We start from the raw sequence: 229,658 nt of genomic DNA, 5'->3' as shown, positions 1-229,658 counted from the left end.
TCAGTGATGTTTATCCTTTTAGCAGGATTTTTATTTAGCAAGCATCACTTGAACATAACATCAGTTAGCTGTTCTCTCAACTTAGAAGAATGTGACGTAAAGCGTAACGTCATCATGTACAAAACCGCATACCTCCAAATAAAACTATACAGTCAATACCGTAATACAATGTATAAGGGTGCAATACGTTTAACACTCCCGCATCTCGAACGCGCGTTTGTCGACCCCAGAGGATTAACTTTAGCCTAACCATAAATTGTGATTCAAATATATATGATCACTCATCTCAAGACACCGCTGAGGTGGAGGAGTCCATGCAGGAGGAGCAGCGTTTGGCACTGCGTCACTTTTTAGCGCGAGCTGTATGGAGAAGCCCATTTCCACCTCCATTGTGTTGGAGAAGCAATCCCGCGTAAAATTCAGTTTGCACACTCCTCCAGCTCTAGGCGGGAACTCGCGGTCTTCCAGAACAAGGACGTGCAACCCCGGTGCCTAATTTCCAAGTCTATATGGAAAGCAATACAGTCCAGCAGTGCTGTTGCAACCAGAAACACTACACCTACGTACCATCCTGACCACTGTACTAAATACAGATAATCTACGCTAACTTGAAGCTATCCTAACTGACGCAATACTATGCTACTAACTAACTATTCTTCTAACAATACTACACTAACAAATATGCTAATTAACTACCTAGGCTACACGAAATAATCTAAATAACTATATAAATGCTATGCTAAATAGATGCTAAAATACTCCTGATCGTTTCTCCCGGGCGGCCCCTCCCGTCTCCCAAAAGCCGAAGAGCAGACCTGAAACGGACGCTCGACGCCGCTCGCGTTCCGCTGGCCGAAGAAAGCCGCCTGAGCAACGAGGTCCTCGGCCCAAGATCGTGCTGAACCCGGAGCCTCGTAAGTCTTCCTAGCAATAGGAAGAAAAAGAGAGAGTGCGTGTCTCGCAAAGGCCGGACCACTCTCTCTAAAACATGTAAAACATTACCCAGTCCCCTTACAGGTGGTTGGAAATGTCTGTACAGCAGTCAATGGGCCAGTCACAGAACTCGCTCACCTGCAATCAAACGCCGTTTTAACGGCGACACACAGAAATCACGAAAAGAGTCATTTTCTGCCTGTGTCACTAAGGGTTCACATGTCCACACTAAAGTGCGCATTCCCACATACCAATACTGTCCAAACAGTGCCAAATACTTCCCCAGCTCAGGCTGGATGTCCAATAAATGTAGATCGTGTGCCTATTGTCATGTATGCACCACTACACACAAGCACTGTTCCCACAGTTATAAACACTTCCCCAGTAAAAGCGGGAAATACTATAAAGGTAGCGTGTGTGCCTGCTGTCCTGCATGCACCCCTACACACAAACACTGTATGCATAGCCAAAAAACCCCCGCCGCGAGCGGAAGACTTTATGAAAGTGGTGCGCGTGCCTACTACAGTATATGCACCCCCACCCATAAGTGCTGCCCATACAGTTTCAAACAGTTCTCTGTCTCATGCTGCAAAAATCACAGATGCGATGCGCGAGCCAAGAGACGCCCCGCTAAAAGCGGGAAGCTTTATGAATGTGGCGCGTGTGCCTATTGCGATGTATGCACCCCCACCCGAAAACTCTGTTCATACAGTTTCAAGCATTTCTCCGACTCATGCTGCAAGCATTTCGGAGATAGCGCGCGTGCCTGTACTCTCACACGCACCTCTGCACTCGGCACTCAATACGGCTGCTCAGCGCGCACCTGCGCCTCTGAGAGCTGTAAACTCAGTGTTAGCACAAGGCAATTTGCCGGTGGGGCCCATACGTCACAGCGACATGCCCCCAGCCAGCATTCAGCCCATATCTGTGCGAGCAAAAGCCTGGGGAAAAATCCCTGACATGCCGAAATGGGTTTTGAACATAATAAAACACGGTTACTCACTTCAATTCGCTCGCAGACCACCCCGCTTTTCAGCGGTGGTCGAGACGAAAGTGAGGAAAGATGTGTCACATGTTCTACGCACCGAGGTGCTCAAACTGATAGAGAAGGGCGCTATAGAAACTATTCCTCCCTCTATGAGCGAGGCGGGTTTTTACAGCCGCTATTTTCTCGTCCCGAAAAAGGACGGTGGCCTCCGCCCCATCCTAGATCTCAGACATCTGAACAAAGCTTTAATGATTCGCTCGTTCAGAATGGTAACATCCAAACATATCCTCGCGCAAGTTCGCCCCGGGGATTGGTTTCTATCAGTGGATTTGAAAGACGCTTACTTTCACATTCCGATAGCGCCTCATCACAGGCCTTTTCTGAGATTCGCTTTTGAGGGACAGTCATACCAGTACACAGTACTACCATTCGGCCTATCTTTGGCCCCCCGTACATTCACGAAATGTATGGACGCGGCACTTTCCCCCCTGAGACAGCGGGGAGTGCGAATACTGAATTACCTCGACAATTGGCTAATCATAGCACAATCAGAGGGTCAGTTAACGACGCACAGATTTTGGATTATCAGCCATCTAGAATGCCTGGGTCTGAGAATCAATTTTGCAAAGAGCGTGCTATCCCCCAGCCAGAATATCTCTTTTCTGGGAATAGTGCTAGACACAGTGCAGATGACAGCGCGCCTCTCATCAGAGCATGCGCTCTCTATTCGACGCCTTGCAACATAATTCAGAACGGGCGCACACGCCCCCGTCAAACGATTTCAAAGAATGCTCGGTCTCATGGCCTCGGCATTAGCGGTACTCCAGCTAGGATTGTTGCACATGCGTCCTCTCCAGCGCTGGCTCAAGAGCCGTGTCCCCACTCACGCGTGGCGCTCGGGCCACTTTTTGATCAGAGCGAATCACGGCTGTATAAAAGCCCTGACGCCCTGGAAGGCCGTCAACTGGTATCAAACCGCGTGAGTCTGGGTGTAAATACGCGGAGAAAAATGATCACGACAGATGCCTCCAAAATATGATGAGGGGCCCTTTACGAGGGCAGGCCTGTATCCGGATTTTGGTCAAACCCGGAAAAGCACCTACATATAAACTGTCTGGAAATGAAAGCGGTCGCCTTGGCTCTCAGAGCCCTGCTTCCGTACCTGAAAAACGAACACGTCCTGGTCCGAACGGACAACATGACAGTAGTTTTGTATATAAATCGCCAGGGTGGACTCAGGTCGAGCTCCCTGCACTCTATGGCCAGGGAGCTCATCTTATGGTCACAACACCACCTGCGCTCGCTGAGAGCAGAGCATGTGCCAGGCGCCCTGAACCAGGGAGCAGACATGCTGTCCAAGCTTCTCCCAGGAGAATGGTCTCTCCACCCCCTGACGGTTCAGTGGTTATGGCAAAACTCTGGCGAGGCAGAGGTCGACCTCTTCGCCTCCAGGGAAAATGCGCAATGCCCCCTTTTCTTCTCAAAGAGCACGGACGCGCTCGCCCAAGTCTGGCCGAGCCGCCCCTTGTATGCTTTTCCCCCGATCACGATGCTACCTCAGGTCATCAGTCGGATCAGGGAAGTGAGATGTGCAGTGCTCCTGGTAGCCCCACTCTGGAACAACCAAACGTGGTTTCCAGAACTGATGCAGATGATGCAATCTGCCCCATGGCCGATTCCGTTGAGGCTAGACCTTCTCAGGCAGGCCAACGGGATGATTCTTCATCCCCGCCCCGATCTGTGGGCCCTCCATGCATGGCCCCTCAACGGGTTCCCGAGAACCTCCCCAGTGGAGTTTTGAGAACCATCACTGAGGCGTGAGCACCCTCTACGAGGCGCTTATATGCCCAAAAGTGGAAAGTGTTCAGTGACTGGTGTGATACCAAGAGCTTGAATCCCAAATCGTGCGAGATACCAAGTTTACTCACCTTTTTGCAAGAGCTGCTGGAGGCGGGCCGCACACCCTCCACGCTCAGTCTGTGTGGCTGCCATAGCGGCGTCACACAATCCTAATAAAGGACGTTCATTAGGGAAAAACGACCTAATCATTCGTTTCCTAAGAGGCGCTAGGAGGATGAACCCTCCTCGCCCCCCCTTGGTGTCGATCTGGGACCTGGCCACGGTCCTGGACGCACTCAAGAGTGCCCCGTTCGAACCTCTCCGAACCGTGCACCTTAAACAGCTCTCGCTCAAAACTGCGCTCTTGCTGGCGCTCGCCTCAGTCAAGAGAGTGGGCGACCTGCACGCGCTGTCATCAAGCGCTGCTTGCCTGGAATTTGGACCTAATGACTGCAGAGTTGTCCTTAGGCCAAAGCACAGGTATATTCCTAAAATGCTCTCCACACCCTTCAGAGCACAGGTGATATCTCTGGCAGCGCTATCGTCCCCAGCAGACGAAAGGGACGCTAATTTACTCTGCCCGGTCAGGGCGCTCAGAGTATATTTGGAACGTTCTGCCCTGTTCAGACAGATCGAACAATTATTCAGATGCTTTGGCGGCCGCACTAAAGGTCTCGCAGTCTCAAAGCAAAGAATATCGCGCTGGATAGTGGATGCTATAGCGCTAGCTTATGAAGCCAAGGGCCTTCAATGCCCCTTAGGCGTCAGAGCTCACTCTACGAGGAGCATGGCCTCCTCGTGGGCTTGGTCGAGTGGGATACCCACTGAAGATATTTGTGCGGCGGCGGGCTGGGCCTCGCCTTCGACATTTATCAGGTTTTATAACCTACAGGTCCCCTCATTGCATTCCAACATTCTATCAGCCTGACTGTAGAATGGACTGGAGTATGTATATGCTGAGCATTATCTCCTCCCTTATAAGGTCCGTCTCTGACCGACTTAGAGGATTTTTTATGCATATCAGTACTTAGAAAAATGCATTCCAACATTCTATCAGCCTGACTGTAGAATGGACTGGAGTATGTATATGCTGAGCATTATCTCCTCCCTTATGAGGTCAGTCTCTGACCGACTTAGAGGATTTTTTATGCATATCAGTACATAGAAAGATGCATTCCAACATTCTATCAGCCTGACTGTAGAATGGACTGGAGAATGTATATGCTGAGCATTATATCCTCCCTTATAAGGTCCGTCTCTGACTGACTTAGAGGATTTTTTATGCATATCAGTACATAGAAAAAATGCATTCCAACATTCTATCAGCCTGACTGTAGAATGGACAGGAGTATGTATACGCTGAGCATTATCTCCTCCCTTATAAGGTCCGTCTATGACCGACTCAGAGGATTTTTTATGCATGACATGTACATAGAAAACTGCATTCCAACATTCTATCAGCCTGACTGTAGAATGGACTGGAGTATGTATATGCTGAGCATTATCTCCTCCCTTACAAGGTCCGTCTCTGACTGACTTAAAGGATTTTTTATGCATATCAGTACATAGAAAACTCAGTACATAAGATATGTGCTTGTGTTTGTACTATGAGCGCCCCACCATGGACCACCTTGGAAGGGCGCTCTATACTATCCCATTATGTAGCTCGCCGTTGGCCGGCTCGTGGAATAATCACTTTGCTTTAAGGCTCAAGCATCTGCCTCCGGCTTTATAGAGCGAAGTCAGCACGCACGGCGTTTTACATGGTGTTCCCATAGCGTAAGCTACTTACGCAATAGGAGAGACCTCTCGATAGGGAACGACTCGGTTACTAACGTAACCTCGGTTCCCTGAGAGGAGGGAACAAGTATTGCGTCAGTAGCTTACGCTATGGGAAAACTCCGTTTCTCGAGAAATATTGAAGTCTTTATGTAAAACGCATTGCAGCTGCACAGCAGACAGCAATGAGTGAGGCAGCTCGGTCATTGGCTGTGCTGCAGCAACTTGCTCGAACCAATGACAGGGCAACTCTGAACGCGCGACCAATGGGCGCGCGCTTCGCGCTCACGCTCTCAGAGCCCGCCAAGATAGGCGTGGCTTAGGGCTATATATTAGGTGCCCCTTCATGAGAGTTCTTTAGGTTCAATCGACTGAAGCGAACTGACCAAGCACTAGCACGGCAGCTTACGCAATACTCGTTCCCTCCTCTCAGGGAACCGAGGTTACGTTAGTAACCGAGTCGTTTTTGATCATCCGCTGTGGGAAAACCGTAAGTCCGATCCCTTAGAAAAGATATAGCACACTATTCGGGATTAGTCTGAAGGTCTGTGCCGAGATTGGTGCCTGTAGCTTAAAAGCTCTAGGAGAAGTTAGATACGAAATTTCACTGCAAGAAGAAGAAGAAGAAGAATCGGAAGAATAACTAGATAGGTACATTTCCTGTAGAAAATGTGAGTGGTGCTTGCCGTGGCAAAACTCGTCAAACAGCATGTCATAACTTGAGAAGAACAAAAATTATGGTCATAAATAAATCAACCCAGAAGTCTGTACAATTTTCTGGTGCAGAAAAATTTGATTTGTTACTCGGTTGCTAGGGTAAGCCCGTGTGGTTGCTATGCAGTTACCAAGGTAATACAATACATGGCTCCTTTCCATCCTGAGTGAAATAAGTCAACCCGGAAGTCTGTAGTGTTTTCTGGTGCAGAGATATGTGATTTGTTCCTCGGTTGCTAGGGTAACCCCATCTGGTTGCTAGGCAGTTACCATAGTGATACTAATGAAGTCTCCTTGCCATCCTGGTTGAAATAAATTAACCCAGAAGTCTCTCTGATTTTGTGGTGCAGAGATATAGTTATTGCTAAACGGTTGCTAGGGTACTCTGTTTAGTTGATAGGGAGTGGCTTGGCAGCTGCCAATCATGAATCTCCAAAGGCTGCTTGTCAGTATGAATGATATAAACCAACTCCCATGCCTCTGTGACATTCAGAATGGAAGATATCCCTCTATGGATTTTGGTTGCTAAGGTGCTCAACAATGGTTGCTAGGGAGGGGCTAGGAAGTGTTGAGGTGATTGATGATTGGCTGTTTGCTAGCCCGAGTCAAACGAGACTACCCTTGTGTTTCTATGACACTTTTATCCGGAGATAACCCTTTGATGTCTTTCATTAGAAGTCTATGGGAGTTGTTGCTAAGGTGCTTTAAATTGTTGCTAGGGCGTGGCTTGATAGCTACACAATGATCCTGAGAGACTGATTGGTCGTCTGAGTAAAATGAGTCTGCCCCCTTGTCTCTATGACACTGTGATCCAGAGCAATGTTCAATAGAAAATCCCTATGCAATTTCATTTCATGGGCCGTCCTACACCATTGTAAGTCAATGGGGGCAACTTTGGGCAGCTCCTGCCCCCCAGGGGTGCAACATTTACCCCATATTGAGGTATGCTCTTACAGAGCCTGCCAGCCTCTTCAAATGTGGCAAATCACACGTTTCTGCGAAATCCTCACTCGGAGCTGTGACGCGTAAAAATTTGACGCAACGTTAAGTCTATGGGATTTTTCGGCCGCTTTTTTGCCCCTGGGGCAAACACCGTACCCCCGATCACTTATAAAAGTCATAGCACATGTGTACACAATAGGCCGGTCGATTTGACACCTCATTCGTGGGTCTACGCCAAACGGTGCGGGACGAGTTAGGTGCCGAAGTTTTGTATGGAGATATAATAATAAGAACTAGATAGGTACATTTCCTGAAGAAAATGTGAGTGGTGCTTGCCGTGGCAAAACTCGTCAAATAGCATGCTTGAAAAGAACAAAAATTATGGTCATAAATAAATCAACCCAGAAGTCTCTACGTTTTTCTGATGCAGAGATATGTGATTTGTTACTCGGTTGCTAGGGTAAACCCATCTGGTTGCTAGGCAGTTACCATAGTGATAGTAATGAAGTCTCCTTGCCATCCTGATTGAAATAAGTCAACCCGGAAGTCTGTACTATTTTCTGGTGCAGAGATATGTGATTTGTTACTCGGTTGCTAGGGTAACCCCATCTGGTTGCTAGGCAGTTTCCATAGTGATAGTAATCAAGTTTCCTTGCCATCCTGAGTGAAATAAATCAACCCAGAAGTCTCTACTGATTTTCTGGTGCAGAGATATGTGATTTGTTACTCGGTTGCTAGGGTACTATGTGTAGTTGCTAGGGAGTGGTTTGGCAGCTGCCAATCATGAAATTCCAAAGGCTGCTTGTCAGTATGAATGACATAAACCAACTCCCATGCCTCTGTGACATTCAGAATGGAAGATATCCCTCTATGGATTTTGGTTGCTAAGGTGCTCGACAATGGTTGCTAGGGAGGGGCTAGGAAGTGTTGAGGTGATTCATGATTGGCTGTTTGCTGCCCCGAGTCAAACGAGACCACCCTTGTGTTGGTATGACACTTCTAGCCGGAGATATCCCTTTGATCTCTTTCATTAGAAGTCTATGGGACTTGTTGCTAAGGTCCTCTAAATGGTTGCTAGGGCGTGGCTTGATAGCTTTGCAATGATCCTGAGAGACTGATTGGTCGTCTTAGTAAAATGAGGCAGGCCCCTTGTCTCTATGACACTGTGATCCAGAGCTATGTTTAATTAAAAATCCCTATTTCATGGGCCGTCCTACACCATTGTAAGTCAATGGGGGCAACTTTGGGCAGCTCCTGCCCCCAGGGGTGCAACTTTTACCCCATATTGAGGTATGCTCTTACAGAGCCTGCCAGCCTCTTCAAATGTGGCAAATCACACGTTTCTGCGAAATCCTCGCTCGGAGCTGTGACGCGTCAAAGTTTGTCTCAATGTTAAGTCAATGGGATTTTTCGGCCGCTTTTTTGCCCCTGGGGCAAATACCGTACCCCGATCGCTTATAAAAGTCATAGCACACGTGTCCTCAATAGGCCGTTCGATTTGACACCTCATTCGTGGGTCTACGCCAAACGGTGCGGGACGAGTTAGGTGCCGAAGTTTTGTTAAGAGATATAAAAATAAAAATAAAAATAAAAATAATAAGTATGTGAGATTACAATAGTGATGCTTTGCAAGCACCACTAAAAACTAGATAGGTACATTTCCTGAAGAAAATGTGAGTGGTGCTTGCCGTGGCAAAACTCGTCAAATAGCCTGCTTGAAAAGAACAGAAATTGTGGTCATAAATAAATCAACCCAGAAGTCTGTATAATGTTCTGGTGCAGAAATATGTGATTTGTTAGTAGGTTGCTAGGGTAACCCCATGTGGTTGCTAGGCAGTTACCATAGTGATACTAATCAAGTGTCCTTGCCATCCTGATTGAAATAAGTCAACCCGGAAGTCTGTATGTTTTTGTGATGCAGAGATATGTGATTTGTTACTCGGTTGCTAGGGTAAGCCCATCTGGTTGCTAGGCAGTTACCATAGTGATACTAATGAAGTCTCCTTGCCATCCTGATTGAAATAAGTCAACCCGGAAGTCTCTACGTTTTTCTGATGCAGAGATATGTGATTTGTTACTCGGTTGCTAGGGTAACCCCTCCTTGTTGCTAGGCAGTTACCATAGTGATCATAATCAAGTGTCTTTGCCATCCTGATTGAAATAAACCAACCCAGAAGTATCTACGTTTTTCTGATGCAGAGATATGTGATTTGTTACTTGGTTGCTAGGGTAACCCCATATGGTTGCTAGGCAGTTACCATAGTGATACTAATGAAGTGTCCTTGCCATCCTGAGTAAAATAAGTCAACCCGGAAGTCTCTACTGTTTTGTAGTGCAGAGATATGTGATTTGTTACTCGGTTGCTAGGGTAACCCCATCTGGTTGCTAGGCAGTTACCATAGTGATAGTAATCAGGTCTCCTTGCCATCCTGAGTGAAATAAACCAACCCAGAAGTCTGTACGTTTTTCTGATGCAGAGATATGTGATTTGTTACTTGGTTGCTAGGGTAACCCCATATGGTTGCTAGGCAGTTACCATAGTGATAGTAATGAAGTCTCCTTGCCATCCTGAGTGAAATAAGTCAACCCGGAAATCTCTACAAATTTCTGGTGGAAAGATATGTGATTTGTTACTCGGTTGCTAGGTTAACCCCATCTGGTTTCTAGGCAGTTACCATAGTGATACTAATCAAGTCTCCTGGCCATCCTGATTAAAATAAATCAACCCAGAATTCTCTTGAATTTTCTGGTGCAGAGATATGTGATTTGTTACTCGGTTGCTAGGGTAACCCCTCCTTGTTGCTAGGCAGTTACCATAGTGATCATAATCAAGTGTCTTTGCCATCCTGATTGAAATAAACCAACCCAGAAGTATCTACGTTTTTCTGATGCAGAGATATGTGATTTGTTACTTGGTTGCTAGGGTAACCCCATATGGTTGCTAGGCAGTTACCATAGTGATACTAATGAAGTCTCCTTGCCATCCTGAGTAAAATAAGTCAACCCGGAAGTCTCTACTGTTTTCTAGTGCAGAGATATGTGATTTGTTACTCGGTTGCTAGGGTAACCCCATCTGGTTGCTAGGCAGTTACCATAGTGATAGTAATCAAGTGTCCTTGCCATCCTGAGTGAAATAAATCAACCCAGAGGTCTGTGATATTTTCTGGTGCAGAGATATGTGATTTGTTACTTGGTTGCTAGGGTAACCCCATCTGGTTGCTAGGCAGTTACCATAGTGATAGTAATAAAGTGTCCTTGCCATCCTGAATGAAATAAATCAACCCAGAGGTCTGTACTATTTTGTGGTGCAGAGATATGTGATTTGTTACTCGGTTGCTAGGGTAACCCCATCTGGTTGCTAGGCAGTTACCATAGTGATACTAATCAAGTGTCCTTGCCAGCCTGATTGAAATAAGTCAACCCGGAAGTCTCTATGTTTTTGTGATGCAGAGATATGTGATTTGTTACTCGGTTGCTAGGGTAAGCCCATCTGGTTGCTAGGCAGTTACCATAGTGATACTAATGAAGTGTCCTTTCCATCCTGATTGAAATAAGTCAACCCGGAAGTCTCTACGTTTTTCTGATGCAGAGATATGTGATTTGTTACTCGGTTGCTAGGGTAACCCCATCTGGTTGCTAGGCAGTTACCATAGTGATACTAATCAAGTCTCCTTGCCATCCTGATTGAAATAAATCAACCCAGAAGTCTCTCTGATTTTCTGGTGCAGAGATATAGTTACTGCTAAACGGTTGCTAGGGTACTCTGTTTAGTTGCTAGGGAGTGGCTTGGCAGCTGCCAATCATGAATCTCCAAAGGCTGCTTGTCAGTATGAATGATATAAACCAACTCCCATGCCTCTGTGACATTCAGAATGGAAGATATCCCTCTATGGATTTTGGTTGTTAAGGTGCTCGACAATGGTTGCTAGGGAGGGGCTAGGAAGTGTTGATTTGATGCATGATTGGCTGTTTGCTGTCCCGAGTCAAACGAGACCACCCTTGTGTTTCTATGACACTTCTATCCGGAGATATCCCTTTGATATGTTTCAATAGAAGTCTATGGGACTTGTTGCTAAGGTGCTCTTAATGGTTGCTAGGGCGTGGCTTGATAGCTTCACAATGATCCTGAGAGACTGATTGGTCGTCTGAGTAAAATGAGCCCACCCCCTCGTCTCTATGACACTGTGATCCAGAGCTATGTTCAATACAAATCCCTATGCCTTTTCATTTCATGGGCCGTCCTACACCATTATAAGTCAATTGGGGCATTTTTGGGCAGCTCCTGCCCCCCAGGGGTGCAACTTTTACCCCATATTGAGGTATGCTCTTACAGAGCCTGCCAGCCTCTTCAAATGTGGCAAATCACACGTTTCTACGAAATCCTCGCTTGGAGCTGTGACGCGTCAAAGTTTGTCTCAATGTTAAGTCTATGTGATTTTTCGGCCGCTTTTTTGCCCCTGGGGCAAATACCGTACCCCGATCGCTTATAAAAGTCATAGCACACGTGTCCTCAATAGGCCGTTCGATTTGACACCTCATTCGTGGGTCTACGCCAAACGGTGCGGGACGAGTTAGGTGCCGAAGTTTTGTTAAGAGATATAAAAATAAAAATAAAAATAATAAGTATGTGAGATTACAATAGTGATGCTTTGCAAGCACCACTAATAAAAATAATAAGTATGTGAGATTACAATAGTGATGCTTTGCAAGCACCACTAACTAGATAGGTACATTTCCTGAAGAAAATGTGAGTGGTGCTTGCCGTGGCAAAACTCGTCAAACAGCATGTTATAACTTGAAAAGATCATAAATTATGGTCATAAATAAATCAACCCAGAAGTCTGTACGATTTTCTGGTGCAGAAATATGTGATTTGTTACTCGGTTGCTAGGGTAAGCCCATCTGGTTGCTAGGCAGTTACCATAGTGATACTATATCAAGTCTCCTTACCATCCTGATTGAAATAAATCAACCCGGAAGTCTCTACGTATTTTCTGGTGCAGAGATATGTGATTTGTTACTCGGTTGCTAGGGTAACCCCATCTGGTTGCTAGGCAGTTACCATAGTGATACTAATCAAGTGTCCTTGCCATCCTGATTGAAATAAACCAACCCAGAAGTCTGTATGTTTTTCTGATGCAGAGATATGTGATTTGTTACATCGGTTGCTAGGGTTACCCCATCTGGTTGCTAGGCAGTTACCATAGTGATACTAATCAAGTGTCCTTGCCATCCTGATTGAAATAAATCAACCCAGAAGTCTGTACGTTTTTCTAATGCAGAGATATGTGATTTGTTACTCGGTTGCTAGGGTAACCCCATCTGGTTGCTAGGCAGTTACCATAGTGATACTAATAAAGTGTCCTTGCCATCCTGATTGAAATAAACCAACCCAGAAGTCTGTACGTTTTTCTGATGCAGAGATATGTGATTTGTTACTCGGTTGCTAGGGTAACCCCATGTGGTTGCTAGGCAGTTACCATAGTGATACTAATCAAGTCTCCTTGCCATCCTGATTGAAATAAATCAACCCAGAAGTCTCTAAGTTTTTCTGATGCAGAGATATGTGATTTGTTACTCGGTTGCTAGGGTAACCCCATCTGGTTGCTATGAAGTTACCATAGGTAATACAATACATGGCTGCTTTCCATCCTGAGTGAAATAAGTCAACTCGGAAGTCTGTACTATTTTCTGGTGCAGAGTTATGTGATTTGTTACTCGGTTGCTAGGGTAACCCCATGTGGTTGCTAGGCAGTTACCATAGTGATACTTATGAAGTGTCCTTGCCATCCGGATTGAAATGAATCAACCCAGAAGTCTGTATGATTTTCTGGTGCAGAGATATGTGATTTGTTACTCGGTTGCTAGGGTAACCCCATGTGGTTGCTAGGCAGTTACCATAGTGATACTTATCAAGTGTCCTTGCCATCCTGATTGAAATAAATCAACCCAGAAGTCTCTACGTTTTTCTGATGCAGAGATATGTGATTTGTTACTCGGTTGCTAGGGTAACCCCATGTGGTTGCTAGGCAGTTACCATAGTGATACTAATCAAGTCTCCTTGCCATCCTGATTGAAATAAGTCAACCCGGAAGTCTCTACGTTTTTCTGATGCAGAGATATGTGATTTGTTACTCGGTTGCTAGGGTAACCACATGTGGTTGCTAGGCAGTTACCATAGTGATACTAATCAAGTCTCCTTGCCATCCTGATTGAAATAAGTCAACCCGGAAGTCTCTCTGATTTTGTGGTGCAGAGATATAGTTATTGCTAAACAGTTGCTAGGGTACTCTGTTTAGTTGCTAGGGAGTGGCTTGGCAGCTGCCAATCATGAAACTCCAAAGGCTGCTTGTCAGTATGAATGATATAAACCAACTCCCATGCCTCTGTGACATTCAGAATGGAAGATATCCCTCTATGGATTTTTGTTGCTAAGGTGCTCGACAATGGTTGCTAGGGAGGCGCTAGAAAGTGCTGAGGTGATTCATGATTGGCTGTTTGCTGTCCCGAGTCAAACGAGACCACCCTTGTGTTTCTATGACACTTCTATCCGGAGATATCCCTTTGAAGTCTTTCATTAGAAGTCTATGGGACTTGTTGCTAAGGTGCTCTAAATTGTTGCTAGGGCGTGGCTTGATAGCTTCACAATGATCCTGAGAGACTGATTGGTGGTCTGAGTAAAATGAGCCCACCCCTTGTCTCTATGAGACTGTGATCCAGAGCTATGTTCAATACAAAGTCCCTATGCAATTTCATTTCATGGGCCGTCCTACACCATTATAAGTCAATTGGGGCAACTTTGGGCAGCTCCTGCCCCCAGGGGTGCAACTTTTACCCCATATTGAGGTATGCTCTTACAGAGCCTGCCAGCCTCTTCAAATGTGGCAAATCACACGTTTCTGCGAAATCCTCGCTCGGAGCTGTGACGCGTCAAAGTTTGTCGCAATGTTAAGTCTATGGGATTTTTCGGCCGCTTTTTTGCCCCTGGGGCAAATACCGTACCCCCGATCGCTTATAAAAGTCATAGCACACGTGTCCTCAATAGGCCGTTCGATTTGACACCTCATTCGTGGGTCTACGCCAAACGGTGCGGGACGAGTTAGGTGCCGAAGTTTTGTTAAGAGATATAAAAATAAAAATAAAAATAATAAGTATGTGAGATTACAATAGTGATGCTTTGCAAGCACCACTAATAAAAATAATAAGTATGTGAGATTACAATAGTGATGCTTTGCAAGCACCACTAACTAGATAGGTACATTTCCTGAAGAAAATGTGAGTGGTGCTTGCCGTGGCAAAACTCGTCAAACAGCATGTTATAACTGGAATAGATCTTAAATTATGGTCATAAATAAATCAACCCAGAATTCTGTACGATTTTCTGGTGCAGAAATATGTGATTTGTTACTCGGTTGCTAGGGTAAGCCCATCTGGTTGCTAGGCAGTTACCATAGTGATACTTATCAAGTCACCTTACCATCCTGATTAAAATAAATCAACACGGAAGTCTCTTCGATTTTCTGGTGCAGAGATATGTGATTTGTTACTCGGTTGCTAGGGTAACCCCATGTGATTGCTAGGCAGTTACCATAGTGCTACTTATCAAGTGTCCTTGCCATCCTGATTGAAATAAATCAACCCAGAAGTCTGTATGTTTTTCTGATGCAGAGATATGTGATTTGTTACATCGGTTGCTAGGGTAACCCCATGTGGTTGCTAGGCAGTTACCATAGTGATACTTATCAAGTGTCCTTGCCATCCTGATTGAAATAAATCAACCCAGAAGTCTGTACGTTTTTCTGATGCAGAGATATGTGATTTGTTACTCGGTTGCTAGGGTAACCCCATGTGGTTGCTAGGCAGTTACCATAGTGATACTAATAAAGTGTCCTTGCCATCCTGATTGAAATAAACCAACCCAGAAGTCTGTACGTTTTTCTGATGCAGAGATATGTGATTTGTTACTCGGTTGCTAGGGTAACCCCATGTGGTTGCTAGGCAGTTACCATAGTGATACTTATCAAGTCTTCTTGCCATCCTGATTGAAATAAACTAACCCAGAAGTCTCTAAGTTTTTCTGATGCAGAGATATGTGATTTGTTACTCGGTTGCTAGGGTAACCCCATCTGGTTGCTATGAAGTTACCAAGGTAATACAATACATGGCTGCTTTCCATCCTGAGTGAAATAAGTCAACCCGGATGTCTGTACTATTTTCTGGTGCAGAGTTATGTGATTTGTTACTCGGTTGCTAGGGTAACCCCATGTGGTTGCTAGGCAGATACCATAGTGATACTTATGAAGTGTCCTTGCCATCCGGATTGAAATGAATCAACCCAGAAGTCTGTATGATTTTCTGGTGCAGAGATATGTTATTTGTTACTCGGTTGCTAGGGTAACCCCATGTGGTTGCTAGGCAGTTACCATAGTGATACTTATCAAGTGTCCGTGCCATCCTGATTGAAATAAACCAATCCAGAAGTCTCTACGTTTGTCTGATGCAGAGATATGTGATTTGTTACACGGTTGCTAGGGTTACCCCAGGTGGTTGCTAGACAGTTACCATAGTGATACTTATCAAGTGTCCTTGCCATCCTGATCGAAATAAATCAACCCAGAAGTCTCTACGTTTTTCTGATGCAGAGATATGTGATTTGTAACTCGGTTGCTAGGGTAACCACATGTGGTTGCTAGGCAGTTACCATAGTGATACTAATCAAGTCTCCTTGCCATCCTGATTGAAATAAATCAACCCAGAAGTCTCTCTGATTTTGTGGTGCAGAGATATAGTTATTGCTAAACGGTTGCTAGGGTACTCTGTTTAGTTGCTAGGGAGTGGCTTGGCAGCTGCCAATCATGAAACTCCAAAGGCTGCTTGTCAGTATGAATGATATAAACCAACTCCCATGCCTCTGTGACATTCAGAATGGAAGATATCCCTCTATGGATTTTGGTTGCTAAGGTGCTCGACAATGGTTGCTAGGGAGGGGCTAGGAAGTGCTGAGGTGATTCATGATTGGCTGTTTGCTGTCCCGAGTCAAACGAGACCACCCTTGTGTTTCTATGACACTTCTATCCGGAGATATCCCTTTGAAGTCTTTCATTAGAAGTCTATGGGACTTGTTGCTAAGGTGCTCTAAATTGTTGCTAGGGCGTGGCTTGATAGATTCAAAATGATCCTGAGAGACTGATTGGTGGTCTGAGTAAAATGAGCCCACCCCTTGTCTCTATGACACTGTGATCCAGAGCTATGTTCAATACAAAGTCCCTATGCCATTTCATTTCATGGGCCGTCCTACACCATTATAAGTCAATTGGGGCATTTTTGGGCAGCTCCTGCCCCCCAGGGGTGCAACTTTTACCCCATATTGAGGTATGCTCTTACAGAGCCTGCCAGCCTCTTCAAATGTGGCAAATCACACGTTTCTGCGAAATCCTCGCTCGGAGCTGTGACGCGTCAAAGTTTGTCGCAATGTTAAGTCTATGGGATTTTTCGGCCGCTTTTTTGCCCCTGGGGCAAACACCGTACCCCCGATCGCTTATAAAAGTCATAGCACACGTGTCATCAATAGGCCGTTCGATTTGACACCTCATTCGTGGGTCTACGCCAAACGGTGCGGGACGAGTTAGGTGCCGAAATTTTGTACGGAGATATAATAATAAGAAGAAAAATAAGTATGTGAGATTACATTAGTGATGCTTTGCAAGCACCACTAATAATAATAAGAAAAAGAAAAATAAGTATGTGAGATTATAATAGTGATGCTTTGCAAGCACCACTAATAATAAGTATGGCGAATAACAATAGTGATGCCTTGCCTTTGGCAAGCACCACTAATAATAAGTATGGCGAATAACAATAGTGATGCCTTGCCTTTGGCAAGCACCACTAATAATAAGTATGGCGAATAACAATAGTGATGCCTTGCCTTTGGCAAGCACCACTAACTAGAATGTACATTTCCTGAAGAAAATGTGAGTGGTGCTTGCCGTGGCAAAACTCGTCAAATAGCATTTTATAACTGCTGAGATATGTTTTTTTTTACTCGGTTGCTAGGGTACCCCCATCTGGTTGCTAGGCAGTTACCATAGTGATATTTATCAAGTCTCCTTGCTATCCTGAGTAAAATCAGTCAACCAGGAAGTCTCTACGATGTTCTGATCCAGAGATATGTGATTTGTTACTTGGTTGCTAGGGTAACCCCATCCTGGTTGCTAGGCAGTTACCATAGTGATTACTAATCAAGTGTCCTTGCCATCCTGATTGAAATAAATCAACCCAGAAGTCTGTACGTATTTTCTGGTGCAGAGATATGTGATTTGTTACTCGGTTGCTAGGGTAACCCCATCTGGTTGCTAGGCAGTTAACATAGTGATAGTAATCAAGTCTCCTTGCCATCCTGATTGAAATAAGTCAACCTTGAAGTCTCTACTGTTTTCTGGTGCAAAGATATGTGATTTGTTACTCGGTTGCTAGGGTAACCCCATGTGGTTGCTAGGCAGTTACCATAGTGATACTTATCAAGTGTCCTTGCCATCCTGATTGAAATAAACCAAGCCACATGTCTGTATGTTTTTCTGATGCAGAGATATGTGATTTGTTACATGGTTGCTAGGGTTACCCCATGTGGTTGCTAGGCAGTTATCATAGTGATACTTATCAAGTGTCCTTGCCATCCTGATTGAAATAAATCAACCCAGAAGTCTGTACGTTTTTCAATGCAGAGATATGTGATTTGTTATTCGGTTGCTAGGGTAACCCCATGTGGTTGCTAGGCAGTTACCATAGTGATACTAATAAAGTGTCCTTGCCATCCTGATTGAAATAAACCAACCCAGAAGTCTGTACGTTTTTCTGATGCAGAGATATGTGATTTGTTACTCGGTTGCTAGGGTAACCCCATGTGGTTGCTAGGCAGTTACCATAGTGATACTTATCAAGTCTCCTTGCCATCCTGATTGAAATAAACTAACCCAGAAGTCTTTACTTTTTTCTGATGCAGAGATATGTGATTTGTTACTCGGTTGCTAGGGTAACCCCATCTGGTTGCTATGAAGTTACCAAGGTAATACAATACATGGCTGCTTTCCATCCTGAGTGAAATAAGTCAACCCGGAAGTCTGTACTATTTTCTGGTGCAGAGTTATGTGATTTGTTACTCGGTTGCTAGGGTAACCCCATGTGGTTGCTAGGCAGATACCATAGTGATACTTATGAAGTGTCCTTGCCATCCTGATTGAAATGAATCAACCCAGAAGTCTGTATGATTTTCTGGTGCAGAGATATGTGATTTGTTACTCGGTTGCTAGGGTAACCCCATGTGGTTGCTAGGCAGTTACCATAGTGATACTTATCAAGTGTCCTTGCCATCCTGATTGAAATAAACCAACCCAGAAGTCTCTACGTTTTTCTGATGCAGAGATATGTGATTTGTTACTCGGTTGCTAGGGTAACCCCATGTGGTTGCTAGGCAGTTACCATAGTGATACTAATCAAGTGTCCTTGCCATCCTGATTGAAATAAATCAACCCAGAAGTCTCTACGTTTTTCTGATGCAGAGATATGTGATTTGTTACTCGGTTGCTAGGGTAACCCCATCTGGTTGCTAGGCAGTTACCATAGTGATACTAATCAAGTCTCCTTGCCATCCTGATTGAAATAAATCAACCCAGAAGTCTCTCTGATTTTCTGGTGCAGAGATATAGTTATTGCTAAACGGTTGCTAGGGTACTCTGTTTAGTTGCTAGGGAGTGGCTTGGCAGCTGCCAATCATGAAACTCCAAAGGCTGCTTGTCAGTATGAATGATATAAACCAACTCCCATGCCTCTGTGACATTCAGAATGGAAGATATCCCTCTATGGATTTTGGTTGCTAAGGTGCTCGACAATGGTTGCTAGGGAGGGGCTAGGAAGTGTTGAGGTGATTCATGATTGGCTGTTTGCTGTCCCGAGTCAAACGAGACCACCCTTGTGTTTCTATGACACTTCTATCCGGAGATATCCCTTTGATGTCTTTCATTAGAAGTCTATGGGACTTGTTGCTAAGGTGCTCTAAATGGTTGCTAGGGCGTGGCTTGATAGCTTCACAATGATCCTGAGAGACTGATTGGTCGTCTGAGTAAAATGAGCCCACCCCCTTGTCTCTATGACACTGTGATCCAGAGCTATGTTCAATACAAAATCCCTATGCCATTTCATTTCATGGGCCGTCCTACACCATTGTAAGTCAATGGGGGCAACTTTGGGCAGCTCCTGCCCCCCAGGGGTGCAACTTTTACCCCATATTGAGGTATGCTCTTACAGAGCCTGCCAGCCTCTTCAAATGTGGCAAATCACACGTTTCTGCGAAATCCTCGCTCGGAGCTGTGACGCGTCAAAGTTTGTCGCAATGTTAAGTCTATGGGATTTTTCGGCCGCTTTTTTGCCCCTGGGGCAAATACCGTACCCCCGATCGCTTATAAAAGTCATAGCACACGTGTCATCAATAGGCCGTTCGATTTGACACCTCATTCGTGGGTCTACGCCAAACGGTGCGGGACGAGTTAGGTGCCGAAATTTTGTACGGAGATATAATAATAAGAAGAAAAACTAGATAGGTACATTTCCTGAAGAAAATGTGAGTGGTGCTTGCCGTGGCAAAACTCGTCAAATAGCCTGCTTGAAAAGAACAGAAATTGTGGTCATAAATAAATCAACCCAGAAGTCTGTATAATGTTCTGGTGCAGAAATATGTGATTTGTTAGTAGGTTGCTAGGGTAACCCCATGTGGTTGCTAGGCAGTTACCATAGTGATACTAATCAAGTGTCCTTGCCATCCTGATTGAAATAAGTCAAACCGGAAGTCTGTATGTTTTTGTGATGCAGAGATATGTGATTTGTTACTCGGTTGCTAGGGTAAGCCCATCTGGTTGCTAGGCAGTTACCATAGTGATACTAATGAAGTCTCCTTTCCATCCTGATTGAAATAAGTCAACCCGGAAGTCTCTACGTTTTTCTGATGCAGAGATATGTGATTTGTTACTCGGTTGCTAGGGTAACCCCATCTGGTTGCTAGGCAGTTACCATAGTGATACTAATCAAGTGTCCTTGCCATCCTGATTGAAATAAATCAACCCAGAAGTCTCTCTGATTTTCTGGTGCAGAGATATAGTTACTGCTAAACGGTTGCTAGGGTACTCTGTTTAGTTGCTAGGGAGTGGCTTGGCAGCTGCCAATCATGAATCTCCAAAGGCTGCTTGTCAGTATGAATGATATAAACCAACTCCCATGCCTCTGTGACATTCAGAATGGAAGATATCCCTCTATGGATTTTGGTTGTTAAGGTGCTCGACAATGGTTGCTAGGGAGGGGCTAGGAAGTGTTGATTTGATGCATGATTGGCTGTTTGCTGTCCCGAGTCAAACGAGACCACCCTTGTGTTTCTATGACACTTCTATCCGGAGATATCCCTTTGATCTGTTTCAATAGAAGTCTATGGGACTTGTTGCTAAGGTGCTCTTAATGGTTGCTAGGGCGTGGCTTGATAGCTTCACAATGATCCTGAGAGACTGATTGGTCGTCTGAGTAAAATGAGCCCACCCCCTCGTCTCTATGACACTGTGATCCAGAGCTATGTTCAATACAAATCCCTATGCCTTTTCATTTCATGGGCCGTCCTACACCATTATAAGTCAATTGGGGCATTTTTGGGCAGCTCCTGCCCCCCAGGGGTGCAGCTTTTACCCCATATTGAGGTATGCTCTTACAGAGCCTGCCAGCCTCTTCAAATGTGGCAAATCACACGTTTCTACGAAATCCTCGCTTGGAGCTGTGACGCGTCAAAGTTTGTCTCAATGTTAAGTCTATGTGATTTTTCGGCCGCTTTTTTGCCCCTGGGGCAAATACCGTACCCCGATCGCTTATAAAAGTCATAGCACACGTGTCCTCAATAGGCCGTTCGATTTGACACCTCATTCGTGGGTCTACGCCAAACGGTGCGGGACGAGTTAGGTGCCGAAGTTTTGTTAAGAGATATAAAAATAAAAATAAAAATAAAAATAATAAGTATGTGAGATTACAATAGTGATGCTTTGCAAGCACCACTAATAAGTATGTGAGATTACATTAGTGATGCTTTGCAAGCACCACTAATAATAATAAGAAAAAGAAAAATAAGTATGTGAGATTACAATAGTGATGCTTTGCAAGCACCACTAATAATAAGTATGGCGAATAACAATAGTGATGCCTTGCCTTTGGCAAGCACCACTAATAATAAGTATGGCGAATAACAATAGTGATGCCTTGCCTTTGGCAAGCACCACTAATAATAAGTATGGCGAATAACAATAGTGATGCCTTGCCTTTGGCAAGCACCACTAACTAGAATGTACAGTTCCTGAAGAAAATGTGAGTGGTGCTTGCCGTGGCAAAACTCGTCAAATAGCATTTTATAACTGCAGAGATATGTGATTTGTTACTCGGTTGCTAGGGTAACCCCATCTGGTTGCTAGGCAGTTACCATAGTGATACTAATCAAGTCTCCTTGCCATCCTGATTGAAATAAGTCAACCCGGAAGTCTCTACATTTTTCTGATGCAGAGATATGTGATTTGTTACTCGGTTGCTAGGGTAACCCCATCTGGTTGCTAGACAGTTACCATAGTGATACTAATCAAGTCTCCTTGCCATCCTGATTGAAATAAGTCAACCCGGAAGTCTCTACGTTTTTGTGATGCAGAGATATGTGATTTGTTACTCGGTTGCTAGGGTAACCCCATCTGGTTGCTAGGCAGTTACCATAGTGATACTAATTAAGTCTCCTTGCCATCCTGATTGAAATAAGTCAACCCGGAAGTCTCTACGCTTTTCTGATGCAGAGATATGTGATTTGTTACTCGGTTGCTAGGGTAACCCCATCTGGTTGCTAGGCAGTTACCATAGTGATACTAATCAAGTGTCCTTGCCATCCTGATTGAAATAAGTCAACCCGGAAGTCTCTACGTTTTTCTGATGCAGAGATATGTGATTTGTTACTCGGTTGCTAGGGTAACCCCATCTGGTTGCTAGGCAGTTACCATAGTGATACTAATGAAGTGTCCTTGCCATCCTGATTGAAATAAGTCAACCCGGAAGTCTCTACGTTTTTCTGATGCAGAGATATGTGATTTGTTACTCGGTTGCTAGGGTAACCCCATGTGGTTGCTAGGCAGTTACCATAGTGATACTTATCAAGTCTCCTTGCCATCCTGATTGAAATAAATCAACCCAGAAGTCTCTGATTTTGTGGTGCAGAGATATAGTTATTGCTAAACAGTTGCTAGGGTACTCTGTTTAGTTGCTAGGGAGTGGCTTGGCAGCTGCCAATCAAGAAACTCCAAAGGCTGCTTGTCAGTATGAATGATATAAACCAACTCCCATGCCTCTGTGACATTCAGAATGGAAGATATCCCTCTATGGATTTTGGTTGCTAAGGTGCTCGACAGTGGTTGCTAGGGAGGGGCTAGGAAGTGTTGAGGTGATTCATGATTGGCTGTTTGTTGTCCCGAGTAAAACAAGACCACCCTTGTGTTTCTATGACACTTCTATCCGGAGATATCCCTTTGATGTCTTTCATTAGAAGTCTATAGGACTTGTTCCTAAGGTGCCTTAAATTGCTGCTAGGGCGTGGCTTGATAGCTTCACAATGATCCCGAGAGACTGATTGGTCGTCTGAGTGAAATGAGCCCGACCCCTTGTCTCTATGACACTGTGATCCAGAGCTATGTTCAATACAATATCCCTATGCAATGTCATTTCATGGGCCATCCTACACCATTGTAAGTCAATGGGGCAACTTTGGGCAGCTCCTGCCCCCCAGGGGTGCAACTTTTACCCCATATTGAGGTATGCTCTTACAGAGCCTGCCAGCCTCTTCAAATGTGGCAAATCACACATTTCTGCGAAATTCTCGCTCGGAGCTGTGACTCGTCAAAGTTTGTCGCAATGTTAAGTCTATGGGATTTTTTCGGCCGCTTTTTTGCCCCTGGGGCAAATACATACAGAGATATGTGATTTGTTACTCGGTTGCTAGGGTAACCCCATCTGGTTGCTAGGCAGTTACCATAGTGATACTAATCAAGTCTCCTTGCCATCCTGATTGAAATAAGTCAATCCGGAAGTCTCTACGTTTTTCTGATGCAGAGATATGTGATTTGTTACTCGGTTGCTAGGGTAACCCCATCTGGTTGCTAGACAGTTACCATAGTGATACTAATCAAGTCTCCTTGCCATCCTGATTGAAATAAGTCAACCCGGAAGTCTCTACGTTTTTGTGATGCAGAGATATGTGATTTGTTACTCGGTTGCTAGGGTAACCCCATCTGGTTGCTAGGCAGTTACCATAGTGATACTAATTAAGTCTCCTTGCCATCCTGATTGAAATAAGTCAACCCGGAAGTCTCTACTGTTTTCTGATGCAGAGATATGTGATTTGTTACTCGGTTGCTAGGGTAACCCCATCTGGTTGCTAGGCAGTTACCATAGTGATACTAATGAAGTGTCCTTGCCATCCTGATTGAAATAAGTCAACCCGGAAGTCTCTACGTTTTTCTGATGCAGAGATATGTGATTTGTTACTCTGTTGCTAGGGTAACCCCATCTGGTTGCTAGGCAGTTACTATAGTGATACTTATCAAGTCTCCTTGCCATCCTGATTGAAATAAATCAACCCAGATGTCTCTCTGATTTTCTGGTGCAGAGATATAGTTATTGCTAAACGGTTGCTAGGGTACTCTGTTTAGTTGCTAGGGAGTGGCTTGGCAGCTGCCAATTGTGAAACTTCAAAGGTTGCTTGTCAGTATGAATGATATAAACCAACTCCCATGCCTCTGTGACATTCAGAATGGAAGATATGCCTCTATGGATTTTGGTTGCTAAGGTGCTCGACAATGGTTGCTAGGTAGGGGCTAGGAAGTGTTGAGGTGATTCATGATTGGCTGTTTGTTGTCCCGAGTAAAACGAGACCACCCTTGTGTTTCTATGACACTTCTATCCGGAGATATCCCTTTGATGTCTTTCATTAGAAGTCTATAGGACTTGTTCCTAAGGTGCCTTAAATTGCTGCTAGGGCGTGGCTTGATAGCTTCACAATGATCCCGAGAGACTGATTTGTCGTCTGAGTAAAATGAGCCCACCCCATTGTCTCTATGACACTGTGATCCAGAGCTATGTTGAATACAAATCCCAATGCCATTTCATTTCATGGGCCGTCCTACACCATTGTAAGTCAATTGGGGCATTTTTGGGCTGCTCCTGCCCCCAGGGGTGCAACTTTTACCCCATTTTGAGGTATGCTCTTACAGAGCCTGCCAGCCTCTTCAAATGTGGCAAATTACTCGTTTCTGTGAAATCCTCGATCGGAGCTGTGACGCGTCAAAGTTTGTCGCAATGTTAAGTCAATCGGATTTTTCGGCCGCTTTTTTGCCCCTGGGGCAAATACCGTACCCCCGATCGCTTATAAAAGTCATAGCACACGTGTCATCAATAGGCCGTTCGATTTGACACCTCATTCATGGGTCTACGCCAAACGGTGCGGGACGAGTTAGGTGCCGAACTTTTGTACGGAGATATAAAAATAAAAATAAAAATAATAAGTATGTGAGATTACAATAGTGATGCTTTGCAAGCACCACTAATAAAAAAAATAATAAGTATGTGAGATTACAATAGTGATGCTTTGCAAGCACCACTAATAAAAAAAATAATAAGTATGTGAGATTACAATAGTGATGCTTTGCAAGCACCACTAATAAAAAAAATAATAAGTATGTGAGATTACAATAGTGATGCTTTGCAAGCACCAATAATAATAAGTTTAAGTAGGATTTCAGTAAGTTGGCTCTCACAAGCCAACTTAATAAATACACAATGTCAGTGTTTTATGAGGTTAGGGTATTTATTTATTTTTTTTACAAGAAATGCTAACCAATGTAGCCTTTAATATCGTATAGAAAGCAAATAATATATTTTCTGTGTCATTTTATGAGCAGAATCAACATACGATCAGAAAAGGATGTTGTTATGTACACAATGTGGGATTTTGAAGTTTGGAGCAGCAAAAATAGTTAACATTGTGTAACGTGAACATGCTTAATGCTAAGCTAAAAGGCTATTACCTGACTTTACATGCATCTGTCACCAGGTACGCTTATATTTTATAACTAATTCTATGTCAAAAATTGAAGCATAACTTTTTTCTCTAATAAGACTATTAATATTAGAGCATTCTCTGTGTTATGATCTGGGGTTGCTTTAATTGGTCAGGTCGAGGATTAGCAACGTTATGAGGCAATAAAATGAAGTCAGCTGAGGTTATCTGAATGTACTGAATGACCAGGTTATCCCATCAATGGATTTTTTTCTACCCTGACGGCACGGGAATATTCCAGGACAACAATGCCAAGATTCATCAGGCTCAAATTGTGAAAGAGTTGTTCAGGGAGCATGAGGAATCATTTTCAGAGTCCTGACCTTAACCCCATTGAAAGTCTTTGGGATGTGCTTTGGTTCGGCTCTCCCATCATCAATTCAAGATCTTGGCCAAAAATGTATTCAACTCTGGATGGAAATAAATGTGTTGTGATGTTGCATAAGGTTGTCGAAACAATACCATGTTGAATGCCGTAATCAAAGCTAAAGGCGGTCCAACAAAATATTAGCGTATGCAACTTTTAGTTGGCCAGGCAGTGTAGGTGGATAGGGAATTGTTATGAGCCCAAAAAATAAATACTCTGTGAAAACTTTAAAAACAGTGATGCAAACTAATTTCGAAGTTAATTTGCCCAAATTGTTTGGTCAAATTTTCTGCATTTTCCATATTAAAAACACTTAAAAAAATCGTTAATCCTTAAACGCGCACTGGGTCTTTAGTGACACAGTACCTCATTCCACCCCCTATACCTCATCCATTTTTTGGAGTTGTGCCCAGACCTCTTTAGTATTCTTCAATCTATCTCTTATATAGTGTGACACACACACAAAAACAAAAAAGTCAAATATTCAATTATTATTAAGTTACAGAAGTGTATAGGGTCTCTAGATAAACGAGGTGTTGGATTATACACCGGAAGAATTGAAACAATATGACTTGAATCTAGAGTTTTCAAACTTTGCAGTTCTGTAATTTTTCACCATCATAAATCAAACGGCCCAGGCATCCTAATTGTCACAAAGGCCCATCTGCAACCTGATCTTCCACACAGAGTTAAAGCAGACTTCTCTTTGTAAGGTTACAAGGACCATCAGATTTGCACAGATCTAAGATATTTCATCTTAATCTTGTTTTGCTAGATAATGCTGAAATGTCGCTTTGAACTGTGGTAACATGTGTACCTGACAAATGAATGATTATAGACTGATGGAACTCTTTAAAATGTGTGTAGTGCAATCACCTATAATTGATAAATATAATCTTTAATTTTGTATGATTCATCTCATTCTACTAAGAATTTTAACTATAAGGCTTAACTTGATAAAATGCAATGATGTGTAAAACCAATATGATTTTGTAACCAGAGATTTTCATGTTTTATTACCTACATGTATAACATCCATAAAAACATGTCATGTTTAGTATGTAAACATTTGTTTTCATGCAATTCATTGTGTATTACAAGAGAACTGAGTACTACATTTATACAAATAAATACTATATCACGCTGACTTTTTGTGCAACAATGAACTATCAACAGTGGTGAATTATCAGTATTTTATATGCTTATACACATAAATAATATCCATGTTATTTCTTACTCAAGGTGTGCACTGATGTTTCAGTGATTGATTTGATTAACATTTGACATTGCTAGTTGATGCAGAAACAACCATGAAGTAAACTACAGCAAGTGTAACACATGAACAGTATGATATGACTATTGTCATTTGGGTGTAATTCTGAAATTATGTAAATTGTTAATCTATTAAGACTCCTAAGTGCCTTAGAAAATACTTATGTGTAACATGCGTAATTTATATGTAGCTGATGTGTAACGTATGTGTAGATTATGTGTAATGTGTAGTTCAATATGTGTTTGACAGCCAGTTGCATCTCATGAAATTTCAGTGTGTATATAATTAATCCTGTTCTAGATTTGTCCTGATTTTTTGCATTATCTATTTGATTTATGAATAATAAAACATCAAAATATATTTTATTTTATTATTTTCTAATTGTCTTGAAAATATTTGAAAAAACTTACAAACTACACTATCTGGGCATTGAGTTTTTTTTGGAAAAATTCCAAATTTTGTTAAATATAACAAGCATATTAAATAAATATATACATCTGGAACATGTGCTATAACACTCTTAACCTTTTTCACTGTTCATAAGTTTGCATCCAGTTTCTCAAGAGTTCTTCTACCAAGGGGAGCCTATAATCTCAGCAACAAAATACATAACGTAACACAGGGGACATGTCCAAATGGGTGGCATAGGGCACCCCGTACCCCCCACCCCCAATAATAAACTATGATTGGCCATTTCCCAAACCAGGCAGAATCATGTTGGTTAAATTGGAGCAGGAAGCAGTGTCAAGAAATGACACGTACGACTGCAGATCGTCCCGCATGTCACATCCACAAGACCACAACACTGAAGTGCACTCATGAAGCGGGCTTGAAGAAATCAGATGAGGAACCATTTCAATGTAAACAACAGTTCCATTCACTGTAAACACCATACAACATGATCATCTGAACCGACACCAGTGCTTGAAGTGAACAGGCCGATGCTCTCTTCTGCCCCCACAAAAAAACAAACTGTATTTCTGTAATCTTCTACATATTTCATCATCTTTTTCTGGCCAAAAATCATGTTAAACCAATCACACTTCACTCTCTTATATGATGTTTTGAGGTGTGTATATATGCCCCAGGAGCCTCTGAAATTGTTTCATTGGGACCGCTGTTTTTCCCCTAAATTACTTCAGGTAATTTAGCAGCGACTGAGCACGCTTGCTTGTGAGGCACGCTGTCATATTGTCATATGATTCCAACTCCATCCCAAGAAAAGAGATGCTCTGTAGCGGAGAGAGCTTGCTCTTTTCCCAGGTGACCTGAAGCGCCAATCGGCTGAGGTGTGCACACAATGCATCTAGAGAATGAGCTAGAATCTGCTGGATGGCCTCCGAGAGCTACTGGGCAAAGTCTTCGACAGTGTCGCCAAACAGGCCACCTTGAGAGATGGGGGTGACCTTGTCGGCGTCACTCATCTCTGCAAAGTTGAGCCACAGCTGGTGCTCCTGGACCACCATAGTGGACATTGCCTGCCCGAGAGCCCGTGCCATGACCTTTATCACCCATAGGGCGAGGTCGGTTGCCTTGTGCAGCTGCTGTATCAATCCTGGGTCAGGACTACCCTGGTGCAGCTCTTTTTTGGACTTGCAGGAGGGCTATAGCATGCAGGGCAGATGCTGCCTGTCCAGCGGCACTGTAAGCCTTGGCCATCAGGGACAACGTGAACTTACAGGCCTTGGACAGGAGCCTAGGACAATTCCGGCAGGTGCCGATGTTTTGCGGGCACAGGTGCACCGCAATCGCCTGATCCACCTGAGGTGCCTCCATGTACCCCTTGGCCGCCTCACCATCGAGTGTAGTGAGAGTGTAGGAACTTGAGAGCTGGGTCCGAGCATTAAACAGTATATATCACACACATTATCAGAGGACTTTGCATGAAGATAGATAAAAAGACTTCACATGCTAAACATCAGAGAAAGGAAAACCCCAAAATATTGTCATTCATATTATATTCCTATTAATTTACATTAAACTAACCTTGTGTTGTATCAAAATTTTTAGCAGCTACAAAACATTGTTATTACAGTTTTATATGTTATGGACAAATGTTCTGAAGCTGACCCCCAACCTGTATGCAGCGTGCACACACACACACACACACACACACACACACACACACACACACACACACACACACACACACACACACACACACACACACACACACACACACACACCTTGCAGTGCTGCTGTGTGTCCCTCTCCAAGTATTATATTCATTTTTTCTTGTTCTGTGGTGGTTATAAATGTGTCTATGCTGTTTGTAAATGTATCTATATAAATGTCCCTTGTATCTTTACATTTTGGACAGTGAAGGAGAAAGTGCACCTCTGTCTCAACCTCACCTGTCGTAAAATGAGCACACACTCTTTCTTCTCTGGGTAACCATGTTTTTCTGTGTCTGTCTCTCTCGATGGCGAGACTGTGCTCACTCAGCCTGTACTTGCTCAGGATCTCTGCTTTGTATCTCTGGAGATTCTCTTCCAATTCATACTTTGATTTTAGAGTCCGATAGAATTGTAATTTGCTTTGTGTTTTAGTTTCTTGATCTCAATGTTCCAGATAGGTGATCTCTCTCTCTCTCTCCCTCTCTCTCACACACACACAGAGTGTTCATTTGAAACAACCAAATCAGTTTGTGAAAAGCAAGACCAGCTGGATAGCTTTGTTTCATTAAATAATCAAATGACCTTTGTCAGTCCCAATATATGGCAAACTGAGTGCACAAAACTAAACAAATCCATGCACATTCTTTAAGGGTAGACCTATGTGGCAGGGCAGTGGGCGGGACCGGGTTGTGATCATACACACATTACATGCCCCTAATTATGATAATCCTGCTTTTATGACTTCACTTTTCTCCCATCTGCCGAATTTAGACACTCACTGTTTAGTATTAGGAGGGGATCTTAATTGTTCATTTAACCCAATTTTGACCTCTCTCAGCCCAAGTCAGCGGTTCCTACCTCAGTGTCTAAGACTTTCTCATTTATGGACCAATTAGGATGTGTAGAACCCTGGCGCTTCTTCAATCCGACTGCTAAAGACTTCTCTTTCTTTTCAAGTGTCCAACATATTTATTTGTGCATCGATTATTTTTTTGTTGATAAAGTTCTATTATCTCTAGTTAAATCTACAGAATACTCAGCATATTTTAGACCTTTCTCCCCCAAAATTCATATAGGGGGCTGGAAGCTAAAAAACGGGCTGTTGGATAATAGGGAATTTTGTGACTTTGTCTCTAAGAACATACTTTCCCCTTCTGTCGCTTTCTCCACGTTGTGTAGAGAAGCGACACTAGGGGTCTCTCTTGAGCGCCGATATCCACCTCTGATCTATGAAAAAAGGCCAATGAGAAGTTGGCAGCCAGTATTTGCACATCCCGTCCCCGGACATACGGGTATTTAAGCGGCGCAAATACGGGAGTTCATTCAGAAAATTTCTTCGGAGCTGATGGTCGTGTCTGCAATTGCTGCGAGTTACAAACCAGTTCCTGTCATTCCTCTGCTGCATGCTGTTGGACCTTACGGCGCACAACAGCGGCTTTCTCCTGTTTGCACGGCTGTGCATTCCTGCCCCTGGGCGTTTCGACAGCGCAGATTAAAGAACTCTCACGAGTTTTTTCATAAAAGAGTGATTTTATTTAAAAGAGTAATTTCCTCTAAAAGAGCAAAACACAGCGGTGTTGAACGTCCTTTTAAGGACGCGTCTTTATAAAGATGCCTTTCCGCCCCTGTGTTGTTTCTGGATGTGGTAGAGTGCTCTCTGCTTCAGACGGCGTTGTCTCGTGTGTCTGGGTAGCGATCACACCGAGGCTGCGTTTGTGGATGGTTCATGTTCTCACTGCGAGAACATGACCATGACAACGTTGCGGTCGCGGCTCGCTTACAACCGTAAGCAAGCCACTGAGCCACCCCCCGCATTGCTCCTTCTTCCCACGGGATTGAGGACGATGCAGTTGGCGATGGAAGCGATTTGGGGATGGCAGCAGGTGCAGCTCCGCCGGGTACGCCCCCTTGGACCACCCACACCCCAGCACGCTCGTTGACTCCCGTCCTTGCTCGAGGCAACGGCGACTCGCCTTACAGCCAGTCTGCCTACCCTCCTGCGATCGAAGCAGATGAGCTCACCGCGGCATCGGAGGGCGCGGTATCTGATGCTAAGGACTCCCCTGGGCTGCTGCTTTCAGGCCTGCATGCCCAGGCTGAGGCCAACGCACAGATGGCCGACATGCTTTACCGGGCAGTCAAAAGCGTGGGCTTGGATTGGAACCCTCCATCCTCCCCACAGCCATCATGGCTGGATCCTGGAGGTGCATGATGAGCTGACGTCTTCGTGGAGAGCACCCCTCTCCACTCGTCACACCGACCCAGAGTCCAAGACGTTAGCTCCGGAGGTGGTAAGACCGCTCCGTCCCCCGGTGGAGGGCCGGGAGGAGAATCCAGTGTTTTTTCATTTGCCCAAATTCTCAATAAAAGAGCTATTTCCTTTGTCTCTGTGTCACATGGCCCGCAAATGCCATTCTCACGGCACTCTGCTTTCAGGCCTCAACAGTCCCGGCTTCCCGGACGCGGTGTCCCCGCCCTCAGCCCCACGGCTGTTCCCCGGCCGGCCAGTTCAGACGAGTCCAGAGGACGCCAGCATCAGACCTCCTCCTCAGTCACGAACCTGCCCCCTGCCAGGTGCGCAGAGCAAGGTAAGTGCTTTGAGTTTATTCTCAGCACCAGAGCCTCGGGACACTACGTTGCCTCCCGACGCCGCGTTACCTGTTCCACACCACTGCGAAGCCCTGCCGGGTACGTCCAAAATACTCGTCCCTTGGTGCCCCTTGCACGGAGCTTAGAGGCGTGGCTTTCACTGCCCAGCCCATCACGATGGCTGCACCGGACCATTCGACTCGGTTACCCCTTCGTGGGTGTTCATTTTTCCTCCCTTTTAGCCAAGGACGCGATAGAGCCTGTCCTTCGGCCTGTCTCTGTCCCCTCGCGTCTTCACGAAAGTCGCAGAGGCAGCTCTTGCCCCGCTTCGAGAAGCCGGCATATGCATACTCAATTACCTCGATGACTGGCTCATCCTGGCCCCCTCGCGAGAGTTACTATGCGCGCACAGAGACCAGGTGCTCAGGCACCTCAGCCGTTTGGGGCTTCAGGGCAACTGGGAAAAGAGCAAGCTCACCCCGGTCCAGAGCATCTCTTTTCTCGGTTTGGAGTTAGACTCAGTCTCAATGACAGCACGTCTCTCCAACGAGCGTGCTCAGTCAGTGCTGAAATGCCTCGCTTCCTTCAAGCTAGGTGCCGTGGTCCCTCTAAAACTATTCCAACAGCTCCTGGGGCATATGGCATCCTCCGCGGCGGCCGCGCCGCTGGGGTTGATGCATATGAGACCACTTCAGCACTGGCTCCAGACTCGAGTCCCGAGACGAGCATGGTGCCACGGCACGCACAACGTGAAAGTTACCACAGCCTGCCGCCAAACCTTCAAACCCTGGACAGACCTCTGCTTTCTACGGGCAGGAGTACCCTTGCAGCAGGTGTCCCGATGCGTTCTGGTTACAACCGACGCCTCCAAATTGGGTTGGGTGCCGATTGGGTGCCGTGTGCAACGGGCATGCAGCCGCAGGCTGGTGGAACAGAGGCCCCGCTGCGTTGGAACATCAATTGCCTAGAGCTGCTGGCTGTTTTCCTTGCCCTGAGGAAGTTTCTCCCGTTAATTCGGGGCAAGCACGTCCTAGTCAGGACAGACAGCACCACGGTGGTAGCCTACATAAATCGCCGCGGCAGCATACGCTCCCTCCACATGTCACAGCTCGCCCGTCGTCTCCTCCTTTGGAGTCAGCAGTGACTCAAGTCACTGCGCGCCACTCACATCCCCGGCAACCTCAATGTGATAGCGGACGCGCTGTCAAGACGAAGCTTGCCTGGCGGAGAGTGGAGGCTGCACCCCCAGTCGGTCCAGCTGATTTGGGACCGGTTCGGCAAGGCCCAGTTAAACCTGTTTGCCTCCCAAGAAACCTAACACTGGCTCTGGTATGCCCGGACAGAGGGCAGATGCTTTGGCACACAGCTGTCCTGCGGGGCTGTGCAAGTACGCATTTCCCCCAGTGAGCCTTCTTGCACAGGTGCTATGCAAGGTCAGGGAGGACGAAGAGCAGGTAATTCTGGTGGCCCCCTACTGGCCCTCCCAGACTTGGTTCTCGGACCTCACGCTCCTCACGACAACCGCTACCTGGCGAATTCCCCTGAAGAAGGACCTTCTTTCTCAGGGACGGGACACGCTCTGGCACCCGCACCCAGACCTCTGGAACCTCCACGTCTGGCCCCTGGATGGAATGCGGAAGATCTAGCCGGCCTACCATCGACCATCATAGATACTATCAACCAAGCCAGAGCCCCCTCTACCAGGCATCTTTACGCCCTAAAGTGGCGTCTGTTCGCAGACTGGTGTTCTACCCGAGCTGAAGACCCACAGAAGTGCGCGGTTAAGTCAGTGCTCGTGTTTCTACAGGAGAGGCTGGAGAGGAGGCTGTACCCCTCCACCCTCAAGGTGTATGTCGCCGCCATCGCAGCTCACCACGACACGGTAGACGGCAAGTCTCTTGGTAAGCACGACTTAATTGTCAGGTTCCTAAAAGGTGCCCGGAGGCTGACTCCCTCCCGGCCTAACCTGTTTCCCTCCTGGGATCTCTCGATCGTCCTCACGGGCCTCCAGAGACCCCCCTTCGAGCTGCTAGATTCAGCTGGACTCAGGGCCCTCTCTCTCAAGACCGCCCTGCTGATTGCGCTTGCCTCTATCAAGAGGGTCGGGGACCTGCAAGCGTTCTCCGTTAGCGACACTTGCCTGGAGTTCGGTCCGGCAGACACATACGTGATCCTAAGACCACGACCGGGCTATGTGCCCAAGGTTCTTACCACACCCTTCAGAGATCAGGTAGTGAACCTGCAAGCGCTGCCCCGGGAGGAGGCAAATGCAGCCCTTTCGTTGCTGTGTCCAGTACGTGCTTTGCGTATCTATCTGGACCGCACACAGAGCACTAGACGCTCTGAGCAGCTCTTTGTCTGCTTCGGGGGACAGCGGAAAGGGAACACTGTCTCCAAACAGAGGCTTGCCCACTGGGTTGTCGAAGCCATTTCATTGGCTTATCACACCCAGGCTGTGCCCCCCTTGCGGGTCCGAGCTCACTCCACCAAGGGTGTTGCGTCCTCGTGGGCAGCAGGCTGCAGGCTGGGCAACACCTAACACTTTTTCGAGATTCTACAATCTCCGAGTTGAGTCAGTATCGTCCCGTGTTTTCTCAGGTCCGAGCCCGTAGAACTCGGTAACACGCTGACGATCTGACCGGGTGAATCGCTTGCACCTAGTGCCCTTTCCCTCAACCGAGGTAAAATAGTATGCCTCATTTCCAGGAGATCCTATCTTCGGGTCACTGGTTGACTCCTCCCTAGCCCTTTTGGGTCCGCAGTTCAGCGGAGGACCTCACCGACCCAAGCCATTACGGGTACCCAATCTACCCTGTACTGGAATAGGTGCTCCACAGGTAAGGCCTCCTGTTCGCACTCCCCCTGTGTGTAATTCCGCAGTACTGTCCCCTCACGAGCGGACTCCCAAGTCTCCCTTAGGCAGTTACAGCTGCCTCGGTCGCCATGCTGTACGCTATCCCCCCTCTACAAGGTTGTATCTACCACCGCACCAACTTTTCCACATAGGTCCTGACAGGCCATGTGAGATGTCTGCCACCCTTTGCCTCCCCTGCGGGGTAGGTGTGGCCTCCGCAGGGTCTTCTCCCCCTTCCCTCAATGCGTGTAAGGGCCCCGGCCGTAGTTGCTCTATGCGAGAAACATAGAGAGAAAAGAGGCCCAGCCAGGCTGGCCCGTTCCCAGGTTGGCAGCCATCACCTTGTTCCCCCCTCCAGGGTAACGAGAAGGATTCTGATGGCTTGAATGGGGCATTGGGGAAGGGTACGTGCAGTCTGATACAGTTGGTCGTCCTGCACGTAAGAATACCTGCTCGCTCCTGTATCAGCAGTTCACGTACATGGCTCAGCGCATGGCACATTTATAAGTGGACCCCTAGTGTCGCTTCTCTGACACAACGTGGAGAGATCGACAGAAGGGGAATGTTTAGGTTACGTATGTAACCTCCGTTCCCCGATGGAGGGAATGAGACGTTGTGTCTTCCCCGTCACGTCGCTGAGCCGAGCCACTGTTGTGGCTGGACCATTTCCGGCTCCTCAGAAAAATCCTGAATGAACTCCCGTATTTGCGCCGCTTAAATACCCGTATGTCCGGGGGCGGGATATGCAAATACTGGCTGCCAACTTCTCATTGGTCTTTTTTCATAGATCAGAGGTGGATATCGGCGCTCAAGAGGGACCCCTAGTGTCGCTTCTCTGACACAACGTCTCGTTCCCTCCATCGGGGAACGGAGGTTACATACGTAACCTAGACGTTTTTATGGAAACAAACAAATCAGAACCGGTATCACCATCGATTTTATGGGAAACATTTAAAGCCTTTATACGTGGAAGGATTATTTATTTTAATGCATATTGGATCAAAGCCAGGAAATTAAAACAGCAGGAACTCATTGATGCAATTTTACAAATAGACAGACAAAATGCATTTCACCACACCCCGATTTGGAGGCGCAGCGGCTAAAATTACAAACTGAAATTGAATTATTGACAACCAACGAGGCTGAGTTCCTACTAAAACATACAAAAGAAACCTATTGTGAGCATGGCGATAGAGCTAGCTGCCTTTTAGCATCTCAGCTCAGACATAAATCTGCCTGTGTGAAAACAAATTCTGAAGTATCTCCTTATTTTTCTCTCTCTCGTGGCACCCTTCAGAGCTGCCCACTTTCACCTTTACTTTTCGCTCTAGCTATAGAATCTCTCTCTATTGCCTTAAAATCTACTTCAGTATTTTCAGGTATTCATAGAGGAGGAAGGGAACATCGTGTCTCATTATACGTAGACAATGTCTTGTTATATGTTCAAGACCTGCTTAACTGCATGGACAACATAATGAATCTGTTGAATGACTTCGGTTTTATTTCAGGTTACATGTTGAACTTTGCTAAAAATGAGTGTTTTCCCATAAATTCATTGGTAAAACCAATCCCTTCAGCTATGCTTCCCTTTCTCATGTCTCCAACAGGTTTTTGTTATCTAGGGTTCACATCTCAAACTCCCTCAAATCACTAAACAAAGACAATTTTACTAAATTAATGGATCGCATTAAAGTAGACCTTCAGCACTGGAGCAATATTCCACTTTTGTTAGTAGGCAGGATTGTATCAGTTAAAATGAACATCCTACAACAAATCCTATTTTTATTTCAGACCCTTCCCATTTTTCTCTCCAAATCTTTTTTTAAGTCATTTGATGCCATTATATCTTCATATATCTTGGCTGGTAAACCTCATGTGTACAGAAGATAACTGTAAGGAAGTTATTGGGAAAGGAGGAATGCTGGAGCCGGCTTAATAAACACATAGACATTTATTTTTGCGCTTTTCAGCAGTACACAAAATTCAGCTTCACTACACATAAACTCTATTGGCTTTATCTCTCGCCCGTTAACACTATAATCAGCCACAGCTGGGCGAGATAATCCGCTGCAGGTGTCCAACCCTGCCTCGCTCCGCACAGTCACCGCTCGGCCCACCCCGCTCTCCAAAATAACTCTGCAAAGAACCAAAAAAGATGGGGGTCTCGAGCTGCCAATTATGATTTTTTACTATTGGGCAGCTAACATCCAGAAAATATATGCATGGTGTAATTCCTCGGTGTCTCATAGAAGCAAACTCCTGTTAGTCATCCTTGTTACCTGCATTAGTTCTTGACTCCAGCTCACTACGCCCCTTGAAGTACACCAAAAACCTGATTGTGCCTTCCTTGCTAAGAATTTGGGAACAGTGAAGATCTAATGTCACTCCTGAAATCACGTAGCCACATATCCTCAATATATGACCTGCTACGCTCTTCACAATCACCTTGTCTTTCTGGTCTCAGGGAAACCTGGGAGAAGGAGCTTGGAATAGAACTTGATGGGAATATGTGGAATAATGTCCTTGCTAAAAACTCTACCTGTATTTGCACTTGTTTGAAACTTTGTTCAAGGTGGTTCAGCGAATTCATATAGATGTTAAAAAAAAAAAAATCAGCAGGTAATGTCGGTTGTCATATATGTGACTTATATATTGTCATTTGGAAATCTGCCCAATAAAACTGTTCCAAAAACAAAATATTCAGAAATATCTTCTTTATTGTATCAAAATAATTGACTCCTTGATAGTAATACATTGTGCCACGGTAGCTTCATCTCTCCAAAACTGCACAGAAATACCATGGGCCCTATCTTGCACCCGGCGCAAATGACTTTGTACACTGACGCATGTATCATTCCTATTTTGCACCCACGCAAAGCGGGCTTTTCCCTCCACAGACGCACGTCGGTAAACTAGGAAATGAACTTGCGCTCCCTGGGCGGGTCGACGCAAAAAGGAGGCGTGTTTCGGCGCAAACATTCCGTAGTGCTATTTTGCAGTTCCAGAAAACAATTCCGCCACTGACCAGAAAAAACCTAGTCTAAAGTCAGTGGCGCGTTGCGCGTTGTTCATAATGCTATTTTAAGCGCGCATGCTTGGCCATAATGTAGCGGGTGCACAACGCGCATACACTTTGATTCTCTCATCAACACCGATGCAGCAGTTTTATTTTTGCAAATCATACATTATAACAAGGAAATATATTAACATATGAGGGAAATCATTGTGGTGTCCATGAAGATGTAAAAAAATGTAGGCCTAAATCTAGCTTACACATTTACCCAAATTTTTCAGGCTAATTGTAGTAATGATGGATCAGACCTGTTTGCCAATAGTGGCAAGACACATATGTATATAAGGACATCTGACAAATTAGTTTGTCCGTCAAGAACCAGGAAAAAAAAAAAATCTGAAGACTGTGAAATCACCTTTACCATAATGTAAGTACATTAAAAACCTTACTCTTTAACTTACCAGTTAAGTTGAGCTTTCTCATATTTTTTTCTATTGCACAGTGAGATGGAGTATGTCTTGGGACAGAGAATTAGACGCTGGAGGGAGAGGGTCTACCGGCCCAGACAGACCTATCTCTCCCTCAGTGAGGAGGAATGTATGCATAAGTTACGCCTGACCCGCCAGGCTGTGACAGACATCTGCCATCTCCTGGCAGATGAGCTGGGGACTGATGCACCCTGTCCCTATGCCTGCCCCGTTGCAGTGAGAGTTACAGCGGCATTGCATTTCTATGCATCTGGGTCGTTCCAGCACCCCCTTAGCTCCATTGGAGGCATTTCACATAAGTTCGGCTATACATGCAGTTACATCAGGTCTAGTCCGACATGCTGGGGAATACATCCAATTCCCCGTCACACCTGACAGCCAGGAAAGAGCGAAACATGCGTTTTCTGCAAAGTATGGGTTCCCTGGTGTCCTTGGTGTTATAGACTGCACCCATGTGCAGCTACGTGCCCCATCAGAAAACGCACTTGTATACGTCAACCGCAAGGGAACCTATTGAATCAACATACAAGTCATTTGCGATGCTAATAGTAAAATCACCCATGTCTTTGCGAATTATCCAGGCTCGAGCCACGACTCATTTATACTAGCAAACTCTGCCATTCCTGCCATCTTCGAGGGGAATCCCCCGTTGGATGGGTGGCTATTAGGGGACAACGGGTATCCGATAAAGACATGGCTGATGACACCATTTTTGATGCCAGCAACAATGAGTGAAATACGGTTTATTCAAAAACACACACAAACATGCTGTGTAATTGAACGAACGTTCGGCATACTGAAAATGCGCTTCAGGTGTTTGGATAGGTCAGGAGGCACTTTACAGTACAGTCTTCAAAAAGTTGCAGCATTCTTTGTGGCATGTTGTGTTTTACACAACATTTCCATAAATCAAGGTTGTGTTGTTGACATAGATGAGGAAACATTAGAGGACTTAAGGAGACGTGATGGTGAACTGCATGTGCCGATGCCACTTAACCCAAATGCCCCAGCAGCAGCACGGGACAGGAGAGCTTATTTGGCAGAAGAGCTGCTGCGTCATCTATAGTGAGGTAAAGCAAATTAATCTCTGTCTAATGTTCGACTACATTTCAAAAATATAACCATGCATGTATTCGTGATTCAGAGAGAACGAGACCAAAACATCCGAAAGTATTTATTTGTGACATTTCTTTATTTACATTTGCCAAAATGAAAAATCAATATCAAACAGTAATTGACAAAAAAAAAAAAAAAAATACAAACGGAAAATTAGGTTGAAAAGATTTAAACAGAATAAATGTAATTATTTTTCCCTCCTGATAGTAATGCGACGTGCGCCACGGCGGGATTGGACACTTGAGGGTCCGGGAGTGGAATTGCGCGATGTGCTCCTGGTGGCAGGGCCGGCCCTGGCCAATTTGCTGCCCTAGGCAAGATTTCACCTGGTGCCCCTGGAATCACAGACAATTCCACCACTGATCATTGTGTTCATACACTCACACAGAAACAAACTGCGCAGCTTTGTCTTGTTTTTCTTTATTTTGAAAATATTTTGGAAACAAACACACACACACACACACACACACACACACACACACACACACACACACACAACTAAATTATAAATATAATATAAATAAATTTACATTATAAGATTATTGCGGGGAAAAAAATACAGAAACAAAAAGATACACAAAAAAATAAATAACTATACACAAACTGGAATGCAAAATGTAGCAAATGTTCTACAGCCTTACTCTCCTTGCCTTTCTAGCAGCAAAGTCATCTATGATATCATCATAAGACAGCTGTTGGGAGACCACATGATTTATGCTAATGACTGAAAGTCCACTGAGACGTTCTTGAGCCATTGTAGATCTCAGGTAGTTTTTAATCAGTTTGAGCGTAGAGAAGCTCCTTTCAGCAGCAGCGACAGTAACAGGTAGAGTGGCAGAGATTCTCAGAGCGACCCACATATTGGGGTAAATTTCCGTCAGCTTCTTCTTGTGCAGGAAAGTCAAGAGCTCAATGTTTGTCATGTTTTTGATGGCAGATGTGGAAAGTTTTGCATTTCCAATACAAGTTCCCTGCCATCAATATCTGGCTGTCCATCATGACTTAAAGCTGTGCTCAGGGTCTGACAGTGCTCTACCAACTCTTCTTTGGACATGTTGGGAAAGTTGAGGAGCACTCCAAATTTAACAACAATAATATCTTAATAAAACCCTAAAGTAATATTGACAAACTATCATTTGAAACCTCATGTTTGTTTTCATGCCAAGAGTTCAAAAGATAACACCAATTCAATTTTATGAGGAAAAAAAGGTCTGAAAATGTTTTAAATATAAAGAAAGATATTATGGATTCTCGATTTGTGATGTGGTTGCGAGCTATAACGCACATATGTGCTCTTTTTATGCATTTATTAGAGGTTGAATTCAAATCAAATACTAAATACTACAATTAAACACACAAACAGCAAGAATAATGACATCTGGTATTCATGCACAAAACTGTATTGAGCACTTCTCTAGCATACATACAGTAGTTACATTTTCAAAAAATGTATTTTGAAAGTGTTTGTTTTCCAGTAACAGTTAGATGGTAGCAATGTCCTACTAACTACACATTACTAATTTAGCCAATTCAAATAAAAATACCATAAAATAGTGCACAAGTTCAACTAACTGTCATGATAAGCTATTTCAAATTAGCAAACGTTACTAGCATCGATCGTCGAACTAACTGCTAACTTATGCATAATGCAACATAGATAAACAGATACATCACATTCAGTACCTCTATCTTTATCCCGTTTTTCTTCCTCTTCTCTTCTATTTTTTCTTCCCTGGGCACCAGAGGGCTTCGGTCTTTTTGACATAATGATAATTTATCTGTGAATTCGGCCATCCGTCACAATATAAAACAGGTAATGGATGTCTTTTAGTGCAGCAGGGTGGGGGAGATTGATACGTCACTCGGACCGGGGTGGATCGGGAAAGCAATGTAGTTATGTTTTTGTGGGATGATCGCTTTTGATATATATATATATTTATTTTTTTTTAATCTGTAGTATTAAAGTTGTATTGAGGCTATTCCGCCTATGCCACGGGCCGGCCCTGCCTGGTGGAACGGGTGGACGGAGATGGAGTGGGGCAAGGAGGAAGGGGTACAACAGGAGGAGGAAGAGGTACAACAGGAGCAGGTGGTGCGTTTGAACGCTCCATGGCTGCAGCAATCCTCTCCAAACTTGAGGAGATGCGCCCGAGAGGCCGCAGCAACATCGCCATCCGGTCAAGACGGGCATCCATACTTTGCTGCATCCCGGACAGCTCCCGCTCCAGCATGTCAAACCCGGTTTGCTGGAGTTGTAGGAATGGGTGGTCCTCCGGTCTGGCGATGCTGCCACGGCGTGTAGTGGATCTGGACCTTGGTGGTTGCGCTGTTCCCTCCTCAGTGCGCACGGCTCGCGAGGCCAGGGTCTTTCTGCGAAGCTGCATTATATTGTTTTTATTTATTGTGTGGCTGTGTTACATTTATTTCATGAAAATAACGATTACAATATTTTCATAAGAAACCTTAATTTATGTGAACTTTATTTGTAAGTGTACCTTGGGGTTGGACTGCTTGCATTTCTGGTTGGGTGCCGATTTGAAAGCCCCCAAACCCTTCAACGCTTTCAGCGGTGAGGGTGGACGCGGCAATGTCCTCTGCTGGCGTCAGGTCCTGAGTAGAGGCAGATCCACCTCCTGTTATAAGGCGTGTCCAATTGTTGCTAGCGAGCTTGGACTTCCCCCGTCTTCTGATGTCGTTGTAGCGCTTGCGGCACTGGTGCGATGTCCTGGGGATGCCAGCTGATGAAACAATTGTGGCTATTTCCTCCCACGCCTGTTTAAACAACGCTGATTTGGGTGGGTTTCTCCCATCCCCATACAACGTCACTTCTCTGTCTTTCACTGCCCTGACAAGAACGTCGGTCTCCTCGGCTGTGAACCGCTCCTGGCGCGCGCCTGGTAAAGCCGCCATAATAATAACAATCCGCCATGTAACATGCGCACCTGCTCTTAAAGGGTATGTTGGATGACACTCTGATTTGGTTTATTTCACGTTACGCCCAAACCACACCTATGAATAATGAAGCTATTTCAGACCAACCCCTTTTAAACTTGCGTCGGGCGCAAGAGTCATTTATCCCGCCAGTAAAACAGCAACAGCGCCCAAGACCCGCCCACAAAGTTACTTGCACTTCGCGCTTGATACTTGCATTTCAGATCATTAAAATAGGGCCCCAAGGTTGTGTGTGTTGTGGCTTCACAAATGCTGCATACCTCGGTTGTAACGAGTGGTTATTTCAGACAAAGTTGCTCTTCTATCAGCTTGAATCAGTCGGCCCATTATCCTCTGACCTCTAGCATCAACAAGGCATTTTCGCCCACAGGACTGCCGCATACTGGATGTTTTTCCCTTTTCACACCATTCTTTGTAAACCCTAGAAATGGTTGTGCGTGAAAATCCCAGTAACTGAGCAGATTGTGAAATACTCAGACCGGCCCGTCTGGCACCAACAACCATGCCACGCTCAAAATTGTTAAATCACCTTTCTTTCCCATTCTGACATTCAGTTTGGAGTTCAGGAGATTGTCTTCACCAGGACCACACCCCTAAATGCATTGAAGCAACTGCCATGTGATTGGTTGATTAGATAATTGCATTAATGAGAAATTGAACAGGTGTTCCTAATAATCCTTTAGGTGAGTGTATATATATATATATATATATATATATATATGTATACGTATACTGTACATACACAAATATATACATATACATATACATTTATACACACATACGTAGTGCAAATACAAATCTGTTATATACAGTGCAAGGGAATGTAATGGCAGAAGATGTGGGATATGTTGGATAAATATAAAAAGACTAAACCGTGAATTGCTCATAATTATTGCTCAATGGGGTAGTTTTATCTGTTCATGAGATGGACAGCCTAAGGGAAAAAACTGTTTCTGTGCCTGATGGTTCTGGTGCTCAGTGCTCAGAAGGCAGCAGTTCAAAAAGGTAGTGGGCAGGGTGAATGGGGTCCAGAGTGATTTTTCCAGCCTTTTTACTCACTCTGGAAATTTACAGTTCGAGAAGGGAGGGCAGAAGGCAACAAATAATCCTCTCAGCAGTCGGAACTGTCCTCTCTAGTCTTCTGATATACAATTTCATAGCTGCACCAAACCAGACAGTTACTGAAGTGAAGAGGACAGACTCAATGACTGCTGAGTAGAACTGTTTCAGCACCTGAACTAGAACATCCTCAACTAGTAATGGAAATACAACCTCTGCTGACCCTTTTCACAATGGAGTCAATGTGGGTCTACCACATCAGGTCTTGTGAGACGGTAGTGCCCACAAACCTGAATGACTCCACTGCTGCCACGGTGCTCTTTATAATGGCGAGGGGGGGGTCAATGTTGGGGTAAAGTCCACAATCATCTCCACTGTTTTGAGCATGTTCAGCTCCGAGTTATTTTGACTCCACCAGACAGCCAGCTCTTTAACCTCCCAACTGTATACAGACTCATTGGTGACAGTGACAGTCAAGTCAAGTCAATTTTATTTGTATAGCGCCTTTCACAACACACATCGTTTCAAAGCAGCTTTACAGAATATTAGCATTAACAGACGATAAATCTGTAATGTCTATAAAGTCGATTAATCATCATTGTGTAATTTAGATAAAATAAGATTTTTAATAGTGTTTAAAAATAATTGAATGATAATTGTATTAATAACCCCAGTGAGCAAGCTGTAGGCGACTGTGGCAAGGAACACAAAACTCCATAAGATGTTGATTAATGGAGAAAAATAACCTTGGGAGAAACCAGACTCACTGTGGGGGCCAGTTCCCCTCTGGCTAACATTATGAATGTAATGTAAATATTAATTATGTATAGGTAAAATCATGGTTTAAAATTATTAAACTAAGTGTTAAGGTGTCAGTGATTATTAATGACCAAAGTCTTTGAAGTCCAGCTTGATTAATTGCAGAAGTTCACATAGATGCAATTGTCCTTGTTAATTGGCAATAGTTAGTCTAAGCATTTCATTTCAAGATCGTAGTCCAGGAGTTGGCATCATTTCATCCTCTTAAGTCCGTCATAATAGATTGAAGTGATGTTTGGCTGGCACCGGCTGCATTTAGTCATCATCATTCTGCGACATGTAGCAGTGGAGTCCAAAATGAAGCAGGAATGGTGCTAGATCCAGCCGGTTCTGGTGACCTCAGGATAGGAGTCCCGAGGTTGAGACAGGGAAACAAATAAAAAGATGTAAGCGTAGATGCCATTTAATTTATTGCAGAGTTAGAGATCATGCTCAATGTTTCTGGTTTCTGGTTCCGGCAGACCCAACTGAAGCAGCCTAATTGTGGGTTGGAGGATAAATTAGGTGTATGCCTGGCTAAATAGATGAGTCTTTAGACTTAAACTGAGAGAGTGTGTCTGCATCTCGAACAGTGTTTGGGAGACTATTCCATAGATTAGGAGTCAAATATGAAAAGGATCTTCCTCCTTTAGTGGATTTTGATATTCTCGGAACTATTAATAGGCCAGAATTTTGCGATCTTAATGAACGTGTTGGAATATAGCGTGGTAGAAGATCACTTAAGTACTGCAGAGCTAGACCATTCAAAGCTTTGTACGTAGTTAACAGAATTTTAAAATCAATACGGAATTTAACAGGTAGCCAATGTAACGATGATAAAATGGGGCTAATATGATCATATTTCTTGGTTCTCGTCAGCACTCTGGCTGCTGCATTTTGAACCAATTGAATTTATTTATTGATCTTGCTGGACATCCTCCCAGTAATGCATTACAATAATCTAGTCTTGAGGTCATGAATGCATGAATTAGTTTTTCGGCATCAGCAACCGAGGGCATGCCTTAATTTAGCAATATTTCTTAGGTGGAAGAATGCTGTTCTACAAACATTTGTAATTAGATTTTCAAAGGACAGATTGGTATCAAATATAACACCCAAGTTCTTCGCTGTTGAAGATGATGTAACAGTACATCCATCTAGAGTCAAATTATATTTTAGTTTTTTGGTCCAATAATTAGAACCTCTGTTTTGTCAGAATTAAGTAGAAGGAAATTTCTGGCCATCCAATCTTTTATTTCATTAATACACTCTGCTAATTTTGAGAAATGTGAAATCTCATCAGGTTTTGAAGAAATATAAAGTTGTGTATCGTCAGCATAGCAGTGAAAACTTATTCCACGATTCCTGATAATATCTCCCAGGGGAAGCATATAAATGGAGAAAAGCAGAGGCCCTAAAACTGATCCCTGTGGCACTCCATATTTTACTTTTGTTTGGTTTGACAATTCCTCATTTACATAGACAAAGTGGTAGTGGTCTGCTAAATATGACCTAAACCATGCTAATGCCACTCCACAAATTCCAACATAATTCTCTAGCCTATTCAAGAGAATGTTGTGATCTATCGTGTCGAATGCAGAACTAAGATCTAAAAGCACTAGAAGAGAAATGCAGCCGCGATCAGATGATAAGAGCAAGTCATTTGTAACTCTGATAAGTGCAGTCTCTGTACTTTGATGAGGCCTAAATCCTGATTGAAATTCTTCATATATACTATTTCTCTGTAGAAATTAACATATTTGGGAGGATACTACCTTTTCTAGTATTTTTGACATAAACGGGAGATTTGAAATCGGTCTATAATTAGCAAGTTCTCCAGGATCAAGTTGTGGCTTCTTAATTAGCGGTTTGATAATTGCCATTTTAAAGTTTCTTGGGACATGTCCTAAGCATAGCGAGGAGTTAATGATATTAAGAAGAGGTTCTGATATTACAGGAGATACCTCTTTTAAGAGCTTAGTTGGTATAGGATCTAACAAACAAGTTGTGGCTTTTGATGTTTCGATAAGTTTTGTTAGCTCTTCATGACCTATGATAGCGAAGGATTGAAGTTGCACATGAGGGAAATTATTCGACACTGTTTTCTGAGGTGCTATGACAGATGATTGCATAATTCCAATTTTATTTCTGATTATTTCAATTTTGTCTGTAAAGAAATTCATGAAGTCATTACTGTTGAGCTGTGACGTAATATCTGGTTCGGTTGAGGCTTTATTCCTAACCAATCTAGCCACAGTACTGAATAAACATCTAGGATTGTTGTGGTTATTTTCTATGAGTTTACTAAAATATGCTGACCTGGCAGCTTTGAGTGCGTGTTTGTAGCTACAGACACTATCCTTCCATGCACCCTGAAATACTTCTAATTTTGTATTTTTCCACATGCACTCCATTTTCCGAGCTGCTCTCTTGAGAGCATGAGTGTGATCATTGTACCATGGTGCAGGGCTTATTTCTTTAATTCTACCTGAACAATAGCTTGGTGTAGATTGAGAAACATTAGCTCATTGCTGTTATGTATGACCTTGTAATTGTTTTACTGTTGCCCCTTTGTTTTCCATTTTTGTCCCTTTTGTTATTCCATAGTTTTCACTTTTGTCCCTTTTTGTAGCTCCACAGTCTTCTTGTTAGCGTTCGTGTTTTCTGTCATTGTTTTCACCTGTCCTCATTAGTTTGCCATTTGCTTCTGTTTGTCATCTCGTTATCTTGTTTTGAGTTCTGTTTGTTCATTGGCCCCTTTGTCCCTTGTTCATGTATTTTTACCCCGGTTTTTGGTTCAGTCCTTGTCTATCGTTGAATGTTTGTTAATGTAGTTAGCCTGGTCTGTGTTCCCTGCCCTAGTTCTCTGTTCATGTTTATTTCCCCATTGAGGGTTTTCTTTGTGTTTTGTTGTTAATAAAGAAAGCTGCATTTAGATCCTCAACCTTCGTCTGCCTTCGTTGTCTGCAATTCGTGACAATTGCAGCATGTAAGAGACGAGGTAATGATCCGAGATGTCATCGCTCGGCTGCAGAATTTCTATATTATCAACATCAACTCCATATGAAAGAATTAAATCTAGCGTATGATTATGGCGATGAGTTGGTCCTGTTACATTTTGTCTGACTCCAAGAGAGTTGAGAATATCGATAAATGCTAATCCCAATGTATCATTTTCATTATCTATGTGAATGTTGAAGTCACCAACAATTAAGGCTCTATCTACAGTAACTACAAATAAAAAAAATTTGCAAATTCACTAAGGAAATCTGAATAAGGCCCGGGTGATCTATACACTGTAGCAAGGGTAAAGGAGGACAGAGATTTTTTATTTAGATTTGACGGCGTCACATTAAGCATTATTAGTTCAAAAGACTTACATTTATATCCTGTCCTCTGAGTAACACCAAAAACTTCACTGTAAATTGTAGCAACACCTCCTCCTCGACCCTTCAGACGAGGCTCATGTTTATAACAATGGGTGTCATGTTCTCTGTCTTTGGTTTTTGTGCTGTTATTTTGAAGTTTAGTTTAGTTCCTGTTTCCTGTTTGGTTTTTGTAGTCCTTTGTAGTTTCATTTTATGATTGGTTTTCCCCTGATTAGTTCTCCTTCCCTGATTATTTCCCCAGGTGTTCCTTATTCCCTTGTTTGTTCCTTTTTGTATATAAGCCCTTTTAGTTTCTTTGTTTCCTTGTTAGTTCTTGCATGTGTTATGCTTTGTACTAGGTTTCCTTGTTTTTTTCCCTTTGTCCTGAGTTTTCCCCTGTTTTGTTAATAAAGCTGCACATAGATCCACAACCTCTGCCTGCCTAAGTCACAGAAGAACTAACCCTCAGATGGATCTAGCAGGAATCTTCCTCCAGTTGAGTCGGGCGAACCTCCCTTTGATCGAATACTCACGTATGTTTTGCACCACTGCCAGATGCACTGGTTATGCGGACCGACACCTAAAGTCCATTTACCAGATCGGCCTCCTTGCCCATGGATGGGAGGAGTTGCCAGAGAGTGGTGAGTACACTTGGATTGAGTACGTGGATATGATTTTGGAGAGGTTTGCTCCTGAGCCAACGCCCACGCCTGCCACGGTCAACGAGCCAACGCCCACACCTGCCACGGCCAACAAGCCTAAAGCCTCGTCCGTCCCAGAGTCAGCGTTGTCAGCTCCGTCCGCCCGGTGGAGGAAGAGAAGAGGAAAGGCTTCTGCTCCCCAGCCCACGCCTGCCACGGTCAGCGAGCCAGAGCCCACGCCTGCCACGGTCAGCGAGCCAGAGCCCACGCCTGCCACGGTCAGCGAGCCAGCGCCTGTAGCCTCGGCTGTCCCAGAGCCAGCGCATGTAGCCTCGACCGTCCCAGCGCCTCCCGAGCCACCCAGGGCTCTGCCTCCCGAGCCTTCCAGGGCTCCGCCTCCCAAGTATCTCGAGTCTTCCAGGGCTCCTCCTCCCGAGCCTTCCAGGTCTCCGCCTTCTAAGTCTCTCAAGCCTTCCAGGGCTCCTCCTCCCGAGCCTTCCAGGGCTCCGCCTCCCAAGTCTCTCGAGCCTTCCAGGGCTCCTCCTCCCGAGCCTTCCAGGGCTCCGCCTCCCAAGTTTCTCGAGCCTCCCAGGGCTACTCCTCCCGAGCCTCCCAGGGCTCCGCCTCCCGAGACTCCCAGGGCTCCGCCTCTCAAGTCTCTCGAGCCTCCCAGGGCTCCTCCTCTCGAGCATTCCAGGGCTCCGCCTCTCGACCCTCCCAGGGCTCCACCCTCCAGGGCTACACCTCTCGAGCCTTCCAGGGCTCCACCTCTCAAGCCTCTCGAGCCTTCCAGGGTGCCGCCTCTCAAGCCTTCCAGGGCTCTACCTCCCAGGGCTCCGCCCCTCAAGCCTCCCAGGGCTCCGCCCCTCAAGCCTCCCATGGCTTCAATTCCTGAGCCTTCCACGGCTCCGCCTCTCGAGCCTCCCAGGGCTCCGCCTCTTGAGCCTCCCGAACCTCCCAGGGCTCCGCCTTCCACAGCTCTACCTCCCAGGGCTCCACCCCTCGAGCCTCCCAGGGCTCCGCCCCTCGAGCCTCCCATGGCTTCAATTCCTGAGCCTTCCACGGCTCCACCTCCTATGGCTCCGCCTCTAGAGCCTCCTATGGCGCCACCTCCCTCAGCTCCGCCTCCTGAGCCTCCCACGCTCCGCCTCTCAAGCCTCCCAGGGCTCCGCCTCTCGAGCCTCCCGAACCTCCCAGGGCTCTGCCTTCCAGGGCTCCTCCTCTAGAGCCTTCCACGGCTCTACCTCCCAGGGCTCCACCCCTCGAGCCTCCCAGGGCTCCGCCCCTCGAGCCTCCCATGGCTTCAATTCCTGAGCCTTCCACGGCTCCACCTCCTATGGCTCCGCCTCCCAAGCCTCCCTCGGCTCCACCTCCTGAGCCCCCCACGGCTCCGCCTCCAGGGCCTTCCATGGTTCCACCTCCCAGGCCCCCTGACCCAGTCCCCGTCCTGTGTCCTCCTCCCAGGCCCCCTGACCCAGTCACTGTCTTGTGGCCTCCTCCCAGGCCTCCTGACCCTGTTCCTGTCCTGTGGCCTCCTCCCAGGCCCCCTGACCCCGTTCCTGACCTGTGGCCTCCTCCCAGGCCTCCTGACCCGGTTCCGGTCCTGTGGCCTCCTCCTAGGCCTCCTGACCCGGTCCCGGTCCTGTGGCCTCTTCCCAGGCCCCCTGACCCAGTCCCTGTCCAGTTGCCTCCTCCCAGGTCCCCTGACCCAGTCCCTGTCCAGTTGCCTCCTCCCAGGTCCCCTGACCCAGTTCCTGTCCAGTGGCCAGCTCCCAGACCACCTGAACCTGTCCTTGCCCTGTGGCCAGCTCCCAGACCACCTGAACCTGTCCTTGCCCTGTGGCCAGCTCCCAGACCACCTGAACCTGTCCTTGCCCTGTGGCCAGCTCCCAGGCCTCCTGAACCGGTCCCTGCCCTGTGGCCAGCTCCCAGGCCTCCTGAACCGGTCCCTGCCCTGTGGCCAGCTCCCAGGCCTCCTGAACCTACCCTTGCCCTGTGGTCAGCTCCCAGACCACCTGGACTTCCTGCCTGCCCTCTGTGCCCCCTTGGACCTCCTGCCTGCCCATTGTGCCGCCCCCCCTTGGACTGCCTGTCTGCCCCTTGGGTCCCCTTGGACTGCCTGTTTTCCCCTTGTGTCCCCTTGGACTGCCTGTTTGCCCCTTGTGCCCCCTTGGACAATTTGTTTTTGTTTTTTCTTTTTTGTGCCTTTTGGAGCGTCTGGAATCTGCTCCTTAAAGCGGGGGCTCTGTCATGTTCTCTGTCTTTGGTTTTTGTGCTGTTATTTTGAAGTTTAGTTTAGTTCCTGTTTCCTGTTTGGTTTTTGTAGTCCTTTGTAGATTCATTTTATGATTGGTTTTCCCCTGATTAGTTCTCCTTCCCTGATTATTTCCCCAGGTGTTCCTTATTCCCTTGTTTGTTCCTTTTTGTATATAAGCCCTTTTAGTTTCTTTGTTTCCTTGTTAGTTCTTGCATGTGTTATGCTCTGTACTAGGTTTCCTTGTTTTTTTCCCTTTGTCCTGAGTTTTCCCCTGTTTTGTTAATAAAGCTGCACATAGATCCACAACCTCTGCCTGCCTACGTCATAATGGGGGAGTAGATTCATTTAAACTAATATATTCATCCAGTTTAAGCCAGGTTTCAGTCAAACAGAGCGCATCCAATCTATGATTTGTAATAATTTCATTGACAATTAGTACTTTGGTAGAAAGAGATCTAATGTTTAGTAGCCCTATTTTTATATGATGTGTATTTTTAATTTGTTTGTTTTGTTCAAGTTTGACCTTAATCAAATTTTTTCTAAATGATTTAGTGAGGGTATTGTGTTTCGTAGTTCGTGGAACAGACACAGTCTCTATGAGATATCTAGGTGACACAGTCTCTATGTGTTGTAGTTTATGTGACCTGTGTGATGTCTCAAGGCAGCTAGCAGACGTTCGGATTAACCAGATTGTCTGCTTCCTGACCTGGACCCCATTTAGTCAATTAATATCATTATTAAGTCTATGAGCCAAATTACTAGAGAGGAGAGTGGCATGGAGTCCATCTCTCTTTAGCAGGTCAGGTCTACCCCAAAAACTTTTCCAATTGTCTATAAATCCTATTTTATTCTGCAGACACCACTCAGACAGTGGTGTCATCTGCAAACTTCAGGAGCTTGAAAGGAGGTCCTTGGCGGTGCAGACGTTTGTATACAGGGAGAAGAGTAGTGGGGAGAGCACACATCCCTGGGGGGCACATGTGCTGATTGTACATGTGCTGGAAGTGAATTTCCCCTGTCTCACTAGCTGCTGCCTATCCATCAGAAAGCTGGTAATCCACTGACAGATAGACATGGGAACAGAGTGTTGGTGTAACTTTGTCTGGAGAATGGCCGGGATGATGGTGTTGAAAGCTGAAGTCTACAAAAAGATCCTTGCATATGTCCCTGGTCTGTCCAGATGTTGCAGGAATTTTTATTTTTTATTTTTTTAGTATATTTTTTTGGACTCAAGATGGCGCCGAGTATGGCTGCTGCGTTGCGAGCTCCGATACAACACTGTGGTTTATTGTTTGTTCTGTTTACAGTTATTTGTTTTTTGTCTTGGATGTTGTCTGCCATATTGTTTACAACAGACAAACGCTTTTGGATATAGGTTCTACAATTACACATCGAAAACCGGACTTCAAATTCCTCAACGCCGACCCGCTGTTTACAAACACGCCGGTGGAGCCCTTTGTCTGGGCTGCCCGGCCGTGGAAACGCAGAAGGAAAAGGGGAAAAAGAGCCGGCGTTCTCATCAGAGTAAGACGTCGTGCAAACCGACCCCAGCTACCAGTATACTACTGGCAAATGTTCAGTCTCTGGACAACAAACTCTGCGAGCTGAGAGCGCGGATCTCTTTCCAACGAGAGACGAGGGACTGCTGCGTTATATGCCTTACAGAAACCTGGCTGGCTGCGGAGATTCCAGACTCGGCCATCGAAATCACGGGCTTTTCCATGCACCGAGTGGACAGAGCGAAAGACCTCTCAGGTAAAAGCAGAGGTGGTGGTGTATGTTTTATGATCAACAAATCATGGTGTGATCAGAGGAACGTACATTTCATCAAGTCTTTCTGCTCTCCTGATCTGGAATATCTCATGCTTCTGTGTCGACCATTCTGGCTACCGAGGGAATTCACAGCGCTCATTATCACAGCTGTGTACATCCCCCCACAAGCCGACACAGATCGGGCACTCAGGGAACTGTATGGGTGTATAAGTGAGCAGGAAACCGCGCACCCTGAGGCTGCGTTCATTGTTGCCGGGGACTTCAAAAAAGCTAATTTTAAAACAATAGCACCAAAGTACCACCAACACATAAACTTCAACACACGAGGGGACCGGGTTTTAGATCACTGTTACTCTCCTTTCCGGTATGGCTACAAATCCCTCCCCCCCCCCATTTGGCAAATCGGACCACTCTTCCATTCTACTTCTACCTGCTTATAGGCAGAAACTGAAACGGGAAGCACCCACCCTCAGAACGATCCAGTGCTGGTCGGACCAATCAGACTCTGCGCTACAAGACTGTTTTGATCACGCGGACTGGGAGATGTTCCGGTCCACCTCTGACTACGACATCGAGGTTTACGTTGACAGCGTAACGTGTTTCATCAGGAAGTGCATAGAGGATGTTGTTCCAACCAAAACAATACGGATATACCCCAACCAGAAACCATGGGTTAACGGCGAGGTTCGCGCAGCACTCAATGCGCGGTCCTCCGCTTTGAATTCTTCTAACACGGAGGAGCGTAAACAAGCCAGTTATGCCCTCCGTAACACTATCAGTGCAGCCAAACGCCAGTACAGGCACAAACTTGAAGGTCAGTTCAACACCAATGACTCTAGAAGTATGTGGCAGGGAATTAATACCATCATGGACTACAAACGGAATAAAGACACCGCTGCATCTCTCCCGGACGAACTTAATACATTTTATGCTCGTTTCGAGGACAACACCACCGCCCTCGCGGAGAGAGCACTCGCGGCTGACTCTACAGAGGTTGATTCTCTCTCCGTCTCTGTTGTGGATGTAACCCGATCCTTCCGACGGGTGAACATCCGTAAAGCCGCGGGTCCAGACGGCATTCCGGGCCACGTCATCAGAGCATGCGCGAATCAACTGGCTGGTGTTTTTACGGACATTTTCAACCTGTCCCTCTCCCTGTCTGTAGTCCCCACATGCTTTACCACATCAACCATTGTGCCTGTACTGAAGCAAGCCACAACCACTTGCTTAAATGACTCGCGTCCTGTTGCTCTGACCCCCATCATCAGCAAATGCTTTGAGAGGTTAATCAGAGATTACATCTGCTCTGTTCTGCCCCCCTCTTTGGACCCATTGCAGTTTGCCTACCACAACAACCGCTCCACTGATGATGCCATTGCATCTACACTACACACTGCTCTCTCCCACCTGGAAAAAAGGAACACATATGTGAGAATGCCGTTTGTAGACTACAGCTCAGCATTCAACACCATAGTGCCCTCCAAGCTTGATATGAAACTCCGAGCTCTGGGCTTAAACAGCTCACTGTGCAGCTGGATCCTGGATTTCCTGTCATGCAGACATCAGGTGGTTAGAATGGGCAGCAACATCTCATCACTGACCCTCAACACTGGAGCCCCGCAGGGCTGTGTTCTCAGCCCACTCCTGTATTCCCTGTACACACATGACTGTGTGGCAACACATAGCTCCAATGCCATCATTAAGTTTGCTGACGATACGACGGTGGTAGGTCTGATCACTGACAATGATGAAAGAGCCTACAGAGAGGAGGTGCACACTCTGACACACTGGTATCAGGAGCACAACCTCTCCCTCAACGTCAGTAAAACCAAGGAGCTTGTGGTGGACTTCAGGAGGAAAGACGGAGAACACAGCCCCATCACCATCAATGGAGCACCGGTAGAGAGAGTCAGCAGTTTCAAGTTCCTCGGTGTCCACATTACTGAGGAACTCACATGGTCCGTCCACACTGAGGCCATGGTGAAGAAGGCTCACCAGCGCCTCTTCTTCCTGAGACGGCTGAGGAAGTTTGGAATGAACCACCACCTCCTCACACGGTTCTACACCAGCACTGTAGAGAGCATCCTGACTGGCTGCATCACCGCCTGGTACGGCAATAGCACCGCCCACAACTGCAAAGCCCTGTAAAGTGTGGTGCGAACTGCCAGAAATATCATCGGAGGTGAGCTTCCCTCCCTCCAGGACATATACACCAGGCGGTGTGTGAAAAAAGCTCGGAGGATCATCAGAGACTCCAGCCACCCGAGTCATGGGCTGTTCTCACTGCTACCATCAGGCAGGCGGTATCGCAGCATCAGGACCCGCACCAGCCGACTACATGACAGCTTCTTCCCCCAAGCAATCAGCCTGTTGAACACTTGATCTATCAGGATCAAAAATTAGCACCGCACTTTATTAATCTATAATCTCACACTGGACTGTCAACATATTCTCCTCAATATACTACTTCATATATATATATATATATATATATATATATATATATATATATATATATATATTTATATATATATATATATTTCATATACTCTTACTTATTGTATTGTATATTGTGTATTCTATATTACGTGTATTGTTTACTGTACATTGTATATAATTATTGTGTCGTGTAAGTATGTTGTTTACTGTAATTGGTATATGTGTCGTCACTGTCATGACTGCTATGTTGCTCGGAACTGCACACAAGAATTTCACCTACTGTTGCACTTGTGTACATGGTAGTGTGACAATAAAGTGTTTTGAATTGATTTGATTTGATGATGCAATCCCATTGTGAACTGGGTTGATTGGAGCAATGGAGGAGTCAGGAGACAACGAGGCAGGTTTAAGTTCAGTCCTTTTATTGTTCCCTTTTTTTCCAAGCACACAAAATCGACGGTCACCGTCGATAACAACTGAGTGTTCCTTTGTGAAGCTATATGTATGTGTATGTGTGTATATATATATATATATATATATATATATATATATATATATATATATAGGAGCACTCTTGCGACACACTCTCTCGCTGTCGTGCTTTCTTGTCTCTCTCTCCCGGTCTCGACATTTGGCGTTCCTTAAATGTCTCTCTCCCTATCACTATAATAAGACACAGGTGTTAGAGGTAATTACAAACCAGGTGACAAGCCTTACCGCTCTCTCTCTCTCTCTCCCGCAGACCGACACATGACCACGCCCCCCATGCCACATGCCCCCACCGCTGACTCAGGCCGGGGCAACATCCGGCCTGCCCACTCCCCCCCCCATTTCTGGAGAGAAAGTCAGCCACAACCATCTGCGCCCCCGGCCTCTGGGTGATCCACGCGTTAGTATCCTTCATGCGGTGGAGCCACTACAGAGGGGGCGCAGATGGTTTTTTCTCGGGACATTGGAGTTAAAGGGATCTGACAATACCCCTTTGTTCAGTCCAGCTTCGAGTAAAATTGAGCCGCGCCTAACCGATCGAGTAACTCATCAATTCGCCGCATTGGATAAGTGTCAAATTTGGACACCGCGTTCACTTTCCGATAGTCAACACGGAAACGGACCAAGCCGTTGCTCTTCGGTACCAGAACTACCAGGCTGGAGCTGTTGACCATCAATTACTTTCACTTGATCGAAGGCGTGCCTGAGGGACTCGTCATGCGACTGCTCCAGAGGGAAATCCCCCTCAGGGTAACCCCTGAGGACGGGAACTCCCTCGTCTGCGTCAACTTGACGCGGAGCCGACGTTGACGGCCCCTGCACCGCCTCCCCAGCTATAGTATCACACGCCACACCCCGCGCCACCACTCTGCAGGACCCATCCACACACTTTACCCTCAGTAAATTTTTTAAACCGGGCAAATTGGTTCCCAGGATTAGTGGACGGGTGAGCCTCGGCTCTATGCCTTTTCCCCCTGAATCGTATCTCAACGGTAACCACTGGATACTTCTGAATGTCCCCATGCACACACCTTACCCTCACCAATTTATTTTTATCCAATGCCCCGCCTTGCACCAAGCGTTCGTGGATCGAGGTTTGCGAACAACCTGTATCCATCAAAGCTTGATGTGTATCCCCCTTCACCCTTACCGGTATGCAATACATTCCTGCCCGATCGGGGGCGGCCTGTGGAGCGTCGGGGATCCGAACCAGTGTCCCCACCGACATCACTGTACACCACTCCTGGCCATGTCCGGCTTCCCCGCAGCTCCAGCAGACCGGCCACACTCGTGGGCCGGGCTCGCCAACCTGGGAGAATAGCGGAGAGAGACAGGGGGGTTTGAAGGAGCAAAAAAGGGAAAGGGTCCTCTGAACCGGGGACAGGGTCTGGGCGGGCCTCCCCACATTCGAGGAGCCGGAATTTGGCAGGAGTGAGGGGAACGGGGGGAAGGGAGGGAACACAAGACACAGGGAGTGGAGAGAGAGAGAGAGAGAGAGAGAGAGAGAGAGAGAGAGAGAGAGAGAGAGAGAGAGAGAGAGAGAGAAGATACTGCCTCGCCACCTCCTGGGAACGCCGCCATGTAGTCCTCTGCCAGCTGGATGGCCCCATCCAACGACAGGTATCAAATTCAAGGTTCTGATGCTGGCACACAGAACTGTCACTGTGTCTGCTCCAGTGTACCTAAAATTATTTCTGCAGAGCTACGTACCCACCAGAAGCCTACTGTTGGTTAATGAGTGATGCCTTGATGTACCAACACAAAGAGGCACAAAAACCCTTTCCTGGACTTTCAGATTCACTGTAACTCGTTGGTGGAATGAGCTTCCTTACTTCATCCGTGAAGCAGACTCACTTTCTGTCTTAAAAAAATGGCTTTATATGGGTTGGTAGAGGGAGGGGGTGGGGTAACCTTCTCAGTTTTTTGGCTTTCATATATGCCAAAGATAATATAAGTTTTGGAGACAGAAAAAAAGGGCTTATGTTTACTTTGTGGAATGTCAAGGGTCTGAATCACCCCAATAAAAGGGGAAAAATGATTTTGCAGTTAAATTCAGTGTCTGCAGGTATAATTTTTTTCCAGGAATCCCACCTGAATAATGGAGGAGGGAGATGGAGGAGTCACTGCCGGCCGCCTAGATGCGAAGGAATGGCACTGTCCACCTGGGGAGGAGCAGGCTTTGTCCGCCAGAATTTGGATTGGTCGAGGACCAGGCTATGGCGTGTTGGGAATCGGCGAGCAATTTTTTTCTCAATGCCTTGACCTTTCCCTCTCCTCTTTTCCCTCCCCTTGTCTCCCTTCCAGGTCTTCAAAGGTGGGGAAAGCCTGCCAGCAGGCACGCCTGTAAGGGCATGTACGAAGGGATGTACATCATGCTGGGGTTTCCCCGGCCTGAAACAATGGAGGGAGGAATGTGACGGGGGCGGGCCGTTAGTCAGCACGGCAGCTGCCATGTGTGTTTATGTTTATGTCTTTTTACGTTTTCGTTAAACATTATTTTGACTGTTCAGCCTGTTCCTGCCTCATCCTTGCCCATCTCTATACTGTTACAGTAGATATTTGGAGACGTTTTCATCCTTCTGATCTAGACTATTTATTTAATTTGCACGTTTATTGTAATCTATACACAAATTGATTATTTCTTGATAGATACGAATGTAATATCCATGGTCCTCAATCACAAATATCATGATATTTTGATCTCTGACCACTCACCCCTTACGTTTGATCTTAATCTTACTGATTTACATTCATCTCGACAGTTTTGGAGAATGGATCCTATATTTATTAATGACCCTAAATTTTGTGAATATATGCAATCTCATATAGAAATGTTTTTTGAGATGAATGACACTCCAGATGTATCTCCAAGTCTGCTTTGGGAAACATTGAAAGCCTTTCTAATGGGATGTATTATTTCATACCAGGGCGCTAAAAATAAAGAAATAAAGAAAATGCATGGAACCCCTTTTCCAATGCATGGATTTTAATAAAAAAATAATTCAGGCTAGAATACAATAAGATTCCCTCCGCAAAAATCTGTTGATCATTTATTTACAAGAAACAAAAATACTTTGAGTTTGGGGAGAAACCACAAACTGCTAGCCAGATAGTTAAGCAAACTAGAAAGTGACCAGGCAATTTATAAGGTTAAGACTAAATCTGGCTCACTCGCTACCACATCTTTAGATATCAACGATGACTTTATAAACTATTAATCAATGATCTATTCCTCTAGTTCAGCTTTGGACTCAAATGCAATTGATAGGTATCTAAACTAATGTAATTTGCCCTTTCTCTCCTTAGAGGATTGCCCCTCCCTAACTGAAGATATAACTTTGGAGTTAAGAGGTACAATAAAGTCAAGACTTCAGGCCCAGATGGGTTACCCGCCGAATCATACAAAATGTTTGCATACATTCTATCTCCCTTCTTACTTAAAATGTTTTCACATTCATTAGAGACTGTTTTTGCCACAAACACTTAATAAATGTTATTGCTGTTATTCCTAAAAAAGACAAGGACCCAGAAGAGGTTAATGGATACAGGCCCATTTCCTTTCCTAACGTGGACCAAAAATTACTTACCCTGGCAATTGGCCTTGGTAGTTGATTATTTTATTAATTCTAATCAGAATGATTTATACCTCATAGGAATTTGCTTCATAACACCAGGCGCATACCAAAGTTGGCTCAGGAGGATCATGTCATAGTCTCTCTTGATGCTGAAAAGGCATTTGATCTGGGTAGAATGACCTTATCAGTTTTAGACAGATTTAACACTTTTAAATCAGTTTAAATCAGATCTTTTTAGACAGGTATGAGATAGGGCTGTCCCCTATTGACTCTCTTATAGAACCACTTGCTGAAAAGATTCACGTTAATCCTAATATTGTAGTGGTGGTGGTGTAGTGGTCTAAGCACATAACTGGTAATCTGGTAATCAGAAGGACACTGGTTTGAACCCCACAGCCACCACCATTGTGTCCTTGAGCAAGGCACTTAACTCCAGGTTGCTCCAGGGGGATTGTCCCTGTAATAAGGGCTCTGTAAGTCACTTTGGATAAAAGCGTCTGCCAAATGCATAAATGTAAATGTAAATGTAATATAGGTTTCAATACATCAAATACATTTAATAAGATATCTCTTTATGCAAATTACATTTTGTTTTATGTTACCTTGTGCAAGGCTACTGATTAGCCTGGCTTTAATTGAAACATTTGGAGCTTTCTCAGGGTTTAAAATGAATTGGAAAAAAGTGAATTTATACCTCTTGAGGTAAAAGATCTGTCACTGTTACTGTTATGATCCCTTGTTGTCTGCTCCGTGTTTTCTGTTTCACTCGTCACTGCTCAAGTTCCATGTCACGTTTTCCTTGTTGTCCGCCCCGTGTTTCACTGTCTTTGTATTAAAACTACATTTCCCATCTTTCCCGGCCCTCACTGCCAGCACAGTGTTATTGTCCGCACCTGTTCGTTATTTTGTTATCACCGTGTCTGTTTATTTAAGCCCCGCTGTTTTTCCTTTCAGCTGTCAATCGTTATCGTTTCATGTCGTGCCTATGCCCCTGTTTCCTGCCCTTCGTGAATGTTCTACCAGCTGTGTGTTCTTTTGTGTTAGAGTTAGTTTTTCCCATCGAGGACTTTTCTTTGCATTTACTTATTTGTTATTTATAAATAAAACCGCATTTGGATCCAAACCACCCGTCTGCTTTCTCCTGCTTCCCACACCCATAACAGTTACAATCTATCCCTTTTATAGTTTCTCCAAAGAAATTTACTTATCATGGTATTGTAATCTATTATTCTCTATTAAATGCTAATCTTATTCTTTTTTTAACAAATTGCGAGATAATATACATATCTGGAGATCTCTTCCTATTTCCTTAATAGGAAGAATCAAAGCAATTAAAATGCTATTTTTAGCCCAATTTTTACAAATGTTTCTACCCAAATAATTTTTTAAATGTCTGGACTCCATTATTCTTCTGTTATTTGGGGATTATAAAAATCATACAATTAAGAAGGCAAATCTTTGTAAATCCAAACAAGAGGGTGGATTGGCCCTTTTAGATTTCCACCTGTATTGCTGGGCAACTAATATGAAAGTTATTGGGGTTGAGTAATTATGTTGATTACCCCATTTGGCTATGGCTAGAACAGGAACAGTGACATTATACATAGCACTATCCAAATGTGGAAGCAGATTACAAATAACTTTGGGATGAAATCTCTGTCCTTTCTTACTCCCTTTGCTGGGAATCTGTCCTTCCCACCATCTCAGCTCGATAGAGGATTTGCACAGTGGAAGGTCTTGGCTATAAATTGTTTAATTGGGGACCTTTATATAAATTAGGCTTTTGCATCTTTCGCACAACTACAAGAAGCATTTAAACTCTCTAGGGGTAATTTTTTTTTTAGGTTTCTACAACGTAGAAACCATATACACTTGCCTTCCTTTGAAAATGCCAAACCCACTGCCCTTGACAAGTGTCTAGACATGTGCAGGGGAGGCAAATTTAATTTCACAAATGTATGATCTACTAGCGCCCCAGCAATGAAGATAAATAGAGGAATTGGAAATAGTCTTGATGAGATGAATTATATTTCTATTAATACTAGACACTGCCTTATGCAATTTAAAATCATTCACAGATTACATTTGTGGGAGGGCGGAGGACGGGGTCAGGTCGTGATTCTACACACCCGGTCCCTTATCAGGCTAATCAAGCCTCCGAGAGGGATAAAGGTTGAGGATTGTGCGGGAGAGAGAGATAGTTTACTGACATGTCCGTCATGTGTGTGTGTTTGTTTAAGTTTATCATTAAAAATATTATTTAGATTGTCAAGCCGGTTCTCGCCTCCTCCTTTCCATTGACTGCTTTACTGTTATTCAAAGAAGAAATTACATAACATTTTCCAAGAAATGTCTCCACTTTGTGACAAATGTAAAACAACTGAGGCTGATCTTTCTCACAGCTTGGTTCTGGGTGCCAAAATACAGAGTTATTTTGTGAACCTTTTAAAGTACTTTCAGAATTACTTGGAGTTTAAATTGATCCATATCCTCTTATTATTATCCTGGGAGTGACCAGTTTTAGGTTGACATTAAGTACTGCTCAACACAGTCTATTTGTTTATGGGTTAATTACAGCCAAAAAGCTGTTGCTGTTTTGGAAGTTCCTGCTGTTAAACTGTGGCTCAAATAATAAACTTCAACTCTGCACCTGGAACAAATTCAATTTTGTTTGATGGGCAAACTTACCCATTTGGTAAGTACATTGTATCTTGAAAAGGTATAGAGCTGGAGTTGGAGTGGGTTGGGGCATTGTTGGGGTTTTTCTTTCTACTTACTATTTTCTATTTCTGTAATGGAAAGGGGTTCACAATTTCTGTAACATTATGTGAAAGTCTTATTTATTGATTCCCAATAAAAAAGAAAATTACCTGAAAAAACAAAACAATATATATATTATAATTATCTGGGATGTTGAGTTATGCTTCATGCCACCCTTGAATGAGTCTGTGTCACCACAGGGCCACCCCAGTCAAACCTCTGAGGTGGTGGTCCCATAGACAATCTATGAGTGGTACACTGGCAAGAAGACGAGGCATTTTTTTTAACGGATGTCTAGGAGATGCTTCATTATGCTGAATAAACTGCTTTTGTGAGGAAACAGCTCATCATTTAATGAACTGACCGCCTGTCCACCAACCTTTAACTTGTTTTACTTGGAATTAACTGAGTGGAGTTTACTATGATCAAATTGATGTTTTAGTGAAGTCACAGACAATCTTGTGACAGGTCGGTGTAAATTTACGACTCTCCCCATTCATTTGTATGGTATTCGCAAACAGTGACTTAAGTTCATTACACACTAGTTGACCGTTACTCTCTCTCCCATAGTAAACGTGCGGTCACCTTATGTGCCACAGAAACCAGCATGCAGGCATCCTGAAAATCTTGTCTTGGAACATCCGTTTTGAATGTGTAATTAATTAGCAAAGTGGATTTACAGGTTATAGAGTTGTCAAAATCTATCATGAGTATATTAACGTGTTCAGGAGGAACGTGTAATAATAACTGGAAACAGAGCGAGAGATTTTAAACAAGAGTACTTCATTCATATATGCACAAGATCCTGTATTCACACTGTGGACGTACTGATGAGCCTCTGTGATCATGAAACTCCAAGAGACAAAGTCAATAAAAATATCTCTGTACAACACACCTCTGACCATCTTATCATTTCACTCACCCGACTGTGTTCCAGATAATGTGAGCAGATTTTATGAGAGTTAAACCAAGACTGGGGAAGGAGTGCCAGTATATTCACACACACACACACACACACACACACACAAGTACACGCGCGCACACACACACACACGTACACGCACACACACACAAGTACACGCGCTCACACACACACGTACATGCACACACACATATGCGTACAAGTGAAAGTGTACTTGCTGCATAAGTCCATTCATATTTGTAAGTAAAGGTCATAAAGCCCATTATATCTATATTTTAAACTTATTTCCTTTAAAAAAATATATTGAAATAAATAAATAGATATACCTATGGGAGGAGAAGACTCGGGTGGTGCTCCGGCGAAAACAAAATATATATATATATATATATATATATATACATGTTAATATAACAACGGCTGGACGGAAGAATTCAATTTCATATCTGGAATTCATATTGACAATACCCACCATTTGCAATGTGTGTCGCACTGATGTATGTATTTAGCCTGCCTGTGTCCCCCCCCACCCCCGTTGACAGGCATGATGCGTACACCTGGCCATGGAAGTGTCTATTCAATGTAAATGATCTTTTTCTTTTGTCTTCAAAATTCAAAAATGTAAAACCATCAAAATAACTAAACCATGCTTTAAACGACGGGTGTTCGTTAAAAAATGAGCTTGTTTTTCATGTCATGTTTATTCAGGTCTAAAATTTTTACCTTTTGTTCATTGTAATATTTGTATATTGTGTGTTTATAATGTACACCATATGATATTTTTATATTACTGATGGAATATCAGTGGGTATGTCTGAAAAATGACAAAAAAAGAGTAGTTATTAAGCACAAAATATTTATTTCTTTTTAATTAAACTTGTACACAGTCTCAAGCAGAGAACAGTGTACGTCATCAATCATTCATTCACAGGGTGCCAGAAAAATGAACAAACAATTGAATCCAGACATTATTGCCAGATATTTCAGCATTACACAGCAAGAACAGATTTAATATCACAAGTCTCTTCCTTTACTGGAAGTGTACCAGATCATTCTGCATAACATCCAATTCAAACTGAACTGAGGGAGTAATGTACATTAACAAGAGTAGATTATGCATCAAAACACAACATACAGTACATGAAATACAGCAGGACTGGCAGTTGTGTAGGTCACAGCCGTTAAAAGAATTCAGCATGGTTGTGGAGGAAACGGCCGGCTAAATCTACTCCACTTTAATAGCAATCCAAATGTACATTTCTGATAAAGATAACTGATTCTAAACCCAACAATGATTCAATTATACAAACACACAAATAGAAGTGTAAAGTATATGCTGGATTGTGTATTTTGGCTACCGACACTGTTTTATATATTGAATATTAACCCACTCAAATACAAACACACCACAATGCTTGCATTGTCTGGATCACTCAAGATCGATTATAAGCTTTTAATAGAGAGAAAAAACCTTTTATACAATAAATAATAGTTCAAACAAATGATCGCACTGCCCTGCTAAACGTCAAAACTGTGCAAGTGGTCATTTCAGAACCCAAAAATAAAACAGCAGCAGCTATGCCAAGCTAATTCAAATAATAGATTTCATAATATAGTAAATCAATTCATGTGCACATCAGGTTCTCCTCAACTTGTCACCGTAACAGCTGTGTTTTGTGAAGGAGGGTGAATCACATGCGGGGACACATCAGTCCTGCATTTGACATGCTGCTACATTCAGACGTTCCTCAATACTGACTTCAAAAGTAGATGCTGTGTTTCACTGTACTGAAGCAGGCTTTTCTGCAACACTCAGATACAAGCACAGAAAATACTCCAAAATACATCTGATCAGTCATTCTTAATGATGCGTTACATGTACACACAAGCTGTTTGCATCTATAAACACAACTCCAACATACGTTCAAGAACTGTGTGCTTAGTTCATTTGAGTACAGTGTGGTATTGCTTATGAAAGTGCTCGTGACCAATCAGAAACTCAAGTGCCAGTGGCTGGAGCAGAATTGAGTTTTATTGACTTGCTCCTAGATAACATTACCATTGTGATGAACCTTTTACTGAATGTGAACTTGCTTCTTAAAGGGATTACAAAATGTAAACCACCACATCACAGCGGGGAAAAAGGATAAAAAAAAATGCAAAATGAAAATTGCTATTGTATTACACAATGAGATTTCAACTAAACTTTTTGAGTTGATTCACATTTTTAAAGGAAAAAGTCATTATTTATCAAGGCACTACATTTCTCCTGAATTAATATGTTGCTATGTTGGGCATTTGTCCTGTGGTTAGAAATGGTCATTTTTCAAATGCTGGACATCATGTAAAATAGCAACTGAAAACTTAAAATGCAAGATGTAAATTTAATAAATATGTTTTAAAGGAATATTCCAGGTTCAATTCAAGTTAAGCTCAATTGACAAATTTGACGCATAATGTTTATTACCAAAATAATAATAATAATTTCAACTCATCCCTCGTTTATTAAGAAAAAACTGTTCCAGTGAGACACTTCCAATGGAAGTCAATGGGGTTTAATCTGTAAACATTACAATACTGTTTCAAAAGTATAGACACAAGACATAAACAATATGTGTGTAAACATGATTTTACTGTCATACATTAGCTTACAGGGCTTACCATAGTTGTGCCATCATGGCAACTAAGTTGTAAAATATGATATCTTTCCACAGATGTGGTTAGTACGTGATTTTAACACACTTAAATAATGTTAACACACATACTGTTTATGTCTTGTGTGTATACTTTTGAAACAATGAGTATTTTAATGATTATAGATTATTGACTTCCAAAATGTTGAATTATGGGGGGAAATCCTAAAGGACAAAGTCTTGTAGTATTCTCAGTCTTAACACACCTCAATACAGAATAAGATCTCTGTTTAGAAAAAAATAGAACAAAATAAATGTGCAAGCAGTGCCACAGGACTCATCTGAGACCAAAAAACACACTTGTCATGCCCAAATTCACAAACTCACACCTTCTATTTACAGGCTCAAAAGCTTCGTCCAGATGTGTCGACCATTAAACTACAATCCAAGCACAGAAGAATCCAAGAACCTGTAAGCTGAACCTAAAGCCAAGCTAAAAATGTAGTAAACACAGCAGTATGGGGTATTGCAGGGACTCCACAAACTAGTTGGTGATTCGTTCATTCAGGGGAAACCAAGTGTCGTGTCCATGTCGGTAACCAGTTGTGGTAGAACTACCGTGATTATCCAGCTGCATTGATTAACATTACCCATAAACATTGTTTGTTGCCGTTTCTGAACTGTAGTGGTGTCGCTCTCATGCAGTCCTGGCTTTGCTGGTGCACATCGGGTTTTTTGGACTTTTGACCACCAAAGGAAATGGCTGCAGTGCTGGGCTGGACGTACCAGGGTATGGCACCAAACCATCTGTGGAAACCATGCCCACTGGACTAATCGCACCAAGTGGACTGGTCAAACCAGACCACTGGTTTGGATACACGGCGGCTGGCATCATTCCAGGGATGGGGGCATTGGGCATCAGGTAACTGCCCCACTGGAGGATGGGAGAGGGGGTGCTTGCGATGCCATGAGGCATAATAGGACCCAGAGCTGCTGATAGCGGACACGAGAGAGGCAGATGAAACTTCATAACCGCTTGAGGAATCGAGCCCCTTATCTAGAAGAAAAGAGATCATGAAGTGAAAATGCCAGCCTGATCTCAGGAAAATCAGGTGACTGTCATGACATTTTTGCAAAATGACATTACGTGGTTCATTACATGTATCACAGCAGTTTCGAGGTGAAATATCCACTGTGTGGCGCTAAAAGAGAGTTGAATGTTCTCTTAAAGAGATGAGGTTTACTAGTCCACTAGAGGTCACAACGAATACATTAAAAACAAACAGCACCATGTTGTATTTTGAGGTAAACCGATACATAGTTTTTTAACCAATTAATCAGTGCCGATAGTTGCTTTTTGGAACTATCGGTTATCGGACACAAATCCATGCTGATAGTCGTAGGCATTTAATTTTTTCCCCCACATTTTTTTATTCCTGATCAACAAACCTCCTCTGGTCAAATATATACTTACAAAACCCTTCATCTGGTGACAATACAGCCTTTTTTGTAAATACTTGCATATAGAGCATTGTAACAAAGCTAAAGTCAAAGTATTTTAAACTTGTTTATATTTAAAAGTCCCACATTCTGTACCAAAACTTCTTACTACTCTGGTTATTATTTGGATATGTGTTGCACAATAAACTGCTTTTACATTTTTTAAAATTTTTAAACTCTTTTAGCCTCATTGTCTGTGCCCTTCATAGAAAGGAAAGACTAAGACAATTTTTATTATTATTCTATAAATAAAAGAAAAAACTACTGGCCGATTAATTAGTTATCGGCTTTATCCACAACCTTAGTTATCCGTATGGGCAAAATCCACTATCGGTCGACCTCTAGTTGTATGGTTTATTATTGCAAAGAACGTACCTGTCTATTAAAAAAAGCACATTCCATTTTAAACTAAAGTGGATAAGATTTACAAAAAACAAAAGATTCTCAAATCTTAATGTAGCACTGTTCTAATGAAGGAGGACAGGAAACAGGTCTTCCTCTCAAGGTAAGTCCTTTTAATTATATTTTGCACACACAATACAAATAACAAACACTGGTTCTGCTTGTGGTCTCTCTCCCCGTCTGGAGGCTCTGTGTCTGTTTTTATGCCGCTCTCCTCGTGCTCACTGGAATTAGAGACAGGTGTTTAGGCATAATTTAGCTCAGGTGTAAGCGCCCTTACCGATTTCCTCTCCGGACGGGCGCTTGACCACGCCCCGCTGCCACATACCCCCACCGCCCGACTCAGGCCGGGCACCATCTGGCCTGTCTACCACTCCCCCATTCCTGGAGAGAAAGTCGGTGACAGCCATCTGCACCCCGGTCTGTGGACCACCTTGAATTTAAAGGGCTGGAGAGCCAGATACCAACGGGTGATCCGGGCGTTAGTATCCTTCATGCGGTGGAGCCACTGGAGTGGGGCGTGATCCGAGCAGAGGGTGAAGGCCCGCCCCAGCAGGTAATACCGGAGGGTGAGGACCGCCCACTTGATGGCCAAACACTCCTTCTCCACAGTGCTGTACTTAGTCTCCCTTAAGGAGAGCTTACGGCTAATGTACAGCACCGGGCTCCTCCCCTCCACCACCTGCGAGAGTACGGCCCCCAGCCCTCTGTCTGAAGCGTCCGTCTGCAAAATAAAAGGGAGAGAGAAGTCAGGTGCATGAAGAAGCGGCCCCCCACAAAGTGCGGCTTTAACCTGCATAAACGCCTGTTGACACCGCTCCGACCATTGAACCGGATCTGGAGCCCCCTTTTTAGTGAGGTCAGTCAGCGGGCTGGTGACATCCGAATAATTAGGCACAAACCTTCTATAATAGCCAGCCAGCCCCAGGAACTGCCTCACCCCCTTTTTGGTCTTCGGTCTAGGGCAAGTCGCAATCGCCGCGGTCTTATCAATTTGGGGCCGCACCTGGCCATGACCCAAGTGGAACCCCAGATACCGTACCTCCACACGCCCAATCGCGCACTTCTTAGGGTTTGCCGTGAGCCCCGCCCGCTGCAGCGATCTCAGGACGGCCCTCAGATGTTGCATGTGCTGCTGCCAATCATTGCTATAAATGATATCATCTAAATAGGCAGCGGCGTACGCGGTGTGCGGTCTGAGGATCCGATCCATGAGTCGCTGAAACGTGGCTGGTGCCCCAAACAAACCGAAAGGCAGCGTCACAAATTGGTGTAACCCAAACGGCGTAGTGAAGGCTGTTTTCTCACGGGACATTGGTGTCAAGGGGATCTGCCAATAACCCTTTGTTAAATCCAAGGTCGAATAAAATCAAGCAGTGCCTAACCGATCGAGCAGTTCATCAACACGGGGCATTGGGTACGCGTCAAATTTAGACACCGCGTTGACTTTTCTGTAATCCACACAGAATCGAACAGACCCATCACTCTTGGGAACAAGAACAACCGGGCTGGACCAATCACTGTGGGATTCCTCTATTACGCCCATATCAAGCATCGCATCTAATTCTTCCCGTACTATTTTCTTTTTATGTTCGGGTAAGCGATAGGGGCGGCAACGCACCACCGCGCCCGGCTCGGTCTCGATGTGGTGCTGTATGATGTTTGTACGGCCCGGTAGAGGGGAAAACACATCCGCAAATTCCTTTTGTAATTCAGAAACCTCTGTGAGCTGCCGCGGTGAGAGTTGGTCTCCACAAGTAACCGGAGTGTTGAGATTGTAGTTTTTGTTTACCTCCGGCCCGAGCTCCGCCCTCTCCAGAACTACCGTGGCCAACGTCACAGAGGCTGCCTCCTCCCTCCATAATTTCAGGAGGTTGAGGTGATAAATTTGACGTCGCGCCCTCTATCGGTACGTTTAACCTCATAATCGAGATCCCCGACTCGTCGTGTGACCTCAAAGGGTCCTTGCCACTTGGCGAGTAATTTAGAGCTTCGATGTTGGGAGTAATACAAGTACCTTATCTCCCGGTGCAAATTCCGTAGCCGAGCACCCCTGTCATACAGCCGGCGTTGGCGTTCTTGAGCTTGGAGCAAATTCTCCTGTGTTAATCGCCCCAGTGTGTGGAGTTTTGCTCTAAGATCGAGAACGAACTGAATTTCATTTTTACTATTAGAAGGTCCCTCCTCCCACGCCGCGGATGACGTCAAGGACACAGCGGGGTGTCGCCCGTACAGCAGCTCAAATGGGGAGAACCCGGTGGAGGCTTGTGGGACCTCTCGTACTGCAAACAACAGGGGTCTAGCCACTTATCCCAATTTCTAGCGTCCTCGTGTACGAATTTACGAATCATGTTCTTGAGCGTTTTATTAAATCGTTCCACTAGGCCATCTGTCTGCGGGTGGTAAACGCTAGTACGAATCGATTTGATGCCCAAGAGCTCGTAAAGTTCACGAAGTGTTCGTGACATAAAAGTCGTGCCTTGATCGGTGAGGATTTCCTTCGGTATCCCCACCCGGGAGATTATCTTGAAGAGTGCCCCTGCAACACTACATGCGGAGATGTTGCTCAGAGGCACTGCTTCCGGATATCGCGTTGCGTAATCCACTAGGACTAACACGAAGCGATGTCCGCGTGCTGACCGTTCTAATGGCCCGACGAGGTCCATCCCAATTCTCTCGAAGGGGACCTCGATTAATGGTAGAGGGCACAATGGCGCTTTTGGGGTGGCCGGTGGGTTTACCAGCTGACATTCACGGCACGCCGCACACCACCTGCGGACGTCACCGCCAATGCCCGGCCAATAGAAACGGGCTATTAGACGGAGAAGTGTTTTCCGTTCCCCTAGGTGACCGGCCATAGGATTGTAGTGAGCCGCCTGGAAAACCATTTCCCGGCGGCTTCGTGGAATCAATAATTGTGTCACTTCCTCCTTTGTTTGAGCATCCTGCGTCACTCTATATAACCGATCTTTAATCAAAGCAAAGTATGGGTATGCAATGGCGACGCCCGGCCGGAGCTATTGACCATCAATCACTCTCACTTGGTCAAGAGCATGTTTAAGAGTTTCGTCCCGCGACTGCTCTAGAGGAAAGTCCCCTTCAGGGAATTCCCTGAGAGGAGGGGCGGCCACCTCGGCCCTTTCCTCGTCATCCCGAGCAGCCGAGGACGGTCCCGGCTCCGCCTCCCCTGCCAAAGCATCGCACACCGCACATCTCTTTATGCAGGACCCATCCGCACAAATACCCTCTAATATATCTTTAAAATTCGACCAATCAGTACCCAAGATTAGCGGATGGGTGAGGCGGGAACTAACCGCTGCCTCCACACTATGTTTTTTTTCCCTAAATATAATCGCCAACGTCACCATGGGATATTTGTGAACATCCCCATGCACACACCTCACCCTCACCAGTTTAGATAAACCCAAAGCCCGGGTTGAACCAAGCGTTGGTGGATGGTGGTCTGATTGCAGCCGGTATCCAGCAAAGCTTGGTAAATACCCCCTGATCCTTACCGAATCCGGTATGCTCCAGCCCGATAGGGGCAGCCTGCGGGACGCCGGAGACCCGCACCACCGTCCCCACCTCCATCAGCGGACACTGATCCCGGAAGTGGCCCGGTCTCCGCACCTCCAACAGGCCGGCCCAGGCGTTGCGGCTGCACTTGTGCTGGCGGGCGCCCCACCTGAGGAGGAGAGCGGCTGAAAGACGGGGAATGGGAGGGCGCTTCTCCCACGGCCGGGAGCAGGTCTCTGGAACCCTCCACGCCTGCGCGGGGCAGTAACGGGCCCTGGGGAGAGAACAGAAGGAGAAAACACAGGGGAGGGGCGAGGGCATGAGCAGATACAAGGGAAGGGGAGAGAGAGAGAGAGAAGAAGAGGGCTCGTCCGCCCTCGGGATCGCCGCCAAGTGGTCCTCCGCTAGCCGAACAGCTTCCTCCAGCGACGCCGGGCGATGGCACTGGACCCACCCCGCCATCTTCCGAGGCAGCCGTTGAACGAACTGTTCCAGTACCACCTGGTCGATTACTCCCTCGACGTCGTGGTCCCCCGCGAGCAGCCAGCGCCGACAGGCGTCCCGGAGCCGTTGGGCAAACGCGAACGGCCGATCGGACTTCTCCAACTTCATGCCCCGGAAGAGCTGGTGATTCTCTTCCGGGCTCCGACCGACCCGTTGCAGAATGGCCCTCTTCAGGTCAGTGTAAGCCAGGAGATTTGTCGCCGGCAGTTGTTGTGCCGCGAGTTGAGCTTCCCCGGACAGGAGAGGAATTAGACGGGCTGCCCACTGTTCGGGCGGCCAGCCCCAGATTTCAGCCGTCCGCTCAAACAAGTCGAGGAAGGCCTCAGGATCATCTGCTGCCCCCATCTTCTGTAACGTGGGCGGGGGTAGCATAGAGCGGCTGTCCGGGGTCGCGGCTGTGGCCGGCTCCGTCTCCTGGCTGAGGAGGCTCCGGATGGCGAGCCGGTCCTCTGCCTGAGCCCGCATGATCTCAAAAAACCGGCGATCTTGGTCCTGCCGGAGCTCAAGCAGGGATTGCTGGTGGCCTTGATGCAGCGTCGCGAGGGATTGGAGGACTTCTGCCAGCTGGGAGGACTCTATGGGCGACTTTGCTCCATAATTCCCGGGTTTCGGCACCAGTGTAGCACTGTTCTAATGAAGGAGGACAGGAAACAGGTCTTCCTCTCAAGGTAAGTCCTTTTAATTATATTTTGCAAACACAATACAAATAACAAACACTGGGTCTGCTTGTGGTCTCTCTCCCCGTCTGGAGGCTCTGTGTCTGTTTTTATGCCGCTCTCCTCGTGCTCACTGGAATTAGAGACAGGTGTTTAGGCATAATTTAGCTCAGGTGTAAGCGCCCTTACCGCTTTCCTCTCCCAGACGGGCGCTTGACCACGCCCCCGCTGCCACACTTAAGTAAAAAGAAATACAAGAAAATAAATGCTTCGATGAATAGTTCTAGGTTAATTTGTGCTGCACTGTATACTGGTGCAATGGCACTACCTCAGACTCAAGCTGTATGAACAGTAGTAATATTCCCAGATAGTAGTGGTATTCAGTTGAACTCGCTTGTGGAGCTGCATTTGCGGCTCATACTGTACCTCACCCCAGTAAAAGCATGTATTTGGACCCAGTTGAGCTTTTCATACAGGATACTAGACAGAGCATAATAGAATTAAACACAATGCAGGGATCTTGATATGCACTTTTCCAAATGAAACTCCTTTTTAAGATTCATTGTGTATGCTGCACGGTGCTAATAAAAGAGCATGACCAATGACCAAGAGCTTCACTTAAGGGGCCAATTACATGAAACTGGTTTTTGCATACACCCGCACTGTATTACATTTTTTAATTAATTTTAAACATGAACTAGTTGGACATCTCTGATCAGTAAGCCATGTCTTGAGCAGAAGCACTGTGGTTTTTAGATGCCGTGTCAAACAATTCTCGAGACACCTGCATCGTGTTATATTCGTTCTGATCGTGCTTGTGCGAGCTAGGGCCAGTTGCATTCCCACCGTCACTTCCAGGGCTTCATCGTGCCTCCTCTAGGCTTTCTCTGAGCCAATAGCCACACCCTTACCCTTGGGAAAATCAAGGCCAACCGGGGATTTAGCCGGGTACAATGTCAGAATTTTGCAGAACCTGTCAGGATATGTATCCAGCGCACAACAGTACAGGTTCAGGAAAATAAGAAATAAAAAAAAATGCGGGCACAGTACAAATCTGTTAAAACGCACAATGGATAAAGCAGTTCCCAAAGAAATTATTTCCCATGGTTCGGTGAACTTTCATAGATGGTGTGCTTGGTCATCGTCCAGCTGTTAGTAGAGAGACCATTTGGGACACCATGGCAGCTACATTCGGTGAGTTGTCAATGCTTACTTATCTTGCTGTTTACATCCGATATAAACTCAATATTCTAGATAACTAGATAACATGATTCCTCAGCTTGAATTTCTCTCTTTCTTGTGAAATGAGCGAGGTGTGTGACGATGGAACCGGAACTGCATATTAAGGATAGGTTTTAGGGCAACGATGCAGGGTTATTGGCCCGATGGTGGGAATGCAGAAAGATTTTGGTCTTGTGGCTCGAGGTCCGAGGCTATTGGCCCTAGCTTCCTAGTTGATAGCCCAGGCTCGCATTGGCCCTATAGTGGAAAAGCGGCTATTGTTAGTGCTTGGCACTAATGCAAAGTTTTCTGTGAGGGCTAGATTTAGGGATAAGGTTAGGGGATAGAATATGTAGTTTGTACAGTATGAAATACATTATGTCTATGGAGAGTCCTCACGAACCACATATGCCTGTTTGTGAGTGTGTGTGTGTGTGTGTGTGTGTGTGTGTGTGCAAGCATCCTGTAACATACACTTTATATTTGTTTCAGATATCTTTATTTTTTTGAGTACTGGTATCTCTGTGAATCCAACTTATTTTTTATTCTGTTTATATGTGCATGTGAAAGGGCGTAGGGTGGGGCCGGGTCGTGATTCTGCACACCCAGCCCTTGATCAGGCTAATCAAGGGATAAAGGCCGACTGAGGATGGTGGTGCGACAGAGAGAGAGAGCGTTTACGGGCAGCTGTCCGACATATGTGTGTGTTTGTGTCTTTTGGTTTAAGTTCTCATTAAAACTATTATTTATGTTGTCAAGCTGGTTCTTGCCTCCTCCTTTCCATTAATACTGTTACACTGGTGCCAAAACTGGGGAAGGAGGGATACGCCGTAGTGGAGTTCTCGCCGCTACCATTCACCCCAACGGAGCAGCTGTAGCCATCTGCCGGGGGACGGAGAAGCCTGGGCGCCTGGAAGCGGAGGAATGGCCGCCGACCTCGAGGGGAGAAGGGGATCCTAGCCGACCGGCTTGAGCTTAATCACCATTGATAAAGAACCAATAATTGTCTTTAGGGAAATTACAATAGCTGCACATTCATTGCAATGATATGGCACATCCATAGACTTACATGATTACAATATTACTTTTCTTTTTACATGACAGCACACACAGATTTACGGCTACCCAAGATGATGCGAAGTTCATTTTCTTTGAGAACTGCCTCCTCCAACTTTTTGATACTTGTTCAGTGTGTTCACGTGTCTGTGATGTTCAGTCTTGAAGAAAGGGGACTTTAGTTGCCATTGGCCGAGACTGCTCACATTGTCAGTACGTAGACAATGGACGAGCCAACCTATTGTTGGCAGCACCGCTTTAGGCAACCTGCAGTTATCTGCTGCCATATACTTCACTGGTGCACCCTTCTTCAAATAAAAAAGGTATTTTTAAGAAGAAGGATATATATTTAATAACAGAGTGAGAGGATTCTTGAACCTAAATGTTTGTTTCTGGATTGTAGGTGCTCAGTGCAAAGCATATCAAGATGATTCAACAAAGAACATTTAGAAAGCATGCCAGCATGTACCTGGAACCTGCCATAGTGTTTAATGGAAAAAGGAACAGGAAGAAGTCATGCAGCACCTAAGCTTATAGTTGAGGTTGGTGGTGATATGAAAGCAGACTCACCAGGTAAAAATACTTTTGCTAAAGTTATATGCAATGGTGCCATGCTTTACTGTTTCTGAATTGTATGGATTATTTTTTTTTTTTACAACATTTACAGGACATTCAGCAAAGTATGGGTGCTACACTGTAATAGATCTTGGTAGCAATGTCATTTTAGACATTCAGCTGGTGCAGGTGAGTGACAATACATAAATCACACCAATTCTACAGTACCTGCTAGAAAAAAAACATCAACATACAGTGGCTCTCGGTTCTATTATGTCGAGTCAGATTGTACTGATACATTTCTTTTTAAATTCTGGAAATCATTTCCCATGTGGAGAGATTAGACCACAACATACATTTGTCCTGACAGTAATTCCTCTGTAATTTCTCTACAGATTGTTTGTGTCTTTTTTTATTGATCAAAGATGAATTTGATTGCCTTTAGGCTTTATTTTGGGGAAAAGGAACGGGAAAGGATCTCACAAGCCAGGAATATAACTCAGGTCAACCTGTACATGTCATGAGCACAGACCACTGGGCTACGGCACTGACAGACTGGAATGGAATTATTTATTGCTTTCTTTGTAGAGCAGTGAGGTTGGTGGTAGTTACAATATGGAGAAGGTAGGATTAATAAGAAGCCTTGAACTTTTGGATGCCCATGGGGTGAGGTTTGACTGCATTATCACAGACCATAACCCACAGATCCAGACATTTTCACACAGTTCTGCGATGTTTTGGCATCTGGAGAAAGGTAACATTTCCCTTTTCACTTCATATAACTTTTCCTTGTAAATTGCACTCCCATTTTTCACTTGTATTTAAGTGTTTTTTTACAGCCATCACATTTCATACCTTTCTATTTGTATTTGGCAGAGTTGTCCAAAAAGTTGGACCAGATTGCCAAAGACAAGGACTGCCAGTTGGTGAAAAAGTGGCAGCAGAGCATAAAGAATCATGTCTACTGGACTAGCAAAGTGGAATTCATTCATCAACCACATCAAGGATGTTAACATACAGCCCTGCATACCCAAAATGTGAACATCCACTCCGGACATATAAGGATTGCAGCAAGTGGTTCCAACCAGTTGCGCACATTACATTTTGTCCCCTAAACATAAGCTGATACAATGTTTTACCTATTTAAAGAACTACTGATAATTACTTACACTTTCTCAAATCTGTGATCTTATGAATCAAGGAACCAAAGCACTGTACAATGTAGAAAAGCTGCTTACACACTCTCTTTTTCTTCCTCTTCTTCTTCTTTTTTATTGGCGGCTCACATTCTAAAATAGAGCATTACCGCCATCTACTGTGAGTTACGGATCAGAGACTCTTTCCCTTCTCTCCCCAGACATTTCAGGACCTGTGCTTCCAATGGCGCTGCGTGTTCAGCTCCTCCATTTCAGCCCCAAGTCCCTCACTGCCCAGAGAGAGGAGGGGAAGAAAAAATAAACATTTATGGCCTAGCTATATTCTTTCAATTAACCGAGTTATATTCAGAAATTGTATTAATAGACTATCCCCTCTTACTGGATTTATAAGCTTCTTTAAGGATAATTGTTGTTCTCCTTTCTTCTATAATTCATCTGCTAGTTTATTTCTTTCCTCTTTATATCTGTTACACTGTATTAACCCTCTGGGGTCGACGGACGCGCCGGTGCATTCTGCTGGATTTTTTCATCATTACAGCGGAAACAACATAAAATTCTCTGTCATTTTGGGTTATACAGATAAGTGTAAGACATCATTAGAGACTATAATGGGGCTACTTTTATTTGTGTACACTCACAATAACAACAAAACCTTGTGCTTTTGTAAAATAAAGAAGATAAAAAGGGTGAGCTTTCAGCAGTCTCTGTGTTCACTAGCATATTTCAGAAACACGTCACAAAAATGAACTGAAACTCCGCAAATACTTATCACACAAACATGAAACATATGTCTAAAGAACGCTTAAAATGTCTACTTTTAAATAAAACAATTCAAATTTAAAACAAATATTCTCCTGCAATGTAATCTGTATGAAACAAAGCGATGTACAGTTTTTACTAGGCTATCTAATTATCTGTAATGTGATCACTCCCACCAGCAGAGCGCGTCATATGGTAATGTGCTGAGACGATCAATGCAAATGTACACGCCCCCGACTGTGAGGTTTAATGTAAACACAACTCAACTTTTCTGCGCATTTACAACGATACACAGATGAGAAAGCTCCAGGATAATATGGAAGAGTTAACATTTTAGTCAGAAGAAGAGTGGGACTCCGATGAACATTTGTATTTTGAAGAGAGACTTGATCCAGCCGTGGATACAATTTCGGACGAGTAAGTAATTTAGTTTTCATTAGTTGACATGCTATTTTATATAAACCTGTACATATTTTACTAGTGGGACTGTTTCCAGACTTGCCAGCCAGGATTCAGAGTATTGACATTTGAAATATGACTCCTAATAAGCAAGTTTTAGTTACATTTTTAAATGCTGTTTTGGCTAAAGCAGGTATTTAAATTGTATGCTGTATGATATAAATATGATATGTAATATGATATAAAAATAATATGAATGTTTAGATTATATTTTAATTAGTGTTTATGCTGACTCATTATCATCAACAATGCTTGTGCTTGCAAATATGGGTTCAGGTTAAATTAGTAAAATGCATTTTAAATATGCCCATATTAGAAAATCAGCATCTTATAATGATTTCTGAAAGATCATGTAACTCTGAAGACTGCAGTAATGATGCTAAAAATTCAGCTTTGATCACAAATTGCATTTTACAATATATTCAATCAATATTCATTACAGTTCACACCTCCTTGCATATGACCTTTCTAGCACTAAAAGTGTCTTACAAAAGTTCAATTACTATATTGTTTTGTATTAATGAGTGAACAGGATGGTTTTCACATCATTTTGTAGCAAAAAATCTAGGCTACAAGATCCAGTTCTCAAAAGTCTTGTGGATAAATGTTGAGTATGTGTTATATGACCTTATTTCAATGACTTCAAAATGTAGTTTTTTCAAAAACCATGCATAAACATAATTTTCTCAAAAATACAAACATGTACACGCATGTTGCGCACATTATTGTAACCCAGTTTGTGTTTAATACAGTGTTATCAGACTTTAGCCATGAATGTGTTTTTAATTAACTGAAAAAAGCACAAATGTCAAGGCATGTCAAAACTTCTCCAGGGCCCAAAACACCCTCAGACCCCAGAGGGTTAATACATGTTCCACAGTTTCTCTAACTCACCAATCACACAATCCTGTAAGATATTTTCCTATTACATACATTTTTGAGTTAAGTCCTGTATGTTCCAGTTGGAGTCTAGATAAAATACAATCTTGTTTTCTCCTCCCACCTGAATTCCTTCCTCTTCCTACAAATGGTTGTATTAAATATAGATGTCTCCCCTTTTGTTCATTATCCCAATAAAATTGCCATATTTGATTTAACTCATTTTTTATTATTGATTTGATTTCTGATTTACTATACATTATATGCACATTTATATTTTCCTTTGACATTACTTGTTTTGCCAATTTATCTGCTTCCTCATTCCCTGATACTCCAATATGCTCAGGAACCCATAAAAACTGAACTGTCTTATTTGTCTGCTGCATTATATATAAAATCTGAAGAATCTCTATCAATAAACAGGCGTATGCAAAAGTTTAGGCACCCCTGACAATTTCCATGATTTTCATTTATAAATAATTGGGTGTTTGGATCTGCAATTTCATTTTGATCTATCAAATAACTGAAGGACACAGTAATATTTCAGTAGTGAAATGAGGTTTATTGGATGAACAGAAAATGTGCAATATGCATCAAAACAAAATTAGACAGGTGCATAAATTTGGGCACCCCAACAGAAATATCACATCAATATTTATATTGGCGCTGCTCCGTGGCTGCCTCATGGCGTTTACTCTTGTCAAACTTTGGCGTTTCACTTTGGCGGTTCACTTTTGGAAAATTATTATTACTATTTTTTTTTTACATATATATATGGAGTTTGATTGGACTGTTGATGGCGTTTCTTAATATCTATTTTTCCAGTGGATTGAACTTTGACTACACTGCTGGTGGCATTGCCAAAAACGAAATTCGATATGAATGGGAGATTTTATTATTACTTCGTAACTCTGTTTCAGTGGACAGCTCTACAGTAGAGGATAATATTCCAAATTATCTTAAAATAAACGCGAAAGCGCGTATTAAGCGCAAACGCAGATGCAGAGCAGGCCTCCGTCGCCGACTGAAGCGGCTGAAAGAGAAAAACAAACTTTGTTTGCCTACTATTCTCCTTATCAATGCGCAGTCTTTGAGAGGAAAAATGGATGAATTTTCAGCAAATATACGCTACCTACACGAGTACCGAAATTCCAGTGTCCTGGCAATCACCGAGACATGGCTGGACAGCAACGTAAAAGATAACGAGGTGGATCCTGTTGGTTTTTCGTCATTTAGGACCGATAGAGATCCTGACATCACCAGGAAGACTCGAGGAGGTGGGGTATGTGTTTTTGTTCGAGAGGATTGGTGTCGCGCAGTCAAGGTTACAGAAAGCCTTTGTACTGCGGACATTGAATTGCTAAGTGTCTCTCTTCGTCCATTCTATCTACCAAGGGAGTTTCCCCAAATTTTCATCACTGTGGCATATATTCACCCTAAAGCAAATGTGAAGAAAGCCCAAGAGATTATTTATAATTTATCTCAGAGACTTGAGACAATTTCTCCAGACGCTCCAAAGTTGATTATGGGTGATTTTAATAAGTGTAATGCTAAGAAGAGTTTGAGCACATATTATCAATATGTTGACTCTCCAACAAGGAGGGAAAAAACTCTGGATATGTGTTATGGAACTGCTAAAAATGCCTATATTTCATCAATTTTGCCACCATTGGGAGCGTCAGATCACAGTGTGGTCTATCTCCGGCCTGTTTACCAGAGGCTACTGGAAAGAGAGACGCCTCAAGAAAAGTCTGTTAAAGTATGGGACAATGATAGTATAATGACTTTGCAGGGGTGTTTTGAATGTACACAGTGGGAGATTTTTAGCACAGATGATATTAATGAACAAGTTGAATCAGTTACTGATTATGTAAATTTTTGTATGGACTCTGCTATCTCCACTAAGATTTTTAAGGCATACCCAAATGATAAACCCTGAGTGTCAAAAAATCTGAAGACCCTTATAAATAAGAAAAGGAACGCATATAGAAATCAGGACAAGGTTGCTCAGAGAGATATTCAGAGGCAAATTCAAACAGATAAATACACATATAAACAAAAAATAGAGGCATCCTTGACACAAGGTAATGCCCGATATGCTTGGCAGGGGATTAAAAATATGACAAATATACCCCATAAGGGAAGATGCAAATCATTCCCTGTGCTTCAAGGATATTGAGGAGCTGGATATGGCAAATCAGCTTAACTCATATTATTGTCGCTTTGACAGTAGAGATAGTGATGCTATACCAGAGTTTTCAGTATCACCTGATTCTCATCTTTCTGTGGGTTTTCGCATTAATGAAAGGGAGGTTAGTCAGATTTTTAGAAAGTGCAATCCCCGAAAAAGTCCAGGTCCAGATAAGATATGTGGAAATGTTTTAAAACATTGTGCAGTTCAGTTAGCGCCAGTTTTTACAGAAATTTTTAGAGCATCTTATGATTCTGGTATCGTCCCTGCTTTATGGAAAACATCTACAATAGTGGCGAAAGTTCCTAGGCCGTCTGAATTAAATGATTATCGTCCAATAGCACTTACATCACTTGTGATGAAAAGCTTTGAACATTTAGTAAAAAAGCACATTGTATCTGTAACACAGCATCTCATAGATCCTCTGCAATTTGCATATCAAGCTTCTAGAGGGGTTGAGGATGCAGTCTTAACTGTATTGCATCTGTTGCATTCACACGTAGAGAAACCAAAAACTCATGCAAAAATTTTGTTTGTGGATTTCTCATCAGCTTTTAACAGTATTTCTCCCAGTACATTAGCTGCCATTTTGGCAAAAGATTTTTTTTATAGATAGTAGGACACTTGCTTGGGTGGTAAACTTTCTAAGTTCTAGAACTCAGCAGGTTAAAATAGGAGGGTCCATTTCAGACAATTTGATTTCCTCAGTCGGAGCTCCCCAAGGATGTGTTTTATCTCCGTTACTATTTATTTTATATACAAATTCTTGCGTGAGTTCTTTCAAAAATAGACATATTGTAAAGTATGCATATGATACTGCTTTAGTGAGTCTTTTATACGATGGGGAGGAAGAACATGGGCCTGTTCTGGACTTTTTTTTAAATTGGTGTGAAAATTTAAATCTTACTTTAAACATTTCAAAAACTAAGGAAATGGTTATTGATTTTAGAGAGAAAGAGCAAAGTGAAACTCATTTTACATTAATTAACGGGGAGCAAGTACAGTTAGTGACAAATTATATATATCTTGGTGTAATGCTGGACAATAAACTTAAGTGGGATGTATGGTCTGACTGTGTAAGTAAAAAGCTTCAACAGAGAATGTACTTAAAGAAATTACTGTCCTTTATTGTTCAAAATAGAACACTGTTGATGTTTTATGGGGCTTTTATCGAAAGCATTGTGTCTTTTTGTGTGATTTGCTGGTATGGTAATGCCTCTGAAGCTCAGAAGAGATCATTGGGGAAGGTGGTAGTAACAGCAAGTAAATTACTAGGAGCAAAGTTAGAGAGTATAGAGAGTATATACAAAGGAAGAGTGTTAAACAAGGCTAGCATCATTGTGAATGATAAAAGGCACCTTTTATCCTAGACTTTTGAACTATTACCATCAGGTCGACGATACTGCTTAACTAGATGTTTAAAAAATAGGTTTAAATTTTCTTTTATTCCTCAAGCAATTAAGTTTTTAAATTATCCTCCCCCTAGTGGTAGTAGATGAAATAGATGCTAGACTGGATATCTTAATTATGTTTACTATTATATTTTATATTACGTATTCAAATTGTAAATAATATGTTAAATGTGAATTTGCCAAATGTTGGGTGAGTTGCTGTACGCTGCAAACACAATTTCCCTACGGGGATAAATAAAATAAATACAATACAAATACAAATACAAATACAAATACAAATACATCAATATTTAGTTGAGCCTCCTTTAGCAGAAATAACAGCCTCTAGACACTTCCTATAGCCTGTAATGAGTGTCTGGATTCTGGATGAAGGTATTTTGGACCATTCCTCCTCGCAAAACATCTCCAGTTCAGTTAGGTTTGATGGTTGCCGAGCATGGACAGCCCGCTTCAAATCACTTTTTGTGTGTTCCAATGAATCAGTGCTAGGTAGTTACAGGTATTCAAATCAACAAAATGACAAGGGTGCCCAAATTTATGCACCTGTCTAATTTTGTTTTGATGCATATTGCACATTTTCTGTTCATCCAATAAACCTCATTTCACTACTGAAATATTACTGTGTCCTTCAGTTATTTGATAGATCAAAATGAAATTGCAGATCCAAACACCCAATTATTTATAAATGAAAATCATGGAAATTGTCAGGGGTGCCTAAACTTTTTCATCTGAACATATGAGAGTTTCATTTAATCCCATATCTTTTATTTTGTTCATTGCTAGTAATTCTCCTGAAAACAATGAAACTTGATCTGATACCCTTTTTCCTTCTGCCACTTTCAATCTTGGGATGATGTATTCTGCCCCCACCTGATCTTTCCCTGGATCTTAAGATGCATCTGTAAAAACCTGTATATACCTTTCATACTTAGTCCATATATACTCCCTTGTTAATTCTGCCTCTAATGCATTTTGACCCTTGTCTTGTCTTGCTTCCAATAGGAATAAATCAACATTTGGCTGTGGTAAGATCCATAGAGGTATTGATGGTAATATTACCACTGGGGTAACATTGTACTCGTTTAATTTCATACCCTGCACTAAATCCTTAATAATCCTGCCAAAACTATTCATTTTCCTTTTCCCATGTTCCCAACATGCCTCTAGTACCTTTTTTGCAGGGTGATTATCCTTCTGACCTTTTAAATTTGCCCAGTATATCAATATCAGTTGCTTCCTTCTTAAGTGGATTGGCATCTCTCCCATCTCCACCTGTAATGCTGCTACTGGAGAAGAAGGATACGCTCCACAACAAAGTCTTAATGCTTGTGACTGAATTCTCAATAGTTTTCCTAATTGTGATTTAAATGCTGATCCATAAGCCATACATCCACAGTCTAGTATTGCTCTTATTATCATTGCAGAATAAATGTTTTTCAGTGCCATTCTATCATGACCTGAAACACATCTCATTACATTTCAAATCTTCTTACATTTCTCCTCCATCTTATTTATGTGAGTACTCCATGTAATGTTCGTGTCAAACCACATTCCCAGACCTTATCTTATCACTTTAACTTGTTCTAATTCCTTATTATATAATGCTTTAGATTTATATCTCTACTTAACTTTTTATTTGTAAATGAAATACATATAGTTTTCTCCACAGATCATTTAAATCGCCATTTATAAGACCATTTCCCAACATTATATAAATCTAATTGCATTTTATCCACAATATAATCCACATTTCTTCCTCTAATCCAAAGAGTGCCATCATCTGCAAACCACGAGTTTCCTATATTAATATCTATTGCTGCAAATACATCATTAATCATAATAGTAAATAACAATGGATTTATGACACTACCCTGTGGGGTCCCATTCTCATTCAGACCCTTTTCTGATATATATTCTCCAATCTTCCTATTAAAACATCTTTAATCCAATTATATAACCTCCCACCTATTCCAATCTGATCTAATTTTATCAGCAAACCTTCCTTCCGTAACATATCATAAGCCTTTTCAGTATCAAAGAAAACTGCTAAAACTGTTTCTTTATTTATCAAGGCTCTCCTTATATCAGATTCCAAACTCACAATTGAATCCATTGTTCCCCTTCCACATCTAAATCCACTTTGATATGGAGAAATGAACTTCATGTTCTCCAAATGATACATTAGCCAGTCAATAATAATTTTTTCCATACATTTGTATAAATATGTGGTTAAAGCTATTGGTCTGTAATTTAGAGGTACATTTGGATGAACTCTCTTTTCTTCCTCTACTGCTCCAGTGCCCTTTAATGGCATGAGGGAAAATCACAATCTGTTAATGAGCTTGTGTTACAATCTATCCACTACTGACACACCATGCACTCTGTAATTTTCCATATTAAACAATACCAACCGCATAGCAGCATTTCAATTTCATGTGTCAATAAGGATACCAAAGTTATGCCACCTGATGATGTAATCAATTGTCAATCATGACCAAAGTCTTGATGTATTATATTGTACAGTCTGTCATGGCTTTCACCCATCTTTATCTTTTAAGACGTCATAGAGGTCTTCTCTTATACAACTTATAGTACCTGGTTGGAGACTCTGGTGTTTGGAGGGTTGGTCTGGAAGTTTTGATGCGATCTCTGCTGTCTGATCTGATTCGTGGAGGGGCGGGGCTGAGAGGCGGAGCCAAGTGTTTCTTTCGCCCAATCATCGACCAGCTTGTGCAGGTCATCTGTGAATGTACCAGTCTTATTGTTGCTGTTGTTTGCCTGAGCCTGAACAAGTGATGTGATTGGCTGAGGAGACACAGCCGGCATGGTGACAGGTGGCGAATGCTGATTGGATGCTGATGTCAAGTGGGCGGCACCAGTAGCATGAGATCCTGAGAGAAAGAAAGAGAGAACTAACTCAAAAACAACTTCAAACGTCACCCTGAACAAGTCCTCTGTAATAAATCCACTGCTTAATAACAGTCAACAGGACCCGTTATGCGAAAACATTTTCCAGGGATTCTGGAATTTGAGTAAAAATTACACAAATTCATGAAGCATTATACTTGGAAGATTTAGTCCCTGACATGTTAACTGTGAAATTGGTAGCTATGACATGTAAATGGTTAATACTCTAGTTGGCCTCTATGTGTGCTGTGCAGTGATATACACAGTAACTATATTGTGTATTTTAGTATGTCTAGAAAGCTGTATCGACCAATCAGCATCCAGTATGAAAACTTAAATGATGTATAAGTGTACATATACTGTAAGTATGCATAACGAGACTGTGTTGACCAAGCATTCACATCTGCATTTGCGCACTCTTGTAGAGTACTGCAGAATATGTTTCTGGCCTTAAGATAAGCAGCTGGAGGATTACATATCAAACCAAAGAACAACTGAATATCACAGATGCACTTAAATCATGAATACAGAAATTAAAGATGGTAAATAAGCACTTTATGGTATCATACAAACTTGTTCAGCATGCACTAGGAAAAAAATTACATGATCGCATTAATGTAAAGAAATCTAAATGATAGTGACACACATCTCACAACTTGCTGTTGCAAACAGAAATGACTGTGGTAAATCACACATGTGGCCATGCCAAACAACAGAAGTGAAAATTACAAGTAAATAAATAAAGAAAGAAGGACTATGACTGAAGAAAGAAATGAGATAGTTACTACTGCTGCGCTCTTTGCCTAGACAGAGTCGTTTGAGAGTGGACCCTATGAGAACAAAAAAGCACACACACAGACAGTTAGGGGGCGGGGCAAAGCACACAGCACAGCCCATTGGACAAGCTGCTGGACAGAAAACCTTAGCAGCCAATCAGTGAACAGATACAGGATCAGGTGCGGGTAGGCTTCATCTGTGATGTAATGAGGTGTGTGGCTAATGAACTACAAAGGTCTTCTGTATGGACAACCTTCATATAAAGTCTGTACTCTTCATGTTGAATGATGAATGATGAATGATGCACGAAACTCTTGTTTGACAAAAATTCTTACTTTAAAGACACCATGAAATGATTTGGCGAATGTATGATATTTGGAAGATATTTTTTTTGCTGCTTGCCACCAACTTCACAAGAGCATTACTTATGGTTTTGTATCTCTGCTTACTGTCATAGCACAATATAGATGTTTTTATTATTAGGGAGAGGGTCATTGTTATGGCTGAGAGCATTTTATCAGACAAAAGTTGTTTTCGACCCTGTGGACATGATGTCATCAATATTTTCAGTCCATTTTCCAGGGAAGCTGAAGACTGCAATTTTTACAATGGCAAGAAAAAGTATGTGAACACTATGGATTTACCGGCATTTACTGTATGTATAAATGTACCTTAAAATCTAGTATGATCTTCATCTAAGTTACAATAAGGAACAAATAGAATCAGTTTTAACTAATAACACACAAATTATTGTATTGTTCCTGTACATATTGAATACATCAAAGATTGTAGGGTGGAAAAAGTATGTGAAACCCTAGGCTAATGATGTCAACAAAAGCTAACTAGAGTCAGGAGTTGGCAAAACTGGCCTCCAATTAATGAATTGAGATTGCAGGTGTGGGTTAGAGCTACTTTGACTTATAAAAAGCACTCAAACATTTTGAGTTTGCTATTCACAAGAAGCATCTGCTGATGTGGAACATGCCTTGCAAAAGAGAGATCTAAGGAGACCCATGATCAAGAATTGTTGCCATGCATAAAGCTGGAAGGATTACAAAGTTATCTCAAAGAGCTTAGATATTCATCTGTCCAAAGTTAAATGGAGACGATTTAGTACTGTGTGTTTATTCTCCTTATAAGTGGCTGTCTAGCCAAGATGACTCAAATGACACCGCAGAATGCTCAATGATGTAATAAAGAGGGGAGTCATGTGACGGCATGCGAGAATCGGACGTGTGAACGGCGAGCTCTGCCCACTTTGCTAGTTTTAACACTTTTTATGACAAAAATTCGATACACTCTGTTCCATAACTGTTCTAGGAGGACAATATGTAAAATAATTCAAAATCCTTGGGCTCTGGAGACATTAAAAGACACTTACATGCTCAAGCTGTCGCCCCTGAGAAGGCTGCAAGCCTGGGAGTCGATTTAGTTGGGGAAGAATGGGAACATGATGCTGAGAGATGCTAAACATGTCGGCAATGCTGACGAAGGTCGTTGCTGACTTGGAGGATCTTGCTGTGATGCGTCGATCGATCATTGCCATGGAGGCAAATTTCACTGATGTGGTTACAAGAGTGGGGGATGTCGAGAAATGGATCAATTACCTGGAGACTCTCCCCATAGGAATGGTGCAGCAGAGGCAGCTGTCAAAGTAGTGAAGCGGGTGTTGAGCAACATTGTTGGAGATGGTGTTTTTACATGGGGAGAATTCCAAACTTTTCTCTTCATGGCAGCCAACCTTGCAAATGAGAGACCCATCGATGCAAGAACTCAAAGCAAAGAGGACTGCATAGAGCACATCACCCCAAATTCTCTGCTTTTAGGACGTGCCAATCCAAAGGGAGACCCTGGAGATTTCCAGTTTGATGGCTACCCTTACAAAAGGCTTAAACATATTCAAGCAGAGGTAAGCAATTTCTGGAAGAAGTGGATACAATTGGCTGGACCTAATCTGTTCATAAGATGCAAATGGCACACCAAAGAGTGAAATGTTGCTGTTGGAGATGTGGCCTGGGTGGCTAATCAAAATGCCCTGAGAGGACAGTACAAGCTGGCTAGAGTGGTCGGTGTAAATGCTGACAGCAAAGGCATAGTGAGAGATGTGTTTGTGAAAACTTTCCCCAGCTATCCTGTTCACATCTCAAGAACAAGCAGTGAAAGAAACAAAAAATGTCATACAAAAATCCCAGCTACAATTCTTCATAGGGATGTCAGACGACTTGTCATTCTACTTCCCATTGAAGAACAAACAGAGGTGTGAAGGTGATGTGTAATTGTGTGACCTCTCTGGATTTGGAAAACCAGGAGCTCAAGTGGGAGGTGTTGCGCTGAATCTATAAAATGATTCTCAAAGAACTACATGTCCCAGAGTGCACCAGCAGTAGCAATCCAGGTGCTTGATTAAGCGCACCTGCTGAGGCATGAAGGTTAACAGTCATTCAGACAAGCAAACTTCAGAGAGAAGACACTCCAAGTTCACTCATAGGTTCAGTCCAAAGACGCCAATGGTCGGTGAAATGTTTAATTTACTTTGAAATACTGCTAAATATGTTCAAGCTATGTTTAACTTCTGTGTAGATGGTTTAAGAAACACATTACAGCATTGACTTCATTGATTTTGTGTTAAATGGGTTTGTGCTAAGAAATATTTCATTTGTGTTTGGGAAAATTAAAAGTATAAGATTTGAAGGATGTACAAAGTTAAAAATGGTAAAATATTACATTACTGGTAGATGTTAAAAATTTACAAATGAATTTGAATTCATGAAATCATTTTTCTTTATGTAAAAGGAATTAAATGTTTAACTCATTTAAAATTAATTAAAAATGCTTAAATAAATGTTTAATTAAAATGGTAACATTTGTTCTCTGTTTTGAAGGTTTACAACCTAACAAATTACAACCTAAAAGCTGAACAGACCAATCAACTGACAAAGAAATGAGAATAAAAGTGATTGAGTCGGAGCATTGAGTTGTCCTTGTGTCCTTTGGATGTTGAACTGGAGTAGGACTTGACACATTGGAGAGGGAATTATCTGCTAATCCATTAGTGACCAAGGTGGATTTGGAGCGGTCTGGGAGAAGTTAGAGGACATGGAGAACCATAGCTGGTGGAATGATGTCCGAATCGTTGGAAATTCTGAGGGCGAAGAGGGACAGAATATGGTGAAATTCCTGGACGGAATCTACTCGACATAGCAGGCCATAAGCTGGAAATCGAGCGAGCTGAAAATGCGATGGCAAGGCTGTTGCGGGGGTTCTCGTAGGCATGCATGGACTGTTTTGAGTTTGGAGGGATGGACAGCAGTTGGCACTGTTGTGTGCATGTTTTTCTTCTTTCATTTTGTTTTGTTCTGGAGATGTTTGGGTTTTGATGGTTGCACTAATGTTGGAATGTGGTCTTTATAATCTTGTTTTTGACACACAAACTATTTTTCTTATATGTCAAAATGTGAAATGTTAATATGAGTGGGTTATCTCTCTCCACGTGGAATGTGAATGGTTTGGGACATCCCGTAAAAAGGTTATTTCTCTACTTAAGTGTAAAAAATATAATATAGCATTTCCAACAAATGCTAAAGGCTGAAATCAATGTCTATATGGAGACCAACTAGTCCTCAGTATCCTCTGTGGGCGTGGCTTGGGAGGCACTTTAGGTGGTTCTTAGGTGCCGGATCATACAGTACGCCTCATTTACCAAAAAATCCAAAACACAAGAACTTGTGGAATTGAAAGGGAATATTATAAGTGCAGAGGCAGAGCTGAAGCACCGAATGTCATCTAATGGCTTCACAGAATGGAGTTTTGGCTATTCAGAGGCAAGACAGTCATACTTTGAGTCAGGGGACAAAGCAAGGAAACATCTGGCTAGATATATAAAACAGAGAGTCTTTTTCTACCATTCCCTCAGTGAAATCTGCTGGTGGTGAAATATTTACACCGGACATTGGTATTAATAATGCTTTTAAAGAATGATGTCTTTATCTCTATAGTTCCATGTCTTCTTCAAAAGATGAAGATATTAGAAACTTTGAGGAACAATTAGAACTTCCTAAACTGAAGACTGAGCAAAAAAAAAAAAACAATTAAATAAAAAAAAAAACTGAGCAAAATACAATAACCTTGTAGGAGTTTGGCGAGGTAATTAAGGCCTTTCCTACAGGCAAGGCTCTGGGGCTAGACGGCTTTGCCGCTGAATTTTTTAGATCTTATGCTACAGAACTGGCTCCACTTTTGCTAGAAGTTTATATGGAATCATTAAAGAATGGAAAGCTTCCGCCAACCATGACACAAGCACTGATAAGTCTGATTCTTTAAAAGGACAAAGATCCAAGCAAGTGAAAGATTTACCATCCAATTTACCTGATCCAGCTAGATGTTAAAATATTTTCAAAAATTCTGGCTAACTGATTAAATAAAGTTATGACACCTCTTATACATATAGATCAGGTGGGGGTTATTCGGGGCCATAGCTTTTCTGATAAAAGTATAACATTTCATAAATATCATGTGGTCAGTGGCAAATTATCAGACTCCAGTCACTGCCATCGCAGCTAGAGAGTGGTGGTGGCGTAGTGGGCTAAAGCACATAACTGCTAATCAGAAGGTTGCTGGTTTTATCCCCACGGCCACCACCATTGTGTCCTTGAGCAAGGCACTTAACTCCAGGATGCTCCGGGGGGATTGTCCCTGTAATAAGTGCTCTGTAAGTCGCTTTGGATAAAAGCGTCTGCCAAATGCATAAACGTAAATGTAAAATCTCACTTGATGCCGAAAAGGCATTTGATATGGTAGATTGGGATTACCTTTTTAATATTTTGTAAATGTACAGGTTCGTGAATACTTTTATTGGATGGATTAAATTTACTTTATAGACACACGTTAGCAGCAGTACAAACAAATTTATTAATTTCAGAATATGTTACTCTAGACAGGGGCACTCGGCATGGTTGTCCTCTTTCCCCATTCATGTTCTATCTTGCCCAGGAAACATTAGCAGTCGGTATAAGAAAGGAGGATGATTTTCCAGGGATGATGGTGAGAGGTGTGGCGCATAAGCTTCTGCTTAATGCAGATGATATTTTATCATTCGTCTCCGACCCACTAGATCTATGCCTTGCCTCCACAGAATTATTAATTCCTTTTCTAAATTCTCAGGATACAGAGTTAATTGGTCTAAATCCGAAGCTTTTGCTCTGACAGCCCGGTAACGGATTTTCAGCCAGGTGCTTTCCAGTGGCCCAAACAGGGCATTAAGTATTTGGGTATTTTATTCTCAGTAAATTTGCATGATTTAGATAGAGTTAATTAGAATTTTAATAAAAAGGGTTTTGAGCAATGTGGGCAGGTGGGCTTTATTACATTTATCGATGATTGGTAAGGATTATGTTATTAAAATGAATTGTATTCCAAAATCCAACTACTTGCTACTTGCTACAGTCTGTCCCTGTAGATGTCCCTCTCTCTTATTTTAAGCAATTTGATAGCATAGTGAAGTCCTTTGTTTGGAATGTATTGTAAGTTGTTTGTAAGTTGCATAGGCTGATCGACAAAGGTGGGCTAGGCCTACCCAAGATTTTATTTATTATTATGTATTCAGTCTCAGACATTTGGCTCATTGGTCACTTCCACCTGAGAGAGCCCTTCTTTGGTTTAGTATTGAACTGGAAGTTATTGCCCCTATTCCGCCATTGCAAAACCTTTCTATCAAACTAAATGGAGAAGTGAAGTTACACACCGTTATCTCGCATTTGTACGCGGTATGGACAAAAGTGTTCAGAGTGTTTAATTCAGACATTTATTTAAATGTTTCCTCAAGCATATGGCTTAACCCCAAATTATGATTAATAAATCCCCTTTATGCTGGTCAGAGTGGATTGTGAGGGAGGTTAATATGCTTGGAGACCTATATGAGAGTGGAGTGTTGAGATCCTTTGAAAATGTAACCCCAGGTCTCAATTCTTTAGGTATTTAAAGCTGCGCCACCTGTTTTGTACTATATATGGAAAGTTTTGAAAGAAAATTGTGATTTCAAGTGGTTTGATTCTGCATTTTCTGTTGTGTCTATTTGATTTACTGCATGGAATCAATAATAACTGTTAATAACAAAAAATATTTAATAAAGAACAATAGAGTGACATCTTAGGACTTGAAAGAATCATTGGAAATGGCTAATATCTCTGTTCATGAGTCTTCTATACAGAAAACATTAATCAGGCATGGTGTCCATGGCAGGACAACACGAAGGAAGCTGCTGCTTTCCAAAAAAACATTGCTGCATGCCTGAAGCTTGCCAAAGATCACCTGGACCGCTTGCCATCATCAAAGGAAAAATAAATTCCCAAGTTTATCAAGATATACTCAAGAATAATCTCAGGGTTGCTGTGCTGAAGCTCCGTGGAAGTTGGGTGATGCAGCAGGACAATGACTCTAAACATCGATGTAAATCCACAACAGAATGGCTTCAAAAAAAGAAAATGTTGCCCAGTCAGAGTCCATGACCTCAAGAGAGACGTTCACACCAGACATCCTAAGAATATGTCTGAACTGAAGCAGCTCTGTAATGAAGAATGTTCCAATATCTCTTCTGAATGTTGTGCAGGTCTAATCCGCAGCAACAGGAAATGCTTGGTTGACGTTATTGCTGCCAAAGGAGGATCGACCAGTTATTAAACCCAAGGGAACACTTACTTTTTTCCACAGCACAGTGAATGTTAATTCTGTTCTTTTAATAAAGACATGAAAGAGTATAATTGATTGTGTGTTGTTAGTTTAAGCAGATTGTTTTTGTCTATGCTTGTGACTTTAATAAAGATGAGATCACATTTTATGATCAATTAATGCAGAAAACCAGCTAATTCCAAAGGGTTCACATATTTTTCTTGCAATGTACATGCAAATATTTGCTACAATTTAATTTCGTCAACTTCAAAAAAGTACAATAGTAGAGTGATTCTCAATAGGAGGATCACAGATATATCGCAGATGGCAGGTGGGAGACGAATGTACTTAACCACATAATCATGCATATTTATGATAGCAAAATTAGGCAAATGCCAAAATGGCCAGGTTTAATTAGGGCTGTCAACAGGGGTGGACTGGGGGGTGGGATATTCTTAGGCCATTGAGCCCTATTTAGCTGGTCCAACGGAAAAAGTCCCGGTTCTCCCTATGGCCAGTCCACCACTGGCTGTCAATTTAGTGCATGAATTCAGAGCGATAAATTATAGAAAAAAATAACACGTTCAAAAAATGAACACAATTAAACATCCCCATAAATTCCCTATTAATCGAAGGAATTCAAGCTTGAAGTACCACCTACATGTTTTTACATTTCCTAGTCAGCAGGGGCAGTCAGTGCAACTACAGCTGTAAACAGCACAAAATAAAATGAGCCTGAGCAGGATGTGCTCTGCCATTCAAATACAGTACAGCAAGTCAAGAGCACAAGCAAGATGCAGGGATCTGAAAACAAACTTTTCAAAGTTTCAAACTATGCCTAACTTGACAGCACGTCCTGAAAACTTAGAGTTTATGCCGTAAGAAAGTGAAAATAAATAAGACGACACCAGTGAGACGCTCTAAAAGTGTCCGTCTGACACGTGTGTACATAGACCAGATGCAAGAACGCATCCGTGATATGGAAATACAACAAATGATACACTGACGTCTACACATTGAAACTTTTTGTGTTGTCTTATTAATAAAGTTCTTCACTCATCTACCACAATAATGTCATGTATTTGTTGTGAGTGAAAATATTTAGCATTTAAGGCTCCTAAATATCCAGTTCAATCACAAAATCTCCAACAAGTGACTCTTGCCGTTATAATTATGCAAGATCTGCCGTCTGGTTCACTACAGAACTAGTGCTCAGACTTTACTCACGCTACACATAACATCGAACATTTAAACACAGGAAAAATATAATTAAACTAAAGAGTTTAGAAGAAAAGAAAACTAAAAAAAATACAAGTCAATGAGAAGTGTAGAATGTGCAATTTTGCTTTGTAATCCAAAACTAACCTGAAAACCTGAGCTTTTATATTTAGTCAATCGTAAGAATGTATTTTTCGACATAATGAAGGTTAGAATAATCACTATATATTATAATGATTCATATTTTGCATATGAAGCATCACTGGTAGATGGGAGGAAGACTCAGGTGTTGCTCGGATGAAAAAAAAACTAAATATACATGTAAATATAACAACAGCTGGACGGAAGAATTTCATTTCATATCTCGAAGCCATATTGACAATGCCCACTCCTTTTGCAAAGTGTTCCGCACTGATTTTAATATCGGACACATTGGGAAATAATGTCGCGACTCAGCGCATTAAATCACAACGGCACAATTTGTCTGTATTAAGCCTGCCCCTGCCATCCAGCACAAAGCCCCCTACTGACACTGATTCACAAAAACATCAAGCTTGAACTGCTCCAATGGTAGAAACATACATTATTATGGAATTTATTTATGAGTTGGGGGCATGATTATTTATTTATCGTTTACAAGTTATTAATTACATGATTAAATCTCTCAAAATGGTTAAATTGTCTCTTAATATTATCATTCTGGCAAAAAGCAGACCAAACATTAAAGAAATTGGCATTTGACAGAATTGCTGCTATGATGGAAACCATGTTTGACCAAATTATATAATAAATAACAAACGGAAAGCCAAATATCCACCCTAACCTCCAGAAGTGAAATAATATTAGCAAAAGGTAACTGAAACTAAATGAAAACATAATAAGCTTCAGGGACAGCATCATTTCAGACTCATGCAGGTGACAGCCAAAAAAACAGGAAGTGAGGTAAAAAAGATTTTTAAATACAGCCCTGATGGTCTCCATAGGGACTCCCTCGTGCCCCGATTCCAAACATGAGAAAACTGCCAATCATCGTCTTGTTCTGGCATTGGGCCTTTACATGGAGTGACTCAGAGACATTAGGAAAGGAAATAAAGCACAGATAAAGAGGATACAAAGGCTTTGGCAGACACACGCGTGCTCTGCTTCAGGTTCAAGGCAGAGAATGGCCATGTTTAGGGGAAGACACGGTTTGTGTTATTAAAGCTGCAGCCCAGCACAAAGCATTTGTACAGAGGAGAAATGAAAAGAAAGGGCCTGAGGACATCTGGTACTTTCCATGAACATGGTACACTTACAAATTCAAGATAAATATATAAATATATAAACATAGCAAATATAGCGGTAGTTTGAAACTCATCAAATGTCTGTATCCCCCATTAAAGGAGTGCTTTTCATGACCTTTTTGACTAAAATCACACAACAATATAATCATTTTGATATAATCTGTTAAATTGATATTTAATTCAAAGTAATATAATAAAACATTTTTAATTGACTCATTTTAATTAGCAAAAGCAATGCAACTCTCTTACCGCATGATTTTCACCCAATTACAATTTTGTTACATTTCTTAAAACTGGAACTGAAATCATTTGGACCCTTTCCACAGCATGCGGGGAAAACGTCTGAATCAATTTTCTACATTTTTACAAAAACGTTTGTGTTGACTGCATTCGTCAGGCTCAACTCAACCCTGTTGCTTAAGTTACTGGAAGAAAAATAGAAGAAAAAATATATTCTCTTTAATTCATGGAACATTTAAGTTCATCATTTACAGCAAACCCTGACTGACAGTAAATATAGTCTAAATCTGCAACCCTGTTATCTATTATTTCATTTTGATGATTATTTAAAGGAATATTCTGGGTTCAATAGAAGTTCATTTGTGGCGTAATGTTGATTGCCACAAAAATGTATTTCGACTTCTCCCTCCCAGGTAAGTAAACTTGATTATACAAGTCTGGAGAGGCCATTACTCAATGTAATTGAGGGAATGAGATTACTTAATCAGTTGAGTCAAATCAATTTAATAGGGTTTCATTGCAGGTCAATCATCAACATTAGGAAATCAAACAAAACATATGAGCAATCTTATTTTATATTATATTTGTATATTTATATGATATATATTATTTGTATACTCTTTTCATGGAAAGTGCCATCTGACATGAACATGAAAATGAAATGATCGTAAATGAGTGTGTATTAGTGTATGTGAAAGAAAAAAGAAAATTCAATCAGTAAGGGAATGATGGTTAATAGAAGAAAAGTAGAACAAATACAAACAGATGGACAAAGACACGGGTCCACTGAGGAATCTAGTGCGTGGTTTGCTACTAGATTTATAGGTGACTCGCTCAGATGTTTGGTGGTAAACGGTCCAGCCTGTGAACAGATGAATATAAGAGGAAAACAGAGAGAGAGAGAGAGAGAGAGAGAGAGAGAGAGAGAGAGAGAGAGAGACAGGTGTAACAGCAGGCAGAGGTCCGGTCAGACCCCCATCAACACACATTATATCAGCACACACAACACGGTCAAGCGTTTAATGTCCATGTGGCTGTGGAAGTGTGTGTTTCTAATGATGGAGAATGTGTAACAATCCTCTTTTTATCATTAGCCACTTTCACACATGAAACCCATTTGCAGTTACATTTCTGTAATAACTTATCTGTTATTCACACGAGCAACAGCTTTCACTGTTTTTACATATTGCTATCATTTGTGTACCACCTCAATTTATTTGGAACTGACTGCACAATGTCAACAACTCAACCAATGGCATGAGTGTGGCGCAGGGCTATATGTTTGTACAACCAATGGCATGAGTGTGGCGCAGGGCTATATGTTTGTACAACCAATGGCATGAGTGTGGCGCAGGGCTATATGTTTGTACAACCAATGGCATGAGTGTGGCGCAGGGCTATATGTTTGTACAACCAATGGAAGATGGAGGAGTGTTGCAGTTCCAATTGGTGCCACTAATGGTTCAGAAACAAACTTCAAATTCAAGAAAAAAGATTTTTGACTAGATCAGCTAAGCACACAAGTAAACAGCATTCAATAATACATGTTTACTTTGTGCGACCCCCACGTTCACAAGCGTGCAATCTGTTGTATTTTGACTTTCCTTACGTAATGCATAATTGAAATAAAATAAAAACTGACTGAATACTGTTAACAAGACTCTAGACTGTCATTTAGAGTCACGTGACACAACAGCACGCCAGCATCAACAAAAGTGCCTCTGGGAAGACATCTCTTAAGTGTTTTCATTGAAACATGTTTGGTGGTAAAGAGGAGAAACTGTAGTTTTGGGAGTCAGCTGATAAACATGTCCACATATGTGGAAACTCATACCGCATTTAATCAAAGCTGTAAAAACACGTTCAACATAAACACATCTGTGGATCATTTAGCTTCATTTTAATATATATATATATATACATATATATATATATATATATATATATATATATATATATGTGTGTGAAGCTTTTCACTAAGGAAGACACGGGAACCAGTGTCGGCTTCAAGGTAAGATTCTTTTAATTACACTTTCTGTTTGATACACAATCGTACAATACGTTATTTTCGTTGCCACTCTGGGTGTAGGCACTCTCTGTCCCGAGGCTCTGTGGCTGCTGCTCTTTTATGCCGCTCTCCTCATGCTTACTGCAATTAGACACAGGTGTTAGACATAATTTAGCTCAGGTGTAAGCGCCCTTACCGCTTTTCTCTCCCGTACGGGCGCTTGACCACGCCCCGCTGCCACAATATATATATATATATATATATATATATATATATAGTTATATTTATTTTGTTATCACTGTACAACATGATTCTATTTATTAACATTAATAAATGCATTTCTATATTTACTGTCATTATCACATTCAGAATAAATGAGTTCATGCAAAAGCTGAAAATAAGATGCATTTCTAACTGTTCCGAGACCAGTGCAGACAGACGGCACACTGGAGGTTAAGTCATGCACTAAATAGGGAGCAAGGGAGTATCCTATAGCTCTCCTATAACTGTTCTGAGACCAGTGCAGACAGACAGCACACTTGAGGTTAAGTCATGAACTAAATAGGGAGCAAGGGAGTATCCTATATCTCTCCTATAACTGTTCTGAGACCAGTGCAGACAGACGGCACACTGGAGGTTAAGTCATGCACTAAATAGGGAGCAAGGGAGTATCCTATAGCTCTCCTATAACTGTTCTGAGACCAGTGCAGACAGACAGCACACTTGAGGTTAAGTCATGCACTAAATAGGGAGCAAGGGAGTATCCTATAGCTCTCCTATAACTGTTCTGAGACCAGTGCAGACAGACAGCACACTGGAGGTTAAGTCATGCACTAAATAGGGAGCAAGGGAGCCTCCTATAGCTCTCTATGCAGTTAAGTGCGTTCACTCCTAAAATCTGATCAAAAGTTCAGTTTCAGGCTGCAGATGATGTTTGGATCACTCAACATGTTTGACACACATGGGACAATGATCATCAGTACATAGATTCACATTTTATCAGGTATCATTTTATTTGAACATGGCTGGCAGTGATTGGATGATGCTGGACATTACTTTGAATACAGAAAATCATCTGTAATGTCTCAAAAACATGAATAATCAACACTCATGGAAACAATTTGATGAAAAAAATCTGACTTTCTATAGCTTAGTGTTATTTTAGTTTAACCTGACAGATAGTGTCTGAAAAAAAAATGTGAGATGAAAAACACAACTACAACATTTTGTGGTGCTTCTATGACATTTTTGGCTCACATGTGGACTCGTGTGATCTTCAGGACTCATCCCACTGGTCCTTTACATCACAAGTGAAACGCTCTATCAGCTGAGCTACCACAAAATTTGATCACACTCAAACAAGCTTGTAAATGTTGTTGGTTATGTAATGCAAATGTTACAATGAGTCATGTGCTATAGTTAAAGTGTTCAGATGTCAAAAGATAACATTGTGTGAGGAACAGGGTGAAAAGTGATCTGATTATGAACTGATAATCTGCTGTTTTACTCGTGATTTGTGTGAAAGTGAATTAAAGTAATTGTTGTTGTTGCACCTCTAGTGTTCATTTCACCATGAAACTGTCGCAATATGTTCAACAAGCCATGTAAAACAATTTAGCAAACATATACACTCACCTAAAGGATTATTAGGAACACCTGTTCAATTTCTCATTAATGCAATTATCTAATCAACCAATCACATGGCAGTTGCTTCAATGCATTTAGGGGTGTGGTCCTGGTCAAGACAATCTCCTGAACTCCAAACTGAATGTCAGAATGGGAAAGAAAGATGATTTAAGCAATTTTGAGCATGGCATGGTTGTTGGTGCCAGACGGGCCGGTCTGAGTATTTCACAATCTGCTCAGTTACTGGGATTTTCACGCACAACCATTTCTAGGATTTACAAAGAATGGTGTGAAAAGGGAAAAACATCAAGTATGCGGCAGTCCTGTGGGCGAAAATGCCTTGTTGATGCTAGAGGTCAGAGGAGAATGGGCCGACTGATTCAAGCTGATAGAAGAGCAACTTTGCCTGAAATAACCACTCGTTACAACCGAGGTATGCAGCAAAGCATTTGTGAAGCCACAACACGCACAACCTTGAGGCAGATGGGCTACAACAGCAGAAGACCCCACCGGGTACCACTCATCTCCACTACAAATAGCAAAAAGAGGCTACAATTTGCAAGAGCTCACCAAAATTGGACAGTTGAAGACTGGAAAAATGTTGCCTGGTCTGATGAGTCTCGATTTCTGTTGAGACATTCAAATGGTAGAGTCAGAATTTGGCATAAACAGAATGAGAACATGGATCCATCATGCCTTGTTACCACTGTGCAGGCTGGTGGTGGTGGTGTAATGGTGTGGGGGATTTTTCTTGGCACACTTTAGGCCCCTTAGTGCCAATTGGGCATCGTTTAAATGCCACGGCCTACCCCGGGAGGAGGCAGACCCAGCCTTATCGCTGCTGTGTCTGATCCGTGCTTTGCGCATCTAATTGGATTGCACACAGAGCTCTAGACAGTCTGAGCAGCTCTTATTCTGCTTTGGTGGACAGCAGAAAGGGAACGCTGTCTCCAAACAGAGGCTTGCCCACTGGAACATGGATGCCATCGCTTCGGAATACCAGACCTAGGGCGAAGTGCCCGCCCCTTTGGGATAAAGAGCACACTCTACGGAGTGTGGCATCCTCTTGGGCACTTGCCAATGGCACCTCTCTAGCAGACATCTGCAGGGCAGCGGGCTAGGCAACACCCAATAACTTCGGGAGATTTTATGATCTCTGGGTTGAGCCAGTTTCATCCCGTGCATTGTCAGGTACGAACAGGTAAGCTTAGGTATAGCTGGCCGGGTATAGCGCTTGTGTAAAGTGCCTTTCCCCTACGTGAGGTGAAGACGTGTGCTTTCTTTTCCCATGCGAGTTCACGAGTCCGTGGACCCTGAATGTTCTTCCTCCCTAGCCCTGTGGCTGGCGAATTCGCCAGAGGAATTTGTAACCTGACCCAGTATGTGTCCTAGCACGCCTTGTACTGGGGTAGGTGCTCTACAGGCACTGGTTACCTGCGGTAACCCCCTGTGATGTATTTTCCGCGAAACGGTTTCCCTATCAGTAGACCCGAGTCTCCCTTGGGCAGAGCTCTCTTTGCCTCTGGTCACCGTGTTTGTAGACCTACCACCGCGCCTCTTCCATGTGTGGCTGGTGAGCCCACGTGACGTATTTGCCACATGTTAACCTCTCCTTCGGGCAGGATATGGTCTCCGCAGTGGGTTTTCCTCCTGAAAGAATAGGAAAGGAAAAGAGCACCTTCCCCGAAGTGAATGAAAAGCCCCAGCCGAAAATCGAAATACTCTGGGGAGAGAAAAATAGAGAAATACTGCTCCCATACTAGATAATCTCATGATTAATGTGCTAGCACTTTTAACTCTTCCCTATAAATTGTAACTTCCTTGTCTAATGATAAAAAGGCAAATAGCAATAAAACTTGTGTCATATACTGTCTACAAATATGTGGATATCTCGTTTAATCCACAAACCTTGCACAAATACTGCAATATATTACAGTGAAGACACTTGACCTCAAAAAGGCAAAGGCTGCATGTGTGAAAATGTCTAATGACCAACCAGAATAAGTCATTATAATTTTTGTCTACAAGATAATTGAATTTAAATCCCAGATTGCCTGGCAAAGAGGAACAGTTTTGACTCCATTTATATGAAGCACGTATGAGGGGGACTGTGACTGAGTTGGCGATAACATCATCTCATGCGTGTGGGTTATGTGTGCAAAAAACGGGTAGAAACGGGTAGAAATTATATAACATGATATATGTGATATCATGACACAGATCAGTGAAGCACCTGTCACACCATTGTCTTCTATAGCTAGAAATGACTTTCACACTGTGTCCTAACCAGGCTCCATGTGATAAAAGACTGATTAAAATACCAATAAATATTATCTGCCACATTAACATATGGTTGATTGCTATTTTTGTTGCATTGCACTGGGTAGCCTGCCCACAGTGAAATCTCATTGGTCCAGAATCTTCTTCCACATAGCTGTATTTTACACATTGTGTATGTTCTGATTGGCTGTGGTTTTGTGATTTTGCTGTGTAAAAAGTACTTTTAATACTCAGAGTCAAAACTGAAGTGTGTCATTTATCTGTTAAAATACTTGGCAGAGTCCACTAAAAGTAACCATTCAGAGGTTTATTCCTCTCTGTGGCGCATCCCAACCAGCCCAACAAAGCAACATTGGCTCAACCAGTCCCAAACTCTCAGAGTTTGGTGTGGGACTGTACGTTTGTCCAAGCAATAGAGTTCAACAGTGCCCGCCCACTTTTTCATCCTTCCTGGTTCCAGAAGTATTTTTCCCCATTCATTTTTTTCCTAGGGATTTCATAAAATCCTTCATAAAAAAGTTGTAATCCATGACTCAAGGTGAATCGCAACATTACAATCTTTGACTTGAAGCAAAAAAGTTTGAAAATCAGACAAAAACACAAAGATTCAAGACGGTGTACTTAATGTCCTTAATGAGGGTATGAACTACAATCCCATGAAGTATTGCGAATGACATAAATGACTTATAAATTATGAAAAAATATAAAACTATTGATTTAAAGTTGTTGATTATAAGTATAGAAACAACTTATTTAAATTTTATTGCCAAATATTCAGATATTTCCAAATATATTAGTAGTTTGAGAGTGTAGGGTGAGCGACTCGATTGCATCATGGGAGTTGGCGGAGCAGTAGAGCTCTTTTGCCGTGATTCTCTGATTGGTGGATTTTACCCTCAGGATCATGGGTAGTGAGTAAGATGAAATAACAGACTGATAGCATCAACAGAAACATATACCATCAATTAACAACCACAGAGCTCACAGAAGGTCTGTCGTTAAAAGTTGAGTTAGAGTTAAAAATGAATTCCCCTATGGAGAAAATGAATGGGATCTTTACTTCCAGAACCAGACTGTTGCACTCTATTGCAGATAAAGGGAGTATTAAAAACCTGTTTTTAAACATTCAGTATGTTTACATGCACTTTAAAAGTTCGATTTGAGTCGAGCTAAAGGCCCCGATATACTTCCGGAGAAATAATTCTTCATTCTTCGTAAAAAGAAGTTCTAAACAGCCGAGCAACTGTATACTGTTCCCAAACATTCAGGAGGCGTTTAGAGGAGTATTTATATATGAAGATGCTACATGTAAAAACTTGTTATCAATGACTTAATGCCTCATTCTATGAGTAGAATGCTCATGAGGTCAGGAAAAGAAGTTGTTTTAAACACTCTATGATGATTTAAGTAGATTTGATTCATTTTGTAGATGAATTTAAAAAACGAGAAAAATCACATGACATAGTCTTGCACGGTGGTGTGTTCTTGTTGAATACCGATGACGTGGACCAATAGCAGTAAGGTGGTGTTTAGCAGTCTGTTACAAGTTTTCCCAAAAGTTCGCCACGTCAAGTTGCTACAAACCATCGAAATTAATGCAAAAACTAATATTTTGTCAAATTTTATTCTAAATGATGTCACATCTGTTTGTTCTTCGATTTTTGTATGAAGAGGGCCTTAAAACAATAATTTGTCTTTTTAAAGTGTCATATAAATGCTTTAGTTGACTGCAATTGAATGATTTTGTGATGTTGGACTAACAGACTTGGATAATATGATTGTAGCTTGGCTTTTTCCAGCATGTACACATGTTAATCGGACCATAATTTGCAGAAAGAAAGAAGGCATGCGCAACATGTTTAAAACTTCCTCAACTTATTCTTCGAAACACACAGATTAAGACAGCAGCTCAATTAGAATTGAGTGATTATTTTTATAATTCCATTTGGCAACGATTCCAACCAGTCACACCTGGTTAGGACAGTGTGTCAGATAGATTTACAGTAAATGAGTGCATACCCATGGCAGATTCTTCTGTATACCAGCATTGTGTGTGTGTGTTTACCTTGTGTGTGAGTTGTGTGTGTGTTGGGGCTGTAGATGTTGTCTGAGGACAGAGAGCTCTTCAGTGAGCAGGGCTGTTGGGTTTGGACCAGCTCTAATGGATCTGATACAGGACTCAGTGTGGCAGTGCTGGAGCCCACAGAACCGTTGCTCAGAACAGAACTTTTAACTGGAGAACCCGAAACACTGGAGCAAGTCTCAGCTACAGGACAATCACAGGACAGTTTGAACAGTGATATACTGCACTTCAAACCATAAACGTAATGCATTACATCATTGTGTTACTTGTATAAATAATTATTTATATCACTTGAATATGTTATGTGTGACAATCAAAATATTTGATCAAAGCAAAAAAGGTTTTTAGTTTCATAGCATGCACAATAATTGCTTGATATAATTGTGAAAATTATAAATTTATATATACCAAGGGTCGGCAACCCCCCTTTAGACTGTAAAGAGATGGCCCAATGAGCTGGAACTACAAGCCTGTTTTGACTGCACTGATTGGAGCATTTTTGGAGCTGCAGACACCAAACTGGATGAGCTCACAGATACTGTGACATCATATAACAGTTTCTGTGAGGATATGTGCATTACTACTAGGACTCATTTAACATAAAACAATGATGAACCATGGTTTACAGCAGAACTCAGGCAGCTTTGTCAGACAAAAGAGGATGCTTACATAGGTGGGGATAAAATCTTGTACAATCAGGCCAGGAATAGACTGAAAAAAGTAGATACTTTGGGAAGCTGAAAAAAAGTTTTCAGCTAATGACCTTGCATCAGTGTGGAGTAGCATGAAACAACTCACAAATGACAGGACTCCTGTGAAGAGGTGGTGTGCTGTGTCTTCCGAAAACAATAGACAAGGAAAGCACAGGGCCCAGATGGTGTTTTACCCACTTGTCTAACATCCTGTGCTGACTAGCTGGCCCCCATATTCACACTGATCTTCAATAGATCACTGGAGCAGTATGAAGTCCCATAATGCTTCAAATGCTCAATCATCATTCCCGTCCCAAAGAAACATCTTGGTTACTGTTGTAAACTCCGTTCCCTGATGGAGGGAAAGAGACGTTGTGTCGATGTAGTGACACTAGTGGTCGGACTCGGAGTGGAATTTGCATGACACTCCCCCAGACATAGGGAGATAGCTTGCATCAACTCATTCAAAAGTCCCGGCCATTTCAGCAGCTGTTCAGTGTTGTGGCAGGAAGGACACAGGTCTTGTTCTCTCAATCAGGGAACGGAGGTTACAACAGTAACCAAGACATTCCCCATCTGTCACTCACTCGACGTTGTGTCGATTTACTGACACTAGGGGACCCTATACAAAGTGCCATAACCAGCTGAACTGTGTTACGTGGATCAGCAGAGCAGATGCTGGCAGGCTACCGCGTGCCTAGTAACAAGTGCACACAGCCCCATCATAACCTTCACAACGCACCACATAAGTCGTATAGTCCCTCATACCCCAAGGGGGGGGACAATACCTACTTACAATGGGAATAGCCTGCTGCAGGGTGCTGGGAGAGGAAAAACATCCAGGTTTCACTGGTCCCGGAAACACACATGGACGAAAAAGCGCACGTCAACTTGAAGATTGTAAAATATCGCAATGGTATTGGGTTAGAGAGGCAACATTTGCCAGGGCCCAGGAGGATGCCACATTCCTAGTGAAGTGTGCTTGTACTCCCAGGGGGCACATCACACCCTGGGCCTGTTATAAAAAAGCGATGGCATCCACAATCTAGTGGGCAATCCTCTGTTTGGAGATAGCCTTCCCCTTCTGTTGTCCCCCAAAACAGACAAAGAGCTGCTCAGAGCATCTAAAGCTCTCTGTGCAGTCCAAGTAAATGGAAGGCACTTACCGGACACAGCAACTACAAGGCTGGGTCAGCCTCCTCCTGGTGCTGTGCTTACAAGTTCACCACTTGATCATTAAAAGGGGTAGTGGGAACCTTGGGCACATAGCCTGGCCAGGGTCTCAGGATCACATGAGAGTATGCTGGACCGAAATCTAGGCACATATTGCTGACAGTGAATGCTGCAGGTCCCCAACCCTCATGATGGAAGTGAGCGCAGTCAGAAAGGCCGTCTTCAATGAGAGGGCTTTTAGCTCGACTGACTCAAGGGCTAAAATGGGGCTCTCTGTAGGCCCAGCAAGACTACAGAGAGGTCCCATGAGGGAATGAGGCATGGCTTAGGAGGATTCAACCTCCTGGTGCCTCTAAGGAACCTGATGATCAGGTTGTGTTTCCCCACGGAATCAGCATCTACTGCATTGTGGTATACACTTTTAAGGTGGAGGGGGACAGCCACCCCTCCAACCTCTCCTGCAGGAAGGAAAGCACCGACCTGACTGCGCATCTCTGTGGATCTTCACCTCAGGAAGAACACCAATTCACAAACAGATGGCACTTCATGGCATACAGCTGCCTCGTAGAGGGAGCTCTGGACTGAGTGATAGTGTCTACCAATGCCAGTGGTAGCCTACTTGGGTCTACCGTGTCCCATGCAGGGGCCAGACATGGAGGATCTAGAGGCCTGGGTGTGGGTGCCAAACTGTGCCACGTCCCTGAAAAAGGAGGTCCTTCCTCAGGGTAATTCTCCAGGGAGGGGCTGTCGTGAGGAGTGTGAGCTCCGAGAACCAAGTCTGGGTGGGCCAATACGGTGCCACATGTCATGTTCTTCGTCATCCCTGACTTTGCACAGTCTGTTCAAGCAGGCTCACTGGGGGAAAGGCATATTTGTGCAGGCCCCGGGGCCAGCTGTGTGCCAACGTGTCTGTGCTGAGCGGGGCCTCAGTGAGGGAGTACCATAGCGGGCAGTTGGAGGATTTCTGGGAAGTCTCCACTCTCCTCTGAGCATTACCTGTCGTGACAGCGTGTCCACTGTGTGATGTGGAATGTGAGAGGCCCGCAGCAACTTCAGCCACTGCTGACTCAAAAGGAGGATATGGCAGGCGAGATGCGGCATGCAATGTGAACATAAACCACCTTGGCGATTTATATATGCTACCATCGCCATGTTGTCCATCTGGACTTACACGTGCTTGCCCTGTATCAATGGCCGAAACCTCTGCAGAGCCAGCAATACTTCCAGCAACTTGAAGCAGTTGATATGCCAACGCAGTCGAGGTCCTGTCCAGGACCCAGAGGCTGCATGCCCATTGCAAACGCCACCCCAGCCTGACTTGGACGTGTCTGTTGTGACAACGACATGCCTGGACAATTGTTCTAGGGTAACAACCTGCTTCATCCAAGGGCTGAACGTGCTGCATGATAGCCATACAATGCATACCATGGCACCATGCCCATCTTGGGACTTGAGTCTGAAGCCAGCGCTGAAGTCTCATATGCATCGACCCGAGTGGCGTAACTGCTGCTGAGGATGACATATGCCCCAGGAGCCTCTGAAATTGTTTCAGTGGGATCGCTGTTCTTTCCAAATCAGCACCGACTGAGCGTGCTCGCTCCTGAGGAGCACTGTCATAGTGACTGAGTCCAACTCCATCCCGAGAAAAGAGATGCTCTGCACTTGAGAGAGCTTGCTCTTTTCCCAGTTGACTTGAAGCCACCAATGGCTGAGGTGTCTAAGCACCAGATCCATATGCGCAAACAATAAATATCGAGCTTGAGTTAAAATCAGCCAGTCGTCGAGATAACTGAGTAAGCAGACGCCCACTTCCCTTAGTGGCGCAAGGGCTGCCTCTGCGACTTTCGTAAAGATGCAAGGTGACAGGGACAGACCGTATGGAAGGACCTTGTACTGATATGCCTGACCCTCTAAGGCAAGGCAGTACACCTGTCCTTCAGTTCTACTGCCACGAATCAAGCTTGATGCTGGAAACATGACAGAATGTGCTTCTGCGTCAAAATTTTGAACAGAAGCTTGTGCAGGGCCTGATTAAAAAATCTCAGGTCTAAGATTGGCCACAACCAACCGCCTTTTTTCATTACGCCTGTAAAATCCCTTCATCTCGGCAGGAGGTACAGGCTCTTTTGCGTCCTTCTCTAGAAGGACTGCGATTTCCGCATGCAGAACAGTGGTGTACTTGCCTGCTACAGAGGTAAAACAAATGCCATTGAACCTGGGCGGGTGCCTAGTGAACTGAATCGCATAGCTGAGTCGGATCATCCTGATGAGCCAGCACGACTGGTTGGAGAGGGCTAGCCATGCCTCCAGACTCAGCGCAAGGGGCACTAAGGGGAAAATCGCCTTTGAAATACCTGTGTATGGGGCCTCGCAGCACAGCGGAGTAAGAGCTGCCATGTCCAGAGGCCTTGCCTGAACTCGTGGCTGTGCTGTGAGATCTGTTAGAGCACTTACATCCCTCCACGTACCCACCATAGTATCGGTCTCTGATGGGAGAGAAGGCTGGTGCTTCACATACACCTGGTCGTGGGTATGTGAGTGTTGAAGCTGGGTGTGCGAAGGCGGGGGACCCTCCTGTGAGTGTTCGATGTACGCTGCCATGACAACGATGGCTGTAGACAGAATGTGTGACCTAGTGAATGAGGAAACCGCTCTTTTTTTTTTTTAAATGAAAGTGCTGTTGACCCTTGGGAATGCAGAGAAATCATAAAAAAGGGAACCAGAGATTCTCCCCCAGCCCTCCACCGGGGGACGGAGTGGTCTGTGTACCACCTCCAGGTTGACAGCAGGTCTCTTCACCTCGGGGTTGCCCATCTCAGGAATGCTTCAAAGCCCTCCTGGGGTTCTTGGCACCAGACAGAGGCATGGGGGCATCAACTTCCTGTGGGAGGCTCTACGATGAGGCCAAGCCATTGGCAGGCATTGCTGCCATAGGTGGACGCCCTCGGTGATGAGCAGATGGGGTACAGGGTCTCGGCTGTCTGTAGGTGGCTGAGGAATAACGCCAGGGCAGGATGTGCTGGATCGCCTACGTCTGCTTCTTGACAGATGAGAGCTGCTGGGCAAAGTCCTCGACAGTGTCACCGAACAGGCCACCTTGAGAGATGGGGGCATCAAGAAAGCAGATGTTGTCGTGTCACACATCTCTACAAGGTTGAGCCACAGGTGGCACTCCTGGACCACCATAGTGGACATTGCCTGCCTGCGTACCCGTGCCGTGACCTTCGTCACCTGCAGGGCGAAGTCGGTAGCCAAGCGCAGCTCCTGCATCAATCCCTGGTCAAGACTACCCTCGTGCAGCCTTTGACCTGCAAGATGGCCATGGCATGCAAGACATAAGCGGCGCGTCCAGCAGCACTGTAAGTCTTGGTCATCAGGGACAAAGTGAACTTACAGGCCCTGGTAGGGAGCCTAGGTTGATATCACCAGGTGGTGGTGTTTTGCGGCCACTCTGGCTGCCCTGCCATCGAGGGTAGTGAGAGTGGAACAACCCTAATGAAACGGGAACAGGCAGTAAAAGGTGCCAGCCACAAATTTGTGAGCTCCTCATGCACCTCTGGGAAGAAAGGAACTGGGGCAGAGCGTGGCTCTGTGCGGCACTCTGAGCCCAGGAACAATCGTCCAGCCGTGAACGCTCAGGGCAGGATGGAGGGTTCCACTCTATCCCGATGCTCAAGGCAGCCCGGGCAAGCATGGCCATCAGCTCTGAGTCGGCCTCTGACTGGGTCCTCAGTGACAGACTGCAAAAGCCAACTCTCCAATGCAGTGATACCTCATCCTCATCATGAGCCCCGAATGAGACATCAATCCCGCCCTGGGGCAAGCCACCTGACTCATCCATGAACTCGACCGGTGTAAACGAGTGTGCTGGGGAACGGGAGGTCCGTGGGTATTCACCCGGCAGAAATGCTCTCATTGAAGCCCCCAAATCTTCACGTAAGCAGAAAGCAGATCTGCATGTAAGCAGAAGGACCAGGACGGGGAGTGGCTGGAGTGGCATACTTTCTGTGAAAGAAAGCCACGATCGCAACGTTGCCATGGTTATGTTCTTGCAGTGAGAACATGAGCCAGCCACGAACACTGTCTCAGCATGACTACGGACGATACACATGAGACAGCGATCGTGGTTGTCAGAGGAAGAGAGATAATGACCACACCCAGTAACTGCACATAAATGGAAAGAAATCTTTAAAAGGACACTTTACATCAGTGCTTACACTTTTAGAGAAAATAAACACTTTTAGTGTGGCTGTTGAAGTGCCCAAGGGCGTTCTCTGCACTTATCTGTGTGAGAAGGGAGAACCTACTGTAAATGCGCTGTATAACAGCCTTTTAAACACTTGTAGAGGTGAATGGAATGCAACTGGATTAGCATTCAACACTAAAAAGCTCCAAAGAACAAATCTGAATGAGTGGATGCAAGCCATCTCCTTTTATACCCGTATGTCCAGGGAAGTGGTATGCAAATTCCACTCGCCAATTTTCATTGGCCTTTTCTCAAATATCAGAGGTGATTGGGGTTCCCGAGTCTGACTCCTAGTGACACTATTCTTCTCCCTGTATACAAATGACTGCACCGCCAAGGACCCCTTTGTCAAGGTCCTTTAGTTTGCAGATGACACTACTGTCATCTGCCTCATCCAAGATGACGATGAGTCTGTAAAAAGTGAGAAGGGAGGTTGAGTCAAAACAACCTGGAGCTGAACATGATCAAAACAGTGGAGATGATTGTGGACTTTAGCAGGAACACCCCAGCACTGACTTTCCTCACCATTCTAAACATCACTGTGGCAGCGGTGGAGTCATTCAGGTTCCTGGTCACTACCATCTCACAAGACCTGAAGTAGGAGACCCACATTGACTCCATTGTGAAAAATCCCAAGCAGAGGTTCTTCCTTCGCCAGTTGAAGATGTTCAACCTGCCACAGGTGCTGCTGATACAGTTCAACTCAGCAGTCATTGAGTCTGTCCTCAGCACTCCAGTAATTGTCTGGTTTGGTGCAGCTACGAAATCAGATTTCAGAAGAATACAAAGGACTGTTTGGACTGCTGAGAGGATTATTGGTTGCCTCTTGCCCTGCCTTCAAGAACTGTACACTTCCAAAGGTCTGAAAAATCACTCTGGATCCCACTCACCCTGACCACTACCTTTTTGAACTGTTGCCTTCTGGCTGGCGCTACAGAGCACTGAGCACCAGAACCATCAGGTACAGGCACAATTTTTTCCCTCAGGATATCCATCTCATGAACAGATAAAACTACCCCATTGAGCAATAATTATGTGCAATGCACAGTCAAGTCTTTTTATATTTATCCAACATATCCTCTTCTGCCATTACATTCCCTTGCACTATCAATATTTAACTGATTTGTATTTTGTACATTGTACCTATATATAAATATAAATATATTTGTATTCTACTTTTTATAATTATCTCTGTCTTGTACTGTATTGTTTGTGCACTGGAAGCTTCTGTCACAAAGACAAATTCCTTGTATGTGTAAGCATACTTGGCAATAAAGCTCATTCTGATTCTGATTTAATAAAGGAAAACCTGTCCTTTTGTACAAACTTAATTAGCACAGTAAATGTCACAGATTTTTTCGTTTGATTACTGATCATGAAATTGTGTGGAATCTTAAATATTACTTATATAATATTAATATTATGTCAAACATTTTACTCAATCACGCAGAGGGGTAATCACTAGCACGCAAGAAATAGTGAGAGGAGGCTATTTATTATATTAAGTTTTTCACACCTGCATTCCAATCTACATCTTGATGTAATCCTTCTTCATGATCACGCAGTGTGTTTTCATCAGCACACTATTAATGTGTGACGAGACTCATGCTACACGTGCAAGCCATTCGCGCATCACAAGCCGATTATCTATTTACCCCTTTTCAGAGAATCGCATCTGCAACATCCTAAAACTTTATTTCCAGGTTTCATTTATATCTCGAATAGACTCATGATGTGGGTTTATGTTTTCTCTTTTAATGTAATTTTGAGTGTGATCATGGTTTAAGGGTGGAAATCTCAAGGATTAATAGTGGTGTTTCCTTATTACATGAAAAAAACTAATGAAACATGGAATGTAGGCTGTCATCCGTGCAGTTAAGTGGGAGCGTTGCCGGCTCGTGATGAGCTAATGCACGAGTCTATTGGGTGTACTGCAGTCTCGGCACATTTGAACTTTTTGTTTAGCTTCCCATTCAGCTGATGAAAACGCGTTGCATGATCAAGAGGTAGAATTACATCAAGATGTAGATCGGAATTTCATTCCAATCAAACAGTCTACTCCACTTGCCGTTGCTGACGTGCCAATGATTACGCATTCATCGGTTGCCAACCCCTGATACATGTATATATATATATATATATATATACACACACACACATATAGTTTATGGGTGTTTCTTCAACTTTGAGGAATTTCTGTCAAAGTGGTTCATTTTTTTTCTTATATTTCTATGGTCACCTAAAACAGGATTGGAAACTTTTTACCAGGCCTTCATTATATATTTTTGGTATTTTTCACATTTCTTTTATGTAGAGATTTTAAATGATTTTTAGATTTTTTTTCGTCTTTTATCTATAACAAAAAATTATGAAATGTATTAAAAAATGACAAACTAAACAAAGAGTATAATAATTTTTACATTTTGCAAAATGTGTGAAAATATTAATTGTGTGTATTTAGGACGCTTAAAATGTTACCTATGTAATAAGCGTAAGCAGGAAAAAAGTCAATAATTTTATTTCAAGAACGCTAAAAATGACATTGCCATCAGTGTTATTTCCAGCACAGAATTCTATTAAACACGATACAGAATTTGAGATCTGCTGGGAATGACACAAAAATGTCCTGTGATTCATGTAAATACTCTGTTGGGCACTGTTGGTAGACTAATTAAATCAAATGTGAGAGTGTATAAAATTTTCATTTTTCTCCCAATTCCCAATGCGCTGTAAGTCCTCGTGGTGGTATAGTGACTCAGGTGGCGGAGGACGAATCTCAGTTGCCTCCGCATCTGTGATGTCAATCCACGCAACTTATCACGTGGCATGTTGAGCGTGTTACCGCAGAGACCTAGCGCGTGTGGAGGCTTCACGCTATTCTCTGCAGCATCCACGCACAACTCACCACACGCCCCACCGAGAGCGAGAACCACATTATAGCAACTATGAGGAGCTCAACCCAAAGTGAGTCAACCTACCCTAGCAACCGGGCCAATTGGTTGCTTAGGAAGCCTGACTGGAGTCACTGAGCACCCCCTGGGTTTGAACTTGCGACTCCAAGTTTGGTAATCAGTGTCTTTACTTGCTGAGATACCCAGCCACCGCCACCCCCCAGTGTTTAAAATATTTTAATGACACTTTACTTTCTATTAGTCAACAGTGCTAAAACTGCCTGACATTGAAGAAACACCCATATACTGTGCTTCGTTCTTTATTAGACAGCTGTCACACTGCAAGACTGCAACACAAAGTACCAGAATTTTGTCAGAGGCAAATATTTATTGCAAAGACAATTAATCAGCTGCTGGATGTCACACAAAGTCATCCAAGACTGCAGATTTTGTTGTACGACAAAATAAATCTTTAATGATCCCTGGATTTTGTCTCAGATGGCGTGCAGCAAGCTTAAATTTCTTGACTCATTTAAAACATCCATACCACAAATGGTATTCAGGCACACACATGCTTGCATACGTACTCGAGCTGTTACTCCGGGTGTTCTTGAGCTGTTGCACCATGGGATTGAGCAGTCGGCTTCCTTTCAGCTTGTTTTTGGAGGCCCTGCGGCGACGGCCTGTAGGGGGCACTGGATGCAGGAAGCCCAAGCTGGGCGGAACAGGACGACCCAAGCGAGAATACAACTGCTCGATCTCTCCTCTCTGAAGAGCCTGAAGCTCCGAGATCTCCTTCATATGCCTACAGAGAAACAAGAGTTTAGAAACGTTACCTATAGACTTTCAGAGCGATCACTGTTGGCAAAGCTGCAACTAAATCTGCAACTTAATATTATGTGATTTTTGAATGAATGAACATTAGGAGTGACAACATTAAATGTGAACAGATACATTTACACTAAATACAACAATTAAACTAGAAAACTGCCTAATGCATTAAACAAAGTCAAAAACTTACAGTAGCAATGTACTGCAGCATTTAAGTATTTTGCCAACATTTTTTAAAGATACATTTTTGAAAAGGTAATTTTGAAGTAAAAGTAAAAAATATCTATCTTAAGTGGTGTAACTGTTCAGAGACAGTAATAAATAAATAAATAAACAAGTCTCATTAAAAGCTGAAATTCTTGAAAAAAATAAATGTTGGTATAAATAGTGTGGAATCATAAAATTACTTACAGGAAAATCTTAAATACATACAATTCTGCACAATTTTTTGGTCACTAATCAATCCCATGAGATCAATTTGAGGGAAGTTTGAGTAGATGCAGCTGTATTTCGAAGAACTACCAAAAATAATCTTAAAAGCACCATTTAATCTACATTGAAATTTTTTCCACTTAGTTTCCACTGATGAGTTCTTGTTTCAAAAGAGGTTTATATTATAAAGTACAGTAACTGTCCACTACCTTTTGTATACTGAATAAAATGTCCAAACAATACACTTCAGATTTGTTTAAAAATCCAGGTTGTTGTACTGGTTTATTTTATATAAATTAAAAAAATCTATTATATTTTAGAAAGTGTATTTAAAATGTTTGTTTTTGAATTTGATTTAATAAAATAATTTCAAAGTAAAATTGTGTAAAATGAGGTTAGTTTAAAAAAATGTTTTAAAACGCAGTAAAAATGTAGAGAAACATTACATTCTCACTTTTATAAGCGCAGCACATTGATCATTTAAACTTTAACATACAAATTTATTGATGTGAACTAGGACGCTAACTCAACTCTGCCATCTCCTTGTTGCAGACTTGTGTAGTAAAATTGGGGAAGTTGTCATTGTTTGCCAATTTAATGTCAAAAATTTTGCATGTTACTTGAAAAATACCAGCAAACATTACAGGTCTGGAAAGCAGATATATTGAAGGGCTTGTGTGATTGTGAATACAGATAAACAAATGAAGCGGATTTACAGATGCTGACGGACTACAAAAGACTCAAAAGTCAGGTTGATGATCATTAAGATGCAGTCATTTTATAATTCCATTGTAAATAGTTTTTGTGCTGTTAGGCTTCTGAAATGTGTAATAGTTCAGTGGTTGAGGAAATAAACACAGCCTAAAAATATCAACTGGTTTCCCCGAAAGGAATCGACTCCAGCTTGGAGTTAATTCCAACTTTTCGATTCGATTCTCGATTCCCAATGCCTCAGAATCGAGGAATCGCTTATTTTTATTATATTACACTATATTATATAATCGAATCCCAGCCCTACTGGAAGGCGGCCGGCTGAAAAGTTGTTACTGGGCAGTATGCTGTCAGAGCCAAAGCTTCAAATTTAATCGAGCCAAAGCTTCAGATTCAGATTTTATCAATCTTTCTGTCAAGATTACACGATTGGCATTGAGCATGGAACCCTGGCCAGCTGGTTCTGACAAGTCTAGAGGACGCCTTCATAGGATCTTCTCCTCAGTCACCAACCTGCTCCCTGCCGGGTACACAGAGCAAGGTAAATGCTTTGAGCCTTTCCTCAGCACAAATGTCTCGGGATGCAACTTTGCCTCCTGACACAACACAACCTGCTCCCCACTGCTGCCCCTCACGCAGAGACAACCCGTCGCGTTGGCTGGCCAGGACCATACGACTCCACTAGCCGATTCAGTTCACCAGGCACCCGCCCCGTTTTAGTGGTGTACGTTTCACTTCAGTGCGTGGTGAGAATGCCAACCCTGCAGGCGGAAATCCTTCTAAGCAAGGATGCGATAGAGCCTGTCCCTCCAACCGAGATGAAGGAGGGTTTCTACAGCACTTACTTCATCGTACCCAAAAAAGGAAGTGGGTTGCGGCCAATCTTGGACCTGCGAGTTCTCAACCAGACCTTACACAAACTCCCATTCAAAATGCTCATGCAGAAACATATTGTAACATGTGTCCAGCATCAAGATTGGTTCGCAGCAGTAGACCTGAAGGACGCGTACTTCCACATCTCAATTTTTCCCAGAAACAGACCCTTCTTAAGGTTTGCATTCCAGGTCCGGGTGTATCAGTACATAATGGTACCTTGCCCCACTAAGGGAAGTGGGCATCCGCATACTCAACTACCTTGATGGCTGGCTAATTCTTGCTCACTCTCGATAGTTACTCTGTGCACACAGGGACCAAGTGCTCAGGCACCTTGGCTGCTAAGGGCTTCAAGTCAACTGGGAAAAGAGCAAGCTCTTTCCGGTTCAGAGCATCTCTTTTCTCGGCATGGAGTTAGACTCAGTCTCAATGATAGTCCACCTCACAAATGAGCACACGCAGTTGGTGCTGAACTGCCTCACCTCACTCAGACTGGACACTACAGTTCCTCTAATACAGTTCCAGAGGCTCCTGGGGCACATGGCGTCCTTAGCCATGGTTGCACCGCTCAGGTTGAGAAGCATATGAGACCACTTCAGCACAGGCTTCAGACTCGAGTCCCGAGATGGGCATGGTGCCACGGCACATACCTTGTGTTCATCACCCCTTCCTGCCATCAGTCATTCAAACCATGGATAAACCTCTGTTTCCTGCAGACAGGAGTCCCCCTACAACAGGTGTTCAGACACGTCGTAGTCATTACAGATGCCTCCAAACTGGGTTGGGCCACAGTGTGCAATGGGCGTGCAGGACAGGACCGCAGCTACATTGGCACATCAACTGCCTAGGGACCAGGTAGTGAACCCGCAAGCAAAGCTGCCCCGAGAGGAGGCGGACCCAGCATTATCAAGCTGTGTCCGGTACATGCTTTGCATACCTATTTAGACCGCACACAGTGCCTTAGACTCTCTAAGCAGCTCTTTATTTGTTTTGGTGGACAGCGGAAAGGGAACGCTGTCTCCAAACAGAGGCTGCCCACTGGGTCGTTGGCCTATCACACCCAGGCCATGCCCACCCCCTTGCGGCTTCAAGCACACTCTGCAAGGAGTGTGGCATCTTCATGGACATTGGCCAGTGGCACCTCCCTAGCAGACATCTGTAGAGAAGTGGGCTGGGCAACACCCAATACCTTGCAAGATTTTATAATCTCCGGGTTGAGATGATCTCGTCCTGTGTTTTGTTAGGTCCGAGCACATGGAACTACTACCATGCTTGTCACGCCACTTGTTCTACCCCTCAGGGATGCCGGAACCTAAAATATTATGACGTCTTATGGGGCATTGGGGAAGGTTACGTACAGTCTGATGCACCTGCTCCTTTGGCTCGCAACAGCTTTCTTTGAACCTGCATCATGCAGTTCACGTAACACAGTTCAGTGTCGTAGCATTATTGAATGGGACCCCTAGTGTCACTTCAATAGACACAACGTCGAGTGCGTGACAGACGGGGCACATCTAGGTTACTATTGTAACCCCCGTTACCTGATGGAGGAAACGAGACTTTGTGTCCCCTTTGCCATGCCACTGTACCAAACAGCTGTAACGGCCGAACCTTACTCTCTGCTCCTCAGAATAAAACCAAACTAACAGATGCAAGATTCCCTCCTTTTATACCCGTATGTCCGGGGGAGGGTTTTGCCAATTCTGTTCGCCAATTTCTCATTGGCCTTTTCTCAAAATCAGAGGTAATCGTGGCTCCAGAAAGAAGCCCCTAGGGTCACTTCAATCGACACAATGTCTCGTTCCCTCCATCAGGTAACAGGGGATACAATAGTAACCTAAAGGATTCATCCACATAACTGTCCCAAAGGTGTGTTCCTCCACAAAAAAAACTCCAGCCTCTAGCGGAACTAGCACACACAAAAACTAAAAATAAATAAATGAAACAATAAAAAAAAAAGCCCGTTCAGTTTCCTCAGAGAGTCAAACGAATGTTCAGTAAGCCGGGCCATTAAGCTGCTATATGAGTGCAACAAATGACCAAATCACTTCAATGTCCTGCAAGAAATACTCAACAAAACAAACTCCAACCAATAGGAGGCAAAAGCACAAAGAACATGCAGATTAATCCACAACAAAGTCCTGAAGGAATGTTACTATACAAAACAAACTCTAGCCGCTTGGCGGAACCAGCACAAAAAGAAAAAAAAAGCTCTCAGCTTCCTCAGACGATCAAGTGAATGTTCAGTGAGTCATTCACTTGGCTGCAATGTGAGAACCACAAAATAACTTATTCCATTGACTTTATGAAGGACATTGCTTGTTAGGGGCATGTAAATACTTTACGGCCATCCTTAGTATCTATTCTCAATTTGACCGGGAACATCAGTGCAAAAGCGACCTTCCGTTTATGTAAGAGTTTGAGTTTCTTGCATTCCTTGAATCGATCACAATTCTTGTTGAATTCACAAAGTCTGGGAATAAGAAAATGCTGTGGTTCTTCCAAGAAAGCATTCCGTTACACGTCGCCTTGCATAACACAAGATTTGAGATTCAAATTGATCTGGGCCTGTCTCCCTCAGCGGAACCCTGTGAGCCGGAACCCTGTGAACTTGCTCGATTTCCAGCTTATGGCCTGTTATGTCGAGCAGACTCGGAAAGTGCTTGTCCAGGAATTTCACCATATACCGACTTTCTTCTTCCTAAGGAATTCCAACAATTCGGACGTTATTCCACCGGTTATGATTCTCCAAATCCTCTAATTTCTCCCAGACATGCTCCAAATACACCCTGGTCGATAGCGGATTAGCAGCTAATTCCCTCTCCGATAATCAATCCATTTCTCGACCTCCCCCACTCTTGTAACCACCTCAGTGAATTTCAAGCCCATGGCCCTGATGGATCGAAATATTGCAGCAGCAAGATCCTCTGACCTTCATCGGCATTGCCGACACGTTCAACAATTGTCGCCGAATTTCATTCACTTCTCCGTCCAAATCGACTCCCTGGCTCGAGGCCTCCGGAGGGACGTCAGCTTGAGTACATAAGTGTCTTTTAATGTCTCAAGAGCTCGATGATTTTGAATTCTTTGACATATTGTCTTCCTAGAACACTAATGGATCAGGGTGTATTGAATCTCACTGGTTTATTACATAAAAAATATCAAAACTAGCAACATGCGCATAGCTCATCGTTCACACGTCCGAACCCTGCATGATGTCACGTGACTCATTTATTTACATTTATTTGTATAATATCAATTGATCAATGATGGGATGCTCTATTGCTGATTTCTATTAAAATACTCAAAAATACATTTCATACAAAAAGATACTTGAATACACCTCTTCTTTGATAAACATGTTTTAATTTAATTTAGTTAATTTTGTTATTTTTGGGGGGATTGAAGGGGTCATATCATGAGGAATAAAAGTTTCCTTGATATTCTGACATATAAGAGGTCATTACTATAATAACATACTGCAAGTTTGTTACACTACTGTTCCAGAGACAGTAAAAAGTTATAAAAGGTCTCAGTAAATGCTGAAATTCTTGGAAAAACTAAATGTTGTTTTAAGTAGTTTGGAATATTTTTTTCATTCCTATTTTTTTCTAAGAAAATAGGTAGTGAAACAATTCAGATTTAAGTTGTACTACATTTAAAAAATAAATTACCACCCAAAATGAGGTTGTGTAACTTACATGCAGGCAGCCATTTTTTTGTCATCTGGCAAAAACAAACAAACAAAAACAAAAAATAGAGGAGCCCTTTAGGCCATGTCCACACTAATATATTTTCATCTGAAATGCTGAAAAGGAGGGACTAGAGAGTTTATTTGAACTCTTATTTTTTTGTGTGGTTATCAACCTTTTTGGCACAAATTCTTTCAGTTAAGCTTAACTTGTATTGAACCTGGAATATTCCCAAGATGTCTGTTTTGGAATCTGTGTCTTTACTCACTTCTCTCTGAGTTTCTGCAGCTCTCGTTTCATATCTGCATCCTCAAACTCGGAGTCGTTATCGCTACTGATGTAAGCAGAGTGAGTGTGACTGCCAACCGACTGGCCGTGTCCATTTGCCATGGGACAGCTGGGCGAATCAGAGCTATGCACGCTGCTGCTGTGTCCCGAGCGCCGAAGTAAAGCCACTGCCCGCTTCATAAAATCACTGCCGCTGTATTCTGATGAAGGCTTGATGGGTGGAGGTGCGCTCTGATCCTCCTCACCTGTGTCAGAAGAGAGACACAACCTCTGCGTTGCACTCCCGTCAGCTGACACTGAACTCTGAATGCAAGCAATCATTGGTCTGGCCTCAGGAAATGAAACAGGCGTGTCCTACAGACAAACAAAAAATCACCATGAATGTTAGGTTACTTTAGTAACCCCGGTTCTCTAATAAAATAAGTGAGGTATCTTAAAATCGGACTGCCTAATTAGAATTCAATTAGAATTTCTTTGAAATATTACCAAACTAAAATGATATGTGAATTTGACATTTTAAAGACATTATTTTAAGTATTGATATCTGATTATTAAATCGACATTGTCTCCTACTGTACATTTACAAGAGGGCGCAACAAATCAATATAAACCAATCAACACTGTGATGTAGCGATTGTTTATTGCAAAGAACATATCTGTCTGATTACAAAAGTGCATAAATGATAAAGTCCAAAGATTTAGCCAGTTCATATTCTCAAATATTATGTAAAAAAGTAAAACAAGAATATAAACTCTTCAATAGACGGTTCTATGTTAATTTAGTGTTGCACAGTAGCATATACCGCTGCCATAGTACTAACACAAACTCAAGCCTCATAATACCGACAGTACAACAGTGTTTTTCATGAAATACAGTTTTTCATTAAATAAAGAGATAAGATAAGATAGCAAGTCATAGTCAAAACACAACCGGCAAAGACCTCCACAACAAAATTTTTTAGACACAGTCAATTTTAAAGGAAATTCAACCTTTAAAACGCATATCGAGACGCCGTGTTCGGTTTTATTTGTTGCACTGAATCTGTAAGTCATCACCAGTGCTTGGCATGCATCCATAATTTGAATGATCATTTTAACACTCAAATGTGCATTTATATCTTAAATTCAACAAAAATTCAAATTTCAAATGTTTATTTGATGGTCTTTTATTATGGTATGAAACATCTCCAATAACTCCTGCCCTTAACTCCCCGTAATGACAAAACCAGCTTTGATTGCTCATTTTACTTGTCAGTTAGAGGGCTTTTCCTGTCTAAATGTGTGGTTCTTGGTCAACTGAAGCTTTTATAGAGCCCAGACCTATGGCGCAGTCATGGGTCTGGATACGTGAGACTAAGCCACGCATGACATGCTAACAGTTGCACAGTAAACCTTCACAGTAGTAACGGCTCTGCCCTTATCTAACAGATCCTGAAAGAAACATAGAACCTCAGCCACTGCACATAGAATAAGAATGACTTTATCATTCAAACACTGCCTATTTGTGTTTGAATGATCCTATATCATGCATTGAGTGAGTCAAGGCCGCCCTTGCACTCTGAATTGTCTTGATTGCTTAAGGATGTAACCCGGTGGCATTTACATTCAGCCTCTAATGGGCCAGGCCCAGAGAGCCTGTGAGGGGAGGGGTGAAACATCTTCTTGTGCACTTGTAAAAGGAAGTCTCAGTGCAATTGGAGAGGCCAGGGCTGGTCATAAAGGAGTTTAATTATCTACAGTAACCACAGTTTCCCCAGCCAATACGGCGTACAATGCCCGTACTCCCTCACCCCCTGTAATGTTGGTCCAAAGAGGCTCAGTGGGTGAACGCATACAGTAAGATGTTTGGCCATGTGTGGGCCAGAGCATCCACACACAATGGTTTCCTTTTTTGTCCGCCAAGGAAAACGAATCGGTTACCTAACGTAACCTCGGTTCTCTCTAGATGAGGGAACGAGTATTGCGTAAGCTAGCTTACGCTACGGGAAAGATTCATCTTTTCTGAGATATTGAAGCCAAAAAATTATCCTTCATTTTGTATCATTTGTCAACGCAGTGCAGCAACTGCAAACCTTGAGCGGGCTAGCTAGCGAGCTCATTGGTTGCTCTGCAGCAACTGCTGCAGCCTATAGACGAACTTGGGCGAACTCGCGTCCAATGAGAGGTGTCCGCGCACTTACTGCATCAAAGCCCGCCAAAATGGGTGTGGCTAGAGTGCATATAAGCGTAGTTCGTAGGCTGGAACCCTGGTTTTCATTGAATGAAGCGAAAGTCGCTTGTGGCGACTCGTTCCCTCATCTAGAGAGAACCGAGGTTACGTTAGGTAACCGATTCGTTCTCTTACGAGAGGTTCTCTCGTATTGCGTATGCTAGCTTACGCTACGGGAACCCATTGTCAACGCCGTGCGCGCCAAGCATCCACTGCATGAGCCCCGGGGGTGGGGGGACCCGGGGGAGCCCTTGTGAGTGGGGAAATAATATTTGGCCGGCAAGAGTGCGGGCCAGTGTGTGTGTAATACATAAGCACATAGTGGGAAGGGAACGACAGAGCGGCGGTGCCGGTCTGTGTGGAATGAGTCCCATCAGTGCAGCTCACCAGGGGAGCTGTAGCGTATTAAACCGCTAGTAGTTTTGCCTGCAGGGCGGGCACTTCCAGATTGTAAAATCTGACAAAGGTGGAGGGGGAAGCCCAGCCCGCTGCCACACATATGTCGTGAATGGAAATCTCGCTGGACCATGCCCACAATGAGGCCATGCCTCTAGTGGAGTGAGCCCTAATGCCCAACGGGCATGGCAGGTCTTTTGACGCGTATGCGGCAGCAATAGCGTCCACTATCCATCTAGATAGTGTCTGTTTCGAGGCAGCGAGACCTTTGGTGCGCCCTCCGAACGAAACGAAAAGCTGCTCAGAGCGTCTGAAAGAGGCGGAGCGCGCAGTATACAATCTCAGTGCTCTGACTGGGCAAAGGAGATTGGCGTCGCGTTCGCTATCGGATGCTGGCAGCGCTGATAGGGAAATGACCTATGCTCTGAAAGGAGTACCGATCACCTTGGGAACATAGCCGTGTCTAGGCTTTAAAATTACCTTGGAGTCACTTGGTCCAAACTCAAGACACGCAGCGCTGACAGACAGCGCGTGAAGGTCTCCCACACGTTTGACTGATGACAGGGCAGTCAGAAAAACAGTTTTGAGTGAAAGGTATTTCAAATCCACGGATTGAAGCGGTTCGAAAGGGGGGGCTTTCATAGTTTCGAGAACTATAGAAAGATCCCAGATAGGAACCGATGGGGGCGCGGGGGTTCATCCTTCTAGCTCCCTTGAGGAAGCGGATGACCAGCTCGTTTTTCCCAGTGACTGGCCGTGCAGGGGTTCAGCGAACGCCGCGACGGCCGCCACACTACACTTTGAGCGTGGATGGGGATCTGCCCTTATCCAGCAGCTCTTGTAAAAACACGAGCAGCGACGACACCCCACATGTCCGTGGGTCCAGGTCTCTGTCGGTGCACTATTTTGAAAACACAGACCATTTTGACGCATAGAGTCTTCTCGTGGAAGGGGCTCTAGCGTGTATGATGGTGTTTATTACACCTTCTGGCAGAGCGACGGGTAGTCGTTGATCACCCACGCGTGCAGCGCCCAGCACTCTGGGTGGGGATGCCAGATCGTGCCGCGAGCTTGAGAGAGGAGATCTGCTCTCACTGGGATGGGCCACGGCGCTGTCAGTGACAGCTGCATAAGCTCCGGGAACCATGTCTGATTCTCCCAACGCGGGGCTATGAGGAGCACCGAGTGACGCGTTCCCTGATCCTCTGCATTATCTGTGGCAATAGCGAGACGGGAGGGAAGGCGTAAAGCGGGCAGTTGGGCCAGTCCTGGGCCAGCGCGTCCTCGCTTTTCGAGAAAAATATTGGGCAGTGAGAGTTCTCTTCTGACGCAAGAGGTCTATCTCTGCCCTGCCGAATATGCGCCATAACTTCTGGACTGTTTGAGCATGCAGGGACCATTCCCCTGGAGGAATATTGTCTCTGGACAGTCTGTCTGGGCCGTCGTTCAGGTGGCCTGGCACGTGCATCGCCCTCAGCGAGCGCAGGTGGCACTGGGACCAACTCAGTATGCGTTTCGTCAGATGGAAGAGGTTCCTGGATCTAACACTGCCCTGACGGTTTAGGTAGGATACCACAGATCTGTTGTCCGAACGGACCAGGACGTGGTGACCCTGAATGACCGGGAGAAGCGCACAGCGCGTACTCGACCGCTATCATTTCCAGACAATTTATGTGAAGGAGCTTTTCCTGAACTGACCATAGGCCAAAAACCGGAGAGCCCTCGCAGACCGCGCCCCAACCCGTGTTGGACGCGTCTGTCGAGATGACTTTTCGGCGAGATACAGCTCCCATCGTCACTCCCCGCTGATACATTCGGCCACTGTCCAGGGCTGCAGAGCTGAAATACAGGTCTGAGTCACCTTGATCGGCTGGCGGCCTGTGGCCCAAGCCCGGCGAGACGCGCGGGGTGTTTAGCCAATGCTGAAGCGGGGCGCATGCGCAGTAAACCTAGCTGAAGTACTGCTGCGGCTGAGGCAATGTAACCTAGCACTCTCTGAAATTTTTTCAGAGGCGTGAGGCTGTTCATCTGAAAGGACGCGGCTAGTCGCTGAACATGGCGCGCGCGCTGTGTAGATAAGCGAGCCGTCATTGCCACGGAGTCTAGTTCTATTCCAAGGAAGGAAATTGCCTGACTGGACTGTAGTGAGCTCTTGGTCCAATTGACTGCAAGACCCAAACTGTTCAGATGGCTGAGGAGAACTGTTCTGTGAGACAGAATGCGACTGTGCCATAATCAGCCAGTCGTCCAAATAGTTCAGAATTCGCAAGCCCTGACTCCGCAGGGGTGCGAGCGCCGCGTCCATGCACTTCGTGAAAGTACGGGGTGCTAAAGACAGGCCGAACGGAAGGACGGTGTATTGATAAACCTGGCCGTCGAAGGCGAATCTCAAGAATGGCCTGTGACTGGGATTTATCTGAATCTGAAAGTAGGCATCTTTCAGATCGAGAGAAATAAACCAGTCCCCCTGGCGCACATGCGCGAGGAGTTTCCTGATTGTAAGCATTTTGAACGGTGTTTTTGCAAGCACCTTGTTCAAACCCCTGAGATCTAATATTGGTCTGAGGCCGCCGTCTTTCTTGGGAACAAGAAAATAACGGCTGTAAAATCCCGACTCGCTCAGCGAAGGCAGCACTTTCTCTATGGCCCTTTTGCACAGAAGGTTTGCTATTTCTGAACGAAGCATGCAGGCTGCTTCCGTGTTCACAATAGTTTCGAGCCGCGCTCTGATGCGGGGAGGACGGCGATCGAACTGTAGCAAATAGCCCTGTTTTATTGTGCTTAACACCCATTTGGATATCCCTGGGATAGCTTCCCACGCTTTGAAGCGTAACGTTAGAGGGTGAATGGCCAAATTGCCCTGATTGCCGCACAAAGCGCGCTGAACAGAATGTGTGAGCGCGCTTACTGTGCTTATGCATGACTGCTCGCAGACAGCAGGGACAGGCTGCATCTGTTAAGTGATGCGCGAGCACAGTCACGGGCACGGGACTTACATACAGAGAAGTGTTTGCTGGCCGTGTGACAGAGCGGGCAGAGAATGGGCGCGCGCAGCCTCTCATTGGACGCGAGTTCGCCCAAGTTCGTCTATAGGCTGCAGCAGTTGCCGCAGAGCAACCAATGAGCTCGCTAGCTAGCCCGCTCAAGGTCTGCAGTTGCTGCACTGCGTTGACAAATGATACAAAATTAAGGATAATTTTTTGGCTTCAATATCTCAGAAAAGATGAATCTTTCCCGTAGCGTAAGCTAGCTTACGCAATACGAGAGAACCTCTCGTAAGAGAACCGGGTTTGTATGCATATAGAGAACTCACATATTACGCACAATATAAATACTACAGTACATGCTGCAGGAATAGTATGAATAGTATGGTAGTCTGTTATTCCAAATATCCCTGTGTGTTGACAAACCTGATACAAGTCAGGCGGTGCGGAGTATCTGTTGCTGTGTGTTGTGGATCTGTGTGTGTTCTCGGCTGCAGAAACTGCTGTACATTCATTTATCACATGATCCGTGCCGCCATCATGAGAACTGCAGGAGCTCTACACACACGCACCAAACAATAGCAAACTGTGACCATTTGATTCAGAGAAGCGTATACATAATTTGTTACTGAGCAGTGATTATGGGCTGTAACCTGGAAGTGGCTCTTGGATGTGTGTGCATCAGAACTGGCCCCCATGTCTCTGCTCAAGAGTCTCTTAAAAGCTGGTGAATATAAAAAAAAAAAAAAAAAAAATAAATATATATATATATATATATATATATATATATATAATATTATAGTTTGTTGCAAAAATACATTGTAAGCAGAAATGTCTTTTAGTCTACAGTACATCTGTATTACTAGAATCTAGATTAACATGTCTACACACACTGTACTTACGGGCAACAGCAGAATCACTTAAAGTGCCCAGACTATCAGATCTCTCTGGAATCTTAGGCTGAAACAGAATGAAATAAAATAAATAAAAAGAATTCATAAGCATTTATGCATGTAATAAAATCATTTATACCATGGTCTATTCAAATACTCAATTCTGATTGGCTGGAACGCGTGGATTAAATTCACTCAATGCACCAGTAGTTCCAGTCAGTTTTAATACCCGTTCTATATTAATGTGCCTACTCTACTGTCCTCCATAATGAGAAATTGCGAGACTTTTACGCCTGTTCAAACTACCTCCATTTGTGAATATAGTGTAGCAAGAGCTGGGATTAATCATCACATCACAAAACTCAACATCATCAAGCCACGCAATGCTGTCTTTAAATCAACTGTGAAACACTACAGGAAAAGTGGAAGAGACACCAGTGTTCATCAGCCCCATTTTCAAGGGTGTATCCTTGTACATTCGGAGGGGCCAAACCCTTTTTGGTGTTGAGGTCACAAATGTAATGGCCAAATCCCTCCCATTGGCATTTATCAATCATGGCCTCCTAATAATCCCCATCCATGTATTGGCTCTATAACTTTACTCTCTCCTCTCCATCAACGGCTAGTGGGTGTTGAGTGTACTGGCGCACTAAGCCAACACATCATCCAGGTAGATACTACACACTGGTTGTTGTTAAGGAGAGTCCCCTGTTCACTATGAAATGTGCTTTGAGTGTAGTGTCAGAAAAGTGCTTTATATTTAATTAGTTTATATGTATATGTAATTATTATTTACAGTAAATATTATTGGTTAAACCACCTGTCCAGCAATCAGGTCAGTCTTAGGAAGACATTTATGTAACTAACAACTTAAAAATAAGTAATATTTGCTTTAAAAATGACTGTCCATGTGTAATGTTTGGCGGCCATTAAATAAGTTGAAATTGGGCACATCCTGTATGACTAAGTAAAAATACAGGAAGAGTCCACCTACAATTGATTTAATTGACACCAAATAGATGGTCTATGTACATTCATTTTGTTAAGAATTTTAGTATTTTAGATATGACTCTGTATGACTAAATCACATTTCAGCACCTTTTAAGTGGGCATATAGCGGTTCTGTGGACAGAGGTTGTATGGGACGTAAGGGGACAAAATAATAGCTAAGTACTTGAAAAAGAAACTTGAAAAAGAACCACATTCATTCCTTTCATTTACAATATACAAAAATTTTATATATACCAAAAAGGTTCTATGAAACATGAGTCCCACCTTCTATGATTTGATTGGTCATCTCAAATGAAACTGATGTGCGGTGATAGACAACAGAGTACACTATAAATTAAACCATTTTTAAACAATTATGTAATCTCAATGCGAAAACTTAATGACAATTAAACAGCAGTGTATAATGGACTGCAGCAGAACACCAGTAAGAATATCAGTTATTGGGCCTCCCCATGACTATTGCGGTTACAGGCCTGCCAGTAATATGTCATCTCAAGGTCATATATTCTCTGACCTGGATAAAATTGGGAATGCACCTGCACTTTCCTCTTACCCACCCATAACGCTTGTCAGGAAATGTGGTTTGACAATCAGCTATGTTTGCTCGGAGGGGAGAGAAGGAAACCAGGACTTATCAACTGCATCTTTCGTTGTTCGGCAAGATGATTTGAGTTGTAATGTAAAAAACATAATCTAATATTGCTGTGCTGCACAGCACACACGTGCTACAAGCCATCGCTTGATCATACAACGCTGACTGAAGGGCTGAATGCAGACTTAATTGGGCAAAACTATATGCAATTTAATTCTTAATTCAATCAATAGTACAGCCTTAATGGATACCATACCGATGTGTCAGATGTCTGCAGGTTTCAAGTGCTATGTTATATAGTTTTACCCTCATCATGATAGTGCCACTTTTTCAACCGTCACGTCTGTAACAGAGAGATGTAACATTCGCAATGCCGGATTTTCCTCATTATTGTGAAAATGACAAAGCACAGAGATTAAATATTACAAGTTCTTATGCATGCCAACCCTTCTACATTATGTGACTCTTATTATTTCTAGTTTTTTGAGAGTGTGTGGACAAAAAAAAACTCATGTCCGTTTTTCCAAATATTTGTTCGGCTTTTTATTTAATTAATTCAAATAAATGTCATCTTAATCGCACTCTACTGTATATCTGTGTCTGATTTAGAATGAGCAGACCGCTAGATCTAAAGATCCGTAGATATAAAGTTAACCATTATTGTTATTCTTCCAGTCTAAATTTGCACTGCAAAAATCAATTACAGCTTTAACTAATTAGTGCTGGCAAGTGACCGTGGTATAAGCGGCATCATTCATGGCTAGGTTTGTGTTAAATGATTCTAATGCACTTCGCTCCGGGTGGTTTGACATCCTAACGAATACAAATATTCTAAATATTTTTAATATCACAACAAAAATGTATTCAAAATAGAAAATGTTACATTTAGAAAAATGCCTATGACAACAGTAAAAGTTAGCATGGCTGGGAATTCATTAGTGGTGGGGATTGTGATTATTCCCAGTGACTCGAGTTTGAACTTACTCTCAACACGCAGTGAAAGGATCTCGCTGCTATACGTCACCATTATACTTCTCAATAACTGGTGAATGATATCTGAACATTTACCAGCCAGAGGCCAATCACATATGCTAGTGATTTACTCTCATTGGTTTGCACATGGAGTAAAAGATCGATCTAGGGATTTCAAGATTTTATATCGGGATCGTTCAAATAAAGATGGCAATTTATCAGAAAATCAATATTTTTACCCAGCCATAAATGTTAGTGTCAGATTTCATTATTTAAAGACATTATTTACACTTATGTTAATGAGGGACATAAAAAGCACCCATTTAATAAAATGACTCTCCAATATTTGAACAATTATCAGCGAATAATCTTAACAAAAAGCAGCTCATATTGATACTGAAATTGATAAAGCTTAATTTTACCAGTTTCTCTTCTCTTCTCACATTTCCATCACTGCCTTGGCTGTCTGACAACGGAGGTGATCCAGGAGGGTCAGAGGCAGAGCTCGTGGTTTGTGAGGGGTGGTACTCCTGGTACAACAGATTGCGGAGTTTCTCATCTAAAGTCTTTATGGTTCTATCTGTAAACTCGAGTCGTGGTGGCCCCTCCCCATCTGATTCGCCTGGCCCACCCCCTGGTGGCCCCTGTGATGCAGAACATCCCGGCGCGGAGGGCAGGGTTTGTTGGGGCTGATGGGCGGGGCTCTGAGGCTGAGATTGGGAACTGGTAACCGAAGCTTGTGGAGTGGGCATAGCAAAATGCTGCTGCAATACCACCTGTTGGGTGTGGCTCCCGGGCGGCTCTGCACTAGAGCTGCATTTGTGGGCTATCGGCTGGTGAAGGGTTTCGTTTACTTTCTGGGTGACTTCCAAGGATACAGGAGGCACAGTGTGGCAGCACGGGATGTCAGAAACCATAGAAACGCCTGAACACACAACCTGAGAGCCATCCGCTGACTGAGTGGGCTCAGAGAGAGGTGGTTGCAGCAGAGATGGCCGTTTCTGCAGAGCTTTTGCACTGACTGTGTCGACATCATGTGTTTGAGGTGTCGAGGAACTCTGTCGGCCTGAAAGACAAAACGTTTCAATGCAAGAAAGTATATATATAGGTTAGAAAACAAAAGTTTAAAGGAATGGTTCATCCAAAGGTGAAAATTCTGTTTTCATTTACTCAACGTATTAAAGTAAGTGATAAGAGAATTTTCACAAAATCACAAAATGAGGAATTTGGCCTTTCTATTACATACAGTATAATGCAAGTGAATGAAGACTGGGGCTGTCAAGCTTAAAAAACAAAACAAATAAACAAATGCACCATTAAAGTAACAAAGTAGTCCATATGACTCTTGCACTATATTTGAAGTCTTCTGAAGTCAAACCATAGCTTTATGTGAGGAACTGACTAAAATGTAAATAATTATTCATTGATCATTTTGTCCTCCACTGAAGCTCTAAAATGGACTACAAACGTCATAGGGACTAAAAAATTTAACGATGAATGTGATTGGTTCTCAGTGTCTCCCATTAATTACTAAGACTGTCCTGCCACAGTTTCATAATGATCTGAAAATATTTTTATTAACATTAAAAATTCTCTAACAAAGCATCTCTCACTCCCAGTCAGTCAGCACCCTCAGCACCTTTGCGGCAAACATTGAAATAAGCTTTTAGAATCTGTCATTTTCGAATATTTGATTTTACTATTAAACCAGACTTCTGATATAGAGTATTCAATTGAATACTAAATTACCACTGCATTGAAGTATGGTCAAATAAACGATTTATAATTATACTCAGCCTTTATTTAGTTTTACTAACACATGATAGAAAAGTAGCAGGAAAACTTCAAGCAATCACAGAATGTCCCATCAGTCAGTACACACTTTAGAAGCATGAGTGCACTACTGCTTATGGGCTTAAAAGACACAACTATGCAGAACTTTTTATCTTCTCTCTTTCATGTTCTACTTAATGGCTGATGTGTCCCCTGTACCAAAATAATTGAATATTTAACACTAATACTGTAAATTGGCAAGCAGACAGTGGCAATTTCTCAGAGCCAGCAAAGCCTTCTCTTTATAAATATAAAGAATATAAATAAATATTCTTTCATCTGTTCATTCTCAATCACCTTTTTGTCTATGTATTTCCAATCGCTTTCCACTCCTAATTCATCTACAAACGAAATGTTACAGTATCCACTGCATTATCCACTACTCCAAACACAGTTTGATCATTATCAGTGTACGACAGCAAACAGTTAACGTTACTGCAGAAGTTTCAAATTAATGATAATTAATGTTAATCTAATGTTAGATAAATTAGGTGACTTTAACATTAGCTAACGACATTAGCAGTCAGTCTCCTCGCTTATATCAACTGACACATCTGGCTGCTTGTGGTGAAAAACAATGTATAACGCATGTAACATTATATCTAGCTAGCTAACATTAGCTAATTATCTAACGTTAACATGATTACCAGTGGCTCTGACAACATAACTATTTTCAACATCTGATGAGCAAGTTATGTAACGTTATGCTATTTGTAATGTTAACTAATCAAGTTGAAGTAATGCTACTGTTTTAAGCTTAATATCTGTACCCTTAGTTTTCAGATCATTTTTAAATATTTCAAGAAGAGAGAGTGAAATCCACCACCAGATGAGGAAGAAACATTTACAGAGGGATAGCTAGCATAGTTAGATGGCAAGTCAATAGCCAAGCAGGCTATTCCTAGGCTACTGTCAAGAAATAAACTAATAGTAATAGTAGAATTAGATGTTACTATTTACTGGTAGAGGGTCCGAGATCCACCCACCACAGTCTCACAAAATCCTGAGGGCTAAAATCATGAAAACCAATGGCATTCATCATTCATCATTCATTTGAGGGCTACGGTAGAAGGGGCATTTACAGTGAAATACTAATTCAATGGAATCTTATTTAAAAAAAATTATTAAAAAAAGATTATTTTTTAAATATAAATATATATATATTTTTTTTTTATTAAAAATATTTTATATAAAAATACATTTTATTTAAAATAAATGTTAGTTAAAACAGCAGCCATAATAATATTTATAAAAAATCAACAGTGTTCCACAGAAATAATTAAACATGAAAGTGAATAAATAATGACAGAATTTTAATTATTGAGTGATCTATCCCTGTAAATTATAGGGATCTGTGCAATTGAGCAACATTAGTTTGTGTGTGTGTGTGAATTACTCTTGTCTGCGTGTTCTCTGTCAGATGTGGGCGTCTCAGCCACAGGACAGATGATGAACCAGCGTTTTCCTGTGTGAAGCACTGTCAATGCAAGATAAGGCAAATTAATGTAAAGGATTCATGAACACTAGTTACAGTGAAACATGTAGGGAATGCGCATGTCTTATTACCATTTTGTTTATAAACTAGCTGCTCAGACTGGGTTTCCTGAGGCTTTGCTCCCTACAGAGGGAATAAAAGAAGAAAACAGCATCCATTACATGAAATCAAGTAAGCAGAAAAGATTATACTATTAAACGATTGGTTCACCCAAAAATGAAATTTCAGTCATTGTTTACTCACCCCTGTGTTGTTATAACCCTATATGACTTTTGTTTCTTTTTCTTAACATAAAGGGAGAAATTGAAAAAAAATAATAATGTTGTGCTCTGTGATGTTGTACAATGGCAGTTTATGATGACCACCTCTTCTAGGGTTATAATAACATGGGGGTGAGTAAACAATGATTACATTTTCATTTTTGGGTGAACTATCCCTTAAGCATATTTGACTAATGTATACATATTTCATTTTTATTTCATTAATTCAATATTATTTAAACAGTACCGTTAGTAAGGTTTCTTTTTCAAGAATTGAACAATATTAAAGGTGCACTTAGACTGCAGTCAACACCTCATGCAAGTGCACATCATTTTAAAGTCAACATGAGAACAAAACTGACTTTATTTGACATTGTGAGAAAGTCAGTGACTTATAACTGTTAATTTCTTTATAAGGTTCATACACTTTTTAACCAATACATTTCCATGTCTTCTCCATGACCTTTTCCTTTTGATAAGGATTCTTAAAAATCATTCAAATTCAGACTTGCTCACAAGCCATAGTGTTGTCAGATATTTCAGTGAATCCTTCAGTTAAGTTTTACTGTACACAACAGCAATATTTAGCCAATAAAAACTGGAAAAATATTAATTCATTAGACAATTTTCCATGACTTCTCCAGGCCTTTTAAAACACCTTTTTTTTCTCCCCAATTTGGAATGCCCAATACCCAATGAGCTAACCCCATGTGACTCTACCCTCTCTAGCAACCGGGCCAATTTGGTTGCTTAGGAGACCTGGCTGAAGTCGTCAGCATCTTTACAAGCTGAGCTACCCAGGCCCCCCTCTTTTAACACACTTTTAAAATCCTCTGATTTCTCCAGTTTTTCCATGAATGTGGGAACCCTTTATGGTAAAACTTACTTAATGCACCTATAAAAATAGGTATATATCGACTCTTCATGTAGATTAATAATAACACATTTGAGTTCATTTTAAGAACATGGCAACATTTGTTGTGTCCACTTATTGTGAGAAAGCCTCAAGTTAGAACTATAGATAAAATAAACTGTACTTATATAAAGTAAATCATATCATTTGATGTGAAGTGAATGTAAAGCAGGTGTGTCACATGTGAGTCAGAAGCTCCAGCGACTGGTGACTGATGCAGGGGTGATGTCTGGACGGAGCTCTTCTCTCCCTCTGCATCTTCACTCAGAATGTCCTCTGCTTTATCCATGATGTCCTTCAGCTGCTCAATGAACATCTCTCTTTCCAATAACAAAATAAACTCATTCTCGACCTTCAGGAAACAAAAACAGAATTGTGTTTCAGGAGCTTCACAATGACTTGGACCATCTCCAAATTCAGCATACATTTACTTCAAGAAGGTATCAAAAATAATTTTGGAAACTGATGATTGTGGATGTGGGGAGGGAGAGAGAAACTAGAGGTGGAAGTCTCACCATATATGTGGCGATCTCCTCTGGAGCATCTCCGTCAAGGTCAAATTTGAAGGTCACCATCTTGTGATTATGAGTCTCCAGCTGACACTCAACCATCTTATCTCCTGTGTCACACACCTGCACAAGAGTTTATCTATTAAAGGTGCTGTAAGCTATTTTTTTTCATGGAAAGACACGCAAAAATTGTCCTACTCCCTGAGAGATATTACTGAAATTAGAGTACGGAGATATCTCACCTGTCTCTGTGATAGCTCTAGACTCTGTAAACAGCAAAGAAAAATGTGTCCGTGAACCATGGTTGTCACGTTCACTGTAGTCTTTTGGTTTTGTACTGTTATTTTTAACTTTAGTTTAGTTCCTGTTTCCTGTTTTGGTTTTTGTAGTCCTTTGTAGTTTCTTTTATTCTGTCATGTTCACTGTTGTCTTTTGTTTTGTGTTTTTATGTTGAAGTTTAGTTTAGTTCCTGTTTTGGTTTTTGTAGTTTCTTTTATTCTGTCATGTTCACTGTTGTCTTTTGTTTTGTGCTGTCATTTTTAAGTTTAGTTTAGTTCCTGTTTCCTGTTTGGTCTTTGTAGTCCTCTGTAGTTTCTTTTTATGATTGGTGTTCCCCTGATTGCGTCTCCTTCCCTGATTGTTTCCCCCAGGTGTCCCTCATTCCCTTGTTTGTTCCTCTTGTATTTAAACCCTGGTTCTTTGTTCAGTCCTTGTCAATTGTTGTTTGAATGTTGATGTTTGTTCATGTTCGCTGCTCCTGTATCTTGTTTGCTCGAGGTCTCCCCGTGTTTTAGTTTCCTTTTCCCATTGTGGACCTTTTATTTTTCCCGTGTTTGTACAGTTATTATTTGTTCATTAATAAAGCCGCGATTGGATCCACACCTCCCATCTGCCTTCTCCTCCTTCCACACAAGCGTTACAGAACGATCGACCAAGAAATGGATCCAGCGGTCCAGCAGGCCAACTACCAGCTGCTTTGTTTGAAGCAGGGGGACCGACTGGTAGAAGACCACGTCCGGGACTTCCTTGAGCTGGCAAACATCTCCGACTTCCCGGACTCGGCCTTGGTGGTTTTCTTCTGGGGTAACCTGAACCCCTCGCTGAAGGAGCGGTTGCCACCGGTGTTGCGCGGCTGGACACTGCAGGAGATCATGGAAGAGACTTTGCTGGTCAGCGACTCGCCACTCACTGTGGGCGTGGCAGAAGAGGACCCTACCTCACCTCCCGCAGTGGTGACCTTCCACGCACCCATGGCTCTTCCCATCACGCCTGCCTCACCTGTCAGCGAGCAAACCACCACACCAGTCGTTTCCCATGAGCCTGCACGGTCCACTTCGTCTGCCCGGAGGAGGAAGAGAAGACGGGGTTCCGCCTCCCGGCCCACGCCTGCCTCGGTCTGCGAGCCAGAGCCTGCGTCACCCACGGTCAACCAGCCAGAGCCATTAGCCCCCGATGTCAGTGAGCCAGCGCCTGTAGCCCCTAAAGTTTAGATTAGTTCCTGTTTTGGTTTTTGTAGTTTCTTTTATTCTGTCATGTTCACTGTTGTCTTTTGTTTTGTGCTGTCATTTTGAAATTTAGTTTAGTTCCTGTTTGGTCTTTGTAGTCCTCTGTAGTTTCTTTTTATGATTGGCGTTCCCCTGATTGTTTCCCCCAGGTGTCCCTCATTCCCTTGTTTGTTCCTCTTGTATTTGAACCCTGGTTCTTTGTTCAGTCCTTGTCGATCGTTGTTTGAATGTTGATGTTTGTTCATGTTCGCTGCTCCTGTATCTTGTTCGCTCGAGGTCTCCCCGTGTTTTAGTTTCCTTTTCCCATTGTGGACCTTTTTATTTTTCCCGTGTTTGTACAGTTATTATTTGTTCATTAATAAAGCCGCGATTGGATCCACACCTCCCATCTGCCTTCTCCTCCTTCCACACAAGCGTTACAATGGTCAATGACACTTTCTGCCTGTCAATAATTTTGCAGGATCTCATCATATTGCTGTTACAGCTAATTGTGGCATAATGCCATTTTTATGCCACATTGTTCAGAACAGATGACAGTTGAGGGCACTATTTTGCTGCTGTTTTTTTAACAACCGGTTCTGCACAGTGTCAGTCTCAATAAACCTATTTTTGGTATCTGTGGAGTGTGTGGTTTTGGAAAGAGGGGGCGTGACTAATACAACGGCTAATTCTTGTGAAAGTAGAACACAACCTTTAACTAGACAAGTAAAGATCATCAAGACAAACGTTAGGTTGGCTTGAAAAAGCCTAGTCTGAAAGTTTATTGATAGATTGCTTAGCTAAGCATTGCTAGCATGTTTTAGCATGTTGCTTTGCTAGGCAAGGCTTTTGCATTTGGATGCTAGGCAGTTAATAGGGTAATACTAATAAGGCTCCTTGCTAGTCTGAGTCAAATGACCCAACCCGGAATTGTCTATGATATTCTGGTGCTGAGATGTGTTTTGCTACTCAGTTGCTAGGGTGACCCCATCTGGTTGCAAGGCAGTAGCTAGGGTGATACTAACAAGGCTCCTTGCTAGCCTGTGTCAAATGACCCAACCCAGAATCTCTACAATGTTCTGGTGCAGAAATATGTGATGTTACTTTGTTGCTAGGGTAACCCCATCTGGTTGCTAGGCAGTTAAAAATGTGATACACAAAAGGACCCTTGCAACCCTTAGACAATGCATGAAACTGGGTGTCTGGGATAGGATGGGATGTAGATTGAATCCTCTAAACGAGCTATTTCAGGGTAACGTTTTCACACCTTGAATGGGAGTCAATATAAAATCAGATCTGTTTGGAAGTCCGCTACGAGAATACCACAATTCCGATCAGTTAGAAAAGATAAAGCATAAAACTTCAGAACAGCTTAACATCTGTAGGAGGAGTTACTCTTGAAATCTTTGTCTAAGAAGAAAAATAATAACTAGAGAATTTTATCATGACAAACTTTAGGTTGGCTTGAAAGTCAAGTCTTAAAGTTTATTGATAGATAGAATGCTTAGCTAGGCATTGCTAACATGTTTCAGCATGTTGCTAGCATGTTGCATTGCAAGGCTTTTGCATTTGGTTGCTAGGCAGTAACCAGGGTGATACTCATAAGACTCCTTGCAAGCCTGTGTCAAATGACCCAACCCGGAAGTCTCTATGATGTTCTGGTGTAGAGATATGTGATTTGTTACTTGGTTATCAGGGAAACCCCATCTAGTTGCTAGGCAGTTACCAAGGTGATACACAAAAGGGTCCTTGCTACTGAGTCAAATGAATGAAACCAAATGTCTCTATGATGTTCTGGTGCAGAGATATGTGATTTGTTACTTGATTGCTAGGGTAACCCTATCTGGTAGCTAGGCAGTTACCAAGGTGATACTCAAAATGCTCCTTTCTACCCTGAGTCAAATGAATGAAACTGTAAGTCTCTGAAGTTCTGGCTCAGAGATATGTGATTTGTTGCTTGGTTGCAAGTGTAACCTCATCTGGTTGCTAGGCAGTTACTAAGGTGATACTAAAAAGGCCCCTTGCTACCCTGAGTTAAATGAATGAAATTGGAAGTCTCTACAACGTTCTGGTGCAGAGATATGTGATTTGTTACTTGGTTGCTAGGGTAACCCCATCTGGTTGCTAGGCAGTTGCCAGGGTGATATGAAAAAGGCTGTTTGCTGGTCTGAGGTGGTTGTATCTTAAAAACTGTGGGAGGAGTTACTCTTGATAATTTTGTCTAAGAAGAATACAAAAAATAATAATACTCTTTCAAGCCAACCTGATTATATATAAATATTATATTTTATTACATGTTGAACATGAAATCAATATAATACTATTCACCCTTTTTGTTAATAAATGCCCATGCTTTTTTGTATGATTCAGACAATTTTCCTTCGAAGAAAGAAATAATATTCACCAATAACATCATAACATCAGTCCTGATAGATACAAATTCTGTTCTACATTATTTCCTGCTGAATAGTTTAACTGTGAACTAGTGAAGTCTTCCCTTGCAGAAAAAGCTCCATTTACTTTTGAACTAATTAACATGAAAAACTTTCAGAATTAAAAAAAATAAATCCTATAACTCATCTTTAAAAGCCTCTGATTCAGGCTCAGGCCTTGTTTACAGGCAGAAAGTACTAGACAATGTTTTTCCTCCTTCCATCACAATTTACAGCTCATTTACACAATTTGCAGGTGGCGCTCTGACGCAGCTGAACACTCGATATGTGCCCATCCATAGACATTCAGTCTATTCTGAGATCCCACACACCTTCTACAACTTTTTGTTGAAAATCTCGGCTTCTGAGTGGACTTCAAGTTTATTCTCAGAGAGATTAAGATCAAGAGATTCTCAGTTTTGCGATAATGTATAAAACTTCATTGATAGTCGACAACATATTTTGCTGATGATGTGTTTATCATGCTTTTTCTGCTAAACTGCATATTTTGTTATTGACTTCTGAGACATAACATTGGATTAATTACACAAGGAAGCTCACAGACAAGTAGAAAATATCTGCTCTATCTTCTCATGTCTGAAGCTTGTGTGTCAGGTCTAGACTTACTTTGATCATGGTGAGTTTGGGTCTGTTGATCTTGTCTTGTCGTGAGCGTGAGGATTTGCGATGAGGTTTCCGGACTCTGGATTCACTGCGAGCTCTGTTTGAGCCCTCGTTCCCATCACTCATCTCTTTACCAGACGTGGCATCTGAGTTTACACTGAGAAAGAGCACACATTTGAGTTCCTGTATCAACAAGTGTTTTAACTCCACAGACATGCTAGATGAAAAGAATAGGATGTAAAAAGAGAGAATATTACCAGTCATTAGTGGACACTGCTGGTCCTGTCTGTTTATCCAGAGCAAATTCCTACAATGTATCCCAGGCAATAAAAAGAACATTTAGTAAAGTGTCATATATAATGTGCAAGAAGCTTCAATAGAAACTACAATTTAAAAAGTTTAAAAGAAAAAACTGAACAATTACACAATGAATTCATTGATATGGCAAAACATTTAAACAGCTTGACTCGATTAACATCTATTCCCCATATTTTGTGTCAGTAAAATAACTTTAACTTTGTTGTCAGCAATTGTATATCTTATTTATGCTGCTGCACACGAGAATGATCAACTTTCAATTTTTATACATTTTTAGTGGATTGATCCAGAATCGTTTGAGAAATTGTATACATCAGTGAATCAGTGACTCAGCAACTCACCACAAATCCTCTAATATGCAGAAAAACACAACACACACAAATACATTTGAAACAGCGTTCACACTGAGAGCGTGGCTTTGAACTATTATGGGAGCTCACTAGGTTTTTGGAACAGAGCCTGTATTCTCATTTCATATCGTCACTGTACTTCAGATACTGATATGCAGTCTATGTTCAGTGACTGGATGAGAAATCACCTCAGCAGACACTTCAGTGTTGGCAGGTCCCCCTCCACTTGCACTAGTGCTGTGCTGCTGCAGTGTTTGAGTCAGACCGCTGATGCCCACTTGGTTTTGCTGACTCAGACCAGCACTGGCTACAGAACGTGGGGCGGTGGGTAAAGGAGCTGGCGCTTGGCATGTGAGCTGAGGAATCTGGTTTTGGTCCAGAGGCACTGCAGAGTTGAATGCATCAAGGACGGGCCTGAAGGGTACTGTGGGCGGCTGAGGGGTTGGCTGAGGTGCATTATTGTCGGTATTGGGCAATAGGATAGTAGCATTCTGGGCAGCAGTTTGAGTGAGGTGAGACATTATCTGAGAGGTATTGACATGATCTGAGCTATTGGGAGTGTTCTGGCCCATTTGAACAGTTTGGTGTTGGCTGGTCAAGGATGCCTGAAAAATAAATTCTCCATGATTTTACAAAAGACACAAATTAATACATTAGGTTCATTGGTGAAATATACATACTGACTCGAGTGAAATTCAAATATAGTCCCATATAGTCTGATTCTGAAATTTGGTCACAAATAAAAATTTTGTTACAATTCAAATGATTATTTTAAAGAATATATGCTGAAGTCACAAGTAGATCTAGGTTTGGTGCTCTGAAATCACATTTGTGTTCGGGTTCAGATTAAAAAAATGCTGGGTTTCCATCATATTTTCCTGTAAATTTTGGGATATTGCATATAAAATGCTGAATGGAAACACCAAGATGCTAAATGCGCATTAAAACAGATGTTCTAGCTTGTGGTGGATGTGTGTTTTTTTTTTTTTAGATAAAAAATGCATAAACTACGATAGAAAACATTTTCAGAATATTGCAGATCAAAATAGTTACTTGACTTTGCCTAAAGTCAGAATAGTTCTCTAATAACTGGACTAACCAGCCAACAATAGCTTCTTTTCCACCATCTCGCCAAACATTTCTCATCACAAAACTGCATCATTCCATGCCGATCCGGGCCAGTTGGCGTGGTTACAGTTTATTTTTCCACTGTGGTTTGGTGAAATAAGGAAAATGTCTGTAACAGATCTGTCTTGGGTGACGGCATGAAAGGTAAACATTGGGGCGAGTGCGCTATGGAGGATGATCGCATGTTCCTATTTTTAGGACTTCTTTGTTCCAAGTATTATATGAGAATAGTATAAGTTCATATACTGCATATTTATATATTTGGAGTATAATGAGCTTGTAATCTGCTTCCCTGACAAAAAAAGGCATGTAAAAAATAAATGTGTGCTACAATACTATTTAAACATAAAATCATGAAAATACACTAAACATACACTATTTTTCATTAACTTCAGCCAACTAAAGCAATTCAACCAGCACAGTTGAGTATGGTTAGCTAACCGTACTGAGGATTCTGTGGCGAGAACGGTTTGCCGAACCGTACTCATGTGGAAATCCTCATATAACTGCTCCGTATCATGCTCAGAACCATTAAGCCCGATGGTGGAAAAGTGGCAAATGTCATCACACAGCATCTAAAATGTTGCTCTGGTCATGCTGAAATGTCAGAGCTAAAGCCATTAAAAATGATTGGCTACTATTACCTTCCAGAACTGCCTCACATGCTATTGTTTCCACATATAAAACATCTGCTGCCAATGAAAATCAATCATGTGACAAAGGAAATATCACTTTTGTTCTCTTGAACACATGGGATGAATACACTGCTTTTTAATGATATTCAGAGTTTTTGCTTAAATTAAATTACTTGGATGGAAACATGAACATGTTTATTCCATTTTGTTCGCAGAGTTGCATCCACGAGAGGGAAAAAAGTACTTGTTTTTGAATGGACAGAATTTCTGTGGTGTTTTTTTGTACAATTGTTCAAATGGGCAACCACTGTGTTGCACAACAATCTATTATTGTGGCCAAGTATATCTTGGCCAGAATAATATTCCTGCTGAAAAGACCAGCATTGCTGGTGACTATCTTATGTTTTTTTTGGGTTGATGTTCCCCCATCATGGGATGCTGGTGTGCTGAGGTCTCCACCAGGCTTTTCAACTAGAGCTTAACTTTCATCAGAAAGACAATGCTGGTCGACCAGCTAGGCCAGCATCAAACCTGCAGTAACCAGCATAGCCAGCTTAGACAAGCATGGGAACTGCATGCTGGTTAAGCTGGTCTTTTTAGCAGGTTTGGCATGATGTTAGTGACACGGATCTGTCCATTCACAACACAACTGTGCAGACTTTATTCAACCATATACTGTAATACATAACTTTTTTGTCTGTAGTTAATTATAAGATGCTAGTTTTGTCAGGAGCTTTGATTGAACATTTAAACAAACGTACCTGTTGGACAGGTGGTGCATGGCTTGTCTGATTTAGATGCCCAGGAGCAGTTTGTTGCATAGTTGAAAAATCTGATAGTTGCCCATCTGTTGTCACATTCACAGGTTGTTGCTGCAAATATTGCACTGCAGGTGTTTCTTGAGGCTGCACTGTTCCTAATACAGATGAGACACACTGCACGGTGGATGCTCTGCTCTGTAAACTCTGCTCTGTAGGCAGTACTATTTCTGTTTTAGATGGGAAACTATGTGCAGATGCCGCTGCAGTTTGCTGCACTGGTGGAAATGTTTGAGGATTGGGTATCTCTGTTGCAGCATGATGGTAACTCTGAGGAGCAATGTTCTGTGGTGAAGACACAGGCTGATAGGACACTGCAGGCTTCTTGGCCTGCATGATTGGATCTGCAGCCTGACAAAGTGATGTGTGGTTCTGGGGATTTATCATGTGTGGTGCAGTCGCTAGATGATGCAGAGGTACAACGTGTTGGGTGGTGGACATCGTCTGGCCGCAGGGTGCACAGCATGGCTGCACAGCAAGGGTCTCTGAAGGTGCAGAAGGGTAACTCTGCGGTGTCTGCACATGCTGAGCTATGGAAGGTGCTGTCTGGCTTTGGAGCCTCAAAACACCAGACTGCAGAACAGGAAACAATATAATGAAAACCCGTATACAAATCCAACCAATTGGATTATTTTTGTTTTACTCTTGCTCAGATGTTGTCTAACACAGAATAACAATTAAATATCAAGACATGCAGACAAAGAGCAACTGATCAAAATGAGTAATGTGCAAGCATGCAGATCACACAGAACCATGTTAGGTCACAATGTCTTCATGACAAAATGCAATTCATACCCTGCTGAATAATAGCTAACCATTTTAGGCTGATATGCAGTTGCCAACTTTTCACAACAAAAATACAAAATGTTTTGGCATTTTGAGCGCGTCAATGTGGCAAGGAGGTTCCAATCCAGTGTGCGCTGTCCGGCCTGGGTTGCGGGCTGTTTCCCCTCGAGCATTTGACTGCTTTAATACTGAAGCTCCTCTAGCATCTTGCTGCTAAAATATGGAATAATAGGCATCCCATACAGGATGTCTTCATTTAGGCCAATATATGGGATGTCTCGTCTAATAAAGCACACTTAGCAACCCTTGGCTGGTTTAAGCTTATTTTGTTTAGCAGGGCAAACAAAGGTCTGCTGTAAAACCTAGAATTATATTGTAAGCGTGGTTAGTGGGTAGTAGGTTTTAAGGGGAAAAGAGACTTTTGTTTTATCAGATACTCTGTTAGAAACCAGTAGCACTAGCAGGACTGGATGAATATGGTTACAGATGCAGAAAGGGAGTGGAGAGGGAAAATAAGCATTTATATTTGGTCTTATTAGACCAAAGTAGTATAAGTCCTACTACTGGAAGTGATTGCAGAACCGCAGCAAAGGACCAAGAGAAAGAGAGAGCATTTCTCTACAAGCAGCAGGGTGATATCAATTCCTCAGCAAAGGATATTGCAGGGGCAAGTTCTTTCAAAGCAAGACCTACCACGGGACTCTGAGAACGTTCACAAGCACAATCACTCCCTCTGCGATGTGACGTAAATTCTTTACATGATGTTTCCATCGTGTCCTGCGCATCATTAAGGCTGCTGGCAGCCCAGTTCTGCCTTCTTTCTGCCTTGGCTAGTGGAACCTTTAGAAAGTCAGTAGTAGGGGGATGTTTGTGACCAATAATACTTTGAAGAGATTTGTTGAGCTGGGATAAGTCAGAGGTCTCGCTGAGGGAGCCTCTACGCCGACCTGGTCCCATTGGCGACCCAACAGGAAGTATTCTCTTGACACTGCAAGCACACAAGTGAGGATCTGAAGAATAAGGCATGTGTCTTGTCTCTAAGAATGACCCCAGTTGCATTAGCAATAGGCAGGCCTGACATGTGGAATGGGGACAGTGAGGGTTGGGGTTTAAAGAATGCCGGCGCCCCTGCTTCACTTTGGCGACAGTCTCCTCCCCCTCTGTCTCACAGGGTGGTGCGACTGATGTGTCGCTATAGCGACGAGTTGTAACAGGCAAAGGAGAAAGCAGCAAATTCTGATCGGGAGAACTTTCAAATCCATCTTCTGTCAGCTCGAATTGGTCTTGTGGTTTTGGAGTAAAGGAAGAACTAGTGGGTCGTAGGAGGAACTGAAGATGTTTGTGTCTTCTGATTAAGTCATTCACAGAGGAGCTTTCATGATGTGCACCCTGAAAGACACTTCTCTCAAATATTATCATGAAATAACAAACCCCTAGCAGAGTTTTAATATCAAACAATACATAAAGAACAAAAAAAATAGAATTTTACATTTCTGAACAAAATGTGAATGGTACTTGCCCGTATAAAAGTTGCTGCCACAATGTTTTTTTTGCATATTGTTAGGTGGTTGCAAGGGCATAGTTAGATGGTTACAAGGTTGTTCTGGGTAGTTTTTAAGCATTATTGGGTAGTTGCTAGGGTGTTCTCAATATTTTTTTAGTGTATTGCAGGTGGTTGCTAGTGTATTTAGTGTGGCTTCTAGGTGTTAGATGGTTCTGGGTGGTAGTTAGGGTGTTCTGAGTGTCTGTAAGGGCATTCCTAGGTTGTGCTTGGGTGTTTTGGTTGGTTTCTAGAGCATTGTTAAGCGGTTGGTATGGTGTACTGGGTGGTTGCTAGGGTACTCTGAATGGTTCTTAGTACTAGGTGGTTACTAAGATATTCTGGATGGTTTCTAGGACCTTGCAATAATTTTGTATGTATTTTTAGAGCAGTGCTATGTGGTTGATTTGGTGTACTGGGTGGTTGCCAGGGTGGTCTTTGTTTTGTGCAGTGATTGCTATGCTGTTTTGAGTGGCTACTAGAGCATTGCTATGTGGTTGCTAGGGTGTTCTGGGTGGTTTCCAGGACGTTGCAGGGGAGTTTTGAGTATTTTTAGAGCATCGATAGGTAGATTATATGGTGCACAGGGGGTTTGCTAGGGTGTTCTAAATGTTTTTGTTTGTTTGTTTGTTTGTTTGTTTGTTTGTTGTTTGCACTTAGCTAGGTGATTGCCAAGGTTTTCTGAGTGACTGCTGGAGCATTGGGATGTAGTTCGCATTGGTGTTTTGGGTGGTTGCTAAGGCATTGCTATAGTGTTTTTTGAGTGCTTTTAGAGCATTGCCATGTGGTTGTTGTGGTGTTCTGGGTTGTTGCGTGTGTTTTTTGAGTGTTTTTTGGTGTATTAATATGCAGTTGTCTGGATGTTCTGGGTGGTAGGTCATTTCAAGCCGCATGATTTAAGGTATCATTCAAGTCTGTTGCATAAACTGTGCAGTGCGATGTTTAATACACAAATCACACATGCACAACTTTTAATCATGCATTCTATAAAAAATTAAATAAAAAAAAAGCTGCCCACAGTGTCCAAACTTGATTTTCCAGATAATTTTGAAAATCAATTTTAAGCTTTAAGTATAGGCACTCATGGGCTACAGCATCACGCAAGGGAATGCACACTATAATACATATCACATGTTGGTGCATCATCTCATATGCAGGCATGAATATCTATGATGGGTGTGTGTTACGGACCTTCTGGGTTGCCGTGGAAACTGATTCCTGTAAAGATTGATATACAACACTGTGCAGTCCACTGCTATGGGAATCAGAGTACACAGATGTACCAATGCCACTGTCAGCTAGAGGGAGACAGAGCAAGATTTATTTATAAATATACTCATGCTAGGGCTTAAAGGAGCACTTAAGGCTAACTGCCACTTAAGCATCTATGACATAATGTCGATTACCACAGAAAATTATTTCAAAACATCCCTCAGTTTATAAAAACAAACAAAAATGTTGTTTGCAAGCATATGCACTTACAATGGAAGTCTATGGGGCAAGTTTACGGCATAAACACACACTCTTACATGTGGTGGAGGTGGTCTTGGCACTGAATTGGCACACTTTGGCATGCTGGTCTACCTCCGGCTCCTCTGGCTCCACTAGACAAGGTGGTTCGCAGATGATGGGTACCATCCCACCTGGTATCAACTGGGCAGTGCCACCCTGTGGACCCCTGGGCACTGTTCTCTCCCTACGCCACTTGATCAGGGCCACCCTGTCCCGAATAGACTTGCCCACAATCTTTGCATCACTCTCGTGGAAGAAACCAGACTCAACCTGACAGAAGGTAGAGAGGAGGGGAGTATTTTTAGAGTAGAGAGACTGAAATGAGGGATCTATTTTAGGAAAAGAGGAATGCAGCATATGAAATTAAAGGAAAAATAAAAAGCAAGTCAAATTCTGTGCACTCAGTGAAGACAGCTTAATCAGGATAGACTGCAAATGATATGACATATAAAGATAAAACAGCTACTAGCGAGACCAGGAATAATTGATAGAGAAATAGGTAGTTTTATAATGAAGGACACAAGATATCTATGTAATTCATAAAGATATCATCCTAATATCAAAAGAAAGTAATAAGATAATATGTTTAGAAAATGTATGAAGAATTATATTTTAGGATTTGCTTGTATTTTTACATTTATTTTCATGACAATTAAACACATTTTGTCCCGAAATCCTCATTACTGTAGTTGATCTGGATGCTTAACTTTAAAGCTTTTTTGTAATTTTCATAATTAAAGACTAAGCACTGAAGGTGCGTAGCCCATATTGTGTCCGTTAGTATTATTTTTAGGGGTCAAGCCCCAAATAGGCGAAAGACCCGTACTGTTTTTGGTAGTTTTCATATTATTATTCTTCTTATGCTCTTGAGTCTATGGCAGCCCAAAGAACTGCTTGTGGGAAAGTTATGAAATTTGGCACAAGAATAGAGGACAGTCAGATCTTTTACCACAGCAAATTTGGATCTCTGCCTCAAACCCTGAAATGCCACCAACTGCCCAAATTTGCACTCACGTTTATGCTAATAACTTTTGAACCGTGAGTCCTAGAAACAAAATTCTTGAGATTCTACAAGGAATTCTTGAGATTCCTTGGCTCAGGACGATTTGAATGCACACTATAACGTAATTTTCAGTCATGAATATTTTTACGCCATTTTGAATTTTCTGAAAAACCTACTTTTTCAAACTTGTCCTATGCCGTTTCTCTGATTTTTCGAAAATTGGCCTGCATCACCTAGAGGCACTCACGACAAATTGTTATTCACAGAATTTGTATAAACCATACCATTTTTAATGGAACTTCAACAAATTCGACGAAGAATGCGCAAAGTTGAACTTGAGGCTCTATCTCCGCAATGCTTTGAGGGATTTGGACGAAACTTGGTACGTGTCATCACCATTACAACCTGAAGTTACCTGCAGCGCTTTGATGCACTGCCCCCAACTGGTCAAGAGATAGAAAATGGCTAATTTGGCTTTTAACTCTTGAATGCTTTCCTGCATGATAACCATCATGCCAAGATACTACCTGAGCAGTTTCAGAACCGTGCCACATACTGGACATACTATTTTTAATTATTTTGAAAATAAATGTTTTTTTTTATGATTGAAAGGTTACTTTTTATAAATTTGCATACACTGTTAATCGGACTCTAACATAAAACATGTCACAAAGCTTCTTTTGCTGCTCATGGTGCCAATAACTGGCTTGGCCCCAGTCTTGCTGCTTGCAGCTATATTTATTATTATTATTCTGCTGCTTCTTCCTCCCAATAGGAGACAATGGCAGCCCATAAGAATGTTTGTAGGAAAATTATGAAATTTGGCATACTGATAGGGGTGGTCATGATTATTCCCCATAGCAAATTTGGGATCTCTAGGACAAACTCCATAGTGCCACCATCAGTCCAAAAATACAAAAAAAGTCTCCAAGAAACAAAATCCTTCTTTTGCTTGATTACTCACCTCTCAATGATTCAAATGAAACCCCATACATTATAACTCTGCCCATTACAATAGCTGCCTTCTTGGATGATGTTTACAGTTTAAAAGTTTCACATCCTTCAAACTTTGACCGATTTGTCCAAACAATGGCTCAAAATAATCTCCAGACCAACCGCACAAAAAATAAGGTAAAGAATTCAGATTTTCACATTTGTTTAAAAGTAAGGGCAGCGCAGATTTAACGAGGTTGATGTAAAAATGGATTTGAGGCTGTATCTCAGCAACAATTTGTCAATCAAACGAAACGTGGTATGCTTCATCAGGACCATGATCTGAGGGTACAATCAAAGTTTGGTGACAGCGCCACCTATGGGTCAAAATATGTAAAAAATTGCTATTTTTGCTATTCATGGGGTTGGTGTCTGTGGATACTTTAGGTCATGTAGATTTCAACTATACCAATTTTTTCTCATGTCAGCCAATCTATCCCTCTGCCACATTGAATTTGATTAAAACTTTGCATTGTCAGATTTAAAAGAATGAGAATACTTGAGCAGTTTGAGAAAGCACCACCTATAGTTCAAAAGGTAACCTAATCTTATGTGCTACCTCTAACCTTGCAATGTCCCTTTGCCTTCAGTCTGACATGTCAGCTGAGTGGCTCAGCATGTTAAAGCACTGTTTTATAGTTTCATGTCTCCTTGGGTCAAATCCCCACCTTGACAAACCATGTATTACAATTTCAGTTGCTTCAGAGTTCTTTGCATTGTGCTTACTAAATGTTCACTGAGTTTTTCTCAAAGCAAATTTAGATTTGCAGTTTGTTGTACAGTTACATGAATACAAAGTTGATTATGGTGACCACGATGATTGGCTTTTATTGCTCTATGCTTGGTATGTCCCTTTGGTGACTGTCAATGTTGTGGCTCTGTGATGCAGTGGAGTGTGCAGTGACCTGTTGAACGAAAAGTCAGAGGTTAAAATCCATCCTGAGGCAATATGTAATGTTTTGTGTGTTTGCGCTTTATTTCATATGTGATCGTTGTGTTGTGGTCAATGCTGAGCAATGCTTGCCATTTTGGTGCTTGGCCCCATAATGGCTGCCTGCATCTCTATTTAGGGCCCAAGCACTGAAAGTGCAGAAACTGTGGTGTGTTTGATTAGGGAGATTTGTTGTGTGGGGATGCCTCCAGGAACAGGGTTGGGAACAAGGGTTGGGGGCCTCCAGTTCCAAGAAAAATCCCACTTATCGTGTACAAAAAAAAGGGGGCTGATCACATGGATGTGGCTTTTGTGGGACACAATCGTAGCACCACCAACTGGCAGCAGGAAGTGTGGCACTTATAACAGATGTTGAAATAGCTCTCATATGCTTACCTGAATTGCTTCCAAATTGTTTACAATAATGTCAAGACAGTGCTCGTGTCAAATTAAGTGTCAATTATACATAGTTTTCCCGAAAGCCACCGGGTGGGAATGGACCCATAGTGCTTGGGCCTGTCATCGCTGCTTGCAGCTATATTTTAGATAATTTTTATTAGATTTATTTTCCTCCCAATTTGACATGCCCAATTCCCAAAGTCCTTGTGGTCGCGTAGTGATTAGCCTGGTGATTTGTAGTGATCACGTGGCTTGTTGAGCGCATTGCCACAGAGACATAGCACGAGTAGAGGCTTCACGCCATCCACCGCGGCATCCACGGCCAACTTACCACGCGTCCCACCGAGAACGAACCACATTATCGCGACCATGAGGAGGTTACCCCGTGTGACTCGGTGACTTGGTTGCTTAGAAGACCTGGCTTGAGTCACTAATTTTCATTACATTTTTTACTAGCTTACCATTAAAGAATTACTTAATTACTATTTTGTTTAAACCAACATTTATTACTACCACAATGTATAAATACTTTGCAATGTATGTAATATATCATGATTTATTTATACAGTAATGAAAAATAGATTTTGCATTATGTTTAATTATAATTTGGAGGCTACATAAAGTTGGCACTTAATTGTCTCAAAAATTATTTCACAATGCAAAAATCATAATGGTCTGAAAAAAGGCTTTAATTACAAAATACAAAAATTTGACTTCTAATTTTTTTATCTTTTTGATTTAAGTGTGAAATATGACCCAGATATGTTTGTGTGAGATTCAGGTATGCTTGAATACATCAAATCTTTCAAGTTGGTCTGTGTGAAATGTGAAAAATTAAAGGATAACTATCTGTCTATTAAATAAACGGTTGGGAGGGTGAAACAGGAAATGTTTGGAAGGCTGGTTCGGTCAATCAGGTCAAATATCAGCTGCTGACACATTTTCCCTTTAGCAAACATTCACACATATTACAATGCTCACATTACATCAATTGTGATTAAAGAAAGAGGATTTGCCGATGTTAACTTGCTTCAGGAAGATATCTGTATGTGCATACTTAATTATCTACAGTGTGCTCTCATGCCCATTCTATCCTTAACATAAGCATGTCTTGAGCTTTCTTCAATCAAACCAAACTACCAGTTCCAAGAAAAATCCCACTTATCGTGTACAAAAAAGACAATGTACAAGAATTTAGCTGCATCCAAATTCACGTACTATAAGAGTATGTTCAGCATTTGATAAAGAACGTACTTTCAGCCATTAAAACAGTATGTTCTTTCAGTATACAGGTGAGTAGTATGAATACATTCCTGAGCAGACTTAATCCAGGAATGTGGGCATTGTCCCGTAACCCAAATAAATTAAAAAAGTACAACTTCTGCAAAAATCTGGTTTTGTACAATTTAACCTCATCTTCTCATCTCCCTTGGTTTTATGGGATAGTTAAGTATCCACTGGATGCACACTTCAGAATCTCACCAGATGTAGCAAGTTATCCGGGATCTTTGGCCTACTGTTTAATAAATACTGAGGATTTGTTCACCCTACTAATTTGACATGCTTACCTGCTTTTGGTACACTAGGTAAAATAGAAATATGGATATTCAGACATGGGATGTGTCATGAGGCAATCATCCTATGAAGCATTGTGAATGATACGATTTAATAAAAAAAAAAAATAGTATAATATAACTATTGACTTATATTCATGGATTACAAAGAAAAGCGGTAAATGGTAAAAGGTCTGAACTTATATAGCCTTTTTAACCTTAGCGTATTCAAATCGCTTTACACTGCGTCTCATTCACACATTTACACACCAAACTGGCGCATATTACACACAAAAATTATCTTTTGCCACCACCTGCTGGCTAACAAATGTAATGTAAAAAGAAGGACAAACAGTAGCTCTTAACACATATGCACTGCTCTTACACTTTGAACACACATGGAGTGATACACACAGTGAAGTGTCCGAGTGCTGATGGTGTCAGAATATTAGTGCTCATGGAACGTCTCTCGTCCAATCAGATTAGAGGTATATACATCAGTATACTGTATATATATATCAGTAATGCAGGTAAAGTGTACATGCAAAGTGAAACATGGGGTAGAGGGCAAAACTCAATTATGTTTGCAAATTTTCGCTCAAGACGCTAAATAATATTGGATTATGTAGAAATATCGTAAAATCAGAGGTCAGGCTCCTCCAGTTTTCTTTTTACCACTAAATAATATTTTTAAGCGTTTTTTCCTTGATGCAGTCACATCAGCTTGTTCACAGGGGGCTTTCGGACAACATGGCAGGATTTTCTATAAAGCTGCTTTGAAACGATGTTTATTGTGAAAACTGCTATCCAAATACAAATGACTTGAGTGTAGACAAACTTATTTCTCAAGAAAAACATGAAAATTGTCAGTTCATATTAGTTCATATAGTTTTTCTCAACAAACAACAGCACTGCATTTAGTTTGTTTAAGTTAGAGCTCTGTTTTGTAGCCAATGTCAGACACTTGTGTGGCATTTATGATTTAAAAGACATTTATGTTGAATACTTGAATAAAACTGAGTGAAACATTTGTGGGTGCTCATATCGTATTGTATTGTATCGTCTTGCGAGGCTATGCATCATATCGTATCATGAAATTTGTGTATTGTGCCTTATATACTAATCATCCACAACATTAAAACCACTGACGGGTGAAGTGAATAAAATTGATTATCGTTACAATGGCACCTGTCAATGGGTGGGATATATTAGGCAGCAAGTGAACAGTTAGTTCTTGTGTTGGAAGCAGCAAAAATGGGCAAGCATAAGGATCTGAGGGACTATGACAAGGGCTATTTTGTAATGGCTAGATGACTGGTTCAGAGCATCTCCAAAACAGCAGGTCTTGTGGGGTGTTCCCAGTATGCAGTGGCTAGTACCTACCAAACGTGATTCAAGAAAGGACAACCGAACCGGTGACAGTGTCATGGGCGCCCAAGTCTCATTGTTGCACATGGGGATTGAAGGCTAGCCCGTGAAGTCCGATCCCACAGAAGAGCTGCTGTAGCACAAATTGCAGAAAAACTTAATGCTGGCCATGATAGAAAGGTGTCAGAACACACAGTGCATCACAGCTTGCTGCATATGGGGCTGCGTAGCTGCAGACCAGTCAGAGTGCCCATGATGACACATGTCCACCGTCGAAAGTGCCTACAATGGGCACATGAGCATCAGAACTGGACCATGGAGCAATGGAAGAAGGTGGCGTGGTCTGATGAATCATATTTCTTTTACATCATGTGGACGGCCGAGTGCGTGTGCATCATTTACCTGGGGAAGAGATGGCAGCAGGATGCACCATGTTCCCCGATGGCAGTGGCCACTTTCAGCAGGATAATGCGCCCTATCACACTGCACACATTGTTCGGCAATGGTTTGAGGAACATGACAAAGAGTTCAAGGTGTTGACTTGGCCTCCAAATTCCCCAGATCTCAATCCGATTGAGCATCTATGGCATGTGCTGGATCAACAAGTCAGATCCATGGAGGACCCACCTCGCAACTTCTGCTAATAACGTCTTGGTGCCAGATACCACAGGACACATTCAGAGGTCTCGTGAAGTCCATGCCTTGACGGGTCAGAGCTGTTTTCATGGTTTTAATGTTGTGGCTGATCGGTGTGTAAATATATATTGTTATTATTTTTATTTATTTTTCACAGAAAGTCAAAATATTGTACAGCAGTACAGAATGGTACAAACATTCCTTATTATGGAATTGGGATGGGGGTATGATTAATTTAATGAATCTTTTTAACACAATTAAACGCACTAAATTGACACGTTCAATCGACAGCCCTAATAGAGTGTACAGAGACTGATGCTTAATGGGAGTGGTAACAACAACATGAATGGTGATCTCTCTTAAGGATTATGGGTAGTGTAGTACTTGACCAGGAATTTGTCTATTAAAAATATATATTTTTAAACAAAATTATAAATTACTGACTTGTGTTACTACAGAAGCATCCATCATCACTTAGGAAAATGAATAGGATTTTTTACTTATAGAACCCTACTTTTTCCTTTTTCATAATTGTTTCTGTTGCTTTGATGTCCGTTTCATAATAGAAAAGGGAAACCTCTCAAGATTCTCCTCTCTATTTTTAGACATAACATAAACATGAAAAGATCAGTGTTTTATTGTGCCTCAATAAACCTCAATAATTAAAAAAAAGCTCTATTTTAAACAAAATAACTGTGTTTCACATATACACCCGCCAAACTCAAATTGTTTTCATGGATTTCACATACCACAATTATGTAAAATGTTGCTTATAGTTTATGTTTAGTAGTGAACAAACATTACAAATACTTTATAATATACATGTAATACATCTAACTGAAATAATTGTCTATTATGGTTATAAGATTATTTAGTATTCAACTATTTGTTTTTTATGGCCAATGATATAATACCTAGAAAAGATTGGTACTTTATAGGCACTTTTGATTGATGTTTGGACTGAGAGAACAAACAACAGTATTGACATCATTATCACGCACCATCTCCTGTGCCACAGCCTCAGGAACCTCTTTCTCCAGCTCAAAGGTGAACTCTATAGCGCCTCCGTCCCTGTACTTGCCCTTCAGTCTGCGTGGGTCCTCCACCCACAGCTTCAGAGCGATGGAAGTCTGTCTCCTATCGTCTTCCTCGGCTAACTCCACCCTCACACCCGTGTCCTCAGCAAAGAATGCATGGTTCAACAGGTCCTTGATGGAGTAACTGGGGACATAATAGTGTTTTATTCCCTCATGAATAAGACTTCATTACATTACTTCATCACAGATCAAATCTACAGATTTTAAATGCTCTCAGTCATATTACAGCATGTACCCCAAAAAACTGAAGAATCCTTATCAAGAACATCCAAACCTCTCACTCCCAAAGCAAAGGGAAATGCAACAAGCTCAGTTAAAAACTTAAGATGGCAGATGAATATAATTATCATTCAAAACGAAAAATATTGATAAAATATTGAGTAAATATTGATTAAAAAAGTTCAATTTATATACAAAATTTCATATTTTACCCAATATTTGCACTATATTTGACCTCGTGGACAAACATCTGTTGGGGGACAGCGTCCCTGTCCGCCACAGCAAACAAAGAGCTGCTCTGAATCATCAAGAGCTCTGTGTGCGGTCCAAAACAGTGTCGCTGGCAGAGGGCGCTTGCAGGTCCCTGACTCTCTTGTTGGAAGTGAGCAGAATCAGGAGGGCCATCTTCAGAGGAGGGCACACAGCTCGACTGAGTCTAGCAGCTCGAAGGGGTTCTCCTGAGGGCCCACAGGGAGTGCAAAGGGAACCCGTGAGGGGAACAGGCATGGCCTGGGAGAATTCAGCCTCTGGGCACCTCTTAAGGGACCTGATGACCAGGTCGTGCTCCCCCAAGGGCTTAGCGTCCACTGCACCGTGGTGGGCCGGTATAGTGGCTACAACACCTTCAAGGTGGAGGGGGACAGCCAAACAACCAACCTCGTGTGCAGAAATGAGAGCACTGACCTGACTGCGCATTTCTGCGGGTCTTCTAATCGGGAAGAGCACCAGTTGCGAACAGATGGCACTTTAGGGCGTGGAGCTGCCTGGTAGAGGGAGCTCTAGCTTGGTTGATCGTGTCTAAGACAGCCGGTGGTGGAACACTTTTAGATCTTCCGTGACCCATCCAAGGGACAGACGGGGAGATTTCTGAAATCTGGGCACGAATGCCAGAGGGTGCCCCGTCCCTGAGAAAGGAGGTCCTTCCTCAGCGGAACGTGCCAGGGAGGTGCTGTCACAAGGAGTGTAAGGTCCGAGAACCAAGTCTGAGTGGGCCAGTAGGGGGCCACTATAAGGACCTGTTCTTTGTCCTCCCTGACCTTGCAAAGCACCTGTGCATGTAGGCTCACTGGGGAAATGCATATTTCAGCTGTGTGCAAGCGCGTCTGTCCCGAGGGCAACCTCCGACAAGGAGTACCAGAGCGGGCAGTGTGAGTTTTCCTGGGAAGCAAACAGGTCTACCTGTGCTTTGTCGAATTGGTCCCAAATCAGCTGGACCACCTGGGGCGTCCGCTGTCATGTTAAGGCTGCCCAGGATATGAGTGGCGTGCAGCAACTGTCTGTGGTCTACTACCTGCTATAGGGGGACTCCTGTCCACAGAAAACAGAGATCTGTCCAAGGGCTGAATAAGTGATGGCAGAGAGGGGTGAAAATCACATGGTATGTGCCGTGGCACCATGGCCATCTCGGGACTCAAGTCTTAAGCCAGTGCTGAAGCGATCACCTATGCATCGACCCGAGCGGCGCGGCTGCTGCAGATGTTGCCATATGCCCCAGGAGCCTCTGGATCTGCCGCAGTGGAACTGCTGTGCCTTGTCTGAATTAATTTAGGCAGTTTAGCACTGGCTGCGTGCGCTCACTTGTGAGGCGCGCTGTCATTGAGACTGAGTCAAACTCCATTCTGAGAAAAGAGATGCTCTGAGCTAGGAAGAGCTTTCTCTTTTCCTAGTTGACCTGAATTCCTAGGCGGCTGAGGTGCTTAAGCACCTCGTCCCTGTGGGCGCACAGTGACTCTCGAGTGTGAGCTAGAATCCGCCAGTCGTCGAGGTAATTGTTTATGCGGATGCCACTTCCCCGGCAAGGGCTCCCTCTGTGACCTTCGTGAAGGTTTCGAGGAGTCACGGACGTGCCGAAGGGGAGGACCTGGTACTAGTACGTCGGGCAGTCGGATGCGAGCCGTAGGACGGGTCTGTGTCAAGGCAAGTTTGAGGCGTGAAAGGGGGGCGATGTCAGTTGCTGAGTGCAGTTCCTGCAGCACATCAGGATCAGGACTACCCAAGTGCAGTTCTTTAAGTTTTCAGGAGGGCCGTGGTATGCGGAGCATAGGCAGCCCGTCTGGTAGCTCTGTAGGCTTTGGATGCCAGTGACGACATTGTCCTACAGGCCTTGGAGGGGAGTACTCAGTCGAGTCCTCAGTGTCAATGTTGCAACACTCTCTGATGCAGTGGCAATATTCTCATCCAGTGGCGATATTGTCATCCAGACTGGCCGTGGGGCGAGCCGGTCTCGCATCGGACATGGACAGGGGCAAACGAGCTTGCTGGGGGGTGGGTGGTTTGTGGGGATTTACCCGGCGAAACCGTGCCCACTGTATTCCCCAGATCGCGTTCATCGCCAGCCGTGCCGGCCTCAATCCCGTAGGAAGAAGGTGCGGCGCGGGGGCTAGCTGAAGTGGCTTTCCCTCAGATAAAGGAAAGTTGCGATCATAACGTTGCCATGGTCATGTTCTCGCAATGAGAATATCAACCATTCATAAACGCTGCCTCAATGTGATCGCAGCCCAGACACTTTTCTGGCAAGAGAGACCCCTAGTGTCACTTCACCAACACAACGTCGTGAGTGACAGAAGGGAAAACTAAATTTTTCACAATTCCTGACATTTAATCGTAGAAAACATTCCCTTTCTTAGGTCAGTTAGGAACACTACTTTATTTTAAGAATGTGAAATGTCAGAATAATAGTAGAGAGAATGATTTATTTCAGCTTTTATTTCTTTCATCACATTTCCAGTGGGTCAAAAGTTTTCATACACTTTGTTATTATTTGGTATTATTGCCTTTAAATTGTTTAACTTGGGTCAGATGTTGTGGGTAGCCTTCCACAAGCTTCTCACAATAAGTTGCTGGAATTTTGTCCCATTCCTCCAAACAGAACTGGTGTAAAAGTGTCAGGTTTGTAGGCCTCCTTCCTCACACAGCTTTTTCAGTTCTGCCCACCAATTTTCTACTGGATTGAGGTCAGGACTTTGTGATGTCCACTCCAATACCTTGAATTTGTTGTCCTTAAGCCATTTTGCCACAATTTTGGAGGTATGCTTGGGGTTATTGTCCATTTGGAAGACTCATTTGCAACCAAGCTTTAACTTCCTGGCTGATGTCTTGAGATGTTGCTTCAATATATCCACATAGTTTTCCTTCCTCATGATGCCATCTATTTTGTGAAGTGCACCAGTCCCTCCTGCAGCAAAGCACCCCCACAACATGATGCTGCCACCCCCATGCTTCACGGTTTGGATGGTGTTCTTCGGCTTGCAAACCTCACCCTTTTTCCTCCAAACATAACGATGGTCATTATAGCCAAACAGTTCAATTTTTGTTTCATTAGACCAGAGGAAATTCCTCCAAAAATTAAAACCTTTTAGGTTATGTTGATATATGACTCATTTTACTGTGGATATAGATACTTGTCTGCCTGTTTCCTCCAGCATCTTCACACGGTCCTTTGCTGTTGTTCTAGAATTGATTTGCAATTTTTGCACCAAAATACTTTCATCTCTAGGACACAGATTATGTCTCCTTTCTGAGCGGTATGATGGCTGCATGGTCCCATGGTGTTTATACTTGCATACTATTATTTGTACAGATGAACGTGGTACCTTCAGGCATTTGAAAATTGCTCCCAAGGATGAACCAAACTTGAGGAGGTCCACAATTATTTTTCGGAGGACTTGGCTGATTTCTTTTCATTGTCCCATGATGTTAAGCAAAAAGGCACTGAGTTTGAAGGTAGGCCTTAAAATACATCCACAGGTACACCTCCAATTCTTTACACCTCCTATCAGAAGCTAATTGTCTAATTGCCTAAAGGATTGATTTCACTTTCTGGAATTTTCTAAGCTGTTTAAAGGCACAGTTAATGTAGTATATGTAAACTTCTGACTCACTGGAATTGTGATATAGTCAATTAAAGGTGAAACAATCTATCTGTAAACAATTGTTGGAAAAAATACTTGTGTCATGCACAAAGTAGATGTCCTAAATGACTTGCCAAAACTACAGTTTGCTAAAATGAAATATGTGGAGTGGTTAAAAAGTTTGTTTTAATGACTGTATGTAAACTTCTGACTTCAACTGTAGGATGTATGCAGTATTATTTTTTTCTTGTCAGATTTTCCTCAAGAGTATGTGTTAATTACAACATTATTTTAATTATAATAAATTCATTATCATCATATGTCTCTTTCACTCTGTACTGGACTGGCTGCTCTTCTGGGCTCATCACACAAATGTGTGTGGCAGAAGAGATGTGCCAGTCTGAGTCAGTGTTTTGTGGTAGTGGGCAGTGCCAGAAGCTATTAGTACTCACCGCTCCTCCTTATTCTGACAAATACACTCGCCGATGATCTCTTTTACCTCTGGATCCATCACCTTGTTATAACTGGCAGGCTTCACCCCCTAAAAGAGACAAAGACAGAGACTCTGTTAAAACCTGCAATTAAGATATGTCTCGCTGCACCGTTTCTCACAGATTTACCAGAATTTTAATCAAAGCACAAACTTTGGATGAATTTCAGAATGTGACATTTCATAGTAAAACAGGACATAAACAATTGGGACGGTAGTTGATTTTGTTTATGAGGAATTGTGGATAATGGTTTGGTGATAAAGGTCTTTATAAGATTGTTGAAGGGGAGGTGATGAAAAATAAGAAGGACCGGAGACATCAGCACAGAGGGAAATACTTTTCAGAGGTAGAACAAGCCATTACATTACGATGAAATATAATGATTACAAATAAGATCAATTTAGCTGCAAGCAGCAATTAACAGGTTCAAGCGTTTACGGTCTTTAAGTATATATGTAACAGATATTAGGTATTAATTACACAGTCTGTTAGCAACTAAAACAATGATTAAGTGCCTTAATTTTCAGAAACATCAAGTTAAGTAGCACAGAGATTTTATATTTTTTTAATTTCTCACTGTTAGCACCATCAAGAGGGATAGATGCGCGTTTTTTTCATATCTTTTCAGACTGACCTCCTACAGTACATAAGTGTCCAAAATTTGGTTATAATATCTCATTCCGTTCAAGAGTTATAATTATTTAAGTTAAAGGGATCACGGCCACTTAGCATGTTTCAGCATAACGTTCTGACGATTCCATTTTTTTGATAATTATTGATACTGGGACTCCAGAGAATCTCTGTGCACTTGTTTGGTTCCAATTGGGCGAACGGCCTAGGACTAGTTAGTTTTTATTTATTTTTTTCAAAAACCAAAACACGACTCAAGGAATGACAGGAAAAACTATTTTTGTTTCTAGCTCTTACGGTTCAAGAGTTAGGTTCCAAAAAGTAAATTTTCTTTGTTTTCTTGATTATAGCGCCACCTATGGGCGGATTGGGCTGATTTCAAGCGTATGAATATCCAGCGGAGCACTACCATCCCCCAAAGTTTCAAGTCTCTTGGCCTTACGGTACGGTCTGCATGATCAGTTGTAGGGCAGAATAATAATAAATATAGCTGCAAGCACCAATTAACGGGGTTCAAGCGGCATAGGACATTTGAGCGCATTTGTTACAAGATATTAAGCATTTGGCAGACAGCTGTACGCACCTAAATTAGAGATAAAGCAATACAATTTTCAGCAACATGAGGCAAATTTCCATAGAGAAATTCTGCTTTTAACATTTTTGTCCGGTATAGCACCACCTATTGTCTGATCACCACCAAACTTATTAAACAAACTACCTCCGCACTATGCCTGCATCCTTGTGCTTGTGGTCGAATCACAGCAGTGCTGATGTAGGGCCATATCGCACTCTTGCTCGTGCGATTTTGCTTAAATAAAGTCTTTATGTTACATTCCCTTTTATCACATTTTTATGGTCATACCTATGGTTACCTTAATGTGACCTAGTAAAATACTTTGTCACTGTCCACAAACTCTTTATAAGTTGATGTCACATGAACAGAAGTTTAATGAGTCTTTTGGCTTTGTGTTATGCAAGGTCATTTTTGTTTTTCTTCTTTCCTTCTGTGTACAGTGTGTACTGTATGTTCAAGTGGATGTATCCGTTCTTACAAGGTAATGACCAATTGACCATATTTTTGGGAACTTACTGAATTAATAGATTTATTGTTTTATATGTAGCTTTGTTTTTTAAGGGTTTAAAGTGACTTTACAGGGATTTAAATTTTATAGACAGGTTGATTGAATTTCATAATATTTCATAGAAAGTATTACATATTTATTTGAAATTAAGTAAGAAGTTGAAGTAAAATTTTGCCTTCTGATATCTGGCCTATACGTCCACACATGGCTTACATGAGACTAATGGGCCTAAGGTGCCTGCTTTAATTATTTTACACTTCTTTTGGGTTATTGCTTGGACTCATATATCGCTGTCTGCAGCTATATTTATAATTCTTCCTCTTGTGGCTGGGAGTCTATGGCAGCCCCTAGCACCATCTTGTAAAAAGTTATGGAATTTGGGGTTTAAGTAATCCATAAATGTAAGTGCCATGTGCAAAATGTATGTTAAACTGCTGGTCAGCCAATGCAGATAGAGATAAAAAATGTTGGTGTATGTTAAGTAGCCTGGAGCATTACAAATATAACTGTTGTTCTTAATAAAAATACTGAGATGTGCCTTTATGGCATTATATGCATATCAAATGTGAACAAGAACATAGATGGGTATACTTTTTACCAGCTGTATAGGGTAGAATTTATAATGACCACTTTGTTTGTCTTTATGTGTGTTATATTTCCCCAAGTTGGACAATGCCAAAATTTCAGAAAGGAAAGGGAGTAGGCCTCTGGGGAGTTGCTGGAGGTGTAGATGCAGATGTACTTATTTTCCTGAACACTGAAATTTTACAAGACACCTCTGCAAACTCTTTTTCAGAGTGACACATCAAAAAATAGGAAGTGGTTATATGTCAATAGTGGAGGTACAATAGAAAAAATATCAGAGGACTAGTTGAAGCACAGAGCCAGCTGAAAGCAACAAGGTTTCGTATAGAAGATACGAAAAACACAGACAGTAAAACTTAAGGCGAGGATGACAGTTCAGCAATATCCAGTATGAGTCAAAAAGAAAAGTTAACAGTTTCTTTAGAGCCTGTTCAGAGGAGAAAAACACATCAGAAGAACGGAGTAGGCAAGACACAGAACAGCCAGCCAGTTATGTCATCACTGGGACAGATGGAGAGAAGGATTTCCCCAAGCCAGAGGTAAGGGAGGCAGAGTCACAAGAATATGATGAGGCATAAGATTGGTCAGAGGAAGAATTACAAATTCAAATTAATTGAGAAACATTGCAATGTAAAGAAGCAGAAGCAGCAAAATCATTTCTAAGAAATGGTACAGAAGAATGTTTTATCAAAACAAAAATTACAAACAGCAAAGACCACAAAACCAAAATTGAGAATGACTTTTCAGACATCTATTCAGCGGCATCTAGTGTTGGTCACAAAGTAGCTTCAGGAGAAGAACTATTATTGTCTGTCTCAAGAGAGCAGCTTACAGTATCAGAAAGTGGTAGAGAAACACTGAAAGACACAGAACAGCCATCCAGATATTTGATGTCTAGGACAGAGGAAGGTTTGGAACAGAAACATGGGGAATCACTAGAAAGTGAATCTGACAGGAAAATATTAGAATTATCCACTTCTGAAGGTTCAGACAAGGCAGCCAACAACAAAACTGTGTCAGATACAATCAAAAACAACGAAAAGCAAATATAGACAGGTGTCAGCAATTCCTTCAACCTTCAGAATTTTTATCAGTGCTAAAGACCGGAAGAAAATTGCACCACAAAAATATATCAATAAATTCGAAAGCCATGGACCAACATACTTTACCAACAATTTAGAAAGAAAAACACTTGCTGTGCGCATAATTTCACATACCAGCATGTACGATCCAAAGCCAGCAGGAAGAGACATTTTCCCTATCTAAAAGTAAATGCAGTCTGTAGATGCTCTACTTGTAATGCACAAAACTCCTTCACAATGCAGAAAAAGCCCAATCCACTTTCCTGTAGCATCGCAATGACTGTCAGGCTTGATAGATCAATCAGTCATCTTAAATCAGAGATATGGTTTAGGCCAGCAATCAACATAAGAAGAGGAAAGATAGCTAGACGTGTTTCTCATGGTGTTAGCCAGATATATTATAAAAGATTAAGCACAACACTTGTTCAAGAATTGATCTCAGGAAATGTCCCACATAGCTTGAATAAAAACATACTCAAGGTAATTGCTTCTGAAGTAAGAAAAAGCATGCAGATCCATGAAAATGTACTTATGGTAATGCATCTTACTCAGCGTATCCTTAAACAGTGTTACAGCAACTTTTATAGCATACCAGGGTACATACAGCATTTGCAGGTGAACCCCTTTGGAGCACACCTGTACACAGAAGTAGGCATTAGCATCTTGGTGCTTCACCTAAGAAGAAAAGCACCAGTGTCATTATATCTAGATGCAACCGGAGGTGTTGTCTCATAGATAAGACCAAAACCAAAGAGTGTTTTATTATGCACTTACCTTGCCTGGATGAGATAGAGATGCTCCACCTCTTCCTGTTTGTGAGATGCTGAGTAATGAGCACAGTATTCCCACACTTTCTTTTTGACTGATGCAGTTTCAGCTGAAACTCTTCAAGCACACCAGTCAGAAAATTCATAAAGTAGAAACTGACTTCAGCTGGGCCTTGATGCAAGCTGTACTTCTGGCCTTCAATCGCAAAAATGTTGATGCCTACCTCGAGAGGGCCTATGCTATCAGCAAGAGGACATGGGCAGAGATAAAGCCATACACAGTTTTGCATCTATGCTCTGCCCATATTACCAAGGCTGTCAGTGTCAGTATAGGGAAGAAGAGGGATGGCAAGGGACTTAAAGAGTTCTCCACCTTTGTGTTTGCCAGACTGCAATACACAACAAATGTAGAGGCAGCCAGAGAACTTTTCAGACACTTTTGTGTAGTTTTGCTGGCCAAGCGCATGAAGACCTCATCAGCACAGAGTGAAAGAAGGCCAGGGAAGACGATAGAGATCCAGACCACTCTGATGCATGGGAACAAGAAGAGGAAAGGAGGTCAGCAAAGACAATTGTGGGAAGATCTCCATTTTCCAGGGTCTTTAAGAAAGTCTTTGAAGATGTAAAAACGCACAGCTGGTACAGAGGAAGATGAAGAGATTCAGAATAATCTGTACTGCTGTCCTAAAATCCCTGTCATCCTAATGGATAATTACATGGGAATCGAACCACTATGGAGCTGCTTGACGCTGGGGGACTTAAGAAAATATGCATCAGGCAAAGGAAGCACCAGACATACGTTGGAATCAGAGAAGACTAGAGACGCCAACTGTCATGCAAAAAAATGGTTCGGCATTGTGAAGTCTTCCATTCTTTCTAAAAAAAAAAGACATCTAAAACCGGCAGAATTTATTCAGACGATATATTCCTCCCATAAAGGAAGGTATAGGGAACACATTATTAAGCACAACCTTCCAGAGAGCCTCCTGGTAAGGCCAATGAGACCAATGAATAATGTGATATTTGCAGAGGAGAGCTGGGCAAAAAGGGAAGAACCAGCACCTAAAAAAGGCAGATACATCAACGTATTATTCTGCTCCAAAAAAAGATCCAAAACCCAAAACAAAAGTAACACAAAATAAGGATGAAAAACCAGTCTGGAACCTGCCAAAAGTCAGGAAACTATGTGATATGAGTTCTTCTGAAAAAGTAATTTAATAGTAATATAATAATTAAATTACCATAATTTTTCTTTACTTAATAGATATGTAAAAAATTCTGTTATTTATAAATCATTTGCAGGTCAGGCTTCTGTGGACATGTCTAGAGATAGAACTTGTTGTGTCAGTATTAAAATCTGATGACAACTGAACATCCAACACATTGAGACATGCAGACTTTGTATCACTATGGCCCCATGAACGTTTAAATGGCAAGGTTTGCAGACAATGTACAAACTTTTTTATATTCCTGTAACTCAAACAGTTGAGCAAGGCACTTGCAATGCCGGAATCATGGGTTTGATTCCCAGGGAATGCATAAGCTTGATCAAATGTATACCTTGAATGCAATGTAAGTCGCTTTGGATAAAGGCATCTGCCAAATGCATAAATGTAAATGTTTATACTGTGGGAGTCATTTAGAGCTAGCCTAAACTAGAGCAACAATGAAAGCATCATCTTGCAATAGAATATATCATCCACATTTCAATGCTTAAGGCCATAGAATGTTACATTTGGGCAGTGCTGAATAACCATGGTAAGGCTGGGCATCTTCTCATATTGAATCACTATGTCACTGGTGTAATTCTGCATGGAACACAACAGCAGGTGGCTCGAAAGTGTTTGTCAAATGTCTGTCCAAGTGCTACACTAAACTACAGTAACTGTGAAGAACTTCAACAGCTTTTGGAATACACTTCAATGTGCTTCATTACAATGAACATGTTTTTACAGGTGAATTTTGATTCTTATGATGGGGCAATATCCTTTGTCAATATCAGCAACAGTCACTGGAAATTTGTAGTAAGCTTCCAGTGCACAACAATACAAAAACAATACAAAAACAGCAGCAAGACATAGATAATAATACAAAATAAAAATAATTATACACATACGTACATACAAAAAATCAAAGACACACACATACATACATACACATACAGTACATAGTGCAATTCAGTGCTGTTTAGAATGGTGAGAGGGGGCGGGGGGTCAATGTTGGGGTGTTCCTCCTAAAGTCCTCTATCATCTCCACCATTTTGAGCGTGTTCAGCTCCAGGTTGTTTTGACTGCACCAGTTAGCCAGCCATTCAACCTCCTTTCTGTTTGCAGACTCATCATCATCTTGGATGTGAAATTCCCCTGTCTTACTAGCTGCTGCCTGTCTGTTAGAAAGCTGGTGATCCACTGACAGATAGACGTGGGAACAGAGAGTTGGTGTAAATTATTCTAGAGTATAGCTGGGATGATGGTGTTGAAAGCCGAACTGAACTCCACAAAAAGGATCCTTGCATATGTCCCAGGTAAAATGTAATGGGATCTAGAAAGGGTCCAGCAATGTCCTTCAGGAGGGCCAGCAACAGTCTCTCAAATTATTTCACGACCACAGACGTCAGGGCGATGGGTCTGTAGTCATTAAGTCCTGTGATTTTTGGTTTCTTTGGGTAATGATTGAGGGTTTGAAGCTGCATAGGACTTCACACTGCTCCAGTGATCTATTGAAGATCTGTGTGAAAATGGGGGCCAGCTGGTCAGCACAGGATCAAGGACACACTGGTGAAACGCCATCTGGGCCTGAAGCTTTCCTAGTCTTTTGTTTCTGAAAGACCCGGCTCACATCATCTTCACAGATCTTAAGAGTAGGTTGAGTAGCAAGAAGGGGGAGAAGGGGGTTGCAGGAGGTGTTGGTGTTTGTGTGAAGTGAAGGTCAGAGCTGGTGTGGGGTGTAAAATTGGGCCTTTCAAATCTACAGGAGAACACATTCAGGTCGTCAGCCAGTTGTTGGTCTACCACAGGGTTGGGGGTAGGACTCCTGTAATTTGTGAGTTGTTTCATGCTACTCCACACTGACGCAAGGTCGTTAGCTGAAAACTCGTTTATCAGCTTTCCAAAGTGTCTACTTTTAGCTGCTCTGATGTCCTTATTCAGTGTGTTCATGGCCTGATTGTACAAGATTTTATCCCCACCTCTGTAAGCATCCTCTTTTGTCTGACAAAGCTGCCTGAGTTCTGCTGTAAACCACGGTTTGTTGTTGTTGAACTTTATAAGTCCTAGTAGGAATGCACATATCCTCACAGAAACTGATGTCTGGTGTCTGTGAGCTCATCCAGATTGATGTCTGCAGCCTCAAAAACACTCCAATCAGTGCAGTCAAAACAGGCTTGTAAGTCCGGCTCCGCTTCATTTGTCAATCTCTTTACAGTCCTTACTACTGGCTTGGTTGAGCCAGACAGTGAACAGAGAGTTCCAAATCTGCTCTAGGGACAGAGCCATATGCATTCTTTATTGATGTGTAGAAATGATCCAGTATATTTCTGTCTCTGGTGGGGCATGTAATGTGCTGTTTGTATTTGGGAGTTCATGTGTGAGATTTGCCTTGGTAAAATCCCCAAGAATATTAATGAGTCCGTTGTTCTGTGTCTGATTTGATCAGTCAGCTGTTGCAGCACTGTGTTTTTCTGAGGCCTTTTGCATTAATACCTCAAGAAATTCAATTTCAAAGCTCCGGACAGAAATTGCTGAGATTGCTCTCTACCTCAGGTAATGTGATGATAAAATGTATACTTTTTTCACACAACAGCAATGAAATATGCACTCAAATTGTACATTTCTACCCTTTTTTTGGAATACTGTGCTGTTTGTGGACTACAAGAACTTCCAAGAAGCAGGGGGAGAGGAGCAGCAGCAATTGACTGGGTACATTTCAGGGTGTTAATGTGACAGTGTTTAAAGCTCAGGACTGGTAACCATAAGGTTGCTGGTTCAAAGTCGCATAATCAGTGAGCTATAAGCCATTGCCATTCTGCTCTTAAGCTAGACAAATAACCTATAGTTGCTGCAATGGGACTGTTCCTCCAGTAAATGTACAATAACTGGTGTTAGATAAAAGCATCTACTTTTGATTACTTGGGGGGGGGGTCCCTTGTTTTTCTACTTTGTTTGTTTCAGATTCAGTGTGATAGCTGTGAACACTGGTTCATGACTATTGCCTGAAATCATATAGTGTCCCAGATAAACAATCTACATTGTATTGTGTCCTGTGTGTGCTACAATAGTAAATAAACATAGAACAGGACAAGAGGAATATTTCTGAAAAAAGGTGCTAATTATTTTAAATTAATAATAATATTTTGTTTTCTCCTAAAGTAGATTTATTGGAGATTTGGTTTATAATTATGTTTTTTTTCTATTTAACAAAATATTTATTATTTTTGTTTAAAAAAAACATATACTGTACTTTCAGATGTTCTTTCATTATTTTCTTTTTTCTTTTCACAACTACTGAAAAAAAGTCATTTTGGATTTGAACAATAACTGTGATGTCTCTTTTTTTGCCAGCCCTATTCACTATATTCAACCTTCTTGTTATAATAATGTTTTGCAGTTGGTTTCATGTCTCTAGGTCAAACAGTCATTGAGTTTAATGAATTAGAATATTACAAACATTTACATTACTGTATTTATTTGAAAACATATAGAATGTAAATTCCACAAACAGAGCCTTTTGTCATGAAAACAATATTTTTATAAAAGTGGCCACAAAATCCTGACAAATACAAGAGAGTTTCAAAACCCCTAACTAGTGCAGGTTTGACTTACACTGGTGACTTTGCGGTAGATCTGAGCTGCGTTCTGGCACTCTGAGTATGGATATTCAGACGTGGCCATCTCCAACATGCACATGCCAAAGGCGTAGACGTCAACAGACTCATCATAATGCTCTTCATACATCTCTGGAGCCATGAACTCTGGGGTACCTGCATTTATAAGCACATAGACACATGACAGGAACTTCACATATAAGCCTATAAAGAAAAACAAATATTTTCTATATTCCTTTAACTTTGGTTCCTGACTTGAACCCGCTTGAATCGCTCACTCTCTTTAGAATTTTTTCTCCAAGCAAATACATTTCTTGTAATAGTCTGTTTTAGTCTGTGGCAATATTCATAACAGTAAACATACACAGTTTTAATAAGGCATGTGACAGTCACATGAAGTCCTCTTTGCAACCTGAACACAATGTTGAATCTTTGTGACACCTGCACTAAAAAAAGCTATATGGAGCGAAACAAATCTAATATATTCAATAATTATATGCAAAAAAGACATCTGTGTAGCATGTTTACATAGAAAAATAATTGAAAAACAGATGTGCGCAGTAATGCGCAAACAAGTTACGGTAAAATTTGTATGTAATATTTTATATTAAATAAATGTAGCGTATATTACACATTAAATATATAAAGATACTGTATATGCTGAATTCTGCAGAATGGATTTAAACATGGTAAAATGTGCTAAACAGAGCTTACACACTTAATGAAAAATATCCTGTATAATTAATCATGTCAGGTTTGGAGGATGTGTCGAATTTTGTGAATCATGGGCGTTACAATTCCACACACATATGCAGAACTTCCTGCAAAGAATTGCGGGCGGAATTCGTGACTAAAATCAGACTTAGTATCTCACCAATGACGCTCTTGGCAAAGGAAGCTCTTTTGAGCGTAGCCAGACCCAGATCTCCGATCTTGACGCTGCCAGTGGGGCCCGTGATGAAGATGTTGTCACACTTCAGGTCGCGGTGGATGATGGGAGGTGCGCGTGTGTGCAGGAAGTGCAGGCCTTTAAGAATCTGACGACACCAGCTCCGCAAAACCTTGGGTTTCATCACCTTAAAGCGCTTCAGATAACTAAAGAGAAAAAACAACGATTGTTAATGTTGAAACAGACATTAATAGCAGTTATTCAAGTACATTTACTCTCAAAGCAATGCAAGATCATGCTTGTATACTTGCAAAATGCAATTTAAAATGATATTTCCAGTCATTCAAGATTACTGGATAAGGATTTGTAAAAATCGTTTTGACATTGGCATGATTTTATTTGAATGCTTTATTCTTTTCATGAAGAACACTAACAATCACTATTAAGCTATACTTTTACGATTTGTGAACCAGTTTGACCAATTCAGTGGAACAAACCTCAAAAGAACAATTTGCTCACAAACCAGACATCAGGCTTGTTGTGATAGCTGACTCTACCAGGAAAACACCATTTTATAATCTCCAGGTTTTCCATGATTGTGGGAATTCTGACCTAAATCTAGATGGTTTGTAGTAATGATCTCACGTTTTCAGAGTGCCTGATGTCATGAGCTCTGTCACCAGTACGATGCATTTCTTCCCTTTCAGCGGCAACTCCCAGAAGTCATAGAAGCGCACAATGTTTGGGTGCTGAAGCCCCTTTAACATCTCGGCCTCCTCTTTAAACCGCTGCCGCTCCACTTTAGACAGTTTACGGTCCTGACAGACAGAGAGAGAAATATACAATATTGAAATCACTTCAATCTTCCCTTCTGTGTGTCTTTCTACTGATGAAATGATAAAGAGTATATGTAGGCAGTTGTGTCACAGAAAAACGGTTGCCTGTCAACATGTCTGGGAATTCTGCATTTTGGTAGTCAAATATAAAAAAAAAAACTAATTAAAAAAAAATGTGTATTGTAACATGATGGACTTTTTGCAGAGATTGTATTAAACAACATTGTTCAGTCATTTCCCAAATGTACCACAATTTAAAACATTGACGATATTTCCAAATGCTGTCCATTATTTTGACAGGTATGGCTGTGAGAAAAAGGTTTTGAAGCAAAACTAACATGATATTTTCCACACAAAGAAATGATGTATCTATTAATGTAGTTATCAATAACACAATAATGTTATATTACTTTTAAAAGTAACACTAACCCACTCTGAATTCAAAGGAATCATTCTTGATTTGTGTTTTTTAAAAACTCTGTTAAAGCGTAAGTGTACTTACTGGCATCCTCAAACAGAATTGCAAAAAACAAACAAAAAACAACATTATTTTCAAACTGCTTTCCCGAATACTACCTTTGTCTGCCATTGGTTGACAAACAGATAGTCCCATCTCAAACTCTCACCATTGGTTGAGCCAATGTTGCTGTGTCAGGCTGGTGGGGATCCTCAAACAAACAGAGCAATGTTTTGAAAGCACCAGAGTTTCACTTTTCAGGGAAATCAAGTTACAAATGTCTTTCTAATAGTTGACTGCTTAAGTTGGATTTTTAGTGATTAACATTTGTTTTATTGATTCACACATCAAACAAAAAACCCAAAACATATATACACAGAATTAACATTTAACCCCCACTACCACCGCTCCCAATCCCCAACCCCACCCTCATCAAACACCCCTGTGGTCACACATGAGCATGCACACACACACACAATATATATATATATATATATATATATATATATATATATATATATATATATATATATATATATATATAAAATAATCACACAAATGAATAACTACACCTTTCTCTCCACTGCCCCACTCCAAGAGCCCTCCAAGAAAGCCAAGTATTTGCACCATTTCCCAACAAACAAATCCAAATTCCCCAGTCTTCTAGATGACCCTTCTTCGAAAGCTGCCACCCTCCCCATCTCTGAGCACCACTCCTGAAATGGGGGCGTTCCAACCGACTTCCATCCCCTTAAAACTATTTGTCTGGCGATCATGACACTGGTTAGGACCCAATTTATTATGAACTTATCCGCTATATTAAGGACCGCCCCATCGCCGAAAATACTGGAGCAAAATGAAATTTGAGTACCCGATACATCCCAAATAAAACTCTGAATCTTCGACCAAAATTCTTGGATCTGTGTTCCCATCTTCTGATTGACATCGCCAGCAGGTGGGTGTGACTTTGAGACCAAGCCTATATAATCTAGAGGGGGTCCAATAGAATCAATGTAAAACCTTAAACTGCATAAGACACACCCTTACATCTCTAGATGCAGACTTTATGTTTTTAAAATCCTAACCCACACCCCCTCCTCCCATAATCTCTTGACAGAAGTTAAAGCCCCATCCCCCTGACTCTGAATTAGCAGGGAGTAATACACTGATGCCTCATGACCTTTGTATTTGAACTTTCTTAAAATAAATTACATACATCAGCTTTAACATGTAGTCTGTGTTTTGCCAAGTCTAAGTTGTTGAAGTCCTAAACATGGACTAGGACCAAAAGTATACTAAAAAAAACATACATATTAGCAGGGTTAATTCTTAAAATGTAAGCTACTCTCTAATTAGTCATTTTTAATAACAAAACATTTTCATATAAGCTATATCAAGACAATATTAAATGTACATGAACAGCTGGAATGGCATATGTATACGTATCATTCCTACAATTAGGTCACTTTTTGGCTTTGTGTTTTGGCCCATTGTGGTTGCCAGTTTGTTACTATGCTGTTGCTAAGTTGTTTTAACTGTGTTTCAGCACATTGCTAGAGATCACCTTGATAACTGCATAGCATGCCCTAGCAACCATCCAGAAAACCCTAGTTACCACATACTGTAGCATAAATGTGCTACAAAGCAAATATAACACTTTAGCAACCACCAGAAAATTTGAATGAAGAATTTCTTCATAAATTATAAAAATAAATATTGTTGGACATTTTCAGAGTGCTGGTAATTATTCATACACATCATATCTTGTTTAAATGTGATTGACTTTTATATGAACAGGTCTGCTGGAAAGACAGGAGACTGATTGCACATAACTTCATTTTCACATTCACAGTTTTCATAATGTTTAAGCCTAAACTTGAATAAAGTTTTACTAAAATGTAATTAGTCAAAAAAAAATTCACATGAGCAGTTTCTTGTCTTCCCCAGTGGAGACACACAACGAAACACGCAATCTGGTGCATGTTTCAAACTCCCGTTAAAAATGCTCACGCAAAGACACATTCTAACTTGCGTCTGGCATAAAGATTGGCTCGCAGTGGTAGACCTGAAGGACGCGTACTTCCACTTCTCTATCTTGTTTCGACACCGACCCTTCCTACGGTTTGCGTTAGACAGCCAGGCATATCAGTACAAAGTCCTCCCCTTCAGCATATCCCTGTCCTCTCGCATCTTCAAGAAGGTCGCAGAGGCAGACACTCTGGAACTCCCTAACGGAGGCTCCCCTCAGGACAGACACGCTGGCACATAGCTGGCCCTGGGGGCTGCGCAAGTACGCATTCCCCCCAGTCAGCCTACTTGCACGGGTGCAGTGCAAGGTCAGGGAGGACGAGGAACAAGTCACTCTGGTGGCCCCCTACTAGCCCACACGGACTTGGTTCTCAGATTTCAAGCTCCTGGTAACAGCCCCTCCCTGGCGAATTCCCCTGAGGAAGGACCTTCTTTCTCAGGGACGGGGCACCCTCTGGCATCCGTGCCCAGACCTCTGGAACCTCCACGTCTGGCCCCTGGATGGGATGCGGAAGATCTAAGTGGCCTACCACCTACTGTCGTAGACACGATCAACCAAGCCAGAGCTCCCTCTACAAGGCAACTTTATCCCCTAAAATGGCACTTGTTCCCGAATTGGTGTTTTTCCCCGTTCTGAAGACCCGCAGAGGTGCGCAGTTGGGTCAGTGCTCTCATTTCTGAAGGAGAGGCTGGAGGGGAGGCTGTCCCCCTCCACCATGAAGGTGTATGTAGCCAATATTGCGGCCCACCACGACGCAGTAGACGGCAAGTCCTTGGGTAAGCACGACTTGATTATCAGGTTCCTTACAGGCACCCGGAGGTTGAACCCTCCCCGGCCAAGCCTGTTCCCCTCCAGTGATCTCTCAGTGGTCCTCTCGGGCCTTCAGAGACCCCTTTTTGAGCCCCTATAATCAGTCAAGCTCAAAGCCCTCTCCTTGAAGACGACCAATGTGCTCGCTTCCATCAAGAAGGTTTGGGGTCCTGCCCCATGTGGCATCCTCGTGGGCACTGGCTAACGGCACCTCCCTAGCAGACATATGCAGAGCAGCGAGCTGGGCAACACCCAATGCCTTCACAAAATTTTATAATCTCAGGGTTGAGTTTGTCTTGTTCCGTGTTTTCTCAGGTCCGAGCTCGGTAACGCGGAACAACTGACCAGGTGTACCGCTTGCACCTAATGTGATCACGTGCACACTTATCCCAGGAGATCCCACTAACTCGGCTCCCTGTATGACTCCTCCCTAGCCCTCTGGTCCGTGAATTCAGTGGAGCAATTCTCCGAGCAGACCCACTATGGGTACTAAAACTAATCTGTACTGGAATAGGTGCTCCACGGGAAGGCTCTTGTGTGGATTAATCCCCCTGTGTGTATTTTCCGCGGTATGGTCCCTCTATGGGTGAACCCGCGTCTCCCTTGGGCAGTCTCTGCTGTTCCCCGGTCGCTGTGTTTGTAGAAACTCCCCCCTCTCATCAAGTAGGATCTACCACCGCGCCATTCCCACATGTGGCCTGAAAACCCATGTGACGTATTCGCCACTCTTTACCTCCCCCCAGCCTGGGCAGGTGGTGGTCTCCACCGGGTCTTTTCCCCCTGAAAGAATAGGAGTTGGAAAAGAACGCCTTGTGCCTTACGCCTTCCCTGATGCGTGTGATAGCGTTAAGATGATCCCAGCCACTTTGACTCTATGCGAGAAATATAGAGAGCTTGGCACGTCGCTTTGTTCTACCCTTTGGGGTGCCAGGAACCTAAAATGTTTATAATGATTTTATGGGGCATTGGGGAAGGGTACAAGCAGTCTGACGCAGCCTGTCACATTGGCACGCAACAGCCTGCCCACAACTGCGTCAGCAGCACACGTACACGGTTCAGCGAATGATGTGATTGAATAGAGACCCCTAGAGTAGCTTCTTTGACACAACATCGAAGTGAGCGACAGACGGGGAACGTCTAGGTTAATGTTGGAACCTTCATTCCTTTATGAAGGGAACGAGACGTTGTGTCCTCCCAGCCACGACGCTGAACACTGTTATAGCCGAACCTCAATCTCAGCTCCTCAGTTCAAAACCAGAATAAACAGACGCATGATTTCCTGCCTTTATACCCATATGTCTGGGGGAGGGACATGCAAATTAGAAGACACAACGTCTTGTTCCCTCATCATGGAACAGAGGTTACAACAGTAACCTTGACATTTGTTTTGTTTTTTTGCTTGTTTATTAGGTGCTACTAGTTACAAATCAAAAAGGAAATGGAAAATGAACACAGGGATCTCAGAAGGTTAATGGACACTGTATCATGGCATTACGGGCTGGACAATAAATCAAGGGGCACACAAAAAACCTCCACTATCAATGTTAAATTGACACATGTCCCACAAATAAATACAGGCAGATTGTAAGACTTAACTCAATTTCATGAAAGACATTTTTTTATTTGATTACTTATCACTTACTTTTGTCAGAGATGTTGGACGTGCAGCTCTGGGGACATTAAGAAATTAAAAGAGTGCAAAAATTTTAAATTATTTTAATCATTTAAAATCTGACTGTTAGGCCCACAGCAGTGAGTAACATTATACATATAATGATTTTTTTTACTGGCCTGTGCCTCAAATTTTTAATGGCCCTGCCATAATTTTCACTGGCACCAGCAGTGGAGGATATTATGTGTTTTCGGTCACCCGTTTAGCCATGTGTAGTGTTTTCACACACTGGATCAATAATTTAGTCACTGAGTTAAAGATTTGATTATGGGCTGAATGCAATAAACATATGAATCCCTGAGAGAGACTTGCTACTAAATTGGTAGTGATGTGTAATATACAGTAGGAAGATATGCCTAATCTATGAATTAAGAATGTGGATATAAACATAAAATCAGACAACCCAAACAAGACCAACAACAAAAATACCCATACGTTCCAGAAATGAGACATGTAGCAGGTGTTTTATGAGGATGAAATGAAGTAGACTTTTAAATATTCATCTTCACTATGCAGCTGAACAGCTCTGATAATAATAGCCTAATAGCGGTTTTGCTTCTTTCCATATCAAACACCATTATCATGTCAAATTAAGGTCTATGTTTTGAAACATTACCTAATTAATTTAAATGAATACTTTTTGGATACTGAGAAGCTTGTGATTTCCAGACAAGTGTATAACTGGGGTAAAACAAAGTTTATTACATCTCATTCGGCGCTTCATCTCTAAAGGAGAATTAATGAGAGAAAATGTGCTTGTTTTTTTACAGTGGGAATAAATCTAGCGCTCTGTTCCTTTCCGAGAGCACATGCATGTTAAACAGACTGCACGGAGAGAGATGATGATGATGATGTGACATATGAACGGAGAAACATGGATTTTCAGTCTTATAGAAAGAAACTGTTGATTTCTTGTGTTCCAATGTGTGGATTACTAATTTTTCACCAACTAATTCACCAACATGAAAAAAACTAAAATGTGAGGATTTCAAGCACTGTGAACACAGAATGTGCAGGGGATACTTACTATGCTGCACAAGACGTTAAATCCCATTAAGAAATTCATTAAGTGGGATTTTTTCCTGCTATTTTCTACACATTGGTAATAGCTGCAGCTAAGACGCTTGGAAAAGTGCAAGGACAGCGCTAGGAGAGTGTGCTTAATGTCTGCACGATCTTGTGCCTGCGCGCGACTGTGCCATTTGATCATCTTTGTGAGATAAATCTATTCGCGCTCGCTCCTTGGTTAGAAGACTTTGTTCGCTCCTTGAAACTTTTGTGCTCTCTCGCTTGTTGTTTTCTTACACTAGTGTTATATATGCAGCACTGGCCCGAATCTCTCTCACACTGCCCCCGGGCCATCAGGTAGTCCTTATTTTCGAGCCCTGCAATTGTAATAGGCTTGTTAAAAAGACATTATATAAATTACAACTTGTACTGCGAAATTAAAAGTCACAAATTGTTTTAACGCTGGGTTCTTGGAGTGGAAGTGAGGAGACGCAGAAGTGAATACCTTTCAATATTTTAATAATTTACGCTGGAGTGGAACAAACAAAAAAGCTCAACAAACTTAACACAACGTAACACTACAAGGACTGACCAAGGAATCAACAAATCAGGAGGGTATATATACAAACAATGACTGATGATGGAATGAAGGACAGGTGAGGAGGATTGGAAACAGATGGAAGTGATGTAGGCAGTGTCAAGTGTATCTAAAACATCATGGCTTCCCACACTTGACAAGAGAAGGAATCGACCAGACTCAGGATTTCACTCGTTCTTCAATTTATTTGACCAGTAAACAAGGAAGGTGAAAAACCTTTAAACATGCAAAATAACAAATTAAATAAAGTTCAATATTTCCAATCAAAAATACAATAAAGCACAGCAAAATACTTCAAGCAAAGGATAAGTTGGTTTAACACATCGATTAACCATTACTTCATTATTTATCACCCGAGGTAAACAGTGAAAATCAGGCATTACATTTCCTGAAAGCCAGCTCTACTTTTAGACCCATTTCTTCTCAAATTAACCTGTTATTCTAAGTTTACTCAATGTACAGCAATGTTCAGCCTCAAACTATGAATAGTTCCATTAACAATGCAAACAGACCACACATTTTGCGTGCCCATACAGGCTACTGAGATCCCATTTGCAGTCCTCAGAGACCAGTAAAGAGATGTGAGCTTACCGGTAGCCCTTTTGATCTTTTCCTTTTCCCATGAGTTCTATCCGTGATTCTTTAGCGAATTCTTCTTTCTTCCACTGTTCTTAGCTGCGTTGCAAAGCTGAACAAAACCCTCTCCCTGCTTCCATTTTCTAAAGCTTTCTGGCGTCTCCGCTAATTAATCTAATTTCGCTCACCTGCTGAAGCGCGCAGCGGAGCTGCGCACTCGTTCTCACGCGTACGTAGAAAACAAGGCCACCGCACCCACACGCAGACGCACCTCCCAGCAGCTCGCCGCAACACCTCCCACTCGATCTTTGCGCGTTGCGAGCGGAAAGATCGCACCTCTTAGGCGATCTGGTCCCCGTTGAATTGATCCTCTGCTGGAACGAGGACTACAAGGCGCCGTACGTCCTGATGCAATATAGTCCCCTGGAAATCCTTCTCCTTAGACCCGGACTCTTTAGCAAGGAGACTTGGAATCTTCACCTGAACACGCCCGCTCGGAGAGACTTTCACATGGACATCTCGGACTATGCCTTTGGAATCTGCGTTCACACTGATGACTCTTGCTAGCTTGAACTGCCCCCTTAGTGCATTCTGATCGCACAGCCAAACTATGTCTCCCTTGGCAACGTTCCTTTCGGCAGTATGCCACTTGCTGCGAATAAACAGGTTTGGACCTGCGAGCTGGCTCCAGGACTTCCAAAAGTGGCTAACTTGAACTTGCATATCTTGCAGCCTTTTGAAGGGGTAAGTAGCATAGTTGAATGCTTTGAAATCTCCACTTTGTGTAGCTCGACCAAGCAACAGGGTGTTCGGAGTGATGTATTCGATGCGGTCTTCCGGCTCTGGACTCTGGCGTCGATAGGCCTTTCGTTGGCGAGGTTGGCAGCTAGTTTAAGCACCGTCAGGAATTCAGCCAAAAGTAAGGCCTCCTCCTCTACTAAGACTTTGGAGAGCTCTTTTGGTGATCTTGACAGCAGCTTCGACAGCGCCGTTTCGGTGAGGTGAGTTGGCTGGGAGGATTTTCCATGACCAGCAAGTCCCATTCTTAGCAGCATATTCCTCAAGTGACTCTTTGCTTTGTTGTCTCAGGTAAGTGTACATATCTTCCAGGACAAGCTTTGCTCCAATAAAATTTGTACCTGGATCGGACCAGATCTTCTGAGGATGACCTCGGACAGAAGTAAACCTCTGGTAAGCAAGTAGAAAGCTCTCTGTTGTTAGCGCTCCTGCCAGTTCCACATGGATGGCTCGGCTTGACATGCAGCAAAAGAGCACTCCCCATACTTTCATACTCACTCTTTTCCTTACATCATCCTTTACTTCATACGGTCCGAACAGGTCGACAGACGTGAATTGAAACGGTGCAGCCGGGCTCGATCTCTCTTCAGGTAAATCTCCCATTATCTGCTGACATGTCTTTGCTTTTGCTTTCTTGCACAAGATGCACCTGTCAACAACTTTTCGGGCAATAATTCTCCCCCTGATGACCCATGCTTTCTTTTGCATCCGCAGCAAAGTTCCTGCCACACCATCATGTCCCTCACTATGTGCTTCTCGGGCTAGGAGGGTAGAGATCCAGGTCTGGAAAGGTAGCAGGGGAACTGCTCTCTGGTCCTCTCTGAAGGACTGGATCCTACCACCACACATCAAGAGTCCACTTCTCCGATCTTTGTAAACAACCAGTCTGTCCGTTGTTGTGTTCGGAAAGTATGCACCCTCTTGCGCCACCAGGCATAGATTCCGAACACTTCTTCCCTTTCACTAACCGTGATGACACCAGATGACTGAACTGCCTCCCACTTTTCTTTATCTCCAATCTTAGCACACAGGAACTTCTTAGCTGCTCTCCAAGTCCATGCTATCACCCCGGTCAACCGTCTTATGCTACTGAAGCGCCTTTCGATCCAACAGCTTTTGGACTACTGCCATTACCGGTGTTCTTCTGGACTTGGATTCTGTCTCCTGGACTTTGATTGGATCTTGCGCTTCCTGCTGACTTCGGGTGAGTACCGCAACAAATGTTTTCTTCTGCATTTTTGCGATGTTGTCTCCTGCTTGTGCAGAAATGTCCTTGGCTGATTTTTTCGGCCACTCACTCTCGGAAGCTGAAGGAACTGTGGACCCGACTGCCACTCGGACTCCTCAGTGAGATTATCAGGACTGGCCCCTCTGGTGATGGTATCTGCAATGTTCGCCGACCCGGAATCCACAACCAATCTCGGATGTCGGTACTCCTCTGGATCTCGCCAACTCGGTTCGCAAAGAAGGTCTGGTAGCCATAACTTTCACGTTGTATTGCGCCCAAGATGGTCTGACTGTCGACAAGATGGTACCATCTTTTGACATCGATTCGGCAGTGTCTCTGAAAGTAGTTTTTCAGCCGGGCTGCAAAGACAGCTCCACACAACTCTGCCTTCACCGGGTCACCCTTATGATCCAGAGGAGTCAGCTTGGCCTTTGATTCCACCAGCCTCACAAGCGACCCCATGGCTGCAGCTCCAACGAAGGTACAGCACGGCGCCATACGCATGCTCACTACCATCAGAGAAGGTGATGCCACATGGTCGTCCACCTGGATCTGGCGGCGTAAGAGCCCTGGTGAATCTGAGTAGCCTCAGGTCAGCATACTCTTCAAGGAGCTTCACTGCATCTTCTCGGAGTTCTCTGGACAAGGCGGCATCCCAGGTGTCTTCTACACAGTGCATCATTTTCGCCTCCTGAAAAGCTCTCCGAATCAGAATGGCTCCCTTCTGTTTTGCTGGAGCAACAAGGCCGAGGGGATCATAAAGGCCAGAGACTTGGCTTAACAGCTCTCTTCTCGTGAGTGGGTCTGGTGTTTGGCTTCTTACTTCTCCCTCGGTAAGTCCTGGCCAAGGCGTACCTTTCTCCTTTTCTTAGAGAAGTTCACTGCAACCATGACGTACAACTTGTCTTCTTCAACAGTATAACCGAGGCCAAGGGCTTTGTTATCCTCTGGAGTTAGCTGGTTCGGCAGGATCACGGTCTTTGACTCCATATTTTCACCTCTCTGCCCTTTCCTCCCACTTCGATCAGAGTAGACCCAGGGCTTCATGATAAATCCTCCTCCTTTCAGGATCTGCTCGATATTAGACGTGAGGAGTTTCAAGTGGTCGAGGTCGTTGTGAGAGGTTAGGATGTCATCGACATATACATCTTCCTCCAGTACACGTTTTTCTTCTTTAAAGTGGCTGAATAGAGGCAAGTTGCCGGTCTCTCGCATGGCGACTTGGGCTATGCAACCAGCAGGTTTGTCTCCAATGTTGACTCTTGTTATGGCGAAATCCTCAATCTCTGCATCTTCAGTGTCGCGCCACAGGAACCTGTGCAGGTGGACCTCTCTTTCTTCCAACCAGACAGAGTTGTACATCTTGCGGATGTCACCAAGGGCAGCAAAGACACCAGTGCGGAACCTCAGTAAGACAGCTCTGATCGGATTCAGAATGTCAGGACCTTTTACCAGTATGTCATTCAAACTCAGGCCTCTGTACTTCTGGCTGCTATTCCACACTAGCCTCACTGGAGTGGAGACTGAATGTGGATTTAATGCAATCAGGTGACTTATGTACCACACTGGCCCAGTCCAGCTCTGCAGAACTTCTTTTGACAGCTTCACTGCAGCTTCACGATTAACCATTTCATGGACTTGTGAGGCATAGGCCATCTTCCACTCTAGTTCCTTTTCCAGCTGCTTCTCCGTTCTGCGGAATGTGGCTTCAACCGCTCTCCTGTTATTGGGGAGACATGCTGGATCTTCTGTCCACGGATACTTGGCATGCCAGTGCGGTTCCGGGCTATGGTGATCTCTGTTCACATACGTCAAGCCATCTCTCACCACCTCCATCTCTCTTTCTTCAGCCAGCGTCATCTCTTTTCCCCGGGTTGACAATTCCGCAGCTGACATCCCCCACATCTCGGCTCACAAGCAGCTCCGATGCTCTCCCATTCCCACAACTTCAGAAAGTCCCTGCTTCTAGTGGCTGTATTGGACTGGGTGCTGGGATGGTCGGGAGACTGGCAAGGGACTGGATTTTTACAGGTGAGTTCAGTGTATCTGGCAGCTGCTGTCCTCATAGATCTTGCGAAGTGTGTCTTTGATGTATGGGCCATTAATATGACTTCCTCAAAGAGGTCCGGTGCGTGCCTCCGATGGCCTTGCCGAGTGGGCCGTCCCAGAGCACCAGGTCGCCAACAGAACGAACTTTCTGGGGTACCAGCTGCCCTTCTTTGTGGCTGATCAGGAGTTGTATTTCCCTCGGTCTTGCAAGGTCTTCGAGGGAAACATCCGGGAATAACTTCTGTAACCTGATGGCTGGAACATGCCTGTGAACTTCTGCAATTTTATCAAGTCCATAGCAGATCAACTGATGTGACTTTAGGGTCCCTCTGGGAGTGTTAACACGTATCCTGAGGAGGTAACGCTTGGTTGTAACAGACACTTTCATTCCTCCAACACCGTGAAACCACCAGTGTCACATCTTCACTTCTCAGGTTCAACTTGCTCGCGGCTCCATGCGTTATGTAGTTCGTATCGGATGCCAAGTCAATGAGAGTACCTATCCTTTGCCCGTCGTTAGCAATAACGTCAAGGAGCATTAGGATCACTGGGTACTCCTTCAAACAGTTGTCCTCCAGAAGGCCTCTCTCGGCTACAGTGGAGTTGTATGCCCTAGATGCTACATTACAGAAGGCATCTTGACATTGCTGCGCCAACTCCGGTGTCAGTTTGGAAAGGAATTTTTCTTGGGTTTTGGTGTATCTTTTGCCCTCAATTCCCACTGAACTGGTCTTAGGTGTTTTTTGAGGCTGGGATCTGGCAACCGGACAGAGAAGAAAGTGGTGGTGTCGATCTTTGCACTCAGGATTCCCACACAGATAAGTAGTTTTCCTGCAGTAATCCCGTTGCTAGGACTTCGAGGCATCTCTTGCAGGCACCGATTTGTTGCACGGCGTCCCTCTTTTCTGCTGGCTTTAGGTTAACCCTAAACTTTCTACAGAAATATAGTTTCTTTCTGTGCTTTGGGTCACCGCAAATGATGCAGCCCTCTATTTCACTGCTGGTCTTGGTTGTCTTTGTTCTGGCGTATTTAAGAGACTTAGTTTTCTCCCTAACGGGTTCGACAACGTCTTTCAGCTGATCTAGTTGCTCATATATGGATTTTTGTGATTTCAGGTATCTGATAAGCTTGTCGAAACGGTTCTGACGGTTAACGGTGTTTCTCTCATCAGCAGCATAGGTGAGCCAGTCTTTCTTCAGAGTTTCTGGGAGCTTGCCCTCGATGGATTTAATCACTATCGGGTTTTTTATGGCGTCTATATTATCCAGTTCACTCAAATCATAAAGGGCCCTTTCCACTGTTTGGATGAGCTCTATGACTTTCCTTGGCTGGCCGCTCCTGACTGGTGGAGTTGCTTGTAATTCCTCAATGATCTCGAGAGCGATGGTGGCTTGGTTCCCAAACCGGTTCTCCAGTATTTGGAAGATCTCGTCTGATGAGTTGTATGTTGACAGGCATAGATCTCTGGCAATCCTCTCATCAAGACTATCGAGCAGCTGAAATTTCTTCACCTCTCTGGAGCCGGTTGGTTCGCCCTGCTTCTGCAGAGCCTCCCATTCTTGCCTCCATCTGTAGTAGCCTCGCTGATTACCGGTAAACTTTGGTAGAGGTGTAGCTTTCAGCTTTATCGCTGCCACTGGAGCTAAACGGCGGCCTAGGGGTTCCTCGGTGTCTGGTTTTATGCTTGCTGCTTTAATGAAAGTGGCCTTCCGCGACACCAGCTGGGGAAGGTTCACTTCAAGCGCTCTTAGGCGGCCATCAGCATCTCTCCGTTCGGCTGGCGGAGCCCAGCGATTCCAGTTCTGATGCTTCCTTTGCCTTAAGCACCAACTTCTCTAAGTGGGTCAGCATGAACTCATAAGCCTCCAAAGTTATGTCTAGCGGGGTGGAGGAGACATTCTCACACTCCCCCTCTGCAACATGTAGAGCTAAAGACAGTTCTCTTTCTCTCATATACAGCCCAGACTGTCTCTCGAATTAGGAGTTTAACTTCTTCCGTCTTTTGCTTACAATACTCCCCCGTCCTTTCTATGTCGGCTCTCAGTAAGTCGCCCAGCTCCTCTGCAGTAGCTGCTTCGGAATCTTCCATGTAAGCGGCCTCTACTTCCTCATTTGCCTCCATGACTCTGGAGCTCTCCAGTGTAAGCCTTTTGAAGTTCTCTTTTAACTCCTCCATAGACATCTCTGTATGGGTCCGTGTAATGCTATTAGCAAGACGGGAAAAAAGTCTCTTAGCTGTGGTCCTCTCCACTTTCAAATCATCCAGTGACTTTGCCATTTGTCCTCTTCAATTGACTAGGGCAGCTTTATCTTTCAGGCCCCCAGGTGGAGTCTCAGTCTCCTCCCTCTTGGTTGTGGCCGCAAGCGGAAGCTTCGCTAGTCACTGGTCACGGCGGTTTTTCACTGTCAAGTGTATCTAAAACATCATGGCTTCCCACACTTGACAAGAGAAGGAATCGACCAGACTCAGGATTTCACTCGTTCTTCAATTTATTTGACCAGTAAACAAGGAAGGTGAAAAACCTTTAAACATGCAAAATAACAAATTAAATAAAGTTCAATATTTCCAATCAAAAATACAATAAAGCACAGCAAAATACTTCAAGCAAAGGATAAGTTGGTTTAACACATCGATTAACCATTACTTCATTATTTATCACCCCAGGTAAACAGTGAAAATCAGGCATTACATTTCCTGAAAGCCAGCTCTACTTTTAGACCCATTTCTTCTCAAATTAACCTGTTATTCTAAGTTTACTCAATGTACAGAAATGTTCAGCCTCAAACTATCAATAGTTCCATTAACAATGCAAACAGACCACACATTTTGCGTGCCCATACAGGCTACTGAGATCCCATTTGCAGTCCTCAGAGACCAGTAAAGAGATGTGAGCTTACCGGTAGCCCTTTTGATCTTTTCCTTTTCCCATGAGTTCTATCCGTGATTCTTTAGCGAATTCTTCTTTCTTCCACTGTTCTTAGCTGCGTTGCAAAGCTGAACAAAACCCTCTCCCTGCTTCCATTTTCTAAAGCTTTCTGGCGTCTCCGCTAATTAGTCTAATTTCGCTCACCTGCTGAAGCGCGCAGCGGAGCTGCGCACTCGTTCTCACGCGTACGTAGAAAACAAGGCCGCCGCACCCACACGCAGACGCACCTCCCAGCAGCTCGCCGCAACAGGCAGTGGATTCTGGGAGATGTAGTCTGGAGGAAAACTTCAAAATAAGAGTCCTTGAAGAACATGAGGGGGACAGACTGTGACAATTGTATGAATGTACAAATAGGACAGTTAAAAATAAACCAGTACGGAATTTGTTGCTCAGTCTATTAGAATGATGGGTAATTATTATTTGTAGCACAACCTCTGACTATGCGATACAATAATAATGCAATCAATATAATTGGCTTTGTGTAAATATTTCAACTGAACACTGTGTTCGACTATTAAATTTGTCTAACATAAATATGTTTTAACAAAACAGTCTAAAACCCTGCCTCACATATATGTATGTGTGTGTTTGTGAGAGGCTTTTACAGCAGCCTCATCTATTATTCAGAGGTTGAGTGAGTGTATTCTGAACTGTCCCTACATGCACCAAACACCTGCACAATCCTGTCTCTCTAATGGAAATACACTTATAAATTTACAGTGGAGCTCCAGCAGACAAGTATGCAGCACAGCAAATAAAGGTTTAAAATATTAGTATTACATAAAACACAACTCTTAAACATTACTCTTTTTAGCATGTGCGAACCACTTACCAACCCTGTGACATCATGTCCAACCTTTAAACTTAGGCCAAGAACAGCTAAAACACAAGCAGTACTTGACATTTCAAAATAAAGCAACATATCATAAAAGTGCTTATCTTTACAGCTATTTGTGAAAAGAAGCATGTGTTCACATGACAGGTTATTCTAACAACTGTGTTTACTTTTGATGAGTACACAACTACAATTAACTGTGCAGCTCTAATCAGTAGAGATGCACAAATGTCTCAAAAAATGAGCTTGCCAGAAAATGAGTCTACAACTAGTGCTGTGTATGAAAGAAAATGTCTCTTGTGAGGAAATAAGCTACTTCAAATTGGGTGACAATGACAGCAGAGTTGCATTTTGTAAGCTTTGCTATGCTAGAATTTCATAAGGTGGATCTATCATTAAAACTTTTTTTAACTCATTTGATTACATACCTTTAAGCTCTACAAGGAAAGGAATCTGATGAGTTTATTAAAGCTAAGTCAGAGGCTGCTTCAGCTAAAAGGGGAAACACTTCATCATTCAAAATTAAGTTAAAGTTAAGAATGTGCTTTTTTTTTATAATTGAGACCAGTTAGTCATTGTATAAATTTCTTCTTTTGTATAATTAGCAATGATTTGAAACAAGGTAGCATAAAAAAGTAAAACCACCAAACTATCGGTATTGGCAGATGTTGTTCTAAATAATCGGGCTGTGTAATCAACTACAGTTGAAGTTAGAAGTTTACATACACTTAGGTTGAAGTCATCCAAATTTTTTAACCACTACACTGATTTAATATTAGCAAACTATATGGCAAGTCATTTAGGACATCTACTTTGTGATTGACACAAGCAATTTTTCCAACAATTGTTTACAGATAGATTGTTTCACTTTTAATTGACTATATCACAATTCCAGTGGGTCAGAAGTTAACTGTGACTTTAAGCAGCTTGGAAAATTCCAGAAAATGATGTCAAGCCTTTAGGCAATTAGCCAATTTGCCTCTGATAGGAGGTGTACTGAATGAAGGTACCACGTTCATCTGTACAAACAATAGTACGCAAGTATAAACACCATGTGACCACACAGCCATCATTCCGCTCAGGAAGGAGATGAATTCTGTCTCCTAGAGATGAACGTAGTTTGGTATGAAATGTGCAAATCAATCCCAGAACAACAGCAAAGGACCATGTGAAGATGCTGAAGGAAATAGGTAGACAATATACATTTTTGGAGAAATGTCCTCTGGTCTAATGAAACAAAAATCAAACTTTTTGGCCACAATGACCATAATTATGTTTGGAGGAAAAAGGGTGAGGCTTGCAAGCCGAAGAACACCATCCAAACCGTGAAGCATGGGGGTGGCAGCATCATGTTGTGGGGGTGCTTCGCTGCAGGAGGGACTGGTGCACTTCACAAAATAGATGACATCACGAGGAAGGAAAACTATGTGGATATATTGAAGCAACATCTCAAGACATCAGCAATGAAGTTAAAGCTCTGTCGTAAATGGGTCTTCCAAATGGACAATTACCCCAAGCATACCTCCAAAGTTGTGGAAAAATGGCTTAAGGACAACGAAGTCAAGGTATTGGAGTGGCCATCACAAAGCCCTGACCTCAATACCATAGAAAATGTGTGGGTAGAACTGAAAAAGCGTGTGTGAGCAAGGAGGTCTACAAACCTGACTAACTTACACCAGTTCTGTCTGGAGGTATGGGACAAAATTCCAGCAACTTATTGTGAGAAGCTTGTGGAAGGCTACCCAAAACATTTGACCAAAGTTAAACAGTTTAAAGGCAATGCTACCAAATACTAACAAAGTGTATGTAAACTTCTGACCCACTGGGAATGTGATGAAATAAATAAAAGCTGAAATAAATCATTCTCTCTACTATTATTCTGACATTTCACATTCTTAAAATAAAGTTGTGATCCTAACTGACCTAAGAAAGGGAATGTTCTCTAACATTAAAGGTCAGGAATGATGAAAAACTGAGTTTAAATGTATTTGCCTAAGGTGTATGTACTGTAAACTTCTGACTTCAACTGTATCTGTGATTTGAACAAGGTATCATAAAAAAGTGGAACCGGCAAACGCCTCGGGTACTGATGTAACCTCCGTTCCCTGATGGAGGGAACAAGATATTGTGTCGATGAGTTGACACTAGGGGTCACCCTTGGGAGCCCAGACATCTCTGATCTTTGAAAAAAGGCCAATGGGAATTGGCATGTGGTATTTTCATGTCACTCCCCCAGACATACGGGTATAAAAGGAGTGTTGCTTGCAAACACACACTCAGGTTTCGCACTGAGGAGCCGAGCCAAAGACCCGGCCATTTCAGTGTTTGGTTTAGTGTTGTGGCAAGAGGAACACAATGTCTCATTCCCTCCATCAGGGAACAGAGGTTACATCAGTAACCGAGGCGTTCCCTATCTGTAACTCACTCGCTGTTGTGTCGATAAGTTGACACTAGGGGTCCCAATGGAAAACGCCACAAGAGCCAGCGCATCAAGCTGCCGGTTAACTACCCCCAACACACTGGCAGGCATGAAGCGGTCCCCTACACCTCTGGGAGCGGCTAAATGCTCAGAAGTTTAAGGACTGGCTGGCCCAGCTGTTTTATTCTCTATTATTCTCCCAAAGAAACAGGAACAAATTGTTCAGCTGGGAGCCATATAAGGTCCATTTTGGTGGTGTCCCTCCAAAGAGGAGGACACCGCGGAGACCAAACCCAGCCCTGGGCTTCTAAGTGGAATACAACACACAGTCTTACCGGGTCGGAGCGGAAGCATGTCGTGTGGAGCGGCACTGGGGTTGGTCCTACCCAAGGAGGGGAGGAGTTACTATAAACATGGTGACCAGGGACAGAGGGCCCTCTGCCCAAGGAAGATGCGGTTTACCAGCGGGGAAACAATTTTGTGGAATATACATCACACAGGGTTACCTAAGGAGACAACCAGCACATGTGGAGCACTTACCTCAGTACGGGGACCTAAGTGTCGCACATACTGGGGCGGCGGTGAGCCTCTCCGAAGTCTCGTCAGCCGCTGGGCTAAGGAGGAAGAACGTCCAGGGTTCACACTTTTATGCGAACACAACTGGGAAAAAAGCATATGTTTCACCTCAAGGGAGGGGAAAGGCGCTATGCACAAGCGGTACACCCGGCCAGCAGACCCGAACTTACCTGTTTGTGTCACCTGATAACACACGGGATGAAACTGCCTCAACCCTGAGGATATAAAACCTTGCAAAGGTATTAGGTATTGCCCAGCCCGCAGTTCTACAGATGTCTGCTAGAGAGGCGCCACGGGACAATGCCCAAGAAGCCGCAACACCCCTGGTAGAGTGGGCTTGCAGGCCAGCAGAGGGTGGCACATGCTTGGAATGGTATACCATGGTGATGGCATCGATAAACCAGTGAGCGATCCTCTGTTTTGAGACAGCACTTCCTTTCCGCTGTCCACCTTCTAAAGCTCTGCGTGCGTCCCAAGTAGATGCGAAGAGTATGCACCACACACAGCAATGCCAAGGCTGGGTCTGCCTTCTCTAGGGGCAGCGCTTGCAGGTTCACCACCTGATCCCTGAAAGGGGTCGTGGGAACCTTGGATAAGGTGAGGAGTCCGGACCGAACTCTAGGCACAGTTCGCTGACAGAGAACGCCTGCAGGTTCCCTACCCTCTTGATGGAGCTGAGCGCCGTCAGGATGGCGGTCTTCAAAGAGAGCACCTTTAGCTCACATCAGAGAGGCATGAGGATTTAACATCCTCATGCCTCTCAGGAAACGATGTTCAAATTGTGCTTCCCCAAATACTTACCGTGTGTGCGGCCACATACACCTTCAAGGTGGAGGGGGACAGCCATCCCTCCAACTTGTCTTTCAGGAAGGAGAGCACTGATCCTATTGCACAACTCTGGGGGTCTTCGCCTGAAAGAGCACCACTTAGCGAACAGACGCCAATTCCAGCGTCAATAGAGATGCCCTGGCCTGAGTGATCGTATCTACCACTGCAGGTGGTAGGCCACTTAAATCTTCCACATCCCATCCAGGGACATGCAGATTCCTGAGATCTGGTCGTGGGTGCCAGATTGTGCCCCATCCCTGAGAAAGAAGGTTCTTGCTCAGGGGATTCACCAGGGGGGGCTATCACGAGGAGCATGAGGTCCTCATCCTCCCTGACCTTGCACAACGTCTGTTCAAGCAGGCTCACAGGGGGAACGCATATTTGCGTAGCCCTAGGGCCCAGCTGTGTGACAGGGCATCTGTGCCGAGGGGAGCCTCGGTCAGAGAGTACCAAGGCGGGCAGTGGGAGGATTCTGGGGAAGCAAACAGGTCTACCTGTGCTTGGCCGAATCGACTCCAGATCAGCTGGACCGCCGTAGGGTGGAGTCTCCACTCTCCTCTGAGCATAACCTGTCATGACAGCATGTCCGCTGTGTTGTCAAGGTGGCCCGGGATGTGAGTGGCCTGCAGCGACTTGAGCCGCTGCTGACTCAAAGGAGAAGACGACAGGTGAGTTGTGACATTCGGCGAGAGCGTAAACCGCCTTGGCGGTTGATGTACGCAATCGTTGCTGTGCAACACACATTTGCCTTGGATCAATGGCCTCCTCAGGGGCTGAATAGATGGCGACAAGCCTGCATGACAAGAATGCAGTATGTGCATTGGCGCCATGCTTGTCTCTCGACTCGGGTCTGTAGCCAGTGCTGAAGTGGTCTCATATGCATCAATCCAAGCAACATGACCGTCGCAGAGCATGCCATATGCCCCAGGAGCCTCTGAAAGGATTTCAGTGGGACCAGCATAATCTGTTTGAGCGCATAGAGACATCAAAGCACTTACCTGGCTCCTTGTGACTGCTCCCGGAACAGCCTGGGATGGTAGAGGAAGATCTTCGTCCTCAAAACCCTTGGAGACCATCACATCGGGGGCAGGTTTTTCCGGGACTGGACACAGGGAAGCGGGGGGCCCGTTTCAGGCGCACCGTACCTGCCAAAGAGAGCTGGTGGCCGGCGGTCATGATAACGATGGCCAGGGAGACCAGAAATGGAGCCCAGGGAATGAGGAAACTGCCCTTTTATGGAAAATGTGGGTACCGCAGCCCGTCGGGCATGCGGCAAAACAAAAGTCAAATGAAACATGGATTCTCCACCCGACCCTCCGGCGGGGGATGGAGTGGTCTGCTTACCAGCTCCCGTAGTGCAATTTCCTGAGTCCTGGGCTGCCCTTCTCAGGGGCGCTTCGATGCCTTCTTGAGGTTCTTGGCGGCTGGCCGTGAGGCGGGTGGCATCAGGGGCCAGTGGGGCCAGCCCCGTGGGGCGGGCTATGGCAGAGCTGGTATTGCCGCCACAGGGGGACACCCAGGGCAACGAGTAGACAGAATGCGGGATCTGTGACTCTGCCGAGGCAGGATATGCTGTCGGCCTCTCGTGACTTGACCAGGTTGAGCCAAAGGTGCCGTTCCTGGACCACCAGGGTGGATATTGGCTGCCCGAGAGCACGCACTGTGACCTTCGTCGCTCGGAGGGCGAAGTCGGTGGCCAAGCACAGCTCCTGCATTAGTCCCGGGTCAGGACTACCCTTGTGTAGTTCTCTTAGTGCCTTGGCTCGGAGCTCCATGGCATGCAAGGCAGAAGCGCCGTGCCCAGCAGCACTGTATGCTTTAGCCGTCAGTGATGACGTCAGCCTACAGGCTCTGGACAGGAGCCTGGGCCGACTCCGCCAAGTGGCGGTGCTTTGTGGGCATAGGTGCACCACAACCGCTTGGTCCACTTGGGGAATCGCCGTGTAGCCCCTTGCCGCCCCACCATCGAGGGTAGTGAGAGCGGAGGAGCTCATGGACCATGTGCGGGCAGAGAAAGGTGCCTGCAATGAACGTGTGAGCTCTTCATGCACCTCCAGGAAGAAAGGAACGGCTGTGAGTGGCGCTCTGGCCCCAGGAACCAATCATCGAGCTGCAAAGGTTCGGGTGGGGCGGGGGGGTTCCACTCCAGCCCGACACGCACAGCTGCCCGGACAAGCATGGCTGCCAGATCCGTGTCAGCCTGTGACTGAGCTACTGCACCCGAGGGTGGGAGTCCAGCCGAGTCCTCAGCATCAGACATGACGAGCCGCGATCGATAACTCATCTTCGTCAAGAGGCCCGAACAAGATTGTGGCCAGCTCGGTAGGAGCATACAAGTGTGACGGGGAATGGGAGGTCCGAGGGGGTATACCCCCGGGTCTGTTAGGCGGGTCTGTTAGCACTGGTGGCGACATGGGGACATCAATGGGACCCTCTCCGCCAGTGCTAACAGACCGGCCTCATACCCGTAGGTAGAAGGACAGAGTCGGGGAGCCGCTGGGGTGGCTTGCCCTCTTAAGAAGGCGAGCCGCAACCACAATGTAGCCATGGTAATTTCCTCGCAATGAGGGCATGAACCATCCACGAATGCTGACTCCGCCTGGGTAGCGTTTGCAAGGGACACTCCTTTTATACCCGTATGTCCAGGGGAGTGGCATGCAAATCCCACATGCCAATTCACATTGGCCTTTTCTCAAGATCAGAGACGTCTGGGCGCCCAAGGTTGACCCCTAGTGTAAACTCATCGACACAACGTTGAGTGAGTAACAGATAGGGAAATATAGATATCAGCAGATGTTTTTCTAACTAATCGTACAGTATATCGGTATACAAATGTATTTCAATGTTGTGTAATCAATTAGCAATGATTTGAAACAAGGTAGCATAAAAAAGCGGAACTGCAAAACTATTGATATCGGCAGATGTTTTTCTTAATAATTTGCACATAAACTTTGTATTGGTGCTAATAGGAACTAATCAGCATTATCTCAGATTGACTGAAACATCCAGTTAACCACTAGTCTCAGCAAAAGACAAGATTATGAACATGTATTTTGCTCTCAACTTAAACACTGTTCTTCATGTGAACAAAATAACAGACCATCATTATCTAATGTGTGACCAGCATTTGCCACACACATTTCTTTAATCATTCTTTATAACTGGGTGCATTGTTAAAAATTAAGATAATATTCTTTGATATAAGCAGCTTTACCTATACAGCACTTAAGCTTTTATTTTTTAAATCAGCTGTTGTACAGGACTGTTTGTTCTAAAACACATGAATCAAACAATGCAGTGGTTAATTTCAGTGTTCTTCCATTGAGTAATTCAATGCAGGAGAGAGAGAGAGAGAGAGAGAGAGAGAGAGAGAGAGAGAGAGAGAGAGAGAGAGATCTAAAAATGGGATGTGACACTCTCAGGATTTAATCTATACTGTTCTGTTCCAACACTGCATAACTCATTAGCACAACTGCACACACCCACAACATTTATTTATGGAGAGATGTAATATGAGCAGCCATACTTACAGTTGACCACATACTGTACAGACACATGCACACACACAGCATAATTCCTTTACAAGTGTATACTGTACAGTATGTCCACTTTTGTATTCCAACAGGTAAATAGTTACTAAGTTAAATTTATAAAACAGTTCTTGTGTCAAAAGCTGCATGGTTTGTACCAAAGTTATTATCATAAACTAAAACGAAAACTGTAAAAAACCAAAAATGAAAAAGAAAAACTATTGAAAATACTAAACTAAAATACCTGTTCATGGCTAAAATTAACAACAATAAAATACAAATATTTTTGAATAATATTTAGTTTTTGATTTTGAACTAGAGGTAGACTGATATATCTGTTTTACAGATTAATAGGTGCCAAAAGTTGCTTTTTGGAACTATCGGTTATCGGCAAACATCTATGCCGATAGTTGCCAATCGTTTTTTTTTTCTGCATGTATCTTTTAAAATTAAGTTTTTTAAATTGAAGCAAGGGCAAAGAAAAACACGACAATATACAAATGTCCCTCGTCAGCATATACATTGTGTCTCCAACTTCATATGGTAAATAATAATATTTAGGCTATAAAAAGCTTAATTTGGTCAATATTAAATATAGAGCATTGTAACAAAGCCAAGTCTATGTCATATCAAAAAAAGAGTAATTTTTGGACTCTGACCTCAATGGCTGTGCTGAATAAGAAAATGTTGTAATGTTCTATGAATAAATATGAAAAGATTTTGGCCGATTAATCATAATCTGCCTTTTCCACCACCTAAGTTACCAGTATCGGCAAAATCCACTACCGGTTGACCTCTAGTCCAAACCTATAAAAGGATAATTTGGCCCCGTTCAGATGTTTTTCAGACAGATATACAGACACTAAGTACAGCACTTCAACAAAGTACTGTAACTAAAGGATATTCAACAAATAAAAAAAGCTAAATAACTATAAAATCTTATTGCACAAAACAATCATGCCATTTTGAACACAGAATGACATGCTTCAATGTAACTGAAGTGCTTCAGGGTGATGAAGTTGCACATTCAACAGCACATAACTGTAAGATTGCCAGTACACTAATTCCCAACATCACAACAAACTGTTTTACTTGCAACTATTTATGCAGTGTCATACAGAATCAGCAAAAGACTTTAAATCACAAATATGGTAACATTACTCACAGCAGAGGATTTAACGGCCGACTGCAATCGTCTTGAATTCTATTGATGGTTGTAACGGCCGCAGTGCATTAAAGGACTAACCCTAAAGCATTTTAGTGTCTTTTTTATAATGTTGACTGTTATTCACGTTTAAGCACAGCAAGCTTTTAGTTAGTGAATGGAATCACTTGTAATATAATATACATTATTCTTGGCATAAGTGTCACGATCCCCTGTTGTCTGCCCCGTGTTTGTGTGTGTGTATCTGTATGTGTATCCTCGCTCTCCGTAGATGTCAATCCTGCCTGTGTACTCCTTGGATGTCTTTCGTGTTCTTGTTTTGTTTTCCCCATCATGGATTTTTTATATGTTCCAGTCTTGTTTGTCATATCATTTTCAATAAACCGCATCTAGATCCTCACCCCTCGTCTGCCCTCGCCTGCCTTCGTAACAATAAGCCAATGAGTCTATCAATAACAATAGATTCAAATGATCAGAGGTTATTAGCATTTTTGGAGACATCATTATGATTGATTACAAAATGAGTCTTGATGCAGCATGATACATCATATCGTATTTTAATTATTTGATCAAAATACACACTTTTTTTTTCATTTCATAATGAAATTGATAAAACATTTAAATGCAATAAATTGAAAATGAAATAAATTCCTTACAAAATGTTGCAATTGTTTTCTTCTTTAGTTGTCATATGAACAATCAGACAGTAAGTATACTGAAGAGCTTTTTTAGTGTTTTTTTTATATTTATTGGACTATATTACCTTCATATCCATCTTTAATCTTGATATCAGGGGAACACATGTGAATAGAATCCAATAAACATGAACTAAACTCCATAAAATATAACACAGAACACCCCAAAGTACAGAACTGATATTACAAATAAGAAGAAACAGAACTATTCCCATCAAATATAATGAAATGGGTCACGCAGGAAACTCAGAGGAAGCCCAATAATTTACCATTAAAAAGTACTCTCTTGTTAAACAAAATATACAGTTTTACCGTAAATTGTCCTAGAAAATTATTCTTTGCTTCTAGAAAAACATTTTTTCAACATTGTACTGTAAAATGACATGTTTGTCTTGTTTTAATTGAAAATGTTCCCTTTATTTTAAGGTAAAAACCAATTGAAGCATGTTAAAATGATGCACATGTTTTAAGTACATAGCAGTTAAAAACACCTAATATAAAGTGGAATCATATAATTGTATTCTTGTTATTTTACTACATCTCAGTCATCTAACAACTTAGCTATAGAAATGTAAAGTTTTTGAAAAAGCTTGTTCTGATATGATTTCTGTGTCATGAACTCGTTGACTTTCAGAGTCACACTTTCACACAGGAGACTACTGACATCAGCACTTTACTATAGCACTGAATGCACACATGTACACTGACCTAGTGACCTGATTTCAACAATCACCAACAGAACAACAATGCTCAGGTCAGAGGTCACATGTGCAACCCTGCACTCTAAAACACACTCAATAACACACATGCTGACAGTGGAGTTTATGGCCACACTGGAGGACACTTCCAGAGACAAGATGTGTGTGTCTGTAAGAGAACCCCGTTAACGTTTTTTTTTTTCTTGTTAAGTCCGATATTGATTATTCATCATGTGTCCGAAAACAATATGCAGAACACTTTTTTATTAAAATGTAACACTTTACAATGAGGTTAATAATTTAAATTAATTAATGCATTAGGCATTATGAACTAACAATTAGCAATATTTCATACAGAATTTATTAATCTTGGTTAATAAACAATACAATTGTTTATTGTTAGTTCATGTTAATTCATAATGCATTAACTAATGTTAACATACAGTGTTTCATTTTACAGATATATATACTTGCCCGACTGGACAAGTAGAATTCTTATATTAACAATAATGTAAAAATGACCAGTTATTTGTGACAGACTAGGCCCGTGAGACTTATTAAAAAGTATTTGAAAAGCCTCGTATTCCTATTCTGCTGTTGAAAATAATATACAGGGCCTGAAATTCAGCGCAGGTTTTCCAGCTGGTATAAATCTCTACAATAAACCAATCCATACAGATGAACAAATCAAATCAATATTACAGTCTTTATATCAAACTGTAATTCCAGAATCCACTCTTCCACACCACTCTCTCTCTCTCTCTCTCTCTCTCTCGCTCTCTCTCTCTCTTGCAGCAGCAGCAGTTCATTGAATGCTTCAGTATGAGCACGTCCAGTGAGGAAACACATATTTGCTGAATTTAAGATGTTACAAATCTAAAAACCTGTTCATTTGACATGAGACTATTGTTGTACCGCATCTCTGTAAGTGAGCGATACGATAAAACTATCACTCTTGTTTATAATCAACGTGGCAAGCATGAGACATTTGAGCAAACTAGTTTTGCTGCCTTTAAAATTGTGACGATCTCTCACACTGTAAGTCACAAAACAGCACATTTGACAAGAAGGGTAGAAATAGCAAAAATGCTTTGTCTGGGTAACTCAGCAAGTATTGACGCTGGCTATCACTGCTGGAGTCACAAGTTTGAATCCAGGGTGTGCTGAGTGACTCCAGCCAGGTCTGCTAAGCAACCAGATTGGCCCTGTTGCTTGGGAGGGTAGAGTCACATGGGGTAACCTCCTCATGGTGGTGATTAGTGGTTCTCTCAATGGGGAGTGTGGTGAGTTGTTTGTGGATCGTGGAGAGTAGCATGAGCCTCCACATGCTGTGAGTCTCCGTGGTGTCATGCACATCGAGTCACGTGATAAGATGCGCGGATTGATGGTCTCAGATGCAGAGGCAACTGAGACTCGTGCTCCACCACCCGGAATGAGGCGAGTAACCGCGTCAACATGAGGACCAACTAATTAGTGGGAATTGGGCATTCCAAATTGGGAGAAATGGGGATAAAAAACTAAAAACTTGTTACATCTCTCATCTCTCTGGAGATTTCTCTGCCATGTGAATTGAGCAATGTTAATATGTAATAATATACATTAATAATAATAACACTAATCCAACATTTTTTTTATGTGTCAACAGCATGAACACTAACAATATGCCACAGCTCTTTTGCATGTCGGATTCAAATATATGGTTCAAAACGTCACTGTAGCTTTCACCAAGATAAAACGTTTGGTTACGTATGTAACCTCCGTTCCCTGAGGGAGGGAACGACACGTTGTGTCGGAGAAGCGACACTAGGGGTCTCTCTTGAGCGCCGATATCCACCTCTGATCTATGAAAAAAGGCCAATGAGAGTTGGCAGCCGGTATTTGCATGTCCCGCCCCCGGACATACGGGTATTTAAGCGGCGCAAATACGGGAGTTCATTCAGGATTTTTCTGAGGAGCCGGAAATGGTCCGGCCACAACAGTGGCTCGGTTCAGCGACATGGCGGAGGAAAGACACAATGTGTCGTTCCCTCCCTCGGGGAACGGAGGTTACATACGTAACCAAACGTTCCCCTTCTGTCGCTCTCTCCACGTTGTGTCGGAGAAGCGACACAAGGGGACCCATTCCAATCTTGCCATGCGCTGAACCGTGTACGTGAACCGCCGATACAGAGGCGGGCAGGGATTTCATCCAGTGCCGTGCATCGTCTGTACCTGGCTGCACGTACCCTTCCCCAATGCCCCATAAGAACATCGGAATCCTTCTAGTTACCCTGGAAGGGGAACAAGGTGATGTTTGCCAACATCTTTTCTCTCTATGTTTCTCACATAGAGCAATCACGGCCGGGGCCCTTACACGCATATAGGGAAGGGGGTCTTACCCAGACCCTGCGGAGACCACACCTGCCCTTTTTCTTGGGGAGGAAAAGTGGTAGACACGTCACACGGCCGTCTTAGGGCTCGTGTGGAAAGTATGGTGCGGTGGTAGATCCAGCCTCGAAAGGGGGGAGTTGCTACAGCACGGCGACCGGGGCAGCTGTAACTGCCCAAGGGAGACATGGGGGTCCGCTCGTAAGGGGACAGAACCGTGGAATTACACACAGGGGGAGTCCGAGCAGGAGGCCTTACCTGTGGAGCACCTATACCAGTACAGGGTAGCCATCAGGGTACCCGCAGTGGCTTGGGTCGGCGAGTTCCTCCGCTGAACCGTGGACCCGGAGGGCTGGGGAGGAATCGACCAGGGTCCCGACTCGGAGTGGGGCGCCCTGGGAAGAAGGCGCACTACTTTACCTTGACGTCAGGAAAAGGGCGCTGGGCGCAAGCGATCCACCCGGCCGGTCGGTCTACGTGTTACCGAGTTCTACGGGCTCGGACCTGACAAAACACGAGACGCAACCGACTCGACGCGGAGGTTGTAAAACCTCGCGAATGTGTTGGGTGTTGCCCAACCCACGGCTCTACAGATGTCTGCTAGGGAGGTGCCCTTGGCCAGTGCCCACGAGGACGCAACACCCCTTGTTGAGTGAGATCGGACCTGCAAGGGTAGGGGCACGGCCTGGGTGTGATAAGCCAGTGTGATGGCGTCGACAACCCAGTGGGCAAGCCTCTGTTTGGAGACGACATTCCCTTTCTGCCGTCCCCCAAAGCAGACAAAGAGCTGCTCAGAGCGTCTGGTGCTCTGTGTGCGGTCCAGGTAAATGCACAGGGCGCGCACTGGACATAGCAACGAAAGGGCTGGGTCTGCCTCCTCCTGGGGCAGTGCTTGCAGGTTCACTACCTGATCTCGGAAGGGTGTGGTAGGAACCTTGGGCACATAACCCGGTCGCGGTCTTAGGATCACAGACGTATCCGCCGGACCGAACTCCAGGCAAGTGTCGCTGACAGAGAACGCTTGCAGGTCCCCGACCCTCTTGATAGAGCCATCTTAAGAGAGAGGGCCCTGAGTCCAATTGATTCAAGCGGCTCGAAGGGAGGTCTCTGGAGTCCTGCCAAGACTACCGAGAGATCCCAGGAGGGAACTAGGCCTGGCCGGGAGGGATTCAACCTCCGGGCGCCTCTCAGGAACCTGAGGATCAAGTCGTGCTTACCCAAAGACTTGCCGTCTACAGGATCGTGGTGGGCGGCAATGGCGGCAACATACACCTTGAGGGTGGACGGGGACAGCCTCCTGTCCAGCCTCTCCTGTAGGAACAGGAGCACTGACTTGATCGCGCATCTCTGCGGGTCTTCAGTTCGAGAAGAACACCAATCTGCGAACATGCGCCACTTTAGGGCGTAAAGGTGCCTGGTAGAAGGGGCTCTGGCTTGGTTGATTGTATTCACAACGGTCGCCGGTAAGCCGGCTAGCTCTTCCGCATCCCGTCCAGGGACCAGACGTGGAGGTTCCAGAGGTCTGGGCGCGGGTGCCAGAGCGTGCCCCGTCCCTGAGAGAGGAGGTCCTTTCTCAGGGGAATTCGCCAGGGAGGAGCTGTCGTGAGAAGTCTGAGTTCCGAGAACCAAGTCCGAGTGGGCCAATAGGGGGCCACTAACGTGACTTGCTCCTCGTCCTCCCTGACCTTGCACAGCACCGGTGCAAGAAGGCTCACTGGGGGAAATGCGTACTTGCGCAGCCCCGAGGGCCAGCTGTGTGCCAGCGCGTCTGTCCCGAGGGGAGCCTCTGTTAGGGCGTACCAGAGCGGGCAGTGGGAGGTTTCCTGGCAGGAAAAAAGGTCTACCTGGGCCTTGCCAAACCGTTCCCAAATCAGCTGGACCGACTGGGGGTGAAGCCTCCACTCCCCGCCAGGCAGGCGTTGTCATGATAGCATGTCTGCTACGACGTTGAGCTTGCCGGGGATGTGAGTGGCACGCAGCGACTTGAGTCTCCATAGGAGGAGACGGCGGGCGAGTTGTGACATGTGGCGGGAGCGTACGCCGCCTTGGCGATTTATGTACGCCACCCCCGTGGTGCTGTCCGATCTCACGAGGACATGTTTGTCCCAAACTAATGGGAGGAACTTCCTGAGAGCAAGAAGGACGGTCAGCAACTCCAGGCAATTGATGTGCCAACGCAGCGGGGCCCCTTTACAACGGCCAGCTGCTGCGTGCCCGCTGCACACGGCACCCCACCCGGACCGGGAGGCGTCGGTTGTGATCAGAACGTGTCGGGACACCTGCTGCAGGGGCACTCCTGCCTGTAAAAAGCAGAGGTCTGTCCAGGGTCGGAGTGTTTTGAGGCAGGCGGGGGTGATCTTTACCAGATGCGTGCCGTGGTGCCATGCTTGTCTCGGGACTCGAGTCTGGAGCCAGTGCTGGAGTGGTCTCATATGCATCAACCCCAGCGGCGCGACCACCGTGGAGGACGCCATATGCCCCAAGGAGCCTCTGGAAAAGTTTTAGAGGGACCACTGTGCCTGGCTTGAAGGAAGCGAGGCAGTCCAGCACCGACTGAGCACGCTCGCTCGTGAGACGTGCTGTCATTGAGACTGAGTCTAACTCCAACCCGAGAAAAGCGATGCTCTGAACCGGAGTGAGCTTGCTCTTTTCCCAATTGACCTGAAGCCCCAAGCGGCTGAGGTGCCGGAGCACCTGGTCTCTGTGCGGATGCTGGCTACTCGTAGCGGGGCAAGGGCCGCCTCTGCGACCTTCGTGAAGACGCGAGGGGGCAGAGACAGGCCGAAGGGGAGGACTTTGTACTGAAACGCCTGGCCATCGAACGCGAACCGTAAGAAGGGTCGGTGTCGTGGCAGAATTGAGACGTGGAAGTACGCGTCCTTCAGGTCTACCGCTGCGAACCAATCTAGATGCTGAACACCAGCCAGAATATTTCTCTGCGTGAGCATTTTGAACGGGAGTTTTAACAAGGCCGATTGAAAACTTGCAGGTCCAGGATTGGTCGTAAGCTGCCGCCTTTCTTGGGTACAATAAAGTAAGGGCTGTAGAAACCCTTCCTCATTTCGGTTGGAGGGACGGGCTCTACCACGCCCTTGGCTAAGAGGGTCGCGATTTCCGTGCGCAGGGAACTGGCATGCTCGCCGTGTACTGCGGAAAAGCGGACGCTCCTGAAGGGGGGCGGGAGCCGGGCAAACTGAATTGCGTAACCGAGTCAAATGGTCCGGTGCAGCCAGCGTGATGCGTTGGGAAGCGAAAGCCATGCTTCCCAGCTCTGCGCTAGGGGCACCAAAAGGACGAGTATTTTGGACGTACCCGGCGGGGCCTCGCAGCGGGGCGGAACAGGTAGTGCAGCGTCGGGCGGCTTCGTTGCAGCCTGAGGCTGAGGTGCTGAGAATAGACTCAAAGCACTTACCTTGCTCCGCACACCCAGCAGGGGTGGGTTCGTGACTGAGGAGGAGGTCTGATGCTGGCATCCTCTGGACTTGTCTGAACCGGCCAGCCGGGGGACAGTCGTGGGCAGGCGGAAGGCGGAATCGCCGTGTCCGGTGTACCGGGACTGTCGTAATCTGAAAGCAGATTGCCATGAGAACGGCATTTGCGGGCCAGGTGACCCAGAGGCAAAGGAAATAGCTCTTTTATTGAGAATGTGGGTACCACAGCCCCCATCAGGGGGTGTGGCAAATGAAAAAACAAAGTATTCTCCTCCCGGCCCTTCACCGGGGGACGGAGCGGTCTTACCACCTCAGGAGCTAACGTCTTCGGCTCTGGGTCGGCTGTCTCAGGAACGCTTGGGAGCCTTCCGGGTCCTAGAGGGGGTTTGTGAGACAGGGGGCGTGCGCCGCCTGCGGGTGCTCAACACTGGGGCTGAGAGCTGGGCCCGGGTTGAGGCGGAGCAGGAGCTGGTTTCTTCGCAGGGGGACGCCCTCGGCGGGCAGACGGGCAGGGCCCGTAGCGGCAGGTCTGCGGCGGGGCATGAAGTGAGAGATGGCCTCCGTCTGCTTCTTCACCGCGGAGAACTGTTGGGCGAAGTCCTCGACGGTGTCGCCGAAAAGGCCAATCTGAGAGACAGGTGCGTCCAGGAAGCGGTTCTTGTCGGCCTCACGCATCTCGACCAGATTGAGCCAAAGATGGCGTTCCTGGACCACTAGGGTGGCCATCGCCTGTCCGAGTGCCTGCGCTGTGGCCTTCATCGCTCTCAGGGTGAGGTCGGTCTCTGAGCGCAGTTCCTGCAGCACATCAGGATCAGGTCCACCCCCATGCATGTTTCTGAGTGCTTTGGCCTGGTGGACTTGCAGGAGGGCCATCACATGCAGGGCGGAGGCAGCGCGTCCAGCCGCACTGTAGGCCTTCGCGTTGAGCGAGGATGTTGTCCTACAGGGCTTGGATGGGAGTACGGGGCGGCCACGCCAGGAGGTAGGGCTACCGGGGCATAGATGGTACGCAACTGCCCTATCGACCTGGGGAATCGCCCCGTATCCGTGGCGCTCTCCGCCGTCGAGGGTGGTGAGAGTGGAGCGGGTGGCACCTAGACGGGCGGAGAGCGGGGCTCTCCACGTAGACGTCAGCTCGTCATGCACCTCCGGGAAAAACGGGACCAGGGGGATGCGAGGCCGCGAATGGCGCGCTACCCCCAGGAACCAGTCATCCAACCGTGAAGGCTGTGGGGAGGATGGAGGGTTCCAATCCAACCCCACGCTCACGGAGGCCCGGGAAAGCATGTCAGACATATGAGCGTCGGCCTCAGCCTGGGCCTGCTGGCCCGAAAGCGGCAGTCCAGGGGAGTCCTCGGCATCAGACATCGCACTCTCCAATGCAGCGGCGAGCTCATCTGCTTCGGGCTCGGGAGGATAGACAGCCGGGCCGTGAGGCGAGCCGCTATCGCCGCGAGCGTAGACGGGGACCAGCGAGCGTGTCGGGGAATGGGAGGTTCGCGGGGGGCTACCCGGTGAAACTGCACCCGCTGCCGCCCCCAAATCGCCCCCAGCGCCAACCGCATCGTCCTCAATCCTGTGGGAAGAAGGAGCAATGCGGGGTGCAGCTGGGGTGGCTTGCTTTCTGTTGAAAGCAAGCCGCGACCGCAACGTGGTCATGGTCATGTTCTCGCAGTGAGAACATGAGCCATCCACAAACGCCGCCTCGGTGTGATCGCGGCCCAAACACACGAGACAGCGCCTGTGGCCGTCTGAAGCGGAGAGCACTCTACCGCATCCAGGAACAACACAGGGGCGGAAGGGCATCTTGAAAAAGACGCGTCCTGAAAAGGACGTTCAACGCCGCTGTGTTTTGCTCTTTTAGAGAAATTACTCTTTTAATAGGAATTTACTCTTTTAATACACAGTGTGTGTGTGTGTCTGCGCTGTCGAAGCGCTCAGGGGCAACAATGCACGCCGTGCAATGTGAAGGAGAAAGCCGCTGTTGTGCGCCGTCAAGATCCAACAGCATGCAGATCGTCAGAGGAAACAGGAATGTTTAAAGTGGTGTGTAACTCGCAGCAAACTGCAGACAGACCATCGGCTCCGAAGAAATTTTCTGAATGAACTCCTGTATTTGCGGCGCTTAAATACCCGTATGTCCGGGGGCGGGACATGCAAATACCGGCTGCCAACTCTCATTGGCCTTTTTTCATAGATCAGAAGTGGATATCGGCGCTCAAGAGAGACCCCTAGTGTCGCTTCTCCGACACAACGTGGAGAGAGCGACAGAAGGGGAACTAGGATTTTTAATGATCATTTTCCCAAAATGCTTTGCAAATAACAGCTATTTATCACAAACCTAGTCACGCCACAATGAGCCAGCTTTCCATCTCCCAGAATGAAAACAAAAATACAAAATGTTTTACAGCAAACTGTTGTATTTAGAATTTAGCAGTACATTTACAGAAATGTTTTAGTGAGATAAACTAACTTTTTACTCAGACAGGTGAAGCACATGACAACGCTTAATGTCAAGCCCTGCAACGAATACTGCACATGCGTCCTATCATTTGCCAGTGATAAAGAAGGTCATTATTCATTTCAACACGTGTTCATCTTGTAAAATAATTCAGCAAGTAAAGACATTTTCCAACCAAAGCAATATTGAAACACTTGCCTACACAAAAACACATCAGAAAGTACCATAGCATTACCATCTTTTCTGGACAAGTACATTACCTGCGAGCACTGTGTGAACACAACGGTTTATGAATATGGTAATCATTTATCAAAGTACCATGGTGTCCTTTGAAGTACTTTAAAGCACCATTTAAAGGGATAGTTCACCCAAAAATGTACATTCTCTGATAATTTATTCACCCTCATGACATCCCAGATGTGTTTGACTTTCTTTCTTCTGCAGAAAACAAATTAAGATTTTTAAAAGAATATTTCAGCTCTGTAGGTCCATAGAATGCAAGTGAATGGGTGCCAAAAATCCAATGGTTAAATTCATGTCTTCTGAAGTGATATGTTAGGTGTGGGTGAGAAACAAATGAATATTTAAGGGGTTATGGGTTTGAAGATGTAGTAGCATAAATATGAAAAACATATATATAAAGATATTCAAATAGGGTTTGAATAGGTAGCATGTATTAATATGAATTTGCCTTTTTTTACATGCACATGCATTTTATATTTCATAATACTGTACTTTATTGTTATTATAAACATCACATCAAGTCTTCTACATGCTTTGTCAATGATAGTATTTTTTGTGCATCTGGTTGAAAAAAATTGCTTAAATGAAGCAAACTACTTTTGGAGTGCAGCTTTTAGTGTATATTGCTACATTCTCTGAAGTGTAGTTTTTAGTTTTGCTTAACTCATTTTTCTGTAGGAAGCTTATCTTGCTTAGTGTTTTCAGTAGCTTGCCCATGTTTAACTGTGTTAAACATGAAAATGAACTATATTGTGGGGAGCAGCCAACAGTCACCACAAGCAAAACCATCAAGATCAGTAATTACTCTCAAGCATTATTCCCATCAGACATTTCTGCATCAATTTATAAATGTTTACCTTCCTCCCTGGCACAACCGGTTGTGTGTTGTGAGAGCAGCCTCCGAGACATGGGTTCTGGTCCCTTGGAAACCAGGAAGTAATCTTGTTCACATAAATAATGGTGAGCATAAATCAGAGGTTGCATTTTTGCTCTAAAATGACATTTTTTACTCCACTGACAGTAACAGTAGGTTTAAGGTTTGGGTTAGAGGGTGGAGTTAATAAAATATGCATTCTTGTTTACTGCAATACTGCATTATGCTTTTGGCAGCACTCACATTTCACCCTGACACTGGTTAAGAACACTTCCAGCTTCGGCCACTGGGGGCAGTGAATCAAATTTGTGAAAGCACTGACTGATTTCAGCAGCAGAACTTTTACCTCCACTTGCCGATTTCGGGGAAAATACTTAATAATGTCTTATTGAAAATGTAAAAATGCAAAAAGATTTATATGAGGGTTAGGTTTAGAGTTAACGGATTGAAAAAATTAGCACAGTATTAAAACAATATAGGGCCCTATTTCAAAAGTGCTACGCATTAAGCGCAGTGCTAAGCATTATGTCAAAAGTGCAGTCAGCGGACATGGCCATTGAGTTTTGGTATTTTTGTGCAAGCATGCGCTAAGTCTAGGCACTAGTGGGTTGGTGAAACTGTGCATCCGAAGCGCTAATGGGTTGGGTCATGTGCAATTTAGCATTGCTGCCTGCGATGAAAAATGAGAGATGCAATGTATATTTGTTAAATGATTCTCAGTATAATGTTTTATGTTTAATTGCTGTACAGCATCCTTGAGTTTGGAAAGGTGCTATATGAAATAAACATATTATTATTATTATTATTATTATTATTAATAACTACTGATATAACTACTGTTGATTAGACATGCTTTTGAAACATCTTGGCACAATAACCTATTTCTCGGGAAAATATCAAATTGCAATTTTCACCACTTCATTAACATACAATACAGCGCAAAACTACCACCAACTTGCACTTTCCGCTGGCATGAAAATTGCGCTTATAATTAGCACTCCCATGAAAACTGGATAAAAGAAGCACATGATCAGTGGGTTTAGTGCTGCACCTATCAACACATTCTTTAATATACTATGGGGCTGTCAGGGTTGTAGCACTACATATGGTGCAGACAGTTAAAGCATTAAAGTTGCTTTAAAAGTCCAAATATTGTACATTTTATTTCCATATCATTGAACATAACCCTATTATTAGCTTACTTTCATCTGCACGATGTTCAATTTTTGGTCTATGTACTCTATGTATATTTGTGTGTGTGTGTGTGTGTGTGTGTGTGTGTTGTTGACAGTTAAAGAACACACAGGCACATAACAAACACTTCCTTTGAAAGACATCAATTACAAATGCAGCTACAACACTCACATAACAGCACTGAAGAATGGACATTTATATTTAGCCTGAACCTACATAATTACCCAAACAGGTTTTTTTTACTATTCTTATTGTAACCTGAATTGTACAACATCAACAGACTTTATCAATCAGTAATTCTGAACAACATTAAATCAAAATTGACCATATTTAATTTTAACACACATTTCTGGTCATTTTGTTACTCATGAGTGCACATTATTCTGAATTTAAAAAAAGATTATGCATAATCTTTCATGAAAAAGTAATAACTTGCTCTGTTGTCACCAAGGCCGTTTTAGCTACCTGATAATGTTAACCATAGTCAAAAAGCTACTTTGGCATTATTTTTTAGCAAATTCATTCAGCTCTGGCTACATTATGGTATGGAACGCCCACTTTTCACAGTCCAATTCATTCACAATTTTTAGTTGTACTTTCTTTTTTGGAAGTAAAATCATAAAAACACATCACATTATGGAAGTAAAATGGGTTGTGAATGCTGTTTCCTGTTGACTTCGAATAAAAGATCTCTTTCACTGCATTACAGAAGAATCAGGTTGTTTGGACACAAACAGGTATCTGTCCACAGCAGCACCATTGTTCTCCAGGCCTAACACTCAAGCCAGGGCCAGGTTTATTTTATTTTATTTATTTTGTTTCCTCATTTCAAAAGCAGTAGCTCATTGTAATTCCTGCTAACCGACTTCATAGATAACAAGTCTAGGCATCTTGAAAGCTCTGCGTTCTGCATTCTGTTCCATTCCGTTGAGAGTCTAGCTATTTTTGGATGACAGAACATTCCCTTTCTCGTCTCCTGCAGCAGTCACAATTGCAGCATACTTTTTCTAGTCATTGTGCCTGAATACAAATGCAGTAGCCAAATATTTCCAAAACAACACGGAGACCGGTCTTGCTTTAGGGTTGGTATAGTATAACCGTAAGAATTCTGGGATCTATAGCAATTCTTCATCAACATTACAGTACACAAATAAATACAGTCAACATTGTCACTTACAGCATATTACGATCGATATCAATTTGCTTCCACAACGATTCTCAATATGGGTAATCGACATGCTGCTTCCGAAAGTTGTACGCTGAAATTACCCCCATTCAGCAGCATCTCCCATCAGAAATTTTTGCATCAATTCAAGCGTGAACACATTTCCTTTAAGAGCTACTGATGGCAAGTTTTGGTCTTGGTCCCGTGGAATCCAGATAGTAATCACGTTCAAATAAACAATGGTGAGTGCAATTCTGAGGTTGCTTTTCTGCTCTTAAATGACATGTTTTACTCCACTGACGGTTAGGTTTATGGTTGAGGTTTGGGTTAGGGGGTAGAGTAAATAAATTATGCATTCCTGTTGACTGAATTACATCATTTCCAACTTAAACTACAACTCGCTAATAACTGGAGCTCGCGCATGCCCTTACGTCAACAACACTTCCAGCTTTGACCACTGGGGCAGTGACCGATTTTGCCTAAAGAAGAAAACCTACATACTATTTCTGATTTCACCGCGAGGTGGGTGATCTGACCAAAATCTTAAATCATGATATAAGTAATTTTATATCATGATAATGATATTTATATCATGATATAATCAAATTTTTCTATAAAAACTATAAAAATGGGTTTATATACTAAATAACCATCTTGTAATGCATATATTTGGAACTATCAGTGAATTAAATACTTTATCCATTAAAACTACTTCCTCTTTATTTGGAACAAGACAAACAACATCAAAATAAATAAATAAATAAAAATTAACTGCAAACTAAAACAAAATTAAAAGAAAATATAATATAAGTTCAAAAAAATAAACACTTATAATAAACAATTTCAACATTTGAAAATAAATATCAACTAAATATCACTTCTTGCTAAATAAATAAATGACCGAATGAAAAATTCATCTTTTTGACTTTCAGAATATTCTTTTGCGTGCTTTATTTTGACGTGGTGAAACAGATCGCTTGTATTACGAGTGATTATCGTCGAGCGAATCACAGATGTCGCACCTGTCTTAATAACAAGCTCCTCGAGTCGTCCCGATTAAGTAGCACGAGTGATCCCGCTCCGAGCTCTTCTGTCTCTGTAGCACAAATATCGGAAAAATTACTGGATTCTCGTGCACTTCAGATCTCCAGAGACAGCACGAGCCACAGTCACCTGAAGCATTCGCGGGTGAGATGAGAAGAATATTTCGCAATTTTGAAGCACCAAACGCATGATGAAGGTCATTAAATTTGCTTGGGTGGCCGCAGAAAATGTTTCAATGCTTGTAAAAACCCTAAAAAAATCGATTGACATTTTATATCATTACCACAATATATATCATCATATGGAGTGGTGGTGTAGAAGGTTGCTGGTTTGATCTATAAAGCCACCACCATTGTGTCCTTGAGTAAGGCACTTAACTCCAGGTTGCTCCAGGGGGATTGTCCATGTAATAAATGCACTGTAAATCACTTTGCATAAAAGTGTCTGCCAAATGCATAAATGTATCGCCCAGCCCAAAGTCTGATGACCCTTTAATTAGTCAGCTCTTGATATTTTTCTGTAAAATATATCAGACACTTCATGAACAGTCCATGGGCATGACATCTGAGGCTGAGACTAGCTACACTTAACCCAGTAGTTGTATGTTGTCAGATCAGGACAAGCTTGAGTGTGCAAGTGCAGTGGTTCAGCATCTGGCCAAGTGACACAAAAATTGTAGGTTCATTCACTGGTAGGCGTTAATCAAGAGCTGGATGGTTACTATCATTACTTGAGTAAGCCACTGATTAACCCTAAGATTAGTCAACTGTGTGTCGCTTTGGGTGAAATGTCTGCTGAACAAAAAACAAGTACAATTGAACAGAGAACTAAAGCAAGCTTAGTTGCCATATTTCAACTGCGATCACCATCCAGCCATCCATCTTCAACCGCTTATCCGAAGTCGAACTGCGATCACAAAATTTAAAAAAGGGTTTCAAGAAATTATGAAGAATCTTCACATGAAAATAGCATAAACACTAACCAGAGGCAGACAAGCTACAAAAAGTACAAAAAACCCACAATAAAGTTTTATGAATGTATTCTTTATGACTTGTGTGCAATATCATAAATCATATGACAACTATATTTGAGGAACACAAACAACTTTAAGTCACTATTCTCCTAAAATCATTGCCTCCACCATAATGCAGCGTTCAGATTAAAACATGTGCATGCCAACACAACATATCAGGTTTGACGTTACTGAAACTATGTATTCATACAGAATTCCTGATTTGATCTGATTCTGATTCACAAGCTCTTGATTCAATTTGTTCCTGATACGATTTGATTCAATTCTGATTTATTTGAGTATATTACAGTTATAATATTCATGTTGATTACATATGACAGAAATGATGTAATAAAGTAACAAAATATGCATTAACGTGAAATTATAAATATGGATGAATATTGTCAAAGATTGTCTGTTCACCTCCAGAGGCTGCAGTCATACTCTAGAATCTTTCAATGGCACCCATGGGGGAAAATATATACCTGTGCATTTCTGTCGATAAAGGATATTTCCAAAAGTAGAATAATAATTAATAATCAAAACATATATCAACCTTGACCTCTATATCAGACTGCAAAATAACTATATTTTTGCAAGATGATCAACGAACGCAACTCACGTGCAGTGAGATGAGGTCATATGACCAATGTAGCGTACCACTGTTGCGGACATAAACATTTATGCAGACTGTTTCATTACTATTCAAACTACAGTATATACCAGCCTAATATCAAATGTTAAAATGAGTCAAGCTCTATATAAAAGTGTTTATATGTCATAAGATAGCATTGTGTGAGGAACAGGGTGAAAAAGAATTGTTTATGAACTGATAATCTGCAGTTTCCAAGTGACGTGTGAAAGAGATTAAAAGTCATTGTTGTTGTAGCAACAGTTTACCAGGAAACGTCTAGGTTACTAGTGTAACCCCCATTCCCTGATGGAGGGACAAGACATTGTGCCGATTGTAGTGACACAAGCGGCTTCTTTCGGGAGCCTCGGATACCTCTGAATATGAAAAAGGTCAATGTCAAATTGGCGAACAGAATTTGCATGTCCCACCCCCGGACATACAGGTATAAAAGGCAGGGATTGTGCATCTGTTCAGTCAGGTTCTGCACTAAGGTGCCAAGAACAAGGTTCGGCCATTACAGCGGCTTGGTTCAGTGTTGTGGCAACAGGGACACAACGTCTCGTTCCCTCCATCAGGGAATGGGGGTTACACTAGAAACCAAGACATTCCCCTTTTGTCACTCACTCGACGTCGTGTCGATTGTAGTGACACAAGGGGTCCCTATTCAATAGCGCCACCTACACTGAACCGTGTTATGTGATCTGCTGATGTTGGTGCAGCAGGCTGTAGCGTGCCAAAGGCTCATGAGCATCAGACTGCACGTAACCCTTCCCAATCCTTTTACCGTGCACTAATATGCAACCGTGCTCACTGAACTCCCCAACTCGCCTCCAAGGCCAGCCGGGTCGTCCTCAATCCCGTGGGAAGAAGGAACAACACGGGGGCATCTGGAGTGGCATTTCCTTTGAGAAAGGAAAACCGCGACCGCAACGATGCCATGGTCAGGTTCTCGCAACAACGCTTTCTCGGTGTGATCGCGACCCAGAGACACAAGGCAGCGCCTATGGCCGTCAGAAGCAGAGCGCCTATGGCCGTCAGAAACATATCTGCCACATCCAGGAACAACGCAAACGCAAACGTTTAAAAAGACGTTTGACGCCAAGTGTTAACTCTTTTATTTTTGAAAATAATACTCTTTTAGGAGTTTTGCTCTTTTAAAGGACAACTGTCGAAGTGCCCAGGGCCATGGACTGCACTGGCGTGCACAGGAGGGAGAAAGCCGCTGGCAATGCGTCGTAGATCCAACAGGAAAGCTGTCTTTTAGAGGTGAGTGGAACAGAGTGAGGTTTCAGCTCGCTGAACACACACAACCGCTTGGTTCCGAAGAAAGAATCTGACTGAACAGAGGCACATCCCGCCTTTTATACCCGTATGTCCGGGGGCAGGACATGCAAATTCTGTTCACCAATTTGGCATTGGCCTTTTTCATATTAAGAGGTATCCGGGGCTCCTGAAAGAAGCCCCTTGTGTCACTACAATCGACACAACGTTGAGTGAGTGACAGAAGGGGAACTGCCACAATATGTTCATTAGCTTGCAAAAATATAACGTGTGTATAGTAACATGATTTTATGAGAACAGTTTGGTATATACTGCTTGGCAGAGTCGGTCACCACCACAGACATTGAAGATCAATGTGTTTAAGAATCAATGGCAGATTCTTTAAACTTTCAATCATGACATCGGTTCTGCAGAGTATGCTAGAATCAGTAACTTAGTATTCCCAAGCACGCCTGTATCTCTCCATCCTTCTTTTTTTCTAAGCTGGCAGCAGTAGTTTGAAGCTCATGTCAGTGTAAAGTACATTCTCTCTGTGTGAGTGTTGATGCAGCACAAATTCACCTGATGTGGCTTCAGTCTATCAGTTAGGCAGAATGCCAGATACACATTAACAGATTTGATCCTAGACTCCACAATCAACAGCACAAAACGCTTTTTAGCATTCCACACGAGTATAAACCTTTCACACAATCGACACGAAGATCTATGGTGTCCATTTCTTTCTTACAAAAACATTAACACACACATCTTCTGTACAGATGGACAGATTTATAATCCAACTGAAATTCACAAAAGACCTAATCAGTTAGTGGATTTTGCAGGTTAGTAGGCAGTTAGCTAGCAACCTAGCCCACAAACCGCCACCAATCCACTCTACAGTATATTGTGTGGTAGGGCAGTGTCGATACAATCTATATACATTGCGGTACTTTTTCTCACAATATTATAGTGACCATGATTATAGAACCATGTATCAATAATTATTTTCAACACTGTAAAAAATGAAAAGTTGAGTAAACTTAAAGAAGGCAATCAGCAGCAAAGCATTTCTGAGTAAGTTCCATGAGCTTAATACAATAAGTTCAGCAAACTCAAAAATATCAATGATTATTAAGTTCAATAAACTTGCATTTTTAAGAATAGCTGTCCATAATTATCAATATTCTTGAAAATAATATAATATCAAATATTTTCAAGCAGATCCATATTTTGACAAAAGTTCATGTTTGAGCCCCACCAAGAGACAAAATATTTGTTCTAACTTAAAAGATGGTGTAGGTCACAAATACTTCTAATTTTTAAGAATCAACTTCATAAATAAAGAAACTTCATCAAGCAAACACTAATCACCCTGATGGTGACTTTAAACAAAACACAACTTTTTACAGCAAAACATAATTAAAAACACAAAGAGCAAAAACATCTATTAATTCAAAACAGATTATTTACAAAAGATTTATATGTCCTCATAAGTCAGCACAATTTGACCAAACACACTTAAATAAATTCAAGCACAGGGAATTGTGGGTAATGTCTTTAGCAACAATGCTTCTCCAGTGGGCATGCTCAGAAGCAGACGGAACAATGTGAAGTTCACAGAGCTCAGCTTGACAAGTCTCCCACAGATTTTGACCCATGAATTTTCAAGACCTTTCCATGACTTTAACAAATGGATAACATCATTAAAAATATGAGTCGAGATTTCAATTCCCACATATTTCCTGATTTTCCATGGTAGAGCATGGCTTTATAGACTTACAACAGTAACATTTAAACTTCCATTTCACAGAGGTGCACAAAGTTTCAAATAGGGGGGTGTTGAAGGATCAGTGATCAAACTGAGCATGCTCAAAAGTCTGTATGTTTTACTTTCACCACCAAACTTGACTTAAATGCTCTGACTAAAATGGCATAAAAGTTGACTTGATTGTTTTAAGTAAACTCACTTTTTTTGACATTAATCAACTTTTACAATTGAGATTATCTGACAAAACTGAAGATGGATTTTTTTACAATTTACAAATACAGTGTATTCATATCATGTCCAGCATTTCAATAAAGAAGGAGCAGGTCATCTAAATAAGTTCACATTTTGAAAGCGGTGTTCCTCAGTGTAGTCAGAGAAGCTTCTATGAGGAGCAAAAGAGATGGACATGCTGCGACTCTCTCACGTGTTTGGCACTAGGGCTAGGCAAAAATATTGATTTTCCACTTAATTACGATCTATGAACTAACCCAATGTCCATTCTTAAAATCCTAAAATCACTCTTTTATTCTACAGTATATGTAACAATAGGAAAAATACTTACAGAATCAACAGTTAAATGATCTCATATGTTAACATCAGTTTCATGTGGTCAAGGGTCAACAGATTTGAAAAGAATTACTATTAAGGGTTTTACAAAATACTTAAACATGCAATCTGTATAAAACAATGGTCCATTCCCTGCACTGACCCACTTTAACAATGAAACACTTCCACACCGTTTATTCTTGTTTACCTACAGTCAGCACAAACACATGAACAGGCAAACCTGGACACGACCTGAATCTGTGTTTTCATACGTCTATTATCACCATCAGCAATGCCACATTCCAGTGTGCAGCTAAAGACGCTTATCACACAGCATTGAGAACAACACTGACAGAAACACAGATAGGTTTTACCATGGCACATAAGAAAAGGAAACGAAAACATTTAAGACATTATAGACATTAAATCATCATTTTCTGTAAAGCTGCCTTGAAACATTGTGTATTGTAAACAATTGTATACAAGACAAGACTCGGCCAAGTGTTAATGCATTTACATCCATTTATGTGTTCAAGTGTAAAAAAAAATAAGAGCTTACCCAATCTCATAGCAATCTGATCCATCAATACGCATGAAGTGACTAATTATGGCCCTTAAACATCGTGAAAACAGGCGAAAAATCCCATAGACTGAATATCAATATCATAATTTAACGATTCTTGTTCAGATTCTGATTCCTTTTAATGCATTTAAGGAAGAAATATTAGGAAAAAACAAATGCAATTAATATTGGATTTATTGCCCTCAGCAGTCTGTTCCCAAATGATGAGATCATTTCATATTTTTACAGAACAGATTCTTGCAAAAGGTGTTTAAACAGACTAATTATGATATTTGATTCATTCTAATTTTTACGTTTAAATGCTAGTAATTACAATAAAACTCATAATGTGTATCTTTATCTACACATTGTCACTTAAACAACCATCCAGTAGTTTCTCTGAAGTTCACATAGCACAGTAAAAGTTCTGGGTTAATTTTGAGTAGGACATGACGAAATGAATGAAAGTTATTCACTAAAAAGATGTGGCTAGAAGGAGTCATTCATTCTGTAGATTTGATACTTTAGGTATTGCTGTGTCAGATAAGAGTCATTCAGTAACTTGTGAATCAGACTTGCGCTTCTGATTTAGTAGCAGTGTTGCAGGAGGGGCAGCTGTGGCTTAGGTGGTAGATCGGGTCGGCCACTAATCGCAGGGTTGGCGGTTCGATTCCCGGCCCACATGACTCCACATGCTGAATTGTCATTGGGCAAGACAGTGAACTCCAAGTTGCTCCCAATGGCAGGCTCCTTGCATGGCAGCTCTGCTGTCATTGGTGTGTGTGCAAACTGCTTAAAAAAGGTTGAAAAGGCACTATATAAGTGCAGTGCCGCTGATAGTGTAGGAAACTCTGTTACAGTATTTTAGTATGATCTTGCATCTGTAAATGAATGCATGTTTCAGAACCGTTAATGGAACCAAATGTCATAAAGATCATATGGTTCTGGTATTATTATTATTATTTAAAAGAACTGGTTCTGAATAATGGGTTGCCACCCTAGACTTGAGTATTAGCTCTTTTGACTTGGACAACTCAGAAGAAACTAACAATGCCCTAGCAACCTCTCAGAATGCCCTAGTAACCTCTCAGAATACCCTAGCATCTTCTCAGAATGCCCTAGCAACCTCTCAGAATGCCCTAGCAACTTCTCAGAATGCCCTAGCAACCTCTCAGAATGCCCTAGCAACCTCTCAGAATACCCTAGCAACCACTCAGAACTCGCTAGCAACCACACAGAACACATTATTTTAAAACACATTCAGCTTTGTTAAGAAAGTTTCTTCAGGACATGCAAATGTAAATAATAAAGTGGAAATGTAAAATAGCATTGGCATGCCTTCTGGTGACTTTCTTTAAAGAATAGTTCACACAAAAAGGAAACTTCTGCAATTATTTACCTCATTGGTTCTTATTACAGTACATGATGTGTCACAAGACAATGAGGACCAATGAGGGGTGATGTTATCAATGTAGCCGTTATAATTTATTTTATCATTTTATTAATGATTTGATTTGTAAGAGAGTAACAACTTCAGAGCTGGATTAATCATACAGGTGATAGGGCGCATGTCCAGGGGCACCACGTGACATACATTTTTAAATTGTCTTAGCTCCGTTTTTATTTCAGTGGTTATTTCAGTTTTTCTGTATCATTAATTAATCAGGTGTAAAATATTGTCCTGAGGTCCAGACCGCTACCAAAGCAGTGCAGTGACAACAGTGTCACATGATTCCTGTTACTTCTCTCAGCGCTGGCCAGGATGGGCCAATCACAGTCATTTATTATTACTAGATGAGGATTTAAAAACGCTTTTATAGATACTTCTGCTGCAAATTTCTATTCACAACTACGACTCTTTGCTATTGTATGTTTTTATTAAAATAATTTTGGTGACCAATCCCTGTTCAAATTTGATTGTATACTTATTTATATCTCACCATGAAAAAGATGGGGGTACTCTGTTTAAGGTTATTATTTTTAACTATTAGTACTTACACCACAGGTTTCTTGAAGGCTTGATTCTGATTGGTTGACCAAATAATTTCAGTTATTTCAAAGAGCCGTACAGGTTATCACAGCAAAATAACCAATTTAAACAAAGAAATTGGTTAGATAAATCAGATTAGAATGACAAATAATGTCTATATTATCCTACATTTATTTACATTTCTGTGGAAAGCACAGTCATGCTCCCTCTCTGTCTCTCGTTTGCTCTCACCCACACTTACACACACTGACACACACTGACACACACACACACACACACACACACACACACACATACACTCGTGGGCAACACACAGAGCCTTGATGTCAACACACACGAGACTTAATAAAACAGTTGAGCAACTGAAAACTCTTTTCAAGAATGACGATGCTGCTGAGAAGTGTAGTTAAACTAACAGTTTCACCGTTTGAAGCGATGTCAAAGCTGACAAGAGCTGCGACAGACACAGGTAAACAACACACGCCAGAGCACTATTTCTCTTGCTATCATCTCTCTCTCTCTCTCTCTCTCTCACACACACACACACACACACCATTTCTTCACACTTAAATGACATCACGCCAAGTGTTCGTATGCTTCAGAATACTCGCATCGATTACTTTTACTGTGGTTTTATGGTGTTTTTGGCCTTTTTTGAGCTTGACAGCACAGAGTCACAATTCACATTATTTGGCAAATGACCCATGTGAAGACTTTCACCTTTTGTGTTTCTTGGAGGAGAGAAAATCATAAGGGTTTGGAGCGACAATAGGGAGAGCACATTTTCATTTACGGGTGAACTATTGCTTTAATTGTGTACTGTTTGGGTGACAGAGAGATGGGAGTGGGAGTGTTTCCTGTGGGAATCAGGAAGTAATCATGTTCACATAATCACTTGTGTTATTCGGAGGTTGCATATTCACTCTAAAACTACTCTAATATGGATGGATACACACCTGAAGTTCACACCAGGCCACCTCCACCCAAGTGTCCGTGTCCAGACCTTTGTAGACCGTCTTGAAAGAGCCGCGGCCAATCTCTATGTCAAACTTGAGAAAGCGTCCACTTGGAGAGGTGGCAACAGCCTTCATCTCCGCTTCTTCCTCATTCTCCTCACTGGAAGCCTTTATGCTAGTCTTAACGCCATCCGTTGCGTCTCTTTTGTGGTCCGTTCTTTCTTTCTCCTCATCGGCACTGGTGCCGCCCGGGTCCTTCTGGCTTTCGGTGCACGAACCTTCTTGTAAAGTGGATTGGACCCCAAGAGTTCGGTCCAATATTGTCTGTAGGTTGATGCCGAGCATCTTATTCCGCTCGTTGCATTCCAGGGCGCAATCATCCAACGGGTGCTCGTCATTGTCACTGAACCACAGACTCCTGCGGATGAACCTGTTCCGGGCGCCCGCCGGGTGTTTGGATGACGGGTACGAGCTTGGGTCACTGCCCCCCCGCACCAGGGCCACGCCCTCCAGTTTATTCACGTTACCCTCACTGATGGTCTCGTAGATATTCCCCTTGAGATCACACTGTGAGTTGGGCACCGATGCTGCGCAGCAGCCGGGTTTGGGCTCCATGTCGAAGGATGTAAATCACCTGTATGTTGGCGCTGTTCGGAACTGAACCACAGCGCAGCAGTAGCACTGACACACTTCCCCAAACATGAGCTATATCACATGACCTCTCATCTGTGGGAATACAACATATATATGTATCATATATATGTATATATGTATGGAATACATTGAAAGGTAATGCAATTTAGATTTTAGATGATTTAGGTCAGTGGTTCTCAAGTGGACTGTCTGTTGTGATAGGGTCACAGACAGCAGTGAAAAAATAATGCTTAATGCATATAATAGAGAATGAGGAGAAAAAATAAAGGAGAAAATGTTACCATATACTGTAGTTTCAGAGAGTATGCTGGCCTGCAAAGCCAAGATGAAGTAACTAGGCTTACACATTGTCTCTGTTCTATATAACCCAAATGGGGTATGTTAGACTATGATCTGTCCTCTGACAGATGGCTCGACTATGCTCAGATTCAGAAATAAACTGTGTAAACATTTGATAATCCACACTTGGCTGGACAATCACAAAATTTGATGCAATTTTTCTCAGTTGGTGTAGTTAAGGCATTTTGGATTTGTAGGACAGGATGGCAATAAATTGGCTGAGAAATTCAAGAAACATTTAGAAACCAAATTATATTGCAAATCAAACTTCTGCGGTTGTTTCTACATTTACAAAAATTAATTTTCCTAATCATTCATGTTAATGCCTGAAACATTCACCACTTGATGTCTAATGTCAAATTTGGGTTGTGGAGCAAAACCAGTTAGGAACCGCTATAATGTAGGTTTACTGGAGGTTACACCATGGCTAATGTTCAGAATAGAATACTAACCTAATATTAGCATACAATGTGAATATTCTGAGAAGCAACAAGTGATAAAAGCCGTCTCTTCCACCTTGACCTAGTTTTTTCCAAGTGTATCTGTCCGCATCCCGCAAGACTACAAGGATTGGCCAGTACAGGTAATGCCCTCTAGGATCACAAAGCTACTCTTTTGGCTGAAAGAAATGTTTTAATCCTATGCGATGTAGAATTTGTGATGTCTTAACTATGTACATATGACAAAGATTTTAACTTATGTAATATATCATATTAATAAACTAAATAAAGCTAAACTAAAGCTATAAAGCTTTCATTTTCTACAGTTAGCCTACTAGCTCAGCTTCTTCTCGTCTTCTTTTTTTAAGTGTATCTGTCTGTAGGGATGGGTGGATAGATCCTAAAGTATCGATACTTTTGATACTGATGTTGTATCAAAAATGACGATCCTGACACAAAAATATAGATTCTATAAAAATAACAATTAAATGTAACTAGGGATATAATAATTTGGTTACCATTGTATACCAACAATAATCATAAGCTTCAAAGTGAAATAAAAAGGATTAGGCTATATTAGCAAATACTTGTGTAAGATGGGAACTATTTCTTATTTCCTTGATCTTAACATTCATGCTGAAAGACACAAGCAGACAAGCGATTGCACTGTCACAAGAATTGTTCAAACAAGAGGGATCATATAGAGGTAATGATAGAAAACCAGAGAAACAGCTTCTGGAGTAAATGCACACTAAAATAACAACATAACTAAAGGTGACATTTCTTATCATGATTTTGTGGGTAATTGTTGTTAATAAGTAATTAAAAAAATTGGTAACCATGGTTTTACAAAAGTTATATTTTAGTAACCAAGTATGATTGTTTGTTTGTTTTATTGTTTTTTGTTTGTTTTTGGGATGAAATCATGGTTTTTCTACAGTAATACTGTAGTAGTAACTATGGTTAACAATGGTTTAACTAAATCCCATGGTTAAACTCTAGTTACTGTAGTGAAACTATGGTTAATAAATTTTTTTTAAAAAAGGCTAATAAGTTACTGTTTAGGCTCACAAATGTAAAAACAAATAGTAATAATTATGACTTAAATAATTACTAAAAATAATATTTTAAATGACCCATTTTATCACAAGAAATCGCAAAAAAAATCATAAAAGTATCAGTATTGGTTTTGTCGATATTGGACTTTAAATTATTGGTATCGAACCAAAAAGAAAATAATTGGTATCACCCATCTCTATCTGTCTGAGTCCCACAAGACTATAAGGAACACCCCCTTCACGACACGCCCACAACACGCAACGTACCCATTGGATCATCAAACGATTCTATTGGCTCCAAGAACTTTTAAAATCCCATGCAATCGCTGTATAATTAATTTTCTCTTTAAATATGACGAAGAATGACTTTTAAATGATATGTCACATATCATATTATTAAACGGAAGATATAAATAGTAAACTGAACTTACTTGTTTATGTGGAAGTGGAAGTTATGTGTAAGATAACGGTAGCTCAGTGGTAAAGATGCTGGCTATCACACCTGGAGTTTGCTAGTTCGAATCCCAAGGTGTGCAGAGTGACTCCAGCCAGGTCTCCTAAGCAACCAAATTGAACTGGTTGCTAGGGAAGGTAGAGTCACACCTCCTAGTGATCACTATAACGTGGTTCTCGTTCTCGGTGTGGTGTGTTGTGAGTTGAGCATGTATGCCGCGATGGGTGGTGTGAAGCCTCCAAGTATGCTATGTCTCCGTGGCAACTTGCTCAACAAGCCACGTGATAAGATCGTGGATTGATGGTCTCAGACATGGAGGTAGCTAGGATTTGTCCTCAGCTACCTGGATTGAGGTAAATCACTATGCCACCACGAGCATTGGCATTCCAAATTGAGAGAAAAAGGGTAGAAATGTTTTTTAAAAAGAAAGATCATCTTTTTCACTACATTTTGACCGTCGGTCCACACTGAGACAGAATTTTTCAGAGCTTTTCTAAAATGTTTTCCCAACTTTGGAAATGCTGTATTTGCATTGTAGTGTGGACAGGGGAAACAGTATATTCAAAAATTAGATAATATTTACATATTTGTTGTCATGAGATACAGTCATGTGATTAGAGGTCGACCAATTTTTTGCATTTTTTAACATAATCGGCATCGGCCAATATCCACGCATATCAAGCCGATTATTAGGCAGGCGCATCTGTGGGCAGCCTAGTGTTGTTGTGGAACATGTGTTCGACGCACGCTGCCCCTAGAGTCATTTTCCAGCAGAGTGAGCAGACCTCATCCAGTGCCTAAGGAAGGAGCTAAGTTCCTTGGAGAAAACGGTAAGGATTAAATTTGTATAACTTCTTTATATTTAACTAAAACTTTTGATATGTTACTGCCAACTTCAAGAAAAAACGTGACAAACGCGATAGTTGACATGACGTTCGGCTACTTTGGATATTGATAGCGTATTTGAAGTTGCATTATCACAGCAGAAGGGTTGCTATCATGTCACAATAAGGAAGCAAGAATTTTGCAATTACAGACAGTGAATCTGAGACTTTTATTTGTTCTGTTTGTGTCTTATATTTGAGAGGGTTGTCACTCAATGCAAAGAATAAAAAGATACCAACACACTATAGGCTATTGAAGGACTGGCTTTGGTAAGCTCGGACGTTATCGGTTCTGCTGTCGGTACTGGAGAAATTAAGAAAATACATTTATTACTGCTATAAAGAGAAAGTTATTTTATCTCGCCAGACATTTCTATGTATAATAATATGAAACCATTTGTCTGTGTTGCAATTTAGCTATTCGCAGTCAGAGAGAGAGAGAGAGAGAGAGAGAGAGATCTCGCTCACGCAGTGCCACAGCGAGCACAACACAGCCCAGCTTAATGAGTGACAGAACTAAACATTCAACGTAGTCTGGTTACACTTTAGATCTGTGATATTAGTCTGATTTTATTTTAGATTTCACCTTCCAAAGATTATAAAAAGAATATTTATACATAAGCCGCATTCTGTCTTGCACAACTTCCTTCACAGCGGTGCACTGACATTTCTCCCTAAAACTCAAACTTAATGTCAGAATCAGCATGATCGGTGATTGTTGTATAATGCAGTCTAGCTACTGTTGCTAAATTGCGGGACGCGTTTAATAATAAAAAGAGCGCAAGAGATACCGTTCCCAAGGCGGCGCGCGTTCCGAAACACACCGCAACGAGACAAGCAAAGTATACGCTACTTTGGGTTTCATGTGCGCATCTAAATTATCAAATATACACACAAATATGTCAAAACGACCGGCTTGGAGATTCACTTAAACACAGTTTATGTCTTAAATGGACGTAGTTATGGAAATAGTTTTGAGACAATATGCTGCATCAGGAGTCTATTAGACTCTGTCTTAAAGGGGAAGCAGTCTAATAAACATGCTGACGATTGAGCCATTACTGCGAATCAAACAACAAAAGGCAAAGAGAAAATCACTTACAGCTCTTGAATGAATAACTTCTGCATTAATAACCATTAATCTATCTATGATAAACTATGCAGTATTATTTTACAATTGATTACTTTATTAGATTTCTTTTTAGACCACACCTGAACAGTAATGTTAGTAGACCTTCCTGAAATTAAATCACTGTGCCTATATAACGTTTATATTTGTGTAATATATATATATATATATATATATATATATATATATATATATATATATATATATAACAAAAAGAACCGTTAAGAATACCGTTAAAGTACCGGATCGATAAGCAGTATCGGTAAGATAGTAATACATTAAAACCTTAACGATACCCATCCCTAGTTATGCCTGTGCTTCTCTTGGATGCTCTGAATATTGGATTACGTGTCTGGATTGTCCCTTAATTAAAGCTGCATTTGGATCTCAACCTTCGTGTCTCGGAGCAGTTCGTAACACCTGCTTTGTTTATTTAATTTATTTGTTATACATTATTTATACAATATGTTTTTACATTATACATTTTTAATTTTAAGTGTACAAGTGCAGATTGGTCAAGTGTTCAATAAATGTATTTGTTGAGAAATGTTGCCTGTCTTAAGTAATTATTTGTGTTACATTTTATCTTTCAAATAAAAGGTTCAAATAAGAGGTTAAAAACAAGCACATATCGGCCAAATATCGGCCAAAATAAATCGGCAGCATTAATCGGCCGACCCGGAGTTCAAAAATCGGCATCGGCCTGAAAAAAACAATATCGGTCGACCTCTACATGTGATCCATTTAACAATCAAGATGGTGGCCTATGATGTAGTGGATTTGCTGTGTCTGATATCAACTTTGATAGCATTGTTAAAGATAAATGTTACTTTGTACAAACTTCACATTGCATTCCTTCAAAAGCAACAAAGAAGTTTACTCCGAATTTCTGTCCAACAGTGGAACATGAGGAATTGCATTTCAGAGTACTTTTTTCACTGTAGTAAGTGTTTTTCAACATATTAATGAGGATGAGCAACTTTTGGAAAATGTTTGAAAATGTCAGTGTAGATTGACAGCGTCTCCGGATTAATGTGGACATTTGAAGGGGGTGTAACTTGTAGTCTTGCAGGACTGAGACAGACCATCTCAGTTTTGGTGCAATTAATCGCTACAACCAATAGGCCATTTGGTCAGTCGCTTGTTTTGAATTTCTGCTACATCACACTGGTAGCCCCGCCCACAGTGACATTTTATTAGTCCAAATTCCTGCTCTAAATGACTGATTGGTTGTGATTGAGTCACGTCTCTGAACATCATCCACCTTTAGTGTGCACAGACAAATGACTTGTTGCTGGAATCTTTGCGTCCAGTCTGAGCATGCAGTTACAAATCACATCCATGATAACATTTTTAAATGTGTCACGTTTTGCCACATGACATGAGAGAATCAATGGCATTTAGGGCTAATGACATCTAACCTGGTGTGTTCAAATGGGCCTTTTTTGAACTGAACACAAGCACGAATGAGATTTGAGATCTCTGACAGAAGGAAAGATTTTCAGTGTAAAATATCTTACATTTCACTCTGTTTCATGACATCAGTCAAACTGACTCATTCTATGGTCATGTTATGCTTTTTTGTGGTCACTTTTGGCAGTATAAACTGCCATCCACTTTTGTTGTTTGGAAGAAAAGTTGCACCAACATTCAACCATCTGCTTTTGTGATTCACTGAAGAAAGAAAACAATATGGGTTTGGAAGAGAGTGAGTAAAATATGACAATTTTCATGTTCCTTCAAAGAGGAAGCACTACACATGAATAGGTTAAAATTATACATTTATACCACTTTGCCATATAAAGATAAAAAACATAGAAGCAAGAATTATTTTATCAATTTACCCATTTAAACGTTTACAATATGCAAATTAGACACACTCTTATTAAATATGCCCACATTTGCATATATGACTCCAGTCAATATATATAACTCAGTTTTTAATCAGATGGAAAAAGGTTGTTTTGACATCTTTTTTTTTTTTTGGCAACCAGTTTTAGATCTTTTTTAAAAATAAAACGACGCATAAAATTCAAAAGAAATACGATTTATCAATCGCCAGCAACATCATGCAGTATTATAGATAATATCCATCCATCCATCTTCAACCGCTTATCCGAAGTCGGGTCGGGGGAAGCAGCTCCAGCATATAGTATAGATAATATATAATCTCAATTTTGTGGTTAAAACATGACATTTAGTCTACTATATGAGCAGATATCATTTTAAGAAAATGGCCTTTTAAAGATGCTCACCAATGCTCAAGTAATGCAAGAGGATATAAAATCATAGAAATGAAATGTTTAGAGACGCTAGGATGGCTGTATTGTTCAAAGCGCAAAATATTGAGGAAAATTCTATTGTAAAATAAAATGCCTCCAGATTCCTCATTTCAACATGCAGTATCTCTCCACTGTCATGATCATCACCTCTGCAGGTGAACGAGCCGATAGAATCAACATACATATATCCTCCATCATACTGAACAGACATAAAGCAGTGAATCAGTAACTCACATGTTTTCTGGCTGCTGCTGTCGCTCGGTTTGACTATGGAAGATGATCTGGGAAGCGCAGCAGTATTTAACCCGAGCGAAACGCGACAGCGAGCGGAAGAGGATGAAGCGAACACCCGCCCTCTGCTCTCCCGCAACACTCAAGAAATAACGCGTGCATCGCTGCTGCGCTGTTCACATGAAAACACTCCTTTTTTGCGCATTTGCAGAATTATTTCAAACCACACTTGTGTCTCACCTCGACATCCCTATAAATTTCTCCGTGTGAACAGAACTGCTGAATGTGCTCCTCCACGCCCATACACGGAGCACAGGAGCACCTCCGAGATCAGCTTTAAGTGGAACATTCCAAACATTCCTGTGCTTCCCTCATTACAGGAAGAAAGAAAGACTTCTTAATATTTACATGACATAACGTCGATATCAGGTTACCACTTTGCTCTTTAATGAAGTAGTTCACTCAAAAATTACAATTCTGTCATTATTTACCCATCCATATGTCAGTGCAAATCTGGATGGCCTTCTTACTTCCATGGAACACAAAAGAGGATGTTTCTGTTTAGCAATCAGTGACCTGAATTTTTCAAGCTCCAAAAATGACATAAAATCACCTTAAAAGTGTCATAAGGGCAGTGGCGGTTCTACATTGAATTGCACCCTGGGCGAGACCACCTTTGAGCGCCCCAGCCCCCCACACACACACACACACAAAATTATCCACAAACAGTCATATTTTATTATAACAACATTTCTCTTAAAGAGAAATTTATATTTCTCAATTGCACAAATCCTTCCTAACATTCGACTTTGTGCAGAATTGTGTTCATTGTCTTTTGGCAAACTATGACAGTTATCAGAACTTAAATATACACTATATACATAAATGTGCCAAACATATATACAATCAGATATATAAAAAATGTAACAAGTGCAGAGAGCAACAATAATATAACACATTAAGAATAATATACAAATAAAATATAGAATAGAATATATATATATTATATATTACACACAAATGTGAAAAAAGAATCTAAACACTAAAGAGAATCTAATTATTACACTATTGCACTAAGAACAGAAAACACAAACTAAAACTAAAACCTGACTTTTCTGGCTTTCCTTGATGCAAAATCATCAATGATGTCATCGTATGAAATCTGCTCCCCTATTGAGTGATTGATACTGATGACGGCAAGGCCAGTGAGCCGTTCCTGGGACATGGTTGATCTCAGGTATGACTTGATCAACTTTAGTTTTGAAAAGCTCCTCTCTGCTTGAGCCACAGTGACTGGCAGTGTAAGTGCAATCCTGATAGCAGTCCAAAAATTGGGGTAGATCTCTGATAGATCCTTATCATGCATAAAAGTGATAAGCTCAAGGAGGCTCATGGTCTTTGATGGCAGTTCAGGGAAGTTCTTAATTTCCTGCACAAGCTCTCTACTGTCCACATCAGAGTGCCCCTTAAAGTGCAGTGTGCTGCCTAGTGCCTCGCATTGCTCTGCCAGCTCCTCACCTGCAAGACTTGGGAAATTTGTCAAAACCCCGAATTTCTTTCCCACGTTTTCCAATGTGGAAAATCTCTTCTTGATGGCTGACGTGGCTGCATCAACGACAACATGGAAGAATCCAACCTCCAACTTCCTAAGTGCATTACTGAAATGCTCATCATGTGATTCATATGAGAAGTGCCGCTTTGTGGACCTCAGCCTTTTTTGTTTTAAAACAGCCTCCACATTCATCTCTTCACAAATGTCTTTGGCCGCCATCTGTGCAGTCACAAAGCCACTTGCCCTGTAGCTCTGGAGATCTCGCTCAGTCTTCTTCAAAAGACTCACAGCTAGGTCCACATCCATACTAGGAGACTGCATGAGTTTGCTGGCATGCTGTATTGCAGATAGCATGTCATACCAAACAACCGTGCAGATGCTGAAGCGGTATGACCCCACCTCCTCAGACAAAGACTGGGCTTCAGCCTTTATAGCAGGGTCTTTGGTGTGGTCTCTCACCTCAATTAAAGCCTCTCTCACGGCAGCTCCCTGGTACCTCATGGGCTCGACGCTCTTGACCTTGCTCTCCCACCTTGTTTCTGCCCACATCTTTAAGGTGATGCTCACATGGTTCTTCAGTATGGCCCATCTTTGGGTGGAGGCTGAAAATAATGTGTAGAGCTTTTGCAGGACACCAAAGTAACTTATAGCATCAACAGATCCCTTAGCAGCATCACACACAACTAAATTCAATGTATGCGCTCCACATGGCACAAACAGAGCTAAGAGAGCTAAGAGCCTGGCTTGAACGCCCTTATTTTTGCCTTTCATGTTTGCCCCGTTGTCATATGAATGTCCTCTGCAGTCTTCAAAAGGAATTCCCAACTCCTCAAGTCTCGTCAGGATCATGGATTCCAAGTGCTGGCCTGTGGACTCCTCTGCCTCCAAAAATCCCATAAAATGTTCCCTGATATGGGGCTTCTCCATCAGTGACACCACTCTAATGACCACTGACAGCTGTTCTGTGTGACTTATATCTGGGGTGCAGTCCAGAATTACAGAAAAAAACTTTGCCTGCTTGATGTCATCCACTAAAGAAGATATGATTTTGCTGCTCAACAAATCAATCAGCTCATTCTGCACATGATGGCCTAGGTAGCTGTTTTGACTTGCTGTTCCTTTTTCGACACGGTTAAGGTGATCTTTCATAATGGGATCAAACCTAGCCATAAGTTCGACCTCTTTGAGAAAATTCCCATTTGATGGTGTGAACAGTGTTTCTGTGTGTCCCCTTAGAGCCAAATTTCGAAGTGCCAGTGACTGCATGATAGCAGTGAGACGTGTCAGCACTGCTCTCCATCTTACCCTCTCAGCCTCCAGAAGTGCCATCTCCAGCTTATCAATAGTTTCCCCACTTTTTAACCTCACTGACAGTTCTTTCCATGCTTTCATGCAATTGAGGTGTTCTGGACTGTTTTCGTTCCAATTTGCCATTCCTGCACTTGTTAAATTAATGTTCCTCTTGGAATACAATTTGCAGCAGAAGCAAAAGAGGCTGTTGTTCTTCACTGAATAAATCAGCCAACTTCTTGCCATCTTTTCACCACTACTAATGTCTTCCTAAAATATTGGTGGTGGCAACTTCTCCCATCACTCTCATTCCTACGGAAAACAAAGCCAGGTGGCACCTTACATGGTCCTCTGCGAACCAGCTCAGTCCGAATCCTGTCAGTCAGATGTGAGGGCCAGTTAGCAGGGTCGGTTGACAGAGGCTCATCCTCAGCAGTGGGGCTCAGTGGGGGTTCAGCTCCAGGCATTTCTATCAGACAGCATTTTGGCACATTACTCAAAGCACATAGCAGTGGAACATAACACATAGGCCTACTCAGAAATGATCAGAAATATTAAAATTACATTAAATTGCAGTTGTTCAGTTGTCTTGTAGCCTAGGCATACCCCCTCCACTCACACACACATACACACACAAAATTCACCTGAAGGCTCATGCTGGAGAGAAGTAGAGGCAAAGCTGACTTCATCCTCAATATCAGATATTTGTGGAGAAATTTGTGAAGACATATGTATAGCTGAGGACAAAGATGGCAGCTCATCCTGAAGAGTAGAGACCATTCCAGAAGAGGCCTGTGTAGCGGGGGAGGTGGGTGGCTCATCCTGACCAGTGGCAGAGGATGCTCCAAAATATTTTAGAAGTGCCCCTGAATTGCAATTGAAATTGAAATTAAAAGATCATATGATGATGTTTTATAACAGCTAAAACAGCCAGTCAAACTGACCCCAAACATAATAAGAGAGACATAAACATGACAACTTCTTGACATTACCAAGACAACATAAATTGTCATAAATATGTCAAAAACATGCAGATGAATTATCAAACTTAAGAAACCACTTAGCTTTATGGGTTAACTTTACATTAAACTGTCATGTGGTTGGTTTTGACATTGGCTGTTGTGAGGCCATTATAACTGTGTCATGAATAACTACAGTGGTACACATTGAATTTGTCATTAAAATGTCATTGTACCACTTGAGGTCAAGAAAATTATACATGTATACATGTAAGACACTGTTATAAAACAACTTGACAGAGTATTAACACTTAATGACATTTTACTGACATTCAATTTGTACTACTGGGAAAAAAAGTGGTCAGAAAAATATTCATGACACAGTTATAATGGCTTCATGACAGCCAATGTCAAAACCAACATGGCAGTTTAATGTAATGTTAACTCATAAAGCTAAGTAGTTTCTTAAGTTTAATAATTAATCTGCTATGTCATGTTTTTTATGACATATTTATGTCATCATAGGTTATGATGTCTTGGTAATGTCAAGTTGTCAACAAAGGCATCTCAAACAAATAATGTCATATTTGCATTAAAAATGTCATAATTGAGCGAGTGACACTTAATGACATATGCCATCAATATGAAGGAGGTTTTTATGCATGTTTATGACAATGTCATGTAGCAAATAAGTAGTAAATAAATAGCAAACGTCATCTCTTTGAAACTACCTACAGATTAAAAAAATGGAAATAAATAATAACTGAACTTGTAACAGTTTGGTTGCAAAGCACAATATTATGGTGAAATTAGATCTCGTGTTTGTTGACTTAAAACCGAATTATTGTTGTATAAGCATAGCAAGCATCATAGCAAATAGGCTAACAAACGTAAGAGTTACCAACAATTAACATTAGCCCTTCATTCACTGCGGTCAAGTGGGCCGCGCGTTGAAAATACACGGTCAAGCCAGCCGCACATCTTTTTTTAGTATGCGCGTCTAATCGTGTCCTTACGGTATGGGTGCTGAAAGAGGTCAAACTTGATTTTTTGACTCTATTCTCTGCTATTTTCCATCTTATTAGGACACAAATAATTTTTTTTTTTTTTTACTATTTTAATGTTTGTATGCCTAAATATGATTAACATTAATTATTACATAATTTATTCATGTTCATATTCATTTTAATTATCATACATCCTTAATATTTTTACATTTTTATTTTTAATGTTTATATATATATATATATATATATATATATATATATATATATATATATATATATATATATATATATATATATATATAGTATACATTAATTATTCTAATATATTTATTAATGCTAATGAAATCTGTAATATTGATGTTAATTATCATACATTTATTTTACATTTGTATTGTTGATTTTAATGTTTGTGTATATATAAAGTATACATTTAATTATTATACATCATGTATAAATGTTTATTTATTTATTTAATTTTTTCATGTTAATGTAAATGATTAATATGATACAACAGGCTTTTGAAACACAAATGATATTTAAAACACAAGCACACACACACACACACACACACACACACACACACACACACAATTTATATATACAAGAATGTTATATTACTGTATAGTTTTGGAGGAAAGGCAAACTCACCTCACACATCAAAGTGCATTCTATCACTTACACCATGTCCCATGTTCAAGCACTCATAAAAAGTGTTCCTTCAAAGGTTTGCTCATTCTTTCAATATATTCCTGTTCAGAGTGACTCTGACTATTACTGTAATTATTTTCAAGTCATTTTACTGTATAGTTTTGGAGGAAAGTAAAGGCAAACTCACCCCAATCATCAAATTGCATTCTTGCACTTGACACCATGTCCCATTTTCAAACACTCATAAAAAGTGTTCCTTCATAGGTTTGCTCATTCTTTCAATATATCCATGTTCAGAGTGACTCCTAATATTACTGTAATTACTTTCAAGTCATTTTACTGTATAGTTTTGGAGGAAAGTAAAGGCAAACTCACCCCAATCATCAAAGTGCATTCTTGCACTTACACCATGTCCCATGTTCAAACACTCATAAAAAGTGTTCCTTCATAGGTTTGCTCATTCTTTCAATATATTCATGTTCAGAGTGACTCCTAATATTACTGTAATTACTTTCAAGTCATTTTACAGTATAGTTTTGGAGGAAAGTAAAGGCAAACTCACCCCAATCATCAAAGTGCATTCTTGCACTTACACCATGTCCCATGTTCAAACACTCATAAAAAGTGTTCCTTCATAGGTTTGCTCATTCTTTCAATATATTCCTGTTCAGAGTGACTCCTAATATTAATGTAATTATTTTCAAGTCATTTTACTGTATAGTTTTGGAGGAAAGTAAAGGCAAACTCACCCCAATCATCAAAGTGCATTCTAGCACTTGACACCATGTCCCATGTTCAAACACTCATAAAAAGTGTTCCTTCATAGGTTTGCTCATTCTTTCAATATATTGCTGTTCAGAGTGACTCTGACTATTACCGTAATTATTTTCAAGTCATTTTACTGTAAAGTTTTGGAGGAAAGTAAAGGCAAACTCACCCCAATCATCAAAGTGCATTCTTGCACTTGACACCATGTCCCATTTTCAAACACATAAAAAGTGTTCCTTCATAGGTTTGCTCATTCTTTCAATATATCCATGTTCAGAGTGACTCCTAATATTACTGTAATTACTTTCAAGTCATTTTACTGTATAGTTTTGGAGGAAAGTAAAGGCAAACTCACCCCAATCATCAAAGTGCATTCTTGCACTTACACCATGTCCCATGTTCAAACACTCATAAAAAGTGTTCCTTCATAGGTTTGCTCATTCTTTCAATATATTCCTGTTCAGAGTGACTCCTAATATTACTGTAATTACTTTCAAGTCATTTTACTGTATAGTTTTGGAGGAAAGTAAAGGCAAACTCACCCCAATCATCAAAGTGCATTGTAGCACTTGACACCATGACCCATGTTCAAACACTCATAAAAAGTGTTCCTTCATAGGTTTGCTCATTCTTTCAATATATTCCTGTTCAGAGTGACTCTGACTATTACTGTAATTATTTTCAAGTCATTTTACTGTATAGTTTTGGAGGAAAGTAAAGGCAAACTCACCCCAATCATCAAAGTGCATTCTTGCACTTGACACCATGACCCATTTTCAAACACTCATAAAAAGTGTTCCTTCATAGGTTTGCTCATTCTTTCAATATATTCCTGTTCAGAGTGACTCTTAATATTACTGTAATTATTGTCAAGTCATTTTACTGTGTAGTTTTGGAGGAAAGTAAAGGCACAATCAACCCAAAAAGTGCATTCTTACAGCGTATTTATTGATGAAATATAAAATAATTTTCAGAATTACGTTTATACAATAACGTTTATACAAAAAAAAATCTTGATCTCCGTTTTGTAATAAAAAAAATAAATAAGGATCTGGATTTCACTCCTTAACTTTTATTTAGGTAGTAAAAACAAACTAGAATGTACGTTTCCTTAAGAAAATGTGAGTGGTGCTTGCCGTGGCAAAACTCGTCAAATAGCATTTTGTAACTGCTGAGATATGTGTTTTTTTACTCGGTTGATAGGGTACCCCCATCTGGTTGCTAGGCAGTTACCATAGTGATATTTATCAAGTGTTCTTGCTATCCTGAGTAAAATCAGTCAACCCGGAAGTCTGTACGATGTTCTGATCCAGAGATATGTGATTTGTTTCTTGGTTGCTAGGGTAACCCCTCCTTGTTGCTAGGCAGTTACCATAGTGATTCTAATCAAGTATCTTTGCCATACTGATTGAAATAAACCAACCCAGAAGTCTGTACGTTTTTGTAATGCAGAGATATGTGATTTGTTAGTTGGTTGCTAGGGTAACCCCATCTGGTTGCTAGGTAGTTACCATAGTGATACTTATCAAGTCTCCTTGCCATCCTGATTGAAATAAATCAACCCAGAAGTCTGTACTATTTTCTGGTGCAGAGACATGTGATTTGTTACTCGGTTGCTAGGGTAACCCCATCTGGTTGCTAGGCAGTTACCATAGTGATACTAATCAAGTCTCCTTGCCATCCTGATTGAAATAAATCAACCCAGAAGTCTGTACTATTTTCTGGTGCAGAGACATGTGATTTGTTACTCGGTTGCTAGGGTAACCCCATCTGGTTGCTAGGCAGTTACCATAGTGATACTAATCAAGTCTCCTTGCCATCCTGATTGAAATAAGTCAACCCAGAAGTCTCTACGTTTTTCTGATGCAGAGATATGTGATTTGTTACTCGGTTGCTAGGGTAACCCCATCTGGTTGCTAGGCAGTTACCATAGTGATACTAATGAAGTCTCCTTGCCATCCTGATTGAAATAAGTCAACCCGGAAGTCTCTTCTTTTTTCTGATGCAGAGATATGTGATTTGTTACTCTGTTGCTAGGGTAACCCCATGTGGTTGCTAGGCAGTTACCATAGTGATACTTATCAAGTCTCCTTGCCATCCTGATTGAAATAAATCAACCCAGTAGTCTCTCTGATTTTCTGGTGCAGAGATATGTGTTTTGTTACTCGGTTGGTAGGGTACTCTGTTTAGTTGCTAGGGAGTGGCTTGGCAGCTGCCAATCATGAAACTCCAAAGGCTGCTTGTCAGTATGAATGATATAAACCAACTCCCATGCCTCTGTTACATTCAGAATGGATGATATCCCTCTATGGATTTTGGTTGCTAAGGTGCTCGACAATGGTTGCTAGGGAGGGGCTAGGAAGTGTTGAGGTGATTCATGATTGGTTGTTTGTTGTCCCGAGTCAAACGAGACCACCCTTGTGTTTCTATGACACTTCTATCCGGAGATATCCCTTTGATGTCTTTCATTAGAAGTCTATAGGACTTGTTGCTAAGGTGCTTTAAATTGTTGCTAGGGCGTGACTTGATAGCTTCACAATGATCCCGAGAGACTGATTGGTCGTCTGAGTGAAATGAGCCCGCCCCCTTGTCTCTATGACACTGTGA

At 42.6% G+C, this 229,658-nt stretch overlaps 1 protein-coding gene across 7 annotated transcripts; it reads right to left on the bottom strand.

Annotated features, from left to right (window-relative positions):
- Positions 1 to 65,044: 65,044 nt before the first annotated feature.
- On the bottom strand, positions 65,045 to 221,117 carry LOC127620631 (serine/threonine-protein kinase WNK2-like). 7 transcript variants are annotated; one of them, XM_052093815.1, is made up of 29 exons: positions 221,068 to 221,117; positions 213,357 to 214,082; positions 166,760 to 166,932; positions 166,100 to 166,320; positions 165,224 to 165,381; positions 156,219 to 156,307; positions 151,601 to 151,820; positions 143,734 to 143,986; positions 143,396 to 143,502; positions 141,358 to 142,053; positions 139,822 to 140,451; positions 137,486 to 137,902; positions 136,887 to 136,936; positions 136,633 to 136,786; positions 132,096 to 132,212; positions 131,762 to 131,932; positions 130,479 to 130,530; positions 130,309 to 130,389; positions 127,502 to 128,145; positions 124,514 to 124,571; positions 124,265 to 124,335; positions 124,038 to 124,169; positions 118,003 to 118,376; positions 111,783 to 112,000; positions 102,176 to 102,376; positions 94,960 to 95,058; positions 84,801 to 84,845; positions 83,704 to 83,999; positions 65,045 to 65,898 (listed from the first exon to the last, which is right to left on the bottom strand). In XM_052093815.1, exons 2-29 carry the CDS (start codon positions 213,969 to 213,971, stop codon positions 65,539 to 65,541), a joined length of 6,702 nt encoding a protein of 2,233 aa, XP_051949775.1. In that variant the 5' UTR covers positions 213,972 to 214,082; positions 221,068 to 221,117; the 3' UTR covers positions 65,045 to 65,538. The 7 variants fall into 7 exon arrangements, with proteins under 7 accessions (XP_051949775.1, XP_051949774.1, XP_051949778.1 ...); XM_052093814.1 differs by lacking the exon at positions 221,068 to 221,117 and adding an exon at positions 220,831 to 221,055; XM_052093818.1 differs by lacking the exons at positions 137,486 to 137,902; positions 221,068 to 221,117 and adding an exon at positions 220,831 to 221,055.
- Positions 221,118 to 229,658: the final 8,541 nt, after the last annotated feature.

This window comes from Xyrauchen texanus, chromosome 27 (genome assembly GCF_025860055.1).
Source record: "Xyrauchen texanus isolate HMW12.3.18 chromosome 27, RBS_HiC_50CHRs, whole genome shotgun sequence".
NCBI classification, from domain to species: Eukaryota; Metazoa; Chordata; class Actinopteri; order Cypriniformes; family Catostomidae; genus Xyrauchen; species Xyrauchen texanus.
The sequence above is the reverse complement of the archived record's forward strand: the minus strand, read 5'-3'. Positions and strand labels throughout refer to the sequence as shown.

What these genes read in the sequence shown, in the direction of transcription:
- LOC127620631 (XM_052093815.1), bottom strand. Translation starts at nt 213,971, where the DNA reads ATGGAGCCCAAACCCGGCTGCTGCGCAGCATCGGTGCCCAACTCACAG. An exon ending in TGTCAGAATAAGGAGGAGCG is followed by an intron (nt 151,821 to 156,218) that starts GTGAGTACTAAT and finishes TTATGTCCCCAG; the next exon opens with TTACTCCATCAAGGACCTGT. An exon ending in TGAGAAGAGAAGAGAAACTG is followed by an intron (nt 124,572 to 127,501) that starts GTAAAATTAAGC and finishes ATTCTGTTTCAG; the next exon opens with CCTAAGATTCCAGAGAGATC.